The sequence below is a fragment of the Dendropsophus ebraccatus genome, chromosome 8, assembly GCF_027789765.1.
Source record: "Dendropsophus ebraccatus isolate aDenEbr1 chromosome 8, aDenEbr1.pat, whole genome shotgun sequence".
Taxonomy (NCBI): Eukaryota; Metazoa; Chordata; class Amphibia; order Anura; family Hylidae; genus Dendropsophus; species Dendropsophus ebraccatus.
The window spans coordinates 30523817-30772270 of record NC_091461.1 but is presented as its reverse complement, the minus strand read 5'-3'; the positions used below and the strand labels follow the sequence as shown (position 1 = coordinate 30772270).

The 248454-nt window shown below is 42.1% G+C and overlaps 3 protein-coding genes across 4 annotated transcripts; 2 read left to right on the top strand and 1 right to left on the bottom strand.

The window, feature by feature from the left end:
* Positions 1-30448: 30448 nt before the first annotated feature.
* Positions 30449-91273, bottom strand: LOC138799211 (alpha-2-macroglobulin-like). Its single transcript, XM_069980097.1, has 37 exons — positions 91172-91273; positions 88442-88625; positions 87583-87742; positions 83641-83693; positions 81445-81465; positions 80618-80774; positions 79705-79789; positions 78811-78955; positions 77159-77270; positions 75354-75463; positions 73019-73189; positions 72447-72683; positions 72166-72238; positions 71660-71805; positions 70265-70420; positions 67809-67940; positions 66663-66774; positions 63392-63470; positions 60671-60896; positions 57073-57193; positions 55392-55513; positions 54632-54683; positions 53773-53856; positions 53511-53687; positions 47980-48055; positions 47466-47622; positions 44859-44927; positions 43372-43534; positions 40771-40952; positions 39071-39286; positions 38826-38953; positions 37254-37344; positions 35112-35180; positions 33860-33962; positions 32192-32233; positions 31152-31286; positions 30449-30625 (listed from the first exon to the last, which is right to left on the bottom strand). Exons 1-37 carry the CDS (start codon positions 91237-91239, stop codon positions 30600-30602), a joined length of 4440 nt encoding a protein of 1479 aa, XP_069836198.1. The 5' UTR covers positions 91240-91273; the 3' UTR covers positions 30449-30599.
* A 12209-nt stretch (positions 91274-103482) lies between these two features.
* On the top strand, positions 103483-169318 carry LOC138799210 (alpha-2-macroglobulin-like). Its single transcript, XM_069980096.1, has 36 exons — positions 103483-103589; positions 107089-107272; positions 108101-108260; positions 110113-110165; positions 110517-110537; positions 111015-111168; positions 111251-111335; positions 113689-113809; positions 114668-114782; positions 116475-116584; positions 116679-116837; positions 118302-118523; positions 119003-119069; positions 119776-119921; positions 121639-121788; positions 123777-123953; positions 125847-125964; positions 129046-129181; positions 130937-131162; positions 147467-147593; positions 148680-148801; positions 150021-150078; positions 151033-151116; positions 154593-154769; positions 155060-155141; positions 155304-155460; positions 156252-156326; positions 156528-156690; positions 157322-157530; positions 158730-158945; positions 159054-159181; positions 159417-159507; positions 160213-160281; positions 160809-160911; positions 162492-162533; positions 169194-169318. Exons 1-36 carry the CDS (start codon positions 103522-103524, stop codon positions 169214-169216), a joined length of 4398 nt encoding a protein of 1465 aa, XP_069836197.1. The 5' UTR covers positions 103483-103521; the 3' UTR covers positions 169217-169318.
* A 10381-nt stretch (positions 169319-179699) lies between these two features.
* Positions 179700-239886, top strand: LOC138799205 (alpha-2-macroglobulin-like). 2 transcript variants are annotated; one of them, XM_069980089.1, is made up of 36 exons: positions 179700-179848; positions 183968-184151; positions 184788-184947; positions 185617-185669; positions 186566-186586; positions 186779-186932; positions 187075-187159; positions 191058-191181; positions 194134-194248; positions 194748-194857; positions 194939-195091; positions 197147-197368; positions 198512-198578; positions 201249-201394; positions 203150-203299; positions 204741-204899; positions 208338-208464; positions 209910-210060; positions 210949-211174; positions 211909-212035; positions 214393-214514; positions 216748-216805; positions 218231-218314; positions 218822-218998; positions 219580-219661; positions 219878-220034; positions 227811-227885; positions 228105-228267; positions 230287-230495; positions 235395-235610; positions 236350-236477; positions 236739-236829; positions 237236-237304; positions 238335-238437; positions 239024-239065; positions 239799-239886. In XM_069980089.1, exons 1-36 carry the CDS (start codon positions 179715-179717, stop codon positions 239819-239821), a joined length of 4467 nt encoding a protein of 1488 aa, XP_069836190.1. In that variant the 5' UTR covers positions 179700-179714; the 3' UTR covers positions 239822-239886. The 2 variants fall into 2 exon arrangements, with proteins under 2 accessions (XP_069836190.1, XP_069836189.1); XM_069980088.1 differs by having other exon boundaries at positions 209877-210060.
* The last annotated feature ends 8568 nt before the right edge of the window (positions 239887-248454 follow it).

Genomic DNA, 248454 nt, shown 5'->3' with positions numbered 1-248454 from the left:
CATCTGAATATTTAAAAGAAGTGAAATAATGTCAATAATGTAGTTTTTACTAGTTGCTACTATTAATATCTGACCTATTAACTTGTAGGGACAGTAAACAGGAGGAACTGGCTTCTGACAGCTCTCGTGGTTCTGATCTCTTCTGTTGCGTGTGCCAGGAGAGAACAGCAGCCCTGATACAGTACAATTTGTATAACACATAAATTAACCCCCTGATTATCTCCCCTGTCCATTGTTACGGTATCTAAGTTATCACTAACCTATCTCTGTACCTGATAGTTTACTCTGTCTTCTGTTGCTGTACTCAATAGTCTCCCATATCCCCATTACCGATCCTGATAGCTGTTCCGTACTGTACTGTACCTGATCTTCACCCCTATTAGTGTACCTGAATGTCACTACTTTTCATGTATGTAATCATCACTTGTTTTACTGTACCTGATAGGCGCTCCTGTTACTGTATCTGATCGCCGCTCCTGTTACTGTACTTAAAATCAGACAAATGTGATGCTAAACTTCTACTGCTAAAGTCCTATAACATACTAAAAAGTAAAAGGTCCTTAACTAAATAATGCCAACATAAAGTAGACATATCGTAATTGTGTATTATTATGTCATTTGGGTTGCGTGACTATTAGAGATGAGCGAACCTCGAGCATGCTCGAGTCGATCCGAACCCGAACTTTCGGCATTTGATTAGCGGTGGCTGCTGAACTTGGATAAAGCCCTAAGGCTATGAGGAAATCATGGATATAGTCATTGGCTGTATCCATGTTTTCCAGACAACCTTAGAGCTTTATCCAAGTTCAGCAGCCACCGCTAATCAAATACCGAACGTTCGGGTTCGGATCGACTCGAACCCGAACCCGGTTCGCTCATCTCTAGTGACTATCTTTGTTAAACAAAGAGAATTTAAAAAATAGTAATTCAACACTGTTCAACCTACAGTAAATGTAACATGTTAAGTGGCTTATTATGATTATAGTCATACCGAAATTATACAGCTTTTGTTATGTTTTACGATTTTCAAAAAAATGTTAAACTTCCAAAAGTCTTTGCATTTCTATATTCAAACACACATAAATTTTATTTATTTATTTGTTTTTATTATTGTGGAGGGGTCTTATTTTCTGCACATTGATTTATAGATTTCATTTGTAGATTTTTGTGATAGATTGGATTTATTTATCATTTTTTATTTCACATATTTCTTGGATTAGTGTTGAACAAAACGCCAGTAAATTAATCCGAACCTGATGGTTTGGCAATTCGTTACTTTACTCTGTATAAATTAGTATTCTAGAAGATAACATACAGCGGCACTTCACCTTAAAAGCTTCATCTTTATTATAACAAAGGACACATAACAGGACATTAGCAGGGAGTGAGCATTTCTCTACGTCCTGTTATGTGTCCTTTAATATAATAAAGATGAAGCTTTAAGGATGGCTTCACACTGCCTCTTTTTTGGAAAAATGGCAATAAAAACATCAATGACATTTTTGTTATACCAGAACAGGGGCCAGATGTTAGCTGGAAGTCAGTGGAAGTTTATGCTTTGCTTAGCTGGTTGAAGAAGATGGGGAGAAGACCAGGGGGTAAATTTACCATTTCCCTAATGGAGTAAAGTTTGGCCCACAGGTGGTTATTTAATCCTTGGGGACTAGACTGTGGCGTTTTGCACCCCCCCTCCCCCAGTGACCTGCTCGCTCCCGCTCCAGCAAAGAAAGGGGTCATTTAGCCCCTTCTATTCTGGAGCGGGTGCATTCAGGTTGGCATTTTGACCCAAACATGGACTTCAGCAGTGAGATCCATGTTTGGGTAAAAACGCCAACCCAAAAATCGCCATAAAGGCAAAAGTTAAATTCCTATATAAAGTGAAAAATGCCACAAAAAATGGCAAACTAAAAGGATGTGTGAGGGCACCCTAAGGCTATGTTCACAAAATGTAATATTTCAGTAAAGAACGGATGCTGATTGCAATGGAATCAGCATCCATTCTTCACTGCAGGGGGGGCATTGCATTGAATGTTCACACATTGATATTCGAACACCAGTTCTTTAGAATGGGCGTTAAAATAATGTACCTGCCTATTTTTTTTAATTAAATAATAGCTGTTGTAGCAGGTTGAATGGGTTAATCTGGCAAGGCAGGTATATTCCTCACCGGCTACTAAGAGGTTAACCTGGAGGCTGATCTCCACACAGGTGCAGGTGGATTAAAAGCCTAGCTAGTCTGATGGGAGTTGGACTTGAAAGCAGCATGGTGTGGACCCTGCTCTGCTGCTGCTAATACTGGAGCTGTATACCAGGAGAGACTGCTGAGTTACAGATGGGTGAGAGATAACCCTGTATCTGCTGTGACTGTACTCCAGGATACTGTACAGGACTGTATTATTTCTGTGGGTTTTCATTTATGCCATTTGAAAGACTTATTTCTGCTGAAAAAAGCTGTATTTTGTTTGTGGAGCTTCTATACTTGGAAATAAAGCGGCTGACACGTCTGGTTGACAAGAAACCTGCATTTAGAGTGTCTCTTTACCTGAGCTCACACTCCAAACTGTTATGCTACGTTTACACGAAACGATTATCGGGCGAATTTTCGCGATAACGATCGAATTCGAACGATAATCGTACGTGTAAACGCGACAAACGATCGAAAAATCATTCATTTTGATCTTTTAACATGTTCATAAATCGTTGTTCGCCGATCGCAAAAAATTCGGCGATCGTTCCGTGTAAACAGTCGTCTCGCGATAGTCCGGCCGCCCGTCGCCCGCAGCCCCGCCCCCTGTTCGCAGCCCGGCCCCCCGCTCATCCGGAGCCCCCTGCGCCGGCTCGATCGCCACCCGCGCCGCTGCTCCGATCGCCCCCCCCGCCGCCACTCCGATCGCCCCCCCATCTGCCGCCGCTCTGATCGCCCCCGCCGCTCCGATCGCCCCCACCGCGGCGGCGAAGAACATATGTTACCTGCTCCGCGCAGAAGGTCTTCGGACATCCTCGGCTCCCCTCTTCAGCGCACTGATTGGCTGAAGAGATGAGCCGGGAATTTCAAAGGGCTCCTCTTCAGCCAATCAGTGCTCCTCTTCAGCACTGATTGGCTGAAGGGGAGCCGTTTGAAATTCCCGACTCCCCTCTTCAGCCAATCAATGCACGGCAGCACTGATTGGCTGAAGAGGGGAGCCGGGAATTTCAAACGGCTCCCCTTTAGCCAATCAGTGCTGAAGAGGAGCACTGATTGGCTGAAGAGAAGCCCTTTGAAATTCCTGGCTCATCTCTTCAGCCAATCAGTGCGCTGAAGAGGGGAGTCGGGGATGTCCGAGAACCACCTGCGCGGAGCAGATAACATATGTTCTTCGCCGCGGCGGTGGGGGCGATCGGAGCGGCGGCGGTGGGGGCGATCGGAGCGGCGGCGGGGGTGGCGATCAGGGCGGCGCAGGGGGCTGCGCTTGAGTGGGGGGGCGGGCTGCAGGCGTACGATCGCAAAACGATTTTTCCGTACGATATATCGTACCGTCTAAACGCTGATCGTTATTAAAAAAAATCGTTACTTCAAAATCGTTAATTGTACGATCGGGCCAATAATCGCCTCGTGTAAACTTAGCATAACACTGTTCACACAATGTAATAGGCAGCAGCTGCCGTCCTTTACATTGAAGTGAATGAATAATTGACTTACAGGCACACCCAACAGTGCCCTAAAGTCAATTGTAAAAAAGGAACGTTCCTGCAGCCGATACAGAGGTATCGGCTGCAGAAACATCCTGAATGCAGCCCAGTGGTCGGCAGTTTGGACCAAGTTTGAACATACAGTAGTCTTATAGAGTTCCTGTCGTTAGAAAAAACATTTGACATGTCACAGAGACAACTCAAAAGTTTTGATCGGCCCGGGTCTGAGCGCTCAAACCCATACCGATCGGGAGATAGAGCGGGAAGAGGACCACAGCTGCAGGGCGTCCACTCCCAGCTCTAAATTAGAAAAAAAAGAGTCAGGTTCAATAGGAGCTCATTATAAGTCTGACTCTTTTATAATTCAAAGCGGAGAGTGGACGCTCTGCAGCATGTCTTCTCCTCACTCTATCTCCTGATCGGTACCGGTCTGTGCACTCAGACACGGACCGATCAAAACTTTTGACATGTCTTTATGACATGTCAAAAGTTTTTTTATAACGACAGTGACACTTTAAGGTGAAGTGCCGCTGTATGTTATCTTTTTGAATACATTCTGTGGATCTATGTGTCATGTTGAGCCTATAGCATGGAGGAGATGAGATTGCACACCTGACGGCATAATAACACCCGGGACCAGTAGTGTAGGTGAGATTTCTCTATTTAGCCTGTATAAATTAACCCCTTGCCTCCGCAGCCTGTTTTGTCCTTAATGACAAGGCTCATTTTTCTAAATCTGACCTGTCTCACTTTATGCGCTTATAGCTCAGTGATGCTTTAATGTATGCTAGCGATTCTGAGATTGTTTTTTCGTCACATATGGCACTTTATATTAGTGGCAAAATTTGGTCACTACTTTGTGTGTTTTTTGTGAAAAACATCAAAATATCATGAAAAATTAGAAAATTTTGCACTTTATGAACTTCTGAAATTCTCTGCTTATAAAAAAGGAAGTCATAGCACATAAATTAGTTACTAAATCACATTACCAATAAGGTCCTCTTTATTCTGGCATAATTTGGGAAACATATATTTACTTTTTTAGGGTGTTATGGGGCTTAGAAATTTATTAGCAAATTATCACATTTTGTGAAAGTTTCCAAAACTGATTTTTTTTAGGGACCAGTTCTTTTTTTAAATGGATTTAGAAGTCTGGTATCCTGAAAACCGTAGATAGACTGTGAGTAGGCCGGCACTCCCTGGGTAAAAGGAGGTGAAGTTAAAACATAACTTTTAATTATAAAATTGCATTAAAACCAACGCGTTTCACGCTACCGCACTTAATCATGGTCATATGACCATGATTAAGTGCGGTAGCGCGAAACGCGTTGGTTTTAATGCAATTTTATAATTAAAAGTTATGTTTTAACTTCACCTCCTTTTACCCGGGGAGTGCCGACCTACTCACAGTCTACTATTCCCTTGAATCCAGCATCTAGCACACGCCAGGACTCGTGCACCCCACCCATCTTTCTTCATTCACCTGGAGCAAAAGGGTAATCTCCATCGGGTGAGCTGATCCACATCCCTATTGTTCCATGCCTATCCTGAAAACCCCCATAAGTGACCCCATTTAGGAAAATAGACACCTTAAAGAATTAATCTAGGGTTATAATGAGCATTTTAACCCTACAGGGGCTGGAGGAAAGTATTCACAATAAGTCCGTAAAAAAATCGAAAATGAAAATTTTCAATTAATATATACGTTTAGATTAAAGTTTCTTATTTTCAAAAGGAACATGAGAAAAAAAGCATGCCAAAATCTGTAACGCAGGTTCTCGTGAATACAATGGTACCCCATATGTGGGCATAAACCCAGGGGCGGTCTTGGCATTTCTGGGGCCCCAAGCGAAGTTATGTCTGGGGCCCCCCCCTCGACACGCGTTCCAAAACAATAGACCGCTCTGTGTTGCCCCCAGTAGTATATACCCCTTGTGTCCTGCCCCCAATAGTATATACCCCTTGTTTGCTTCCCCCAGTAGTATATAGACCCCTGTGTGTTCCCCCAGTTATATATAGCCCCCCCCGGTGTGCTCCCCGAGAAGTATATAGACCTCCTGTGTGCTGCCCCAGTTGTATATAGACCCCCTGTGTGCTCCCCCACTAGTATATAGACCCCATGTGTGCTCCCTCAGGGGTATTTAGCCCCCCTGTGTGCTCCCCCACTTGGATACAGACCTCCTGTGTGCTCCCCCACTTGGATATAGACCCCTGTGTGCTCCTTCAGTAGTATATAAACCCCCTGTGTGGTTCCCCCAGTAGTATATAGACCCCCTGTGTGCCCCACCAGTATTAAATAGACCCCTTGTGTGCTGCCCCAGTAGTATACAGACCCCTGTGTGCTCCCCCAGTTATATATAGACCACCTGTGTGCCTCACAAGTAGTATATAGACCCCCTGTATGTTCCCCCAGTAGTATATAGACCCCTGTGTGCCCCACCAGTAGTATATAGACCCCTGTGTGCTCCCCCAGTAGTATATAGCCCCCCTGTGTGCTCCCCACTTGGATATAGACCTCCTGTGTGCTCTCCAAGTTGTATATAGACCCCATTCTGCTGCCCCAAGTTGTATATAGACCCCATTCTGCTGCCCCAAGTTGTATATAGACCCCCTGTGTGCTGCCCCCAATAGTATGTAGACCTTTGTGAAGCCCCAGTAGTCTATAGCCCCCCTGTGTGCTCCCCCTGTTATATAGCCCCCCTGTGTGCTCCCCCCATTTATATAGACCCCTGTGTGCTCCCCCTCCCATATAGTATATAACACAATAAAACAAACACTTATACTCACCTGGGTCCGGGCGTCTCCTCTTCTCTTCACTCTTGTGGCCGCAGGAAGGGTTTTCCCTGCAATCACAAGAGACCGCACTCCCCTTGTCCTGGCGCCGATGCTCCAGTGATGTCACTGGAGCACCGGCACCACAAGGACAGAGCTGCCACTTGTGACCGCAGGGAAAACCCTTCCTGCAGCCACAGGAGGGACTGACAGGAAGGGGGCCAATGTCTCCCGCCCTGTCAGTGCTGCTGCATGTAACTATGAGCGCTCATTACGAGTGTTCATAGTTACAGTTCAGATGGCAGCAGCGAGCGGGGCAGCGGCCCTGTCCAGCGGTCTTGAGCACAAGAGCGGGGTGTGGGGGCCCCCCTGGATGTTGGGGGCCCCAAGCGATCGCTTGGTGTGCTTGGTGCCAAAGACCGCCACTGCATAAACCACTCTATAGGCACACAGCCGGGCTCAGAATGAAAGGAGTGCCAATTAGCTTTTTTAATGCAGATTTTGCTGAAGAAATTTCTGAGTGCCAGGTGTGTTTGCAGTGCCCCTGAAGTGTCCGCAGAACAGAATCCCCCCAAAAGTCAACCCATTTTGGAAAGTGCACCCCTCAAAGAATTCATCTTGGGGTGTGGTCACCATTTTGACCCCACCGGTATTAGTGGAAAGTATTTAAAATTAGACAGTAAAATTGAAAAACTCAAATTTTTCCAATATTATGTTCGTTTAGTTTGAAATTTCTCAATTTCACAAGGAACATGAGAGAATCCGCACCCCAAAATTTGTAACGCAGGTTCTCCTGAGTAGAACGGTACCCCATATGTGGGCATAAACCACTGTATGGGCACCCAGCTGGGCTCAGAAGGGAAGGAGCGCCAATTAGCATTTTCAGTGCAGATTTTTCCGAAGAAATTTCTGAGCACCAGGTGCGTTTGCAGCGCCCCTGTAGTGTCAGCAGAATAGAACCCCCTCAAAAGTCAACCCATTTAGGAAAGTACACCCCTCAAAGAACTCATCTTGGGGTGCAGTGAGCGGTTTGACCCCACAGGTATTAGAGGAAAGTATTCAAAATTAGACAGTAAAAATGAAAAACTCGAATTTTTCCAATAATATGTTAGTTTAGTTTAAAATTTCTCAATTTCACGAGGAATGGGAGAAAAAAACGTACCCCAAAATCTTTAACGCAGCTTCTTCTGAGTAAAACGGTACCCCATACGTGGGCATAAACCACTGTATGGGCACACAGCAGGGCTCAGAAGGAAGGGAGCGCCAATTTGCTGGAGTAAAACCACAGCTAGTAATAGTTATTAGAATAGGACAGTTACTAAAATACAATAAAAAAATGAGATTACAGGTAATGTGGGGTGGTCACGGGAAACCTGGGGTGGTCACGGGAAACCTGGGGTGGTTATGGGCAACCTGGGGTGGTTATGGGCAACCTGGGGTGGTTATGGGCAACCTGGGGTGCTTACGGGCAACCTGCGGTGGTTACAGACCATCTGGGGTGGTTATGGGCAACGTGGGGTGGTAACGGGCAACGTGGGGTGGTTACGGATAAACTGAAGTGCTTATAGGTAATCTGGGATGGGTACCTGTAATTTGGGGTGGTTATGGGCAATCTGGAGAGGGTCACTGGCAATTTGGGGTGGTCGAAGGCAACGTGCGGTGGTCGGGGGCAATGTGCGGTGGTCAGAGGCAATCTGGGGGGAATTACATGTGATTAGGGGCAACCTGCGGTGGTTACAGACCATCTGGGGTGGTTACAGGCAACGTGGGGTGGTTACAGACAATCTGCGGTGGTTACGGGCAACATGGGGTGGTTACAGACAATCTGGGGTGGTTACGGATAAACTAAAGTGCTTATAGGTAATCAGGGGTGGGTACATGGAATTTTGGGTGGTTACGGCAATCTGGTGTGGTTACGGGCAATCTGGAGGGGGTCACTGGCAACGTGTGTGAGTTAGAGGCAACGTGCGGTGGTTAGAGGCAACGTGCGGTGGTTAGAGGCAACGTGCGGTGGTCAGAGGCAACGTGCTTATAGGTAATCAGGGGTGGGTACATGGAATTTTGGGTGGTTACGGCAATCTAGGGACTTGGGGGGCGACACTGTATCACTTTTTATCCCCTGTCACCAATGATTTATGGTGACAGGGGATAAAAAGTGCTTTTTTGCACTGGGAACAGGCGATCAGCGGTATATAGTATATATCGCTGATCGCCTGCTCCGGGACCACACGGGGGGGGTCCCCGATCACTGCCCCATGCTCTCCGCTACCTCCGATGGCGGAGAGCATGGGGCTTTGATCATTTATTCTTTTCCATCCCTGCGAACAAACATCGTTTGTTCGCAGGGATGGGGGCGTCCATCTTGGATGTGATGGCCGCCCGGGGAGGGGAGGGATAGTGATCGCCCACTAGGGGGGCTGATCTGGGGTCTGATTGATACTTTTTCATCTCCCCCCCCCACCGTGGATTCACGGTGGGGGGAGATGTAAGGCGCCGGCGGCGCCGGTAATGCCCGGTATCGGCGGATCGCCGCTATAACGGTAATAGCGGCGATCCGCCGGTATCGGAGGACGAGGGGAGGGGGCCGAGGCCGGGGGACATAAATGTAGTGGCGGTGGGAGGAGGCAACGTTCTGCAGCCTCCCCCGCCACCCGATCGGCAGGAGGACACAGAATCTCCCCATAGACGCTGCGGTCGCATTGACCGCGGCGTTTATGGGGTTAACTGCCCGGGGGGAGCGCACAGCCTCCTCTTGCTGCTCGATCTTAGATAGAGACAGAGGGGGAAGGCAGGGAAACCATGACGTCCAGGGACATCATGATGCGTTCTGCCACTGCTTTTCATGACGTCCCTAGACGTCATATTGGGGGAAGGGGTTAAAGCTACTTTCAAAATGGTCCAGTTGCCGCGAAAAAAGGATCTATCCTGGGAGGCCTTACCAGAGCACTTTGAAAGCGACACCAATTTGTGCAGACTTAAGTAATCAATGGTCAAGCTGTCTGGCTCACACACATTTGCTAGAGTTTTGTTCAAAACTATCCGGGATGTATAGTGACTATAAACAATGACTCCAGAATTGGATGTGTTTTCTTTTACAGAGTTCACCTTGCTGAGTCAAAAACATTATTAATACTGCTGGGTATGAAGCAGACTCGGCTCCATACTTCCCTAATGCACTTCCATGGGGTTAAAGACAGGTCTTCATCCACATCAGCATATCAGCTACATCTAAAGATATCACTACTGTTAGCACCAGGTATGGCAAGGGCAGTCAGACAGATATATACAGAGTGAGCCCTGGCTGTTCCTACTTTCTGTCCCTGCCTACTTGCCTCAGTCAGCCCTAGGCGGCTGCAGACAACCACGAAAGCGGTCCCTGCGCTTGTGTAGGTGGAACACAGAACACTGACAGACAAACAAGCATGATGAACAGTCCGGGTCAGTAACGCCAGGCAACAAAGGTGCAAAAAGTCTGATGGTCAAAGGTCAGACAATACAGTCAAGACAGGCGGCAAAACTTGGAAGTCAGAAAACAAGCAAAGGGTCAGAAAACGAGCAAAAGGTTAGAGAACTAGAGGTGACAGCAAGCTAGCCTAAGTCCAGTAGCTGATTGGACCTGCCCCTGTTCCTCCACACAGCTCACTTGCACAGCAGCATGTTAACCCCTTAAAGCTGTCTAGGCATAACAAGCAAGACAGGTGGGGCTGAACAAACCTAAAAATAATCCTGTAATAACAGCCGATACCGAGGAGCACCAGCGCACAGTCCTGACAACGTCTATTTGAGCTGATAATATTTTTACCTTCTGTAGTTCATTAAAGATTTGGACATAAATGACCCATTTCTTCCATCTAATAATTTCAGGCATAACACTACTTTAATGCATATTATACATTCTCTGAGAAAAAAGAAACTTGCATTAAAAATAATCTGAATCTTACGGTTCTGATGCTGATATGAGGGATGAGCTGAAGATTGCTAGGCAGACGGGAACCAAAAGAAGCCACATGTCGGATCACAAGTCACCTCCACCAAGTTCCAAAATGTCCTCTCTTTTATAATGTTAAGGGATAGAGGAGGATCTTATATCATCCCATAGCCAATCCTATATTAGCCGCTTCTCAATACATCTCAGCCCCTGCATGCAAATATCTGAGGACAGTAAACTGGGATGGGAGAATTTTAGCTACTAAGCAAGCAACCTATGACCTCTTATCTTATGTGGAATTTGTATTGATGGAAACAGGCTGATGTAAATGATATTCCTTTCAAACTCAAGTGAGTAATTATGTGAAATATATTAAAGCAGTGTCAGACAAACATAGGAGAGGAAACTATTTAGGACACCCTCCACCTATACAGAACATTTGCATGTTAGCTTTCTTTGAATATATTGGTAAGATTTGTGGTGAGACCAGTAGCAGATTCTACTAGGTCCATTTGGGGTGGTAGCCCGGGTTCTTCAGCTCCTGTGTTGCCCATGGCCACCCTAACAGACTTGTACTTTCAGTGTGTATTGTCCCTGGCTACAGTTTTGCCATGATTTGCAAACAATTGCTGCTTTTTTTTTTACCTTCATTTTGTTACAGTGGGGTGGGGGGCCCAGGCTTGGTGAACAGCCCAGGGCATATGGTAAAGTGAATCCGCCCCTGGGGGAGACAACAACTCCACCTCATTTAGACATTTAATGATATATCCTAGCTAAAAAAAATTGTGTGGTGTCCTACCCCGGGTGTTACAGTCATATACACCCTTTGCAAAAGTCTGTACTTATTGTACTTGTGTGGTGATGAAAGTAGCACTAAAGTTTCGCCACTAGATGTCACTGTATTATATATGTGCATTTGGGAGCTGCACAGCTGAAGGATGTAAAGGGTTATTGCTTCTTTCTGTGTCACCTGAATCTACAGACCAGTAGGAATCTGTTTTTCTTCTCTCTTCACCCACTCGCAGCACACATTAGTTACGCTAGGGAAGAAAGGCACGTGGGAGACAGGAAGAGCAGTTCAGTCTTAGAACCCCATATGGGAAGGACGCAAGGCAGTACTCAGTTTTCTTCTCAGTAAAGCTTCACAGCACTATGCACTGTTAAACCCCTCTTAGGAGAGGACAAGCCAGAGACCACCTCAACCCATGCCGAGGACAAGGAGAGTAACAGAGCAGGATAGTATCCACAAAATCCATAGAAGCTAGGAACTGATCCAGATAGAACAAAGTTGCGATAAGCCTAGGAACTCTATCTCGCAGCCCGGTTGTCAGCAGGGAACCCTCAGCATTCCGCTCATCCCAGGTAACAAAATCTGGGGCCTGTGTCACCCTCTAGGAAGGTTCAGCCGAGTCTAGTGGGCATAAGGTGGTGTGAAGACTATTCAAGGTCAATACACGGGCACAGGTGTTCTTCTTTTTCTTCTCCTAAGTATTCTACCTCATCTTCCAACATCCCGGCAGAGCACAGCACTAACTGGGTTGAGACTCTCACGGCATCCTCCTCTCTACCACTCTGCTTCTTTGTATCACTCAGCCCACTACTCAGTCGGCACAACTATATACTTCACTGTATTCCTACTACAAGATCCAGCTGTATTTTCAAGTATTTGTCTGGAACTATTGTCAAACGTATCAAGTGCTTTATCAAGAGAAACCTCATAATCGTGTAACCTTGCCTCAAGCACGTATCTTCTTAGTAAACCAAGATTATTTAAGTTGAAGAGACTCTGTGCTTTTTCGCTTTCCACCGACACAGCACATCACCTAACCTTGGGACACTTTCCCTTTCTGTGGGTGGCAGTTCCGATAGTCCGGGAGGGTCACTACATCACTCTGTCCATCAGTGATCACACTAACCCAAGGGACCCTGTAGCAACCCGGCAGGACACTCGCCACAGGGGAAAAAGGTACAACTAGCCCTGTAAACTAAAAGCAGGCGTGCCATCACAGCTGTGTGCCTACTCGGCACTGGTGTCACGAAGTAACACTCCAAGGTCCGGCTGTATTTCGGCCAACCACCTTCGGTGTGGAGTCACACCTCACCATCTAGCAAGTTACCGAAATCACTAATTTTGTCATTTTGTCATGAAATGTGGGCATTTTTTACATGAAAATTGTACGGAAAATTTTACCACTAACCTAAAGTACAATATGTCACGAGAAAACAATCTCAGAATTGCTAGGATAAGTTCTAATATCACCAAGGTATAACCACATAAACTAAGACCGGTCAGATTTCAAATATGGGCTCTGGTCCTCAAGGCACTATCTGGACTGGTCCTGAAAGGGTTAAAGTATATAACCACAACAGCTCTAGAGACAACCAGTTATATGTTGGTATAACCATCTTTCTTGAGCTTTCACATGATCAATTTGCAACAATAATAAAAGTTATAATACTAATAAGACTTCAGAAGTTCTATGTGAGGGTTCATGGGGTTAAACAGCTCAGAGATGGCCCAAATATTTTTTTTTCCCTTTTGTGAAATCTCTCTGTAGCCTTTATCTGACCAGTCAGGGCTTAACAAATATCTGATGTTTCAAGTTTCTGTTCAATGTCCATAGTGTGCATACAATTGAAAGTCTACCTGGGGGATTCTATAAAATACTGAAAAGACAACAAATAGAAATCACTCCCCTGTACACTGGCATGATGGCGCTCTGTGCCTTCTATGTGGGTTTGTCCATACTGCAGATCTTGGGGACAAAGCAAAGCTGTAAGGACAGTAGTTGTGTTTTACCATGAAATATATTACATAGAATGCATATTATTTTACACTTTGCACTTTTTGGCCTCGTCCTCACCTCGAAACACTGACCTTATAGGCTAGGGCTGCACAGCAAGTTTGGTCTTGCGACACAAAGATCGAACAAAGTCACATGTGTATGTAAACGTTTGAACCATTGGCAATGTGATGAAATAAATACATACTATCTCAAGTATTATTTTGACATTTTACATTCTTTAACAATAGCAGCAGTCTTACCTGACCTAAGAAAAGGAATCAGGTACCAAGAAAGTCTGATGAGGGTAACAAGGATGAAGAAAGGCTTCAGTCATTTTCTATGGACACGTCGGAATTATCTCTATTGATTTCCATAATGCGCACGCTCAGCTTCAGGCCATATTTCTCCACTCCAGGACCGGTTCCAGGAGTGGAACTTGCAGGGAGGGTTAAGTATGCCGGGCTCCACGGGGGGTCAGCCGGGCTCTGCCACCTTAGCCGGGCTGACAGGTCCTCTTTAATACCTTCAGCTCTTCCAGCATGTGCTCGCTATGGAAAAAAACAGATAGTGACATCTAGTGACCAAAATGAAATATAGAACCTTCATCTAAAGATTACCCTATATTACACATATCATTAAAGATGAGCGAACCTCTAGCATGCTCGAGTCCATCCGAGCCCGATCGCTCGGCATTTGATTAGCGGTGGCTGCTGAAGTTGGATAAAGCTCTAAGGCTATGTGGAAAACATGGATATAGTCATTGGCTGTATCCATGTTTTCCAGACAACCTTAGAGCTTTATCCTGTGTGTGCAGGGGAGTAACAGGTGTTTTCAAAGGGTTAAATGAGTTCGGGCCACTGATCTCACACTGATAATACACAGAGAAGGATGCAGCGTATCACATCCAAGAGAGTCCAGGCTGGCCCAAAGTGGTTCTGGGTATAAAAACTGGCATCAAATTGGGCAGATAGGCATTTTTCATGATTTGTAACAGGTGTTTTCAAAGGGTTAAATGAGTTCGGGCCACTGATCTCACACTGATGATGTCATTGATGATCTCATCAGTTATGTCATTGATGATGTCATCACTATTCGATGATGTAATTGATGATGTAATCGATGATGGTGTCAGTGATGTCATCACTACTCGATGTCATTGATGATGTAATCGATGATGTAATTAGTGATGTAATCACTAATCGATGATGTCATCAATGATGTAATCAGTGATATAATCACTACTCGATGATGTCATCGATGATTTAATCAATGATGTCATTATTGATGTTTTTGCTGTCATCGATCTCGACAATGATGCCATTGGAGATGTGATTGATGATGTCATTGAAAAGTTATCATTGTTGTTAATTTTTATAATCGGTGATGATGTTATTGATGTAATCGATGATGTCATCATTGATGATCTCATCTGTTATGTCATTGATGATGTCATCTGTGATGCCAATGATTATGTTGTCTATAAAGTTATCATTGTTGTCAATGATTGTCATCGGTGATGTCATTGATGACGTCGTTGATGTAATCGTTGATGTCATCACTTTCCGATGAAGTCATCGATGATGTCATCGTTGATGTCATCACTTCTCGATGATGTCATCAGTGATGTCAACGATGATGTTTTCAATAACGTTAATATTGTTGTCAATAATTGTCATCGGTGATGTCATTGAAGATGTTATTGATGTAATCGATGATTTCATTGATGGTGTCATTGATGATCTCATCAGTTATGTCATTGATGATGTCATAAGTGATGTTATCACTACTCGATGATGTCATCGATTATGGCATCAGTGATGTCATCACTACTGAATGTCATCGATTATGTCATCAGTGATGTCAACGATGATGTTGTTGATAAAGTTATCATTGTTGTCATGAATTGTCATTGGTGATGTCATTGATGATGTCATCAGTGTTGTCATCACTTTCCGATGTCATCACTACTCAATGTCATCGATGATGTAATCGATGATGTTAACGATGATGTTTTCAATAAAGTTATCATTGTTGTCAATAATTGTCATCGGGGATGTCATTAAAGATGTTATTGATGTTAACGATTATGTCATCGTTGATGTAATTGATGATCTCATCAGTTATGTCATTGATGATGGCAACAGTGATGTAATCACTACTCGATGTCATCATTGATGTCAACGATGATGTTTTCAATAAAGTTATAATTTTTGTCAATAATTGTCATTGGTGATGTCATTGATGATGTCATTGATGATGTCATCGATGATGTGATTGATGATGTCATCACTACTCGATGATGTCATCAGTGATGTCAACAATGATGTTGTTGATAATGTTATTATTGTTGTCAATAATTGTCTTCGGTGATGTCATTGATGATTTTATCAGTGATGTCATCACTACTCTATGATGTCATCAATGATTTAATTGATGACTACTCGATGATGTAATCGATAATGTCATTATTGAAGTTTTTGCTGTCATCGATGTCACCAATGATGCCATTGGAGATTTCATTGAAGATGTCATTGAAAAGTTATCATTGTTGTTAATGATTGTCATCGGTGATGTCGATGATGTTATTGATGTCATTGATGATCTAATCATTGATGTAATTGATGATGTCATCAGTTATGCCCTTGATGATGTAGAAGAAAGTCCCGGCACTTCACCAATTCAAGTATATGCTTATTTATTATGTGCAAAGCATCACAAAGTACAGGAGGACGCATTTCGGCATATTGCCTTCATCAGCTGATGAAGGCAATATGCCGAAACACGTCCTCCTGTACTTTGTGATGCTTTGCACATAATAAATAAGCATATACTTGAATTGGTGAAGTTCCGGGACTTTCTTCTACATTACGTCTGGGACGCCATCCCACCACGAGCACCACCCCCGCAGCAGTGCCGTCTACACCACCACTACAGTATGCCCTTGATGATGTCATCAGTGATGCCAATGATGATGTTGTCGATAAAGTTATCATTGTTGTCAATGATTGTCATAGTGATGTCATTGATATAATCGATGATGTCATTATGTCATTGAAGATGTCATCGGTGATGTCATCACTACTCGATGATGTCATCGATGATGGCATAAGTGATGTTATAACTACTTAATGATGTAATCAATGATGTCATCAGTGATGTCAAGTATGATGTTGTTCAACGATGATGTTGTCGATAGTTATCATTGTTGTCAATAATTGTCATTGATAATGTCATTGATGATGTCATCAGTGATGTCATTGATGATGTCATGAGTGATGTCATCACTACTTGATGATGTCATCGATAATGTCATCAGTGATGTCATCAGTGATGTCAACGATGATGTTATCATTGTCAATAATTGTCTTTGGTGATGTCATTGATCATGTCATCAGTGATGTCATCAATACTCGATCATGTCATCGATGATGTCTTCAGTGATGTCATATCTACTCGATGATGTCATCGAAGATGTAATTGATGATGTCATCAGTTATGTCCACAATGATGTCGATAAAGTTATCATTGTTGTCAAAATTGTCATTGATGATGTCATTGATGACGTCATTGATGATGTCATCACTACTTGATGATGTCATCGATGATGTCATCAGTGATGTCATGACTACTCGATGTCATCGATGATGTAATCGATAATGTCATTATTGATGGTTTTTGCTGTTATCGATGTCGACAATGATGCCATTGGAGAGGTCATTGATGATGTCATTGAAAAGTTATCATTGTTTTTAATTATTGTCATCGGAGATGTCATTAATGATGTTATTGATGTAATCGATTATGTAATTGTTAATGTCATTGATGACCTCAACAGTTAAGTCATTGATGATGTCATCAGAGATGCCAATGATGATGTTGTCGATAAAGTTATTATTGCTGTCAATGATTGTCATCTGTGATGCTATTGATGTAATCGATGATGTCATTGATTATGTCATCGATGATGGCATCAGTGATGTTATAACTACTTAATGATGTAATCAATGATCTCATCAGTGATGCCAAGTATGATGTTGACGATGAAGTTATCATTAGTGTCAATGATTGTCATCGGTGATGTCATTGATGACGTTGTTGAAGTAATCTGTGATGTCATCGTTGATGTCATTGATGATGTCATCACTACTCGATGACGTCATCAATGATGTCAACAGTGATGTCACCACTTTCCGACAATATCATCACTACTCGATGATGTCATCAGTGATGTCATCAGTGATGTCAACGATGATGTTTTTGATAAAGTTATCATTATTGTCAATAATTGTCATTGGTGAGGTCATTGAAGATGTTATTGATGTCACTGATGATCTCATCGTTGATGTCATTGATGATATCATCAGTTATGTCCTTGATAAAGTCATCAGTTATGTCATCATTACTCGATGTAATCGATGATGTCATCAGTGATGTCATCACTACTCGATGTCATCAGTGATGTCATCAGTGATGTCATCACTACTCGATGATGTCATCGAAGATGTAATCGATGATGTCGTTATTTATGTTTTTGCTGTTATCGATGTCGACAATGATGCCATTGGAGATGTCATTGATTATGTCATTGAAAAGCTATAATTTTATGTTATTATTGTCATCGGTGATGTCATTGATGATTTTATTGATGTCATCGATGATGTCATCAGTGATGTCAACGATGTTGTCGATAAAGTTATCATTGTTGTCAATAATTGTCATCGCTGATGTCCTTGATGATGTCATTGATGTAATCGATGATGTAATTGATGATCTCATCAGTTATGTCATTGATGATGTCATCAGTGATGTCATCACTACTCGATGATGTCATCAGTGATGTCATCACTACCGATTAGGTCATCGATGATGTAATCAGTAATATCATTACTACTCGATGATGTCATCAGCGATGTCAACGATGATGTTGTCAATATCATTGTTGTCAAAAATTGTCATCGGTGATGTCATTGATGTTGTCAGTGATGTCATCACTACTCGATGATGTCATCGATGATGTAATTGATGATGTCATCACTACTAGATGATGTCATTGATGTCATCAGTGATGCCAACGATGATGTTGTTAATAAAGTTATCATTGTTGTCAATAATTGCCACCGGTGATGTCATCGATGATGTAGTCAGTGATGTCATCACTACTCGATGATATCAGTGATGTCATCACTACTTGAAGTCTAACAATGATAAATTTATCGACAACATCATCGTTGACATCACTGAGGACATCATCGATGACATCATTGCGTAGTAATGATATCACTGATGACATCATCAAGTAGGGATGACATCATCAATGATATCATCAATGACATCTCCAATGACAATTATGGACAACAATGATAACTTTTTTCGACAACATCATCGTTGACATCACTGATGACAACACTGATGACATCAAGTAGTGATGACATCATCAATGACATCATCGAGTAGTGATGACAACCCTGATGACATCAAGTAGTGAAGACATCACTGATGTCATCATCAATTACATCATCATTAACATCATTGAGTAGTGAGGACATCACCGATGCCATCATCGATTACATCATCAATGACATCATCAAGTAGTGATGACATCATCAATGACACCATCAATGACATCTCCAATTACATCATTGTCGACATCCATAACAGCAAAAACATCAATGATGACCTCATCGATGACATCAGATAGTGATGGCATCACTGATAACATCATTGAGTAGTGATGACATCATCGATGACATCATCGAGTAGTAATGAGATCACTGACATCATCAATGACATCATCAATGACATCATCAATGACATCATTATCGACATCGATGACAGCAAAACATTAATAATGACATCTTTGAATACATAATCGATGACATCATCTAGTAATGATGACATCAATGATGTCATCATCGATTACATCATCGATGACATCGAGTTTTGATGACATCACTGATGACATCATCAATGACATAACTGAGATCATCGATGACATCATCAATTACATCAATGACATAATGAAGGACATCACCGATGACAACTGACATCACTGATGACATCAATGAAATCATCAAGTAGTGATGACATCACTGATGAGATCATTGATGACATCGAGTAGTGATGACATCATCAATAATGTCATCAAATAGTGTTGACATCACTGATGACATCATTGAGTAGTGATGACATCACTGATGACATCATCGATGATATTGAGTAGTGATGACATCACTGATTACATGATCAATGACAACTGATGAGATCATCAATGACATCAACGATGACATCATCGATTACATCAATGACATCACCGATGACAATTATTGACAACAATGATACCGTTATCGACATCATCATTGACATCACTGATGACATCATCGATGACATCGAGTAGTGATGACATCATCGAGTAGTAATGACATCACTGATGACATCATCGATGACGTTGTCGAGTAGTGATGACATCACTGATGAAATCATCAATGACATCATCAATGACATCGCCAGTGACATAATTTTCGACATCGATCGATGACATCAATGAGTTGTGAAGACATCACTGATGACATCATCGAGTTGTGATGACATCACTGATGCCATCATCGATGACATCATCAAAATCAGTGATGTCATCAGTGATGTCAAAGATGATGTTGATACAGTTATCATTGTTGTCAATTATTGTCACCGGTGAGGTCATTGATGACGTAATTGATGATGTCATCAGTGATGTCATCACTACTCGTTAATATCATCAATGATGTCATTATTGATGTCAACGATTATGTTGTCGATATAGTTATCATTGTTTTCAATAATTGTCATCAGTTATGTCATCACTATTGGGTCATCGATGATGTCATCAGTAATGTCATCACTACTCAATGTCATCGATGATGTCATCAGTCATGTGAGCTATGATGTTGTCGATAAAGTTATCATTGTTGTCGATAATGGTCATCGGTGATGTCATCGATGATATGTCATTGATCATCTCATCAGTTATGTCATTCATGATCTCATCAATGATGTCATCACTACTCGATGATGTCATCAATGATGTAATAAGTGATGTCAACGATAATGTTATCGATAAAGTTATCATTGTTGCCAATTATTGTCATCGCTGATGTCATTGATTATGTCATTGATGTAATCGATGATGTCATTGTTGATGTCAATGATGATCTAATCAGTTATGTCATTGATGATCTCATCAGTGATGTCATTACAACTCGATGATGTAATCAATGATGTCATGTTTTTGCTGTCATCGATGTCGACAATGATGTCATTGATGATCTCATTGATGATGTCATTAATGATGTTATCACTACTCGATGTCATCGATGATGTAATCAGTGAAGTCATTGGTGATGTCAACGATGTTGTTGAAGAAGTCATTGTTGTCAATGATTGTCATCGGCAATGTAATTGATAATGTTATTGATGTAATCGATGAGGTTATAACTACTCGATGATGTCATCAATGATGTCATTAATGATGACATCACTACTCGATGATATCATCGATGATGTAATCAATGATGTCAACGATAATGTTGTCGATTAAGTTATCATTGTTGTCAATGATTGTTATCAGTTATGTCATTGATGTCATCGATGATGTCATCGTTGATGTAATTGATTATGTCATGACTACTCGATGTAATCGATGATGTCATCAGTGATGTCGATGATGTTGTCGATAAAGTTATCATTGTTGTCAATAATTGTCATCAGTGATGTCATCAATGATGTCATTGATGATGTCATCAGTGATGTCATCACTATTTGTTGATGTCATCACTATTCGATGATGTCATCAGTGATGTCATCAGTGATGTAATCACTACTTGGTGATGTCATCGATGATGTCATCCGTGATGTCATCAGTGATGTTTGCAATGATGTTGTCGATAAAGTCATCACTGTTGTCATGAATCGTCATCGGTGATGTCATTGATGATTTTATCAGTAATGTCATTGATGATTTCATCAGTGATGTCATTGATGATGCCATGAGTGATGTCATCGATGATGTCATTTATGTTGTCATCACTACTCAATGATGTCATCAGTGATGTCATCACTACTTGATATCATTGATGATGTCATTGATGATGTCATCAGTGATGTCAACGATTATGTTGTCGATAAAGTTATTATTGTTGTCAATAATTGTCATCGGTGATGTCATTGATGTAATTGATGATGTCAACGATGATGTCACTAATCATCTCATCAGTTATGTCATCGATGATGTCATCAGTGATGTCAGTTGTCAATATTTGTCATCGGTGATGTCCTTGATGATGTCATTTATGTAATCGATGATGTCATCGATAATGTCATCGATGATGAAATCAGTTATGTCATCACTACTAGATGATGATATCGATGATGTCATCGAAAAGGTCATTATTGATGCTTTTGCTGTCATAAATTTCGACAATGATGCCATTGGAGATGTCATTGATGATGTCATTGAAAAGTTATCATTGTTCTTAATTATTGTCATCGGCGATGTCATTGATGATGTTATTGATGTCATTGATTATCTCATCGTTGATGTAATTGATGATGTCATCAGTTATGTCCTTTATGATGTCATCACTACTCGATGATGTCATCGATGATGTCATCAGTAATGTCATCACTATTCGATGATGTCATCGATGATGTCATCAGTGATGTCAGTGTTCAATAATTGTCATCGGTGATGTCATTGATGATGTCATTGATGTAATCGATTATGTCATCAACGATGTAATTGATGATCTCATCAGTTATGTCATTGATGATGGCATCAGTGATGTCAACACTACTCTATGATGTCATTGATGATGTAATCAGGGATGTAATCACTACTCGATGATGTCATCGATTATGTAATCGATGATGTCATTATTGATGTTTTTAATGTTGTTATTGATGATGTCATTGAAAAGTTATTTGTTCATTTTTTTCATCAGTGATGTCATTGATGATGTTATTGATGTAATCGATGATATCATCGTTGATGTCATTGATGATGTCATCAGTGATTTCATCACTATTCGATGATGTAATCGATGATGGCATCAGTGATGTCATCACTACTCGAAGATGTCATCGATGATGTCATCAGTGATGTCATCACTACTCAATGATGTCATCAGTGGTGTCATCACTACTCGATGTTGTCATCGATGATGTCATAAATGATGTCATCACTACTCGATGAGGTCATAGATGATGTCATCAATACTCGAAGATGTCATCAGTGATGTTATCACTACTCGATGATGTCATTAACGATGTCATTAGTGATGACATCACTAAGCGATGATGTCATTGATGATGTCATCACTACTCGATGATGTCATCAGTCATGTCATCACTTCTTGATGATGTCATTGATGATGCCACCAGTGATGTCATCACTACTCGTTGATGTCATCAATGATGTCATCACTACTCAATGATGTCATCGATGATGTCATCACTACTCGATGTCTAACAATGATAACTATATCAACAACATCATCGTTGACATCACTGATTAAATCATCAATGTCATCAATGAGTATTAATGATATCACTGATGACATCATCGAGTAGTGGTAAAATTACCGATGCCATCACCGATTACATCATCAATGACATCATTAATGACAATTATTAACAACAATGATAACTTTATCGACAACATCATCATTGACATCACTGATGACATCACTGATGACACTGATGACATCATCGAGTAGTGATGACATCATCAATGGCATTATCGAGTAGTGATGACATCACCGATGCCATCATCGATTACATCATCGATGACATAATCAAGTAGTGATGACGTCATCAATGACATCCATAACAGCAAAAACATCAATGATGACATTATCAATGACATCAGCAGATAGTGATGACATAACTGATGACATCATTGACATAACTGATGACATCATTGACATCTCTGATGACATCAATGACATCACTAATGAGATCATCGATGACATCATCGATGACACCATCAATTACATCAATGACATCATGAAAGACATCACCGATGACAATTATTGACAACTGACATCACTGATTACATCATCGATGACATCATTGAGTAGTGATGACATCACTGATGACATGATCAATGACATAACTGATGACATGATCAATGACATCATCGATTACATCAATGACATCACCGATGACAATTATTGACAACGATGATAACTTTATCGACAACATCATTGTTCACATTACTGATGACATCATCAAGTAGTAATGATATCACTGATGACATCATCAAGTAGTAATGATATCACTGATGACATCATAGATTGTCATCGGTGATGCAATTGAGGTAATCAATGATGTCATTGTTGATGCCATTGATTATGTCATTGAAGATGTCCTCACTACTCGATGATGGCATCGATGATTTTATCAGTGATGTCATCACTACTTGAAGATGGCATTGATGATGTCATCAGTGATGTCATCAGTGATGTCAACAATGATGTTGATTAACCCTTAGACGACCCAGGGCGTATAGTTACGCCATGGAAGTCTGTCCCCAGACGACCTAGGGCGTAACTGTACGCCCTGGGTGTTTCTCCCGCTATGAAGCGTGCTCCGGAGCGGAGCGCGCTTCATAGCAGGTGGGGGCCGGCTGCAATCAGCAGCCGGGACCTCACCGGTAATGACACGCTGCAGCGATCGCGCTGCCGCGTGTCATTAACTCCTTAAACGGCGCGACCGCGGCGTTTAAGTGTAAGTGACAGGGGGAGTCCCCTGTCACTTACCGATCGGGACCCCCGCAGTGTGACTGCGGGGGTCCCGATCGGTAAAACGAGCCGCCGGAGCTCTCTCACCTGCCTCCGTGCGGTCCGATCGGCGCTCTGGTCACTGAGCCTGCACAGGCAGGCTCAATGAGCAGAGCGCCGATAACACTGATCAATGCTGTGCCTATGGCATAGCATTCATCAGTGTAGAAATCCAAGTAGTGAATGTAAAAGTCCCCCAAAGGGACTTCAAATGTGTAAAAAAAAAAAAGTTAAAAACACTAACACACTACCCCAAAACCCCTCCCCCAATAAAAGTTGAAATCACCCCCCTTTCCCATTATATAAATAAAACATATAAAAATAAATAAATAGATAAACATATAATATACCGTAGCGTGCGTAATTGTCCGATCTATTAAAATATAACAAGCGTCATTGCGAACGGTAAACGGCGTACACGAAAAGAGGGAAAAAAGTGCACGGATTACCGATTTTATGTTACATTATATATATAAAATAATTAATAAAAAGTGATCAAAACGTCCGATCTTCACAAATATGGTGTTAATAAAAACTAGAGATCATGGCGGAAAAAATGACACCCCATACAGCCCCGTAGGTGAAAAAATAAAACCGTTATAAGCGTCACAATAGTCCCATTTTATTTATAATTAATTGCCAAAAAAAAGGATTTCATTTAAAAAAAAATATATAACATTAGAGAATCTGTGTAACCTGCATATGGTTGTGTTCGTACTGACCTATAGAGTAATGGTATCATGTCGCTTTTACCATATAGTGCATTACGTAGACACAGGAACCCCCCAAACGTTACCATATTGCATTCTTTTTTACGATTTCACCTATTTATATCTTCATAAATAATATATTTGGAATTCCATCATACATGTGATGGTAAAATGAATGACGTCATTACAAAGTACAACTATTCCTGTAACAAATAAGCCCTTACATGGCCTGTAGATAAAAAACTGAAAGTGCTGGAGCTCTTAGAAGGGGAGGAGGGAAAAACGGAAACACTAAGATCAAAATTTGCGCGGTCCACTGGGTCATTTTGGGCCTGGTCCTCAAAGGGTTAAGTGATCATTGTTTTCAATAATTGTTATCAGTGATGTCATTCATATAATTGATTATGTCATTAGTGATTTCATCATTACTCGCTGATGTCATCGATGATGTCATCAGTGATGTCATCACTACTTGATGATGTCATCACTACTCGATGATGTCATCAGTGATGTCATCACTACTTGATGATGTAATTGATGATGTCATCGGTGATGTCATCAGTAATGTCAACGATGATGTTGTCGATATAGTTATCATTGTTGTCAGTAATTGTCATTGATGATGTCATTGATGATGTCATTGATTATGTCAATGATGTAATCGATGATGTCATTTATCATCTCATCAGTTATGTCATTGATATCATCAGTGATGTCATCACTATTCGATTATGTCATCGATGATGTCAACGATGATGTTGTTGATGAAGTTATTGTTGTCAATGATTGTCATCGATGATGTTATTGATGATGTCATTGATGATGTCTTCGATGATCTCATCAGTGATGTTATTACTACTCAATGATGTCATCATGTACTCATCTACATGATGTTATCATGTACTCATCTTATCGGTGATGTAATCAATGATGTCTACGATGATGTTGTCGATAAAGTTATCATAGTTGTTAATGATTGTCATCGTTGATGTCATTGATGATCTCATCAGTTATGTCATTGATTATCTCATCAGCGATGTCATCACTGCTCGATGATGTCATTGATGTCATCGATGATGACTTCAGTGATGTTTTTGCTGTCATCGATGTCGACAATGATGTAATTGATGATGTCACTGGTGATGTCATTGATGATGTCATTGCTACTCGATGTCATCGATAATGTAATCAATGATGTCATCGGTAATGTCAACGATGATGTTGTTGATGAAGTTATTGTTGTCAATGATTGTCATTGGTGATGTTATTGATGATGGTATTGATGGTATCAATGGTGTCAATGATGTCATCACTACTCGATGATGTCATTAATGATGTCATTAATGATGTCATCACTACTTGATGATGTCATCGATGATGTAATCGACGGTGTCATCAGTGATGTTATCACTACTCAATGATGCCTTAGATGATGTAATCAGTGATGTCAACGATGATGTCGTCGATAAAGTTATCATTGTAGTCAATAATTGTCATTGATGATGTCATTGATGATGTCATCACTACACGATGTCATCACTACTCGATGATGTCAGTGATGTCATTAGTGATGTTTTCACTACTCCATGTCATTGATGATGTCATCAGTGATGTCATCACTACTCGATGATGTCATCAATGACGTCATCACTTTCTGATGATGTCATCACTGATGTCATCACTGCTCGATGATGTCATCAGTGATGTCAACGATGATGTTTTCGATAAAGTTATCATTGTTGTCAATAATTGTCATCAGTGATTGAAGATTGAAGATGGTATTGATGTAAACGATGATGTCATCGTTGATGTAATTGATGATCTCATCAGTTATGTCATCGATGATGGCATAAGTGATTTCATCACTACTCGATGATGTCATCAGTGATGCAATCACTATTCGATGATGTCATCAGTGATGTCACTAGTGATGTCAACGATGATGTTGTCGATAAAGTTATCATTGTTGTCAATAATTGTCATCGGTGATGTCATTGTTAAGATAATTGATGATGTCATCACTACTCGATGATGTCATTGATTGTTATTAATGATGTCATCACTACTCGATGATGTCATTGATGATGTCATCACTACTCGATGATTTCATTGATGATGGAATCAATGATGTCATCAGTTATGTCAACAATGATGTTGTCGATAAGGTTATCATTGTTGTCAATGATTGTCATCAGTGATGTCATTGATGATGTCATCAGATCATATTATAGACTAGAGGACTGATATTCCAGACTATCGGACTGATATTTCAGACTAATAAATACTAAAATGCCAAGCGCAAGTAAACATGTACTGTAATACTATAAGTGCAACAATAGGTCTCTTTATAATAATTGCACGCTGTACGTCCCCATGAAATGGATAAAAGTGAAGGACAAATGAATACTAAAATGCCAAGCATAGATATTATGAGCTGTAGTACTTAAAAAGGCAATGATAAAACTCTTTTATAGTTGTAAGCTAGATATCACTGTGAAATAGATGAAAGTACCTGTAGAAATCGTGCAGTAAAAACTTCATAGGCGTAGTAGTCCTCCAATAATGGTGGTAATGGCAGACCGAGATCTGGTACGTTGGCGTTGCTCCAAGGTCCAATTATGGTGCAGAAATGTGCAATACTTTCCCCAAGCTGTTTGGATAGGGATGCCCCGGCTGGCGGCTAATCCCCCCCCCCAAGAACAAAAGAAAGTTCACGGAACCGAACGACATCGCTCTCTCCCTCTATGGATTCCTGTAGAGACTCCAAAACTAACACGTTTCAGCAAAATAAAGCATTTGCCTTTGTCATGGTTGAGGTTACAGAGAGGGGCTCCATCCTTCATGGGTTTGGCACATTCCATCTTACATACAGAGAGTTCCTTTGTCCACCTTTTTGCAATCTACTTTTCTTGATAATAAAACCTCATTCCTTATTCTTTGTTGGCACCTCCATCTGATTCTATTTTGTCTTCATGCTGCGGTTTTGTTGCAGTATTTCATGCAAATCCTCTAAAGTGTGCAAATTCCCTATATGCAGATCAGCTAAAATGTGCAATATCCCTATATGCAGATCAGCTAGAATATGCAATATCATTAGAGTCCAATATATTTTGTCCCATATAGTAGCTATGCTCTTTTACTTACACAACTGTGTAGCTCTATATTGTTCACCTTTATTAGATTAAAAATATCTCAGTTGCATGAGAATATTACAAAACTCAACCTACAGGACCACTATTTTATTTTATTCTATTCTGAAAGAGCAAAAAGCTCCAAATCGGTATTCAGGCCGTTTGGAATTAATGTGTTTAGTAAATGTAGCGACTCTCAGCCCTAGACATGGCTTCCACAAAATCCTCCCCCCCCCCCCCTCCAATGCAGTTGTATTTTTTTAATCCCTGCAAACCATGACCCCTGAAATGATCCACCATGGCAATCTGCATAATGACGTGATAATATGATGGCCTATATATTTCCTACAGATGTTATATTGATGTTCTTGTATGTGTTTCCCTAATTGCCGTTTAGTGCGGCCTATATACAGTTTTCTACATGGACATTTAATGCAATAAATGATCCCTGCAGGTATTACTGTATGTGTTTTTATTGTGACTTTTTCAGTACCGTCCGTAGTTATAATCTCATTTTATAGAGCTACACAGTTGTGTAACTAAAAGAGCATAGCTACTATATGGGACAAAATATATTGGACTCTAAAGATATTGCACATTTTAGCTGATCTGCATATAGGGATATTGCATATTGTAGCTGATCTGCATATAGGGATATTGCACATTCTAGCTGATTTGCATATAGGGAAATTGCACACTTTAGCTGATTTGCATGAAATACTGCAACAAAACCGCAGCATAAAGACAAAATAGAATCAGATGGAGGTGCCAACAAGGAATAAGGAATGAGGTTTTATTATCAAGAAAAGCAGATTGCAATAAGGTGGACGAAGGAACTCTCTGTATGTAAGATGGAATGTGCTGAACCCATGAAGGATGGAGCCCCTCTCTGTAACCTCAACCCTGATGAAGGCAAACGCTTTATTTTGCTGAAGCGTGTTGGTTTTTGAGTCTCTATGGGAATCCGTAGAGGGAGAGAGTGACATCACTCGGTTCCGTGAACCTTCTTGTTTTCTTGGAGGGATTAGCCGCCGGCCGGGGCATCCCTATCCAAACAGCTTGGGGAAAAGTATTTCTGCACCATACTGTAATTGCACCTTGAAGCAACGCTAACGTACCAGAACTTGGTCTGCCATTACCACCAACATTAGAGGACTACTACGCCTGTGAAGTTTTTACTGCACGATTTCTACAGGTACTTTCATCTATTTCACAGTGATAGCTAGCATACAACTATAAAAGAGTTTTATCATTGCCTTTTTAAGTACTACTACTACTACTACTACAGCTCATAATATCTATGCTTGGCATTTTAGTATTCATTAGTCGTTCTCTTTTATCCATAATATAGGGACGTACAGCGTGCAATTATATAAAAAGAGACCTATTGTTGCACTTATAGTATTACAGTACATGTTTACTTGCGCTTGGCACTTTAGTATTTATTAGTAACTTATTTATTTGTGGAGAGAAGCGGGTGACTCCCAGCCTGACAGCTGCAAGACTATTATAGCGCTGGTGTTTGTGAACTTCTGTTTTGTGGGGGCTCCCACACAGTTGGTTCTTTGCATTGATATTCCAGACTATCGGACTTATGTTATAGACTGATATTCCAAACTATCCGACTGAGAACGTATGTCAGCTGATAGGAATACAGCGGTAATCACTGAAAAAATCCACGTACACAAATCAGATGTACAATTAATTACTGGGTATAACAGATGTTAATTATTCCTTTTTTTTTTTATAAGTGACAAAGAACGTATGTCAGCTGATAGGAATACTCCTGTAAACACTGAACCAATCCACATACACAAATAAGATAACAGATGTCAAGTATTTTGTACTTTTGGTGACGGACAGAGGATGTTTTTGAGCCGATAGGAATAAAGCTGTAATCACTAAACAATTGCACATACACAAATCTGATGTATGTTTAATTACTGTATAACAGATGTGAGCAGACCAAAATACACTTTTGGGCACTATGTATAAATTGCCAAATCCAATATGAAGCCTGCAATACCAAAGCTAAGTATTGTTGTGACTGCAATGCTCTTTGAGCAGAGGAAAATGCTTGTTGCAAAAATGCTAGTCTAACCTTGCTAAACACCCCACTAATCTTACTTCCTATCTGACTAATCTCACTTCCTATCTGACTAATCGAAATGGCAGCATGCAATGAAACAAGGAGACACAGAGAGCATTCTATCCAGCACAGTGAGTGAGCAGAAAATGGCATCCAGAACGCAGCACATTGACTTAAATGAGATGGTCATATGATTTTAGCAGTCACTAAGACCCCTACACCTCAGCAATGACATTTCTGACACTTCTATGTGCTCTGTTCAGTTCGAATTTGAGAAAATCGAGATATTCGTCTCGAACCAAACTTTTCTCGAACAGTTCGATCAACACTACTAAGCAGTAGATGAGGGTTCAAGTATGTGTGGAAAAGGAGTATGCCTTAACATTTCCCATTCTAAGATCATGAATGCAGTGACATCTAGAGGGTCTGATACTGTATACAGTATGTCCCCCAATTCTGGTCTGTGAATATTTACAATATTTCATTCATTTATATAACAAGTCCACATGTATACACGATCCTTTCACAAATTAAAGACATGAGACAAGATGAGTGTTAGCAGGGCACATTCACTTTATTAAGAATTGTTTATAAGACAAAAAAAATGATGGCATGCTGTATATGACCAGATGTTCTTTCTTCATTTACTAGTGCAGTTTCCATAAGAAGCCACAGGTGTATGATTTAATGTGACCCTTGATCAGTGGTTCCCTGCCTTCTTAAAACCTGTGGGGAAAAAAGTTAGATCAAACTGAAAAATTTATTTAGCCCTCTCTCGCTCTCTTTTTGTAATAAACATCTTCAGATTGCCTGTATTTCATAATTTTTAGATGAGCATAAAAACTGGACATAACAGTGTACATGAAAAACACAACAATTTGTTTTAGAATTCCACATCACAGCCAAGTCTATATTAGAGTGCCATAAAGGGTTTTGATGTGGTAACATGAACCAATGATCATTCTCCCCTAGAGATGAGCAAACCGGGCTCAGGTTCAAGTTGATCCGAACCCAAACGTTCGGCATTTGATTAGCGGGGGCTGCTAAACTTGGATAAAGCTCTAAGGTTGTCTGGGAAACATGGATACAGCCAATGACTATATCCATGATTTCCACATAGCCTTAGGGCTTTATCCAAGTACAGCAGCCACCGCTAATCAAATGCCGAAAGTTCGGGTTCGGATGGACTCGAGCATGCTCCAGGTTCGCTCATCTCTATTTTCCACTAGTAAAAGGTTTAGAGGATACAAACCTTGGAAGAAACACCACTTTGTTCCATGGATGCTGGAATCAAAACAGCAGCCTCTCTCTTCACATTGTTCCTTTGATATATTTGGGTATCCACAATCCTCTCTCTCAGCAGCAGATACTGCACAGTGAGCTACAACTGAATTTGGACAAATAATTTATATTCCATTAATAATAACCACCCCCATATAAGTGGTTAACTACCTACTAGGGGCATCCTTGGGATGTTACAGGGAATATCTACTTAATTGGGGGTGTGGTTTACCTACTGGGGCATTTACTTAATGAGGGTGACTTAGGGTGCATTTACACAGAAAGATTTATCTGACAGATTTTGGAAGCCAAAGCCAGGAATGGATTTGAAAAGAGGATAGATCCCAGTCTTTCCTTTATGACCTGATCCCTGTTTATAGTCTGTTCCTGGTTTTGGCTTTAAAGATCTGTCAGATAAATCTGTCTGTGTAAATGCACCATTACTGGGAGCATCTACTTAATTGGGGTGGGGGTTAACAACCTTATGGGGGCATATATTTACCACATGAGCTTGATATGCTACTTTTTTGTTGTTGTACCTCACGTGTAAAATACTGTATGGTAGGTGTGTACCTCCTTAGTTATTTTTCTACACAATTCTTACAAAAATTTTAATTTTTCCTCCCATTTTTCTACTCTGGTATTTAATCCACGATATTATGCCATAGATAAACAGGAGGGAAGTAGACTAATGGATGGCTTCCAGGGGCACTCTTATCCTTCAGGAGCCAAGAAATGCCCAAGTCCAATGGAAAATGAACAACTCTTTTATGAAGCATAGAGTCCATTTTACCAATAGAAGAGTTGCTGTTCATTTTTTGTGGATCCTAAAGGGAAAAGGACCTTTGGAAGCCATCCATTTGTCTATTTCCTTTTAGTTGACCTACTTACTGGCCCAAGGATGGTGCAACTATATTCTCAAAATACGATTGTACAGTGTTGCTACTTATATTATTGCTAAAACCACTGATATTATACCCAAATACAAAATAACCAGGAAGAATTCCTTACCTGCGCTGCATGGGGCGCTATACTCGGCCACTGTGTGCTCATCTAGAATAGAAATATATATGAAATATAATTTATGAACAGACAGTCACTGTGACATGAACAGACATTCTAAATAACTAGTTCACCAACAAATTAGAAAGATGAACATTAGTGGGGTATTCTGCATTTTCATAAAATCATACAAAATACAGGTTTATCTACCTTTAACTTTTCTTTAGCTTAGGTTTCAATTTCTCATGAATCCAATCCAATATGCTATCAGAATATTTTAAAGCCTTTATTTATGGAGGTGTCCTTGCTAACATATTAACTTGTAAATCCCAGGGGTAATTAGCAATAAAAAAAAAAGCTAAAATGTCCCCATAATGTATTTTATGGAGAGAATAAAAAAAATAAAAAAGGATAAACAGAAAAAATAGGAACAAAGAGCCCAAACTATAACTTCTGGTCCACCAAAATAAAAAAAGTTAAAAAACAAACAAACACATTTTCCCAGAATGTGAATGATAAATTGTGGCCATAAAGGGAACAGGTCAAAAAATGCTAAAAAATACTATCTAATCTATCTACAGAATTTTATAGACTAAGGCAGACTCATATATCTTTGTGGATATATGAAGAAATCCAGTTTAACTTGTAACTTATCAATTGGGAACTTTGGAGACCAGTAGGCAGTGTCACTCCATGATAGAACAGCCCATTGGACACTGCAATGAAATATTTAGATGAAACAATGTGATTATTATTATTATTATTATTATTTTTAACTGAAATCTCTGATCTTTCTAAGTTTAAAAGATAACATGATGCTGAAATGTGAATATAAGAATAGCATAGGAATAAATCCCTATGTGCCACAGATTAATTCTTTGGGCATTCCTAAAGAAAAAAAATAAAAAGAGGTCTGCCCATTAACTGGGGAAACCAGTATAAACTTGAACTGGGTAAGAACTGTACTATTTTTTTCTCTCTTTTTTTTTTACTTTGTTTTAGGCTATGTTCACACGCTGTATAAGACCGGCCGTTCTGGGCCACGGAACGGCCGGTCTCAGAAAAGATCTTCCGGATAATCGTTAGTGCCGCCTAGTTCTGATGCGTGCGCATCCGTGCGCGCCCACATCATAACTCCCCACTGCACACAATGGAGCATGCGGCTGGAGCCGCTCGTTCCACTGTGTCCACTGACAGGGTTTTCTGCGGCTGCTATTCAATGAATAGCGGCCGCAGAAAATTGACATGTCAGTTTCTTGCGGCGCCGCTAGGGATCCAGGCCGGAGTGTATACTATTTGTGTACACTCCAGCCGGGATTCCATAGACGGCAACGTATATTTTCGTATTAATCATGGCCGTTGTTGCAATTGACAACAACGGCCGTACTTTTACGAAGATATACGTTGTGTGAACATCGCCTTATACTGTATCACATTGGGGACAGCCTTATACATTAAACTTACAAAGACACTGTATAACAGTACAGCATATGGGGGGGGGTGGGGGTGGCAGAAGGTGTAGCACAGCTCACCAACCAATATAAAGCCGGGTCTGGCTATAAGTGCTAAATATGACCAGTATAGACCTGGTGGTCTATTGAGATTATCTACCTGGCCAAACAGTATTCTGAAAAATGGAATGAATATGACTAGTGATTTGTTTTATATTCCACATACCTGGATCATAGTAATCAAAAACCACAGCAATGGCCGGCTGCAGATTCTCTACCAGAGCTTCTTGTTCCAGAGTAAAGACGAAACTTACAGGATCATGTGTGAGCTACAAAGAGCCAAATGGGGTGAATAAATGTATGTACAAAGAGGCTGGTTACTTTTCAAGAGATTTACAAAGGCAATACATTTAAAGTGTCACTGTCGTTTCAATTTTTTTTGCAGAAATCAATAGTCCAGGCGATTTAAAGAAACTTTGTACTTGGGTTTATTAGGCAAATATGCTATTATCTGCATTTAAAAAGCCTTTCCCCAGGTCCCCCCCTCCTCTCCTTTCTGTCATCCACTGCTCAGAATCAGGAAATCTCAACTGTTTTACAGCAGTCGGGCGCTGTGTAATCTATGGAGAGGGGAGGGGAGATTAGTCACCAGCAGAGAGCAAAGAACAAAGAATTACACATCTTTACACAAATAATATTTTTAGATTGAGGCTATGTACACACACTGTATTTTTGCTCAGTATTTTTTAACCAAAACTAAAAGTGGATTGAAAACGCAGAAAGGCTATGTTCACACACTGTTGAAATTTAGTGGATGGCCGTCATCTATTGGAAAATAATTACCGTTATTTTAAAACAATAGCCATTGTTTCCCATTAAATGATGGACAGGAAGAAACAGGCAGGAGAGGAAGAAAATAGAAAACATAGAGCGGGAAGAAAATGCGCTGCAGTGCATCTTTTCCTGACTCCCGATCGATAAGGGTATGAACACTCAGACCCGGACTGATCAAAACTTTTGACATGTCTCTATGACATATTGAAATTTTTTTGATACTACAGGTACACTTTAAGACTACATTCAGACTATGTAAAAACAGCAGCCGCTGTCTGAGATGTTCATCCGAATGATACTGCAGTATTGGCCGGATAAACATCACTTCATCTTAATTGGAATGCGGCCACAATCGGGTGTACCCACACTCCAATTAGCCATAGCACACAATGTAAAGTAAGGCCGGGAGCCGTACTTTACATTGAGTACATGGGCTATTTTGTGTAGCCGCTGTTCACTGAATATCGGCCGCACAAAATAGACATGTCAGTTTTCTGTGCGGCCGCACCGTACTGCTGCCGTTTTTCCATAGAAAATAATGTTAAACTACTGTCAATAAACAGCGGTCGTATATTTATTTAAGAAATACAGTGTGTGAATGTGGCCTAAAGGTTTTGATAGGTTTACTTTATTTTGTTTCTTACCTTTTCCAAATAAATGGAAATTTTGTCCACTGATAACTCTGTTCTCTCCACTAGAGGATTTTTCTTCAGCTAACCAAAATAAAAAGACATTTTATGTGAAAGTAACTCTTAGAAGGATAGCAACTATCAGGGACAGCGACAAAAACAGTGTTGTTGTTATTATTATTATTATTATTATTATTATTATTATAATTAGTTTTTATGTTTTGCTAAATATTAATGTGGACCTGTAAGCAGGTTTGCAAACAAAGTTCAGTTTGGCACTCTGGTAATCCACAGTGGTGCACGTAGATAGGAACCAGTCCCACGTGAACAATATTAATAAACTTTTCGGCACTCAATCAAATTCACTTGTAATATTTGTTGCATCTTTAACCCCTTAAGGTCAAAGCCAATTTTCGTTTTTGCACTTTTTCCACTCTATGTTTAAAAGGCCATAGTGCTTGCATTTTTTCACCTAGAGACCCATATGAGCCCTTATTTTCTGCAACACCAATTGAACTTTGCAATAACAGACTTTATTTTCCCATAAAATATACTGCGAAACCGGAAAAAAATCATTTGCGCTGTCAAATTGAAAAGAAGGAAACTTTTTTTTATTTCAGGGAGTTTCATGTTTACGCCGTTCACCCTGGGGTAAAACTGACTTGTTATATATGTTCCTCAAGTCACGATTACGATTAAAACGATATGTAACATACTGTATATAACTTTTAGTTTATTTGATGGCTTGTAAAAAATTCAAACCATTGTTCAAATACAAATATATGTTCCTTAAAATCGCTCCATTCCCATGCTTTTAAAGTTTTTATCCTTTGGTCTATGGGGCTGTGGGAGGTGTCATTTTTGGCGCCATGACATGTACTTTCTATCGGTACCTTGATTGCACATATGCGACTTTTTGATTGCTTTTTATAACATTTTTCTGGATTTGATGCGACCAAAAATAACAAAACATTTTTACTTTTATTTTTACATTAACTAGAAGTCCCCCTGGGGGACTTGTATATACACATCACTGATCTCTCCTAGAGATCAATACTGTGTATATACACAGCAAAAATCCATCAGATCAGTGATAGATTGCTTTGGCCTGCTGCAGGCCAGCAGTGCAATGTATTACCGAGCCGGGGTCAGCGCCATTGCGACGCTGAGTCCCGACCCGGCCAGAAGAATGGATCTTACGCCCCGCAATCGCATCGCAAACCTTGGGGTTTGGTCCTGTGACATTGGGGTTACAGGGCCATTCTATGGCCCTCCTTCCCTGCTTGCGCACGCTTTGCGGGGCTAGCGGTCGCTGACCGACAGTGTGGAGTTAGTATAGGGACTCATGGGAACCAGGGGACCTGCACATAGTACATGGGGGCAATATGGTTTGATCAGCTTATACACCAACATCCTGGCGTTGGTTTTTAAATGTAGCCGAGAGGCATTAGTGTCAGCCATAGGTGTGAGGTGCAGCAGCTCCTTCTCTCCATGTCCTGCCTTTCTCTTGAGGCCCATACAAAAGTAGAGGAGGGGAGTCCATTGTAGAAAGTCCCGGCTGCTGCTGTAAGTGCCGGGGGGGGGGGGGGGTCTCTACTTAGATCAGGGGTAGGGATCCTTTGGCCCTCCACCTATTGCAAAACTACAATTCCCATGATGCCTGGACAGCCAAAGCTAAAGCAGAGCGGCACGGACATCAAAGCCAACAGCCTGGCAAGCTGTCGGCCATTCCTAACAAAGCCTTCACTTAATTCTTACTGTAAATTTGCTCATCCCTACTGATAACTAGCAGTTTCTAGATTGGACTTGAGCTAATAGGCATACTGTAGGTAGGAGAAGGGGCTGGGAAAACCCTGGGTACCTAAAAAGCAAATGGAGCTGAATTTTGGACACACTGTTGCATTTTACAACAAAAAGAGCAATATTTTACAGTGATTGTGCCATTAAAATAATGCTAATTTAATGCCATGTGTCAACCTAGCCTATTAGTGACCTAATCAGATGATTTATGTCATTACAAAGCTTGTCTTTGAAAAAAAAAAAAAAAAAAAGTTGGATTCTGGTCAGTATTATGAAGGTTAGCATACAGAACAATCTTTTTTTCCTATCAACAAATACGTTTACAGCCTGATAAATAGTTGATTTTATGCTTCTCACCTTTCTCACACTTTCCTTATCAGGAACATAACCAGACACAGGCTCAACTACAATCATTGCCATATTGGTGTTTGCCCGTTTTCCTGAATAGCTATATAAAAATTGGAAAGAAAATTTAGGAGAAGAGCAACAGATGATAATATAGTCGAATGACCCTCTGGGATAACATGGACACATTTATGTTATTTTGTATAAATTACTCATAATAAACTTCAATATTTAGTTTTTAATAAAAAAGATAAGGAGCTCGTTATAAATCAAATCTGAGCCAAATTCGTTCAAAATCCCAGCAGCTTTGGTGCATATATATTAAGGATTGGCTACTGTATATTTTCCTGTGGATTCTGAAAAAGAAATAAGTTAATTTAAAAAGTAAATGGGGGAGATTTATCAAACTGGTGTAAAGTGAAACTGGCTCAGTTGCTTCTAACAACCAATCAGATTCCACTTTTCCTTCCTCACAGATTCTTTGGAAAATGAAAAGTGGAATCTGATTGGTTGTTAGAAGCAACTGAGCCAATTCTACTTTACACCATGTTTGATAAATCTCCCCTAATGTGTCTAAAAGCAGCCAAATATTTTGCTTAAGATCCATAGATAATCTACAGAAAAATGATAGCCCAGCACATATATGGTAGAAAAACCTCTGTAAGTAATAAAGTAAGCTTTACTGCTAATGTATCAAAAATCTTGATATACATGTGTCTTTTTTCAACGATACTATGTAAATAAAGCTTCAAGGTATCAGTGCAGTGGCGTAGCTACTATAGAGGCAGGGTAGGCAGCTGCTATGGGGCCCGTGGGGGAGGGGGACCCAGGGATGCATAGGGAAGATCAGAGCCATACTGTGTCCTTCTGCTTAACCCCTTATGTACTGCAGTGTGTAAGTGACCCAGTGCTCACTTACATGCTGCAACACAAAAAAGGGTTAACAAGCACAAAGCAAGGAGATGTCTGCTTCACTGTTCTGATAACCCCTTACCTCTGTTCTCCAGCTGCTGGGAAATGTGCAGAGCAACTTGCAGAGGTCAGGGGTTATCAGTGCACAAACAATGAAGCAGAGATCTCCGTGTCTTGTGCTTTTTTACCCTTTTTTTTGTGTTACAGCATGTAAATGAACACTGGGTCACTTACACACTGCATTACATAAGGGCTTAAGTAGAAGGCAGTCTGCTCCTGCACCTATGTATTGAACCCACCAGCTGATGGGCTAATATATAACCTGTCTGGGCTCCAGTATGCTTTTCCGGAGCTAGAGAAGCAGACCGGAGCCCAGACGGGTAATGCATTAGCCTGGCAGCTGGCAGGTTAATTGGGCAGGGGCTACATTCTTGCAGCAGATGAAAATCTACTGCAAGAATAAAGAGCCGTAGGGATTGATACTACACAGTATTGCAGCAGATTTCACTGCGGTACATGTGAAACTGGCCTTATTGAAGAAGAACAACAACACAATAATAGCATGGCCCTATGCAGCAAAACAAAATGTCATTTTACCGGCTATTTTTGGTTATGTGACATATTACCACTATGTTTATGGTAACCCCTAATTCCAGGCATCTTTCAGCTCACCTGACATCGATATGCACATCGAACCTTTTCTGAGAAGCATGGCTGCAGGTAGACGGCTCAGTGCTTACATTGAAGGAGAAGTATCCTTTTACTGATTCCGCAGGCAAAACAGTGTAATGTAAATGTGACTGCAAACAGGATGACATATCAAAAGTCAACATTCATCAACAATATTTCATGGTTCACTTAGTAATATTGTTCTTATGTGTCAAAATTTTTATGGAATTCTAAAGAGCTGTTTCTACCTGTACATAGACGAAGCCGTTGCCTATAGCGCTAACAGTATATTCTCCAGGGATTTCTGAAAGGTCGACTGTTTGTACAAGAAGACTTCTGCTTTTGTCCACATGAACAATTTTTTCGAAACCGGACTTTGACTTTATTGTCACTGTTGAATCCCCCTTCTTGTGGCTAATGGCTTTGGCGTATTTAGCAAGAGCTTGAAGAGCTATGGTTGTGTCCTAGAGAACCAAAGGAAAATGAAGAAAAAGAAATTAGACATTTGTAAAATTTGAATTTCGCAGGGCTGTGTGTTTATGATGCTGCAGGGTTGTGCATGTGTGGGTACAATGTATTCTCATGGAGAGTGTTAAAGGGGCCCTGTCATTTCAATAAACTTTGACCCTTTCCCTGCCTTATACAACCAGGGAAGTTTATTAACATGAAATATGTTTTTCCTCTTTCAGTGGTCTAAACCAGGGGTGCGTCTTACGTAAATGAGATTGTTTGGAAACATCAGCTGTAAGGCGGATGGGCAGTGTTATGGAACATGCACCAGCCTGCCACTGTATCTGGAAACGGAGAGATGGGAGCGGCATCTGGACCATGTGCATCTGCGACATTGCAAGTGTATTACTTGCTTGCAATTATTATAGGGAGAGACTGGTGCACGTGTAAGGTGAATGGCGACAAACTCACTCGGACCGCTGAGTAATGTTGGGAGAATGTTACTGATGATAATTCAGCAACACAACCACAAACTACAGGAGGATGTTTACAACATGGGGGATACCACCTACTTGGAGGGGTAGCAAGGAGATTACCTACAGGGCGATGACTACACCATGGGGATACTACATATTGGTAAGGACTACCAGGGGGGTAGTCTACAATATGGGGGCACAGTGGATGCTTATACTGTATAAGCTAAAATGTTTATTAGGCGGAGACAAGTTGGGTTCGGGAGAAGTCTTCAAGTGGGTTGAATGGAGTAAAAGGTAAAGTGAGCGATTCTGATCAGAGAAGAGGTTTTCATATATATCTATTATTGGTCTACGTATACTGCATTTTGCTAAAGTATGGTGGTATTTGTCATTATGAAGTGGAAATGGTAGTGGTCATGGTGTGGTCAAAACAGGTGTTTATTATATATTTTTTATTTTAGAAAATTTATTCCATATACATCAATATAAAAAAGAACCCCAAATGAAATACAATTATACATTTTTTTTTAACCCTCTCCCACCCCCCACCCCCTTAGAGTAATCGGAAGCAACTTAACAACCAGATTTATCAAGTTTATACCTTGTTACATCTCTCATTATTTTCCCAATCCTATGGAGTTGATCCTTGCGCGGCGCCCCCAATATCTTAACAAACACTAACTTCCTTACCGCCACCCTTCTGTGTTTTTTATGTACTGTTATTACAGGTAACATTGTTGGTTTACTGGATTTAGTCAGTAACAGTGTGATGGTATGGTAATAAATGTGGTGATAATATGGTAACAATATATATTTGTCAATACTAATCCCCTATTCATGCTGTTCTGGGGTCACTTCCACACACTAACCCGGGCTGTACCTGGTTCACCAGCTATGTTAACTTGTATGTTTAACTTGTATCATTATGTAAAACTGTTATAATGACTGTGTATTGAAGGATGACATATCTAATCTAATGGTTTCCACAAGTTAAAAAAGAGTCATTTGGAAAATAAGGTAACCTGAGAAGAGTAGAATCCACCCCATGGATTTTGCTGGGTCACAATCCAACGGACGATATCGCTGCTATCTTCCAGATTCTTGATGGTTGTTGTCTTCTCAGAAAGTAAGGCCAGAAGAACATATGAGGCTGTTTCTATTTCTCCTTCCGTATATAAGTTTGTTTCCCAGTGTCTCGATCCTTCTATATGTGGAAGGACATTAAACATTTTACAAATGTGTTCTAAAAATATGTAATTATTGGTTTCATTTTAAAAGGTTCTCCTATTTAAGCATGCTATCCCCTATCTAGAGATATTGGATAACATGTAGATCAGTAGAGGTCTGACCACTGGGCCATCAAACAGAGGGAACTTGTACCCTGGAATGAAGCAATACTAGAGAATTAAAGCCTCTTACCTCCGCCAAGAACATATTCAGGTGCTTAGCATAATGAAATTTGGTGTCATAGCACCCATTATACACTGCTCATAAAATAAAGGGAACACTCAAATAACACTTCCTAGATCTGAATGAATGAAATATACTCATTGAATACTTTGTTCTGTGCAAAGTTGAATGTGCTGACTGCAAAATCACACAAAAATCATCAATGGAAATCACATTTATTAACCAATGAAGGTCTGAATTTGGAGTCACACACAAAATTAAAGTGGAAAAACACACTACATGCTTTGAGTGGTCATGATGTGGTTAAAGTATGTGTTTGGTTTACTGGATTTGCTGTATTGCCTCATTTTTTTTTATATGAGTGATGTTATGTCCTTAAAATAAGTCAAAATGAGGCTCAGTGTGGTGTGTGGCCTCCACGTGCCTGTATGACCTCCCTACAACGCCTGGGCATGCTCCTGATGAAGTGGCAATGGTATCCTGAGGGATCTCCTCCCAGACCTGGACTAAAGCATCCACCAACTCTTGGACAGTCTGTGGTGCAATGTGACATTGGTGGATGGAGCGAGACATGATGTCCCAGATGTGCTCAATCAGATTCAGGTCTGAGGAATTAGCAGGCCTGTCTATAGCTTCAATGCCTTCATCTTGCAGTAACTGCTGACACACTCCAGCCAAATAAGGTCTAGCATTATCCTGCATAAGGAGGAACCCAGGGCCAACCGCACAAGCATAAAGTCTCACAAGGTGTCTGAGGATTTCATGTCGGTACCTAATGGCAGTCAGGCTACCTCATGCGGTCCTCCATAGAAATGCCACCCCTCCCCATTACTGATTCATAATGAAGGATTGTCATAATGAAGGATGTTGCAGGCAGCAGATTGGTCTCCACAGCATCTTCAGACGCTGTCACGTATGTCATACCTGCTCTCGTCCGTGAAGAGCACAGGGCAACAGTGGTGAATCTGCCAATCTTGGTGTTCTGTGGTAAATGCCAATCACCCTGTATGGTGTTGGACTGTAAGCAAAATACAGACTTGTGGAAATTGGGCACTCATTCCACCTCCTGGAGTCAGTTTCTGACAGTTTGAGCAGGCACATTGATATTAGTGCCCTGCCGGAGGTAATTTTATGTAGTTTTGTCTAGAATTAAAAACCTGGACTGCCATGCAACCCTATTGTCTTTAATTATCAACCCCTTTGGGTCATCGCCCCTCGGTAGGCCTATCAAGGCTAAGTCAAAATCTCATTCCCCTGAGCCAATGGGCTCTCTCCTTCAAAAGGCAATGAACCCCTTAAGTCTATAAGTAGGAATGGAGGTGCTCAGAGTAGTCTAGGGTGGAATTGGAGGAGTGCAGACTGCTATGTGTTCCTGTTTCCTGAGTTTCAGTAGTATGCAGCGCTAAAGCACCTGAGGGGCAACTACCTGTGAGGAGCCTTCCTGTTCTCATTGTGGGGTCTATCGTCTTTTAAGTCAAGTCTCAGGTCAGAGGTTGGAGAAGTTTAGTCTTGCTAAAAGGGACCCCCCTGCAGTTGCTGTGTTCCTCTTTCCAGCCTCTAGAAAAGGATGGCTGTTGCCAGGTTCCAAGTTGGTGCCAGTACTCCTGTGTGCTCTCCACAGGTCTTATGTGACAGCAAGGGCAGATCTCTTGTCTGCAGTCTGCAGCCAAACCAAAGCTGTAAAGGCTCTCGCCAGCAGAGTCACTGACAGGCTGGGCAGGTACTTCCTGCAGCGGCACAATGACACAGGAAGCCAGGAGAAAGAGAAGACAAGAGGCTGACAGAAAGCTGATGGTGCTGCACTGCCGGGCCACTGGGGCAGGTAAGTATGACTTCTTTATTATTTTCTCACCCACCCCTGCTTGCCCTGGAATCTTTTATTTGATTGGAGTTCTCCTTTAATGACTGCATAGTTTTAATCCTAATCTGACATTAAAATCAGAATGAGAATTGTGTATAATTAATAAGCTTCATAGCATAGGTTTCCATTGCTGAGCAGCTGCATGCAAGCCCTAAGTCAACAAGCACAATGCCAAGTGTAATAAGGAATGGTGTAAAGCACATCACCACTAGACACTGGAGCAGTGAATACTTGTTCTGTGGAGTGAGTCATTACACTTCTCTACAGTGCAGCCTGTTTGGTGAATGCAAGAAGAACATGTTATACCTGTTATCTTGGTATATGTAAGAGAGAAGAAGAAATTTATACTCACCTTTCTTTTCAGCACTCTCATCCAGTTTCTTCAGTATCTGATCTCTTAGCTCACTGTCTCCTGATAAGGTGAAGGCATATGCCAGGAGAGCCTGGGTGTGCACCGATGTAACACTGTCCACTGATTTCCTCAGACAGCTCAGGGCATTTTCCACAATACTTCCCTGAATCAACAACATAGCACAATTGTCATAGACATACTAGCACACTTGCATAGTATAAAGCATGCTTTCTTTGATAGTACTCATCAACACAATGCATTGTATAGAAATTCTAATAACCGTGGACTGGCATTGTATTATTATGACAGCCACCATTAAAATAAATGGCCAACTATACAACACATGGGTAGATCAGGTTTGCCATAAACCTTATTAAACGTAATAATTTAACGGCAATTGATACATTTGTTAGTTTCGGATAATTATTTCCTTTCTTTATATAGCGCTAACTTATTCTGCAGCATTGAATGTATAGATTGTCGTCACTTAAAAAGTCCCTGTCACCATTTGGGCTCACAATCTAAATTTACCATTTGCTTTGTAGGAAACCAATACAAACAAGCTCCTTGCAGATTTTATCCTTGGTGAGATTTTAATCCAGGGCCCCAATGCTCAGATTCAACTCGAAAAGAAGGTGAGTTGAGGTTGTATGACAATTACCGGCCGTGCCACAGTATCTGTAGTGTGGCCAAGAACTGCACGGTAAAAGGTATAGAAATTGCTGTAAATTGCCTTAGGCTCGTGAAGCACATAAAAAATCTATGCGTCAACTGTAACTGTAAAATTGGGGCAATCAATATTTTTGTGCCACAAGGGTCTCACATAGCTGCAGTATATGCACAAGAACCCTATGGCCAATTTCTGTTAAAAAATTTGTCAGATTTTATAGGAAACTGATATCAACTTTTTGTCCTTAAAAGTGCTTTGTGCATAAAAGTTTAAACTTTTTCCTTTTGCACCACTTACACCACTTACTTATAAAAGTTATTTTTCTTTTCCGCTTGGTAGAAAACTTTCTATCAAGTTTCTTATTTTTCCTTGGGCTTATAGAAAGATCTTTACAAACTATTTTTCATAAATTCATTTAGGGTATAAGCACACTGAGCAATTCTCGAGGAATTGTAGCTGAAAGATTTCTGCTTGAAATTCCTCGCCTATTCTGCTCTGGCAGAATAGGAGCTGAATTTGAGCAGAATTTAAGTGGAAATAGAGCAGAATACAAGCGGATTTAAAGCAGAATTTCAAGTCCCATTAACTTCTATAGGATTCCTCTAGCGGAATCCACCCAAAGAATCGAGATGTCAATTCTCCGGGCGGAAACGCGGATTCCGCGCAGAATTCCAGACGGAAATTGACTGTGTGCACGGGCAGTCGGAAATCTCAGTGTTCTCTATGGAAAGGAGCAATGTTGCATTTACACGGGCGGAATTCTGTGTGCTCAGTGTGCATATACCCTTAGAAAGTAAAAGAGCATTGAGTGACTTACATTGTACACAACATGATGTTCCAGGAGAGCAATTGCGATGTAGGCCGTGCGCGGCACTAGATCATCTGCCTAAAGTTAAAAAAATAAAATAAAATTGAGGAATGTTCGGATATGTTTTATCATTATGGTGAAATGATTTAAAGGTTAGTCAGGCTCGAATAGTTATATTGACCTTAAGGACTTTCAAAGATTCAGTTTGGCTGGTCCAACTAACTTCAGTAAAAAAGTTTAGTTCAGACCTAACTAGTTTGACTTGAACCGTAAGTTTTCACTCACCTTAAAACCAATATATAACACAGTCTTAGGCTATGTTCACACTACGTATGAGTCCGGCCGTAGTTCGTACACAGCCGTACATGTGCGGCTGAAAGTACGGCCGTGGGAAAAATAGACATGCGGCCGGATCGCGAACATGCGGACGAACCGTGAACATACACCCGTAGTAGAGTTATGCTTCCCTAGCTTGTTTCGAAGCGATCTGAGGCAGGTCATTTACTTGGAAATCTTCGCCCAGTCCAATAAAACACACAGAACCTTTTGGATCGAAAAATCACGTTCAATTTGGCTGAAATAAGTACTCCGTACAGGACCGCATGGAAATCCACGGCCGTGAGTTGGAACATTTCCGTCCTCAAAGAATGGTCTTGTTCTTTTTTCACTGCGCCGTATACGATCCGGCCGTAAGCTCATACGTAGTGTGCATTTTGCGGCCGTATATCGTATACTTTCAAGCGAATGCATCAACCTCAAAACTATGTGCGTATATTCGCGGTTCGCACTATGGCCAGAAAGATACGTAGTGTGAACAAAGCCTTAAAGCCCTAAAAGCACTGTATAAGACTGTTAGGTCACAAACTATTGTATCTAAGCACTTTTGAGTCACTGAGCTGAGAGGCGGAGCAGGACATCGCCAGATGGGTGAAAAAACAGGGGTACAACACCGTTAGCAAAATATGACAGCCGCAGGCGTGGGAACTCTTAAAAACCCTTTTAGACAAGTTTAATGGCAACGTTATGGCAATGTGTATGGCTATAGGTGAACAGATGGTACGTGATGGTAACTAACAGCTTGTTTAAAGATACTAGAAGATTTTTTTTTTTTACCTTTTTGGTGGCGGATGCCCACTGGTTCTTATATACACATAAAGGTATCAGAAAAAGCAATGGGTTTTTCCAAGTTTTCCAAAAAAGTATCCCATTTTAGGGAACAGCAATATGACTGGCATTCTAGAAAAATGCGACAGAAAAACCTATATAGCAGGAGGAAGGATGAACATGGTGCAATTTCAATCAAAATGTCTTTACTCCTAATCAAGATGTCCACAGGAACACCAACATGTCTCAGACGCACAGGCATTTGGTCATGGCATGATTAACGGCCTGTGTGCCCGAAACATGTTAGTGTTTCCGTGGATATCTTGATTATACATTTTACTCAATAAAGACATTCGGATTGAAATTTCACCATATTGTTGGACTGCTCCTTCTTCCTCCTGTTTTAGTTTGGGTTGCCATTACCAAGCAACAAGTCTGTGCACAGCTGAATCTCGAGCTGATTTGGTGAGCTGTATCTAAAACCTCTATATACTGCTTTTTCACAACAAATAGTAAATCAGAAGGAAAAAACATTTTACACTTGAATTTGTGATTAAATAGACTGTGGGCTAAAGTGACTCAAAACTCCTTCTGTACTCTTTTTCACAAGTGTACTACAGTGTTCTGGTTTTTTTTAGTGTATCACAAAAATGGTGGAACTATCCTTCACAGAGTTCTTCTAACACCTGCTATCTCTAAAGTAGCTGCTTAAATGGTTGCTATGTGCATAAGTTTTTATGGTGCTTCTGACATCACCTATATATTACCTCCTGATTCAATGGAAAATGTGATCATATCTCTGTCTTTCTGCCATATGGCTAATGCTATTTTGTTAGCTTCAGTCAAACATGAGTATGTCTATGAATCTGTTCACCCATGTGTATGTGTCTATGTCTATGTCAATCTGTGTTTGTTGCTTTGCTTATCTTCGTGTCTTTGTCTATGTACTGTATTACATGTGTTAGAGGTCTTTAATGTACATGTGTGTTGAAGCTTCTGTAACTGGAGGTGACCTCTTAGTCTATGTTCATCAGCTGCATTGCTTGCACCAGGAATCTGGGGTCAAAGTCCCAGATTTTTAATATGGTGCTCCAGATGCATTCAGTTGCATCTTCATGTTCCAGACACAAATGCAGTCAAATGTAATGGTGAAACACTCGGCCATTAGCCTCCTTCACTTCTATTCACAATGATAGGCTGCAGGTACTTCAGTTTTAAGGCCTATGAGCTGGTAGCCCAGAATCCCAGCAGTGACTGGTAGGATGATGTGCTATCTCGTAAGCGACAGGACTGAAGACATTGGGCATTGGGAGAACAGTCTGGGAAATGTGCAGTCAATGAGGAATGAGTCAAAAAGACGACCAACTAACAAGCTTTAGCTCGTTTGTTGTTTTAGCGCTGATACAGGGTGACCCCGGCCTGTTCTGCTAAAAATTATCCCGTATGGAGCCCTTACGCATGGTGCATCCTGTACCATGTGTGTTCATACATTTACTTGAAATATATATTCACCTCTAGTTCATTGTTGAAGTAATCTCCCTCCTCGCTGAAGCAGCCATCGGGCAGTTGTTTGCTATGCAGCCAGTTCACAGCCTGCTGAATATGGCTATCATCTATGTAGATGAACTTCCGAGCACCATTAAAAGCCTTGACTGTAAATGCTGTGAGCCTGCAGAAAGAACAAAACATTTACAGGGGTTGTAGGAGGAAAGACCTTTTCTTCTCCTCGACATCTATTTCATCCCTCTTTCCATCTTAGTAGAAGTGTACTGTATCTTCCAAGATGAGAGAGGGATGGAAGCCCACACCGACACGCAATGTCCACTAGCGGCCTGATTTAGCCAATGATTTGGAAACATTGGCAACTATTGGTGCTACGGGCACCTGCCGCCTCTCGTCATGGAAGGTATACTTCAGCGTATATGCCACCTGCGTTCAAATTACCAGGTCAAACCCAGGCAGTGACTTCACTATAATGAATTATATACTTGCTAAAAAGTTGGTTTCCTACCATTTTTATACATACCATAAATTTTCAGATCCATCTGGAAAAACTGTATAGGATCCATTTTTATTCTTGAATGTGAGCTGTGTTTGGTAACCTGCAGAAGAAGAATGATTACACTGATGCAGAGAATTCATATTTGCTAAATTGGTAAAAATTGGTAAAAGCGGATGGTTTGAAAAGAAAAATGATCCCGTCCGATGGATGCAACAACTTAGCATATCTTGTTGGAAAGGTGCCAGAACTCCTGATATGTTTTTGTTTTTTTTCGCACATACAACCTACACAGCCTGATACTGTCAGCAGTGATTGGATACTCTCTAGGAGGAACACATAACATTGACAAAGGGAACAGTAACACCCACTTATCAATGAATTCATACACGTCCAATAGGAATAATAGTTGTTACAATTTTTATAATTATACAATATTAGGGATGATTTACTTTTCCAAATGTACCAGAATTATGTCCCAAATTACATCACAAACAATAGCTTACACAACTCCCACCACATTTGTGCAGAGGCATGGGCCCTTTTTCACCATTTGGATGTGACTTAGTGACAGGCAAGGAGTGGCTTAGAAATAGGATTTAAAATTCAAAACACTATGGGGGAGATTTAACAAACATGGTGTAAAGTAAAGCGCGCTAGGGGCTAGCAACCAATCAGATTCCACCTTTAATTTTCAGAAGAGTCTGTGAGGAATGAAAGGTGGAATCTGATTGGTTGCTAGGGGCAACTGAGCCAGTTTTACTTTACACCATGTTTGATAAATCTCCCCCTATGTTCCTGATCTTAAGGGAGAACTCCATCCAGGACCCAACTCCTAGAGAGCGGATGGATGAAAACAATAAGATCCACTCACCTCTTCGGCTCCTGTGCTGCTGCCTGCATTCCACTGCTCGGGTCCGCGGTGTCTGGCCACTTCCTGGCCTTGAGGCGGGAGTTGGGACGTGTGTAACGCCTGGACTAGTGGATCCACTGGACCGTCACCAGCGATGGCACTAACCTCCCCAGGGAGCGGAGTCTAAGGGGCCGCTGATTTTCACCAGAGCCCGCCGCAAGGCGGGATGGACTTGCTGCGGCAGGCGACCCACAGGTCGCTACCCCTGGCATGGTTGCTGGTGACGGCAGGCGAGGCGTGGCAGGAGCAGTAGGCAGGAGATGGTGCTGCAGAGGTCAGTGGACGTAACCGCAGGTGACAGGCAATACACAGGAGCAATAGTGATGCAGGGGAACAGGAACCAGGAACAAGGACTAGGGACAAGGTGGCGGATAGGAATCAGGAACAGGGACTAGGAACCAGGTAACGGACGGGAATCAGGAACAACAGGGAGCTGGGCCAAACGCTATGGGAAGCATGTAGAGGCTCCAACACCAGGGACAGGGCATGCTGGGATTTATAGGGGAGTGATTGGGTGCAACTACCAATTAGGTGCGGACTGGCCCTTTAAATCTGAGACAGCCGGCGCGCGCGCGCCCTAGGAGGCGGGGACGCGCACGCCGGCCGGCACAGACGGAGGCAGGAGCAGGACCAGGTAAGGCGCCCCCCGGGGCCGAACATGTAGCAGCGCCGGGTCCCTGCACCGGGACCCCGGCAGCTGCATGGAATGGAGGGAGGTCGCGGCGGCGGCCCGGAGCACGGGACGCCGCCGCGGCCGTGACAGTACCCCCCCCTTTGGCCTCCCCCTCTTTCTAACCTGCAGGAACCTCTTGATGAGATCTTGGTCCAGGATGTTAGCCTCTGGTTCCCAGGACCTCTCCTCAGGACCAAATCCTTTCCAGTCCACCAGGAAGAACCTTCTCCCTCTGACAGTCTTCATGGCCAGAATGTCCTTAACAGCGTAGACGTCGTCAGAGACGGCTTGTGGAGCAGAGAATGAAGACCTATCGGAGAACCGGTTCAGGACCACTGGTTTTAAGAGGGAAACATGGAAGGAGTTAGGAATCCGCATAGTGGGGGGTAGGCGGAGTTTGTAGGTGACAGGGTTGATGCGTCTTAGCACCGAGAAAGGACCGAGGAATCGAGGGCCCAACTTGTAGCTGGGGATCTTGAGTCGGACATATTTGGCCGAGAGCCAGACTTTGTCACCTGGGAGAAAATTCGTGGCAGGTCTCCTCTTCTTATCAGCCTGGTCCTTCATGCGTTCGGAGGCTTTGAGTAAGGACTGTCGAGTTTGTTCCCAGATCGATTGCAGGTCAGATAACAACTCCTCCACGGCTGGGACTTCAGAGGATGGAGAGAGAGGCAGAGGAGGACGAGGATGATGCCTGTAGACCACATAGAAAGGGGACTTGCCTGTGGAAGTCGAGTCCAAGTGGTTATATGAGAATTCTGCCCATGGGAGTAGATCGGACCAGTTGTCTTGGCGGCTGGAAACGAAATGGCGTAGGTAGTTACCCAGAATCTGATTGACTCTCTCCACTTGCCCGTTAGTTTGAGGATGATAGGCCGATGAGAAGTCCAGCTTCACTTGGAGTTGCGAGCATAGGGCACGCCAAAATTTAGAGACAAATTGAGAGCCTCGGTCGGACACAATGTGAAGAGGAAGTCCATGCAGGCGAAAGATGTGTCGGAAGAACAACTGAGCCAGACGAGGAGCAGAGGGCAGACCAGGAAGGGCCACGAAGTGAGCCATTTTAGAGAAGCGGTCCGTCACCACCCAAATAACAGTATTGCCCGCAGATGGAGGTAGGTCTGTGATGAAATCCATCCCAATGTGGTGCCAGGGATGATCCGGGACTGGCAAGGGCAATAGTAGGCCGGCAGGTCTTAGACGGGGAGATTTATTCCTGGCACAGACTGCACAGGAAGCCACAAAATCCTTGACATCCTGGAGGAGATTGGGCCACCAGTAGTGACGGGAGATCAATTGCCCGGTCTTTTGGGCTCATGGATGCCCGGCTACCAAAGAGGAATGCCCCCACTTCAAGATGCGTTTACGGAGTGCGGGGCGCACATAAGTCTTCCCGGGAGGCAGTCTCTGCAGAGCAGAAGTGGCAACTGGCACCAGGCGGTCGGGAGGTATTATGTGACGAGGAGATTCCTCCTGCCCCATGACATCGGATGCTCGGGATAATGCATCGGCCTTCAGATTCTTCTCGGCTGGACGGAAGTGGATGGTATAGTTGAACCGAGAGAAGAAGAGGGACCACCGAGCCTGCCTGGGATTGAGGCGTTGAGCCGATTGGAGGTAGAGGAGGTTCTTGTGGTCCGTGTAGATGTTAACAGGGTGTTTAGCCCCCTCTAATAGATGACGCCACTCCTCCAGTGCCAACTTAATGGCCAGGAGTTCACGGTCCCCAATGGTATAGTTCCTCTCGGCAGGGGAGAAAGTCTTAGAGAAGAACCCGCAGGTTCTGGTCTTGCCTGATGTGTCCCTTTGCGAGAGAACGGCTCCTGCGCCCACAGAAGAAGCGTCGACCTCGAGAGAAAACGGCCTGGAGACATCCGGGCGGACCAGAGCAGGAGCAGAGGCAAAGGCAGACTTGAGGCTATTGAAGGCTTGTTCGGCCTCTGGAGGCCAACTTCTGGGGTCCGCCTTCTTTTTAGTGAGAGCCACTATGGGTGCGACCAGGGTAGAGAAGTGAGGGATGAATTGCCGATAATAGTTGGCGAAGCCAAGGAAACGTTGGATGGCTCTAAGTCCCACCGGGCGTGGCCATTGAAGGACAGCTGCGAGCTTGGCTGGATCCATTTGTAGACCCTGGTCGGAAACGATATAGCCAAGAAATGGAAGACTGCGCTGATGAAAAACACACTTCTCTAGCTTGGCGTAAAGATGGTTGGCCCGTAGTCTTCGTAGGACCTGACGCACTTGTGCCACATGAGTCTGCTGGTCCGGGGAGAAGACCAAAATGTCGTCCAAATAGACAATGACGCATACATAGAGGAGGTCTCGGAAGATGTCGTTCACGAATTCCTGGAAGACCGCTGGGGCATTGCATAGGCCGAATGGCATGACCAGATATTCGTAGTGCCCATCTCTGGTGTTGAAAGCGGTCTTCCATTCGTCTCCTTTACGAATACGGACCAAGTTATACGCTCCCCTGAGATCCAGCTTGGAGAAGATCTTAGCTCCACGAAGACGGTCGAATAGTTCAGGAATAAGCGGAAGAGGATAGCGGTTCTTAACAGTCACCTTATTCAAGCCCCGATAGTCTATGCATGGGCGGAGGGAACCGTCCTTCTTCTGGACAAAGAAAAATCCAGCGCCAGCTGGGGACGTGGATTTACGGATGAAGCCCTTTTGTAAGTTCTCCTGGATGTAGGAGGACATGGCTTCAGTCTCGGGCACAGAGAGAGGGTATACTCGACCACGTGGAGGAGAAGCCCCCCGGGGCCGAACATGTAGCAGCGCCGGGTCCCTGCACCGGGACCCCGGCAGCTGCATAGAATGGAGGGAGGTCGCGGCGGCGGCCCGGAGCACGGGACGCCGCCGCGGCCGTGACAGTACCCCCCCCCTCTACTGTAACGCCTGGACTAGTGGATCCACTGGACCGTCACCAGCGATGGCACTAACCTCCCCAGGGAGCGGAGTCTAAGGGGCCGCTGGTTTTCACCAGAGCCCGCCGCAAGGCGGGATGGACTTGCTGCGGCAGGCGACCCACAGGTCGCTACCCCTGGCATGGTTGCTGGTGACGGCAGGCGAGGCGTGGCAGGAGCAGTAGGCAGGAGATGGTGCTGCAGAGGTCAGTGGACGTAACCGCAGGTGACAGGCAATACACAGGAGCAATAGTGATGCAGGGGAACAGGAACCAGGAACAAGGACTAGGGACAAGGTGGCGGATAGGAATCAGGAACAGGGACTAGGAACCAGGTAACGGACGGGAATCAGGAACAACAGGGAGCTGGGCCAAACGCTATGGGAAGCATGTAGAGGCTCCAACACCAGGGACAGGGCATGCTGGGATTTATAGGGGAGTGATTGGGTGCAACTACCAATTAGGTGCGGACTGGCCCTTTAAATCTGAGACAGCCGGCGCGCGCGCGCCCTAGGAGGCGGGGACGCGCACGCCGGCCGGCACAGACGGAGGCAGGAGCGGGACCAGGTAAGGCGCCCCCCGGGGCCGAACATGTAGCAGCGCCGGGTCCCTGCACCGGGACCCCGGCAGCTGCATGGAATGGAGGGAGGTCGCGGCGGCGGCCCGGAGCACGGGACGCCGCCGCGGCCGTGACAACGTGACATGGCAGGCCCATTTAGCGTCAGAGGCAGGAAAACACTTTTCACCCATCCCTTGCCCGATAAGTCCCGAATGGAGTTCTACTCTGTCTCCATTCACCTTCAATAACTGAACAGACGAACGAATGCCTGGCCTTCAGTTATATCTCCTTATCGCTGTATGTCCTCCCCATATGCAGAAACATTCAGTATGGCTGAGCAGTCCTGCATTCTCTATGGAGAGGGGAGGGGTAATCTCTCCTGAAGGAAAGGGTTTGGCAGCCGGGACAGCTGACCAAAGTCTAAGGTATATGGGGATCTTTAGTTTACATTGTCAAATATTAGGATTATTAAATTCACCCATTATGCCTCAGTCATGTCACTCACCTTCAATTAATGATTCGATAGCCTTGGCCTTTTTCTCGGGGGTCAGTTCTTGTATGCTTTCGAGATAGTCCACGGTGTAAATAAATCTGACAAACTTTGCTGCATTCTGTTCTCCACATCCATCAGGCAAATGGACAATATCATCCCAGTTAACAATGATATTAGCCATGAGATCACCTGGCAAAACATGTTATAAATATATATAGAATTGCAGTATAATATTATCCTATAAGTTAAGAATTCACAGAATATACCCACTCACCCAGAATGATGATGTGCGCACGTTCAGAGCCGGCTACTAGTCTCTCTGGAGCATCAATATTAATAGTAATTGCCTCTCTGTTATCTTATAAGAACAGAGATAAAAGAGAAGTTAGTCTTGAAATGCCCCTCCCCAACTCTACTGATGTGTAGCGGGTCTACAGGTTTTTATCTATTGGTTACATTCAACTTTGCTATTTAGTACTACACTGTAACCTTTACTAACAATGCAGAGCGGGTGGAAAGGAACATATGTGAGTTTTATATTCAAAGGAGACCTGTCACCCCCCATGCCAGGGTGAAGGCCGCCGGACCCCCCGTCTAGAGCCCCAGATACTTACCCCTTTTCTCCAAGTCCCACGCCTGGAGCTGGTCCTGGGATAGAGATATCACCGTTAGAAGCCATGCGCGCGCTCCTGAGATGGGTCCGACGCCCATAGAGAATGAATGGAGCCATCATTCTCTATGGGCATCGGACTCAGGAGCGCGCGCGCATGGCTTCCGATGGTGATATCTCCGCCCCGGGACTGGCTCCAGGAGCGGGAATTGGAGAGAAGGGGTAAGTATAAGGGTCTTCAGCAGGGGGGGGGGGCGTCCTTCACCCCAGCACGGGGGGTGACAAGTTCCCTTTAATTCAGTGACAGGAAAACATAGATTTTTCAAGTGTGTTCAATGTTCTTCTATCAACGTACAACATGCAACAAATCTATGTAATATTAACACATGTATTTATAATTGTATTATGAAAAATAAATTCAGTGAAACAATACTACTACACAGTGCTCATCTTATGCAGATCTCCCAATACTCAGCACCCTGTAGTTGTCCCCTTCTCTATTCATGTTATCATTGTTAATTACCTAAAGGTAAAAGTAGGAAGGTCTTTGTCGTTTCGTCTTCATGTCCTCTTGGCTAAAGGTAAACACAAATTTTTACATACAGGTCATATATTTAACTTCTGTATTATCAGGATAGACTACTAGTCTAGACTGAACTAAAAGCCTAAACTAGAGCCTATTCTAGACTGAACTACATCCCATGTAGTTAAAGGAGTATAAGGATTGCTAGCTATGTATTAACACAGGGTACAGTCTTTTATCATTGTAAAGGGGGCAACACTGAAATTAACTGGACTGTTCATGTTGTTCTGCCTGGTAATGTTATTTGTACATTATATAACCATAAAATTTGAGCATTGTATCATAATTCATAAAGAGATGGGGAGGTATCAAGAGAAGTTTTTATGGCAACGTTCAATCTAAGACTGGCCCTGCTATAACATTTACAAAATAGGATGGTCATGACTACTGAAAGGATTAGAGATGAGCGAACCTGAAGCATGCTCGATTTAATCCGAACCCGATCGTTTGGCATTTGATTAGTGGGGGCTGCTGAAGTTGGATAAAGCCCTAAGGCTATGTGGAAAACATCCAACTATCCAACTTCAGCAGCCCCCACTAATCAAATGCCGAACGATCGGGTTTGGATTAACTCGAGCATGCTCGAGGTTCGCTCATCTCTAATAAGAATGTATATAACCCTGAAAGGTGTTCAGGTCTCCTTTAAATAAAACAACACCCTTTTCAGTACATTGTTTATATTGTGGTTAGTGTACCTTACCTTGACCACAATGGTTTTCTCTATAGAGTCCTTTCTGTGATCTTCCCCTATCAGAAGAGCATCTTGGGAGCACTCTCCTACCACTTCTATAGATCCACTGTCAACATGAACCTTAACTGATTCTGAAATAAGAATGTAGAGTCTTATCACTTTTATTTTAAAATAAACAAAAAATTATGGAGAAATATTAGTAACAGGCCCTTCTGGATACAAATGTGCAGTATCCCAGTACCTGTATCTACCTGTATCCAAGTCTAAAGTTTACATAACTGCAAGTCTAAAGTTTACATAGCTGGTCCGGGCAGACCAGATGGCAAGGGTGGAACCAACCGTGTTGCCAAACTGACAATACACAATTGAATATGCACGCACAGGACACACTGGATAAGAGTACTAGATGCATGTGACAGATGCTGAGGATGAAAACACAGGTGTACTTCACACAGTGCACTTCACACAAAGTGGGTAAGCAGATGCAGGAACGGTAGTTGGAGCAAACACAGCTTGGGACAGGTTCACACTCTGGACAGGAAAACGCAGGTATACTGGAAGCAACTGGGAGTGCAGGATTAAACAGTAGAAACACCAGGGAACAAGGACACAACAGCGGTAACACAGGAACAGGACAGGAACACCATAACAGGAACACAGGAACCAGAGCAGGAATTACAAGAACGCTTTTGCAGAGCAAATGCACAAACACGTTTGCAGGACCAAAGGACCTTGACGCTGAGGAAGAGCACATATGCAGGAAGCTTCCTTAAATGGCTAAGTCACAGGTGCAGAGTAATTAAGCCACAGAGCAGTGTGCACGCGCCCCCCCCCCCCCCCCCAGTGGCTAGATCTATACTACATGTAGAAGAACATGCAGCTTGACCCGAAGACCTGAAGGACTAACGGTGGCAAATGAACACACGGCGGCAGTGTACCTTGTGCTCCTTAGCATTTTTTGGCGTATGTGTGATGTGCACAGACCTTCGTCAGTGTAGCTCGGTGTATGTGTGAATATGACACCTCGTGCCTGTTTTTTGCCTTTTTGACTCTTGTGGGCGTGGTTATTCATAAGAATTTTCTTAGCCGGGATTTATCAAGTGAGAATTTTGAAATATTCGAACTTTCCTAACTAAGGTCAATTCATGAATACCTGCAGTAAGATGTGCAGCACCAGGGAAGCTATGGCAGGTGATTTATGAACCAACATGTGAATGTTCATAAATACCTTACTAGGCTGCAAATATATAAGACAGTGCACAGTGATAAAAATATTCTCAAAAAAAGGTGCAAATGATAAATGTCCCCCTTAGTTCATATGACACTTCCCCAGGCAGCTTTAACTTTTCCCGGTGAGAACCAATTTCTGCAAGGTTAAGTCCAACTCTATCTCACCAGAAAGTTGTAACCTTCTAGGTAGTCTAGGTATGGCTTATGCAAGAGCGACATATCTGTTGGTCAGATCTAAGCCCTGCTCTAATCTAGGCTATACAGAGCGTAGATTAGCGGGATGGCAATCCCGCTGCAAGTATGTAATCGTATTGGAAAATGACAGGAGAGATATCCTCAGCGGATTACACTGTGAACTTGCAGTGTGAAATCCGCTGTGGATACATTACGTGTGAACCTTGCCTAAAAGTAAAATTTCCCTTTAAAAGTAAAAATTATTTTGAATAATTATTTTCAGTACTTGGTTTTAAGGTTGAAACATCCCAGGAGAACCTGTGTGAACGCCCCTCACAGACACATCTGGCCTGCTCCTTTTTGTCAACTGTAATAAGATCCTCTGAATCAGACAGCGACGCCACAATCTGTTATGGGGAAAAATACATGAGTTTATCTCAGTCAGTCAGTAATCTATCATCATCTGAACGTCACATCCTTTTTATACTCTTTGCAAAACCTTGAGCATTAATAAAAAGCTGACCTTCCCTTTGAAGTAATAGGAGCAGCTTTACCTCTGGAAAGACTTATGGACCTCTCAATATAAATTCCACCAGCTAAGTCATTACTGTCTTGGTCATATGTTTATGTACCACATCTGAAGCTATTCCATCTGTGATTCCAAATCCAAAGTTATCTGATGCTTTCATTTAACATCTTATTCCTCACTTCTCCTTTTCTTTCATCTTTCCTAAATGACCTTTGTTTACTTCGTGTGACCATATTTCCACATACCTAATATTTACAACCTTGGCAACTATTTCTTCTCGGATTATATAGTTTTTGTGTTAAGTAGACATCTTAAAGTGTCACTGTTGTTAAATCTTTTTTTTTTTTGCAGAAATCAATAGTCCAGGCGATTTTAAGAAACTTTGTAATTGGGTTTATTAGGCAAATATGCCATTATCTGCATTTAAGAAGCCGTTTCCCAGGTCCCCCCCCCTCTCTTTTCTGTCATCCACTGCTCAGAATCAGGAAATCTCGGCTGTTTATCAGTCGGATCCTGTCTGAGCTATGGAGAGGGGAGAGGGAAGAAGCAAGATTAGTTGGCAGCAGAGAACAAAGGATTACACAGTGGGGGAGCTATTCAGAGTGCTATTCAGAGGTCAGAGAGGTCAGTGGTGACATCAGAGGAGAGAGCCTGATCATGTAGCTGTAACTTAACTCTTTGTTGTCCTGTTTTGGTGCCTCATCTCACTCTCTCCATAGGAAAACCATGAAGACAGGGGGAGAGCTTCAAACCTCTTCATGTTTCATGACAAAAATGCATTTTTCGGCTAATAAACCCAATTACAAAGTTTCTTAAAATCGCTGCGACCCCGCTATGAACTGCCGCGGTTCCGGGTGCCCCTTGTAGCCCGGGACCGCCGGTATTAGCGGGCACGGTCCGATCGTTGTGCCCGCTAATACAGTAATCAGATGCAGCTGTCAAACATGACAGCTGCATCCGATTACTGGATGCAGCATTTATCTGGTGTCTAGTGGGTGAGATCGCTCCTTCGGGACGTTGTCCCGGAGGAGCGATCTCTGTACCTGCTGCCGGCCGGGGACCGATCCAAGATGGCGCCGTCCCCGGCTCTGCACTCGTGTGTTTCGGCTGCAGCAGCCGAAAGCAAACGAGTGCCGATCTCATTGATCTTTGCTGTATAACTATACAGCAAAGATCTCAATGAGAGATCAAAGTGTATATACTAGAAGTCCCCCAGGGGGGCTTCTAGTATATGTGTAAAAAAATCGCCGTGTATGTAATTGCCCGAACTATTAATTAATCAATCACATTCCTGATCTCGTACAGCAAACGGCGTAAGCGCAAAAGAATCCCAAAGTGCAAAATTGCGCATTTTTGGTTGCATCAAATCCAGAAAAAATGTAATAAAGAGCGATCAAAAAGTCATATATGCGCAATCAAGGTACCGATAGAAAGAACACATCATGGTGCAAAAAATGACACCTGACACAGCCCCATAGACCAAAGGATAAAAGCGCTATAAGCCTGGGAATGGAGCGGTTTTAAGGAGTGTATATTTGTTAACAATGGTTTGAATTTTTTACAGGCCATCAGATAAAAGAAAAGTTATACATGTTATATATCGTTTTAATCGTAACGACTTGAGGAACATGAATAACAAGTCAGTTTTACCCCAGGGCGAATGGCATAAAAACACAATCCCCCCAAATAAAAGAAATGCGTTTTTCTTTTTCAATTTCACCACACATTGAATTTTTTTCCTGGTTTTGCGTGTACTTTATGCAAAAATTCAGCCTGTCATTGCAAAGTACAGTTAGTGACGCAAAAAATAAGGGCTGATGTGGGTTTCTAGGTGGAAAAATGCAAGTGCTATGGCCTTTTAAACACAAGGAGGAAAAAACAAAAACGCAAAAACGAAAAGAGGCCCTGTCCTTAAACGGTTAAAGCTATGTTCCCGCTCTGTAAGACAACAGCTGGGTCACGGAACGCCCGGTGTCAGAAAAGATCATCATCATCATCCGTTGTCAGAAAAGATCATCATCACTGAAGTACCGGCCGGATGATCTTTACCGCTGCTAAATTCTTATGTGGGCGCATCCGTGCATCAGAATTCCCCACTGCACAAAATGGAGCGTGTGGCAGGAGCCACTATTTATTGAAACTGACATGTCAGTTTCTTGCAGCACCGCTAGGGACCCCGGCCGGAGTGTATACTATGAGGGACATGTATGAAAAGGTGTAAATGCCTTTTTAGCCACAGATGGGGCAAATCGGCGTAAAAATATTCCCAATCTGTATTTTTGTAAATATTTTTTCCGCATCTGCCCCATCTGCGCCACCTTCGCCAATGGGGTAGAAAGGGGCCGTTACGGGGGTGTGGCTATACGTAGAGGGGGCGCGGCCTCTGCGTGCGCCGAATCTATATTTTTTCCATGGAAAAATGATACTGAAACCTACGCCAGCTCTGAGCACCGTGGATCAGGCACCGTGCGATCAGGATTTATGTAGAGGCAATGCGCCTCTACATAAATCCCCTGAGCTCCAGAGCTGCAGGGACATTTGTAAGCCCGGCGTAAAAAACACCGGACTTCATAAATCTCCCACTATGTGTATACACTCTGGCCGGGATTCCTTAGAAGGTACTACTACGTAATTTCTGCAGTAATTGATTATTACGAAACTTATGCAGTGGTAACATGGCCTAAGACTGATTCTTTATCTCAATGCACATGTAATACCTGCAGTTTTGTCAATGTTTCCTTAGGCCATGTTCACACAACATATGTTTTGTATAAATTTACAACAACAGCCGTGATTTATACAAAACATTTGTTGTATGTGCATGAATGGAATCCTTGCGTATACATATAGTACACTATCGCCCTGGATTCTAACCGGCCGCATGAAAAACTGACATGTCAGCTTTGTGCAGCCACTATACATTGAATAGCGGCCGCACAGAACATGTACGTTCACACGTTCAAAATACACGATCAAAATACAGCTGTATTTTCAATATAAAAATACACTGAAGTCAATAGGAAATTGCACATACAGTAGAGGATAACATCCACAATATTCTCCTTATGTACCAACCTCTTTAAAAAATGTTATATATATATATATATATATATATATATATATGGTCCCTGACAGAAGTTCTGTCGCTTATCCATGTTGTGGTGACCAAAGCTTATAACCTGATTTAAAATTCATCCATTGGTTTTAGAAATGACTCGTGTTTTATTTTCACTAAAATTATGGACTCATTTTGGTATTATTTTACTGTGTGTGAAAATAACTTAGGGCTCACATATACATGATTTCCTAAAAGCAAGTATTTTAAAAAATTTAAAATCATTACAATTTTACTCACCAGAATACATTTCTTTATATAGCTGAAGACCATGGCTTGTACTGTAAATTTCTCTCCTTGTACAACAGAGTAGGGGACAATCAGGTCAATGAAGTAAGGCTGGAATGTGGTGAGCTCAACATCCCTGACACTGGCAAAACCAGATGAACTCAAGCAGAAGGCATCAGTGACCCACTTAGTGATACTGTCGGGAGTTGTATGATTCAGTACAGTGTGTCCCTCTGAGCTGTAAAACAAAAATGGGTGAAAAATGGTGAATTAACAATCAATATGTAATGGAAAATTGGTACTTTACTCTCGAACAGTAGCATCAAAATTTAAATAAATTTCAATCTGGCTGGTGCAGAAGTCAGGTACCACATGTCTATTGGCTCCTTAATTACAGCTTTTAAATTTTATATATATGTGTATATATATGTATATATGTATATATTGCAGTGAAATGATAGAATCAGGGATTTGGTCAAATCACTAAGGGATTTGATCAAATCCCGGGAAATGATGAAATGACCGCGCCGTTCCATCATTTCCCTAGGGAATTGATCAATCTCTGACCCCTTTCAGGGAAATGATGGAATGAACTCTATCATTTCCCCCTGCGACATAAAATTCACTTACCTTATCGCCTCCCTGCTCCCCGTCCTCCTCCGCCCCCTCTCTGCTTCCCGTTCCGCTCGTTTCCCCTGCTACACACCTCCTGCTCCCCCAGCCCGTCCGTCCCCGCCGCTGTATGCCTGTTGGGAAGTGTGCGGCCTTTCGCTCTGCTCCCCGTCTGCCCCGACGCCGGAGGTTTGCCACTCTGCTCCCCAGTCCGCCCGCGGTTCCGTCTACCCCCAACGCCATATGCCTGCCGGGGAGGCATGCAGCTCTGCTTTCCTGTCCGCCCTGCCGCCATATGCTTGCCGGGGAGGTGTGCCGCTCTGCTCCCCCCATCCGCCTACGCCGTCGTATGCCTGCCGGGAGTTCCTGTCCGCCACCATACGCTTGCCAGGGAGGCATGCCACTCTGCTCCCCTGTCCGCCTTTACCGCCAAACATAGAGCTGGATGACTTCTCGATCAATCATTCCATCATTTCCCTGAAAGGGGTCAGTGATCAACCCCCCGGATTCTATCATTTCACTACAATATAATATATATTTTCTATTCTATTGTACAAATTCAATAATACCAAATACTGTGAGATGCAAGTAGTCCCTCACCAATGTATGTGCTGGATGAGGTGTAGATTCCATCAGTGCTGTTTTAGGTCACTTACATTTTATGGAATAGTTTTTATTATATCAGAAGGGACTGGGGGGGGGGGGGGGACAACATAAGGCTGTGTTCCCACATCATCTAGGCAAAATAACATCAGAGAGACTTAAAGAAAAAAAATTACAGTTAGTACAAATTTTTACTATATGGCTTCAAAAATACATACCCAGCCTAATATACAGCACCTCAGTAGCCCCCAAAAAACTAATGTTTTTGACATAAATGCTACTAGATCAATCAGGTACAGATTTTTCCTTTGTATATGGAGTTTTATTTCTTACTATTTCTGTCCCTCTGTCCTGCTAATTCTTTGCTGTTTACTACCCACTGTTTATGTCAAAACATTTTGAATGATAACCACCCCATGTAATAAGCCCTTAACACCAGTTCTGTACTAACAATGTAATATTGCTTTAAAAATGTTAAAAAAAAGACCCATGAGAGAAATGCAGATCTAAGTTAAAATCACAAAGCTATAGTGTTAAAGGGGTTGTCCAGTGAAAATATTTTTCTTTCAAATCAACTGGTTTCAGAAACTTATATAGATTTGTAGTTTACTTCTACTTAAAAATCTGTCTTCCAGTACTTAGCAGCTGCTGTATGTCTAGCAGGGAATGTTGTCTACCTTTTTGTCTGACACAGTGCTCTCTGCTGCCACCTCAGTCCAGACAGCAACTGTCCAGAGCAGGAAAGGTTTACTATGGGAATTTGCTGTTGCTCTGGACAGTTCCTGTCTCGGACAGATGTGGCAGCAGAGAGCACTGTGTCAGACAGAAGAGAAAAGAAGATTTCCTACAGGACATACAGCAGCTGGTAAGTATGGGAAGAAATTAGATTTTTACATACAAGTAAAATACAAATCTATATAACTTTCTGAAACCAGTTGATTAAGGCTGGGTTTACATATATAAGTTGGCATCAGTTGCGTTTTTTGCCTAAAAACTGACTACAACTGATGTCACAACTGATGCCAAGAAATGCATCGGTTGTGATCAGTTTTTCTATCCGTCTTTTCATTAAAAACCATCAGTTGCCATCAGTTTCCATCAGTTGTCATCAGTTGTCACAAGTTGCGCTCATCAGTTGACATTTTTTTCCCCAGTATGTTTTCCTGTCATTTTCAATGGGATTTGCGGGGGAGCGCACGGGGGCTATATCCGGCGCTCTATTCGATTGAATTGGTGCGGCGCCGCATCACCGGAGCGGCGGTCCGTCAGGACGCTGCAAGATGCGTCCTAACGCACCGACGGTCCGGCGATGCGGCGGCCACTAGTTCACGCCGCACATTTTGAACGATCCCATTGAAAACAATGGGATCAGTTCAAAGATGCGTTTCCCTCCGGCGCTTTTCTCCTGCGCCGGAGGGAAACGCCGCCGCACCGCCGGACATATGTAAACCCGGCCTTAAAAGAAAATGATTTTTGATGAATAACCCCTTTGATAAAATAAAGTAGCAACATACTCACCCCACAGGAACCAACTCATACAGCCAGGTGTCTGGAAAGTAACTTCTAATGGATTTTTTTTTAATCTCTTTGCTGGAGTCTAATTCGAATAAAAAGCAGTATTTTAATTAAACCAGTTAATACTTTATAACTAATAATAATTGCAGGTCATGCTGTAATAATGAATGAATAGTTAAATCCATTGTAGTGTACCTGTCATAGTTTCCCTGCCAGATCAACAGTGAATTCAACTTTTTGGGCGGAAGTTCGGGTCTCCATGACTACATGAGACCGTAAAGTGCATGACCCCCATTCTGATCCAATAGGGAGGCACATTACAGTTCGATGTGTGCTTGCAACCAGGGCTGGACTGGCTATCTGGCATTTTGGGCAAGTGCCAGATGGGCCTTTACCCTCCGTGGGCCGGTCTTGTTTCCTTGTGATGTTGTATTTCCCTGCACATATCCAGGAGCAGACTGGCATCGGCCACATCTCCATAGTTAGTGGCCATGCATATATTATATGCATGACTGCTCTCTACATTATGGGAGAACAGTTTAACAATAGATACTCAGGGGCGGTCTTGGCATTTCTGGGGCCCCAAGCGAAGTTATGTCTGGGGGCCCCCCCCCTCGACACGCGTTCCAAAACAATAGACCGCTGTGTGTTTCCCCGAGTAGTATATACCCCTTGTGCGCTACCGCCAGTAATATTTACTCCTTGTGTGCTGCCCCCAATAGTATATACCCCTTGTGTCCTGCCCCCAGTAGTATATACTCCTTGTTTGCTTCCCCCAGTAGTATATAGACCCCTGTGTGTTCCCCCAGTTATATATAGCCCCCCCGTGTGCTCCCCCAGAAGTATATAGACCTCCTGTGTGCTGCCCCAGTTGTATATAGACCCCCTGTGTGCTGCCCCCAGTTGTATATACCCCCTGTGTGCTCCCCCACTAGTATATAGGCCCCCTGTGTGCTCCCTCAGGGGTATTTAGCCCCCCTGTGTGCTCCCCCACTTGGATATAGACCTCCTATGTGCTCCCCCACTTGGATATAGACCCCTGTGTGCTCCTCCAGTAGTATATAAACCCCCTGTGTGGTTCCCCCAGTAGTATACAGACCCCCTGTGTGGTTCCCCCAGTAGTATATAGACCCTTGTGTGCTGCCCCAGTAGTATACAGACCTCTGTGTGCTCCCCCAATTATATATAGACCACCTGTGTGCCTTACAAGTAGTATATAGACCCCCTGTATGTTCCCCCAGTAGAATATAGACCCCCTGTGTGCCCCACCAGTAGTATATAGACCCCTGTGTGCTCCCCCAGTAGTATATAGCCCTCCTGTGTGCTCCCCCACTTGGATATAGACCTCCTGTGTGCTCTCCAAGTTGTATATAGACCCCATTCTGCTGCCCCATGTAGTATATAGACCCCCTGTGTGCTGCCCCATGTAGTATATAGACCCCCTGTGTGCTGCCCCAGTAGTATATAGACCCCTCTGTGAAGCCCCAGTAGTCTATAGCCCCCCTGTGTGCTCCCCCTGTTATATAGCCCCCCCTGTGTGCTCCCCCCATTTATATAGACCCTCGATGTGCGCTCCCCCAGTTAAACAGACTACTGTGTGCTCCCCCTCCCATATAGTATATAACACAATAAAACAAACACTTATACTCACCTGGGTCCGGGCGTCTCCTCTTCTCTTCACTCTTGTTGCCGGCACCACAAGGACAAAGCTGCCACTTGTGACTGCAGGGAAAACCCTTCCTGCGGCCACAAGAGTGACTGACAGAAAGGGAGCCAATGTCTCCCGCCCTGTCAGTGCTGCTGCATGTAACTATGAGCGCTCATTACAAGTGCTCATAGTTACAGTTCAGATGGCAGCAGCGAGCGGGGAAGCGGCCCTGTGCAGCGGTCTTGAGCAGGGCGTGGGGCCCCCCTGGATGTTGTGGGCCCCCCTGGATGTTGGGGGCCCCAAGCGATCGCTTGGGGTGCTTGGTGCCAAAGACCGCCACTGTAGATACTCTTGTATGCATATTCCATAAAACACTACTATAGTAGTGCACCAAGCAATGCAATATGTTTACTGAAGTAGGGACTCCAGTCTGATGCCGGACTTCCTCCTCCTGTACTATTGCACCACTGCCATTTGTGTTTGTGTCTGTGTCCCTGGGTGCAGACACAGGAGGTACAGAGCAGGGATCAGCTCTCTGCTCTGTGCCTTTCACTTCTAGATGGCAGGCTGCATTAGCCCTGTGATCTAGAAGTGACCTGGAGCAGCTAGTGATGCCTGCCTGACACAGGCTGCTCCCTGACATCTGCAGTTTATTGACAGAGCAATATGGGAGCGTCTAGAAAGGTGAGTAGCTTGTTTTTTTTTGTTTTTTTTTTTACTTAGGTTCATTATGAAATGACATGAGAGGTTCATTATGAAATGACATGAGAGGGGGTAATCAATGCTTGGGGGATTGAGGGATTAGCATAGGGAGCACAGGAGAGGAGATTATTATTACTTGGAGTACAGGAGGGGTGATCATTACTACTTAGAGGGCACAGAAGGGGGTTTATTACTACTTGGAGGGCACTGGAAGGACATTATTACTACTTAAAGGGCACAGGAGGGGGTTTATTACTACCTGGGGGGCACAGGATTGTGGCGTATTACTACTTGGAGGGCATAGAAGGGGGATTATTACTACTTGAGTGTAAAGAAGGGGGCATTATAATAATCTGGAGGTGAAAAAAGGATCTTTTTAAGCATCAGAACAAAAACGGGACGTACTTACAGAGTGGAGGAAGACAAGTGGCTAATAAATGTGTGGGTCTTTAGTAGGGAGAACTATTCATGTTTTGGGCACTATGGATGGAGTATTGTATAGAGGAGAAGTGACTGATAGAAATATTTCTCCAATAGATCCTGCGGGGACAAGTCACGGCTAACAAAAGTCTTTAAGATGGCCTGGACACAATGAAGGAAGAAAGGGAAAGTGAACAACTCTGAGGAGAGAAGACGTCCCTGTGAGTGACTGGATGTAACTGCACCGTAATTACTATATTGTCACTATATAGGGGTAATGTTGGACTTTGTACAGTGGTTTTCATTCACTAGCAGTACTGGTGGCATTTTTCAGTCATTAAGCAGTGGTAATTTAGCAATACAGCAATGTTTCAACTCTCTCATTTGTAGATTTGGATCATGATTTATGCCTGCGAGCATAAATATATTATAAACTTGCTGTGCTTTTTCACAGTAATTTTTAAACAGACACCCTTAAATAAGGTTTCTAGTTCGTGGAGATACCTTTATGTAGAGCTGTCTTCTTTTTCAAAGCAGAGCGCATAGTAAAGTCGTGTGGGGCACATTTCACCGGTTCCTTTACCTCAGTGTTAGTAAAAATCAGCAGATTACTCAGCTATAAAAGAGAGAAATAAGCAACATTATTGTATCGGTTTGCCATGCACTGCTTTCTGAGGCTTTGTATGTAATACTTAGGTAAAACATATTAAATGGGTACTCCGGCAATTTTCAATTTTTGATATTGCTGCCCTTGCGTAGAATATCCTATTCTTACCTAAACCTCCAATTCTTACCTTGCCATGCTCCCCAGGGGCCCTCTTGCAATATCTTTGGGTCTCCCGCTAAAACACCCCCGTCTGTAATTCAGAGGCGGACTCATCTTGGCAGTGGCAGCCCGTTCAGCCAATAGGCTTTAGCCCAGCAAAGTTCACACAGTGGGCATGTACATGCAGGCACAGGGGCATTTGGAGAGAATAGGCTGAATTATGTTGGACTTCTGCAACCAATTGGAATGCCCCAGGGGATTTACCTATTCGTTTCCATACAAATTCTAAAGCTTTAATAGATTCATACCTGATATCGACCTGGCATGGTCATATCCATAGTTCCATGATCTTCCAAGGGTAGAAGCAACTGCAGCCCGATTGGGTAAAGCTGCCTAACACGTATGCTTCACATTTTTAAGCTTATCCATTAGATTTTGTTTGAAAATGTATCAAAGGCTTTGCTGAACTCATACTGCAGAACTAATACTAACCAGATTCACTTTCTATTTTTATTCTTAACAAATGACAATTGAATTGTAAAGTTGCTACTGAGCAGGCTGCCAAAGGTAACATTAATTAGTTCCTGCGCACAGCGCCGGTCTATTCCTGGGCACCGGTGCAGCCTGAAGCACTGGAGGCGGGCCCACCTACCCCCAGTGTGACTAAACCCCCTCCCCTCTGGGATGCGGCTTCATTGATCCCATTTGCATGGGAACCAGGCCGTGGATTATTTAAAAAAAGGGCTGCGGCACAGGCATCCCTGCTCCAGTGCCAGTCTATTGATGTAAAAATCTTAGTGATGTACTGTACCTTATGGTACATTCGTTTTAAATATATACAATTGTGTTACAAGGAAGTAGTAGTAAGAGTAGATTTCCATTACCATAAATATCATTTGCATATCCATCATTTCATCACTTTGAGCTGTGGTATTCTCAGGGCACTGGGGTAGCTCAGGTTGCCATAACATATGTGAGTATTGAATGAATTGAACTGTGTCTCTTAATCTGTTAGTCTGCAGAAAATATCAGAATCAACATTGATTTATCAACTTATCAACTATTGATCAAAATTGACAAAACATTTGTTAGAGTCCAAGTATATTAAGTGAATATTTTAAAATAGCCAGCAAACAAAAGATGTCTGTTTTGCTCTGAAGTACCTAACAACACGAGTAGAGATGAGCGAACCTGGATCATGCTCGAGTCCATCGGAACCTGAACTTTCGGCACTTGATTAGCGGTGGCTGCTGAAGTTGGATAAAGCCCTAAGGCTATGTGGAAATCATGGATATAGTCATTGGCTGTATCCATGTTTTCCAGACAACCTTAGAGCTTTATCCAAGTTCAGCAGCCCCAGCTAATCAAATACCGAACATTCGGGATCGTATCGACTCGAACCCGAACCCGGTTTGCTCATCTCTAAACACGAGGGATCATTTAAAAGGAATTCTCTGGCGATGAAAAACGTTTGGTTTACTGCTGCCCGTCTGTATAACATAAACATCTTATTCTTATGTCACCACACTCCCCTGGTATTCTTTTACGGTGTCCTCTGGTACCCAGCTAAACGATCCAGCCACCACATGAAAAACCCTAGAAACACCGGAGTGAACGTTATGCTACTTGCAACATTATCTAGCACAACTGGTTTAACGTTGGATCAGTGATGTTCTGGGAAAGAATATCCAAACTGGGTTTGTGATAGCTACTGGTGGCCTCACTGCTGTTAGGTACTGTACCTGGTTGAATTTCTAAGAGCTAGAGATGACTATGCAGAGAGCCACAAACCTAGATTCATTCTGAATTTTGCAAAACAATTTGGTTCACTGCTGAACTAAACTTTTTGCAAAGTTTAGACAGGTTCTGGAGGATGACAACCACACATCTAAAAAGAGGGGGGAAAAAAGGCATCCCTTTGTGACCTCTTGTGGCTCTCTGCTGTCTTCAGCCACCTGTACAGTGACAGCCCACTCAGCCAATCATTGTCCGTTGTTCTGCCCCGTCCCAGTCAGCCAGTGATCGGCTGAGCAGGCTGTCACCAGAGAAGATGGACATCGGTGGAGCGATGTTTTGTATTCATGCATCTTACACTGTCAGCTAGCACCACAGACTGCCCAATCTTCCCCAGGACATCTTTCACCATTTTAGCCCAAGCATGCCCAGACATTGTTTGGAATAGAGACTTGTAGCGAGCATACAAACTACTACACTATTACACTAATTTGCGGGAATTCAGGCAAATTGCATCTGCCTGTATTGTTTTTTTTTGTTGTTGTTTTTTTTTTACTTTGATTTTAAGTGTGTTTTGGAGTCATTTTATTTCTCAATAAATTATACAATTTTTATATTGGTAATAATGTTCAACTTGAGTCAATAATTCATTGTGATTTGTCATTTAATTGTTCCCTTATGTAATACAGCGTTGTATTATTTAGTATTAGGATAGGTTCACACAACGTTTTTTTTTTTTAAGTAAAGAACGGACGCTGACGCTGGGTTCCCACATCGTTAGTCTAACGCCCGTTTAGAACCGTGAATTATTTCCAGACGCTGTAAACTTAACATCAGCTGTTCACACAACGCAATGTGCAGCGGCGGCCGTACAGTGCATTGAGGTGAATGGCTAATTGATTTGCGGGCACACCCAACGGTGCCCACAAATCAATTGTGAAAAAAAAACAAAACGTTCCTGCAGTCGATACAGAGGTATCGGCTGCAGGAAAGGGCTGAGTGCAGCCTGGTGTCCGGCTGTTTAACAGCATCCGTTGCTGTGAAACGGACGCTGTTAAACGTTGTGTGAACATAGCCTTATAGTGGCATTGATGTTAGTGATAAGTGAACTTGCCGAACATTGGGTCTATGGCTGCATTCATGTTTTCCAGGACTCCCTAGGGTTGCATCCAACTTCTTCAGTAACGGGTAATGCCGACTGATCAAACTCGAGCCTGCTTGAGTTGTGCTCATTCATGGCTAACAGGAAGCAACCACTGACGCATGTTTCTGAAGTAGCAGCAGCAGTTGTCGATATTACAACCCCTCAGTTTCCTATCTGCAGCTACTGACTGTCTGGTGTTCTTAAGGTGCTCTCTGCATTTTTATATCTTCTCTTCCCTGTTTTCAAATACCATACAGTACAGTCTGAGAACCTACAGCAGTAAGGTTTAACTTACAGTTCTCCATCTGGGAAGGACACTATAACATTCAGCATGGGCTGGTAGCTTCAGTACAGTTTGTATTCTATAGCTATAGACTATGTAGTGCTCAGGGTTTTATGTGCACTATCATGGAGGGTAAAGTAAAATAAAACCGTATAATATTTAAATAAATAAGAACTCACCACATCTGTTAGCAGATAACTATCCTGGTGAGGGTATTTCAGCAAGTATCCTTTGTCTACAGACCGCACAGAGCACAAGGATCCAGCCTCTGCTGTAACCTCCAGGTTCACATTTTCTCCAGGATGGACTTCTTCTTTGGAAAAGCTAAGTTTTACCTATTTGTATAAATAATAAAAATGTTACTTTATTTTATTTTTTTGTGAAATAATTTCCCCCAAGTATGGTGCACCTTCGCGTTCTTTGTCTCCAGCATCACTCCCCATCTGATTCATAGGGGGACATTTATCAAGTTAAAAAAACGTATTTCTTGACGGAAAATGGCCAGATGCGAATAAATTTATTTGCAAATAGGCGTTTTGCGAATAAAATATTCGCATCTGGCCACTTTCCACTCGGTACGCCAGGGGGGCAGGGAGGGGATGTGGAGGGGGCGGAACAGGGGACGCGGATTAAGAGTCCGCTAAATTCAGCATTTGTTTCGCTGAAAAATAGTCAGGAAACCTACTCCAGCTCTGAGCTGGCATAGGTTTCCTGGCGCACACGGGATTTATATAGAGGCAGTACGCTTCTACTTAAATCTCCGTAGTCTCAGAGCAGCAGGGACATTTTCAAGTCCGGCGCAGAAAACGCCGGACTTAATAACTTTATTGTCCCCAACAGTGTTCAGCAAGGTTACCTATCTCACTAATGGCCAACAGAAAGGCTCCTCATGTCATCTCTAGTCCCCAGCATGGCTCCCCATCTCATCCTTAGTCCACAGGATGGCTCCCCATTTTATCCCTAATCCTCAGCATACCTCCTCATCTCATTCCAGGTCCACAACATAGTTTCCTTCATCCCTCACATCATGGCTCTCCATCTTGTTCCCAATCGTTATCATGGTTTCCCTTCTCATTTCTAATCCCCAGCATGGCTTCTAATCTTATTTATGGTCCCCAACATGGCTTCTCATCTGATTCCTAGTCCCCAACATAGCTTCTCGTCTGATTCCTGGTCAGCATCATTGCTTTTCATCTCCTTCCTGGCCCATATCATGATATTTATGGTCCCACACTTCTCCTGATTTTCATTCCTGGTCCGAAACATGGTTCCTGATGTCACTCTTAGCCACAAGCGTGGTTCCTTATCTTTTACTTGGTCCCCAGCATGGTCACCTTCTCTTTACAGTTCCCCAGCATAGCTCCCCATTTTAGTTCTAGCCCCCAGCATTACAGTATTTCCAATCTCAGTACTGATCGACAAGCATGGTTCCTCTTCTTATTCCTCTGTGTACGTCCTTATTTAAAGAAAAATGTAAATCAAGCACTCTTTTTACTTATTAGCTCACTCCTTATCATTATTATTATTATTATTATTATTATTATTATTATTATTATTATTATTGTTATTATTACCTTCCTCTCTGCACATGGGGACACATTGTATTCTGCAGATCTTGCAATTGTCTCTCCATTGGGCAGAACAGAAAAAACAAGAAGATTGAATCTAGGGAAGAGATTTTCATCCACATGGATATTTAGAGGGAATGAACCCTGGAGATCTAAAAATGAAAAGAATAAATACATTAATTGGTCAACAACCATTCAGGTACAAGTATCATAGAGCTGTCTGGCAGCCGCTTATTCCTTTGTCCCTCTTGAAATAGAGAAATCTTGCCAACATTTATCTCAGGGCTAAAGTTTTAAAAAAAATATATAGTAGTCTTTGCAAAGCTCAGCCCACATGTTGAATTGAGTGAAAACGTGATTATTTTTTGTCTGTCTTGTTGGAAAAACTTGATGAACAACAAATTTTGCGCGAAAATTTAGAACACACATTTTTACCCCCCTTTTCCTTTTAATAGTGGCCAAAGTGAAGAAAATGAGTAAATCCTTAGCATGAAGATGACCACAGTACTCACTTGGGCTGTCTGCTTGGTCTTCAATATCTACTTTATGTTCCTTGTAAGTGAAGATTCCACTTTTGGATATAAGCTGTGAAAACATCAAGAACAAGACACATATTTAAAAATAAGGGAATAGGTAATACGTTTCTGACAAATTGCTGTAGTACTTTAACAACAAGAGCCACCGGATCACTATAGCTGAGTCTTACACAGAATGTGACCCCCACCTAGCAGACTATATTTGTTTATTATTTACCCACTCCCACCCAACCGGGTTTGGTAAAAAGAATACTTACAATGTAGAAAAAATGGAGATGATCAGTATCAGACTCAAGGTTCTTCTTGTGGATGTCATATTCCACCCTCACTGACTGCTCAGAATTACACGATAAATCTTCTCGATGCTTTTCTATAGACAGTAAGCTCTCACTTTTTGAATAAAGAACTGAAAGATAGACCACAGCTTCGGGATATCTTTGTTCATAATCCATCATATTATCATCATCATCAGGATCATCAGATGACAGACGTGCCTTAAGAAAGAATGTATGAACATAGCCTATTAAAGACTATTTGAAATTGTAGAATAATTTTGTATTGTATATCAGAAAGTAAGCTATGTGTGATCGATGACATCATATCAATTTCAGCAAATGAAGATTATTCATTGGGTAATTAATGAAATTATATAGTAATATAATAATATTTCTCAGAGAGATCAGTATCTGTGACCTATATGTTGCACCACAGACAACTTTGTTCTAGTAATTGTGATGCTCCAGCTCATGGATCCCTTATCAATGTATATATGCATTAATATAATGGACAGGAATACTATGCATTCATATGTTATCCTCTTCCGACTTACCTCTAACGTTACATAGTTTACTGATTCAGGGATTTTGAGTGTAAAATGTGCAATTCCATGTGAATCAGTCACGAGATTCATACGTGTTTCATTAGAATAGTCATGTTGATGTATGATTAATGTGACAGCTTCATTAACCATGGGTTGATTTTTCTCATCAGTGATTTTAACCTGAGTATAAATAAAGGAAAAAGCTGATAAGTTCTTACTTCCACACATGAAAACTATAAATTACTACTATATACTGTATATCCCTCATATTATTTTTCACCCTTTCAAATCTCAGTTACATTATACCAGTCAGAGCCTAAGCTTCTATTCGCTCCTGTGTTCACATGTTACATGGGTGTAATTAATAGGGGGGGTTGGGGTGTAGGTACAGAGAGGCCTTAATACTATATTGATGCACAGTTGGCCAGCCTAACTTCTAAGTAGGGCACATGGGGCCCTAGCTACTACTGTGTGGAGACAGAGAGGGGCATAACTACTATGTTGGGGCAAAGAGGAGGCTTAACTACTATATGGACGCACAGAGGGGGATTAACTATTATATGGAGACACAGAGGGGCCTGGTTACTATATAAGGGGCAAGGAGAGGGACACTACCTATGGGGGAAACAGCAACATGGTGGATACTACTTACTAGGGGGGCCTAACTATTATACAGATGTTTAGAGAGGGGCCTGGCCTGTCTACTATATAGGGGTACAGAGGGGCCTAATGGGGGGCACAGAAGGGTCTAACTACTATATGGATACAGCGGGGACTAACCACTATACTGCATGAGGCACAAATGTGCAGGATAATGATGGTGCATGAGTGATGAGCCTAAAATGTTTGTCTGGTAGATCCTTCAGGGACGACTCCTAACTGAGAGAAATCCTCCTGATGGCCCAGGCCAGATGGAGAGAAAGAGGAAAAGTGAGCAACTCTGATCGCAGAAGAAGAGCCCTGTGATTCACTTAATGAAGACGTTTCCTGTGAGTCATTGGCTGTAACTGCACTGTAGTCACTTATGGTGTGCAGAGCCTGTGTAGAGTTGGTATCTGCTGCCGTATGGTGACTGTATGAGGTGATATTGGTCTTTGTACTGTGGTTTTTATTCTGTACCAGTGGTGGTATTAGTGTGTGGGAGTTTTAGTCAGTATGTGGTGGTAATATTTGTCCCTTATAAACTGATACTGTTGGTATTATTGGTATACAGTATTTGGTCAATAACATTATGGTGGTAATGGCAGTGGTCATGGTGTGGTGGTAATAGTTGCCCCTTGTATAGGGGGAGCAGGGATGCCGATGGGGGGGCCCAGTCAAAAGTTTGCTATGGGGCCCAGTCATTTTATGCTTTCTATCCACTAATTGGACTTACTCAAGGGTAAGTAAGTTCAAGTATAGGACGGAAAGCATGAGGTTTCTTACACCCTGACCTGAGACCCCCTGACCAGCCCTGGATTGGTAACTTAGTACCTATTTATTTAACACTATGTTGAGTTGTTTTTTATTTTTTTGGTTGCACTTGGCACTTTGATCATACTATTAAAGAACATCATATTTTGTACTGTTTATGCACCAGCACTTTGGTGTCCTTAGGTACAAGAAATTCATAGTGTATTATTTTTGTATTGGGCATATCTATAATACAGGGGTAGTCTCATTTATTGTACAGGACGGGGGTGAGCTGAGGTTAATGCCGATAGCCCTTGTTGTTTGGGAGTTTTTAATTGTTTTAGGGGTTCAGGATCATGTTCTTTTGGAATTATTTGAATGAATTTTTGCATTTATCATGATATATAATAAAGTATTTTGATTGTTGGTCATTTTGGTGTGTCAGCTTTTCTTGGTATATACTGTATTTTCTAATGTATTAGTGACTGAGACAGGACAGCAGCACGGCCAATGATTGGCTGAGCAGTTTATCACTCTTAAAATGAGGTAGTCTTGGAAGTGGCGGCAGCTACAAACAGTGGGGGACACTGGTGACCGCATCAGGACGCTGAGGGAGAGCAGAGAGGTAAGTATATAATGTTTATTATGTTTTCTTATATGGCAGCAAAATGTAAAAATGTGTCAGTGACGGATAACCCCTTCAACATAACTCCCTTTAACCCCTATGGGAGTTACATGAATGCAGAAAACAACACTTTCAGCTGTTTTTGAGTCCCTGACCATCTCCAGCCACTGTAAGCAGACAGGACTGAGCTAGGGGATCTTGATTTTGAGAACGGTATGGGTCCCACAGGTGAGACCTGCATCTACCAAGCATTTATGCCAAATCGTTTGACTATGCTATAACTAACAAGTTGGGAACTACTCCTTCACTTATAATGGTATACCTTACCTTGCCATGGTATGGGAATCCTCTATCATAATATTTTTCACATTCTACAAATTGTATTGTTTTCTTAGCCAAGTTGATGTATATATCAGCCGCCGCTTCCTCACTATGACCTGAATGAATGAATACACATTTATAGAGAGAAATGGAGCAACCTGCTAGTGCTATAATCAGCAGCATATGATGTATTCATTACTATAATTATATATTGGTGTTATACCAAGCATCCTATTGATATCTAATTGTATCATTATCTTGTCTAACCATCCCCAAAACTGAAGCATCCTGTAAACAATTAGATCACAGCTTTAGTTAGTACAAGGCTGCTTATTGCTTATACGAACATTGAAAAGAATAGGTAACCAGGGGCGTAGCTAGGGGTTCAGCCTGGGGGGGGGGGGGGGGGGGCGAGTGAGTCTGAGTGGGCCCCCAACCAACCTTACCCATAGGGAACCTCAGCAGGTGACAAGGCTTTCTGAATAATAAAGGGAATATTCTTCTCCATTACTCATAGTGGATAAGGATAAAGAGCAGTGTAAGAGGCTTCTATACATTTCAAATATAGAGCCACATAAAAATTTAAAGTGCTTCAGATTAGAAAAATATAGCTGCCTTCTTCCACAGACAGCACCACTCTTGTCCTCAGTTTGTGTGTGGTATTCGGCTGAAGTGAATAGTGCCAAGCTGTGATACCACACACAACCTAAGAGCAGGGGGGGTGCTGTTTTGGAAGAAAGCAACTATGTTTTTTTTTCTTAATTCTGGAGAACCCTTTTAACCAGATTATCTTTGCCTAAAAATAATAGTGGTATAGGTAATAAGTTTTTAGACATTAAGGCTATGTTCACACTGCGTATGAGTCCGGCTGCATTTCGTGCAGAAACATACACAGTGTGAATATAGCCTCAAAGGGGTGAGCTGGTTGTGATCATACATGTACAATCCAAGATATGTGATGAGCTGCTAGATATCAATTTCCTATCTATCTATTATCTATCTATCTCCTATCTATCTATTATCTATCTATCTATCTATCTATCTATCTATCTATCTCCTATCTATCTATCTATCTATCTATCTTCTATCTATCTATCTATCTATCTATCTATCTATCTATCTATCTCCTATCTATCTATCTATCTTCTATCTATCTATCTATCTATCTATCTATCTATCTATCTCCTATCTATCTATCTATCTATCTATCTATCTATCTATCTATCTTCTATCTATCTATCTATCTATCTATCTATCTACTATTTATCTATCTATCTATCTCCTATTTATCTATCTATCTATCCATCACATTACAGGAGGAGATATAAGAGGACAATGATCACATGTCCTTCATGCACCAGCATCTTCTCAGCCCCGCCCCCTCATGACATCACCACAGGTCCTTCATCCACAAGAATCCTCTCCAGTTCTCAGCCCCGCCCCCTTATGATGTCACCACAGGTCCTTCCTCATCGCTCTGTAGGCTGTCTGCAAAATAAATAGCTTTTGCAGACAGCATTAAGCCTCTGAGACCTCAGTGGGCCCCTGCCAGTGTGGGCCCAGGAGCCACTGCCCCCCCTGCACCACCCAAATTTTGCTTATGGTAACCAGGTTACAGTGAATGGGATCAACATCCAGTGTTGAAACCCTTAGCCATGTGACACATTTTTAATCTCAGAGATTGTTGTTAGTACTCCATAGTGGATGCAAAATAAACATCAATATCTTTATTTAATCATATATTTTTTAAGGTATTTTTGGCCTTTTTTTTTCTTCACTTGGATACCCTAGTTTTCTTCCTCAAAAATTACCTGTACCATCTTCTATCAGTTTAGATTTAATCTCTAAAAGATTTTGATCTGTCGTTGACAAGTTAAAAAGTGCCAGCTGAATATCTTTGGAGACACATCCTTTACTGTCAGGCTACAAAAAGATAAAAATAAAATAATAAATAAATATGCATATTATTATCATACATATTGAGCGTTTAATAAATGACATATATTTTATTATTAACTTTGACATCAATTATTTGGACATTAATTTTTGAAAAGCAGAGAAATAAGACATTGTAACAGAATTTTAGGCAATACTATAGCCATAAAATGAAGGTTAACTTCAGACACAATGGCAAAGATATGTAACACCGTATCCAAGAATGTTATTTAGTTTGCTTCCTTAGTCACATACTACCATTGGAGGTAATTGTGACTCATATACAGAATTTTGTGCTGAACTAATGGAACCTGACTACAAATAGTGTCAACTGTAGTCAGGATTTACAAACAAGCAGCAACAAGGAGAGATGGACAATGGAAGAGACATTACAGAAAGTAGAAAAAGAAGTGTAGAGTGCCACAGTGTAGTGTAGACATTTCACAAAGCATTAAGGTAGAGAGTATATAGGGAGAGATTTATCAAACATGGTGTAAAGTGAAACTGGCTTAGTTGCCCCCAGCAACCAATCAGATTCCACCTTTCATTTTCCAAAGAGCATTTGAGGAATGAAAGGTGGAATCTGATTGGTTGCTAGGGGCAACTGAGCCAGCTTCACTTTACACCATGTTTGATAAATCCCCCCCCATAGTACCTACTAGTATGTATCATGTAGAGAATGGTCACTAATCAAAAGGGTGATAATGCCCACCAGTTTTTATTTTCATTATTTTATGGACCCCTAATTTTAAACAATATTTTTATTGTACAGATACTTTATACCTTAACCACTAATAAATGTTTCAAGTGTAAGGCTATGTTCACAGACTGTATAAACAATGGCTGTTGTTTAACACAGACAATGTTTACAGTGTCAAACAATGGCCATTGTTTGGCATGTTCCTGCAGCCAATATTACCATATGGGCTGCAGGAACATCATTCTATTTTATCTGGATTGTGAGCACATTTGGGTATACCTGCAATCCAGTTAACCATTGAAGTCCATGCAATGTACATCCGTCAGAATGGCCATAAATTGTGGGGGCAGCGCACAGAATGTCTATTACTGCATTACTGGCCGCAAATAATTGACGCCGTAGGGGCGTTGTTCAATACAGTGTGTGAACAATGGTCGTTGTTCCCCATAGTGTTCAAAGCAGTGCATTATTTTAAGGCAAGAAGAGATGTTGTTTTAATCGCAAACAACGGCCGTTCTTGTTTTAAAAATACACTGTGTGAACATAGCCGAACCTTTACTTTTAGTAGTCTGTTATCATGCAATTCCATTACATAGATTTGAGGTTCAATACCAACTGCTAGGGAAAGCTAGGAAATTAGTAAATGTACCTACACATTTAACACAATAATAGAACCGTATACACTGCATGCTATATAGAAAAATATATCATGTCTGTTGAGGTGATGTGGAGCTCTTTAATAGAAAAACTAATCTCTATCCTCTGTAAAGATAATTTTGGATCTAATCAGATAGAAAATAGGGATTTTTAGGCAAATCTTATTCTCACCTTCTCTCCTTTAATGTGTACACAGTTTTGTTTATCTATTTCTTCTCCATCAATGGAATAGGATCTGCAGTACCATCTATGTTCACATACAACAGCACATACCGAAAGATCAATTACTCCTTCTACTGGCTTTCCATATGTATAACTGGAAATAAAGGCACAGAGTTACAGATGCTGAGCTGTTTCCCATGAGCTGTTTGACTTTTCCTTTTATTTTAAAGGGGTAGTCCGTAGTAGTTTCAGATATTGCCCAGGAGGGGGTGGTTATGGATGGCGGGAGCCACTTACCTCCCCGGTTCTAGCGTCGGCTCCCGGATCGTGGTGCCCCGTACCCCCGTCCCACGGCCGCTTTCTGGTTTGAGCTGCCACATGAGACGTGACGTCTCAAGGCAGCTTAGCGGAGTCCCGCCTCGGCCTCCATATCAAGGCAGCTCAGCCATACGGTGACCCTAGCAGAGTCCCGCCTCGGCCGCTGAATGGCTGAGCTGCCATGAGACGTCACATCTCATGTGGCAGCTCAGAACAGGAAGCGGCCACGGGATGGGGGTACGGGGCGCTGCGATCCAGGACCCGACGCTGGAGCTGGGGAGGTAAGTGACCTCCGCCCTCCATAACCCCCCCCCCCCCCCCCTCCCTGGCAATATCTGAAAAATACAGCTGGGCCAGGGTTTCCCCTTTAAATCCAGTTTAGAGGTCAGGGCCTATTATGGGTATAGGACTGTAAGGAGTACTGCAGCCCCTTTAATCCATTAATGATGGTTAGAGAATCCCATGGACTCCACCGATTATTTAGTTTACCTCTCTTCTAAAAATAAAATATTAGCTGACATAAATGTTGGACTCTAATGGTAGGTATGGGATTTGGGAGTCATGTAACATTATTGGTTTTCTTACCTGGCACAAGCCTCCAGGTGAAAGGACTTATCAGTTGTTGTTATATCAGATGGGATATTGAGATTTAACTCAAACCTCTTCGGCACTAAAGAAAATAGAAATGATTAGAATTATTACAGATTCACAGTCTTATATTCATTAATCAAAATGTCACTTTGATTTATGCACAGTGGTACCTCGGTTCTCGAAATGAATTGGTTCAGCAAGTCAGTTTGAGATCCGAGCAGTTTGAGAACCGAGCAGTGTCTTCCTATGGGAAATAATGTAAATTTCTGTGTAAACTCACCAGGTACAACCCACCATCCACGTTCACAAAAACCAAGTACTTCAAGACTAGGTGCCCGAAAGGTTTTTGAGAAACGAGCAAGAGTTTGCGAACCAAAGAAAACTTTCCTTGAAAATACTGTTTAAGTTCCAAGCAGTTTGAAAAACGAGTTACCACGGTACTTAACAGTAGATAAAGGCTTCCATACACAGTAATAGAAAGGCAGCTGAACATGTTAATTTTGGTGGGACCACCCAACACAGTAATGTGAGCTTGACAAGGGAGAGATTCCCGGCACAGTTAAAAGTGTACCTGTCATTATAAAAAAACTTTTGACATGTCAGAGAGAAAAGTTTTGATCAGTCCAGATCTGAGCACTAAGACCCGGACAGATCAAAACTTTGACATGTCTGTATGACATGTCAAAAGTTTTTTTTTTATAATGACAGGTACACTTTAAAGCATCATCTGTTGGTAATTATAATCAGCGTAGCATATAGAGGGGTGCAGGTTGCAGCCAGCTCAGCGGGACAAGGATCGGGTGACCAAAGTAGTGCTTAGCCTCAGTGAGACATAAACTTCATAAGCTAATGTGTATGAAGGACCCCTGACTGTCCTATGACAGATAATATTTTCACCTCAACTTACCATATTCATCAACTGTAAAATATTTTTCACAGGCACGAGGGATGTTGATTTTGTAACTTCCAAAAGTTAATTCATTGGCCAGGTGGAGACTAAAGTCTGCAAACCCTTGCTTTGTGGACACATCTAGCCACTGGGCTATGCGGCTTTGAAATGGGTCCTGTGGAAAAAAGGTAAATAATGGAAATAAAGTTTGAAGTCTGATGTAGAGTTGGACACTGTTCCGCTACCCATATCCCAGCTATTATTAAAAAAAAAAAAATTGACTTCTTCAGACCTCTACACTGCATTTAGCTGTGGGAATCCTCTAATCCTCTACAGCAAAGACTTAACTAATTGGACAGCATAGCAATATCTCCAAAAGCAACACTAAGCCGCATACACTGCTACCAGCAACACTTCAGAGCCCAAAGCATCTTCTAGAAACTGTATCCCAGTAAAACTGTGCAATGGGCAATTATTAAAAGGATCTAAATTTTTACTGTCCATTTCAAGTATTGTAGTTTTTTTTGCAATTATTTCACAGAGGGGTATTATTTCCTAGTTGGGCAAGCAATTTCTAAGCTGACCCCCATTTTACTATGCTAAGGATTTCCTATTCGATTAATAAATCTGCAGCAAAACACATGTGTAAAATGAATATAGTGAATACGTCTATACAAACCCATCCAAAGACTTGCTGAATTGAAGATTCATATTACACGTGTACAACTACGCTTGTGTGTTATACTAGCCATGTTATACTAGCCTTGTTATTGTTCAACCATAAACCTGTGCAAGTAAATACATTGACATGTCATCAGTCCCAGGAGTATTCTTCTTATACTTACTATTATTTCAATCAAGTGATGCTAAACAAAAAAAATAGAAATGGGAATGTTACAAAAAAATAGAAGTAGATTAAATATTAAATCTTATGAATAAGTTAAATAAGTTACAAATTGTGAATATAATGTAAAAAAAATGTAGTCTGATCCTGAAGTCATGTGATACTCTACCCCCTATTCATCATAATCTACAAGATGTAGAAAAAGGAGCATCAACACAGGACTGAAAAATATGACTGCCCAAAATTTACAACTATGAAGATAGAGGTCTGCATCAAAACTCTGTACAAAAAGGCGGGAGATTATAAACTATCATGTGAAAAGAAGCTGTCACATCAGAGGAGAACAGTGAGTCCTGACGGAACCTCTCCCTACCTATTTGACATACAGTACTGCCCTAAGCTACAGACCCCAAATGGGCCATGGTCCCTACTCTGCTAAGTGCTAGGGCCCTCAGGGAAGAGTAGTGATCATTCCCTTTAATACCACTGGGAACAGATATACCACAAATCAGAAACAAAGAGAAATCGGAAAACAAGTGAAGCGGTCTAAACCGAAAGAACAATAAACAGGACAAAATCAGAACCACAGAGAAACCGTATAACAAGCCGAGGTCGAAAACACAGACAGAAGCACAGTACAAAATCAGAACAGCTAAGCCATAAATCAGAACCAGAGAGAAATCAGATAACAAGCCGAGGGGTCAAAACCGAGACAACAATAAACAGGACAAAATCAGAGCCATAAAGAAACCGTATAAGCACAGTACAAAATCAGAGTTAAGCAAGGAGGTAATGGCCGATGCTGGAACGTGGATTTGTAAGTTCCTGACAGCTGGCTAGTTTCTTTTTTTGTGATTTATTAAAGCAACAAAAAACAGCTGCAGAGGAAGCTGGCCGTGAGGAAGCGTGTGATGTGTTAAGCGTGAAACGGTCTGTTGCCTCTGTTATCTGTTACATTTCCATGACCTGAATTGGATTCAAGAATTTTTTTATTGCAAATGGCCAATGGCGAGTGCCACATTTTCTTTCTGCTAAAAAGTTGGATGAAAATTTCTTTGCTTTCTATGCTTTCTATGTTTAGCACCACCAAAGTGGACTTAAGTTCCCCGCTCCGTTGACAACACGTGTTCTGAGTTATGTTGCAGTGATACCGCAGTCCGGAGCAGTGCCAAAGTATCTCTATCTAGTATGAACAATGCCATGAGTATCTGTCCTGCTGAACAGCAAGTACTACAGCTTCTGCCACAGAAGATAACATTAATAGTAAGGCTATGTAAATTTGTATTGTAAATTTTCTATTAATCACGGCCATTGTTGCCAATTTGCAACAACCGCAGTGATTAATAGAAAATTTTTGTTGCAATGCAGTCAATGGAATTCTGGCTGGAGTGAAAACACATAGGGGGATATTTACTAACAAATCTAAAAACACGATTTTGTCAAAGATGTTTTGGCATAATTTCCAATCTAATGTGTTTAGTCAAATTTATGTAAATTGTCTAATAGCATAGTAAATGTGTCTTAAAAATAATGGTCTTTAAATTAGTCTAATAAATTCACCTGGTTCGGAGCAGACGTAGCAATGCGCCAATATATGCGACTTTTTAAAAAATTGTGCAGCTAATAAATTTATCTAAAAAAGAATTCTGGTGCACTTTTGATCTAATTAACAACAAACTAGATATATTAGACTAAAAACTAAAAACAGGCGCAATTAGTTTGATAAATGTCCCCCATAGTATACACTCCGGCCAAGATGCCTAGTGGCCGCAGGAAAAACTGATATGTCAAAACAGAACTGTCAGTTCACACAATGGAAAGTGTGGCTCCGGTCGCACTTTCCATTGTGTGCTATGATGAATTGGGATGTGGTCAAACACAGATGCGCCCACATCCCAATTCAGCACAAAGGAAGTTCATCAAAGAACGTCCGGAGTCTCATGCTGTGTGAACCCGGCCTAAAAGTGAATTATTTCGGTGCTGCTTGGTGGTCAAGTAACCATGGTGAGCATAGGTTTCGGCTGTGGTGTATTTAAGCACATAATCATCTTAGAAATAACAGCATCAGTTATCTGAAGCCACCAGAGCACGGAGCTCCGCTACTGAAATGGGATTTGCCTCTTGGTTTATATTATTTGGATTGTTGGTTAAATGAACGTCATGCGGTTGCCAGAAACAACAACAAAAAAATACTCACCTGTTTATTTAGTGGTTGAAAATCAGGGTTTACAGATATCACCCGAAATTTTACTAGAATAGAGTGAGACAGGGAAACAGTAAATATTATTTTGCTCATAAGACAAGTCTTGCAATGAAGATACACTGAATTGTATTTATATCTACATTGAGCTCTCCTACTTCCAGGGGGTTCAATTTCCTGAACCACCTTTTTATTTCCAGGAAAAAAAGAAGAATCAAACATGCTGACATCCAACATACGCAGTCCCTACTTTCCCTGACATTCACTGTGTCAGTACAGTAGCGCAAAGATGTAACAATTTTGGAGCTCACAGCATCAAACTGAAAGATAATGTTGGGAGTTCGGAAGTCTGGTCTGTCATCATCTGTATAGACCGTCCATGCAGGAAACGTGTGAATGTAGCCTAACTCTCCATACAAAATATTAGTACTGGTATAGTTTCACAGCCATAATTATAATGTCTGTAAGGCTATGTCCACACAACTCGAGATGAGCGAGTATTACTCGTAGGTAGGTATTCGATCGAATAGTATTCTATTCTAAATACTCGATTTCGATCGGGTTTTCAATAAAAATCACACTAAAAATTTTAATCCCCTCCCATCTTCCCTGGTGTTTTTTTTTTTAACCAATAACTATGCAGGGGGTGTGGTACAGGAACTAGGAGCGCACAGGCAGTGAAAAAAAAGCATTTGCATTCATTGGCTGGCTAAACCATGTGACCTTTACAGTAATATAATAGTGTATTTGAGATTCGGATTCAGATGAGACTTGGAGCTAGAGAGGGAGAAAGTGTGTAGCAGGGACAGTCAGGTATTAGGTCATATTAGGCATGAGAGACCCGCAAAGGCCCTTTTTAGGGCTAAATTTATGGAAAAAACACATTTATCCAAAGATACACAATTATTAAACCGGCTAGCAGCACAAGGACATAGGTGTGTTCAGACAGGCAGCTGGAGTGCAGTGTGAGGAATAGGCTGCAGTGTATCTGTCTGTATAGGGTATACAGCTGTATACTCCTTGTGTGCCAACTTAAAAAATCTAAGCGTGGTGCTACTGTTCTGGGTGCTGTGCGTCAAACGCCTGTTGCCTGCTGTAGGGCATTCTTGCATCAAATTAGTCAGGGTATAATTCTGTATACTCCTTGTGTGCCAAGGCAAAAATTATAAGCATAAAATTATAAGCCTTGTACGGATACAATGCGTAAGGCTAGTGCGAGGGGACGGAGACAAGGACGGGGGTGCAGACATGCCAGTGGGAACACAAAGCAGGGGAGTGGAGATGCAGTGCGTGCTGGTGAGGGGCAGCGAGCATTACATTCATCCAGCATCCCTGGGTTCATTGGACAATTAAGCAGGGGCCAGGGTACATCGCTGCTGAGGCCCGAGCAGCGTGAACAGATGGTAAAATGGATAGCCAATAATGCTTCCATTTACTTGTCTAGCATCCAATCATCTACCCAGTCAACTCCTTTCTCTCAACCTGCAGAGTTATACCACCCTTGCCCACTCCGAGGAGCTCTTTTCAGGTCCTTTTCCCGAATTGGACACCATTAAAGTATTTGAAGATTTCCAGGAGCTACCTGAGGATTTTCTGTGTAGCGATGCCCAAACACTGGAGCATCCGCCATCTCCTGGTGACTTTGGTGTTGTGTGCCGGCAACCTGCAGATCAAATCGTCATTGATGATTGATAGGCTTGGCAAGAGGCAGGCCTTCCATGACCTGATGGTGGCTGCCTCACCGCGCTACTCCATCCCTAGCCGCCACTACTTTCCCGGTTTGCCGTCCCCGCCTTATACCAGCAAATGTTCCATAACATTGGGTGGGCCCTGAGTTACGCGGTTAGTGTGAAGGTCCATTTGACCACTGACACGTGGACAAGCGCCTGTGGCCAGGGACGCTACATCTACCTGATGGCAAATTGGGTAAATGTTGTGGATGCGGGCCTACCTCCTACCCCCGCCCAAGATTGACATCACAGGTTCTGACCCCCCCTCTCCTCCTCGTCCTCAGTAACAGCGCCCCCATCCGCTAGATGGAAACGCTGCAGCACTGACATGGGGAGACATCAACAGACGCTATATTGCAGAAGACAGAGATGTGGCTGTCGCTGCTGCAGCTAGGACCAGGCATGAAGTCAATTAAATTGCGGCAAAAATGGACGTCTTTTTAAATAGCAAAAGTTTACGACTTCTCTCTTTTTTGACGTTGTGTAAACACCGCCTAAGAGTGCCTTCACACATGACAGATCCGCAGAGGATTTCTCACTGCCCTGATGCAGCACACTGATTGGCAAGAAAGCCGGATCAAGGAGCAGGTAATGTATAAGCTCCGGCCGGGGGTTAACAGGTTGGTCTCCCAACATACTGTACTCGCAGCAGGATGTCTATCCCGCTGCGAGTATGTCTGCCCATAGACTTTACAGGGCAGGGATCCGCAGCGGATCTCCCTGCGAATTTTCAGCGAGAAATCTGCTGCGGATCCGTCATGTGTGAAGGCACCTTAAAACTAATTGCAAGAGACTTTTTTGAACAGTATTTGTCCAATTTTTTTTTCTATTTTATTATCATGTTTTACTGTGTTTATTTTATTTGGCGGTTTATGGCCCAAAAAATTGCTAGCATTAGAGATGAGCGAGTATGCTCATCCGAGCTTGGTACTCGTTCAAGTATTAGAGTACTCGATGGTGCTTGTTACTCGGATGAGCATCTCGCGATACTCGAAGCAATGTCATCTTCCCCATCCTTCATGTTTGGCAGCTTTTTTTACAGCCAATCATCAAGCAGTAGAGTCTTTGGGAGCTCGTAGCATCACGCGGGAACCCTACAGTATATGTCGATAGCAGCGATTGGCTGGCCAGATCAGATGACCTGGACAGCGGTGCTCGCGTCAGACGCAGGCTGGAAGAGATTAGGGAGAGAGCTGCTGTCTGTCAGGGAGAGTGCTAGGCAGGGAATTAGTGTGCAGTTAGACAGGAATCCGACACAAAGAACCGAACAGTCCTTCTAAGGGCTTAACATTTTTAAAACATATATATTTTCTTGTTACTCTTGGCTGCTGGCTTGGACTTGTAGTGCAGCTGTTAGTAGTTCATTTGTCCTGTTGCTGACATTCTCATGGCTGGCTTGCATCTCTAGTTCAGCTATACCTATCCTCACTGTGCTGTGTCCTGTGCACATGGTGCCTTAAAAAAAAAAAACAGTTACACACATACTCTATAGTCTATAAATCAACCCCCAAAACTGCTGTCAGTAGTCAATTTGTCTGGGTCAGCAAAATTGAGGTATTGAGGTCCACCACCCGGCTGTTGCCCATAATTTGGCGTAATGTTGCGATTAGCCAGCCCCAGAGGCATCCATGCTTGCTGCCCCTGCTTTTTTCTCTGTCCATTTCCGTGTTGTTTCTATCATTTTCTGAGGTTTCCAGGTTTTCAGGCAACCTTCCCTGTCCAGAGCTTTGGTCCCCTGCAAAAATGCTCAGGTTTCCCATTGACTTCAATAGGGTTTGTTACTCGAAACGAGCACCCGAGCATCGAGAAATATTCGTCTCGAGTATCGAGTGCCCGAGCATTTTAGTCCTCGCTCATCTCTAGTTGGCATGCAAAATGCATATTAGAATTGAATGTCCTAAAAAAGTAGTAAAATATGTCTATAAAATCTAAAAAAAAAGTTTAAAAAAGTGTAAAAAAAACAGAAAAAAAACATGTAAAAGTCTGAAATTATTTTGCCTAAAAAATTAGATGTTTTCTTGAGTCCAAAATTTTAATGTGAGAACATAGCGAGGTCAGTGTGAACTGTTGCCCATAGCTAGCAACCAGATTCCAGCTTTTATTTTTTAAAAATTAGAGAGGAAATCTGGTTGTTTGTTATTGGCTTCTGCTCCATTGTTTTTGTGCACAAATTCAGATAAATTGCTTTGTTTCCTGTTTTTCTCCTTACCTATATCCCCGGGCTTGTATGTGGACTTATCAGTCTGAATGACGCACACATCTTGTCTTTCTATGATGGCAATTTTCTTGGTTTCATCTACATTGAAATTTTCTCCATGTGCGGATACATGTAAGAGCCAGATGTGCTCATCACTTTTTATTACTGGGACCTAAGAAGAATTAGAAGTAAATTTTTTGCCATCATTATTTTGTCAACTGAATACAATAAGGGTATGTTCATATGGAGCAACAGGCGAGGAATTGAAGAAGAAATTGTCCTGAGGAAATGTTGGCTTGAAATTCGAGTGCAATTGGCATGTAAAGTTGAAATTTAAAGCCCCAATGACTTCTATAGGATTTCTCCAGTGGAATCTTCCCAAAGACATGTCAATTCTTTGGGCGAAAAGTGGACAGTGTGAACATTACGCACAGAAATTCTGCCGTGTGAACATGGAAATTGCACTGGAATTTCAAGTGAAATATGCGTAAAATTAAGTGTGGATTCAGCTTGAAATTTCTCACATATTTCTCCGTGGGAACATACCCTTTGGCTGTGTTCACATATTTGTAGGTCTCATTGCATTTCTGTTTATATTATTAGAGCTTAATTATTTATGTGGGCTTTTTAATTTTATCTAAACTAATTGTCTGGGCTTTTTCATGTGATCACCATTACCAGGCTTAATCAGATTGTTTATGAAAAGAAAACACCTGCAATTAGGCCTGGTAATGCTAATCAGAAGCCAAATTCAAGCCATATGTGGATGTAAAGTGCTGTGCCGGCACATAACAACAATGTAAAATGGTGAAGAAAATTAAAATAAAAGTAAAAAAAAAACAAAAAAAAAACATACAGATCATATACAGACCTGGAAGCTATAGCACTCAGAATGATCAGCAGTGGTTACTTTATGTTCAGCTAAAAGATGAACTTGCTCTTCTTTCTTCAGCTCTATTTTAACATCAACCGGCCCCTTTAGATCAAGAAAGGTCACACAGGCTTTCTCTTCTGCCCCCTGTTTTATGTTTGCAGGAACTGTGATCACATAATGGCTGTAAGGACACAAAAAAATTGTAAATTCATTTATAAATGAAGGAAATAATGGTATCTTTCATTACTAGCTGCTACTAATATCTACCTTAACTACTTCCACATTAGAATGTGCCAGCACATCAATTTTAACCCCTCTTCCCTGCATATGGACATGCCATCATATGCTTGGATGAGATGGGCACAGAAGCTGAAGATGCTATCGCAGAGTCCTGATGGTAGTTAGCCTCGGAGGCCTCACTGAGGCCTCCAGTGTCATAACTACGGAAGCCAAGCAGACTCTGCCCTAAGGCGCAGAATACAGCATCTGACAGGTTAACACACTGCAGTGCAGTACAGTTAAAGCGTAACTGTCATTTCAGGGTCATTTTTCTGAAAACATTACATATCAATAGTACAAGCGATTTTAAGAAACTCTGTAATAGGTTTTATGTACTAAAAGAGTTTTCTTCTGGACTGAAAAAGCAATCTCCCAGCCTCCCCCCTGACATCAGATAAAGCAGGATCTCTGTCTCCATTATGTTGCTATGGAGAGGGGAGGGGCTGTTAGGAGTGACTGAGCACGGAGCAGTCTTGCACAGCACAACACCCTGCAATCTTCTCTCAGTAAGTTCATAGATAAGCACTGACCTTTCTGACACCTGAATCCAGCGTTTTAGGTGCTCAGAGAGTCTACAAACAGCTGACCTTCATGTCACCTCTTCCTGCTCCCTCATCTCCCTCAGCCCCTCCCCCCTTCATAGGCTTACAATGGAGAGAGCAGAACCCGTCTTCACTGGCTTCTCTGTAATGAAGACGTGTTTGCCTGATAATGCACAGATAAGTAGTCAGGGGGGGAGGCTGGGAGATTGCTTCTTGAGTACAGAAGGAGGCTTTTTTGGCTGATGAAACCTATTACAGAGTTTCTTAAAATCGCTTATACTACTGATTTCTGCAATAAAAAAAAAAAACATGACAGTTACGCTTTAAGTTCCCTAGTAGGACAGTAAAATAAGGCCTAAAAGTAGAAAAACAAAACATAAATGTGATCTTCCCAGTGGCATTTTAAATGTACCTTGGGTCCCGGGCAGTTCATTCACAATGGCCCCCCTCCGTGCACAGGCGTACTGATGTGGGACCTTAGAGCAACGAACTCACTTGCATCAGTTCGCTTACACCACTAGTAGAGGCACATGCGCAAAATTCGAACAGGGTGAGAGGATCTAATCCAGCCCTTGGGTGTTATTAAAATGTAGAGAGGAAGCACAGAGAGGCATTTCAGGCCCATTCCCTGCCTATCTGACCCCACTGTCACCGGATTTAAAGGTTTTTTTTTTACATTCCCCTATGTAGTCCCTCTACATAGCCCTCTGTGCTTCTCCCTAGAACAGATGGTCCCCTGTGCAGTCCCCCTATAGTAGATGGCCCCTATGTAGTCCTCCTATAGTAGATAGCCTCCTGTATAGTCTCACTATAGTAGAAGGCCCCATGAGTAGTCCTTCTATAGTAGATGGCCCCCTGTGTAGTCTAGCTACGGTAGATGGCCCCCTGTGTAGGTCCCCCTTTAGCAGATGATCCAGTGAGTAGTTTCCCTTACTACATGCCCCCCTGTCTAGTCCCCCTTTAGCAGGTGTCCCCCTGTGCAGCTACGCTAAAGTAAATGGCTTACTGTACAGCCCCTCTAAAGTAGATGGCCCGCTGTGTAGTCTCACTATAGTAGATGACCCCCTGTGTAGGTCCACCTTTAGCAGATGGTCCCCTGTGTAGTCTCCCTATAGTGGATTACCCCCTGTGTAGGTCCCCCATTAATAGATAAACCCCTCTGTAGTCCCCCCTTTACTACATGCCACCCTGTCTAGCCTGTCACATTGTCTAAAGTAAATGGCCTCCTGTACAGCCCCTCTAAAGTAGATGGCCACCTGTGCATTCCCCTAAATTAGATAGCCCTCATGATGACAATAAATGATGGGGGAAAACAAAAACATCTCACCTCCCACTGCAGATCGCTGACAGGCACCCAGGACTTGCGCCACAGGCAGCATCTGTAACACATGCTGCCTATCCCAGAAGACAGGAGACAAGAGTGCAAGCTGGGAGAGCTACTGTACAATAGTGAAGCATTTGGGAGGTGAGCTGATTACATTTTTTTCAAGACAAGATCAGGTGTGGGCAGTTTGTACAGCTGTGGTCCCCCAGGAGCCTTAGGCCCAGGTGCTCTCCCCAAATCATTCAGGTTATGATCTGCACATGTCCGTGCCACGATTGTTTTTTATTTAGGATCTGATGTTTGTTTTTGTTTTTTTGTTTGTTTTTTTTGCAGCAAGGACCAAAGCCCCATAACACTTAGGGGCCATCTATGGATTGCACTAGAGATACAATATTCCTCCATCTGGAGGAAAGCCATTTGGCTTAGTTTTTCCTACTGAGGATACAGGAAGAGTCAACCTTTCAAGAGTAATGTCCAACATCTATAAACCCTTTTCCTCCCTCCAGGCATAACATTACTGTAATATATATTCTCAGAGAAAATAGTCATTTGCATTATAAGTAATGATAATCTGGGTCTCACGGTTCTGATGCTGATGTAAGGGATGAGCTGAAGATTGCCAGGCAGACGGGAACCAAAAGAAGCCACATGTTGCATCACACGTCACCTTCGAAATGTCCTTTCTTTTATAATGTTAAGGGATAGAGGAGGATCTAATATCATCCCCTAGCCAATCCTATATCAGGCACTTCCCAGTACATCTAAGCCCCTGGATAGAGACAACTAAGGACAGTAAACCTGTGTGGGAGAATGTTGGCTACTATGCAAGATTTCAACAGCAGCCCATGACCTCTTATCTTCTGTGCAGTTTGTTTTGATGGAAACAGACCAATGTAAATAGTATTCCCCTCATACAGCTCAGATTAGAATTAGGGAGAGAATTCTATTTAGGCTTAAACTCCATTTATATAGAACATGAGCACTGGGCCCGTTTGTTACTGATCATCACTGCACTCTGTGCTCTGTGAGGTGTGAGCAGTGTATGAATTGACAGAAAGTCGATCAAAGTTTATAGGCTTTCTTCCAATTTTTACACTACTGGTGTCACTCACAGAGACTTACAATTACTATAAGTAATGAATAGACTAAGGGCCACATGTATCATCCGGCGAACGGATGATTTTTGGCGGAAAGTGCCGATTTGCGTATTTTTTATACGCAAATGGCCGATCTGCGAATAAAATATTCGCAAATCGGCACTTTCCGCCGAGTACGCCAGGGGGGCGGAAAGGGGGGGTGTAGTGGGCGGAACGGAGGGCACGGACTCAGAGTCCGCGCGATTTACCATCCGTTCCGCCCAAATATACGCCGAAAACCTCCATTCCGGCCTAGGAGCTCTTGGTTCACCCAGCAAATTCAGATGAGCCATGTAATAAATTGGAAACGTCCCCAGAAAGGAATTCTGGAAAGGTCCAGAATCAACTTGAAAGCCTAGAGGTTGAGGTGCCCTCTATTAAATAGGGGGCTCTCAGAGTCAGTTTTAAGAACCCTAGCCCATTGTAGAGCTGAAGTGACCAAGAAGGCATACTCCAGGATAAGACAGGTCTTCAAGGAGTAGTGTGCCAGGAAAAAGATACAGAAATCCACTGCGAATCCGGTACGTGTGAAGCTTTCCTGAATTTTTTTTTTACACAATGTACATATCAAGATGTAATATTTTTTTTTGTTATTCTGCACACATGCATATACACAATATATAAATAGAAGTGTTTGTATATATACACACTGCATTTATATTCTCATTCAGTACATACTGTGTATATATATAAAATACATCACACTAGACTGTACATAGACACACATGCAAATCCACAATACATACAAATACACTGCCAAAAATCGTGTATGCCACATGTAATGGCAACAGATATACTGTATACACACAACATACCTCTACTGTTCGCACCCATTATACATGCGTATCGACACATTCAGCACATGCACACACACAAATAGACACTTCACTTGTCTTCTTTTCTGCAGCCTCTTTTTTTTCCCCTTTTTTTTATTTTTTTATTTAATACTTCTTTATTTTCTTTACGGATACAACAGATAAAAACAATAAAAATTTATATTTTATACAAAATATGCCACAATCCACAGGTAAACAGGAAGAAGTTTAAGAAAGAAAACAAAAAACTCATTTTTCACAGTAGCAGACAGGATAGCACCCAAATCTAGAGCCACCCTACCGCCACCGATTCGCATATATTAGCTTTATAACCCCATAACCAACCCCTACCATCCCCCCTACCCACCCCCCCCACGGAGTGAAGGAAAAAAAAAATTCCCCAGAAAGATTACTAAACGCTACTTAACACATCTATTCATATACTTAAGTACAAAACACCAGGCCGCCTTACGAAGTTTTCCTGCTTTCCCACTTAATCCAAGTCCTAAAAAAACGCGCTAACGCTCTACTCAATTGTCTTTTTGCAAGGGATCTTTCATATTTATTAACCCGCTCTATTAAAAATACCCACTCTTGAAATGAGGGCGGGACAGTTCCCATCCAGTACCGAGAGATAAGTATTTTGGCTAGCGCAGTGAGTTTGTTTATTATTCTGCCATCTGCAGAGTCATTGGGGTATGCCCCCATCAATATCAGGAATCTATCATCCTCCACAGATATTCCAAGAGTTAAAACTATATAGTCTATTATTTTCCTCCAAAAAGACTGGACAGATGGCAACTCCAAATTAAATGAAAGAAATCAGCTTGCTCCTGCTGACATTTTGGGCACCGGGAGTTATCCCTACAATTAATCTGCGCCAATCTCTGAGGAGACAGATATACTCTATAAAGAATCTTTAACAGAATCAACTGGTGAGAGGTTTCTGCAGCCTCTTACCTATGTCCTCTCAGAAGCCTGGGGGTCTGTGGTATTTTCAGCAGCTCTTGTATCATCATAGCACCTCTGTGTGGGACAGCAATGGGAGGGATGAGCAGCCTACAGGGAGCAGAAGGGATTGGTGCAGGAGGGACAAGGTAATTGCTGCCTGCAGAAAAGTGCAGGAGTGATACAGAGAAAGGGTTCTGCCGGGGAAAGAAGATTGCTTGCAGGGCAAACAGAACAGCACTTAGCAGCCTTGATAGATATTGCCTTGTAGATGAGATACAGAGTACTTTCAATGCAAATTGCATCCCCTGAGCTGACCCAGCAGATGGCGACCTAGGCCATTACCTAGTCCTACCTCAGTGGGCCCCTGCCTGAGTGGGCCCGGGGGCGACCGCCCCCTTTGCCCCCACCTATTTTCGCTACTGCCTGAAGGTCAAAAACTGACTGGGGAAAATCTGCAGAGCCCTTTGATGCACAAAAGTCTGTGTCAAATTAATGCAATGTTCCTCCCCACCTTCTAAGAGCCATAGCGCTTTTATTTTTCCACCTACAGGGCTGGTTCGGGTGTCATTTTTTGCGCAATGATCTCTAGTTTTTATTATCATTTTGATGTAGCAGAAAATTTTTGATTGCTCTTTATGAATTTTTTTTGTGATATTTAATTTAATAAAATCAGCATGTTAAGAATTCACCTGCCAGGGCTCCTGCGGCGTCCTCCTCGGTCCCGGCTTCTTCTGTCGGCGCTAGGACTCAGCGCCGAGGCGGCTGCCCGAGCCGGGTGACGTCACGGAGACCCGACGGCGTCCCTGGTAACCAGGGACGCCGCGGCTCCGTGTCACTCGTGGCGGCCGCCCAGCCTGTGCAGCTGAACGCCATTGCTCCTCCACTCAGTCTGTAGCAGACCAGCTGCTATGTATCTGGGATCAAAGGGTCGGACCAATGGTGTGCTGGTCCGGCCTCCTGACCCAGTATAAAGTGTAATCACTGCCAGCTCTCTTTGCTGGCTATTAGTTGTACTGATCCCAGCTCCCCAGTTCTTCCCTGTACTTTGCCCTTTCCTTCTATATTGCCTTGCCTGGATTCTGACCTTCTGCCTGCCCCCTGACTACCCGCTTCTTCCTGATTTTGTACTGCGTTGCTCGTTCGGTTTCTGACTTCGCTAGTTGACCTTTCCGCATTGTGTTTGTCTGTCTGTCTGCGTTTTATGTTTTGCACCTATTCAGCATAGGGATTGTCTTCGTGGTTGTCCGCGACCGAGGCAAGTAGGCAGGTGACAGTGGGTGGGCGCAGATTTAGGGCCCACTGTCTCGTGTCTTGTCTTCACCTGCCTATCGTAACAGAATAGCCAGCCTAAATATATATACACGTCTCCCGAGGGGTATCATGGATCCCATTAAGACATTGGTAGAGCAGATGCAGAACCTACATAGTTACATAGTTACATAGTTAATACGGTTGAAAAAAGACACATGTCCATCAAGTTCAACCAAGGAGGGGATGGATACAGGGAAGGGGGAGGGGTGATAGGTTCTATACATATGCATTTATATTATTTTGCTCTAAGAACTTGTCAAGGCCGGTTTTGAAGCCCTCTACTGTTTTTGCTGTGACCAGATCCTGGGGTAGACTGTTCCACAGATTCACAGTTCTTATGGTAAAGAAGACTTGTCGCCTCCGGAGATTGAACCTTTTTTTCTCTAGGCGGAGGCAGTGCCCTCTTGTCCTTTGAGGGGGTTTTACCTGGAACATCTTTTCCCCATATCTCTTGTAGGGGCCATTTATATATTTAAATAAGTTAATCATATCTCCCCTTAAACGTCTCTTCTCCAGACTAAACAAATCTAATTCTTTTAATCTCTCCTCATAACTAAGATGCTCCATTACCCTTATTAGTTTAGTTGCCCGTCTTTGTACCCTCTCCAGCTCTAGAACATCGTTTTTATGAATCTGGTTCCAAAACTGGACAGCATACTCCAGATGGGGCCGCACCAAAGCTTTATAAAGCGGTAATATTATATCCCTGTCCCGAGAGTCCATGCCTGTTTTAATGCATGACAATATCCTGCTGGCCTTAGAAGCAGCTGCCTGACATTGTGTGCTGTTCTGTAGTCTATTATCTACAAGTACACCCAGATCCTTCTCCATCAGCGACTCTCCCAGAGTAACTCCCCCCAGGACATATGATGCATGTGGGTTATTAGTACCCAGGTGCATAACTTTACATTTATCCACATTGAACCTCATTTGCCAAGTGGACGCCCAAACACTCAGTGTGTCTAAGTCATCCTGTAACATCTGCACATCCTCCATAGACTGTACTGTACTACAAAGCTTGGTGTCATCTGCAAAGATAGAAACATTGCTGTTAATTCCATTCTCAATATCATTAATAAACAAGTTAAACAGAAGAGGGCCCAGTACTGACCCTTGGGGTACACCACTTATTACCGGGGACGATTCGGAGTAGGAATCATTGACCACCACTCTCTGGGTACGATTATTAAGCCAGTTTTCAATCCAGTTACACATTAAATTTTCCAAACCGATAGACTTTAACTTACCCATCAGACGTCCATGAGGAACTGTGTCAAACGCTTTTGCAAAATCCAGGTACACTATATCCACAGCCGCGCCGCCATCCAGGCTTCTACTTACCTCTTCATAGAAACATATTAGGTTGGTTTGACAGCTTCTGTCCTTAGTAAAACCATGCTGGTTATCACTTATAATACTATTAGCCACTACATATTCCTGGATGTAGTCCCTTATAAGCCCCTCAAATAGTTTCCCCACAATGGACGTTAAGCTTACCGGTCTATAGTTACCTGGGGAAGTTCGAGAGCCCTTTTTGAAGATCGGTATTACATTTGCCTTACGCCAGTCCCTCGGCACAATACCAGTAAGCAAAGAATCACAGAATATTTCATACAAGGGTAGAAAAATTACAGAACTGAGTTCCCTAAGAACTCTGGGGTGTAATCCATCAGGCCCTGGAGCTTTGGTTACATTGAGTTTGTTTAATTTATCTTGGACCATATCTATAGTAAACCAGTTCAGTACATTACATGTGTTAGCAGCACTGGCCCCACCCACCTCAGTACTGGCCCCACCCACCACAGCTCCATCCTCTTTTGTATATACAGAACTGAAGAACCCATTAAGTAACTCAGCTTTCTCCTGATCCCCAGTTATTAATTCCCCGTCACCATTATTTAGGGGTCCTACATGCTCTGACCTTGGTTTTTTTGCATTAATATATTTGAAGAATTTTTGGGGGTTTCTTTTGCTTTCTATAGCTACCCGCCTTTCATTATGAATTTTTGCTGCTTTTATTACATTTTTACAGGTTTTGTTGACTTCTTTGTAATGTTTAAATGCTACAGCTGACCCCTCTGATTTATATTTTTTGAATGCCCCTTTTTCTCATTTATAGCCCTTCTAACCTCGGTTGTAAGCCATGTGGGATTGGATTTTAACCGTTTATATTTGTTACCCATAGGAATATATTTGGCAGTACAGTTATTTAATGTGGATTTGAAGATTTCCATTTATTAGCTGTATCCGTATGTGACAGCAGCCGCTCCCAGTCTGTGCCCTGAAGTTCTGCCCTTAACCCAGGAAAATTGGCCCTTTTAAAATTAAGAGTTTTTGCCCTCCCAACATGTTTTTCTTTTCTACACTTTAAGCTAAAAGTCACTATATTGTGGTCACTATTACCCAGGTGTTCATGGACAGTGACATCCCCAACCAGCTCAGCGTTGTTAGAAATAACCAGATCCAACAAGGCATCACTTCTAGTTGGCTCCTCCACAAACTGGCCCAGAAAATTATCCTGCAGGAGGTTAAGAAATTCCCTCCCCTTTGTGGTTTTAGCTGAACCGTGACCCCAATCTATATCTGGGTAGTTGAAGTCCCCCATTATCACTACTGTTCCCTCCCGGGCAGCCCGCTCTATTTGTCTATTCAACTGGCCATCTACCTCCTCAGTAATGTTGGGGGGTCTATATATTACACCAAGAATAATTTTTTCACTCTTTACCTCCTTCTGTAGTTCTACCCATAATGCTTCCACATCATCACAGTCATCACCCACTATTGCATCTTTTACACTCACTTTAATATCATTTCTGACATACAGACATACTCCTCCTCCCCTTCTGCCCACCCGGTCCCTTCTGAACAACGTAAATCCCTGAATATTGACAGCCCAGTCATGTGAGGAGTCCAGCCATATCTCAGTTACACCAACAACATCAATGGACTCCTCCAGAACCAAGGCCTCCAGCTCCCCCATCTTGCTGGCTAGACTTCTGGCATTAGTAACCATACACTTTATATTACCATCGAGTTTAACCGCTTCATTATAAGAAATGGGATTTATTACTGTGCTGTGGCTACAATCATCCTCACTGTTCATCCGCAACATATGGATCTCCCTATGCACTGCTCTTATCCTCCCCCCACAGGACCCTTCTCCTCCCTCCTCAATGTTCTGTCCCCTCTCTAACCTATCTGCCACTACATTACATACTACATTGTCCTCCCTCCACATCCCTAGTTTAAAAACCCCTCCACCCCTTCTAGGATTCTCTCCCCCAGCACAGCGGACCCCCTTCCATTAAGGTGCAAATTATCTGCGGAAAACAGATTGTACCCCAATGAAAAGTCAGCCCAGTGCTCTAAAAACCCAAACCCTTCTCCTCTACACCATGACTTGAGCCATGCATTTAACTCCCTAAGCTCCCGCTGTCTTTCCTGAGATGCGCATGGCACAGGCAGTATTCCAGAGAATACCACCTTGGAGGTCCTTCCCTTCAACTTAGCACCTAGTTCTCTAAAATTATTTTTAATAGACCTCCACCTACCTTGTATCCTGTCATTGGTTCCCACATGGACCACGACAGCTGGGTCATCCCCAGCCCCCCTAAGTAATTTATCCACCCTTTCCACCACATGCCGAACCCTGGCACCAGGGAGACAGCAAACCATTCGGTTGAGGCGGTCTTGGCGACAAATTATTCTATCAGTCTTCCTGATTATAGAATCCCCTACAACCACTAACTGTCTAGGCCTACCTACAATACCATCCCGCCCACTACTAGTTGGACTGTTTCCCCGGCTGTTAGGGAGAACAGGTTCCACTAGAGCTGCCATTTCTGACACGGATGCCCTTGCATCATCACCTAACTTGGCAATTTTGCTTGGGCATATAGTAGAAGTGGCCTTCCTTTTCTTGGATCCCTTACTGGTCCCTCTAACTACATTAACCCAGCTACTTACTTGGGCCTCCTGATCTATATCACCACCCTCCATCTCTAACCCACTAACTTCCTGCTCAGTGAGCCGAAGTTCCCTCTCAAGGTGGCCAAGTTCCCTCAGTGTTGCAATATGCTTCTCCAGATCTCTAACTCGAGCTTCTAGATGGGCAACATGCTCACATCTGTCACAGCGGTACTCACCGTGGAACTTCTGCTCCAGTTGTGCGTACATGCGGCAGACTGCGCACTGAATGAATCCTTCCATCTCGCTAGCCATCATCCTCAGTGCAACAAAAACAGTGAAAAAGAAAGAGATTCAGCACTTACCAGAACTTGAAACTCCTTCTTTTAACTCCTTTTTTAAACTCCACTTATTTCCAACCATTTGTCAGCAAGCACAGTGAGCAAGCCAAGGACTTGCTGAACGTGTCCAGGAACTGGAAGCTGCTCCCCGTCAAGTGACTATGACGACCCCTTCTCCGCCCGAACCACCTGTACAACTCCCGGAAAAGTTTAAGGGGGATAGAAAGGATTTTGGACCTTCAGGGAGGGATGTAAATTATTTTTTCAGTTACGTCCACGCTCCTCTGGGGACGAGAACCAAAAGGTGGGAATTATCATGTCCCTTCTGCAAGGACCACCACAAGAATGGGCATTTTCCCTACCTCCCAACGCCATTGAGCTAAGTTCTGTTGATTTTTTTTTTTCAGCTCTTGGTTTGCTATATGACGACCCTGACAGGACTGCAGTGGCCGAGCGCCAATTGACCTCGCTACAACAGGGAAAGAGACCAGTGGAGGACTATTGTGCAGAATTTCGCCAGTGGTATATCCCATCCGGTTGGAATGACTCTGCCCTACGTTACCAATTCCGTGAAGGTCTCTCTGATCAGTTAAAAGATTTATTAGTGGCTTACCCGCCTCCTGAGTCCTGTAACTATGACATAGGCAATAGAGAACTTCTTGCCATAAAATGGGCCTTTGACGAATGGAGGCATTTTTTAGAAGGGGCTAAGCACAAGATTAAGGTAGTGACTGATCACTAGAATCTTGTTTATCTAGATAAAGCTAAACGTCTTACCCCTCGGCAGGCCAGATAGGCACTCTTTTTCACACGATTTGATTTTGAGGTAACCTTCAGACCTGGCTCCAAGAATGTAAGAGCAGACGCTTTATCACATAGTTTTGACATCAGTAGTACTCCCACAGAGGACCCTGAAACTATTTTATCCCCTGGGGTGGTGGTAGCTATTTTACAGCCCGATCTGGCTGCTCAAGTGATAGACTCGCAAGCCATGGCCCCTAGAAACACCCCAGAAATCAAACTCTTCGTTCCTCCGAATCTTCATCTTAGAGTTCTTGAAGAGACTCACTGCTCTGTACTAGCAGGTTATCCAGGCATCGCTGGAACTAGATATCTTTTAGCTCGTCATTATTGGTGGCCATCTTTGGCCAGAGATACAAAATTTTGTGGATGCATGCAAGGTCTGTGCTAGGTCGAAGGTGTCTCGTAGATTCCTGGAGGGACTTCTTCAACGTTTGCCAGTACCTACCAAACCCTGGACCCATATCTCTATGGATTTCATAACTGATCTACCAGTCTCCAAGGGTAAAACAGTAATTTGGGTGGTCATCGATAGATTCTCTAAAATGTGTCATCTAATCCCTCTTACTAAACTCCCTACTGCACGTAGCTTGGCTTCTCTATTTATTAATCATGTTCTCCGCCTGCATGAGGTTCCCGAAAACATTGTTTCTGATAGGGGAGTACAGTTTGTATCAAAATTCTGGAGAGAATTCTGTGGTTGTCTGGGTATATCCTTGTCTTTTTCCTCAGCTTTCCATCCTCAGTCTAATGGGCAAACTGAGAGAGTAAAACAGTCATTAGAACAGTTTTTAAGATGTTTTGTTGCAGGTTCTCAGGACAAATGGAAGGAATATTTACCTTTAGCTGAGTTTGCACTAAATAATCGTGAAAATCAGTCTCTCGAAATGTCGCCTTTCTTTTGCAATTTCGGGTTTAACCCTAGGTACTCTTCCGTTCATGCTGCCGAGTCAATTAACCCATCCGCTGAAAAGACCTACAAAAGACTGTGCACAGTCTGGGCCCAGGCTCTGCAGAACCTGGTTAAAGCCCAAGAATGTTCTAAAAGACAATCTGATAAAAGACGCATATCTGGCCCAGAATACAAGGTGGGGGATAAGGTATGGCTCTCGACCAGAAATTTGAAATTGAGAACCCCATCTGGTACACTGTCGCCAAAATTCATCGGTCCCTATGTAATTCTAAAGGTCATTAATCCAGTTTTTTTAAGTTGCAATTGCCGAAGAGTATGAAGATCCATGATGTTTTCCATAAATCACTGTTAAAGAAATATGTTAATCCAGTGTTGCCATCTGTCCTCCCTGCTCCCTTGGTCGTTCAAGGAGAGCTGGAGTACGAAGTGGAGAGAATTCTGGATTCCGCACGCAATGATATGTAATATGTTTATTTATTTATATTTATATTTTTATAATGGGCAAGGGGATCTTTTAAACTTTTATTGGGAGGGGGTTTATAAGGGTTTTTCTAATACTTTTAAAAACTTTTTTATTACACTTAAAAAAAAACAACACTTTTATCACTGTAAAATATGCAATCATTAGATTGCATATACTGATCTATGCATGTGGCCTAAGTTTGCACCACCCCTCCGTCCCTCCTCCCCACCTTCTTCATCATTAAGAATGCCACTGAAACTTTTTCTCCATGCTGAACATTGCACAGATCCATAACGATCCAGCCCCTACCACAGGTGGGGAATATGAGGCAATCTGCCTGGAGCATTCCTAATGATGAAGAGGGTGGGGAGGAGTTTAGTTTCCCCTAGCAACCAATCAGATTCCACTTTTCGTTTTTGACAGATTCCTTGCAAAATGAAAAGTGGAATCTGATTGGTTGCTAGGGCAATTGGGTCAATTCTACTTTACAGCAGTTTGGTAAGTCTCCCCCTATACGTCTTACACTTTAGCAACTACCCCTCTACCATGTGCTACTCCAAAGATGAGACCTGACACATCTACTTTGAAGAGTTTTTGCTTTTCATTGTTCTGTTTGCAAAATCTAAGATTGTGTAATCAATAAACTATTAAACTTTGTAGCATTATTTGCCTTAGTTTCTTCACTACAGGGCTGATATTTTGAAATATGTCCTGACCTTCTACAGAGCGTTGAGCGATGAGCCTTAGATCTGTCAATACAATCAATTTGTTGACAGTGACTAATACCTGATCATACAAAGAAGTCTTGGTCTTTTGCTAGATGATGCAGTAGACATTGTAGTCATAAAAAAGAAATCAGTCCCATTAATTTTCCAACAAAGATAGGTATAAGAAGTCTCCTTCCAAAAGTCATAACTTTTTGTGGAAAAAGAACTTCATTTTAAATTCATGTAACTTATTGATTAAGGCCATGTTTACAACACAGCCATGATTAATACTTAACTTACATTGTGCTGCAGCTAGAGAGAATCCCAGCCAGGGTGTATACACATAGTATACGCTCCGGCCGGGATCTCTATCGGCCACACAAAAAACTGACATGTCCGTTTTCGGCGGCAGCTATTTAATGAATATTTAAGGCATGTCAGTGCACACAATGGAGTGTGCGGCTCCGGTCGCACACTCCATTGTGAGCATCGCTGAATTCGGATGTGTGCGCCCGCATCCGAATTCTGCAGAAGTGAAGATCATCCAGCCGGTACTGCAGTACCAGCCAGGATGATCTTCTCTGACACCGGCCGTTCTGTGGCCCGGCCTGGTCACAGAACAGCTTGTCTCTTACGCCATGGGGGGAGGGGATAATCGAAAAATTTTATTTTATCATTTTTAGTGTAAAGTAAATTTATGCTATTCAGCATTAACATTTTTTTAATTAGATAATACTTTTTTTATTACTTTTTTTTAATTCTGAGGCAACCTGGCAACATCTTTTTTACAGCGTTCACCATGCTGTATAAGTAATGATAAAATGTTATAGCATGGGTCATTAGGTCATTTAAGACCTGGTGATACCAAACTTATTTTTTACTGGGGTCCGCGGTCGGCGGTCCATTGGGGGGGGGTTCGGACGCTGATGATGCAGTGACTGCGCTTGGGCCGGGTGCTGTCTGGCGCCCCCTAGCTGTGAGTGACCCATGTGGTCGCCTGGCCTGCCTGGTCCTAGAAACCTGATAGCATGCAATATGTAGTTCAAGTTACAATTTTTTTTTGTAGGCTCGAGTGCTGCTGTAGATTGCCACGTCACCTTGACTAGGAATCACTGGTTTAAGGAGTCTGATCAGAATTTAGAGATCCATAAGGAATAGGGCAATGCGGCACTTGCTTGCAAATCCACTCTCTTTATTAGGTCATAATCACTTGAGACAATACAAACGATAAAATGTAGGCAACGATCGTTTTACGCTCAAAAGCGCTGGCTGTGACGTAGCGCTTTTGAGCGTGAAATGATCGTATTCATTGTATAGGAAAGAGATGTCAGGACTGCATTCCATTGTATTGTGATGTGAGTCTTTATGGGGTTAAACAGCTCACAGAAGGCCCAAAAAGTTTTTTCCTGTTTGTAAAATCTCTTCGTAGCCTGTAGCTGACCAGTCAATGCTTAACAAATATTTGATGTGCTAGATTTCTGTTCAATGTCCAGAGTGTGCATACAATTGCAAGACTGCCTGGGGGTGTAGAGATAATATAAAATACTGAAAAAGCAACACAGAAGTCACTGCCCTTTACACTGGCACGATGGGGCACTGGGTCTTCTGTGTGGGGTTGTTCACATTGCAAATCTTGGGGGCATTAGAAGCAAAGCTGTAAGTACAGTAGTTTTGTTTTATCATGAAATTTATTGCATAGAATTTATTATATTGTACTATACTACTGTGTGGATGGAATCCATGGAATGTTGTTCATTCCGCAAAGAAAAATTCTTCGAAGAAAAAGCTCATCCTGCATTGGGATTTCTTTTACCATGTGTGTGATATCACTAGGTTACTTAATTGTGACTTTAAAATATTTGCTTGGAAAAGACTTGCTGTTACATGTTTAAAGCCATTGTGTAGCCCCTTATGATTACACTGTGTACATAGACCTAGATGTTTTTTTTAAGTTATATTTATGACATAGACCTAGATTTTAGCTTACAAATGTTTTTATTTGATATGACGTGGAATGCACGACAAAAATGTAATAAACTTGCCCAAAACTTAAAATAAAAAGTATAAAACAAGCTGCAATCTATTGTGCAGTCACCAAAAATTGAGGTTTATGAGTGTAAAAGGTATTTATTAGATCGTCTGGGTAGGCAATAGGATATGGTGGCAGTCTAAGAACTGACGGCAGCAGATCGCTGAGATCTAGATTGTTGATGTTTCAACATGTTGAAAAACAACAATCAGCTGACATCAATCATGTTGGCTGATCATTGCCTTCTATTACACATAGCGATTATCGCCCATAATGGCTGATAATCATCAAAATACAGCTGATAATCGCTTCGTGTAATAGCACCTTTAGTCAGGTGATTTCCAACATTCTACTTTGCAGATGTTTTTCCTGTGTTTCCTGATTCCATAGTCTTCCTATATTGTATGTTGAAATTTCATGGTAGTGCATTACGGCTGTACAGCCCAACAACATTTGTGCACTATGGCAAACAGTTCACTGATCTCAGTGAGACCATCCAAAGAAGACATTGTCGGCTGCTGGTTAAAAAGATCAATCCAGTGCAATTCTAGATGCATTGTCCCCTGTGAAACATCAATATGCATAAAAGGTCCTCGGATCCTCAGTTACGAGACTCAAAACACGGGACTAGCCAGATACAGTATCCCTTCAGGAAAGTGTGGTGTCCCACCATGGGTATTATTGGTCTCTACACCCCTCCCAAAAGCCTGTACTCCAAGTTTACATGGTAATGAAGTGATACTTAAATTTTACCACTAGATGTCACTATTATTTGTATATGCACTTGAATATTGCACAGCTGTAGAGAACAAGGGGTTAATGTTTTTTGTAATCTGCGCATCAATAAGTGCTCTCTTCTCTTCTTCACCTATCTCTATTCTCTTTCTTTTCTCTGCACTTTCTTCTCCACCACAGGGGACATTACACCTCCTGTAGGAAGTTGTCACATGGGGAGAGGAAGTACACACCCACACTTAGTGAGTCTTACCCAAGTCTTGGTGGAGAGAGGACGCAAAACAAGACGGTCCCTGTTGTTGACCAGCTGGGCCCTGGCTTTGCCAGGTCCCCCTCCAGTGAGTCCAGTGTAGTCTAGTCAGGAGTGTGGTAGTTTACGGACGTATGAGAAGCACTGCAACTCTTTTCTTCTCCAAAGCAACACTTATTCCAGCCATGCAGTGTTAAGCCTCTCAGGAGAAGACAAGTCAGAGATCACCCCAACCCATGCCATGAACATCTACAAGCTTCAAGCCTATGTACTCTATCTCGCAGCGCAGGTAATTAGACCACCTTGCTCAACTAAGATAACAAGGTCTGGGGCTTGTGTCACCCTAATAGGATGTCTAAACCGACACTGTAGGGCAACAGGTGATACAGCTACAACAAAGGTCGCAACATGGGCACAAGTATGCTTTTATCTTCAAGTATTCTTCAGTATTCAACTTCTTCTTCTTCTAAAGTTCCAAAAGAGTACACTACTACCCTGGGTTGGGACTCTCAGCACAAACTCCTCTCCACTACTCTGAACCTGCAGCACAAACTCCTCTCTACTACTCTAAGCTCACTCTACTTCTCAGCACACAGCCAAGTCAGCTCAGCTCCTCTACTCAAAAGGCTCTTCACGCAGATTCTGTTCTGTCACGTCTGCAGTCTACTATTAGCTTCCGTACAAAGTATTCTCACAATAAAGAAGATTTTATTTATGATAACAGGACTCAGTGATTATTGTTCCGGCACCTACACAGTCACTACTCTATCCTTGGGTAATCTCCCCTTTCTGTGGGTGGCAGTAACGATAGTCCGGGTGGGTCACACCTCCACTCCAGACCTCCGTGATAAGTACCCAAAGGACCCCCTGGCAGCCCAGCAGGTCACTGACCACAGGGGAAAAGATATAGCCAGCCACCTTAAAATAAAAGCAGGTGTGCCTCCATACCTGTGTGCCGCACTGGCACTGGCGTCACGACAACCTACCATCTGGCTGAGCTGTATCTCAAACAACCACTACCATAGTGGAGTCATACAGCAACATAGCACCATCTGGCAAGTGACTGGATGGCCATAGATTGGAACCACCACAGAAGGACCTGGTAAAGGGATGGCTCCTGTATGGAGACCACCAAAACCACCATATTAAGTGGTACCTTTAGTCAATATCCAACTCATATCTGACAATATAACCAGGGAAATACCAAAGGCAAGTATCCAGGAAAACATGGCTACATCCTATGACTAGGTTTACACTGTGTAAAAATGGCATCTGCTTTTTATAACAGCGTCTGTCAATGTGCAAATAACGTCCATTATTTTAAAAATAACAAATGTTATTTGCGCAATGATAGCTGTTAGTATGAAAGACAGTTGACATTTTCACATAGTGTGAACCTAGCCGATTACTGTATCCCTGTTTTCCAGGACTCTAGGGCTACATCCAACCTCTCCAGGCAGCCTTTCTGTCAAGCATTCTGGTAAGGACGACCCTGAACATTCAGCAGGTTCACTCATCACAGTTTTTTAAGCAAATTTGGGTCAGAATACCAGAATTTTTGCAATAGTTAAAGGGGTTGGCCACTTTATAGTAAAACAATTCAGTGTACAGTATTAGTAACTGTACTCACTGTATATACTGACAGCAGCTCCCTGTGTAACTCCTAGAGCTAAAATCAGACTCCTCTGCTCCAGGCTGTGCTGCCCTGCTCTGTTGTGTTTCTGTCCATAAAATGGCCGACATGGAGGAGCCTGTGACCATGCCCCGCCCCCCACCAGTGTCCACCACTGAGCCTGTATATGTCTATGGAAGACACAGGGGGCGAGGCATGGTCACATGCTCCTCCATGTTAGCCATCTTATAGATAGAAACAAAACAGAGCAGGACAGCCCAACCTGGAGAAGGGGAGTGCAATTTTAGCTCTATGAGGTACACAGGTAGCTGCTGTCAGTATATACAATGAGAACACTTACTAATACAGTACACTGAACTATTTTACTATAAAGTGGTCAACCCCTTCAATCTGTCCCATAATGTGCTGCTAATCTTAGCTCATTGCTGTGAAGCTTTAGCCTTCCCGCTGTCCCTTATGGCCTTATACTCTGTGTAATGACTTCTTATCTTCCGTGTCATCTTTCCAGGCACTTTGCCGCCATCTTCCCATCAGAGCTGCGTGCCCAACATTCTGAGAATGTCTGTTTACAACTGGAGGGAGCTGAAGGAGCAATCAATGTCAAAGTATCTCTAAACCTGGATAACAAGGACACCAAACTCATAGATAAGGACTTCCAGCAAGAATCCATATTCACCTGCCTCAACTTCCAGGTACAGGTGGTCTCTGATAGCAGCAAGAACACCGCTTCTCCGGGGAATTCTATATATAAATGCTCAATATTTAATATGCATATTTCTTAGATTATATATAAAATATATAATAGGGCTGGCCTATTGTGTATAAGAAGATATTCATCAGTTTACTGCCCAAGTCATGTAGCATGTGAGGAACAAGAGAGAACATAGGGTTAATTAATTACAATTGTACACAAGCACATATAGATTCTGTGGTCTTGGATAGTATATACTAAGTTCGCTGCTTGGTTTGAGCAGTCTCTGGTAAAAAAAAAAAAAAACTTCCAATAAACATTGAGGGGCAGATGCATCTGCACTTAAAAAAAAAAAAACTTTTTACTTTTTATGGGCTGTCCACAGTTTTCTGGTTGTTGCGCTAAAATGATCATTAAGCGCAAGTGCCTTGATATATTTTGCAGAATTTTTTTGTGCATTTTTTTTCAGCTAAAACAGCTTGGCTAAAAAACTACACTAGAGTAGGAGTGGAGTACTACTGTGCAATTATTTGTGCCGAAACTACAAAAAAAAGTAACTAACAAGAAACCACAACTTCTCGAAGTATAAAAAGTAAAAAAAAGCTGGCACAAACTGCTTAAAAGTACTGCAAAGGCCTTTATAAATCCAGCTCAATTTCGTATGCTGTGCACAAAAACTCAATATAAGCAAAATAATAATGCAAAGCCCATGATGCATGTGCCCTTAAATGTTGAAAAGAAGGTTAAAAAAAAGTGAACTTCTTTTTTTAAAAAATTTTCTGGCTTTTTCTTTCTTAAATTTTATTACCCAAGCCTTTTTTTTCCATAGGTTCCCGTTCCTGACCAAAATGAAGCCGTCGGCACACTTACTCTCTCAATTGAAGGTTCAGGGGAATCCTTAACCAACACTAGTAAAGTTCTAGTAAAAAAGGAAACATCTAAAATTTTAGTCCAAACAGACAAACCTGTATACAAACCCGGACAAACTGGTAAAAACAAAAAAAGTTATTATGTTCACAGATGTGATAATTCTAATCGGGCAAGTGTGTTTAAAGTGTTATCCCCAGGAAATTTTATATTTGCACACTTTGGTCAGTATTGAGATTGATCAACACTGTGAGATGACATTCAATATTTTTTTTTCTTTTATCCACTATTATCCACTAAACTAACTAACTTTAACTAACTTATAGATATAGTTAAATATTGTGCATTGGTTATCTTGTAATGTTCACACTAAACTAAAAAATTGATAGGGGAGAGAAGCGAATTAGGGAAAACAATTATCAATGAAAGGCACAATCCTGACACAGATTATATAGTATAGTTAACATACATATGGATAAGGCGATAATTAGAGATGAGTAGAGATGAGCGAATACGATTCGATTGAGATGGTATTCGATCGAATATTGCGGTATTCGAAAACACGGGAAACATTCTAAAGCCCTCCAATTGCAGTTGGTGCTTTTTTTAATCCAATCACCATGCATGGAGGCTGTGAGGGACCCTTGGAGTATGCACGCATCACGAGAAAAGCGTCTACTCTCATTGGATGGCTGAACCACATGACCTTGAATCTTAAATACTTGGCTACCGCAGATGCGCTTTCAATCTAGCCAAGGAATCTTTTCAGGGCTAAGATCCAGCGAAAAAGTCATCTCTGAATCCAAAGCACTTCTCAGTGCTAAGACATAGATAGCAGCAGCAGGTGTATTCATTCCAGTACCCTGTGTGTACGAGTGACTCATAGTGTCCCTGGTATAGTCCACTAAAGGCACGTTATACATACTGTTCCAGTAGCCCACTAAGGGCACCTGATATATACTGTTCCAGTAGCCCACTAAGGGCTCCTGATATATACTGTTCCAGTATCCCACTAAGGGCACCTGATATATACTGTTCCAGTATCCCACTAAGGGCATGTTATACATATTGTTCCAGAAGCCTAGTAAAGACACGTGATACATACTGTTCCAGTAGCCACCTAAGGGCATGTGATACGTGATAACATGACGCTCTATAGACGCACATTGGAATCATGTATGTAACGCTGCGCAAGAAATACAAACGAAATGTGTGAACATTGCTGTAAACGTTCGTAAAGTGATCGCAAATATTTTTCCTTCGCAACTGTGGAGAGTGGCATTATACTGTCATTTTGGGGTATTGGGTGCACCCAGGCATGCTCCCCCTAATGTCCCAGTGTCATTCCAGAGGTGTTGGCATTGTCTAGGGAGGTTTCATGGGGGACTTGGTAACCTCCAAGTGGTCAAATTTGGATTTCCAAATCTCGGTGCCTATTCGGATCGGATTCTCGAAAGTCGAATATTTCACTACTTGCTCATCTCTAGAGATGAGTGCCCCTCCCACACACACACACTAAGCTCAGAGAGAGATAAGAAAATTTGAGTAAAAAGGCCTACAAATTGTGTCCAAGGGAGCCATATCTTATTGTGAAGGAGTAGAGTGGGGAGTAGAGTAACTAGCACCTCCATTCTATGAAGATGGCTAATCTTAGAGAGCCATTCTGAAACAGATGGTGAATGTGTATTCCTCCATTTGCATGACATCATCTATCTGGCTGCTATGAATAAAAATCACACGGGATCCTTGGGAGAGAGCCTTCAGTCCTTGGTATCATAGACAGTAGCAATGGTGTTGGGTCATTTGAGAGTTTGACTCCTGTGATTTTAAAAGTGAATGTAATCGCACTGTTTCAAAATTGTGACAGGTAGAAGCAAGCCAACCAAACATGCATCATGGTTCCCCACTACCTCTTTATGCTTATGTTTTATGGTTTAAACAATTTCCCGTTTTTTTTTTTTCTTTTTGTCACAGTGAAATTCAGAATTCTGTCCCTTAATGAAGATTTGAAACCAGAAAATACTCAGGTAAGTCTAATGTAAAACTAAAAGAAGGAGCAAAGTAAATGAACAAATAAAATTGTCACTTATTTACAAACACAGCCATAGAACTGTTACATTGAGATTAAAGATGTACTTCTATATACAGTACCAACAGTATATGTAAAATGCAAAAAATATTTATACCATGTATTATGTAATGCTAATATAGAAGTAGTCTCCCTTAACACCATAGTTTACATTTATAGTAGGCTGTCATACACCCAATTAAAGAAGTAAATTTAGTAGTAATATTTTATTTTTCAGATGACTACAAAATAATGTTACCATTAAGTAACTGGGAAAACTCTAACAATAATTGTGTTCTTTTTTCCCTAGATCCCAGTGGTTGAACTGCAGGTAAAAAAAAATAAAAAGATAATTAATTATAAACTAGAAATGATACAAAGATTATGGGTTACAGTTATCAAGACTGGCGTACGCAAGTCTAAAATAAAGCCTTGCCACCTTTGTCCTGGTCGTAATTACTAAGAGGCTTAGTAAATCCAGCTCTGTAAATTTGTTTTATGATTTACACCTGAGAGTGGGCAGAAATCATAGTAAATCTGTCATGGGGGCAGGCCTGTCACCTCCGGGCCCCTTGCCTGCCCGTCTATAAGGCAAGCGAGGGTTATGGCTGGTGTACGCCAGGAAAAAAGTCAAGAATCTGCGCCAGGGGCGCAGCCTTAATAACTCTCCCCCTAAATGCTTATTTTAATAGCAGAAACTTTTGAATTTGTGAGTTTTTAGATTTTTTTGACTTTTATACAAAAAAAATCACAATACTAGGTGTGATTGAATAATAATGTATATTTTGAATTTGTTTGTTTGTTTTAGGACTCAGGCAAAAACAGGATTGGTCAATGGTTAAATGTAAATCTCAATCAGGGTCTTGCTGAGCTCTCCCTTGCTCTTTCCTCTGAGCCCACACTGGGGGAATATTCTATTAAACTAAAAGACACATCTCACACCTTCACTGTGGAGGAATATGGTGAGGAAACCTCTTCATGTCTAATATCTAAAATGTATTTGCTTATTTATTCCTGACTCATAACTATTATATTTTTTTTCAGTGCTTCCAAAATTTCAAGTCGATGTCCAGTTCCCCAAGTATGTTTTGTTTAACAGTGACCAGTTTCCAGTTACAGTTTGTGCCAAGTGAGTAAAAAACTAACAAACAAAAAACTTTCTTTATATCTGACTTAAAGGGGGTATTAGAGGGATTTTTTTTAACATTTCTTTAATAAAGTGATATAACTTTTCTAATATTTAAAATCATAAGTAAGGTGTGTGTGTGTGTGTGTGTGTGTGTGTGTGTGTGTGTGTGTGTGAGCGAAAATCTGCAGCTAATAATAAGTGCATACAAAATCCAGCTGCACCATAAATCACGCTGGTAATTAGAATATACAGTACATTGTCTGTGTCAGTGGCGCTGTAGCAGTGGCATCTTGAAACTGTTAATGATCCTATTCACTATGATTAGTGCTGTCAGGTACAACTATTCAAGGTAATCAACATGTTCATCAATTAAAGGAGGAGTCTCAGGTATGCAGGAGGGTGTGGAAATTCAATAAAGAAAGCATACTTACCCATGTCTATGCCGCCGCAGCACGTGTCCTGCAGCTTCTCCGGCTGCAATGTCATGTCCACTGCGGATGGACTACCAGCTCAGCCAATCAATGACTGGGGAAGAACACTGCTGCAATCACGGACTGGTGGACTGGCCGTGTAAGCAATCCCTCAGCCAGGAAGTGACGAGGCAGCTGGAGGAGCAAGGACATACCCCGCTGCTGGTTGAGAATGACATCCGGTGTCTGACAGTGGCAGGTGAGAGTAGCACGACGGGGGCACTTGGACAGGTAAGTATACTTTCTTTATTATGTTCCTGCACCCCCCCCCCCTTCCTGCAACTTTGGTAGGACTTCTCCTTTAAAGTTCTCCCCAAATAATACTTTGAAGATAACACATGGTGGTACTGCTTTAAGCCCATACAATTAACACATTTAAAACAGTCTTAGTCAGAACCCCATATGGGTAGGACGTCAGACAGGACACCCCTAACAGTTTTCTTCTCAGTAACGCTGCACAACACTATACAGTGTTAAACGCCTTTCAAGAGAGGACAAGTCAGAGATAACCTCAACCCACGCCGTGGACTAGAAGTGTCACAGAGCAGGGCAATATCCACAGACAGCAGTAAGCTAGGAACTGATCTGGATAGAGCAAAGTTGCGCAAAGCCTAGGAACTCTATCTCGCAGGTTGTCAGCAGGGATCCCTCAGCATTCCGCTCATCCCAGGTAACAAGGTCTGGGCCTTGTGTCACCCCCAGCCAAATCTAGAGGGCATAAGGTGATGCGAAGACCCAAAGGTCAATACACAAGCACAAGGATTCTCTTCTTCTTCTAAGTATTCGTCTACCTCATCCTCCAACATCCCAGCAGAGCACAGTACTACTTGGGTTGGGACTCTCATTACATCCTCCTCTCTGCTACTCTGCTTCTTGTATATCACAACACACCACTCAGTCAGCAAGACTATTCTCTTTACTACCTTCCTGTTACAGATCTGGCTGTTGGATTGTCAAGTGTTCGTCCACAAGTATTATTGAGAGTATTTTCAAGTGCTTTATCAAGAGAAATGCATACTGTCAAGTCAAAGCTGTATAACTTGCTGCATACAAGTATCTCTCAAGTAAAAACAAGCTTATTTGTGGTAAAAAGACTTTGTGATTCTTCACCTCACACCAACACAGTGTACAATATAGCCTTGGGACACTTCCCTTTTCTGTGGGTGGCAGTTCTGCTAGTCTGGGAGGGTCACTACACCACTCAGGCCAACCGTGATATCATCCCAAGGGACCCCGTAGCGACCCGGCAGGGCACTGTCCACAGGGGAAAAGGGTACAACCGGTCTTACAAAATAAAAGCAGGCGTGCCATCACACCTGTGTGCCAAACCGGCACTGGCATCATGGAATAACATCCTAAGGCCCGGCTGTATCTCGGCCATCCACCACCGGAGTGGCATCACACCCCACCATCTAGCAAGTGACTGGCCGATCCTCTGACACAACACCTCCGGGGGTCACCACACCTGCCCCTGACCATATTGCCTGACTTTGACCTTGCTCATTGGATTGTGTTTTGTACTGCACTGCCTGAATGTTCTGACCCGGATTGTTAACTCTTCTATATTGTGTTTGTTTGTCTTGTCTTGTTTTGTGTTCCATTTAGCCAGTGCAGTGGTTGCCACCCAGTTGCTCGCTGTCAAATAGGACAGATTAAGGCAAGTAGGCAGGGACAGTGGGCCGGTTTCAGCATAGGGTCAACTGTCTGTGTCCGCCATCTTGTCTGTCTAAGCGACCAGTCCTAACAATACATGCTTTCTGAAATAAAACCTATGCTAATAGGATAATGTTTTCTGTGTTTTTTTTCTGTGCAACATACTTACTCCTTTTTGCCTTTACAATTTATATATTTTTCTGTCTTGTAATTTTCTTCTAATCTCTTAGGTATACATATGGAAAGCCAGTGCAAGGGGAAGTTACAGCTTCTATTTGTCGTGAATCTTTGCCCTATTTTTGGAGGTGGAACCTGAATGAACTCCCTATATGCACTAATTTTACTGGAAAGGTGAGGTCCTTTGCCATACTTTATCAGTGTGATAAAGTGAAAGACAACTTAGTTTTGCTCCTTATGTCACATTATCTATGTAGCCTTCAGTCAACCTGGTTGGTTTTGTCAACTTGACAAAAATTCTCTAAGATCTCTGATAGAGAACATGAACATTCTAAAAATGGCAGCACCCACTCTGAAGGACTTGGTATAGCCATGCATCATATAATTGCATAATTATTTAAATAAATCCATGAAATGCTGCCGCCTTGTTAACACTGTCTGAATGACGAGAGAAGTTTTTCTAAATGATGGGCAAGTTTATTCACATCCCTCCTTGACAATATTTCCATTATAGGAAGAGTTAAAAAGGTTCAGTTAGATAATTAATTCAATGTCTTCTTTCAGGGTTTACTCTTGAGTGAAAGAAAGTCATACCTCAATTCGCTGTGAAATTCAGGTTATTACCCTAGAAATATTTAGCAATTTCAATTGCCTAGTCTTTTTTTATCTGGAATTATGACATTGCATACAGCTACAATATATTAAATTAAGGGAAAACTATACACAAATCTGCCACCTCCAATGCTAATGCCTTCATATGCACATTCAAGAATACATAAGCAGGCCAGTTTTCCAGAATACTGGAAAATTCATCAGTTGGTGTAACCTTAGGAGGTGGCAGGTGGGCGGAACAGTGTGCTAGTGTGTGTGTGTGTTTGTTTGTTTTTTTTTGGGGGGGGAGAGGAATGCCCCCAGTGCTCGAAAGGAGCTAATTTACTTTTTTTTTTTACCAGATAAAATTTCTCAAAAATATAACCTGCTGATAGTTTTCCCTTAAGGTCTCTTCAACTTGAGTTTTCTTTTATTACACAGCTGGGCAGATCTGGGTGCCATACCTTTGAGGTCAAGTCTGGGCTTGTTAAGTTAAATGACACTAGCATGAGAAATGAACTTAAAGGTACAGCTTCTGTAACAGAGGAAGGGACTGGTAAGTCATGTTAATTCTACAATGTTAGTTGCATCTTATTACCTGCGCAATAATTTTTCTAGCCAGGAGTTAAACAAGAGTTCTCTAAAATAGAGTCCCGTCATTTCTCCCCTGCCTTTTTATGCAGTAATAAGGGGGCTTTATTCTAAGACCCGGTGTTTTTAACATTGGCCTAGAATAATGACTGCACTGCACATGCCTGGCCATGAGGGTACTGGGTCTAACTGGGCTCAGTACAGCGCTGACAGCAAAACCTTCTGTACATATACATAGTGAATTTATTTAGCAAAATCACAGATCTGTAATCCATTCACTAATTAAAGTCTAGGAGCTTGTTAACTGGAAAAAAGCCTGGATTACAAACATGGACTGCATAATGACAGACAGTGGCGTAGCTACCATAGAGGCAGAGTAGGCAGTTGCTATAGGGCCTGTGCAGGAGGAGGGCCTGGGGAAGAAGGTAAGACTGTGTGTCCTTTCAGCTTAACCGTTTTTGTTCTGCAGAGTTTAAGTGACCCAATGTTTACTTACATGCTGCAACACAAACAAAGACAGAGATCTCTGCTTCATTGCACTGATAACCCCTGACCTCTGGTCTCTGTCTGCCGCAATCAAGTAGGAAAATGTGCTGAGCTCCTTGCAGAGGTCAGGGGTTATCAGTGCACCACTAGTAAAGCAGATATATCCTTGTCTTTTGAACATTGGGTCACTTACACACTGCAGTACATAAAGAGTTAAGCAGAAGGTAGTCTGCTCCTGCATCTATGTATTTAACCATAAGGGCTCCTAATGGGCCCTTATAAGTAAAAACAATGGACTGACATAGCAAGCAGCCATTGGCTCCCTGCTCTGCCAGTCACTCTTGTGGCTGCATTCAGAATCTGTCAGGATTCTTTGTGTTGTCCATAGGGGAGGGGAGCCCCTTAAAATCCCAAATCCTAGCTACGCCCCTGATAACAGATCCAGGCCCAAGGCATATTCACAGATCATGAAATTCACAGTCCTGTGCATTTGACGATAGAATACAGTGGGTCCTATACTCTCCCCAATTTTAGATGTTTTATTTTGGCCAATGAGGCCTGACAGTTATCACTTATCTGAGCTGGTTTCTTTGTAACTGGGGCTGCTATTATAGATTAAGCTACAAGGGAAATAAACCCTGTCCCTAATAAACTAACCTTAAGTAAGGTATGTCATATATCATAATGGATGCAAATTCTTTTTTTTTTTTTTACTTAACTCAATGACAAAAAGAAAGTTTGAAAATCTATCTACTGATTTTCTGACGATCAGTACAGATCAGTGAGTGCTCAGACCCGGACCGATCAGCACTTTTATCATGTCAATGACATGTGAATCGTTTTCTATGAAGAAAGTGAGACTTTAAAAGAAAATGCTGAAAAATGATTGCCCCAAAAATATTATTGCCCTAGCTATCGGCTATGGCTCTCTGCTATAGTGACTTGGGGAATACATGGGGAGAGGGATCTGTAGACAGCCCTGTAGTTCCTGCCACGAATGTTGGGTACATTTGACACATTTCACCCCTTATTGCTGCCAGTGAGAAGTGGCTATATAAAGTAAACTGGGATTGCCATCTGATCGCCATTACAATTTTTTCAAAAGCAATTTAACAATACATATGAGTGATGAGGCCTTTTTTTTCCTTTACAATATTTACTGTCTATGTAGGAGTGGAGCTGTCGTCAACCAGTAAAACCGGGATAACAAACATCATCTATAAATTGTCTTTTGTTAATCCTGACAAAAACTACAAGACTGGCATCCCGTATAATGGAGTGGTGAGTCACTATGTCCTTACATACTGTGTTTGGGAGGTCAAACTCTGTTTTAACTTTTAGGTTGTTTTTTTTTTGTTTGTTTTTTTTATTCTAGATTAAAGTAGAAGATGCTGGAGGTGCTCCTCAACCCAACATAAAAGTTTATCTGATGTATAGATATGAAGTGGAGGGCCAAGTTTTTGTGACCGATGAGAATGGCCAAGCATCTTTCACTCTGAGCACAACCAACTGGACAGACAGTGTATACTTGACGGTATGACTATGCATGTTCATCTACAGTAGGTTTAGTCAAAGCCTGGTATGTAACATTCTGGAATAAAAAAAAATGATAACAGAAAAGAACTATAATACATAAGAAAAGTTAGTACAGTATACAAGCTTTTCGTTTGAACCATAACTTAATATAAATAGCTTGTCAACCTATTGAGCTGTTTTTGTACGGCACATGGGATGGAAATTCTGTGGTCTTCCCATTAACATACGTAGGTGGACAATCTGTTGTATTCTCAGAGGTCATGTAAATCCACAGCAGAAAATTCAAACCAAATCGTCCAGATTTTAGTGCAGATTTGCTGCTGTAGAAGTTGATAGTAAGTCTGTTAGTCAGTGTGCTATAAGGTGTAAGAGAGAAAAAACACAAAGGGGCAGATTTATCAAACTGGTGTAAAGTAGAATTGGCCAAAGGGCAACTTCTACTTTACACCAGTTTGATAAATCTCCCTCAAAGGGTTTAAAGAGTTCAGGTGTCAATTAAATTTTCCACCTGTCCTATCCAGTAGCGGATTATAATAGGTCCTTTTCGGGCGGTAGCCCGGGGCCCTGAGCTCCTGGGGGGCCCATGGCCACCCAAAAAGACTTTTACTTTCACTGGTATACTGTCTCCTGGCTATATTTCTGCCATGATTTGCAAAAAAAATTGCTGCTTTTTTACTGCAATTTTGAACAAATCAAGGCATCATGATATTATCTATCCTGTACTATGAACACCATGCTAGTGCTACATTAGATACAGTGGGGTAGGGGGGGCCAGGGTTGGTGAACAGCCCGAGGCCTATGGTAAAGTTAATCCGCCCCTGGTCCTATCAACTCACAGGGCAGAGATACTCCCCATGGAGAGATTTTTCAAGACCGGCATACTTGTGCATTGGTCTTAAATAAAGCCCTGCCCCCATTTACCCCACCGAATTTACTAAGAGGCACACACCTCTTAGTAAATCTAACAAGGCGTTTGCCTGTCACACAGGGCAGATAGAGTATATGCCTTAAGCTGGGTTCACACACTGTATACTTCAGGCAGTATTTGGTCCTCAAGTCAGGTCCTCATAGCAACCAAAACCAGGAGTGGATTGAAAACACAGAAAGGCTCTGTTCACACAATGTTGAAATTGAGTGGATGGCCGTCATATAACGGTAAATAACTGCCATTATTTCAATATAACAGCCGTTGTTTTAAAATAACAGCAAAAATTTGCCATCCACTCAATTACAACATTATGTGAACATAGCCTTTCTGTGTTTTCAATCCACTCCTGGTTTTGGTTGCTATACAGCCTCCCAAATACAGCCTCAAATATACATAGTGTGAACCCAGCCTTAAAGTAAAGGCCTTAAGATTATGTAGTAGTCATACAAACTCTAAGTACTCAGCCCCTTTAATTATATAACTATGTATATGTATTTTTCCAGTAAATGAGGCTGAAATATGTATTTTTTTTAGGCGCGAACAAAGCGTGAACCAGAAGGCTATGGATTACATCAGCCTAATTATGGTGAAGCCTATCACAGTGTTGTCCCCTTCTACTCTCGAAGCAAAAGCTTCTTGAAGCTCAGTTCTCTGGATGAGGTTCTCCCATGTGAGGGACATCATGAGGTCAATGTGGAATATATCATTAGTCACACCGAGGTGAAAGAGGCCAAAAAGTTGTCCCTGCATTATCTGGTGAGACCTGTTAACTATATATTTGCAATCAACCTTATAATCGTGACTAGAGATGAGCGAACATGCCTGGGAGATCCCGCTATGCCACAGCCATGTTGGCAGCAAGCATAGCAGTGATTGGATAGCTGCATCATGTGATCTGGGTGTATATATAGCCAAGTCACCTAATGCTTAATTTGGTTGTGGTCTGTCAGCTGACTGGGAAAGTTGCTGGAGCAAGGTAGGAGGTAATGTAGTTGCTTAGTGTGATTAGTTAGGTAGGCGAATAGCTTACAAAAACACCCAACAGTACTTTTCAGGACTAGTAGTTTGTCAGTGTGACTGAATTAAAAAAAAAGTCTCTGCAGATAACTTTATGGCTGGTGAGAACTTGTACAGAAATCACTTCTCCACAGGGAAAACCACATTATGTATTAAGGATGTGGGGAAAGATTGCTTTAATTTACCACCATTCTTGTATGACTATCATTCTTTCACAGTCTGTTTCCAGGGTTTCAATTAAAGACTCAGGGACTGTGGAAATTAAAACTGATGACACAGATGAAGGTAAGGCATGTAATTAATAAAGACATTTTGTTACTTTTAAAGCATTGATTTATGGGATATAATAACAAAATGGGAATAGATTGGCCTAAAAAAAATTTCATGGTCAGCTCCAGGTTTATTTGGCCTAGTACATATAGTATTAGGCCCCTCTGTTCCCCAATATAGTATCAAGACCCCTCTGTGCCCCAACATAGGATTAAAGTCCCTCTGTGTCCCCATGTAGTATTAGGCCCCTCTGTGCCCCCAAATACTAGTTAGACTACTCTGTGTCCCCATATAGTATTAGGCCCCTTCTGTGCCCACACATAGGAGTTTGGTCTCTCTTTGTCTCCATATAGCAATTATGTCTCCCTGTGCCCATATAAAAGTTAACTTTCCTCTGTGACCTTCATATTGAAGATAGGTTTCCTCTGTGCCCCATTTATATTAGTTAGATGCTTTTATGCTCCCTTATAGCAGTTAGCTTATGGAATGGTGTTGGCTCCTTTCCATATATTTTTGGATTTGTGGTATCCAAATGTGTTATTCACTTTAGTAATTCAAAATATGCATCCCATGGGTCTGATGAGGAAGCGCACATCTAAGGCCGTTGTTGGACACATTCACTGACTACTATAATATAAAATGCAATTAAGCATGCTAACATTTATTTCTAGAGTCTTTGTATCCAACTACTGTACGTATAAATATTTTTATCCTACCACAGATATCCATGGTAAAGTCACCTTGAACCTCCCTTTAAGTGCAGGCAGCTCTGATATTCTTCGTGTCCTTGTTTACATCTTCCTGCCTGATGGTGAAATGATCGCAGATACTGCTAAATTCTCCCTATTGAAATGTTTCAAAAATAAAGTAAGTTTTCACTTTATTGTAGAATTTTTTTTTATTAAATTTAATATAAAAATTTAATATAAAAATGATTGTAGGTGCAGTTTATGTGACAGTTGTCTCTGTGTTAGAATAATAATCTTTAAAAGGCTATGTTGACACAGCGTCAAAAATAGAGAAAAGGCGTCTAAATTTGATATTTAAAAAAAATGTCCGTTTTTGCTGCGATTTAACTGACTACAATGACAATGCATTAAAGTCAATGGGAAGACTGATGTCCAATGCACACAATGCATTGCATAACGGACGTTTTTACTGCAGACATCAAAATAATGAACATGATCATTATTTTCGGACGTCTTTTAAAAACAGTGGACATTTTTAGTAGTTGTTTACACACATTTTTACTTTTGTCACTGTTCTTTCTCCGTTTTTACTATTAGATTCAATGGACTTTTAAGTTAAGCCACACACAAAGATCAATTAGTAATCCCAAACTAAAATATTGTGCAAACACTAGCCATTGCACTAAGGGGAGGCCAGACAGCTAAATTATGTCCGTTATTTTAGACTCAAAATAATGGACGTCCTTTTAACTGTAGCTGAAAAAACATTGTGTGAACATAGCCAAAGGATGGCGGAAGAGAAAGAGTAGTACTACATGGCAGCCATTCAAAGGGATATCTGTATATTTAATTCATAGTTGACCTGGAGCCTTTCTTGCAAAGATCCTATCTTTCTGGCTGATAGAGTAGGACCAGAGAGGAATATGGCATATGGCTTAACCATAAATGCTGTAATTCTTCTTTATATAAAGCAACTTTAAAATAGACCTGTCAAAAAGGGGTGTAAGTAAGATTTTTTTTAACTCCATTGTCTATTCCCTTTAAGATATAAACCTAATTCTTAATATGTAAATGAGTGGTGTTCAGTAGTGTTCCTCACTCAGCATGGCAAGAGCCAAGGTAAGTCCAGTCTATGTCCTCTTTATTAAGTGGTGTCCAGTTAAGTGGGATAGGCAGATGCACAGAAGTTTTGAATAGGTGGACATAGGTTGGCTAACCCTGGGTTTTTGCCATGCTGGAAACACCGCCTGGGCTTTTGAGCCCCATAAGTTGCAACAAAACCATTGTTTAGTCTGACCCTGTGGTTATATGCAAGTTCTTTCTATTTGACCCTGCCTGTCTACAGTGTAGTACTCAGTCCAGAGGGAAGCTTGACAGTGGATGGATATTGCTGAGACTTCATATTTCACGTATAGGCTCTAAGTAGGAACTTAGAGCCAAAGATGCTTCTCTAGATCTTAGTAGAGGTTCATAGAAGTATTTCTTATGTGGTTAGAGGGAAAATGATGGTGAAATCACTTACTAGTATTTACACGAACAAGGAAATCCCAGCAAATGATAAATTGGGCGCTAATCCCGGATTATGTAAACTTTTGGGTGAATACTCAAAACAGGAAGATTAAAAAAAAAATTGGCATCTAAAAAATATTTGCCTGTCGAATACTGGTTCATAAATAGAACTTAGATAAAAAATGAGCGAAAAATCCAACTATTCACTAAAATAGGAGCAAAACCCTTATAAATTTCCCCCAATGTGTTTCCACACTTAGTAGTGTTCTATTGGTAGTGAATAGGATGATAAGGGAAGAGACCCCTAAACTGCTTCCCAGTCAGGTAACTGGACCATCACTTGTGATTCTATGTTTATTTTAATCTCCACATTAACTTCTTTCTAGGTGACCGCTGGGTTTTCCCCCAGTGAAGTCCTTCCAGGGTCAGAGGTGTCTCTCCAGGTTGAGGCAGCTCCTGGGTCTCTCTGTGGTCTGAGGGTGGTGGATCAGAGTGTGGTGCTGATGAAACCAGAGAAAGAGCTGACTGCAAATGAAGTGAGCAATAATTTAATATTCTTATTTCTTTTGTAGCTATTAGCTGTTTATGTGTGTGATGCCGTTTATTACTTTGTGCCCTAATGTTCTCTTTAATGGAGTGAAAAGTCACGTATCATACCCATTTCTGGCAGCAAAGTAGGACAAGGACTTTAGTATCATTCTTAATTTTATTTTAGAAACAGCATCAGTCAAAGGCCTCATGCACACCTTCAGTGATTTTTTTTCAGGTCTGCATAAAGGTCCGCTATTTTTACTCTGTTGTCGCGGAAATGCTGTAATTGCAAATTGTAAATCCATTAGCAAAAATGTTGATCTGGTAAAGAGAAAATTTAACTAGAAGTACGGATCCCATAGACAATGTTCCCTCTAAGCTTCAGTCACTGCTGAAGGGAATGGCAAGTGAGCTGAGCAATATTCAAGCAAAGTTGGGCAAACCAAAAACTTGACACAGGACCGTTGGTACATTAGTCTGATGTAAGATAGAAAATTAACTGAAGTGGAACAGTCGATGCACATTTACATGTATATATGTTGCAGATTGGATGCAATATTAAGAAATTTAGTTTTATTGGTTTACACAGCATCCGATCAGCATCTTTACGTGATTACAGTTCAGTTACATCCAATGACTCATGTGGAACGTCTTCTCTGATCAGTCATTCATTTTGCCTTTCAAACCCCTCAATGATGCCCCTAGTATTGTAGTTAACCTCTCCCTTCCAGGATGCCCCTAGCATTGTAATTAACCCCTGCCCCCTCCAGGATTCCCCTAGTATTGTAGTTAACCTCTCCCTTCCAGGGTGCCCCTAGCATTGAAGTTTACCCCTACCCCCTCCAGGATGCCCCTAGCATTGTAATTAACCCCTGCCCCCTCCAGGATGCCCCTAGCATTGTAATTAACCCCTGCCCCCTCCAGGATTCCCCTAGCATTGTAGTTAACCTCTGACCACTCCAGGGTGCCCCTAGTATTGTTCTTAACCCCTGCCCTCTCCAGGGTGCCCCTAGCATTGTAGTTAACTCCTGCCCATTCCAGGATGCCCCTAGCATTGTAGTTAACCTCTGACCCCTCCAGGGTGCCCCTAGTATTGTTCTTAACTCCTGACCCTCCAGAATGCCCCTAGCATAGTACTTAACCCCTGCCCCCTCCAGAATGCCCCTAGCATTGTACTTAACCCCTGTGCCCCCCAGGATGCCCCTAGTATTGTAGTTAAACCCTTCCCCCTTTAGGGTGCCTCTAGCATTGTAGTTAACCCCTGCCACCTCCAGGTTGCCCCTAGTTTATAGTTGACCCCTTCTTGGATGCACCTAGTATATTAAACAAACCCCCGGGAACCCCTTGCATTGTAATTAGATCCTCTGTCCCTAAAGTAATGCTCCTTGTCTGTGCCAAGTCTAAGTAAAGAAAGAAAATCCCACACACCTGTCCTCCGTTCTAACACTTGTTGGCCTTTTCATCCTCCTGAAGTGACTGCTGCTTCACACAGGTGGTGCGAGATGAAATTACATTATCACACATTGCCCGCAGGAGGAAATGTGCGCCGCTCTTCTGTACAGATGCAGCGGTGACCAGGCGGCCGGCAGAAATGAGGACATTTCCCTTAGAGCTGCGTGATCGTGCGCCATGCAGATTAAAGGGAACACTGCCCATAGACTTCTATTGGTAATCCATACAAGGACATGTCCTATTTTTTGTGGATCCGCTAAAGAAGGACTGTGTGAAAAGCACAATAAAAAACAATGGGTAACTTTGTGAGACGTGTGAATAAGACCTCAATCCATGGGTTGTACCTCATATTATAGCTCAGCCACAGTCAAGTTAATGATGAGTATATGAAGATAATTTTTCCTCTACTACCCAAACTGGGTGGAAATTAAGTAATAGACAGTACTGTGCACAGATCAAAAACAAGTAGTCATACTATAGGTTCCTATTCAGGATGCTGCTAATGTTTAAGCTGCTAACATTTCTTTTGTATTCCTATAAGGTTTTTGACCTCTTCCCTTCCCTTGATTTCGGAACATATGACTATCGTATCAGGGAAAACGAGGAAACATGTGGATTTGGACTATTTGGTGCCCCCTCTCTTTTACCTCGACGCCAGGTTATAGGGCCATGGCGACGATTTCCTGATCAGCCTGTGGATGTATACAGCTTGTTTAAGGTAAAACCATTAACACATTACATTATACATCATATACAGATCTGAAAAGAAGTAGGAAGATCTAAAAGGGAGATTATTACAATGCATAAGGCAGATATACTGTATAACAAATAAATAACAATATTCAGAATTGAGTTCTGATCAGAACAATAAAAATTTAAAGTAAAATAAATAGTATTAGACTGCTAATAGTCCAAAAGCTGCATGCAGTTTGATGGACAGAAACCATATTCCACAATGGAGTTGCATGGGAGGCTGCCTTAGAATATTGGAAATAAAAGCCAATAAAAACACCATGGCATTTCTTTTTTTTTTTTTTTTGCAAACGCCAGTGGCCAGATGTTAGCTGTGATGGCGGAGGGAAAAAAATTCAGCACGCACAAAACTACCTACTGTATACCACAAAAGAAGATCATTCATACATAAAGTCAAAAACATTAGAAAAATGCTAGAAAAAATGTAAATGAATAAAAAAAAAAAAAATAAACCTGCCATGCATTAACTTTTTTTTATGGCATTTAGTTTGCCCTGAAAAATAGGGGTCCCGATCTTTTTCCCCAACCGCTAGAGGAGATCGGCTAGAGGAGACCTCCGTGTGGTCCAGCTGGAGTTCTTCTCATAGAGTCTGCAGTAGAAAGCCAATTACACTGATCATTGCTATGTTATGGCCTAGCAATGATTAGTGTATGCAATCTACTGATGCATGTAAAAGTCCCCCAGGGGGACTTAAAAAATGTAAAAACTAAAAAGTAAATGTTTTCAAAAATACCCCTAAGGCACTCCCACAATTAAAATTAAAATCACCGCCATCCCATTATACAAATAAAACATTATAAGGGTTCAAACCCACTTGCCGGATCTGCAGCGAGTCTCCTTGCTGCGTTTTTGCAGCGAGACTCGCTGCAGATCCCAGCCCTATACTTTCATTAGCAGAGAAACTCGCAGCAGGGATGTACATCCCTGCTGCGATTTTGTCTGCAGCCCTCCCCATTAACCCCCTAGCCGCCGGACATTATACATTACCGGGTCCCCGTTCCTGCTTGCTTCGGGGCTCCCGGTGTCTTAAATGAAAAGAAGCGAAAAATGCTAGGATTGCTGAGTTTTTGTTTCTATATATATTAATAAAAATGGATCAAAACGTCCGATCTACACAAACATACTACACAAACATACTAATAAAAACTCTAGATCATGACAAAAAATGATACCCCATACAGCCCCATAGGTGAAAAAATAAAGACAGCCACAGCCACAGACATCATCATTATTATTTTTTTTTTAAGCTTTACTGCAAAAAAAAGATAAAACATAAACATAAAACATTAGAAAATCTGTGTAAACTTGCATATTGTTGTGTTCGGACTGACCTATAGAATAACAGTATCATGTCACTTTTACCATAAAGTGCATTATGTAGAAACAGAACCCCCCAAAAGTTACAATATTGCATTTTTTTCCAATTTCACCAATTTTTCTTTTCATAAATAATATTTTGGGGGTTCCGTCATACGTGTTATGGTAGATTGAAAGGGGCTATTACAAAGTACACTTGATCTTCATTTCTGTTGAATTGGATGCGGGTGCATCCGCGTGTGCCCCCATCTCAATTCACATTGCACACAATAGGAAGTGCTGCCGGAGCAGCACTCTCCATTGTGTGAACTGACTTCAATGAATCGTAGGCGCACAAACTGATATGTCAGTTTTCGCTACGGCCGCAAGGGATCCTGTCCGGAGTGTGTACTTTGTGTATAGACTCCGGCCGGGATTCCCTTAGACTGCAGTGTAATGTAAGTTTAGTATTAATCACGGCCGTTGCAACAGCGGCTGAGATTAATACTAAACTTACGTTGTGTAAAGTAGACACTAAAACATGTTGCTTTTTCCTTGTAGAGTTTGCGCCTAAAAATAATAACGAGTGCAGTTATACAGAAGCCTCTGGTATGTCCTAGGATGCCTTACTTCTTGTATCGTGTAGTGGAATTTGAAAGAACAGTGGCATTAAGTCCGGGTAAGTTAATTATTATAATTATTTTCTACATACATTCTTATGTTGCCTACTGCTTTATTTATTTTCACCAATTGGTCTAAAATTCCAGTACAGCTACAAGCTACATCTCTGTAAAAAAAACAACACCAAAAATTGTGGTGCACAACACACTGTGGTAAATTTTGCATTATAAGTCAAAGTGTCTTACCATTCTCTAAACCATACCAGCAATACATATAGGAAAAAAAATAAAAGTGCAAAATAGGAACTCCTCATATTTGTTTTAAATTACAGACCTGTACATTAATGCCAATATAACCAATAACAACACTAAAGAGTGACCCTTAAATAGTCAGATACCAGTTCTTCAAAGGCACAGGGAAAGGTTTTTTTATGCCATTTCCTCTGTTAAAAATGGCTTTATTCTGCAATTTGGTTCATTTACAGCAATACCAAATGTTGATGGTTTTTATGTTTTACGACCGTATTTTCCGGCTTTTTAACCCAGAAAAATCTTCTTAGAAGTTGTGGGTTGTCTTATACGCCGGGTATGGTCGCTGCATCCCCACCGTATGGGCTGCATCCCCACCCTATGCGGCGACCACTATTTAAAAAAAAAACAGTTAACTCACCTGTGACCTGTTCCAGGACTGCCTTTGCCAAAGATCCCTAAAGTTCTCCCGGGCAGCCGAGCTTTTCATCGGAGAAGCTTGGAGATGCTTGGCTGCCGGGAGAGTTGGGAGAATGACAGCAGTTCCGGAAGTCCCCAAAGCCTCTGTCATTCTCCCGAAGCTCCCCTGGCAGCCGAGCGTCTCCGAGTTTCTCCGATGAGGTGCTCGGCTGTCCGGGAGAGCTTGGGGTACCTCCGGTGCAGACAGTGTACGTCACACTGCCTGCGCTGGGAATGGGACAGGAGACGTGCGGCTGCCGGGAACGGGTCACAGGTGAGTTAACTGTTCATTATTTTCTTTAACTGTTAGTAAACCCTGCTGCGGTCAGGCAGGAGTTAACATTTTCCAGTGTATAAGGCGAACCCCTGGTAATCTTTTTGAAACTCAAGGGTCGTCTTATACGCCCAGTCGCCTTATATGCAGGAAAATACAAAGTAATTTAAAAAAATAAAAAATTGTTACTACCATTTTGACTTTTTCTCATTGAAATTTCACTGTGATGCTAAACATTTGGTGCGTTTTTTATTTGTCCACCAACTTCTATTATTACCCAGTAGCACCTGGCTATTTAATCCTCTGAACAAAAAAACAGCACTGGTTAGTACAAGTTAGAAGGCAGTGCACGTCTCACCAAACAGGACCCCTCCATTTGGAAACAATCCAACAAAATAGTTCTGGAGACAGCACTTGAAATGAAGAAAATGTGATTCTTTATCCACATCTTACTACACAACATTTTGGCTACTAAGCGACATTTCAGCTGGTCCTCCGCCTTTTTCAAGAGTGAAAAGAGCGAAAAAGACAGAGGATCAGCCGAAACGTTGCTTAGTACAATGTGAATAAAGAATTACATTTTCTTTACTGGAAGTTCTGTCTCCAGAACTATTTTGTTAGAGATTAATCCTCTTCTGTATAACCCCCTAAGTGCTGCATTCAAATTCCAAGCTGCTTCTAGATATGGGGGGTGCATTGAATGTGGTTAATAAAGTGTGCCTTTAAGGGCCCTATTACACAGGATGATTATCGTGCAAAAAATCGTTACATCTTTCAAATTTAAATGATAATCGTTCTGTGTGATTGAAGGCAATGATCGCAAAATTGTTTGTGTGTCGTTGATCGTTGATTTAGATCTGACCCTAAAATCATTTTTAATCGTTTGCTGTAATTCCACATTCGTTCGCTATAGTTCCGCAATTGTTTACTAATCTTTCAGTGTCATTTTTCATTGTTTTGCTGGGATCAGAAGGAGTAAACGATCATAGTAACGATCGCAATAACGATCGTAATTAACGACCATCGTTCTGTGTAATATGGTGAACGATTTCAGGTTAACGATAAACAATCTTTGGCAATCGCTAGTCGTTAATCGTTAAAAATCGCTCCTAATGGTCCCTTTACACAGAGCGATAATTCGCCCAATCAAACGATTAATGCTTTCGAAGTAACAATATGTTTTTTATAACGATCAGCGTTTAGATGGAACGATAGTTCGTTTGAAAAATCATTACTGCAATCATTTTAAGATCACTTAAGCCCATCTCACACTTAGGGATGATACGTCTCAGGTCCACTCAGCAAGTCAGTGACAGAGGCGGGATCTGAGCAGACTTGACACGGATCCCGCCTCCTTCACTGACTGGCTGAGCGGATCTGAGACGTATTGTCTCGGGTGGCGTCAGACACCAGGAAGCGTCCAGGAACCGGGGACCGGAGCGCCGCGATGTGGGGCCCAGCAAAAAAGTGCCCCCCCCCCCCGCTGGAGTACCCCTTTAACAAAAAAAAACATTAAAGGGGTTATTCAGTTAGATAAAATATATATTGAATCATCACCCCTCCTGGAGACTAACAATTCATTCCATTCATGTCATTAACTTTTCTGTCTCCTTCCCTGAATTCTGAGCCTGAAGACATAAAAAACTGAGATAGCTGATGTAAAAACCTCCCTGATCAACTCTTTCTGCACTGTTTCTTTTCTCTGTACAGCAGGTAGGGTTAACAAAGTAAGGTCACAAGTAACTTTACCTCAAATTACACTCAGCTTCACAGAGTGTATAAACAGCTGGTCAGGGATGTTGTTTCCATGAACCGTCTCAGAATGGAGGAGGTAGGAGACGGAGACAGAATAAACAGCATGCATACAGTTTTCTGTGTCTTTAGCAGAAAGGGGAAAGGGGGGAAGAGACAGATAAGGATATGAAATGTATGGAATGAATTGTTAGACTATTGCTAATAGAGATCATGATGTTTATTAGCTGGTGTCTATGTAAAGAGATGGCTACTTTTGCTTGATGTATATCTGAAGTGAGAACATAGCCTAAAACAGTAATGTTTGACCCTTCTTATAGTTCTTTTTCTATGTGATGTTCAGTAGAATGCAATATAGGATGCCATTTAACTTATTATTTTATGTTTGTATATATCTTTTTCTAAGGCCTTCCTGGACCCCCGGGGGACAGAGTAAGAGTAGTGGGAGCATCAGCACAAATACCAATACCAGATCCTAAAGAACCTGAGAAAGTGAGAACATATTTCCCTGAGACCTGGATTTGGGAACTTGTTGCTCTTGGGTTAGTTGTCCTTTAATTACCATACAAGACCTTTTACCTTCCGTGTCATTTCCTCCATTTCCATCTGTTCATTTTTAATTAGAGTTCAAATGACACAAATGTTTATTTCAGAACAGCAGCACACCTATCCATAGGTCATATGTAGTACTGCAATTCAACTCCTTTCTCCATGTACAGCAACAAGTCATAGTCTAATGGCGTAAGAGACCGGCCGGGTCACGGAACGGCCCGTCTCTGAAAAGGTCATCCCGGCCAGTACTGCAGTACCGGACGGATAATCTTTCGGCCCGCAGAGTTGGGATGCGGGCGCATCCATGCGCGCCTGCTTCAGAACTCCCCACAGCACACAATAGAGCAAGCGACAGGGTTTTCTGCGGCCGCTATTCACTGAATTGTGGCCGCAGAAAACTGACATGTCAGTTTCTCATAGCACCGCATGGGATCCCGGACGGAGTGTATACCAAGGGGGAGATTTATCAAAGGGTGTAAAATTTAGACTGGTGCAAACTGCCCACAGCAACCAGTAACAGCTCAGCTGAGCTGTGATTGGTTGCTGTGGGCAGTTTGCACCAGTCTAAATTTTACACCCTTTGATAAATCTCCCCCCAAGTGTATACAGTCCGGCCAGGATTCCCTCAGGCCGCAGCACTACGTAAGTGCCGTGGAAATCACGGCTATTGTATGTAGCGTGAACATAGCCTAATGTTGTAACAAACTATGAAGATAGGGGAAAGATATTTATATATATATATATATATATATATATATATATATATATATATATTGGTTGTGACTTCCAAATTCTCCAGACCTTATTCCGATCAAGCATCTTTAGGATATTTTTTTCCTGTTCCTCTTACCATTCCTGAACATTTTATTTTATTTAATTTTTTTTTACAGTGGGTCAGGATGCATTATTCTGAGGAAAAAAAAAAGCATTAGCAATATTGTTGCCATGAAGGGGTATTCCATGGTTATCCTGAGTGCCTTAACGGGGTGGTCTGGGGAGCAGAAGATGGATGAAGCCTTCTGTTCTCCGGTGTTAACTTTCTTAGATTATACATCTCGAAAGTAGGACTTTCCCAGATGTAGAGGGGCGTGTCTAAGTCGTGATCATCTTGTGATGATCCAATAGCTAAACAGACGTCTTCTGTTTCAGACGTCTTCTGCTCCCCTGACAAATCCTTTAACTTGTCCCAGTATTGTGTTACACACATAGAGGGTGGATTCAGACAACAAAGCAGGCTAGGCCACCTTCTCCCATTGCTCCATGGTCTAGTTCCGAAATACCCCTTGAAAGCATGTGAAGCACAGGAATCAGCATAAGCAGTGTTAAATAGGTTTTCAGATGTCCAAAAAACATTTATGAATAATATTGTGTTACAAAGACGATTGAGGTCTTTGTCCTTGTCTTCATTTCATGTTTATTTAATTATGTAGCTTAATTTACCAATATGAATTGTACACCATGTGACTATGGGAGGTGTTTCCATTTATTGTACTTGGGCATTATGTCTAGATCATGAGTAAGGTTTGCAAGGCCGGAAACACATTGATCTGTATCAGCTTCTTCAAGTCGTAGGAGAAGATGGCCATGTATGCTACATTATACGGCTCTGTGCTACTATTAACTTGTTTTTATGGATAAAGCATAAGGTTATATTAAGAGTACTGGTTGCAATCCACTTTCTAGGAGTATCCCTTACTAGATTAATATTGTAAAATACTGTATGACTGTTATTTTATTTTATCTAGAGAATCTGGCAGAACCGAAATTCATCATAAGGCTCCGGATACCATTACAGACTGGAATGCCGGAGCCATATGTATGGGACCCAGTGGATTTGGCCTTTCTTCTCCATCATCCCTACGAGTTTTCCAGCCGTTCTTTGTGGATCTCACCCTCCCGTACTCTGTTATTAGAGGAGAGTCATTTACCCTCAAAGCTTCAGTCTTTAACTACCTGAAACAATGTATAAAGGTAAACAGCGACAAACTGAGCTAATACATTTTTTTCTAATAAAATTCCCAAAAGACAGTGCTAGTTTGTTATACTGTACCTGGGGCTCACTAGGGACATGGTTTTTAGGATGAAGCCCTTATTGCAGCTGTATGGAGCAAGAACCCATTTATTTTTATAGTTTTTACAAACAAAGGCTATGTTCACACTATAAAACAAAGAGTGGTCAGCACTCACAACGTAAAAGTCCCTTTAGATGGAATGTGGTGTTCTTATTATGGCTGTATGCCTCTCCACGAGCACGCGAGAAAAAAACCCCGGACCCAAGGGCATCCAACAAGGTATAAGCACGAAAGTACTCTCCAGCTGGCTTGATTACTTTTAAACCTTTATTGTATAATGTTTAAAAGGCCGACGCGTTTCGGGCTCTCTTGCCCTTATTCATGGCTCTAAACAACATGGAATACGGTGTGTTAGAACATACATATCTGCATATACAACCATGTAAGTAACAAAACAGATAAAAGAAAAAACCCACATATAAAGCATATATACATACAGAAATGTGAATGACATGCACAAAAACAAATACATGAAATTAGTAATGTTAATATTAAAACATGCAATGTCACGTATGAATTGAAAAAAGTACTGGGATGAAAGGAAAGCTAGAATGAAAGTGCTAGGATAAGAAAAAAAAAAAAAAAAAAAAACCACCCTCTTATATGATGTGTCCTGAGTATGCCTATCCGGTTCCTACTTCATAGAAATATGTCTAGGTTCTACTTGAACATGGGTTTATCTTATACCTATAGACATGTGTATGTGAAGGCTCACCACTGTGTATCCTTAAATAGCTGCAGATGAGGGCGGGACCCATGAGCGATCACGTGCTGAAAGCAGCTGGTCTCCAGAGAGGTCATGTGATGCGCTCCAGACTGGAACACAGATGATCACATGCTAGAGAGCAGCTGGTCAAGGGGAAGTCATGTGATGCGTTCCGATTTGGAACGCAGCATCAGACAGTAGGAAAAAAGAATGATGTGTGGGGCATATCAGATGAAGAGAAACTGAATTGAGATGTAAAAAACTAATAATAAGGGTGGAAACTCTATGGACACAAATATGTCTAAGCTTATGTATGTAGGGCAGAATGGAAATGATAAAGTTGTGTGTGAGATGAAAAAAAAAATATATATATATATAAAATAAAATAAAAATAAAAATAAAATATAATATAAAAAAATATAATAAAGAAAAATAATGAAAAAAGAAATAAAATAAAATAAAATAAAAATAAAAATAAAAATAATAAAAATGAAATAAAAAGAAAAAGGGGAAAAGGGTTTGTGGGGACAAAATTGAGATGAATGTGAAAAATAAAATAGAATGGATGAAAATAAGTGTGAAGGAAGGGGAAAGTACAAAGGAAACACCAAACTTTGAAGCAACATCAATGAAAAAAACTCAAATCGTTTTTGATATTTAAACCGTTAGGGGACCTCGTGTCTAATCTAAATATCCATTCAGCTTCTCTTTTCAGGAGAATTCTTCTCCAGTCGCCCCCTCTAGTGGGTTTATTGACTCGGTCTATCGCATAACATTCAAGCGACCTAATGTCTCCACTGTGTTGAGTAATGAAATGTCTGGCTGCTCCTGATAATTGGACACTGTTGTTTTTTATACTGAGTACATGTTCCGCAATGCGTGTTCTCATTTTTCTAATGGAGCAGCCTACATATTTCAAGTTGCAAATTTTGCACATGATGAGATATACAATATGGTCAGAATCGCAGGTTAAATCATGGTTAATTTTAAACATTTTCCTGGAATCACTGGATTCAAAAGTGGTGTGGACACCCGTATATTTACATACACTACATCTTGGGGCCCCACATGGATGAAATCCTTTGAATTTCTTGTTTCTCATTTCACGACTGCATTTGGGGTCAGTGTACAGACTGGGTGATAAAAGTTGGCCCAAAGATGAGCCCCTTTTGGAGACACAGTGGAAGCCCTCATCCAGGATTTCCGCTATGTCCTTATCTTGGCGTAAAATGCCTAGATTTCTATATATGATGTTCTTAACACCCTGGTATTCGCTACTGAAGGCCGTGCTGAAAAAAGTCCCTGTTTTCTGTATAGGGCTAATAGGTCTCTGTTTGACGGCAAGAAGATCTCTTCTCTGTTTTTTGGAAACTATGTTCCTGGCTCTCTCAAGCATCCACGACGGATACCCTCTTTGTTTGAGTCGAGACTCGGTTTGATCAATGGCTTCTTTGGCTGTTAGAGGGTCAGAGCATGCTCTAGAGGTGCGTATGAATTCCCCAACAGGGATGGATTTGACTGTGTGGAGGGGATGTTGGCTCGTAGCATGTCTCGACTCAAACAAAGAGGGTATCCGTCGTGGATGCTTGAGAGAGCCAGGAACATAGTTTCCAAAAAACAGAGAAGAGATCTTCTTGCCGTCAAACAGAGACCTATTAGCCCTATACAGAAAACAGGGACTTTTTTCAGCACGGCCTTCAGTAGCGAATACCAGGGTGTTAAGAACATCATATATAGAAATCTAGGCATTTTACGCCAAGATAAGGACATAGCGGAAATCCTGGATGAGGGCTTCCACTGTGTCTCCAAAAGGGGCTCATCTTTGGGCCAACTTTTATCACCCAGTCTGTACACTGACCCCAAATGCAGTCGTGAAATGAGAAACAAGAAATTCAAAGGATTTCATCCATGTGGGGCCCCAAGATGTAGTGTATGTAAATATACGGGTGTCCACACCACTTTTGAATCCAGTGATTCCAGGAAAATGTTTAAAATTAACCATGATTTAACCTGCGATTCTGACCATATTGTATATCTCATCATGTGCAAAATTTGCAACTTGAAATATGTAGGCTGCTCCATTAGAAAAATGAGAACACGCATTGCGGAACATGTACTCAGTATAAAAAACAACAGTGTCCAATTATCAGGAGCAGCCAGACATTTCATTACTCAACACAGTGGAGACATTAGGTCGCTTGAATGTTATGCGATAGACCGAGTCAATAAACCCACTAGAGGGGGCGACTGGAGAAGAATTCTCCTGAAAAGAGAAGCTGAATGGATATTTAGATTAGACACGAGGTCCCCTAACGGTTTAAATATCAAAAACGATTTGAGTTTTTTTCATTGATGTTGCTTCAAAGTTTAGTGTTTCCTTTGTACTTTCCCCTTCCTTCACACTTATTTTCATCCATTCTATTTTATTTTTCACATTCATCTCAATTTTGTCCCCACAAACCCTTTTCCCCTTTTTCTTTTTATTTCATTTTTATTATTTTTATTTTTATTTTTATTTTATTTTATTTTATTTTATTTCTTTTTTCATTATTTTTCTTTATTATATTTTTTTATATTATATTTTATTTTTATTTTTATTTTATTTTATATATATATATATTTTTTTTTTTCATCTCACACACAACTTTATCATTTCCATTCTGCCCTACATACATAAGCTTAGACATATTTGTGTCCATAGAGTTTCCACCCTTATTATTAGTTTTTTACATCTCAATTCAGTTTCTCTTCATCTGATCACATCATTCTTTTTTCCTACTGTCTGATGCTGCGTTCCAAATCGGAACGCATCACATGACTTCCCCTTGACCAGCTGCTCTCTAGCATGTGATCATCTGTGTTCCAGTCTGGAGCGCATCACATGACCTCTCTGGAGACCAGCTGCTTTCAGCACGTGATCGCTCATGGGTCCCGCCCTCATCTGCAGCTATTTAAGGATACACAGTGGTGAGCAGGCAGTTCTTGTGGCGGGGCTACTGACGCCACTCTGCTCACCTTTCTCCTTTATCATTGTAGGGCATGGACAGGGGTAAGTCTATCTTATCATCACACATCGAACAAACATTTGCCATCTTTATTCATGTTATTGTTTGTTTATAACTGCATTATGGCTCTCATATATATATATTTTTGTTTGTATCTTATCTTGTCTAGAATAGTCCCCCCTTATATTTTGGGTGACGACTTCTTAATTCATGGGTCGTCTCGGGACCTCCTGACAGAGGTATGCTATTTTAAATAACATTTGGTATCATTTGAACCGATAGTCAAACAAGGTTTTCTCTTGTACATATAATAAGTTCATCATATCAGTGTATTCGGGCAGTCTTCACATACACATGTCTATAGGTATAAGATAAACCCATGTTCAAGTAGAACCTAGACATATTTCTATGAAGTAGGAACCGGATAGGCATACTCAGGACACATCATATAAGAGGGTGGTTTGTTTTTTTTTTTTTTTTCTTATCCTAGCACTTTCATTCTAGCTTTCCTTTCATCCCAGTACTTTTTTCAATTCATACGTGACATTGCATGTTTTAATATTAACATTACTAATTTCATGTATTTGTTTTTGTGCATGTCATTCACATTTCTGTATGTATATATGCTTTATATGTGGGTTTTTTCTTTTATCTGTTTTGTTACTTACATGGTTGTATATGCAGATATGTATGTTCTAACACACCGTATTCCATGTTGTTTAGAGCCATGAATAAGGGCAAGAGAGCCCGAAACGCGTCGGCCTTTTAAACATTATACAATAAAGGTTTAAAAGTAATCAAGCCAGCTGGAGAGTACTTTCGTGCTTATACCTTGTTGGATGCCCTTGGGTCCGGGGTTTTTTTCTCGCGTGCTCGTGGAGAGGCATACAGCCATAATAAGAACACCACATTCCATCTAAAGGGACTTTTACGTTGTGAGTGCTGACCACTCTTTGTTTTTTGCATGCACCATCTGGGACCTGGACGTGCACCACACTTAAGGTTCCCTTATTAATATATTGCTCATGGACTTTGTGAAATATTGTATTTCTGCATCATCAGTTGTACCATGCAAACCTGGCAATCAACATTGTGGAATATATCCACTCTAATTTGACCTATATTTATCGACAGGATACCCATGGTCAACGTTTGTGTGAAATTATATGTGCCAATCATATGGTGTTCTTTACATATATATCTCATTCCTCCTACAGTGATTTATCAGATTTGTTTTTACCCAATCTTAACAGCAATTTTTTTTTCACAAGCACTTTTCCTATTGAAATCAGTACGGGAATTATGGAGGGACTAAGCGAAGGTAGCGAATCAAACTTATATGCACAAAGAAATGTTCGGATGGAGGAAGTGTTCAATTCCACTGACAACCAAGACATTATTAAAATGACAGATCTTTTCAAAAAATTAGAAAAACTATCGATCTCTGAACTAAGGACCTGGTGGGATGCCAATTCTTTAAATAAATATTTGAGTAAACAAATGATACCAAGAGGCCTTAGAATTAAAAAGAAACCCACATTTATATTCAACGATGAGTTCATTAGAAGATGGGAAGCAGCCCTTACGGAGTGCTCCAATAAAATTATGTCCCTCATAGTTGAATTTGAGGAGATCAGATTGGAGGATATAAAAAGAGAGTTGGAAACAACATGGTCAGAAGTAACTGCATTTCAAACATTACAGGGTTATGAGGATTTAAACAATAGAATGAAGAAGTCTCTTGGTGAACTAGAGGATACAATTGTGTCCATCAAAAAATCTAAATATTTAAGGGACCAAAGCGATTACAAAAATAACAAGGTGTATGACTGGCAGGAGGATCGGGAAGGTCAACCACCTAGGTCAATCATGAAAAAGAAAAGGCGAGGCGCCCCCAAAAAAAAGGAACACACTCGTGTAACCTTCTCGACCACAGAGGTGGAATCCTCTGATTTTTCGGACTCAGATAGAGTCCTATCAGATCATGACACAAAAGCAGTAGAACAGAGACCACCACCAAACCAAACAGGACATAGAAGATACACAGGAAACAACAACAAGAAACAAAACACACAACCACAATCAAAAAACGGGGTAGAAGGGCAGGGAGGAAGCACAAACACCATAAATCGAGAAAAAACAACGAGATCCAAAAAGAAATAACTAATGTCTTGGTTGGAAGTATAGACACTGATCCTCCTCCACTTTGCCCATCTTTGCTGGATTCTAACAATGTTGTTAACTTGTCGTCATGTAATCTGAGTGTTGAACAATTGGAGATACTTACACGGGGTTTAAACTATGTTCCCTCTAAGCATTTCGATGTTTTTCAAACTATCTTAGATGTGAATAAAATGATTAGAACATTGACCGTAAAAAAGTTCTTCAAAAACAGCATGGCAGATGAAATTGAGGGAGAGAGTTCACAAGTGGACTATATGACCAATGAATTCATAGACCTTCCCTTTAAAGAACAATGTACCCTGGTATCGCTGAATAGCTTACAACTAGAATCTGATAGTAATCCCAAGCACATTGACAAGGTGAATGTTAAAACTAGCAATCCTTCGTTTTATCCCACGAATTCCAGAAACAATTTTATGGATATGTTTCAAACTACAGTAGAGCGTGATTTAATAAAACTCCATGACAGTAAGAAACATACAAATAGAGGTTTTAACACTAACCAGAAACAGTGGGCGGCCATTAAAGAACTCATGAACAATGACAATATTGTCATCAAAAATGCGGATAAGGGGGGGAAGGTAGTGGTCTTGGACAAGACAACCTATAAGGAAAGTGTACTTAACATCCTTAATGATAAAACTACCTATAGTAAAATCACCTACAACCCCACGGAAAATTTCAAAATAGCCTTAAGAGATCTAATAACCATGGGGGTCAATGAAGGCTTTTTTACAGAGAGGGAAGCGAAATACCTTGTACCTGACAACCCAGTGATTCCCATCTTTCACGGCCTTCCCAAGGTACACAAAAATATCCTTCCTTTACCCCTGAGACCCATCATATCGGGCATAGGATCCCTTAATGAGAGACTATGTGTCTGGATAGATAACTTGCTACAACCACTGGTTTCACGTATTCCAGGATATATAAGGGATAGCAAAGAGCTCCTCAGAATTTTTGACAATTTTAAATGGAAAAGAGAATACACTTGGCTTACGTGTGATGTTACAGCCTTATATTCATCCATTCCACATGATGTTGCTATCATTGCTTTGTCACATCACCTATATAAATACAGCAAGTACACAGAGGACCTTTGTGAATACATTCTGGAATCTACCAGATTCCTTCTGGAGCATAATTACTTCATGTTTGATGAAAAGTTTTTTCTCCAGACAACAGGAGCCCCGATGGGCGCACGCTTCTCACCATCACTGGCCAATCTGGTCATGTCATGGTGGGAAGAGAAAACAATCTATTCAGAAACCAACATGTTCATGGATTCCATTGGATGGTATGGGCGATACATCGACGACATACTCATTGTTTGGTCGTCTGATGTGTCGTCCATACCATCCTTTCTTAACATGATCAATGATAATCCATACAATTTGCGTTTCACCTTTGAGACCTCCAGGGATGGGTTACCCTTCCTGGACATTGGTCTTAAGGGAGATGCCATGCTTAAAAAAGTCGTTACGACTTTATACAGAAAACCCACAGCGGGTAATACGATCTTGCATGCTACGAGCCAACATCCCCTCCACACAGTCAAATCCATCCCTGTTGGGGAATTCATACGCACCTCTAGAGCATGCTCTGACCCTCTAACAGCCAAAGAAGCCATTGATCAAACCGAGTCTCGACTCAAACAAAGAGGGTATCCGTCGTGGATGCTTGAGAGAGCCAGGAACATAGTTTCCAAAAAACAGAGAAGAGATCTTCTTGCCGTCAAACAGAGACCTATTAGCCCTATACAGAAAACAGGGACTTTTTTCAGCACGGCCTTCAGTAGCGAATACCAGGGTGTTAAGAACATCATATATAGAAATCTAGGCATTTTACGCCAAGATAAGGACATAGCGGAAATCCTGGATGAGGGCTTCCACTGTGTCTCCAAAAGGGGCTCATCTTTGGGCCAACTTTTATCACCCAGTCTGTACACTGACCCCAAATGCAGTCGTGAAATGAGAAACAAGAAATTCAAAGGATTTCATCCATGTGGGGCCCCAAGATGTAGTGTATGTAAATATACGGGTGTCCACACCACTTTTGAATCCAGTGATTCCAGGAAAATGTTTAAAATTAACCATGATTTAACCTGCGATTCTGACCATATTGTATATCTCATCATGTGCAAAATTTGCAACTTGAAATATGTAGGCTGCTCCATTAGAAAAATGAGAACACGCATTGCGGAACATGTACTCAGTATAAAAAACAACAGTGTCCAATTATCAGGAGCAGCCAGACATTTCATTACTCAACACAGTGGAGACATTAGGTCGCTTGAATGTTATGCGATAGACCGAGTCAATAAACCCACTAGAGGGGGCGACTGGAGAAGAATTCTCCTGAAAAGAGAAGCTGAATGGATATTTAGATTAGACACGAGGTCCCCTAACGGTTTAAATATCAAAAACGATTTGAGTTTTTTTCATTGATGTTGCTTCAAAGTTTGGTGTTTCCTTTGTACTTTCCCCTTCCTTCACACTTATTTTCATCCATTCTATTTTATTTTTCACATTCATCTCAATTTTGTCCCCACAAACCCTTTTCCCCTTTTTCTTTTTATTTCATTTTTATTATTTTTATTTTTATTTTATTTTATTTTATTTTATTTCTTTTTTCATTATTTTTCTTTATTATATTTTTTTATATTATATTTTATTTTTATTTTTATTTTATTTTATATATATATATATATTTTTTTTTCATCTCACACACAACTTTATCATTTCCATTCTGCCCTACATACATAAGCTTAGACATATTTGTGTCCATAGAGTTTCCACCCTTATTATTAGTTTTTTACATCTCAATTCAGTTTCTCTTCATCTGATATGCCCCACACATCATTCTTTTTTCCTACTGTCTGATGCTGCGTTCCAAATCGGAACGCATCACATGACTTCCCCTTGACCAGCTGCTCTCTAGCATGTGATCATCTGTGTTCCAGTCTGGAGCGCATCACATGACCTCTCTGGAGACCAGCTGCTTTCAGCACGTGATCGCTCATGGGTCCCGCCCTCATCTGCAGCTATTTAAGGATACACAGTGGTGAGCAGGCAGTTCTTGTGGCGGGGCTACTGACGCCACTCTGCTCACCTTTCTCCTTTATCATTGTAGGGCATGGACAGGGGTAAGTCTATCTTATCATCACACATCGAACAAACATTTGCCATCTTTATTCATGTTATTGTTTGTTTATAACTGCATTATGGCTCTCATATATATATATTTTTGTTTGTATCTTATCTTGTCTAGAATAGTCCCCCCTTATATTTTGGGTGACGACTTCTTAATTCATGGGTCGTCTCGGGACCTCCTGACAGAGGTATGCTATTTTAAATAACATTTGGTATCATTTGAACCGATAGTCAAACAAGGTTTTCTCTTGTACATATAATAAGTTCATCATATCAGTGTATTCGGGCAGTCTTCACATACACATGTCTATAGGTATAAGATAAACCCATGTTCAAGTAGAACCTAGACATATTTCTTTTTTTTTTTTTTTTTTTTATGACTTATTTTTTATTGAAATTATCAGTTTAAACACTACATACAAACACGGCCAGAAATGGTGGCCGATAATGAAAGCAAAGCAAGTTATTCAATAGGCATAACAAATACATCATAACATAACATGACAATAAAACAGAACAGAACAATTCCTCTAAATCTGTCTGTAAGAATATCAAAGAATGTCAAGATATAATAATGATGAAAATGCGACGTATAAAATATATAAAAGTATAGATGCAAGTAAAGAAGAGAGGTGAAAGGTCTCATAATGCGTTATTTCGCAACAGTGGCTTATTGGTACAGGTCAGGTTTGTGGTATATTCTGGTAAACACTCCATTTACGCCATAAAGTGCTTACATATCCCACTCTATTCGTTCTCATTGCAATAGAAATCTCCATCCTATAGTTAAAGGTAACCTTATTCTGAATTTCCACCAATGTGGGAACTGTGGAGGATTTCCAGTTCCTTGCTATAGCAGTCCTAGCCACCATTAAAACATGTAATAGTACTGTGGCGTCCGACAAATGAAGGTCCTCCGTGTCCATGGAAAGTAACGCCACACTAGGACCCCATTTCAAGGGAAACATCAGAATTTTTTCCAACATCTCCCGGATCTGGGTCCAAAAGGGAGACAGCACAGGGCAGTCCCACCATACATGTAACAATGTGCCTATATCAGTTTTGCATCGCCAACATGTGGGGTCTGCTTCTGGGTAAATTCTAGATAAACGATATGGAGTCATATACCATCTATAAAGCAACTTTCTCGATGTCTCCAGGTGACCAACACAATGGGAGACCTTTGAGACCAAAGAGAACATTCTGTACCATTCTTCTTCTCCAAATTCCTTTTTTAATTCCTTCTCCCACCTGGTCACAAAAGACAGCTCCGGAAGTCGTGGTTGCATAGCTCTATAAGCCCTAGAGACCCCTTTTGCTAGTGTTTGGGATTTATTAAAGTACTGCTCATAGGGAGTAGCCATAGGTTCTGGTGGAGTTTCCAGAGATTGCAGGCAGTGTCTAGCCTGCAAGTACTTATAAAAGTCTCTATTGGGGATCTCATATCTGGTGACCAAGTGGGAGAAAGAAACCAACACTCCCCCATCGTACATGTCCGCCACAGTCCTTATCCCCTTGTCCAACCACAGCTGATAATTAGAATCAGGTATGAGGTATTCTAGGACTGTAAGCGGTAGATTTGATAGCCTTATCGGGACAAGGGTAGACCTCACTATATCTGTGTTCCAGACTTTAAAACTGGCGTCTACCGTAGGAGGCAGTCCCAGCTTACGGGGCATTGAGAACCTAGAGGCCCAGAGTAAAGTGTGGAGATCCCGGACGTGCATTGAGGCCCGCTCAATGTCCACCCAGTGATCAAGGGTATCTTTCATGCACCAACGCTTTAATTGGTCCATGAGTGCAGCCTGATAGTATAAGGCAAGGTTTGGGCATCCTAGTTCACCCTGGTGTACTGGTTGATAGAGTATATGGGCAGAAACTCTAGCTCGCTGACCTGACCATATAAATTTGTTAATGGCGCTTTGCAAGCGTTTTAAGAGTGATTTGGCCACAGGGACAGGGAGATTTCTAAAGTAATATAGAATTTTTGGTAGGAGCATCATCTTAGTGGCAGATATTCTTCCCATCCAGGATATAGGTAATTTAGCATATTTAGAAATATCTTTTTCTACTATGGAAAGCAAAGTGGTATAGTTAGTGGTAGGGAGTTTTTTTAAAGGGTAAGTGAGTAGAACACCCAGATAGGGGATAGTACCATCCGACCAGCCATAGGGATAATGACGTTGGAGGTATGATTTTGACGACTGTGGAACATTCATAGCTAGAATCAGGGACTTAGATGGGTTCACTTTGTAATAGCTTATTGTTCCAAAGGCATCTAGAATCTTAGTAACCTGTTTCAGGGACTGTTCTGGCTCAGTCAAAGATAGGATGATATCATCCGCAAATAACCCAATGCGGTGGTCATACCCCCCTATCCTTATCCCTTTAATCCCATTATCCTCTCTTATCTTTTGAGCTAGTGGCTCAATGGCTAATACAAAGATTGTAGGCGAGAGGGGGCACCCTTGTCGTGTGCCATTGGATATATGGAAGACGTTGGACAAGATACCTGAAGAATACACTTGGGCTGAAGGCAGGGTGTACAGAGCCATTATCGCCTCCAATATAGGTCCCCCTATACCAAACCTAGAGAGGACCGCCCTCAGATACCCCCAATGGACTCTGTCGAACGCCTTCTCCGCATCCAAGGTAAGGAGCAGAGAAGGCGTTCGACATCCCTCCACCCTAGCAATCAGGTCAATGAACCGCCGCGTTCCATCACAAGTTTGTCGGCCTTTGACAAATCCCACCTGGTCCCTAGAGACCAACAGTGGGATTAAGTCCATAAGTCTGTATGCTAGGAGTTTGGCATATATTTTTAAATCTCCATTTAGGAGGGATATGGGCCTAAAATTAGCTGCATTATCAGGGGATTTTCCCGGCTTGGGAAGGGTGATAATAAGGGCTTTTAACATCTCTGGGGGAATTGTACCCGTTGCCATAATAGCGTTAAAGGATCTAACTAAGTATGGGGCTACAAGGTTCATATGAATTTTATAGAACTCGTTAGTGAGCCCATCAGGGCCAGGGGATTTATTGTTTTTCAGAGACTTTATTACAGTTATGACCTCTTCCTGTGTTACAGGGCCTGAGATGGATTTTAGCTGATCTATACTAAGTGACGGCAGGTTAATACTGTTTAGAAACTCTTCTATACCTTTAGGGTCAGGCTGAGGAGTATCAGAATCCCCAACCAGGTTATATAGGGATTTGTAGTAGTTAGCTAACTCATTTGCTATACCCTGCAGGTCCATAATTTTTTCTCTGTGACTGTTATAAATGTAAGGTATGCGTGCTTTCGCCGCCCTTGCATTCAGCTGCTTGGCCAAGAGGGCAGAAGGCCTATTACCATGCCAGTAAAAGTTCATCTGCATTCTGCGCAATGCTAAGTCATATTTGTAAACATTTAGTTCATAAAGTTCAGATGTTACCTGGGAGATCTCCTCTGCCCTCTTTGCGTCAAACTGCATTTTATTATCCCTGTGGAGTTGAGAGAGTCGTGTTTGGAGTGCGAGGAGTTTCTCCTGTCTTATTTTTTTATCATATGAAGCTTGCCTAATGAAGTGTCCCCTTATGGTGGCCTTATGGGCACACCAAAGGGTGAGGTCAGATACCGAATTGTTATCGTTAAAAGTGAAGTATTCCTTTATAGCCTGTATAGTGGGATCATAATATTTAGGATGCGATAGTATATAATTATTAAGTCTCCAAACTCTACCATTAAGTGCAGTATGCTTTTCTGCTAATATTATATAAACAGGGGCATGGTCTGACCACGTAAGATCCCCCACCTCTGAACGAACCACAGTTTGTATCATGGAGTGTTCTACCAAAAAGTAGTCAATACGTGAGTATGTTCTACTTGGGTTAGAGAAAAAAGTAAAATTGTGATCGGTCGGGTGTTGGAGTCTCCAAATATCATGCATTCTGTGATTGTGTAATGTACGTACAAATGGAGTAGGTTCAGGAACACTATTCGCAGAGGTGGTGTCAACTGAGGGCCACAGTGCCAGGTTAAAATCACCACCTAGTATAGATGGACCACATTTGACACCATTGATGATAGATAGGAGTTTAACAAGAAATCTGTGTTGTCTCCTATTGGGGGCATACACAGCAGTCATAGTATATTGTACATTATTAAATGTTCCAGTGAGGATAATATAACGCCCATGCTGGTCAGTTAGAATCTTCATATCCTGGGAAACTGCTACTGTGTTTCTGATAGCTATGGCAACTCCACCCCTCTTTTTAAGAGCCGGGGCTTGGTAAATCAGGGGATAATTCTTATTCTTGAGTCTAAATGAGTCCTCAGTATTCAGGTGTGTCTCCTGAATAAACAGGATATCCGCCTTTTGGGCATCCGCCTCCCTCCACAGTAATGATCTCTTAAAAGGGGAATTTAGACCCTTTACATTAAGAGACAAGATTTTTATTCCCATTTTGATTTTTAAGGGGGATAGCTATTAAATTTGTCACAAGGGGGGAAGTTGCCACGCCGCTCAGATGCACAAGACCTGTAGAGAACACATTAATACTTGCATACCATCCATCAGTAGAGGAAGAAACAAAAACTAACTGTAACTTACAAATAAAATGAGAACACAAAAAATAAATGTTCAGACAGAACAAATATAGTAACCGTCTTGTGACCCAGACTGTGAGTCTGTCCCGGGGGGGGGGAGGTCATTGAGGCCTCCAAACTTCAGTGTCACATGTCCCGAGCAGCTTTAACTCTCAACAAAAGAGAAAAAATAAAAAAAAAGATAAAGAAGAGAGAAAAATGGTGTTAACACCAATTAGGGCAATACCGGAAGTGCCTTGGCACAGATGAGTGGTACAGAGTCACCCAGGCTTCTTTTTACCCACTGGGACGGTGGCCCACTCATGGGCTAAGGTGAATGGGCGACTTCGTTTTTCAGCAGGTCTGTCATGGGTTGTGGATGTAGATGCTGCTGGAAGTAGATTCCATTCTTTGCAGAGTCGTAAGGCTTCATCAGGGGTTTGAGCCACTTTTATTGCGCCTTGGTGAGAGATTAGTAGCTTAACTGGGAAACCCCAACGATACTGTACATCATTATCACGGAGGACTTTGGTACTGTGCAAACTGCTTTCTTTTCATTAAAGTTGCAGCGGACAGATCCGCAAAGATTGCTATATTTTGATATTTTTCAGGTAGGGATTTTGCATTTCTGGCCGCAGCCATTAGCTTTTCTTTTATCTTGAAAAAGTGCACACGTAAAATCACATCACGTGGTACAGACGGTGCCAGGTTCTTCGGCTTGGGGAGTCTGTGAATTCTATCCACAGTGAGATCCATATCAGTTGCAGATGGCAATAAGCACGTAAAATAGTCAATGACATATTCCAGGATAGAGTCTGGCTTAACTGTCTCGGGTATACCTCTCAGACGCAGGTTATTTCTCCTGGATCTGTCCTCTATGTCGGCCAGCTTAGTCTTAATCACCTCCACCTCGTCATCTAACTTGTTTGCAAGGTCTGCCACGCTGTTATGTGCTGTGGCATATTCTTCCATTTTAGTCTCTAAGTGTGCTGTTCTCTCCCCAATGGCCGAGACCTCTTTCTGTAGGTCCACATGGTAAGCTCTCATGTCCGCTTGCAGGGAACGTTTGAGATCCTCCATGAGATCTTTTAAAATGTCCACTGTTACTATTGCCGCTGCATCACATGTGGTGCGACTTGCAGTGGTGATAATGGTGCTCTGAGTGGGGGCACTGGCCGAGGGGAACCCCTTCCATGAAAGGGGGGTAGGAGGGAGCGAAGGCGAGTCAAAGTCCACTAATGCATCTAGTATGGGGGACCTTGGCGAGGGAAGCTCAGATGCGGTCGCCATATTGTGCAGATCTCTGCTGCGGTCTGAGTCGCAGCTATTGCTTGAGGAGGCCAGCGACAGTGTTAGGGGGTCTCTGACATCCGAAATGTCTCTCACCTCAACATTTTCTCCTTCATGTTGTATGTTCTGACCTTGGCTCAGATCCTCTCGTAGCTCCGACTCCCTCTCCTCACAGCGCGCTCCAGCGCCATCTTGCCTCCATCCCGCCACATGGAAGAACTTCAGCGGCTCTTGTGAGTCCTTCTTCTTATTTCTTTTGTTCCCCATTGCAATTTTGCGGTTCTCTGATGTGCCAAGTACACACTGATTATGTTTGTATCAGCGAGGGGCACCTAATTCGGCTGTTTGTGCAGGTTTTCAGCTGCTTTGCACGGGAGCTCCTCTCTCAAGCCTCCTTCTCCATCCGCAGCAGGACACGCGCCCAGAACCTAGACATATTTCTATGAAGTAGGAACCGGATAGGCATACTCAGGACACATCATATAAGAGGGTGTTTTTTTTTTTTCTTATCCTAGCACTTTCATTCTAGCTTTCCTTTCATCCCAGTACTTTTTTCAATTCATACGTGACATTGTATGTTTTAATATTAACATTACTAATTTCATGTATTTGTTTTTGTGCATGTCATTCACATTTCTGTATGTATATATGCTTTATATGTGGGTTTTTTCTTTTATCTGTTTTGTTACTTACATGGTTGTATATGCAGATATGTATGTTCTAACACACCGTATTCCATGTTGTTTAGAGCCATGAATAAGGGCAAGAGAGCCCGAAATGCGTCGGCCTTTTAAACATTATACAATAAAGGTTTAAAAGTAATCAAGCCAGCTGGAGAGTACTTTCGTGCTTATACCTTATGTTCACACTATGTATGAGACTGGCCGTTCCATTACCCGTCCGGTCTCTGAAAAGATCATCCCGACTGGTACTGCAGTACTGGCCAGATGATCTGATGTGGGCGCATGTCATGGTCATGTCTCTTGATCACCTCAACGTCTAAAGTTGGACTAGGGTACATTGGGCCCACATCCTTTCTAGCTGTAAAAAATCCCCCTCATTCTCATTATTTCATTATACATGCAGTCTACATCCACAAATGGTGATGACAAACCCCACTAATTACACTTTTTTAGCATTTTGTGGTACATTGAGAGATATTCTGCTGGCCAATCCAACCATGACAAAATCTGTTGAATACTGGAAAACTGCAAATGAATACTGTACATTCTACCTGTATAGAGATTAACTTGCTTGTGATTGCATACAGTATGTTGTTCTTAAACCTTTATTTGCTAGGTGAACACCGTCCTGCAGACTACTGCTGAGCTAGAAGAGAAGCCTTGTCCTGACTGTCAGTATAGCAGTTGTATCTGTGCAGATGAGAGCAAAACCTTCTACTGGAACTTGAAAGCCACCAAACTGGGTATGATGGGACTACAAAAGGTCTATGCTTAGCTAAGTTCCTCCATGATTATAATATTGCAGTACCTGTGTCATGGACGCAAGCCTTATTTCCCCCATGTGTCTAGTGGATCCAAGAACTTCAAAAGTTACTTTTAACGGACAGAAAAAACGTAGTCGACCCTTTTTTATATACGTTAAAAAAAAACAAAAAACATTTTTTCGATCCTTTTTTTTTTATAGAAGTTAATGGAATAACGAATCCAAATGGATGGCTCACAATTGCATCTGTTTTTTTTCCATAAAACGTATACGTTAAACGGATAGGAAAAATGTAGTGTGGACCCCGCATTATTTAGTTGCCTACTGATTTGAATATTTGTATTTTTGAGTAAAAAGACATGATTTTCCCTGGCTGTATTAGAATATGGAGTTTTCACACACAGCCGTTATTAAAGGCTGAGCTCCATGTCTTGATATCCTCTTAAAGGGATTGTCCTGCATCCAGTATTTTTTTATGTTCTGCTGCTGGTGCATATAAAAGAATAGAGATTCTATGCTTGCCTCTCCGCACTCCCCCGGTGTCCTCTTTTGGTGTCTCCAGTGTCCCCCGCTGATTACTGAGCCTCAAGAGTGACAGCCCGCTCAACCAATCACTGACTGAGACAGGATAGCCCCACGGCCAGTGATTGGCTGAGCAGGCTGTCACTCCCGAGACAAGTTAATCTCAGAAGTGAAAGCTCTGCAGTCAGCGGGGACATCAGGGACACTAGAAAATAACAGGGGGGGCAGAGAGGTACGCATAGGGTGTTGTTTTATAAGCACCAGCATCAGTATATAAAAGATACCAAATGACAGACCACTCCTTTAATTTCAATGTGAACAGAGATAGGCTAATGGTCACTTCCTTCTGACGAAACACCAGGAGGTGGTGAGCAATAGAAACAACAATGAAAAGGGACTGCTCCAGTATAAGATTTTTTTTTTCTTTAGCACAGACTGAGCACTTTTTACAAGAAAAAGTATATCAGATCAGAGAATCCTTTTAAAATTATGACACGCTCATGGTCTTATCGCATAGCCTAAAATTGCCTAATTCTCTTTCTAGGAGAAGTAAACATTACTGTAAGGACAGAAGCTGTGGACACAAAAGAATTTTGTGGGAATGAGATTCCTGTTGTTCCTAAGCAGGGGAGAAGTGACACCATTGTAAAGACGCTGCTTGTACAGGTGAGGTAGCATAAAAAATGGGTCTTGTTGGGCATTGAATGTACTGTAGTTTCTTCCTAATCTGGGACAATCATTCTAGTAACAGTCTTGTGGACTACAGAAGCATCTCTACTTGAGATGAGTATGCACACTCTAACGAGTATAGTATTCACTCAAGTATCGGGCTATTCCAAAGTACTTAATATTCAAGCGAGTACGGTGTGCCGCTCTGGTGATTGTTCTAGTAAAAACTTAAGGCTGCTAAGCATGATGCATTTCCACAGCCTTAGGCTATGTTCACACAATGTATGTTTTCGTAAAAGTACGGCTGTTGTTGCAATCGGCAACAATGGTCGTACTTTGTACGAAACCATACATTGCCTTGCCTTCTATGGGATCCCAGCCGGAGTGTTTACACATCGTATATGCTCCGGACGGGATTCCTCGCGCCCTGCAAAGAACTGACATGTCCGTTTTCTGCGGCTGTAGAAAACCATGTCAGTTCGCACTATGAAGCGAGTGGACGCAAGCTTCATAATGTCCTGTGGGGAGTTCTGATGCGGGCCCGCACAGATGCGCCCACATCTGAACCCTGCGGGATGATCTTTTCAGAGACTGGCCAGGTCACGGAACGGCCGGTCTCTTACGGAATGTGAACATGGCCTTTAAACCACATGGAGGAAGGTAGTAGTATACCTACCGATCCAGTTTTCTGTCTGTGTCCCGCCTCAGTGGATGATTGGCTGAAGACAAGTATACTATGCCCTCTCCCCCCACCAACAGAGCACAGTCTCTGGCAGACTCAGATCAGTCATATCCCCAGGGGATTAACTTACCTCCCTGTCATTTTCAGATTAACTAGGTACCCTGGTCTCAGCTCTCTGATGTTTTCAATGGAGCTGAGTAAATCTAATCTCCACATCTGTCACTATAAGCAAAGCAGTAGATTTCCTGTGGCCCATCCCAGAAATCTGCACAACTTCTCAGAAGTACAGTAAGTCAACAATGCATTGCATTAACCCCCAATGCAACACAGACATCCTGCACCATAATCTGGTGTTTTGCTCTTGAGCAGGAAACCTCATGCCTCATTCTATATAGTGTAAGCCAGCAATGATTTAGGAATTTCCGGCTTACTTCTGAGAATTATGACAGATTCCCTGGGTAGGGTATATGATATTTAACATTTGTTAAATTTATCCATGATGTAAAAAGTTTTATTATTTATTGTTCCTAACAGCCTGGAGGTATCCTGGTGGAGAAATCACACAGTTCTTTGGTGTGCATCAAAGAGGAAGGTAAGGGGACATTATACTGTATTAGGCTATGTTCACACAACGTATATTTTCGTAAAATCATAGCCCTTGTACAACGGCCTTGATTATTACAAGAATATACGTTGCATTGCTGTCTATGGGATCCCGTCTGGAGCGTATACACATAGTATATGCCCCGGCCGGGATCCCTAGCGGTGCCGCAAACAACTGACATGTCAGTTTTCTGCGACTGCTATTCATTGAATAGCAGCCGCAGAAAACCATGGGCCGCTTGCTGCATAGCGTGCAGTGGAAAGTTCTGATGGGGGCGCGCATGGATGCGCCCGCATCATAACACTGCGGCTCGAAGGATCATCCGGCCGGTACTGCAGTACCGGCTGGTATGATCTTTTCAGAGACCGGCCGGGTCACAGAACGCCCAGTCTTTTACGCTATGTGAGCATAGCCTTAGCTAGAAAAGGAAGTGTGATGCAAGGTGAAAACATATTGTGAAAGCAAATTGTAAAAGTTCTGTTGGAAATTACATCAATTGTGCCACTTTTATTACAATTATTTCAGTAGGTTTTATGGACCCTTTTTGGGACCCTTTTTGCGGTCTGGGCTCCATAGAGTTTATTCTACTTCAGGAGTGCACCATCTGTGAATACAAGCAACTCATCCGCAATCATGGGCTATACATTACGGTCTCCTCCACAGCTGGGTAGATGAAGCCTTACTGAGACTTATTGATCAGTACTTTTTTTTTTTACTTCGTATTTTTAATATCAAACTCTTTTAATTTAATATGTATCCCAAAACATGCTTTTGTGTATTCTGCAGTTCTCGTTCAATCTTGTCCATGCAACTTCCTGTTTGCTACATGTAAATTATTATGGTGTTCTCTGTAATAAACTGCCACATGCTAATGTGTTAATTTTAATGTAATTTTAGCTAACAATAAAAAAAAATATATATATTTTTGCTATCATATTTTAGGCCAGTCTAAAGTGGAAGAGATATCTCTGAAGATCCCAAATAATATTCTGGAGGATTCTGCAAGAGCTCATATCTTAGTGTTGGGTAAGACCTTAAATGTATGGATATGCTCATCAGGGCCGCTATCAGAAACCTCTAGGGCAGGGGTATCAAACTCAGGCCCTCCAGCTGTTGCAAAACTACAATTCCCATCATGCTTTAGCTTTGGCTGCCCAGACATGATGGAAATTATAGTTTTGGAGGCCGGTGTTCTAAGGTATTCAATACCCCAAAGCTTCCTTCAATTTCAGTCTTGTAACATATTACATCTCTTTCATCTGAATATGTAAAAAAAAAAAAAAAAAAAAAAGGGGAGAGAGGTTCAGCAGATATATGTAAATACACTCAATCACTATATAAACAAGATGTTTGACAACTTTCTAAAATAATTTCTAAAATATACTAATCAGTTTTTTTGATTTACTGATTTTAACACAAGCTGGTTCGGCGTGAAAAGTTTCAACTTTTTTAGTTGTACTCCGGTTTAGTTATGGCCTGGAAAATGTAGGTTTAATTTACACCAGAAATTTGCATATATTGTAACAGCCATAAACCAGTTTTCATTTGGCATAGATTTCAGCATGTAGTGCATGAGACATACCTTAGGGGGCATTCACATTATCTCCCCAATCTGTCAGTAGCATGAACGGTGTCCTGAGGACTGGATCTCGGAGCTCTCCCCCATCATAATTAAAGGAGAAATTCAGGCAAAATGTATTTTTTAATAAGTTATTACATAAAGAAAGTTGGACAAATTTCTAATATACACTAATTATGGGAAATGCACATAAAGTGCTATTTCCCTCAATTTAAGAGATCAGTCAGGCTTCAATTTTCCTAAAAAAACGTGACGTCACGAATCAGAGTTTGGTGTTTTTAGGGGAGGTGGGTGGGTGGTTTGGGGTCTACTGTTGTGTGTGTGTGTGTGTGGGGGGGGGGGGGAAGCAGCATATTAGAAATTTGTCTAACTTTCCTTATGTAATAACATATTAAAAAAAAAAAATTGCCCAGAGTTGTCCTTTAACTGTGATGTTTGGAGCTCCGATACTGTTTAAATGTTTACGGCAGTGTACTGACACAGCCGTGCGGCTGTGTTGGTACACTAGGGCAAACTTTTAAATAGTATCTGAGCTCCTGGCATCATAATTAATCGTAAACTCCAAGATTCAGTCAAGAGATACATCCACATGAATACATTTCCTGTTCAAGTTGCAATTCTTTACCTTTTAAAAAAAAAAATATATATATATATATATATATATATATATATATATATTTTAGCTGTCTATGAATAAGAGCACTCCTGTATATAAACTGTAGTTGGAGGCCTGTGGGTTTATACTTTAGGTGAAAACTCACCATCCAGTTTTGTTGCTCTTTTGTTGCTGCAAACACTCCTGAACGGCTGCTGTTGATCTGAGTTTTTTAAACAATTGCAAGTTTTTGATCAATGATAGGTTGGGGGGGGGATTGCTGAAGGGGGGGGGGGTATGGGGAGGAGGAGGCTTATTATTTGTATTGTTTGGATTCGCATGCGTTCGATTCATCGTCCCCTACTGTTTCTGTTGTCCAAAGGTCTCACGTCTTGGTAAATTTTTTGTGTGTGTGATTTACCATACTTGTTAGTTCTTCTAGCCTACATATCTTATGTTCTTTGTCTTCCCATTGTTGTATTGTCGGTGTCGTCTGACAGTGAAGGGGTATAAGTAATTTGGCCGCTGCAAATAGGTGTGGCCATAGGGTATGTTTGTTCAGGGGAATATCTTTGGCTGGGAGGCCTAGTAAGATTACTTCTGGTCCAGGACATATTTTGGATTTATACACTCTATTTAAGGCGTGTATCACATCCTAACAATATTTAGTAATGTTGGGGCAGGTCCACCATATATGGTAGAGCGTCCCTGGTGCTGAATTGCACCTCCAACACGTGTCTGAGTCAGCCCCAGCCCCATTCTATGTAAGAAGTCTGGTGTTTTATGCTATCTAGATCGTAGGTAGACCACAGCGGGCTGATGGACCAAAGGGATCTCAGCTTGATATGGGCGCAGGTGTTTACAAAGCCACAATGGGGCAGTAGTTAATCCGTAGGTTAGAATTTATAGGCACATTGGCCTTTTAACTTGAGAAAGGCTATCTTTGATTTGGTAGCCGAAACGCGTTGTGACAATAAATTCTAACCTACGGATTAACTACTGCCCCACTGTGGCTTTGTAAACACCTGCGCCCATATCAAGCTGAGATCCCTTTGGTCCATCAGCCCGCTGTGGTCTACCTACGAGTTACAGAATTGCACGTCTTCCTTGACGTGCTTCGGCAGGAGCTGCGGTGTTATATTCTACTTCATGTGTTACATAGAGTTGTGCCTATAATTGTTGCACAACTCGACCAGGTGAGTGCAACTCATCCCTTTCCCCTTTCAAGGATATCTCCTTCCTTTGACCTACTACACCAGGAGGCGGCCCCCGCCTTTTCTTCCCTATTGTTTTATGCCATCTAGATAACACTTTGTACTGATTTTCGCAAGTCTTTACGCATCTAGAAGATCCCATTGCGTTTTTGAGAATTATAGTATGTTCAGAATCGGTGAATGTTTTACCAAGTTCTTTTTCCCATGATAAAAGATAACCAGGTATCCCTTGAGATTGATCATCTAGTGTCCCGGATGCCCGCTCTCCCCGTGCAGCTCTCACGGCAGCCCGCTCTCACTGCCCGGCCCGTTTTCTCCCCCGTGTCTCTGCCGCCCGCACTCACCATCCGGTCTGTCCCAGCAGCTCTTCCATGTCCCCTCAGGCTGCTGCCTCGGTCTCTCCTCCGGCTCCCAGCGCGCAGTGTCCCTGCATCTCTGAGCCGGCACGCACGTCCCTGCCTCAAGGGGGGGGCGCGCGCGCCGGCTCTGCTATGTCTTAAAGGGACTGCGTCCCAATTATTAGTTCTGGCCATTCCCTGCCCCAGTAAAGCTGGCCCCTTCCTGTTCCTCCTTGCCGGATCTATATTCCCCTGCCTATCAGAGAAAGCATTCATTATGGTGTTTCCAGTGTACCAGATCACCTGCTCACATTGCACAATTCCGTTTTGTCTGCCGCCTGCCCTGACCTTTCTGCCTGTCCCTGTCTACATCCTTGACATACAACTCTGTACCTTGCATCTCCTCGCCACTCACACAAGCAAGTCGCGCCAAGGGTATCGACCTGGGGGTCACCTGCCGCAGCAAGCCCATCCTGCCTTGCGGAGGGCTCTGGTGAAGACCAGCGGCCCCTTAGACTCCGCTCTCTGGTACGGCTCTATACCATCTCTTGTGTGGGCTATGCGGATCCACTGTACCAGTCCTGACATCTAGTAGATGGTCCACATACTGTTTTAGCTTATGTTTGTGAGTCCTTCTGACGACGAGGAGCTTCTCTAGCCATGTTAGTTCATGCCAAGCGCGATGCGTGCTCAGGAATTTTTCTCATGTGTGTTTGATTGTGAGGAGATAAAGAAATATAATTTTGATTTTATGTATGATACCTTTTTCCCTGCAGGAGACCTCATGGGCTCAGCTATGCAAAACCTTGATCGTCTCCTGGCCATGCCATATGGATGTGGGGAACAGAACATGGTTCTCTTTGCTCCCAATATCTTTATCCTGCAGTATCTGGAGAAGACTCATCAACTGAAGAGTGAAATCCAAAGTAAAGCCAAGAACTTCCTGGAGAGCGGTGAGAAATTCAACATTGATTAATATTGTACTTTACTTATCCAATAGTAGACCTTACCACGCAGGGACCCCGTTGGTTCAGGTATAAATGTCACAAAGAAGACTATGAGTTGCATGCTAACCATATGTATAAGGTACAGATAGGCATGAACTAATAGATACATTATGTATAAGTAGTTAGATCAACAATATTACCATACTACAATAAATATATATATTTTCATGCACTTACACTTATCTCTAGCTTTTATGAAGTTTTTACAGTAATATATATTTATTTTTTCCGTACAGGATATCAGCGTCAGCTTACATACAAACGTGATGATGGATCATACAGCGCTTTTGGAAAGAGTGACAAAGAAGGAAACACATGGTTCGTGGATTTTTAAGTATTTTCTTGGTGGTGGCAGGTAGAATGTTGTGCTTACCTATAGTCTTTTTGACAAAAAAAAAAATCCTATTTTTAGTATTCCTTTTTAAATATTTGTTTATAAATTGTGTATTTCTACACTGTAACTCCAATGTGTTTCTGCAGGTTGACTGGGTTTGTAGTGAAGTCCTTCAGCAAAGCCCGACCTTATATCTTCATAGATGAAAGTCACCTGAATCATTCCTTTTCATGGCTGAAGAATAACCAGCAGGACACTGGATGTTTCCGCAGTGTGGGGAAACTGTTTAATAATGCCATGAAGGTAAGCCAAGTACAGAGTAAGGGAATACAATCACACTGTGGTAGCTGCAAGCAGACTGCACCAGGCCTATGTGTGTTGGTCAATGGCTGCAAGATTCTGTCAGTAAAACCCCAGTTTAATGGCAAAATTTGCTGCTGTTCCAGAGCAGTTCTATATTCTGAGCCGATTACATGACCTCCATAAGTTCAAGTGTTGTGGTGGCTAAAACCATTCAATACAAAAAAAATTATTAGTTGAAGACCAGGGCGTTCAGTGGGGAAACATTACCTTATCCTTGTGTTGTGCTGTATGTTCTATGTTCCCTCCTTTTATCCTCCTAGACATTGTTCTGTTAAGGTTTTTTTGTTTTTTAAGTATTATACCTTGATTGAATTTACTGAGCTTCTTTGCTCTACAGTGCACAATGTTGGGGTCCCGGGGCCCACCTAAGGAAATAATTTAGAAGGACTTTCATCCATACAGAACATGTAAATTTTATCTTATTTTAATGATGTACTGTAGCAAGCTTTGCTGTCATGAGATGTATATGTTGTAGTTTCTCTATATGTGGCCACAGTTTGTTATACAGTATGTACGCAAAAATTTTTGAGTCTGATAGCATGTTGATATAGTGTTGAATGGATTTCATGAGAAATTGGATTCCTGAGACAAAATAGAGGCACAGTAAGTGAGTGTCCATTGATTATGTTCATCTTATGTCCAGATGTTATCTGTATTATCTGTATATTTTTTTATAGTTACAGGTAAATAAGATGATATAGTACTGAAAAACGGATGACTTTGTGTTTCAGGGAGGTGTAGAAGATGACATTTCTCTCTCTGCTTATATAACTATAGCCCTTTTGGAGGCCGGAGTATCTGTGGAGGTAAATGATACAATTTTTTAGAATTCCACTACAAGCTGAACACTGTGATATTTTTGGATTATTTAATTTGTTCTTCGTCTTAATTTTAGACCAATGGGGGAGATTTATTAAACCTGGTGTAAAGTGAAACTGTAAAAGTTTACATACACTGCAGTGTGGTTTTAAAATAAAAATAGATATTCTTCTTTTATTTCTTCTCAGGATCCCTTATTGGGCAATGCCCTAACCTGTCTGAGGAAGGCCTCTGTGGATGTCAGCAATATATACACCCAGGCTCTGCTGGCCTACACCTTCACATTGTCTGGAGAGACTGAACTAAGGGAAACATTGTTGGGCAAGTTGGAGGAGAAAGCAGTGCAGGGAGGTGAGCAAATACTACAGATCACTACAGACATATTGCATGATATGTGGGATGAGTTTTCTTATAATGGAAATTACAGTGGTACCTCTGTACTCCCCCACAAGCCATTATAGGGGGCTGGTTGAGTGTGAGGCATTTTTTTTTGAGTGCCTAGCAGTTTTCCTGTAAGACATTACATTTTTAATTGTTCAAGCAGCCACCATTAGACCCAATCCTTTATATTGAATCACTTTCTGTGAGGTGTGGGAGCCTATAAAGGATGAGGTGCAGGTCAATACAAAAGATAGGCCTGGTTGGGTTGGTTGAGTGTGAGGCACTTTTAAGGCACTTTCCTGGTTTATGCCTATATGTTTCTAGGCATAAACCATGATAAATTAGGCACGGGACGAGGTCCTCCCTGCCCACCCATTAAGCAAGCAAGGGTTATGTTAAAGTAAGAATCTGTGCCTTCTCCATTGTGTACGAGTCGCATCATTACTCAATCTAAACATGTCAATGGGAAGTTTCCATTTCCTTTTACTATAAATCAATAAAACAAACTTTTATGGCCAAGGCTTCTAAAGTCATTCTATTATACACTAAGTCTAGGATATATCAAAAAAGGATTTGAGCAAATTATTTACCTTTCTCACAGATGGACAACTGTACTGGACTCGGGACTCCACTCCACCTTCTTCTGAGGCCTCATATTGGCACAGAGCTCCCTCGGCAGAAGTGGAGATGACGTCCTATGTGCTTCTGGCTCTTCTGTCTGGTCCAACTCAAGATCTAGGTAAAGCCTTACAGATTGTGAACTGGTTGAGCAAGCAGCAAAATCCATATGGAGGATTCTCTTCTACACAGGTAAAGTGAGGAATTCAAGCTAATATTTATTAGCCATATGCTGAAAATGATATTTAGGAATATAACATGATGAGTCCAATTCATTAAAGTCAATGGGCCTGTCTGAACACCTGGTGGTACACATTAGTAAACCTCTTTGATAAGTTGCCAACACATATCAGTGGTATGCAGAAAACAATAGGTTAATGGCCCTTTAGGCTGTGTTCACATCACATTTGTGAACTACATTAACCATAGGCTAACCATAGGTTATCCATTTGCATTACATTAGTCTTAGTCTGGCCTTAAAGGGAATCTGACAGCACCCAGGCCCTACTCATGGCGCTGGTAGTGTACTGTAGTTGGCAGTCCCTTAGTGAGCATGTTACCTTTTGCTAATTTTTCTCCTGCTCATTCATACTGTCAGCCAGTGTCTCTGAGTGTTGATTTAGCCATAAACTGCCTATAGAGGACTGACCTGCAATCAGATATAAATGAATCACCCATCCCAGCTTTGGTAGAGCTATGATCTAGGGGTAAATCCGCTGTCTAGAGACCAACAACTTTTTTTTTTTTTAATAGGTTTAATTCCCCTAAAGGAAATGAAATATAGTTTGTTTGTTTTCTCATCATTGTATAAACATTTAATTTGAAAACTAATTTAGACCTGATTGGAAATTCTTTACACTTTCAAAAATAATACAATGGTGAAAAATAAATAAATAAATAACTATGCTTCATTTCCATCAGGGGAACTGAACCCAGGAGACCTGTCTGGTCTCCAGACAGGTGATTTACCCCTAGGCAACAGCTCCAACATGGCCGTAGGCAGTTCATGTCTGAAATCAACACTTGACTCGACAGCACGAGTGAACAGGAGGCCTGGCAGCAGAGATTATTCATGAAAAGAGGAAAGAGGAAGGACTAGTGAGGTGTGACAGAGTATGGCACAGATGCTGAGCCACAACTCCCCTTTAACTTTTTTTTACATTAAGAGACCAAAATTGCACATAATCCACTCCATGGACAAATTACTAAAAGGCAACATGCTCACTGGGGGACTACCAACTACAGCACACTGTCAGCACCTCAGCACATCAGCACACCTTCTGACTTCACTTTCACTTTCTATGATGAATTATAAGTGTGTTTAAATGTTAGTTATATTTAATATTTGCTTCTTTTGCACCTATTGTAAAGCTGCAATTTCCTTTTTGAAGGACACAGTGGTGGCTCTGCAGGCTCTGGCAAAGTATGCAGAGTTGACATTTTCTGACAAGGGAGATGTGAGTGTGGCGGTCAGCTCCAAGTCAGGATTCCTTGAGCAGTTCCATGTGGATAAGAATAACCAGCTTCTACTCCAAAGGGCCAAACTATCTAAAGTCCCTGAAGACTACACTGTGACCACAACTGGGGCTGGTTGTGTCTTTGTTCAGGTGAGCAGGAAAATATCTAATATTCTAAAAATATTATTATGCACTTAGTTAATGTCATCCCATAGGCCTTTTTCCTTTCTAATGGGAATTTTTTTTTTTAACTCACAGGCAGTACTAAGGTACAATGTCCCTCCTCCTAAGGATGAGGCCACCTTCTCATTAAGTGTCAAATCATCTACAAGAAGTAACTGTCTAGAGGATCCTGCCACCAAATTTGAAATCCTTATCACAGCTGCGTGAGTATATACTTTATTTTATATAAATATATATATACACACATACTCTTGTACTCTTTTACACCATATGCAGTACATTTCTAAAAGTGACCTATGGGCTCCTCTATAAAAACTTAAATAAAAATAATAAATATTCGCAAAACTGTAGATCTTTATATTGACTGAAAAAGATATGATCGTATGATATATATATATATATATATAATATATATAATCTAGATTTTTATTTTTACAGATATACTGGTAAGAGGGAAAAATCTAACATGGCTGTTATTGAAATCAAGATGTTGTCTGGCTTCATTCCAGTAAAGAGCACGATAAGGAAGGTAAGTAAGAGGGATTAAGCACATCTTTATTAAAAAATGTTTGCACGGTCGTACAGTTTGAAAATCTAGGTTCAGATTTCCTAAAATAGTCTAATTCTAAGACAGTGTAAACTTTGGCTAGAAAGTCTAAGAAAGTGTCTAGACAGTATGAGAAAGGAAGTTGATCAAGAGATCATAACATTCAGCTGAATGTCACCATAGAGTCTTCATCACTCCAACTATAGCTCCACTGTTGCCCATAGGCTGTCTCCTGTATTGCAGATTAAATGAATTTACAGTACCTGACTTTAAAGCGAATGTAGCAGCGGTACATTGTTTTTCTGTTTTTACCATGAATAGACCATTGCGGGCTTGGGGCTTCATTGATTCTAATAGAGGGGAGGGGTTTCTTCCCACTGGGCGGCAGGCCAGTCTGCTTGCAGTGCTTCAGGTTGAGCAGCTGCTCGGTAATAGACCAACGCCGTGCCTGGGAACCTGTCCGCGGATCCTAAAAAGGACCGCGGCACCAGCAACCCCCGTGCCGGCACCTGTCTATTCATGGTAAAGACAGGCTAAACATGTTAAAAAATATGCTAAATATTTGCATATTAATTCTAGGACAAGTGTAAAATAAAGCTGAAACCAAATAACAAATAAATACTCATTTTATTTGGCCTTTGTTCCTTACATTACAATGCTAGTTATATCACCCATTTTTCTTCACAGCTGGAGAAGGACAAACTGATCCAGAGAAGTGACATCCAGACTGACTCAGTGACTTTTTACCTGGACCAGGTCTGAATAAGTCATTAACCTTTATGCTGCTATTGTGCTAGGTTATAGTTACATGTAGGAGAATAATCATATTTATTCATGGCAGAAATCTGAGGCTGATGCTTGTAGTTCTGTTAATCTATACAGTGATTACCCTATGTCCTGTGTGGGGTTAATCATAAGGTTTTCCATGTGTTACTTATTTGTCTTTGATCTCAATATGTCCTCAAAGTTGTTAAAATGCATTTTACTTGCAGTGCTGATGGATCAGGATCATGTCTGACACATATTTCAGAGCAGAATCTGTCCCAATATCCAAGCCAAGGCAAACCAATGCAAACATAGTAAAAACTAAATTGTGTGCACGGGTTCAGTCTAGAATACAAAAAAAAAATAAAAAAAAAAATCAAGTGATCCGACCTGATCCTGTGCCATCCTAGTCCACACTAAACTAAAAAAAAAAAATGTATATCTGTGTCTATGGATACTTCTCTTATAGATTTCACATCTGTTAAGGTTCAACTCATGAGAATATTATCTGTGTATAGATTGATCACAATCCAGTAAGCCTCTCCTTCATGGTGGAACAGGACATTTTGGTGAAGGACCTAAAACCGGCTACAGCTCAAGTATACGATTACTATGAGACAGGTAAATACACTTGTTTCTCTAGACTGCAGCCATTATCGTGCTCTAGTGTTGTGTTATTTATCATGAAGATAGGATTTTTTTTTTGTGTCTTCTCCAGGATTGGCCATGTAGGATCATGTTTTTTTTTTTTTTTTTTTTAACCTTAAAGGGATTATCCAGCGTTAGAAAAAAATGGCAATCTCTTCCAGATAAAACATGACTTTTATCTCCAGTTTGGGTGGAGTTTTTGCAACTGAAGTGAATGAAGCTTAATTGCAAACCAGACCTGAACTGGAGACAAGTGTCGTGGTGTCTCTGGAAGAAAGCTGCCATGTTTTTTTTGTAAATTCTGGATAACCTCTTTAACCAACAATAATGGAATGGGCACCACCAACTATGAGTGTTGTAAAAGCAGAAGTATGGCAGGGGTAAGGGGTTCGTGGTGGTGTTAAAAATCATTATAGGCAGGGAGTAGAGATGAGCGAATCAGCCGGATTTCTGGTTCGTATGACTCCCGCTGTCTGTTCCCTCCATGCAGCGGGTGGATACATCGTAGGGAACGCCTGGAAAACTGTGATACAGCCATTGGCATTGGCTGTATCCCAGTTTTCCAGGCGTTTCTTACGATGTATCCACCCGCTGCACGGAGGGAGCAGGCAGCGGGAGTCAGCCGCTGAGATTTCTGATTCATGCGAACCAGAAATCCAGCTGATTCGCTCATCTCTAGCAGGGAGTGAATAAAAAACACACAATGCTAATAGCTCCAGTGCCCGACCTGTGCCGCATCACAGAGCTCCCAGACCCCACTGGCTGTCATCCTCTCCTTGGTTCCAGGTACGTCACAACCCAAGATCCATGTCACAGACTGTTGGGATTTAGCCCACTCAGCCAATCAGTGACTGCAGCGGTGTCCCACCCAGTCACTGACTGTCCGAGCGGGGCATCCATCAGCTAGGTTATGACGTAACCAGCAGGGAGCTCAGAAGACAGCTATCAGGGGTTCAGGAGCGGGATGCAGCTCTGTGCGGGCACCAGGATAGGTGACTATAACTTGTTTTTTATCCCCACCCCCACCCCCACCCCCTGCCTGTAATGAATTTGTACTTCCTGACAGGTCTTCTCCTTTAGTATACAAAACCATTTACACACCAAAAGAAGTAGAAGAAAGGTGTATACAATAATACATACACCTTCAAACAATTTAAAATTGTAATACTACATAACTTTAATAAACCAAAAAATACATACGGACATACATAGTCACCAAAAACCTGGTGTCGCATGGTCACAGAAGCACATTATTGTGCAACACATTATTGCTTTTAAAACGACTATGTACCCACAATCTGACCCCCCCCCCCCAAACCACTTGTACCTTCAGATACCTGCTGTTAATCCAAGATCTGTCCTGCGCTCCGTTTGACAGGTGATACAGTTATTGTGCTAAAAAACTAATTTTAAACTGGCAGCAATTTTTTAATTTTTGGAGGCGTGTTTATTATAGTATACATCTTCTTCTTCTTTTGATTTCTTTTTGTACTTTGTTAAATGTAAACATCAATGTTACAGTATAGAGTGTAATTTAACTTGTTTTCCCCCAGATGAACAAGCCAGTGCAGATTACAACCAACCCTGCAGTCATGGTAAGTGCATCTACACTTGCTTTTAAATGCTGTATTCTATGTTATCTCTTACATTTGTATAGGTAATTCACAAAGGGAAAGGAGCTGAACGCTGTTGTTTATAGGTTTTTGTGAATTGGAAAAAGAGACAGTGAGAGTCCCATGCACAGGGTGATTGACAGCCTTCTATGTGCACACTCTAATGTCAATAGCACTCTTGTTGTCTCTAGCAGGGTCCTTGGAGCCTTGTATGGTCTATATAGTCCCTCAAGCAGCTTGACAGCTTCACCAAGGAGGTACATTAACCCCTTAAGGACAGAGCCTGAAATGGCCTTAAGGACCGGAGCAAATTTTATGAATTTGACCAGTGTCACTTTATTCATTAATAACTTCGGGATGCTTTTACCTATCCGGCTGATTCTGAGATTGTTTTCTCGTGACATATTGTACTTTACATTTCTTGTAAATTGGAGTCGATACTTATAACGAATCTTTATGAAAAAACCCAAAATAGCGTGAAAAATTGTGAAAAAATGCATTTTTCCAACTTTAAAACTTTTCTGCTTATACAGAAAATGGTTATACCACATAAATTATATATTAAATAGCATTAGCAACATGTCTACTTTATGTTGGCAGCATTTATTAAACTATATTTCATTTTTTTTAGACAATAGGAAGCTTAAAACATTAGCAGCAAATTTCCAAATTTTCAGTAAAATTTCAAAATCAGATATTTTTAGGGAACTGTTCAGGTTTAAAGTGTATTTGAGGGGACTGTGTGTTAGAAAGCCCCACGAAGCACCCCATTTCAGAAACTGCACCCCCTAAACTCTGCAAAAGCACATCCAGAAAGTTTTTTAACCCTTTAGGGGAGTCACAGAAATAAAAGCTAAGTGTGTAAGAAATTTGAAAATTTTAATTTTCTGTGCAGAGATTTTATTGTAATCCAATATTTTTCATAATTATAAACCTATTACCAGAGAAATGCACCCCAATATTGATTGCCCCGTTTCTGCAGTTTATAGAAATACCCCATATGTGGCCCTATTGCGCTATTTGACACAACCACAAGCCTCAGATATAAGGGAGCGCCTAGTGAATTTCAATGGCTCCGTTATTTTTGGTCATTTTTGACTGTACCACTTCAGGTTGGCAGAGGCTCTGGGGTGCCAAAACCTAAAAAACACCCCTAAAGGGACACCATTTAGAAAACTACACCCCTCAAGGAATGTAACAAGGGGTGCGGTGAGCATCTGGACCCCACAGGTGCTTCACAGATTTTCCAAACAATATGGCTTGAAAAAAGACTAAAGTATTTTTTACACTAAAACGTTGTTCTAGCCTTCAATTTTTCATTTTCACAAAGGGATAAAAGGAAAAAAAAAACACAAAACATGTAGCGCAGTTTCTCCCGAGTACGGAAATACCCCACATGTGGACATAAAGTGCCAAGCGGGCGCAGGACGAGCCTCCAAAGGGAAGGAGCGCCAATTGGCTTTTGGAAGCTGGATTTCACTGGAATGGATTTCAAGGGCCATGTCGCATTTACAGAGCCCTCGTGCTGCCAAGACACTGGAAACCCCCCACAAGTGACCCCATTCTGGAAACTACACCCCTCAAGGAATCTAACAAGGGGTGCAGTGAGCATATGGACCCCACTGGTGACGGGCACAAATGTGGAAAAATGTGACGTGAAAGTGAAAATTTTCATTTTTTCACTTTCATGGCACAAATGTGCCCGTCATCCAGGGGTCCATATCCTCACTGCACCCCTTGTTAGATTCCTTGAGGGGTGTAGTTTCCAGAATGGGGTCACTTGTGGGGGGTTTACAGTGTTTTGGCAGCACAAGGGCTCTGTAAATGCGACATGGCGTTCATCATCCATTCTAGCCAAATCCAACCTCTAAAATCCAAATGGCGCTCCTTCCCTTCGGAGGCTTGCCCTGCGCCCACATGGCGCTTTATGTCCACATGTGGGGTATTTACGGACTCGGGGGAAATTGCTCTACACATTTTGTGTGTTTTTTTCTCTTTTAACCCCTTGTGAAAATGATAAATTCAAGGCTAGACCAACATTATAGTGTAAAAAATTTAATATTTCATTTTCACGCCACATTGTTCCACATTTGTGCCCGTCACCAGTGGGGTCCATATGCTCACTACACCCCTTGTTACATTCCTTGAGGGGTGTAGTTTCCATAATAGGGTCACTTGTGGGGGGTTTAACTGTCTTGGCAACACAGAGGCCTTTTGAATGCAACATGGCCCCTCGAAATCCATTCCATCCAAATCCAGCCTTCAAAAACCAAATGGCGCACCTTCCCTTTGGAGGCTTACCCTGCACCCGCATGGCGCTTTATGTCCACATGTGGGGTATTTCCGTACTCAGGGGAAATTGCTCTACACATTGTGTTTTTTTTTATCTTTTAACCCCTTGTGAAAATGAAAAAATCAAGACAAGATCAATGATTTAGAGTAAAAATTAAAAAAAAATTACACTAAATGTTGGTCTAGCCTTGATTTTTTTCCATTTCCACAAGGGGTTAAAAAAGAAAATGAACACAAAACGTGTAGGGTAGTTTCCCCTGAGTACGAAAATACCCCACATGTGGGCATAATTTGCCATATGGGCACAGGGCAAGCCACCAAAGGGACAGAGCGCCATTTAGAGGCTGGAATGGGGGATGGAGGCCATGTCGCAATTACAAAGCTCCTGTGCTGCCAGAACAGTAGAAACCCCCCACAAGTGACCATTGAGCATATGGACCCCACTAAAACCCCCCACAAGTGAGCATATGGACCCCACTAGTGATGGGCACATGTGTAGAACATGTGCCGTGAAAATAAAAAATACAATTTTTTTCATTTTCACGTCCCAAATGTGGCCGTCACCAGGGGGCCATATACCCGCTGCCCCACTTGTTAGATTCCTTATGGGGTGTAGTTTCCAGAATGGGGTCACTTGTGGGGGGTTTCTACTGTCCTGGCCGCACAGAGGCTTTGTAATTGCATCATGGCATCCTCTAATGGGAATGGCGGCCATACCTACTTAGCTGGGGAAAAAGGGACAATTCTAATTTATTTGGGGGTATTAGGCCAATTATTAGTTTATAAGGTTGGAAATGACAGGTGTCCATCAAATTCAACCTGTGTTGATCCAGAGGAAGGCAAAAAAACCCTCGTGAGGCAGACGACAGTAGCCTCATCACAGGGGAAAAATTCCTTCCTGACTCCATAATGGCGATCAGAATAATCCCTGGATTAACGTGACCCCTGAAATAGGAATAAGGGACAGAATTTAGATAATGTAGAACCCCAGTGACGTGTGGTGCGCCTTGGAGCGATCCAGTATACAGAGGCCGGGGGGATCAGGACAGGTGTCACACTGGTAAGTGGTGTCCTTCCTGATCCCCCTGTTACGCCACACTCTGCACTTCTTCTGGGGTCTCCTGTTCTCCTGTGTGGGGGACGTCACCTGGAAAATGTTGTCCTGGTGCGATACGGGGTCCTTCATATCCAGAAGCGCTGGGTCCGCTCCATGGCTGCTAAATATTAGGGCGCTATTACTACTTCTGATATGTTCGGATCGTGCCGCAAGCTACAGTAGCTCGGGCAGCGAGGGACCGGAAGAGGGGGTGCTGGTATAAAAGTTATCCCCGTACAGGTGGTGACCTTTATCCAGCAGTGGGAAGATCAGTTCCCGAACTATCTTCCCAATAACTCCGAGGATGGGGGGGGGAGTGGGCATCTGGGGGCATCTGGGGGCTGGATTCGAGTGTCCCTTCCTACATACACTCTAAGGGTACGTGCACACTGCGGAATCGCGAAGGATAACCCTTTGTGCATTCCGCAGTTGGCACCCGCTGGCGGACTGATGCAGGCGCACGTCTCCGTCCGTGTCGTAGACTCCATTCTATGCATGGGCGGATTCCGCTCTGCGTCCAACGTGTTGATGGAATGACGGATGATGGAATCCGCCCATGCATAGGATAGAGTCTATGACACGGGCGGAGACGCGCCCCTGCATCAGTCCGCCGGCGGGTGCCAGCTGCGGAATGCACGAAGGGTTATCCTTCGCCATTCCGCAGTGTGCACGTACCCTAAATCTGTAAGTGTACCCTGAGGTACTCTCACAGAGTTTGTAGAATTTCACGCCATACCGTCATCTCTTATTGGGACGGTACTGGCAGAAAAGACGTGTCTGGGGGGCAGCGTACTCTACGCTACTCCCAGACACGTCACTGGATGATGAGGATGAATGGAGGAAAGAAGGATCCCCCCCATTCATCCTCACTGGCTGTTTCGGTGTCGGAGGCAATAATAACGTATGCGTCCGATACCGAAAACACCCTGGGGGCCATCTTTATATGGGGATTGGTATATGGGGTATGTAGTGGTGTAGTGTAAAACTTTATTCAATGTAGTGTGGTGTAATGTAGTGTTTTTTTACGTGTTTTTTACAGTAAGTATACAAAAAAAACCTACGCCAAAAATGGTGTTGCTGATAAATGCCGCACTTATGTTTGGCACTTATCAGCAGACCGTGGCAGTAGAATATAAAAAAAAAACACCCTACGCCAAAAAGGAGGAGTTGCTGATTAGCAGCGCACTTTCGTGCGATGCTGATCAACACTCAGCGGCGATAGGGTGCGGAAAATAGAAAAAAAAAAATTGGGAAAAAAAAATTTTTTTTTACTACATTCTGAACTTCCCTGTAGTGGCTGATACGTGTATTACACTTATCAGCCGCTAGGGGGCAGCAGAGCGCAAGATCCGAAAATAGACGACGCTGGAGCCGGAAAAAGACGAAAAAAGACGACGCTGGAGCCGGAAGAAGCCGATCGGGACTCACGGAAGAAGCCGAAGTCCCGACAAGATGGAGAGGACGCCGGGAACCCGGAAGACGCCGATCAGGACCCCGGGACAGGTGAGTAATGTACAAATACCTGCTCTGGACCCCTCGGCTACCTAGCTGAGGGGTCCGGAGCAGGTATTTATTACTTGTGGGGACTCTGATCGCCGTGAACGGCCGGCCGGTTGGCCGGCCGTTCACGGCGATCGGGACGGTGGTACCGTGACCACCATTACTTTTTACAGTAATGGCGGTCGGTGCCGTCCTCGGACAGCACCGACCGCCATTTTTTTCCGGGTCATCGGGCCACCGATGGCCCGGAAAGGTTCCGATCGCCGCTATGGGCTTATCAGCCAATAGCGGCGATCGTCGGCATGGGGGGGGTTAACAACCCTCCATGCCGACAGGGAGAGATGGCCTGCTATGTATTATAGCAGGCTATCTCCCCCGATCGGGACCCGGCCGGCCGCGGCGCCCGTTTAAAGGGATGACGTACCGGTACGTCATGGGTCCTTAAGTGACAGTGATCCATGACGTGCCGGTACGTCATGGGTCCTTAAGAGGTTAAAGTGTCACTGTCGTTAATTTTTTTTTGCAGAAATCAATAGTACAGGCGATTTTAAGAAACTTTGTAATTGGGTTTATTAGCCGAAAAATACATTTTTATCATGAAAAAGCAGTTTGAAGCTCTCCCCCTGTCTTCATTGTTCTCCTATGGAGAGAGCTAAATAAAAGACCAAAACAGGACAACAGAGAGTTAATCTACAAATACCTCACCCTTTATCTCCTCTGACAGTCACCCCTGACCTCTCTGAGCTCTGATTACAGCTGTCACCCAGCTCCATGCCTTTAATCCTCTGTTATCTACTTTCTGCTGTCGGCTAACTCCCTCCCTCCTTCCTCCTCCCCTCTCCCTAGAACAGACTGGGTAGGTCTGATGCAACAAGTCACAATTTCCAGATTTTTTTGCAGTGGATGGAAAAGAGGAGGGAGGGGGGGACCTGGGAAAAGGCTTTTTAAATGCAGATAATAGCATATTTGGCTAATAAACCCAATTCCAAAGTTTCTTAAAATCGCCTGAACTATTGATTTCTGCAAAAAAAAAAAAAATACGACAGTGACTCTTTAACTATCAGAAGACAATGAGTATTGAGAGGTTTTTTTGTGGGACACAAATTGTTGCGAAAAAGCAATGCATAGAGGGTTTTGTGTCACTTTGTTGAACATCAACCCTTTTGCAAGTCTTCCATATGTGTTTAACCACCAGCAGGCAGCTGCAACAAAAAAGTGATACTTTATAGAACCATATCTTTTTATTTTTTTATTTTTAAAAGCATAAAAAACTGGTAGTTCAGTTGGTTTTTGAACAAGCTGTTAGTTGCCACTTAGTACCATTTGTTAATCTGTAATTAGACATGTTGCTGTAACTTTAAAATTAACTTTACCTTAAAAATAGACGAGAGCTATACAGTGCTCTTTGACAGTGTTATAAAGCAAATGGATTGGGTCCAAAACAAACTTTATGTCAAAGTTCAGCAAATGGCTTTTGAAAAATTTGCTCATCTCCAATCAAGAACTTCACTGATAATACAGGGCGAGTATTATCAGTGTAGACTCTGCTTTGGAAACCCCATCTTCTGTCTATGGCTGGTACTGACAGACCCCACAATTCATCAAATAGTGAATCACATCTCACAGTTTGAGGGGTGTCTCTTTGTGTGTGTTTGTGGGGGGGGGGGGGGGGGTCAGGGAAGGAGGGGGTGCAGTATACTTTAAATTATAGTGTTCTGTATATAACCTATTTCCATTATTTTGTTTGACTACAGATACATCTGGAAATTCAAGATAAAACCTGGAGGTTATGTATACTACATCAGCACCTGACCAGCAAGAACTGAGAACTAGAATAAAAAAACTGTGATAGCAATAAAAACAGTAAATGAAGTGAAAATCGTGTCTGACTTCTTACTCTACTTCCTTTAAGTGGCAGATATTCAATTGATTAATAGTCTATAGAGTTCAAAGTAAAACTGAATAAATGAATCAAAATGTAAAACATGATTAAGCCTTAAAGCCTTGGCATTTTCTCCTCCTCGCCTTCTAAGAGCCAAAGTGCTCCAATTCTTCCACCCACAGAGCTGTATGGGGGCGTCAATTTTTGGGCCACAATCTCTAGTTTATATTAGTATCATATTTGTTAATATTTTCTTGTGTTTTTGTTTTTATGATTTTTTTTCCTGATAAATAATATGACAAAAAATCTGCAATCTTTTCATTTATGCTGTTCATCAGACGAAAATAGTATTGTTACATCTTAAGATCGGACAATTGCACATGTCATAATAATAATAATAATAATAATAATAATAATAATTATTATAATTGTTTAGTGCCAACAGACTGTGCATTTTATACACAACACAGGGGTTACATTACATACACACATTACAGAATTTAATAATTTAAATAAATAAAAATACGAAAAGAATATGGGGCCTGCTCGCTAGGAAGACTGGGGGGTGAAACAAGTGTCAATAGTTGCTTTATTTGAGTACTGGTATAAAGTTCATGGAACTGAAGAAGATGAACAGTAAGAGGTAAGAGTAAGAGGGACAGAAGAAGGGGAGACAACTGTAGGGAATGTTATAACCGTGCCTGAAGAGAGGAGTCTTTAGGGCACGCTTTAAACTGTGAGTGTTAGGAATGAGTCTGAGGTCTTTGGGTAAAGCATTCCTGAGAACTGGTGCAGCACAAGAGAAATCTTGGAGGTGAGAGGTTGTGATTATGGAAAATAAGTGCCAAGAAAGTGTCCCACACTTGAGAGTGTTCCCCTGATGGCTGTGGAGTGGAGTGCACTATTACTCAATTTTTCTTACTCTATATATTCTAGCCATATACTTTATACTAGTCGTATACAGCTGTATACACTTTATCGCAAGTTGTATTTATGTCGACAGGCCACAGCTGACGGTTATATGGCTAGTATACAGGTATAAGGCTGAATAATAGCTGTATACTCTATGGGGGAGATTTATCAAACATGGTGTAAAGTGGAACTGGCTCAGTTGCCCCTAGCAACCAATCAGATTCCACCTTTCATTTTCCAAAGAGTCTGTGAGGAATGAAAGGTGGAATCTGATTGGTTGCTAGGGGCAACTAAGACAATTTCTCTTTACACTATGTTTGATAAATCTCCCCCTATATCTCTGTTTTTCTTTATGCCGACAAGCCATAGGTGACAGGCGTTGAACCGTCTTCTAACAGGCAATGAACCTAAACAACAAGCTACGTGACTGTCTGTCTGTGTCACTGTGATATGCGGAGGAAGCTGCTATATACTGTGCTGTGATATGTGACAATATAGCAGACTATGGCTACTGTTTAATATCCCAACAGAAGTACGCCAATTTTGGCAGGAACAGTATGGGGGAAATTTATCAAAGGAAAAAGTTGTATTTTTTGGCGTAAAATGGCCAGATGCGAATAAATTTATTTGCAAATGGCCGTTTTGTGAATAAATATTTGCATCTGGCCATTTTATGCCCGCTTTGCCAGGGGGCTGGGAGGGGGCGGAATGGGGGGGCGCGGACTCTGGGTCCGCTTTATTGATAATTTTTTGCCCCGAAAAATGACAAGGAAACCAGGATAAAGTTTCCTGGCGCACACACTGGTGCGAGTGGGATTTATGTAGAGGCAGTGTACAGCAGACTATTCCAACTGTTTAGTATCCCAACAGAAGTACGCCAATTTTGGCCGTGTTTTCAACTTTTACGTCCAGCAACAGGAGATACATGAAAAAAAAATATACAGTATATATTATTTTTCAATATGTCACAGCAACAAACGTAGCAGAATTCTAATCTGCAAGTCTGTGTCACTATATGATATGCTGCTAGACAGTCTCTCCGCTATAATGGGAGCAGCTATATACTGTGCTGTGTAGTATTTTAGAAAATTGTAGGCAGCAGAAAACGATAAAGCCCTTATTAGGGCTTAATCGTTTTCTGCTGCCTACAATCTTCTAAAATCTTCACTTTCTTCTCTCCAAAAACTCAACCTGCAAAAATATCAAGACATACACTGAATGAGGAAGTAGTTCAACTGCAGGCTATTCTTCACACTGTGTTTTGCTGCCTGTCTGTGAGAACACACTGATGGGCTGCTAGCCGCTGATACAATTGCTGTATATTGGGTGATTAAACTGGGCTGTGCATAGTTGTAGCCCTAAAAAGAACTTAACTAAAACTTAACTCTCCCTGCTCCACACACTCTCCCTGTCTAGGTCCAAGATGGCTTCTGACGACGAGCAGAAAATCATAAGTTCTTATACCCTGAAGGTAACATGAGTAAGCCAGCCAATGAATGTAAGATAAAATAAGATAATCCTTTTAATAGTCCCACAATGGGGAAATTCAGTGTGTTACAGCATCATAGATATTACACATACAAAAAGGTAAAGTAAAGGCATTACGATTAAAGTAGAGAAAAAGGTAAAAAAGGTAAAAAAAAGCTACAATAAAAAATTTGACTATTTTAGTTCTTTTTATGGAGTGATCTCTGCATAGGTCGGTGTTGGTTTTACAGCCTAACCGCTGCAGGAAGGAAGGACTTCCGATATCGCTCCTTCTTGCACTTTGGGTGAATTTAACGGTCACTGACAGTACTGCCCAGTGCTATCACAGTCTCGTGCGTAGGATGGGAGTCATTCTCCAGTATGATGCTGACCACTGACAAAATCCTTCACTCCCCCACCACCTGCACTGGTTCCAGGGGGCTTCCAAGGACAGTGCTGGCCCTTCTGATCAGCTTGTCCAGTTTGTTCCTATCGCTGGTTGATATGCCACTCCCCCAGCAGGCCACTCCGAAGAAGATGGCTGATGCCACTACAGAGTTAAAGGAGGTCCTAAGAAGTGCCCCCTGGACTCCAAAGGCCCTCAGCCTCCTGAGCAGATAGAGCCGGCTGTGGCCCTTTCTGTACAGTGAGTCCATGAGATCAGCCCAGTCCAGCTTATTATTGAGGACCACACCCAGATATTTATGCGTGTTCACTGTCTCAATGTCCGTCCCCTGGATTTCCACTGGACTAGGAGGAAACTTGCGTTTGCAGAAATCCACCACCAGACGCCTTTCTCGCGATGCCAGTGTGCTCCAAGGACCTATCCCCGCATAGCTATTGGTCAAAAAAAGGCGTCAGGGAAGGTGGGAGGGGAATCAAATTCTTACTGCATATTTGGTCGGATGCTCAATCGAAAACGAGTATATCAAATAGCTTAGTATTTGATCGAATACAAGTGCTACTCATCTCGCTACTCATCTCTAATACTGTGATATCACATTCACCCAGTTACTGATTGGCTGAGCGGGCAATCCATCAGCAGGTCTGTGGCATTGCAGCTGGAGGAGCAGCAGGAGGCAGGCAGCTGTGGAATATTGTTAAGTAAGCACTACGGGGGCATGGGGACTGGTAAGTATACTTTCTTTATTATGTTCCTGCACACACATTAAAATCATTCATTCCGGGATGCTCTTATCCCCCCCCCCCTCTGCTCTCCTTTCACATGTTCTTTTGTGCTGCTCCATCGTCCTGTGACAGCAGCGGCCCCCTCCTCTCCTATGACCCGTCCTCCTCCTGTGTGGCCCCGGCACCCTCTGTCTCTTATCTCCCTCTCTGACAGCATCGCTGGATGTCAGGGAGAGAGACAGACCGGCACCAGAGGCACATGTGGAAGGAGAGCAGGGAGAGGGGGGATAAGAGCATCCCGGAATGAATGATTTTAACCCTTGTGTAGCCACCAGCACAGGAATAACAATGCTCTGGCCGCTTTGGCTTGTGCTGGCTTCAGCTGGGCTAAGATCCTTCATTCAGAGACATTGAGTACAGCAGCAGCTGCCTGTATGAGAGGCCGCTTCAGACATACAGAGTGCAGGGAGGATAGGCAGCCGCTATGCTGGATCTCAGTTACACAGTTCCAGCCCCGCCCCCTATGATGATGTAGTGTTCCCCCCCCCCCCCCCCCCCCCGAGACCATGACTACTTGATCTGAACGAACGCCCACATGACTACATTCCTGGAATTTGCATACGGCAGGGACAAGATCAAAGTATGATCTTGGGGTGTATAGGGCAGGGGCAGCTGCTATAGATACATGTGTGGAAAGTGTGTTAGAGGGTGTATAAGCACATATTATTGGCCTCATATTGATGTTTCATGTGATTGGTTCCCTTTAGGTGATTGCACAGATTGACTGACAAGAAATTAGCAGTGAGCTAGAATCGCTGGTCACATACACAGCTCTGTGCAAAGTCGCTATAGTTGTTAGGATAGGGACAGGGAGACACAAGGACAGGTGAGCCCTGAAGCTGGCAACCGCCCCGCTGCCCCTACCTGCTTGCCTCAGATGCCCTAGGTGGCAAACGGACAACTGGACGGCAGTCTCTGATCTACTAAAGTGCAACACTAAACGAAACAAGACAGACAAAACACAATAAGAGCAAGGTCAGGAATCCGGGTCAGTAACAGTCGAGCAGTGCAGTACAAAACGTGTCCAAAGGGGAGTCGATAAGTCAGAAGCCAGAAGTCAAGTTACCAGAAATACAAAGCAGGGAAAACACTTGATCCAGATACACTAGCGAACTAGGCACTTTCACAGGCAGGGGGTGGAAGACAGAGGAGGATACTTATGCAACCTGTAGTCCCAGTCCCCAGGCGTGATAGGGGCTGAGGCTCCAGGTCCTGCCCAGGTACTGGCGGCTGACTGGTGTGTCAACAATCAGTGAAACCTATTACAGCTTATGCTGATCAGCCAGGGGAGAGCACCCTGGCCACTGCTTCAACAAGGAGTAGCAGAGCAGAGTTAGTGAAAAACATGCACAGCAGTCCGGCTGCTATGGACGCCATTGTCGCGCCCCCAGCATCCGGCCTGAGCGTTTATTCCTAGTCCTAACAGAACCCCCCCCCCCCCCCCTCCCTGAGGAGGGGCCTCCGGACCCTCACGAGGACCTCCAGGCTTATCAGGGTAAGACAGATGAAATTTTCTGATTAAATCAGAAGCATGGAGATCTTGTGCAGTTACCCATGTACGCTCTTCCGGGCCGTAGCCCTTCCAGTGTATTAAATACTGTGTGGAATTGCGTACTTTTCTAGAATCTAGAATCCGTTCCACCTCAAACTTTAATTCCCCCTGTATTACCACTGGAGAAGGTGGAGGACGAGGACCCACAGGAGGTACATATTGTTTAAGGAGACTCTTATGGAACACAGGGTGCACGCGCAGAGATCGGGGTAACTGTAACTTGAAAGACACTGGGTTTATGACTTTGATGATGGGGAATGGACCAATAAAACGAGGAGCAAGTTTGAGGGAACACGGAGATGCAAATTTTTTGTTGACAACCAAACCTTATCACCAACGGAGTAGTCAGGGCCGGGACGGCGTTTACGGTTGGCGTATTTTATTTGTTTTTGCTGGGCATCTTAAAAAGTCACCAGACTCTCTGCCCAAACTGTGCACAGTTTTTGGGTCAACTCAGCTACAGATGAAAATTGTGTTTCATTATTGGGAATAGCAGAAAACTGGGGATGGTAACCATAATTACAGTAGAAGGGGGATTGTTGTGTTGACGTGTTTACGTGGTTATTGAGAGCGAATTCTGCCATCGGTAGGAACTTTGACCATTTATCTTGGTTTTCAGAAACATAACACCGTAAGTATTGTTCTAATGATTGATTTAAGCGCTCAGTCTGGCCGTTAGTCTCAGGGTGAAAAGCCGATGAGAAGGACAACGATATTCCTAGCATGTTGCAGAACGCTCTCCACAATTTTGCCACAAATTGGACACCCCTATCTGAGACAATATTCATTGGTATCCCATGCAACCGAAGAACATGCCGCACAAACAAACCGGCCATTGTTCATGCGCTAACTTTTTAAGTGCAACAAGATGACACATCTTAGTAAATCGGTCCACAATCGCCCAAATCACAGTCTTCCCTTGGAAAGGAGGAAGATCTGTGACAAAATCCATAGAAATATGGGACCATGGCCGACTGGGCAGAGGGAGAGGTTGAAGTAGACCCTCGGGTAAAGACCTAGGGGTCTTAGCCCGGGCACAGGTCTCACATGACTTCACATAATCTCGAACATCCCTCTGCCAAGAAGGCCACCAACAAGAGCGAGTAAGTAGGTAACCTGTTCCTGCTATACCTGGGTGACCTGCCAGTACCGAGGAGTGAACCTCCTTTAATACTGCCCATCTGAGGTTTACCGGCACAAACAATTTGTCAGAAGGTGAATCATTCGGCGCATCCCCCTGTGATTTCAAAATAGCATTTTTTAGATCCACAGATATACTAGCTATTACTGTACCAGGGGTCAGGATACCTTCTGATTCAACCTCAGGTGCTTCACAAAACCCAATGCTTCGGGATAAGGCATCTGCCTTTGCATTTTTAGACCCAGGACGGTAAGTCACAACAAAATGGAACCGGGTGAAGAACAGGGCCCAGCGTGCTTGTCTGGGATTTAACCTTTTGGGCTTATCCAAATACAGAAAAAATTTTGTGGTCTGTAAGGACCGTAATCTGGTGTCTGGCTCCCTCCAGGAAGTGTCTCCATTTAATGGCCAAAAGCTCCCGGTTACCGATGTCGTAATTCATTTCTGAGGAGGAGAACTTCCTGGAGAAGTATGCAACGGCTCTTAGGTTGGTATAAGGCTCTTTACCCTGGGACAATACGGCCCCAACACCTGTCTCGGATGCATCCACTTCTACCACAAATGGTAGCTCCGAGTTGGGGTGCACCAATACAGGGGCAGACGAAAAACTATGCTTCAACCGGACAAAGGCCTGTGCGGCCTCAGGAGACCAGGAGGTTGGATCCGCACCTTTTTTTGTTAACTCTGTTAGAGGTTTCGCAATGAGCGAGAAGTTACGAATGAACTTCCTATAGAAGTTCGCGAAACCCAAAAATCTTTGAATCTCCTTCAAGGTGGTGGGCCTTGCCCACTCTAACACCGCTGACACTTTTTTAGGGTCCATTTGTACCGATTCTGGAGTTAGAATGTACCCTAAGAATCCAACCTCCTTGACTCCAAATAGACACTTAGAGAGCTTGGCACAAAGAGAATTCTTCCTTAGTCTAGACAGCACCTCACGGACATGTTTTACATGTGATTCCCAATCAGGGGAATAGATGAGGATGTCGTCTAGGTAAATCACGACAAATTGGCCAAACAGGTCGCGGAACAGGTCATTAACGGACCTCTGGAAAACGGCGGGGGCATTACTCAGTCCGAAGGGCATCACAAGATACTCAAAATGCCCCTCGGGAGTGTTAAACACCGTTTTCCACTCATCACCTTCCCTGATCCGTATCAAATTGTAGGCACCCCGAAGGTCAATTTTGGATAACCAACGGGCGCCTACCACCTGGTTCAGGAGATCCAGGATCAGGGGAAGTGGGTGCTGATCCTTAATGGTGATCTTATTCAATTCTCTATAGTCTATACAAGGACGTAGGCCTCCATCTTTCTTCTCCACGAAGAAAAAACCAGCACCCATGGGAGACACGGAAGGCCGAATGTGACCCTTTCTCAGACTGTCCTGTATGTACTGACGCATCGACTCTCGTTCTGGGGGGTCAAGTTAAAAATACGGCCTTTAGGAAACTTGGCCCCAGACACGAGATCGATAGCGCAGTCATACGGACGGTGAGGAGGCAAAGCATCAGCAATGGCCTCATTAAACACATCAGAGAAATCATAAATGTATTCAGGTATATCAGAAGCACTACTGACAGTACACACTTTAGGGTTTACTTGAGACAGGTGGGAACCACAAGAATTACCCCACTTAACTAACTCGGTGGTTCTCCAATCAAATACAGGGTTGTGTAGACGTAACCAGGGTAACCCCAGGATGATGTCTGCGGCCAGCTTGTCCATGACCAAAAAGAAATAAACTCATAATGGAGACATCCCACCCTCATTGATACTTCTGGGGTCCGGAATCTAATTTTTCCACCACTTAGGGGGGCCGAGTCAGCACCTGCAACTGAAAAAGGAAAACAAAGGGGAACCAGTTCTAAACCCAGGGACAATGCCACAGAGGTACGCATAAAGTTCAGGGCGGCGCCTGAATCAACCATAGCTTGACAGGAGAAGACAATCACCTTAGAATACAAAGTAATAGGCAGGAACATAGGGGGATAGCCTGGGTGCCTGAGTGACCCTCCGGACTGTCACTCAGGCACTGGAGTTTTCCGACTGCTGTTTTGGTTTGGAAGGACAATTGCGGACGAAGTGACCAGGCTTCCCACAGTAGAGGCACAGAGACATCTCTAGGCGGTGCTTCCTGCGGGCTGCGGCTGAGGTAGATCCCAACATCATTGGCTCTTCACCTGGCAATTGAGGAGACAGGGATTCCGTAGCCCTAAGAGGGGTCAGGGAAGGTCTGGCTGACTGACTCTGACGTGTAGTCGTCACCCCCTGTTTCTCCCGCCGTCTCTCTCTTAGGCATCTGTCTATGGAGATGGCAAGAGTCATCAAGTCACTCAGTGAGTCAGGGGAGGGATGACTAACCATCGTATCCTTAATAGCATCTGACAGTCCCTGGCGGTAAAGAGTCTTTAGGGGAGCATCAGGCCATCCAGTAACTGCACTCCACTGCCTAAATTCAGAAGAATAGTCCTCTGCCGTGCGGCGGCCTTGCTGAATGGACAACAGATGAGACTCAGCTAGAGCGGCACGATTGGGGTCGTCATAAATTTGTCCTAAGGACCAAAAAAAACTTTGGACTGATCCCCATTCAGGGGCTTCAAGTTACAGAGCCCAATCCTGGGGTGCCCCCTGGAGGTGAGACACTATCATAGCAACTCTCTCAGCATCCCCTGAGAAAGGATTAAACCTAAAGTATAACTTACAAGCCTCCCTAAATGTCCTGAATTTGTCAGGGTTTCCGTCAAACCGATCTGGCATCAGCATTTTGGGCTGGGAAGTCTGCACTGGAACTGTCACATGGGCCTGAGTCGGGGTCGTCTGCGTCGCTGACAGGGTTAGAAAATAAACTCGGTGTGACAATTGCGCCACGGCACCAGCCATGCCTTCCATCCGGGTCACAATATCATCCAAGCGATCAGCTACTGACGGCTCAGCAGACATGGTGAACCGTCGAGATCGCTAACGTGGGTATGGGCCTGTGAAAATGTTAGGATAGGGACAGGGAGACACAAGGACAGGTGAGCCCTGAAGCTGGCAATCGCCCCGCTGCCCCTACCTGCTTGCCTCAGATGCCCTAGGTGGCAAACGGACAACTGGACGGCAGTCCCTGATCTACTAAAGTGCAACACTAAACGAAACAAGACAGACAAAACACAATGAAAGCAAGGTCAGGAATCCGGGTCAGTAACAGTCGAGCAGTGCAGTACAAAACGTGTCCAAGGGGTAGTCGATAAGTCAGAAGCCAGAAGTCAAGTTACCAGGAATACAAAGCAGGGAAAACACTTGATCCAGATACACTAGCGAACTAGGCACTTTCACAGGCAGGGGGTGGAAGACAGAGGAGGATACTTATGCAACCTGTAGTCCCAGCCCCCAGGCGTGATAGGGGCTGAGGCTCCAGGTCCTGCCCAGGTACTGACAGCTGACTGGTGTGTCAGCTGTCAATCAACAATCAGTGAAACCTATTACAGCTTATGCTGATCAGCCAGGGGAGAGCACCCTGGCAACTGCTTCAAAAAGGAGTAGCAGAGCAGAGTTAGTGAAAAACAAGCACAGCAGTCCGGCTGCTATGGACGCCGTCGTCGCGCCCTCAGCAACCGAGCTGAGCGTTTATTCCTAGTCCTAACAATAGTAATGTGAAAGGTTTGGTGCTGGTTATATTTGGTGTATGTAGGGTAGGCCCCTAAAATCAAATTCTCTGGTGGGCCCAAGGTACCCCAGTCCTACACTGCCTGCCCGCACTATAACACTGCTTCTATCAGTGACTAATGCATGACGTTGTCCTTCTACGCTGGATAAGGGACCAGTGGGCCTTGGTGCTGTTCACTGATAAAAGTTGATTCACAGTAAGTCAAATTGATGGCTGCCAGTGATGTTGGAGATGTCAACGAGATCAGCCACTGTTGTCACCAGATGATGTACAGTAGAGCAGAAGATAGTGATGTATAGCAGAAATCTTAATGCATTACATTCTATTGTACTGTGAGTCCTTATGGGGTTAAAAAGCTAAGAGCTGTCCTAACTGTTTATTTCTCTTTGTGAAATCTCTCCGTAACTTGTAGCTTTCCAGTCAGCGCTTAACAAATATTTGATGTGATCAATGTCCATGTTCTGCACAAAACAGCAGGACTATGTGTGGGTGTAAAGATAACCTAAAATACCAACACGCAGAAGTCACTGCCCTGTACACTGGCATGATGGGGCGCTGGGCCTTCTGTGTGGGGTTGTCCATACTGCAGATCTTGGGAACGTTTGAAGCAAAGCTGTAAGTACAATTGTTGTGTTTAATCATGAAATTTATTATATAGAATTTAAATTTATTTATTGTACTATATTATCATGTGGATAAAACAGGGTTTGCACTTTACATACCCCACTATAGATGTCCCCTTATATTATTCCCCTTATAGATGGCCACCTATGTTGTCCCCCCCATGTTGTCCCCTTATAGATGCCCCCCATGTTGTCCCCTTATGCATGCCTCCCCTATAAAAGGCCCCCTGTGTTGTCCCACTTATAGATGCCCCCCCTATGTCCCCCCCCCTTATAGGCCCCCTCTCCCCCTATGTTGTCCCCTTATAGGTCCCCTCTCCCCCATGTTGTCCCCTTATAGATTGCCCCCTCTCTCCCAATGTTGTCCCCTTATAGGCCCCCTGTCCCCCTATGTTGCCCTCCCTTATAGATGGCCCCTTCTCCCCCTATGTTGTCCCCTTATAGGCCCCCTCTCCCCTTATGTTGCTCCCTTTATAGATGGCCCCCTCTCCCCCTATGTTGCCCACCCTATAGATGCCCCCCTCCCCCCTTATAGATGGCCCCTCTCCCCCTATGTTGTCCCCCTTATAGATGGCCCCCTCTCCCCCATGCCCCCCCCCATATAGATAGCCCCCTCTCCCCTCCCCTTATAGATGGCCCCCTCTCCCCTATGTTGCCCCCTCCCCTATAGATGGCCTCCTCTCCCCCCTCTCCCCCCTTATAGATGGCCCCCTCTCCCCCTATGTTGTCCTCCCACTTATAGATGGCCCCCTCTCTTCCCCTCTTTATAGATGGCCCCCTCTCTCCCCCCTTTATAGATGGCCCCCTCTCTCCTCCCCCTTATAGATGCCCCCCTTTTATAGATGGCCCCCTCTCTTCACTCCTTTATAGATGTCCCCCACCTTTACAGATGCCCCCCTACTTTATAGATGGCCCCTTTCTATAGATGCCCCCACTCCTTTATAGATGGCCTCCTCTCCCTCCCTCCCCCTTTCTTTATAGATGGCCCCCTCTTATAGATGGCCCCCTCTTATAGATGCCCCCTCTTATAGATGCCCCCTCTCCTTTATAGATGGCCCCCTCTTATAGATGCCCCCCCTCCTTTATAGATGGCCCCCTCTTATAGATGCCTCCCCTCCTTTATAGATGGCCCCCTCTTATAGATACAAAGATGCCGTCTCTAACATGCTCTCCTGTACCAGAAGTTACAGGCGCACAGGGAGCTCTATGATGCGCACGCTGTCTGGGATAGAACGCGACACCCCCGGCAGCCGCGCATCATACGGGGGACAGGCGGAGCGCTTTGGTCCGGTCTCGTCTTCTTCCTGGCCCGGTGACTCCTCTTCCCTACGGCAGTCGCCGGGTCAGGAGGAGCACGTTAGAGACGCTCGCTCGCAGAGAGCTTCTGACATTTGCCCTGCATCTCACATACTGTGGACCCATCAATCAATAATGATGACTGATTTTCCTTAAAAGCCAGACAAATTGATGCCCTATCCACAGGATAAATCATTAATCGGTTCAGGGAAGAAACAGAGTGCTGCACCTCACACCTATGGCTGATACTAGTGCCCCTAGGCTAAATAAAAAACACATCAGAATTTTGTGTATGAATTGATCAAGCCATACTGCCCCATGTACCATCGTGCAGGTATCTGATACACATGGGTCCCTACACTAAGTCCACACCGTGCCAGTCAGTGGCCACCAACCCCGCAGGCGTGCACAGACAGGGAACGGGGGCCATGGGACGGCCCTGCGACCCCCATGCCACAGGACCAGACCCAAAAACACCACACCAGAACCCGGCCAGCACCGCCGGCGGAGAAGGTCGCCCCCAAGCAGCACAAGTCTGGATAAGGTATTACACTCACCATAGCTGCAGCAAACAGAACCGCATAAGTCATTAATCACTGATCAACATGGTACCAACACTCGACACCCTGCGGTTCATCTGTTCACCATCTACACTACACAGTGAACTGGGCCAGAAGCAGTCGTCTCCTTTTACTAAGTAGTAGTGGTAATGCATAACATAACTGCAGCTCAGCTCCTGTTCAAATGAATGGCAGCTGAGCAGCAGTAACCAGAATTGACCACTACTCTGCTTCTGGCCCCATTCACTGTGTAGTATGAATATCTGGTCAACGGAGGTGTTGGGTGTCGATACCCCACTGATCAGTGATTAATGACTTATCCTGGGGATAGGCCATCAGTCTTATTTGCTTAAAAAAAAAAAATTTAAATAAAATAATACCAAAAACATATTACAAATAAAATTTTCAGTATTTCTGTTTGCTCTGCTATTGAATTTAATGCCCTTAGTGATAAAAAAAATTCAGTGACCACACTTTTGAATACATTGTGTGCTCAGGCCTGGATTTTTGTTGATTATTTATTCAATTATCTGATATGACAGGGTACACTCAACAAAAACACTGATAGCTGGGAAAAAATTTCCCCCCAAGCCATAACGGGAAAAAACAAACAAAACAAAAACAGTCTGTATTTTATGGTGCAGTCCCTAAAAAAAATTATAGTTTCCCAATAGAGATTGTTTCACCAATGTGCATTGGGATGTCTGAGACTCAATTATATTAGAGCATGGTATATGTATAAACTGTAGGTGTTTGCATTTGTACAATTATAGACTATGTTCACTCATAGTATTTCCGTCAGTCTTTTGGTCAATCTCTTTCAAACCGAAATCAGAAATGGAACTGAAAGGGCAAAATTATACCGAAAAATTTGCACAGTTTCTGTATTTTAAACCCACTCCTGATTTTGGTTGAAAAAAGACTGACCAAAAGACTGACGGAAATACTATTTTTATTTATTTATTAAAAAGCTAAAAGGCCTTTTTTAGGAGTTCTGAGCTGGTGTAGGTTTCATTTTTTTTCTCACTGAGGGGCTCTGCTGCACACGGGATTTATGTAGAGGCACTGACTGCGCCTCTACATAAATCCTCAGAGCTCCAGCACTTTGGGGACAAAAGACGCATGTCCCCCTAAGTGTGAACATGGCCATAGAGTTACATACTAGGAGAAGTCATCATGGAATTATTGAGCAGACTGTGCACCTATATAAATGAAGGTTTGAAGTTTATATAGATTGAGCTAATCCAGTTTCCATCATTCCACTTTAATATTCTTCTTATAAAACGGACATAGATTAGAGCAGATGCTACGTGAGCGGAGTGGTGACAGCCTGTTTCATGCTCTAAGGCGCTTCTACAGAGGTCCGTAGAAGCGCCTTAGAGCGTGAAACAGGCTTTCACCACTCCGTTCACGTACCTTCTGCTCTAATCTATGTCCGCACTATGTCCATTTTATAAGAAGAATAAATAAAAGTTTTAGAAGACTTCGTGAGTGCAACTTTTTCTATTTTGTTGGATTTATCACTTTGTAGGTTAGCACCCCCTATGTGGTTAAAACTGGTAGCTATCCTTTAGTATAGGAATATATAGTAATATCCACGTGTAGTGCCGCCTATTTTTCTTTGTTTTTGTGGTTGATCCCACATTAATATTCTGACTTACTGACAGATGCTTAAAAACGTGGGTAATATGTAACTGCTATCTGATGATTTGGTGGTTGAGATGTGTTGTAATTGCATAAACAAAATATGAAAATGAGGGCAGAATGCCAGTATACAAATATTAGGGTCCACTAGATCTCCAACTGTTTTTGCTTTTATGGAGGCATGCATGTTTTTGTTGCTTTTTTCCATTGGGGTAATTATTCCCATATACACATTGTTCTATAATAACTATATGGTAGGGCACAGAGGCTATATGACCAAACAAAATCATTGGCAGAATAACCTGCTCGTTGTTTCAACCAATAATATTTCAATATTTCAGGATCTGTATAGAGATAAGTGAGATATAATAAGGGACATACAGCCGATCTAGTGCAAAAAAAAAAAAAAAAAAGGGGAGTAGTTGACTTCGGCAATCTATCGGGTTTCTTCTCTCCTTTCTGGAGGACATTTGAAAAATGGAAAGTATGTGCAACTGCTCCACTACTACACGTTTTTACATTTAGTCTAGACAGAGAGCAATGCGCAGATTCTTCTTCTGTTATGTAAGAAAGCACACATAGACATCTTATCTTCCGTGTCATCTTTCCAGACACTTTGCCGCCATCTTCCCATCAGAGCTACGTGCCCAACATTCTGAGAACCTCTGTTTACAACTGGAGGGAGCTGAAGGAGCGATCAATGTCACAGTATCTCTAAACCTGGATAACAAGGACACCGAACTCATAGATAAAAACTTCCAGCAAGAATCAATATTCACCTGCCTCAACTTCCAGGTAACAGTGGTCCCTGATAAGGGCAACAAGAAATCTGCTTCTCTGGGGCAATTCTATACATTCAGCCCTGAAAGCTTTATCTCATTTAGTATATGTCCACCTCAGGAGTCTGTAGGTATAGATTGCCACTGCCTTTAACTCTCAACACCAAGAAAGACACACCTCATTTCATGGATAACTTTGAAAAATTGGTTTATTTTTACATATTAAATCTGAATATTGTGGGGCACTACTCACAATTTGTAGCCGTCACTGCTGTCTTGCCTTCTCCGGTCCTCATAGTTAGTCTTGGTCTGTATGGCTGCAGTGCTGAGGTGTCTTTATACCCACTTGATTATTGCAGGAAATCTATGGCCATTCATTACATTGATCCGTACTAATACTAGTAGAGTCTGCCTGAGGCCTGCTATTTTAACTGATCAGCACCCTGTGAATGCATTGTGGAGGTGCTGGTGAACACCTGTCGGACAAACTACTAAATGCAGCATCAGGTGGTCAAATGACTGGCATTGGCATAATCACTGATGTCAGTCATTTAAGGTGTCTAATACAGATTCCAGGCACCACTTACCGTATATAGTGTCGGCTCAGCTACAACCAAGTAATTGCTGTTTTTTTTTCTCTTTAATGTTTTAGGTTCCCATTTCAGACCAAAATGAGGCAGTCGGCAGACTTACTCTCTTCATTAGAAGTTCAGGGAAATCTGTAACGGAAACTAGTAAAGTTCTTGTAAAGAAGGAACTATCAAAAATTTTAGTCCAAACAGACAAACCTGTCTACAAACCAGGACAAACCGGTAATAAAAAAAAAAAAGTTATGTTCACAAATGTTTTAGTTGTACTTGTAATCATGCAAGAGTGAGTTAGGCCAGGTTCACATTATGTACGAACAGCGGCTGCTGTCTGAGATGTTTACCTGTCCAATACTGTAGTATCAGCCAGGTGAACATCACTTCATGTTAATTAGAATACAGTCATTTTCGGGTGTGCCCACACTCCAATTAACCATAGCACACAATGTAAAATACGTCTGGGAGCCGCACTTTACACTGTGTGCACAGACTATTTTGTGCAGTCGCTATTCACTGGTTAGCAGCCGCACAACATAGACATGTGACGTTACGGCTTTTGCACTTTTGACTTCTCTGTTTTGTATTGCGCTGCCCTCTTGTTACTGACTTGGACCCCTGATATATTGTGTTGTGTCTGTCTTGTCTTTGTTCCATGTTCACTCATACAGGATTAGGAACCGTCGATCAGTTGTCTTCTGCCGTTAGGGCTGTTGAGGCAAATAGGCAGGGACAATGGGGCGAGTACCAGTGTCTGGGCTTGGCTACACCTGGCCTTTGTCATCCTGGTCCCACATTCTAACACATATACTGTATATTAAAGCTCACTCTCTTGTTTATCTTGTAATTGTTGAGAACATTTATAATGTTAAAGTGAGTGTGTTTCTTTTGTCACAGTGAAATTTAGAATTCTGTCCCTTAATGAAGATTTCAAACCAGAAAATACTCAGGTACGTCTAAGATAAAACTAAAAGCAGGAGCAAAGGAAAAATAAATTTGACCTCTGTATACCAACTTTATATGGAAAAGTCAAGAAAGAGATCATGGTGTCTGCCATTGCATGCTAATATGGAGGTATTCCCCCAGCATCATAATTTATATTTGTGATAGACTGTAACAGCAAAAGCAGTACCATGTATCAGCACTTAAGATGGCTAAAGAATCATGTTTCCTTTAAAGCGTAACTGACATGTTTTTTTTTTATTGCAGAAATCAGTAGTATAAGCAATTTTAAGAAACTCTGTAATAGGTTTCATCAGCCAAAAAAGCCTCCTTCTGTACTCAAGAAGCAATCTCCCAGCCTCCCCCCCTGCTTTCTTATCTGTGCATTATCAGGCAAACACGTCTTCATTACAGAGAAGCCAGTGAAGACGGGTTCTGCTCTCTCCATTGTAAGCCTATGAAGGGGGGAGGGGCCGAGGGAGATGAGGTAGCAGGAAGAGGTGACATGAAGGTCAGCTGTTTGTAGACTCTCTGGGCACCTAAAACGCTAAATTCAGGTGTCAGAAAGGTCAGTGCTTATCTATGAACTTATGGAGAGAAGATTGCAGGATGTTGTGCTTTGCAGAAATCCTCCGTGCTCAGTCACTCCTAACAGCCCCTCCCCTCTCCATAGCCACATAATGGAGACAGAAATCCTGCTTCATTTGATGTGAGGGGGGAGGCTGGGAGATTGCTTTTTCAGTACAGAAGGAAACTCTTTTAGTACATAAAACCTATTACAGAGTTTCTTAAAATCGCTTGTATTGTTGATATTTAATGTTTTCAGAAAAATGGCCCTGAAATGACAGTTACGTTTTAAGTAACTGGGAAAATTCTAACATTTTTTTTTGTTCTTTTTCCTTAGATTCCAGTGGTGGAATTGCAGGTCAGAAAATATATAATAAAAGTATATGGTATATGATGATGATTATTTTTATTTAAATCCTATGATTTATATTGTTATATTGATAATAGAAACTTTATATCTGCAATTGTATCTACAATTTTTGATTTTTGTAGTCTTTAAAAAATTAAAATTATCAACTGATAATGTATACTTTGAATGTGTTTGTTTTAGGACCCAGGGAAAAACAGGATCGGACAATGGTTAAATGTAACTCTCAATCAGGGTCTTGCTGAGCTCTCCTTTGCTCTTTCCTCTGAGCCCACACTGGGGGAATATTCCATTACCCTGAAAGACATATCCCATACCTTTACTGTGGAGGAATATGGTGAGGAAACTTCTTACTACTACTACTACTACTACTACTAATAATAATAATAATAATAATGATGATGATGATGATGATGATGATGATGATAATAACAAGTTTTGCTCAGTCATTTCTAACTTGTATCTATGATGTTTTTCAGTGCTTCCAAAGTTTGAGGTTGACATCCAGGTCCCTAAGTATGTTTTATTTTATAGTGACCAGTTTGCACTTAAAGTTTGTGCCAAGTAAGTCTAAAAAACTTAACAGTACTACATTGACTTTGTGTGACTCAAAAAAAAAAAAAAAATCTTTACTTAGCCTAGACATTCAAATAAAAAAAATGTAAATGAGCTTTTATTTATTTATTCTTTAATCTGGCACTTTTAGTTTGTGCCATTCTATATATGGGCCATTCCATCCAAACTGAGACTTTCCACCATTTTAAAAAATTATTAATTTTATAACTTTACCCTCACTGATTAAAAGTTAAATCTACATATTTTGAAGAAAAAAAAAATATAACCTGTTTTTGGGGTGTCTAAAGAGCATGACTCCAGTAATAATGGATCATATGTTTTTTTTGGCTTATTTCCAGCTGACTGTTGTAGTTATTTAACAATAGTTTATTGTTCTGCGATTTAGAAGGGAAGTAGACTGAACATTGTTATAACATCTACATATTTTATCTAACTGGAAAGTTTATTACTTTCTGTATTATTACACTTCTACTAAACAACCCCAGCTTGTAACACCAGTAACAAAAAAAAAGATACAAAAGTTTATGCTGTGTTCTAACAAAACTGTTTTGTACAAAACCCTTTGGTGAAAGTAAGGCTAAGGACATGCCAGCTAACAACATTAAATTGTTTAAGTTTTTTGACATTTCTTTCATCCTTAATTCAGTGTTACGGGTGTTACACGTTTACTGTTACCGGTGTTACCATTCACACGCGTAACACCCGTAACATAAACATGCATATGTTTGAAGCCATTCTAGCCTAGTTATTGGCTAAATGTTTTCATTTAACACAATCAACATTGTTTTCACCATTTATAATTTTTAAAGCAAAATGTGAGGGCTTTGCGCAACAACATTTTCTTTCAAACCTAGCAAAATAAAACAAAAAAAATCCTAAGGCTTTGCTTGTGTGGTTTGCAATTAAGCTCCTTTTAAAGTGTAATACACAGTAAATAAACTTTATATTGACCATAAAATAGTTAGAAATGAAAGTCATAAAAATACAACACGATTCTTGTCTCCAGTTCAGGTGGGGTTTGCAATTAAGCTCCATTCACTTTAATAAAAGTGAGTAGCAAATCCCCACCCAAACTGGAAAAAATAGTGGTGCTGTCTCTGGAAGAAAGTGGCCATGTTTTCGTAGCGCTGGACAACTCCTTTAAAAGTGTAATAAACAGTAAATAAACTTTATATTGACCATAAAATAGTTAAAAATGAAAGTCATAAAAATATACTATAAAAAAAAGAAAACTAAAATACATAAAAGATTAAAATGGTTGCTTAATGACGTAATACAGCCACAAACATCATATAATGGTATTTTTAGGAGCCGTGAGAGCAGTTTATTCACATTTCAAGGAGCTGTTAAGCATATGTAATAGTAAGTGGATAAACTGTATTACATATATTGTATTAAACAATTCATAGAGAATAACCCAACATAAAGCAACCTAAGAGAACTGGGTATTAGAAAGAGTGAGATATTCAGACCATGGGGCCCAGTGAGACTTAAAGGGGTTATCCAGTGCTCCAAAAACATGGCCACTTTCTTTCAGAGACATCACGACTCTTGTCTCCAGTTCAGGTGCGGTTTGCAGTTAAGCTGCATTCACTTCAATGGAACTGAGCAGCACAACCCCGCACCAAGCTGGAGACAAGAGAGAGGCTGTCTCTGGAAGAAAGTGGCCATGTTTTTGTAGCGCTGGATAACCCCTTTAACTAAGGGATAATGTTTAGTTTTCCGTGCATAAAAAAGTTCTATTTGATAAGACTGACTGACTAATCTAAGAGTCTGGGAGTGGAGGGAAGTTTCCATGTTTTTGCTATAGTAACCTAGCTGGCAATATTATGTGACTGACCACTATTCTTGCTGGCGGGGGAATACCTGTGGGATTGAAAAAACACACAGCTAAAGCCGGGTCGGGGTCTGAACTTTTTTTTGGCTAAGGCTGATCTAATGTCATAGATTTCTAACCAAAAGGAGTATATAACTGGAGAGGACCACCACATGTGACAGTAAGTATATTTTAGGCCACAACCTCTCCAACATTGCCCAGGGTAAGACGGGTCTATTTTGGAGATGTGAGATTGAGTGAGATACTGAGATCTTAGAACATCTTCCAATGTTTAATCCCTTTGGACAAATGTTTAGTCCATCCACATGCCTCTCCCCATTCAGTGAAGGTACAAGAGGGATGTCATTTTAATTCCCATTTATTACAGTAAGAAGATTTATCCTCGTTATTAAGCATCAAGTGCCCCACAGAATTTAGAGGGTATTTTAAAATTTTCACACGAAGCAGCTCCGCAGCTCAGGGGATTTATGTATGGAGCCTCTAAAAATACCCTTTGATAATATTTATACCCCAATCTGTTCCATCTGCGCCAAGAAAAGGAATTTTTGCCTTTTGATACATGTCCCCCATAGTACACGCTCCAGCCGGGATTGCATTTCAGTTTTGACATTTGACATTCATTTAATAGCGGCTGCACAGAACTGTCAGTTCACACAATGGAAAGTGCAGCTGTGGCCGCACTTTTCATTGTGTGCTATGGTGAATTAGGCACATTTGTGTGCGCCCGCATATCAATTCAATATAAATGAAGTTCATTCAACCGCTACTGCAGTACTGGCCGGGATGATCTTTACTGGCACCAGCCGTTCTGTGACGCAGCCGGGTCACAGAACAGCCGGTGTCATACTGTGTGTGAACCCAGCCTTAGGCAGTATCCCGTTTTATATAAAACGGCACTCACATTTGTGAAAACAAACTGCAAAACTATTCTTGCCCAATTTGTTTTGTTAATCTGTCAAGCAATAGATTTTGCGCCATAATTCTTATGTTTGCATTTTTATTTACCTTTTTATTTATTACCTTGTGTTTCTTTTTTTCTGATAGATTCATAAACTGCCCAACAAAGACATATTAATCTGATGTAAAAAAAATATAATGAAATCATGGGAGACCCTAAAGGGGTTGTGCCATTAGAAAATGACATTGTTTAAATAATGTTCTTGTTAAAAAAAAAAAAAAATTTGACAGTTTTTCTAATTTTCCATTTTTCTAACTATATTATAAAATAATTTTGAGATCTTGCAGTTTTCATTCTCCCCACTGGGGCTAAAACTATGATGAGACTTCCTGTTCTGTCTCTGGTGATAAGAGGAGGCTGCTGTAAAGTGATCTGTACAGCATTGCAGCAACAGGTGACACCAGTAGATAGATAGAATCAGAATAAGACAATAGCAAATCCCTGGGGAATGATCTCTCTAAAGGTCACAGAGTACGCTCAACATGTTTCATATTCATCTCAAGGGGCAGACTCTGTCTCATGTCATCAATGTTCATAAGTCTTGCTGTAAAGCATGTCACTAAATGTTGCAAAAACAGCTCAGGCAAGATGGCAGTGCAGCGCTTCACTTGCTCGGCTTATACACTGGCTGCCTTTGATCTCCATGTCGCTCCACTCCGGGTGCCTGGAAAAGCTGAATCCAGTTCTGGGATACTTCTCCCAGTTTCCCAGTATTGGATCCAGCTTCCAGGCACCTGGCTTGGAGTGGCAGTGAGTTTTAAAGGAAGCCGACATATAAGCTGAGTGCTGAGCAAACAAAGCAATTTGCTTTATTTGTAATGTAAATTCATTTGTAATTTTCAATGAAGCCTACATTTTCAGTGAAGCCTCTTTCATAATTCTAATCAACATTAATGGAAGTTGCTTATAAGGTGTCGCCCTGTGAGCTACACTATTTAGAAAACCCATGGATTACATAAACAGCCTAGCTCCCAATGTAAGGCCATTTGCACTCCCCCTATAAATGTCAATGGAAGTTATGAAAATGGAGTAAGACCCCCGACCTGGCTGTTTTTAGGTTCCGACCATATCTGATTTTTCTAATCTTTTAGGTACACATACGGGAAGCCAGTCCAGGGGGAAGTTACAGCTTCCATTTGTAGGGGATCTACATACAATTGGGATTGGAACTCAAGAGCTCAGAAATACCCTATTTGTGCTAATTTCACTGAAAAGGTGAGATCTTGGTTTATCATTGTGATAAAGTAAAAGTAAAAAAAAAAAAGTCAAACTAGTTGGTTACCCCAATTTCAACAAAACACAGCAAACATGCCCCAAATTATTCTATATAACCACATCATATAATATCTAAATATTACCATCCAACTCTAACTGAACAAATCCCAGTATACAAGGCCAATTTTTCCAATGATACCTCATATTCAAGGGGCAATTCATGTTAAACCAACTTGACCCTATATAACCACTAAAAAGGGACTAGACAATATACTAAACAATGTAATGATACAAAATATTACTGCCACACGATGATCACAGAGTGTTACTAAACCAAATACCAAATTGTTACTAAATTTGCTACAGTCTAAATAGATGTGTTGCACCTCGTATACGATTAGGTAGATAAATGCCCCCAATAAATAGTTAGCCCCCAGTAGGCACTGTAGATATGTTTTCCTGTAAGAAAATAGCCCCCAAGTAGGCAGAACAACTAGGCCCCCAATAAATTTCTAGCTCCCCAGTAAGTAGGTAAAAAGCCCTATCACAGTAGGTAGACAGTCCCTCAATTAGGCAGATAGTCCCCCAGTGGGTAGACATCCCCCACCCTTTCCAATACATGTTTTTATCTTGGGTGACATGACACTGGGAAGCTTGCCTGCCCCATTCCTGCAGCTGAATACTCCCTTTCATACAGTGCCAGGTCCTTCAGGCTTTACCAGCTGTGTGATTGCATCCTACACAACAACCCCCTGCCCGCTAAACCATTACAGTAATTGAGCTGGTGGGGGTTGTTGCACTAGATAGAGCCACAATGTTGAATTAAGTCATTCTGTAGTCCATAGAAATTGGTAGACTATGTAAATATGAGGGTAGGCAGGCAGTCAAGGTGCGGGATGTTGCTAGAGTAAACGAGGTACCTAGTGTGAAAACACACCCTGTAATTGGAAAGTCACCAGTGGCAGTAACAGTGTACAAGAACTGGCTTTTAATCATAGCCTACAGTACATAGGCTATGGTTGGAATTTCACTGCCCATGTGATGCCCTGAATAAAATTTAAAAAAGAACCCTAAGACAAACAACTGTATGCCACGGACTTTGTCATTTAAAGGAGAAGTCCATCGCCTAACTTTTTTTTGGGGAGGAGATGGCTGAATATAACTACATGTACCTACCTCTACGACTCCAGCGCTGGGGTCACTGTCCGCCCCTCCAGTTCCTGGTCCCTGGCCACTTCCTGGTCTGAGTGGGGACCTGGGTCATGACATGTCAGCCCTGCTCAGCCAGTCAGCGGCCCCAGTGTTGTAGCCAGTGAGGTAGGTGCATGTAGTGTGCCTTTGAACTCTAGAGTAATAACGCTCACTATATTCACTGTATTATGGTTACAAGCAAATAACTAAGTAAAGCTATGTTCACACACCGTCAAAAATAGGTAAAAGGCAATTTAACTGACTGCAATGGCAATGCATTGAAGTCACTGGGAAGACGGACGTCCAATGCACACAATGTATTGAATAACGGACAGTTTTTCCACGGACGTGAAAATAATGAACATGATCATTATTTTCGGACGTCGTTTGCAAACAGCGGACATTTTTTATAAGTTGTTCCCACACAGTTTTTCTTTTTCACCGTTCTTTCTCCATTTTTTACGATTAAATTCAATGGACTTTCAATTAAACCACATCCAAAGTCCAATTAGACCGCCTAAACTAGAATAATGTACAAACACCAGTCATTGCACTAAGAGGAGGCCAGGCTGCTAAATGTAGTCTGCTATTTTAGACTCAAAATGACGGATGTCATTTTAAACAGAGAGATGAAAAAATGTTGTGGGAACATAGCCTAAGGCTGGGCTCACGATACGTTTTTGCAATCCATTTTTGCAACGGAAAAATGGATGCATTTGTGTGAATCCATTTTGATCTGTTTTTCCATTGACTTCCATTATAAAAAGGGATTAAAACACATGTTTTTTTTTTTTTTACGTACACAAAAAGCAGTCAATTGAGTTTTTGTGTATGTTTAAAAAAAGAATGCATTTTGGTCCCTTTTTTTAAATGGAAGTCATTGGTAAAACAGATCACAATGGATGCACGCAAATGTATCCCTTTTTCAATAAATTTTTTTAATTTGTTTTCCTTATCCGTTTTTTCAAAAAATGGATGAAAAAAACGAATTGCAAAAACCTAGTGTGAACCCATCCTAACTTTATGTCTGCATTGCAGGTACACTGTGGTATATTTCGGAATACATTTTGAGGCTATGTTCACACTACGTATAATTCCGGCCGTAGTGCGAGCCACGAATATACGCCCGTAGTTTTGAGGTTGATGCGTTCGCTTGAAAGTATGCGATATACGGCCACACAATGCACACTACGTATGAGCCTACGGCCGGATCGTATACAGCACCGTGAAAAATAAACAAGACCATCGTTTGAGGCCGGAACTGTTCCAACTCACGGCCGTGGATTTCCATGCGGTCCCTTACGGAGAACTTATTTCAGCCAAATTGAACTTGATTTTTCGATCCAAAAGGTTCTGTGAGTTTTATTGGGCTGGGCGAAGATTTCCAAGTAAATGACCTGTTTCAGATCGCTTCGAAACAAGCTAGGGAAGCATAACTGTACTACGGGAGTACATTCGCGGTTCGCCCGCATGTTCACAATCCGGCCGCATATTTTTCCCACGGCCGTAGTTTCAGCCGCACGTGTCCGGCCGCGTACAAACTACGGCCGGACATATACGTAGTGTGAACATAGCCTAAAGATGTTGTCATACACAGTAAATATGTGATAGAGCTAGAAGCGCAATGCGATTAGTTCAAAATAGGCTCTTGTACACCCTTGGTTGCCTGGTATTCTGGTAATTTCGGCATTATGGTACACTGTACTGTATATACATTTAAGGGCTCTTCAATTTGAGTTTTGAGTTGTTTCTTTTACACAGCTGGACAGATCTGGATGCCACACCATTGAGGTCAAGTCTGAGTTGCTAAATCTATATAACACTAGCATGAGTAAAGAACTAAAAGGTTCAGCTTCTGTAACAGAGGAAGGGACCGGTAAGTAGGATCCATTTCATAATGTAGATTTCTGATGTGGATTTCTGTATTTTTTTTTAATCTACATAAAAAATGAACCAGTCCCTTGATAAAAATCATTGCTGCTATTTTTCTAAGACCTCTAACGTCCTAAAAAGTAAAAGGATGATTATACCAACATAAAGTAGACGTATTGTATTGTAGGGAATTATTTACTCATTTATGTGGCATGACTAGCTTTCTTTCAACCAGAGAATTTCAGATTTTCTAAAATTCATTTTTAGGGGAAATTAACAACTGATCTAAAACAATAAAACCGGTGGAATTCCATGGTGGAACCCCTGTCACGGAATCCTGCCTGCCTCAGTGTGTCAATGGGATGCCTTGCGTGCCTCCTCTCTACGCTCAAAGAATTGACTTGATTGTAACATGATGTGGCCAATAATTATGTTTATGAACAATTTAATAATATATGAGTTTGGCATAATAGATTTTTTTTCAATATTCTGTTGTTATGTAGGGGTGGAGATGTCATCAACCATTCAAACTATAGTAACAACTGTCATCAATAAATTGTCTTTTGTTAATGCTGACAATAACTACAAGCCTGGTATCCCATACAGAGGAGCGGTGAGTCTTTTTGTCCTTATACATTACATTATGTTTTGAAGGTCAAACTCAAGTTTTACGCATTCTAATTTCTTATTCCAGATTAAAGTAGAGGATGCCGGCGGAGCTCCTAAATTCAACATTAAAGTTTATCTGAACTATAACGATGAAAGCCAAGTCTTAGTGACCAATAAAAATGGTCAAGCATCTTTTACTCTGAACACAACTAACTGGACAAACGATGTATACTTGACGGTATGATTATGCATGATCATCTGCAGTAGGTCTAGAGAAAGACTGGTATATGATCCTATATAATACATAAGGATAATGAGGATACAAGATTTTCAGGAAAGAGCCTCTCTGAACAACTGAATTATAAGTTCCAGGGAGGACTGTAGGATACACTGTTTGCTAAAGACTAGGAAACACTCTTTGAGACCACACCTTCTGATGGCTTCTAATATATATATATATATATATATATATAATATATTACTTATTTTTTTTTTTTTTTTTTCCCCTTATCCTAAAAACTTTCCATTAGCTCCACTATCAGCCTGGAATCAAGAGTGTTTTATTTTTATAAATAATAATAGTGATGAGCGAATACTGTTCGATCGAATAGGATCGAATATTCACGGGATATTCGTACGAATAGCGAATATTCGAATATCTCACTATTCGCTCATCACTAAATAATAACAATTGTCTTTTCCAGCTCTTATTGGAACAAATAGCCATAATTACACTAAATTGCATAAACTGATTTATAATACCTGTGAGTTTTGCTTCATCACTGAGGGGATATTGGTGCACTGGGGGTGCTGGGCTCGCCTCCCCAGGGCCCTATTTGCATATTCAGAACCTGGAGCAGAATGCGAAAACTGGGCATTGATTTGAAAAAAATATTAAGGGCAGCAGTACATTTGTTTTAAGTGTTTCTAGAGACTCTCTAGAATCTCAAGAGTCAAAAAGGGTGATGGCTTGGCACTTGTGCTGCACTTTGACACTCTTCAATACTACTTCCTCCTCCCTCTTTTTGCTGGGCCTCCTGCTCCATGCTGGCAAGAGCTGCGCACACTGACTTGCCAGCATGTGCATGTGCTGCAGATCTCTCGGGCCACATGCTTCTAACATTGCCGAATAACATTGCCGATCGTCAAGAGTACACAGCCCAAGAGATCAGCGCACGGCGATCATGCCAGCATAGAACAGGGGACTGGCCAGCAGTAAATATGCACCAAAAAGAGGGAGGAGTTAGGGAGGTGTGCCAAAGTGCGGCACGAACGCCAAGCCACTACTCCTCTTTGACTCTTGATTACAGTGGGAGACCCAAGACTATATAGAATCTACTGCACGGACGCATTTACTACAGGTACCATGCTAACGAAGGGCCAGCCACCTACACTACACTGTCAGTACCTCTGGTCTCATGTGGGTGCTGACTGATTCTCTTTAAGAAAGACATTTAAGAGATGTCATTGTTACAGATGTAGAGTCCATATTTGACATATAAATTGCTGAGTTATGAAATGGGATTATGCTTCTTACCAGTAGGGTGTGACCTGAAATGTGCGTTGAGGTGTCTCTTTGGCATGGAACCCACACGGTATCTAGCACCTTATTATATCTGCTCATCTCCTATTGCGATTTATTTTCTATGTGACTTTCTTTACGTCTTTTTATCTAATTGTATGTTTGACGCACCCTTTTTATTCCATCTTGTTTACTTTTGCACTTGCACTTTATGGCATTATGGGACCTGTTGTGCCACACATGCATTTCCTATATCTGTATTCCATTTAATACTTAAAGGGGTTATCCAACGCTACAAAAACATGGCCACTTTCCCTCTACTGTTGTCTCCAGTTTTGGCGGGGTTTTGAAACTCAGTTCCATTGAAGTAAATGGAGCTTAATTGCAAACCGCACCTGAAATGGAGACAACAGTAGGGGGGAAAGTGTCCATGTTTTTGTAGCGCTGGATAACCCCTTTAAGGAGTTAAGGACAGTTTATGTACATGCATCTTGCCATTAAATTTTTTATACTCTGCACAAGGCACATTGTACAATGTTTTCATTGGCTAAGATGTGTGTCTGACAGCTTTACATAACCCTGCAGTCTCCTCTCCTTGCTGCTACTGTTTGTTGTGCTTCCATACATACTAATCATATCTTATGATACAACTTTTTTTCAATAAAATCATGCAAAAAGTTTTTTTACCACAATAAATTGGAGACTCATGTGTTTCTTTATATGTGGGCTTCTTACCAGTAGAGTAGTTTGAAATATGTCTTTTTTTTGAAGGTGCATACGGACAAAGAACCAGAAGTCGGTGGTACACATCAGCCTTATTATGGTGAAGCCTCTCAAAAAGTTGTCCCCTACAACTTTAGGACCAAGAGCTTCTTGAAAGTCAATTCTCTGGAAAAGGTTCTCCCATGTGAGGGATATCAAGAGGTTCATGTGGAATATATCATAAGTCACACCGAGGTGAAAGAGGCCAAAAAGTTATCCCTGCATTACCTGGTGAGATGTCATAACTGTATGGTCCCAAATAACCCTTTAATTAGGACACCAATGTAACCTTTCTAATGGTCAAATGTCTTACAAATATAGGATTAGAAATAAGTGCTTAGGCTCAAATTTTATTTGCTGAATGGTAAATAGTCAATGACATTGGACAACTTTTATTACTCAAGGAGAAGCATGGGGGGTTATTCTATAAAAGAAGCCAATGCAGGGTTATGGGGTCCATGTAGATGAGGTAGAAATAATCTACTTAGAAAACTGTGAGGCCAATGTCCGTTATGTGTACAATTTTAAAAGTCTTCAGACCCTTTTCACTTTCAGGTGTACCCCCATTAATCTGCTGTTAATAGCCCATAATGGGAATGAGAAAAGTGAATTTTCCACATTTTTACAAATATATTAAAATAAAAAAAAAACACCAGATTTAGCTCTGACTCCTCCCATTTCTCTTGATCATTTTTGGGATGTTTCTTTACCTTAATTGGAGACACCTGTGGTAAACTCAGCTGAATGGACAAGATTGAGAACTACACAGCCCTGTCTATATAAAGGGGTCACAGCTGATAATGTAGACAGAGCAAAAACGAGGAGGAAAGAACTGCCCGTAGAGCTCAGAGACAGGATTAGAGAGATTTGAATTATTTGATCTATTATTGATTACTCCTCAGGGTAACAGCATCTTCAGTATCTTCTTGTTTTATAAAGATGAGTGTTTGGCTGTTTCTGTAACACCAATAGTCTATAAGGAAAGAGATGTACAGTACATAGGCACACGCCAACTCTTATTCGTTCTTCCTTTTTGTGGTCCCTACATTGTACTGCAGAAAGCTCTATGAGGAAAGCAGAGCGCTGAGTGCTTCTGTCCACTTGCTTTAGTAATCTGTTGGGTCTCATCACTTGGACCCCTTACAAATCAAATGTTGTGTCACCATAGTCTGTTAAAAGTTTGTGAAAAAAAAATGCTGGGTATCCTTTAAAAACATGCAGTGCTTCAATGTGGATACAAATAATCGATACAGTAGCTACACCAAGTTACAGATGTGAAAGTAGGCTTTAATGTTATATTCTCCTCTTCATCAATAGCCTCCCCCTCTTTATTACTTGAATATTTATCACCATCATTGTATTATTATTTTACAGTTGGTTTCCAGAGTTTCCATTATAAGCTCAGGGACTGTAGAAATTAAAATGGAAGACACAAATGAAGGTAAGACATGGAGTAAAAAACAACAACAACAACATATGTTGCTTTTAACCCCTTAAGGACCCGACTAATTTTCGTTTTTGCGTTTTCGTTTTTTCCTCCTTGTGCTTAAAAGGCACTAGCACATTTTTACACCTACAGACCAACATGAGCCCTTATTTTTTGCATCACTAATTGTACTTTGCAATGACAGGCTGAATTGTTCCATAAAATATGCTGTGAAACTTTTTCTTAGAGGGGGCTTCATTTTTACGCTGTGTGTCCTATAGAAAAACTTACTTGTTGTATATGTTCCTCAAGTCGTTACAATTACATAGATGTGTAACATGTATAACTTTTATATTATCTGATGGCCTGTAAAAAATTCAAACCATTGATAACAAATATATGTTCCTTAAAATCGCTCTATTCCCAGGCGGTACCTTGATTGCTCATTTGCGACTTTTTGATCGCTATTTATAAAAAAAATTCTGGATTTGATGCGACCAAAAATGCGCAATTTTGCACTTTGGGATTTATTTTTGTGCTTACGCCATTTACCGTACAAGATCAGGAATGTGATAAATTTAATAGTTCGGGCGATTACGCACGCGGTGAGACAAAACATGTTTATTTATTTATTTATTGATTGATTTTTATTTGTAAAATAAAACACTTTTTTCTGTTTTTACATACAGTAATTAGAAGCCCCCTGGGGGACTTCTATATACACAGCACTGATCTCCCATTGAGATCAATGCTGTGTATATAATAGAGTAATGATCCATCAGATCATGGCTCTATTATAATGGTCTGCAACAGACCATCTAAATAGATTGCCGAGCCGGGATCAGAGTCGGAGCGACACTGAGCCCCGGCCGGCTCAGTACAAGTGATCTCTCGATCACGGAGGGGAGATCCCCCACTATAAACCAGGGAGAGGGGCCACATACACTCTTCAAATGCAGCTGTCATCTTTGACAGCTGCATTTGAATAGTTAATTTGCCGGCCACGGCGATCGGCCCGCGTCGGCTAATACCCGCGGTCCCTGGCTGCACATAGCAACTGGGGACCGCGGACTGCTGTTTACCCTTAACGGCCACATGACGGGTATACCCGTCATGAGTCGTTAAGAGATTAAAGTGGGCAAACTGGGATAGTAAAAAAACAGTATTTACTATGCCCTGACTGATGCCTTTCTGTCGGTGCCTGGGTCCTAGTTAATGCATTCATTTTTAATGCATTCATTTATGTTCACACAACGTATTTTTTCGTATTTCTACGGCCATTGTTGTTGATTGCAACAGCGGCCATAGTTAATATGAAAAAATACGTTGCCTATTTGTCTATGGGATCCCGGCCAGAGCATATACACATAGGGGGACATGTATGAAAAGGCGTAAATGCCTTTTTTAGGCGCAGATGGGGCAGATTGGCGTAAAAATATTCGCGAATGGTATTTTTGCGAATATTTTTTTTGCATCTGCCCAATCTGCGCCACCTTCGCCAGTGGGGCGGAGAGGTAGCATCACAGGGGGGTGCATTTGTCATTTTTCCGGATGAAAAATGATACTGAAACCTACGCCAGTTCTGAGCTAGTGTAGGTTTCTAAATTTTTGCATGGACAGGCTCCATGCGATTGGGATTTATGTAGAGGCAATGTGCCGGACTTCATAAATGTCCCCCATAATATACTCTCCGGCCGCGATCCCTCGCGGTGCCACAAAGAACTGACATGTTGATTTTCTATGGCCGTTAGTCAGTGAATAGCGGCCACAGAAACCCATGTCAGTGCAAACTATGAAGCAAGCAGCTCCGGCCGCTTGCTTCATAGTGTGCAGTGGGAAGTTCCGATGCTGGCGCCTGCAGATGCGCCCGCATCAAAACTCTACGGCCATAAAGATCATCACCGGTACTGCAGGATGATCTTTTAGAGACTGGCCGTTCCGTGACACGGCTGGGTCACGGAACGGCCGGTCTCTTACGCCATGTGTACATGGCCTTACTCTGTTTTTGAGGTCCCCTGCATGCTTTCCCGCCACTGTGGTCCAATAGTGCTTAGCCCCTACCAGGCAATGCTTCCTGCTTTTATCTCAACAAACAAAAAATTCAGCCAATTGTTGCTCATAGCAGTGACCCGCCTCAATCACTGATTGGTCAATCAGGCATGTGCTGTCTTTCTAACAAAAGTAGTAAGTGTTGATAACTGGGCATCATTAGGATAGCAGTGGTGGTGGATTGGGTAGGTGAGTATAGGTGCAGGATAAAGCATCCATGCTTTCTTTGTGTTTGGTAAGTGTTTGGGTAACAGTTTAAGCACGCTTCATTGTCACACATAAGACTGGCTTTAGGTTGGTTGTGCCCTATTAACATGCCTTCCTCTTATAGTGTATGATAAATAGAGATGAGTGAACTTCGAGCATACTCGAGTCCATCCGAACCCGAGGTCACACACCCTAAGGCCAGCACTAGCCACATGCACTGACCCTGTCCCACACCACATGGGTCTGAGGGTCTGTGTACCCACCTAAAGGCTTTCATATGTGTTTCTTTGGTTCTCTGTGAGGTGTTGTAATCTAGTAAAATACATTCTACTAGAAGAGGACAATACCCCAATAATAGTTCATGCAATGAAAATTTCACTGAACCTGTGCCTCCGATTATTTATATATATTTTTTTTCTCTAATCACAGATGTATATGGTAAAGTCACCTTGAACCTCCCTTTAAGTTCAGACACTTCTAATACTCTTAACATCCTTGTTTACATCCTCCTGCCTGATGGTGAAATGGTTGCAGATACTGCGAAATTCTTTGTACAGAAATGTTTCAAGAATAAAGTAAGTTTTTGTTGTGTAACAATAGTCATTTCTGTCATTGACTACTATATATGGATGACTCCATGCACAGTACATCTAGCAGTGATCTGTGTGTTAGGGCTCTTTAATAAGGAGAGATAATCTGCCAATTTGGCAGATTATCGGTCGGTGTGATAAAGACAATGATCAGCTGATAAAACGATCGTTGAGGTTTATTCCAGCCTAAAAATCATTAACCGCAAGGCGCACATCTCTGTGTAATAGTGATGTACGGCCAATGGCTGATGACTGGGTAAAAAGAAAAAACATGCATCTCCACGCTCCCCAGTGTCCTTCTTGCTTTTGCCCCATGCCCGGTCCAGCAGCCGCCATTGGTTTTTCTGAAGTGACAGGCTGCTCAGCAAATCACTTCAGATTACATTCTGTTTTGTTGGAAACATTGGGTCAGCATGTTGTTCAATGAATACATACCACAGAAATAACTTTGGAACAGATATGAACATACAGTACCTCAACTCAAGGAGATGAAGCCATGGTTGCCAAAGCCATTCCTGCTAACTTTTCCTAAAGGTATTGCACTAGTGACTAAAATCTGCTGGCAGATTGCAGTAGAATTAATGTTAACATAAAGGGGGACATTTATGAAAACTACCCCACTGGTGTACGCCAGAAAGAAGGCACCAATTCACATCTTCTCCCTAATATACGCCAGCCGTATCCGCAAGGCGGGGCCTTCTCTTGTGCCTGGTTTATCATGATTTATGTCTGCTTGCCTGAAATCACCTAAGGGCCTATTCCATGGAGCGATAATCGGCCGAATCGGCTGATTATCGCTCTGTGGAATAGAGACAATGATCAGCCGATGATTGAGTCATCGGCTGATCGTTCATTTAGGGGCAAACGTAAAATCATCGGTCACCGACTACACATTGCTACGTGGAATAGCGGTGCGTGGCGGGCGACCGACGATTTAACAAACCATACATTACCTCACCAGGCTGCAGGGCTTCTCCTGCGCTTCTTCTCCCTATCCCGCGCACAGCAGCAGCTTCGGGGCGGCCTGTCTGAGCTGATCATGATTGGCTGAGCGGTCTGTCAGTTTAGACAGTGTAGAAATATGTAGAAGACTGCACTTCCGTGGCGGTGGTGCTCGAGGTGAGAAAAATGTTCAGATATTAGGAAAGCCCGGCACTCACCAAGTAGATTATGCTTCTTTATTGTAGTGTAGCAAACATATGGTACAAGGACGCGTTTCAGCCAAGCATGGCCTTCACCCCTAAGCTGATGAAGGCCATGCTTGGCCGAAACGCGTCCTTGTACCATATGTTTGCTACACTACAATAAAGAAGCATAATCTACTTGGTGAGTGCCGGGCTCTTCCTAATATCTGTCAGTTTAGACAGGCCGCTCCAAAGCTGCTGCTGCGCGTGGGACCCGGGGAGAAGAAGCACAGGAGAAGCCCTGCAGCCTGGTGAGGTAATGTATGATGTTTAACAACAAGGGCTGCAAGGACATCTGTGACGATGTCCCTGCAGCCCTTGCTAAATTATTATCGGGCCGTGGAATAGGCCCAGTAAACGAGGCGCTTGTTTACATTATTGATCGGGCCCCCATCAACCCGTGAAATAGGACCTTTACTAGTGTCTACTCAATCATTCTAATCTGTAGTAGTGAACAGGTAGATTAGGTTCTATAGAACTGCCCCATCAGGTTACTGGACCATCCCTAGTGGTTTTATCTTTATTTTGAATATCTTAATTTGTAACTTCTTTCTAGGTGACCGCTGGGTTTTCCCCCAGTGAAGTCCTTCCAGGGTCAGAGGTGTCTCTCCAGGTTGAGGCAGCTCCTGGGTCTCTCTGTGGTCTGAGGGTGGTGGATCATAGTGTGGTGCTGATGAACCCAGAGAAAGAGCTGACTGCAAATAAAGTAAGTGATAATTCCATTTACAATAGAGAAAGTGATAATTCCAGCAGATTTCCTAGAGCTAACTACTCCTAGGGTGAAACAGCCCGCCTATAGTACTTCATTAGCGGCACAGACCAAACACTCTAAGCCACCCTCTTTTAAGACCAGTTATTTTTAACTCCAGAATAGTAATAGTCTCCTCATTTGCTCATTATCTGTTCTGCAACAATTACCTTCCATTTGGCAGGACTATATTCTTAAAGTGTTACTGTCATTACAATTTTTTTTTTTTTTTTTGCAGAAATCAATAGTCCAGGTGATTTTAAGAAACTTTGTAATTGGGTTTATTAGGCAAATAGGCCATTATCTGCATTCAAAAAGACTTTCCCCAGCCCCCCCCCCCCCCTCCTCTCTCTCATTCACTGCTCATTATCAGGAAATCTCAACTGTTTTACATCAGTCAAGCCCTGTCTGTTCTATGAAGTGGGAAGGGGGGAGGAGAGAGAGATTAGTCAGCAGAAGAGAGCAGAGAACAAAGGGTTACACAGTGGGACCTGTGTGAAGATGGTATGTAGAGACCAGAGAGATAGCCTGTGATATCGCTGTAAATTAACTCTTTGTTGTCCTGTTTTGGTGCCTCATCTCCCTTCACCCCTCCCCTCTCCATAGACAACAATGAAGACGGGGGGAGAGCTTCAAACTGCTTTTTCATGATAAAAATGCATTTTTCGGCTAATAAACCTAATTACAAAGTTTCTTAAAATTGCCTGTACTATTGATTTCTGCAAAAAAAATAATAATAAATAAATAAAATAATTAAATGACAGTGACACTTTAAGGATCATTTTTAGGCTTTGTTTTCACAACTACTTTTTTAGGCCATGTTACCTTTTTGGATGGCTGTCATTTTGGCACCAAAATACAGCCGTATTATGCAAATTATGGCCATATTTGCAGAATACTGCTGTTGTGGTAACATAAACCTATATAGTTCTTACTTGTGAAAATCTGAAAGCTTTATTTGACAAAACAACTAGTCTCCTTCTCTCTTACAGACGTGCAATTCACAGCGGGCAACCCTCTAATATATCTTTATGCATCAATCTATCTATCTATCTATTTATTATCTATCTATTATCTATATATCAATCTCATATCTATCTATCTATCTATTTCCCTATCTCCTATCTATCTATCTATCTATCTATCTATCATCACTCTCATCTATCTATCTATCTATCTATCTATCTATCTATCTATCTATTATCTATCTATCTATCTATCTCCTATCTATCTTTCTTTCTATCTATCTATCTATCTATCTATCTATCTATCTATCTATCTATCTGTGTTTTCCATTACTAGAAGTGTGCTAAGTAATATACATTACTGTACACAGACCAGGAACAAGTCCGTATAAACAACTGTTGTATTTTATGTATTTTCCATCTATCTTTACAAGGTTTTTTACCTCTTCTCTTCCCTTGATTCTGGATCATATGATCATCGTGTCCAAGATCATAAGGAAACATGTGGATTTAGCCCTTTTTTCAGCAGCCACCGCCGCCCTAGAAAACAAAATAAGCCTAGTGATACTATGGATGTATACAGCCTGTTTAAGGTAAATAACATGAACCCAGTATTACACAAAATATCAGTGTACAGATCTTAAAGGAAGCTGTGAATACCATAGACATTGCGGAGTTGCAAATTTATTATAATGCTTAAAAGAGACCTGTCGCTGGCAGGTCGCCGCCCAACCCCCCGCTACAGCCCCGGATACTTACCCCATCTCGCCAAGTCCTGCTCCTGTAGCCGGTCCCGGGATGGAGATATCCCCGTCGGAAGCCCAGCGTGCACACTGCTAATGTGAGTCCGACCGACGGCCATGGAGAATGAATGGAGCCATTCCTTCTCTATGGGCATCGGACTCATCTGTGCAGTGCACGCTCCGGGCTTCTTACAGGGATATCTCCGTCCCGGGACCGGCTACAGGAGCAGGACTTGGCGAGATGGGGTAAGTATCTGGGGCTCTAGCAGGGGGTCGGGTGGCCTTCACCCCGACATGGGGGGTGACAGGTTCCCTTTAATGTAGATGCATTGTGATGGATAGGCATCATATTCTAGAAAGGCCACCAACTCACTTGCACAGTGAAATCTCAGATAAAATATATAAATGTAATCCATGACATCTAAGCTGTTAGATTGTTGTGGCTTGCTCTGTCATCTGATCACATAGAGCCAATTGTCATAGTAGCATAGGCCCTAACAAGGATCCCAGGTTGCCATGTATGAATACATTAGGTCCTTCCAGAGGCAGGCTAAATAGGCTAATGCTGGCAGGACAATAGTCATTACAAGGTTAATGTGTTAGCACTGGGCGATGACAAGGGCAGTAAGACAGATACCACACAGACAGTGAGCCCTAGCTGTTCCCACCCACTTTCCTTGCCTACTTGCCACGGACAGCCCTAGGCGGCTGCGGACAACCACAAAAGTGGTCCCTGCTCTGTAACAGGTGAAAATATCAAATAAGGACGGACAAACACAATAATTTGGGGTCAACAGTCCAGGTTAGCAATGGAGGGCAGGAAAGGTACAAAATCGCCAGGCAAAGGAAGGGTCAAGTAAACAAGCAGAAAGGTCAAAGCCAAAGGTAAATTCACAGACAGGCAGCAGAGTAGGAGCTGTAACAGAGTAAGGGCCCTATGCCACCGGACAATTATCGTTCGCATAATCGTTAACGATTAACGAGCTCAAACGACCGCTATTGCGAAAGACCTGAAAACGTTCACTCATTTCCATGGAACGATAATCGTTATGATTGTATTTGTGATAGTTTTTTCTTCGCTATTTCTTCGCTATTGCGTTTGTATCTACTGCGAACGACCAAATGACGTCTTATTCAATGCGAACGTTTTGCGAACGAGCAACGATAAAAATAGGTCCAGGTCTTATAAAGCTATCAACGATTTCTCGTTCGATCGTTAATTGTTAACTGCATTTCAATCAAACGATTATCGTTTAGATTCGAACAATTTAACGATAATCTGAACGATAATCGTCCGGTGGAATAGGGCCTTAACACTCAATGGCCAGCATCTAACTGCTGGAGCGTCTGGCTTTTATAATAGACCAGAAGCCCATTCCATAACCTCATTGAACCAACCTCCTGAATCCATCTATGCAAGTAAACCCTGGCTGGCAGAGGCATCTGTCAGTCAAGAGAACACAATACTGAGCAGCTGAAGGAATCCTGAGTAGCAAAGAATCTAGCAGCAGGGTAACTCCTTCACTGCCAGAACTCTGACGGACAGAACGGGTGGGGCTGAACAAACAAGACAGATCCCTGTTAAGACAAGGCTCAGGAATCAGCGCCTTCTCCACAGCCTGAACTGAGGAGCGCAAAGGCACAATCCTGACAGTATGTGGTATATTATACAAGTGTTAACTCTTGTAGAAAAAAAAAAAGCAAAAAAGTTTATTGAAATATTTAACAATAAAAAAAAAATCCTAAATATTAAAAGTAAAAAATAAAATAAAACTACCCATGTATTATATAAACAAATTGCAATAAAAAAATAAACATAATTGTTATTGCCATGGCAGTAAAAATCTAAACTATTAAAATCTGTAGAAAGGCTAGAAAGTCATATGTACCCCAAACAACTCCCTTTGCTTAAAAAAATAAATAAAAAAAATCACAAAGTATTGTTTTATCCCCTTAAAGAGATTTGTAAGTAGGTTTATGTTGTCCTATATTAGGCTGCATTCACACGTTCAGTGTTTTTCCCGGTCTGTGATTGTGGTCCGGCAGCAACCTCCGTGATCCGTGCAAAACAGTCCGTTTTTCATCTGTTTTGCATCCGTTTTGTATCCGTGTCCGTTTTTTTCATGGATCTGTGTAAAGCATTTTAAATTACATTGATTACATCACATCCGTGTTTTTCAAGGATGAACACGGATGTTACATCCGTGTACATCCGTGAAAAACACGGATCTCATTGATTTCTATGGGGAATCCTTTCCGTGCATCTGTTCCGAGTAATGACATGTCCTATTTTTTAACGGAACGGATCACGGATCCGTGAAATCACGGAACATCTGAATAGCCCAATAGAAAGCAATGGGCTGTAAAATTGTCCGTGCGCACGGATCCGTGAGCACGGACAACTTCCCGGAACGTGTGAATGCAGCCTTAGGGTAGCATAAACTAGTGACAGAGAAGCTAAACAGACGGATGTATCAATTACATTGTTCTATGCAGTTGATCCAGAGATATCCTCCTGAATAACGTGGACAATAAGTAGTCGTGCTTGTGCCCAGTAGTCCTATATATTCATGAGGAACAGAAAATTCTCCTGTTCCTCCCACCAACTGCTGGTTGGCAGTTATGTATCCATTCTGTGCATAGGCAGTCAAATGTCAAACAGCAGCTGCGTTTTATTTTAATAGATCTTACAATTACGCATGCTACGATATATAATATGTTTATTTGTTTATTATTTTTACATGTTTTATTCGTAAAATGGGAAAGGATTTAAACCTTTATTGGGGGGAGGGGCATATTTTTAAAAACTTTTTTTATTTATTTAATATTTACATGCAATCATTAGATTACATATACTGGTAAATGCTATGTCATAGCATAGCACAGATCAGTGTTATCTGCTATCTTCTGGTAGAGCCTGCCTGTGGCTGAATCCATCGGATGAGCGAAGATCAGACTGCAAGGAGATATGCAGTATACCTCCGGCAGTCAGGAAATTCAACCAGGACCCCTGGAGTCACACTGTGGGGGTCTTGATTAGTAAGTGACAGGAACACAGTGAACGCTGTAAATAGGAAACTCAACCCCATTCCACCCTATGAAAAAACAAGCCCCCATACAGCTATGACAGAAGAAAAAAAAAAAAACATACGAGACTTGGAAAACAGCTATGAGAAAATACCACCACCAAAATTTGTCTTGTGTGTCTCTCTCTATATATACTGAATATATATATATATATATATATATATATATTGACTGACAGACTACTTTTGCTCTTACACACAGGGTTTGCGCTTAAAGATAATAACAAGTGCAGTCATTAAGAAACCTCTGGTATGTCCTTCATATCGTCAGCAAGATTGGCGTAGAAAACGATTAAAAGGATTTAGGCATTCAACATTTACTAGTTCTGGTAAGTTTATTACAAAATAAATAAATATATATATATATATATATATATATATATATATATATATATATTATTATTATTATTATCATTATTATTATTATTATTTATTTATTTTTTCCCATGATTTTGCAAGTCAGTGAATGGAAACTATCTTGTTTTATTTGGTTTGAAAATTAAGTGGAGGCATAAAAGTAGCTTTGCTCAATGCAGTGTGGACATTTTGCATGTAAACCATCAATACACATAGGAACATAAAAGAAAAAATAGAAGCACCTAATCACACCATTTAAAACAACCATGGCTTTTTCTATCAGGGGCATGTTTAAACTAATGCCATATAAAAATCAGTTTAGCCACTAATACCACCATACAGAGACTATATGGTGACCAAACAGAGGTACCTGCAGAATATTATAATGGGTAATATAGCACTAATCAAAGCAGGGGTGTAGCTAGGCTTCACGGGGCACCATAGCAAAAAACTATAAGGGGCCTCCCTCCCCTACGTACAACACAAAGCCCTGCATATAGATTCACAAGAGTGACTGGCAGAGCAGAGAGGCAATGGCCCATTAGGAGCCCTTATGGTTAAATACATAGATGAAGGAGCAGACCACCTTCCGCTTAACCTCTTACGTACTGCAGTGTGTAAGTGACCCAAGGTTCAGAAGACAAGAGATCTTTGCTTTACTGCTGGTGCATTGATAACCCCTGAACTACTTGATTGCGGCAGGTAGCTGAGAACAGAAGTCAGAGGTTATCAGTGCAGTGAAGCAGAGATGTCTTTGTCTTCTGCTTGTCAACCCTTTTTTGTGTTGCAGCATGTAAGTAAACATTGGGTCACTTACACATTGCAGTACATAAGGGGTTAAGCAGAAGGACACAGGATGGCTCTTACCTTCTTCCCCGGGCACCCCTTTTGCACAGGCCCCATAGCAGCTGCCTTCCCTTCCTCTATGATAGCTACGCCACTGAAACCAAGACAGAACACATAGAACTCCTTTGCAGATGGAGTTTGGAGTAGGATCATCAGCCATCAAAAGTTAAGATGAGTCAAGGTGCTGTGATCCCCTCCAATTGTTAGTTATAGCCGGGTGAAGTGTGCATTTCTGCATTTCACTCTCTGGCGTTATGAGCAGTGTGACTTATTACAGAAGATAAGATCCAATATTGTCCATGCGCTACAGAGTCGGGGAGAGAATTGCAGTGCTGTGCACTTCACCTCACTATAACTAAAGTTTGGAGGGGGACCCCGACCCCAATCTCATGTCAATGTCTTGAAAACATCAATCTTCAATAAAGTATTTCACCTTTTCGCATCTTTTCATGTGCTGTTCAGTATAATGTTACAGTATGTAAGATGTCACTTTTAGTATTCTCTTACATTTTTATGCTCGCGTCTCATTGCCTCTAAGGAAGTGGATTTATCATGCCTGTCATTGACCCAGGGTATAGAATAAATAACATTGTGGTGCTAGAAGAAGAAGAAAAAGAAGAAGAACCATCAATAGAACCAAATAAGCCAATAGAGCCAAAAGACGCTGAAAGAGTAAGAACATATTTCCCTGAGACTTGGATTTGGGAACTTGTTGCTGTGGGGTAAGTTGTATTCTAATGACCATTATTTAAAGCGACTCTGTACCCACAATCTGACACCCCACCCCCCAAACCACTTATACCTTCGGATAGCTGCTTTTAATCCAAGATCTGTCCTGGGGTCCGTTCGGTAGATAATGAAGTTATTATCCTAAAAAATAAACTTTTAATCTTGCAGCCCGTGCCAAACGGGAGTATCTGTGCCCTAACTTTGCACCACCCCTCTGTCTCTCCTCCCAACCCTCTTCATAGGAATGCTCCAGGCAGATTGTCTCCTATTCATCAGCTGTGTGAATACTGCACATGGGCTGGATCGTTAAGCACATGTGCAACGTTCAGCATGGAGAAAATGTTCCAGCGGCATTCCTCATGATGAAGAAGGTGGGGAGGAGGGACGGAGGGGTGGTGCAAAGTTAGGGCACAGATACTCCCAATTGGCACATGCTGTAAGTTTAAAAGTTTTTCTTTTTTTAAAACAATAACTGCATCACCTGCCGAACGGACCCCAGGACAGATCTTGGATTAAAAGCAGCTATCCAAAGGGGTAAGCGGTTTGGGGGGGGGGGGTCAGATTGTGGGAACAGAGTCACTTTAAAGGGAATAACCAACTTGGCTATTGTAAAGAACCTAAGCTTGTGCAAGTTACGTTTTATCTGCTCTGATTCTCTGTATTTGGTAACAAAGGGTCGTCTAGACTGAATACAACGTAACAAACTCTGTATTAGTTCTCTACAAAACCCATTCATATTTCAATGTACTGTATATCATGGTGTGCAGTCTTCATCATGCTCATGATCATTTTAATAAACCTTGTCTACTAGTGACTACATTGAGTTACTTTTTTCACTAAACTTTTCCTGGGAAAATTATTTTATATCATTTTTTATCTAGAGAGTCTGGCAGGGCTGATATTCATCATAAGGCTCCGGATACCATCACAGACTGGAATGCAGGAGCCTTATGTCTGGGACCCAGTGGATTTGGTCTTTCTCCTTCCTCACCTCTACGAGTTTTCCAGCCATTCTTTGTGGATCTTACCCTCCCATACTCTATTATTAGAGGAGAGTCATTTACCCTCAAAGCTTCAGTCTTTAACTATTTGAAAGAATGTATAAAGGTAAATAAAGGTGTTATGCTAATAGCTGCTGCACACCTGGGAGGAAGGAGAGAGGCAAGGACAGTGAGCCATAATGTTACCCACCCAGCTATCCCTACCTGTTTGGGTTGTCACCAAGTCAAGGGTCAGAACCAGTCGGGCAGGGAAATATAGAATCAGAACAGAAAAAGTATAGCCAATAGCAGAGGTCACAAAAACAAGACATGAGATACAGAAGGACACATTGCCATGTTCAACTGAGACTAGTAGCTAACAATCAGGTGTGGGTTAGAAACCTATTTATGTGATATCAGAAATCCGCCCCAGGCGTGATTGGACCAGACACTGATATCTCAGCAATCACAGAAGAAGGAAGGATGTCAATCACATAAATAAAACTAAGGTTAACTGTTAGAGAACCAAAAGGAACTAAGCAGGGGAAGAGATGGGTGTGGTGGAGAATCAATTAACAGAGCAGAGAGAATAGAGCTGTGTTCAGAGAGCGTGCAACAAGAAATCTAAAAAGCATGCTGGACATGCCTCCTGTGCCATACAGTACCTTATGTCCAGAGGATATTGGAAAAGTCTGAACAGGTGTGGAAGTTACAAAGGATTTGAAGGATATTCTGCTGGCCAATCCAAGCATGAAATATGTTAAAAGCTGGAAAACCTGGGTAGTAAAATGAAGATCTAGCATTAGTCACTTATGATTGTACATATTGTGTTTTTGCTGATTTTAATACTTTATTTGCTAGGTGAACACTGCCCTGCAGACTACTGATGAGCTAGAAGAGAAGCCATGTCCTGACTGTCAGTATAGCAGCTGTATCTGTGCAGATGAGAGCAAAACCTTCTACTGGAACCTGAAAGCCACCAAACTGGGTATGATAGGAAACTATGCTTAGCTAAGTGATGTCACAAATATGATCCTTTCATCAAGCTTCAAGTGAGCCAAACCTAAGCTAGTATCATAGGATGGAAGCTTTATAAATTTGCCTTGGGTACAGTACATTAAGTCAACCTCATTAAGTGGCCTCATTAAGTCAACCTCTACTAGGACACATAGATGTCATAGAGAAGGATCCCTCACTACAGAAAAGCTAAAGCCATTCTGGCAAACTCAGATCTGTCATTTATTACATAATTGCCCACTTATTTGACTAGATGCCATATATTAGTATGTTTGTGGAGAAGGCTTTAAGTTTTCCTCGACAATATCAGCTAGTATTTTTAGAAGTCTGGCCTATAGCAAAAGACTGGTTTCCTTTTTTGGCCGCCTTGACACCACTTTTAGGGTACAAACCCACTTGGCGGGTCTGCAGCGAGTCTCCATGCTGCATTTTTGCAGCGAGACTCGCTGCAGATCCCGGCCCTATACTTTTAATGGCAGACAAACACGCAGCAGGGATGTACATCCCTGCTGCGAGTTTGTCTGCAGCCCACCCCATTAACCCCCCGGCCGCCGGAGCTGATACTTCACCTGATCCCGGCTCCGGCGGTTCCCGATGTCTTCAGCAAGCCGGAGCGGGGACCAGGTGAAGTATATGCTCCAGCCAGCCGCCCGCAGCCCCGGCTGCCCGATCGCCCCCCCCCCCGCAGCCCCGGCCGCCCGATCGCAACCCCCCCCCCCCGCAGCCCCGGCCGCCCGATCGCCCCCCCCCCCGCAGCCCCGGCCGCCCGATCGCACGCCCCCCCGACCGAGCGGCCGGGGCTGCGGGGGGGCGTGTGCGCGATCGGGGCTGCGGGGGGGCGTGTGTGCAATCGGGGCTGCGGGGGGGCGTGTGTGCGATCGGGGCTGCAGGGGGGCGTGTGTGCGATCGGAGCTGCGGGGGGGCGTGTGTGTGATCGGGGCTGCGGGGGGCGTGTGTGCGATCGGGGCTGCGGGGGGGCGTGTGTGCGATCGGGGCTGCGGGGGGGCGATCGCGCGCGCCCGGGGCTGCGGGGGGGCGATCGGGCGGCTGGGGCTGCGGGTGGCTGGCTGGAGCATATACCTCACCTGGTCCCCGCTCCGGCTTGCTGAAGACATCGGGAACCGCCGGAGCCGGGATCAGGTGAAGTATCAGCTCCGGCGGCCGGGGGGTTAATGGGGCGGGCTGCAGACAAACTCGCAGCAGGGATGTACATCCCTGCTGCGTGTTTGTCTGCCATTAAAAGTATAGGGCCGGGATCTGCAGCGAGTCTCGCTGCAAAAACGCAGCTTGGAGACTCGCTGCAGACCCGCCAAGTGGGTTTGTACCCTTAATGATAATATAAAGAGATAAGCAAACATGCTGGTTCAAGCCAAATGTATCAAGTGACCTGGGTGTATATAGACCCAGGTGTCCAGATGCTCGGCTCAGTTGCGGTCTATTAGTTGTCACGGAGAGCTGCTGGAGCAGAAAAGAGGTAATGTAGGCTTAGTGGGGTTAGTCAGGTAGGCGATTAGGTTCATCAAACACCCAAAAGTCCCTTTAATAACTAGTAGTTTGTCAACGTGACTGATAAAAAGTAAATTCCATACAATATACCAGTATTGTACAGAAGAATATACTGATATATAACTATTAATAGTCAGTTTTATCCACAGCTATCCAAAAGCCCTTTTTAAGACTAGAAAAAAAACAACAAAAAAATCTGCTATACAGTATTGTATAGCTCAGGAGGCACCAGAGGGGATTGTGTCCACTGATCCCCCAAGCATTGACCTTTTGCTGTCTCAGGGTAGTGAGAAGGGAGTGGCAGAGGAAATGTCTGGTCTGACTGGTAGGCTGACTGGACCCACATTTTAGAAGGGGAGAGATCTGGAGCACTGACTGCAAAAGGCCGTGGTGTGGCCAAGGTGGGGCATTCCGAATGGTTCCACATGTGGTCCCTGGAGCACCTGCTCGTGGTGATGTTACTTTGTATGCTGAATGTATTTATTGCATTGTGCAAGGCTAACTAAATAAAAAGCATTTGTGGTTGTCCTACGTTATACGACATTTGGGAATAGCTGCTTAACCAATCACTGGTTGAGACAGGTCAACGCTGCAGGCAATGACTAAATGAGAGTCCACTGTCTTGTGTCAAGATGCAAACAGAAAGCAGGAGCAGGGGATACGAGTACAGGTTTTAACTATTTATTGCAGCCTGGACACTCTTACAAGTAAAAAGGTATCTAAGGTAACCCTTTAAAATTATGACATACTCATGGTCTTTAGATGGTGTTTTCTTTATATGAACCATTTTTCACACAATATACTCTCTGAATCCCTTTTCAGGAGAAGTAAACATTACTGTAAGGACAGAAGCTGTGGACACAAAAGAATTTTGTGGAAATGAGATTCCTGTTGTTCCTAAGCAAGGCAGAAGTGACACCATTGTAAAGACGCTGCTCGTACAGGTGAGGGTGCGATAACTGCACACAACATTAGTTGAAAATTTATTTTACCTTTGTTGTGCATCATACCTAGATTTTTCTAAATCTAATTCAAATATTCAATATCCATGTTTCTAATTTACTTGGGGGAAGCAGAGTAGATTGTGGGCACCCTCATCACTTAGGGCATATGCACTGCCAGCCCATGACTTATTAGAAAAGTAGAAAATACATTGTGGTGTCTTACCACGGGTGTTGCTATTGGTTACACCCTTCGCAAAACTTGTACTTTTAAGTGTAAGTGGTAATGTAGCAGTACCAGAGTTTTACCACTAGATGTCGTTGTTACTAGTATGTATATCTAGATATTGCACAGCTGTAGGAACTAAAGGGTTATTGTTTTGCTTATGTATCACATGGATCTGTACACCAATGACAGTTCTTTTCTTTCCTAACCTATCATCTCTCTCTTTACTTCTTTGCACACACTCCTCACCCACTCACAGCACAATGTACACATGCTGTAGAGCATGGGTCTCCAAACTGCGGCCCTCCAGCTGTTGCAAAACTACATTTCCCATCATGTCTGGACAGCCAAATCCAAAGCTTTAGCTGTCCAGGCATGATGGGAGTTGTGGTTTCGCAACAGCTGGAGGGCCGCAGTTTGGAGACCCATGCTGTAGAGGAAGTGTGAGGTCTTTTGCCTTGGATTCTGTAGGGGAAGGACGCAAGCTAAAACACTCCCTACAGTAGTCAAGTTGGGCCCTGGCTCCTGCCAGGTCCCCAGTCCAAGTTGTGGTCTAGACGTAGAGCACATGTACCTAGACACAGTTTCTCTTCAAGTAACCGTATTCCACACTATGCAGTGTTAAGTCACTACTAGAGAGGACAAGACAGGGATCATCCTAACCCACACCGTGGACAAAGATGAACACAGTGCAGGACAGTAGCCACAAAAAAAGTAAAGGAATTGATCTGGATAGAGCAAAGTTGCTAGAAGCCTATGAACTCATCAGAGAACTCTGACCGCTCTGCTCAACCCAGGTAACAAGGTCTGGGGCTTGTGTCACCCTCTAGGACGGGTTACCCGACACTGGTGGGCAATAGGTGGTGCAAAGACCAAAAGAGTTAAAACACGGGCACAAGTATTTTCTCTACTCTCAAGTATTCTACTTATTCTACCTCTGAAGTTCCGGCAGAGCACAGTACTACTTGGATTGGGACTCTTTCGACATCCTCTTCTCTACTCTTCTTATCCTTTTCTACCTCTCAGCACGCAACCCAGCAAGAATGGCTGTATCACCCTTTCAACTCTCAGTACAGATCTGTTCCTGTCTAAAGTATAAAGTAACTTATCAAGACGAAAGTGTACTGCATTTTACTGTATCATTTATTTTCACAGTAAACAAGATTATATTTATTTTAACGGGACTCTGTGGTTCTTCACTAAACACTGACACAGTAGACACAGCTTCCTTGGGTTATCTCCCCTTTCTGTGGGTGGCAGTACCAATAGTCCGGGTGGGTCACTACTCCACTCCGGACCACCGTCATAATTGCCCAAGGGACCCCACACACAGCCCGGCAGGTTACTTTCCAAAGGGGAAAAAGGTATAGCCAGCCCGCTAAAAATAAAAGCAGGTGTGCCATCATACCTGTGTGTGCAATCGGCACTGGCATCACGACAAAGAACCAAAAGGCAGGGCTATGCCTCGGCAAACCACTGCACCTGTGGAGTCACACTGTTCCAGCTAGCCCGTGACCATCCGTCTGCCGCTGCTCACCACCACCTACACCGCGGCTGTCACCACAACATTATAATGGTCAAATGTTTATATTTCAACTGTATATAATAAACTCTCTACATGCCAGTCAAAGCTTAAAGTGTCACCTCTGTTATAACTTTAAAAATCTAAATCAACAGTAGATGTGATAAATGTGAACAAAAAAAAAAAGTGAATGTGAGTGGCAAGTTTGCTTTATTTCACATTAACTGTTGATTTAGATTTTGAAATTTATAGCGACAGTGACACTTTAACACACACACACACACACACTAACTGGGTCCCATACATATGGCTCCTCACAATTATTTCACCTTCCATTTTTCTAAGAACCTGTGAAGAATGAAAAGTGGAATCTGGTTGCTAGGGGCAACTAAGACAATTCTACTTTACACCAGTTTAATAAATCTCCCCCTTAGTTTGTTATTTTTATTCATAATGCAAAATTATTTAATCGTTTTTGCTTTTCTCAGCCTGGAGGCATCCTGGTTGAAAAATCACACAATTCTCTGGTCTGCCTCAAAGAGGAAGGTAAGGGGATATAAAATTATTTAGAAAAGGTGCAGTGAGCTGCAAGGAATGTGCAGATGGTAACAATGGGACAAGTTGGGACAGCAGCAACTAAAGGACCCTTTGCCCTCGGAGCACTTCCCTGATTGCCAATGCAGTGTAATTGATGGAGTGCATTGGTGATGATAGTCTTTATTCTGCATTGTAGAAAGTGTAGTCACAGTTCTGAAATGCTCCACTAAGGGTTTTCACTTGTAGTTTCTCAGTGGGTGACAATTTACAATTGCAGGAAGCAGGTGGAGACGTGAGAGAGACTGTGGAGACGTGACTTGACAGCCACAAGCACTAGTCCCAGTCTGAGGACCTCCCCCGCCAGCAGCAGGATATATCACTCCTTCTCAGAGGCATTCTCAGCTCCTCTTATTAAGGGTGCATGCACACTGAGGAAAATAGGAGGGAATTCCGAAAGCAATCCCCGTTGTGGACTCAGAATTCCGCCTGCCTCAGTGTGTCAATGTTATGTATAGGGTGCCTCCGCTCTCCGCTGAAAGAATTGACATGTCAACATAACATTAGACACCGAGGCAGGCAAAACTTCCGCCTATTTTCCTCGGTGTGCACGCACCTTAATTCATTTTCTCTACAAGTGGAGAGGCCGGCCTGTATGTCATTCGGCACAGACGCTGTACAAGACTCCCTCTCTATTGGAGAATTTGCAGTAAACTCCTTAGGAGAAGCTCATTAGGAGAAGCTCCCTATTAACCACACTTCCTTCCTTTCCATAGAGAGGCTGGATCAAGGCAAGCTCCTCCCTTCCCTTAGGAAAGTTATCTATGAGCATGCGTGTGTGTGTGGGGGGGGGGGGGGGGAAGCACATGGCATAAATTGTAGCCTCTCCCGTGCCTTACCCCTTTCCCTAGACCATGCATCTGTCACTTCCCAGTATGCCCAGTGGAATGATGAACAGTATGTAACTTTTGCTTCTGACACAACCAGTGTGATCTAAACAAGGCATCACAAGTTGGCTCACAAGGCATCAGCAAGTTTGTCAGCCTACCCCTATAATGCTGGTCTCTCTTGCACCATCAGCGTCCCAGGAAGGAAAATACTCGGGCCGTATCCCGGCAAAGTAATATAGAAAAAATGGAAATGGATCCCACAGCTCCGATAAAATCATGGATTAAGGGTTATACCCGAAACGCGTCGGCACGATTTTTATCACTTTGTTATTTTTTATTTATGTTTCAATAAATTTTCTACATTTTATCGGAGCTATGGGATCCATTTCCATTTTTTCTATATCACGAGTTAGCATTGGCATTTGGAAAATTGAAGAACACTAATATGACATCTATTAGTATGAATTATTATGGATGAGCACATGTTAATGTTTTAATTGTAAGATTTAGTTAGTACGATAATAAACATTTTGCTTTTATGTTTTAGGCCAGCCTAAAGTGGAAGAGATTTCACTGAAGATCCCTAATAATGTTCTTAAGGATTCTGCAAGAACTCATATCTTAGTGTTGGGTAAGACCTACATGGATCTCCTCAACAGGACCTTAATTAGAAATATCTAGGTTCTATATAGACAAATATTTATTGGCGCAAAATGTCCTGGTATGTCTATCGACCTCAGTCTTGTACCATATTACATGTACTGTACAAGGTCATCAAATTAAAGAGTTCAACAGCTTTATGCTAATACTCTAACTTTCTATAATATATTTGGGGGAAATTAATTTATTGCCATTTTTGGAAGAAAAAAAGTCACAGATTTCAACACACATGTAGGAAGGCGTGGATTAAACTTTAATTGAGGTTTGTGTGTTCATATTTATGTGAATTTCGAGACTGCACGGACTAAACCAGACCTAATGGTGCTTACATAGGGCCCTTTCATTCCTGTCCTCCTTCTTCCCTGCAACAATCTGGGAAGAGATCACCAATAAATTTGGGATCCTTATTTGCCTGGATCCTTTAATACCAGAATTACATACAACTGTTATTTCTTGCATGAAACCTTTGACCCTGCAGGAGACCTCATGGGCTCAGCTATGCAGAACCTTGGTCATCTCCTGGCCATGCCGTATGGATGTGGGGAACAGAACATGGTTCTCTTTGCTCCCAATATCTTCATCCTGCAGTATCTGGAGAAGACTCATCAACTGAACAATGAAATCCAAAGTAAAGCCAAGAACTTCCTGGAGAGAGGTGAGAAATTTTGGCACTCAATTGGTTCATGCATAAATCATCACAAATCCTAACCCTCCAAAGTAGGTTATTACAGTAGTTACATTACAGACATATAAAATGTGGAAACTGTGGAGCTCTGTCAGCCCGGCGATACAATCACCAAATAACAATGGGTTTCCAAGGCAGCTGGGCATTTTGTAGGCTCCCAGTCCTACCATGTAAATGCCGGTATACACACATAATACTATGATAGTTTTACAGTGATTCCATACCCCGGACGCCTGCAGCTTGTTCTGCCGTTCATATGGTTGCTGCATACGGCGGAGATGCATCCGTTTTCTAGCTTCCCGCACCGTATGCAAAGTTTTTCAGCACCTGGCATTATAAGATGATCTCTGACTTTTGAGAAGTGGGTTAAAAAGTAGTCTTATATGCAGGACAATGCAGTAATTCCTTTAATAATCAGCCATTTACAATCTTTCCATTTTTCCATTTGCCTCCTTCCACCTTCTTTTTGTTCCACTTATTTCTCTATCCATGCATAACTCTCTTATTGTACTGATTTATTATACATTATATAAATTTTCTGGTTCGCACAGGGTATCAGCGTCAGCTTACATACAAACATGATGATGGATCATACAGCGCTTTTGGAAAGAATGACAAAGAAGGAAACACATGGTTAGTGGATTTGTCTAAATTTGTATTTGCAGTGTATGAGATCACAGGCAACTTTGAATGTGGTTAAATTCTCATTTTTGAATAGAAGTAAGGTATAAATGGTTTCATGACAGGAGAATTTATATAGTGTTTAAGTGGTGCTCACTGATGGTCTTTATGACAAAACAATGTGTATTTTGTCATGGTTACTATTGTATAGTACATACGTTTCTACAGGTTGACTGGATTTGTAGTGAAGTCCTTCGGAAAAGCTCGACCTTATATCTTCATAGATGACACTCACCTGAACCAAGCCTTCTCATGGCTGAAGAATAACCAGCAGGACACCGGATGTTTCCGCAATGTGGGGAGGCTTTTCAATAACGCCATGAAGGTAGGCTGAGTACAGAGTAAGGCTATGTTCACACAACGACTTTCTAAGGCCGTTATTTGATGCTCAAAATAACAACCATTGTAAGTACCAAACAACAGCTGTGGTTTAGCATATTTCAATGGCCATCATTGAAATTACGACTGATAATTTGAGTACAAAGTCAGAGATAGCCCTTGTGGGTGTGTCTTTAATTAAAAGGTCCATTGATTTTAATACGAAGGACAGTAAAAAGGACTGTAAAAAAAAGTTCTATGTGTTATTAACTTAAAATAACGGCCCCAAATTAATAACACAAACATTAATTCAACGTCCGCTGGGAACAGCGGACATTATTTTATACAATTTGTGAACCATAGGCCATTGTTTTCCCTAGACTTCAATTATAATCATTAAAGAATTAAAATATCATTATTTTACAGCGTAGGTACATGGCCTAAGGGAATATTCTCACACTGCAACTGCTGCATGAGACCAATGGCTGCTTTGTTTTGCCTTTAATACCACAGCAATTATGTGGCCATTGGCGACCATATGCAAGCATAGTCCAGGGTTGTCAACCTACTCTTCAATTTTTTCAAGGTAACTGGACCAAAAATCACAGATAAATAAGCCACATACAGTAGCTGTGCAAAGAGTTATTGCTGTGTGGCTGACATTTTGTACTGTGACTTTCAACCCTGTGCTTTAAAGGAACACACATGAAGCCCCCCTATAAATGACGCCACACAATTTATTGGTTAAAGACTGCATTCAATAAAAAAAAAAGTAAACTGTAATAAACACCATTATATCAGCATATGATTCCCATATAAATACAAGTGCAGAAATATTAGCAATATCACAACAATAAATAAGAGAAAGACAGTTGATTGTGAGCAATATCTGCCTTACCACCAGCTGCTCTCACCAACCCATGGACGTTAGAAAAATCACAGACAGGGACCCCATATGATGGAATATAACTGTTCATCTGATGTATGTCTGTTTTCTTATACACCTTATTGCACAACCATAGACCTTCAAGGGTCCCCTTCTATCAAACTCCTCTCTCCAGGTAAAAGGGATATATTCATTGTGGCTACTTAGAAAAAAGTAATGTAAATCTTTAGCCCATTCTACTCTTCTACATCCTTCCCTTAACGTTTCAAAAAGTTTTATTTAGAAATTTTTAGATAAATTTTTACATGTGAAGAAAAATAAACCGTTTACAGTTTGCATTGTACAATTCAAATGAACCAAGGTGGTAATAGTATATCAATATGCATATACATTAGGTGTATTTGTATATAAATTATATTAATCAAGTAAATAAGTAAAACAGGAACAATCCAGCTATATAGGTTATTCTATAAAAGTTATAGATCGTATTGATGAGACCATTGGTGTCTTATTCGGTCTTGTCTGGTTGTCACATATATATATTATTGTTTCTGTACACGGTATAAACCGCAGATAGAAAACAAAAGAAAAGGAACATATAAACTTAAGAAACATAATGCAGGTATATACATTTTAGGAAATCATCCTAAGAGGAAAAAAAAAAATGAGGTAAAATGAGTATCATTGATTACGTGTCCGACGTCACATGGAACTTACTCGATTCCCAGAGGTGCCATTGAGACATGAACGTATTGGTTGTCCCCCTACCATATGCTATGTATTTTTCCATTAAATAGACATGGCGTATCTCAGCTAAGATTTCTGATGCAAGTGGTGGTGCATGAGATTTCCATTTCCTGGTGATAAGTATTCGGGCTAGGGTCAATATTTTACAGATCAAAGGCCTATGTTTTACTGGGATGTGTGATATCTCTAATGATAACAAGGCCATTGCTGGAGTCAGGCGAAAGGGGGTGTGTAGGATTTCTGATAAAATGTCTGATACTTGTCGCCAAAAGAGTTTCAGGTATGGACATTCCCATAGTAAATGTAGAAGCGTGCCCACATTCCCACATTCTCGCCAGCAATCGGCTGATGTTTCAGGATACATAAGATGTAATCGTTGTGGAGTGAAATACCAATGTAAACGACATTTGAGAATATTTTCACGTTGTTGTGCGCTTATAACTGATTTTAGTGACCAGTGGAATGAACATTGCCAATCTTGATCTGAAAAGGTTGTGTGAAGCATATTTTCCCATTTCGAGATTGAAGTATCTTTAGTAAACATATCGAAGCCTCCTATGTGATTGTATATTGGTTTGAGGCCTTTCAGAGGTCTGTTGAGTTGAATTATAAACAGTTTGTTCCATTTAATGGATTGTTGAGGGGAGGGAATTAAGAGGTGTCGGAGCTGTAGGTAAAGGAAAAATTCCTGTCTAGGGAGCGAGAATAGTGTTTGAAGTGATTGGTAATCTCTCATCACATTTCTGCTGAACAGCTGACCTATTGTTGTTATACCCCTATCATGCCAGCCCTGTATCTGCGTATGGGAAGAGGTGGGAAGTAAAGCTTTTAGGTTTATAAAAGGTAAACAAGAGGTGATTAAGGTGCAAGGGAGGCCATGTATTTCGTGGCACTGTTTCCAACATTTAAGACTAGCTACCATAGGAGGCGATAGAGGTGGATTAAAGGAGGATGGTCCCCACACATAGGAAATCAGAAGGTCTTTCAGATCCATGCCGCATATGTCTCTTTCTAATTGTACCCACGGTTTGTCAGTATCGTTAGCCCACCATGATTGTAATTGTTTAATAATTGTTGCTTGATAGTATAAATGAGGGTCTGGAAGGCCAAGACCACCCATGTTTGTCGGTTTAATGAGAATTTTATGGGCAATTCGTGGTGAACGGCCAGCCCAAATGTATTGGGATATCAATATGCGTATGGATTTGAAAAAGTATCGTGGAATAAAAATAGGCATTGTTTGAAACAGGAATAGTAGTTTTGGTAGTAAAAGCATCTTGAAAGCGGCTACTCGGCCTATCCATGATGTTTCTACTTTAGACATCTGGGAAGCTAATTGATTAAGTTCAGATAGTAGTGGTGGGTAATTATTTGCAAATAGGAGTTTAGGATTTTTGGTGATGATGGTACCTAAGTATTTAATGGAGTCCTCCTTCCAGTCCAGCTGGAACGAGAGCTTCATCTTGGCCAGGTCCCCTGAGGAAACATTAAAGGGTAAAGCTTCTGATTTTTGTGCATTTAGTTTGTAGTAAGACACATCACCAAACTTTTGGAGCAGTTGTAAAGCTCTTTCCAGCGATGAAACCGGATTACTAAGCATGAGGATGACATCGTCAGCATATAAGGAGAGTACATGCCTGCCACCACCAACAGCAATACCATTAATCTTGGGGTCTGAGCGGAAAAGTTGGGCTAATGGTTCAATAGATAGAATGAATATTAGTGGGGAAAGGGGGCATCCTTGTCTTGTCCCATTCGTAATTGGAAAGGGAGGAGACATGGCTCCATTGGTGAATATTTGGGCAGAGGGATTCGAGTATAGTGCAGTTACACATTTAAAGAACTCACCAGTGATCCCCATACGGCGTAGGACAGCAAATGCATATTGCCAGGCTATTCTATCGAACGCCTTTTCGGCGTCTAAAGCAACTAACACTGCCGGAATTTTAGAAGTCGAGATGTGGTGTGCTATATTGATAACCTTTCTAGTATTTTCATATGCTTGGCGGGATTTAATGAATCCCGTTTGGTCGCTGTTGATGATGGCAGGCAGCACAGTTGCCAGTCTATTAGCAAGTAGTTTTGCGTATATTTTTAGGTCGCAGTTTAGCAATGAGATCGGTCTGTAATGTTTGGGTTCATCGCTAGGTTTGCCCGGTTTTGGTAATGTGACTATCAAAGCACGTTGGTTTTCGTCAGGGAACCTGCCTGTATCACGGATTTTTTGGAAGAACGTTAAGAGGTGGGGAGCTAAAAGTGGGAAAAAGGATCGGTAGTATAAGTTTGTGAGGCCATCTGGGCCAGGGGATTTGTGGGCGGGTAGGGATTTAATGATTGATTCTAATTCCTGTATAGAGAAGGGAGCATTAAGTTGTGAAAGATGGTCAGATGAAATATTTGGAAGTTGAACTAAATTTAGAAAGGCTTCTATTTGGTCTGGCACTGGTTGTGTGACATTAGGGTCATCCTTTAAATTATATAATTTTTCGTAGAATTTTTGAAAGCATTCAGCTATTGCTGAGGGAGTTATCAGTTTACTTTTAGAGGTAGGGTCTATGAGGAATGGGATTCTTGTTTTGGCATGTTGAATTTTTAGTCGTTGTGCCAGTAATTTGCCTGCTTTATTACTTTGCGAATAGTATAAACGTTTGAGTTTCCTGAATTTGTATTCATAGTCTGATATCATGGCGTCTCGTAGTCTGGAACGCAGGGCTTTCAGTTCCATGGTGGTAGTATGTGATTGTAGGCGCTTATGTAATTTCTCTACACGTTTAATTTCTGTTAGTAGAGATGTAATGGTTTTCAACTTTTCTTTTTTTACTTGTGCACCAAGCTTAATTAGGGTACCGCGGACTACTGCCTTATGGGCATTCCAGACTACTTCCGCTGTTACTTCATCGTTAGCATTATGCGCAAAGTAATCAATAAGGGTTTTTTCAACTTCTGTTTTGTGTGTCGCATGAGATATGAGAAATGTGTTACAACGCCATAAAAATGTTTTTGGAGTGTTTGTTTGTTCTGACATAGAAAATGAAATTGGGGAGTGATCTGACCATGTCCTTGTTTCAATCTTAATTTTAGTAAAACAAACTGACGATGGGAGATCAGCTAGTACCAGGTCGATTCTGGAATAATTATTATGTACCTGAGAATAATAAGTGTAGTCTAATTCATTCCCATGGAAAGCACGCCACATATCATATAGTTCGTGTTCCCATAGAAAAGTATCTAGAGATGGTTGATGTCTTGTAGATTGTGAGGTGGAGTCTCTTTGTAAGTCCGGTACAATATTAAAGTCTCCACATATGACCACATATCCTTTTTTATGTTTGGAAATTAGTCTTTGGATTTTTTTTTATAAAAAATAATTGTTTCGTGTTGGGTGCATATATATTGGCGATGGTGTATGTGACATTATTAAGAGTGCATACTATAATGATATATCTACCTAACGGGTCGCATATTTGTTCGTGTATAGTGAGTGCCACTGTATTTCTGAAGGCAATTAGAACCCCTCTACTTTTAGATTGGTAGTGTGCTTGTATAATAGTTGGGAAAGCCAAGTTCTTACATCTATGAGCATCTGTTTGTAACAAGTGTGTTTCCTGAGCACAAAGAACATCGCAGTCAAGCTTTTTGGCTTCTGACCATAGGAATGTTCTTCTTGCTGGGGAATTTAGACCTCTTACATTGTATGATAAAAAGTTAATCACCATTTAACTCTATAATATACAAGCTAGAACAATAGTAATCAATTGTCGAATGCACAGTACCCTCAGAGTGCACCATGTGACGTCGGATGTTGCAGCAATATTCCTCAAAGATAGCTGGAGTAGTACCTGCAGTAAAATAGAACATCAAACAAAAAAGATTACTGATAACATTAACCAGGAAAACATAAATGCCGTTTAAGGGCATCCAGAACTCAAGAAAAAGAAAAATAGCTAACATCAGGTTAGCTCGAAGTATCAAGGGGGGTAAAAAGTTCAGCCAAAGCCGATCCGATTGGAACAGAACAGTATCATTTTAGGGCCTTTAATGTAGGATATTGGATGGACCTCAGTCTTTAGAGGTGGAATGCCATTCACGTGGTATCTTCTTAGGAGCAGGGTCGGGACGTGAGGAGTCAGTGGCGGAGGCTGCTACCAGGTTCCATGCTTCTAGGAGTTGTAGGCCGTCCTTTAGTTGATAAATCGTAGATGTGGTGCCATTCCTGGTAACTATGAGACGGTTCGGATATCCCCATTTGTAAATTATATTTTCTTCCCGAAGAGTAGATGTAATGGGGCCTAGTGATCTTCTCCATTGTAAAGTAGCCGCTGAAAAGTCTGCGAAAACTGAAATGTTTTTATATTTGTCGGGGATTGCTTCTCTCTTTCTGCAGGCAGTAAGAAATGATTCTTTGATATGAAAGAAGTGTACTCTAATGAGTGTATCTCTTGGTATATCTGATGAGAGGTGACGAGGGCGGGGGACTCTGTGGGCCCTGTCAATAATTAAGTCTCTGTGAGTACAGTCTGGAAGCATTTCTTTGATAAATCTTTGAATGAAATGTGTCAGTTCTGTAGGAGAGACCGATTCTGGGATGCCCCTGAATTTCAGATTATTCCTTCTTGTTCGGTCTTCCATGTCTGTGATTTTATTTTTTAATTGTTGTACTTCAGCTTCCAAAGATTGTTGAGCATCAACAAGTGAATTGTGGGAAGTGGCCATGTCCTCCATTTTGTTTTCGATCTGGTCTACACGCTGACCAATGTCTAAAATAGCTGCTTGAATAATGGCATTTTTCTTTTCCATTCTCTGATCAAGAGAATCCCTCATAGCAGAGAGCATTTGTTTAATGGAGGAATTTGTAGTAGGTGATTCATTAGCAGGTAATGCATCAAAACAGTCATTATTCTCATAATCCTGATCAGAGTCCATTGAAAAGTCATTAGTTTGTTTGGATTTCTGTTTAATTGGGCTCTGCATGATGGGAGAGTTACTGGTAGAGCTGCTGTGCCCATAGGAGTTGTCATGGGGCCGTTTGTGCTCTCCCTCTGCAGCATGACTGTGCTGAGGGGATGATCCCTCCCCTTTTCCTTTTTCAGTCTGGCCAGACAGTATAGCATATCTGTTTATCGTATGTTGTCCCCTGTCTCCCGATGTGGAAGATGATGTGGTTTTAGCTGCTTTTTTATTAGCAGAGTGTCCTGGGGAGGCTTTGGAGAGTGTGTGCTGCAGTCTCTCTGAAGCTGTGTGTGCCGGCGCGCGGTCCCCGCTCCGGGAGCCGGCGCCATCTTGGCTTCCCCTCTGCTGCCGGTTTTCATTAAATTTCGGGGCTTTCCCTGTCTCTTTCTCCCGATTTTGCATTCTAGTGGTGATCTAGGGTGTCTCACCTCTCTTATTGTGCTGTCGCTGATGGTTAATTTGCGGTCCAAGTCGCTAATTTGGCTGAATGAGGCCGGAGCTCCTTCTCACACAACCATACGAGTCGGCAGCTGGCCACGCCCCTACATCCTTCCCTTAAAGTTGACGTCCATTGAAACCAAAAACTACGGGACAAGCAGCTGGTAGGGGTACATAATAAAGATGGTATACTAACCGGTCCCGGTGCCCCTGCAGCGCTGCATCAGCAGGCTCCTGGACCCCGGTAATTTTCTCTAGGCTTCGGGGTACATAACGACCAAGCGGGAAATAGCCCGCTTAGCCAATTAATGATTGCAGTGGTGTTCTGCCCCAGTCATCAGCCGGGGTTGTGATGTTGCAGAAGAGAGATGGAGGAAGCTGGTGAGGGTCTGGGTGCTGTGGGGGCACAGGGACTGGTAAGTATACTTTCTTTATTATGTTCTCCCACTCCCTGCCCATACTAAATATTTTTTCATTCGCCAGACTTCTCCTTTAAACCATCAACCCCTTCTTCCCCTCACTGATCTCCAACCAGTTATGCCCCTTAACCAGATTCTTCTCAATTCATTCCACTACGGCTGCATCCTGCTTTATTGCTCTCCTTCTCAATGATTTGACAACATGCAGAAATATTCTGTTGAAGAGGTTTCATGAGAAATCGGAGTCTTTATCTACATATATTTCAGTATTTTTCTAATTAGTTACAAATATATGAATAAGGTTAAATACTTTGTCATAGAAACTAATACATTTGTGTTTCAGGGAGGTGTAGAGGATGAAATTTCTCTCTCTGCTTATATAACCATTGCCCTTTTGGAGTCCAGAATATCTGTGCAGGTAATTTAAGGTTTTTATAAGAAAAATCATTTTACTACAAGTCAAATGCCACCATATTAATCAGACCATTACATTCGTTTTTGGAAAAAGCGCTATAACCATATCTGTCTGATTTTCCTAATTTTATCCAAGGGAATGGGTTAAGGGTCATGGTAATAATTCATGCCTTTTGTGCCATATAGTTGGAAAAGTAGATATTCTGGTTATACTTTTTCTCAGGATCCCTTATTGAGCAATGCCCTATCCTGTCTGAGGAAGGCCTCTGTAAATGTCAGCAACGTATACACCCAGGCTCTGCTGGCCTACACCTTCACATTGTCTGGAGAGACTGAAATCAGAGAAACATTGATGGATAAATTGGAGGAAAAAGCAGTGCAGGGAGGTGAGCAAATGTTTAGTTACTGACATATTGCTTAAAGGGGTACTCCAGGTAGGAGGACTTATTTTTACTATGGCCGGAGAGAGGGTGGATGAAAGTAATGGTGTCTACTTACCTCCATGGTTTCAGCAATGGGGCCTGCATTAAAGTTTTCCGGTCCCTGGCCAATTCCAGGGAGGTAAGTGGATGCCATTGGTTTTATCCACCCCCTCACTGACCATAGTGAAAAAGACCTCCCTCCTGGAGTACCCCTTTAACATTTGTGATATTTTTTTCCAAAAATGTAAATTGTAAGAAGGAGATTGTATAAGAAGGAGAACCGTGAAATGGAAGAGACTCTTGATACTGTATAATTTACAGTAGAATACATTAGTCCTGATGATATACATCACTGCTGTTGCTAAAACCCTTTCAAAGATTAAGGTGGCACAATCATTTAAATAACTTTTCAAAAGTTAACATCAGTCCAAATACCTGCTTCAATTATAAAGCAAGCAGGTGTGCACTTTGCTCCTCAGTCGGCCACCCCATTCAACAGATAGTAGGAGCTGGGCTCCATAGATTTATAATGAAGCCCGATTCCTGCTAGTTGGATGAGATGGCTGACCAGGAGTAAAAAGTGTGGCCACGGGCTTCCACCACCTTAAAAACACGTTTTTTTTGGCAAATGACGGGGAGGATTCCTCTACAACATTAATTTACTTGATCTGAAATGCCATCATCTTTTTAATATAAAAGTTTGCAGCACCAATGATGTGTATTATTTTCCATTGCGGCGGAGGCAAATAATTATAATACATAGTGCAGCTGCTGCTTCTTTTTTTATAGAGTACCTGTCATTATAAAAAACAAAAAAAAAACCTTTGATATGTCATAGAAACAAGGTAAAAGTTTTGATTACTGATCTGAAGAATGAGCGAGGAGAGGACAACAGCTGCAGCACATCTGCTCCTCGCTCTTTGTCAGAAGAAAATTGTTGGGCTCTATAGACTTAAACTATGAGCCTGAGTCATCAGGTGATATGGACCCAGAAGAGAAACATGCATAGTGTGGTCTTCTCTTGGTTCTTTCTCACGATTATTACAGGTCTTAACACTCAGACCCAGCAGGGCCAATTCTGGGGTGTTTGCCTCAGGTTTGCCTCAGGCGGCCGCCCCCTCACTGCCGCCCGAACAACCACCCACCCCCCACCCCCGTGTGCGTGCGCCCGTCCCCCGTCCGTACGCAATAAAGCCCGGCCGCCACTCCCCTCCCCTGGAGACCTGATCGCCACACTGCTACCCATGCCGACCCCGGGCACTCACCAAAGCCAGGAGGGATGCTAAGTGATCTCGCAGGAGCCCGGTGGGGCATGCGGACAGCGGCGAGTGTGGGCGGCGGGCCGGCTGCCCCAAGACAGGTGAGCTGCTGCAGGGCTGCTGTCATTCTTGTTAAGTGAAACTTAACTAAAATGGCAGCAGGGGGAACATTATTCCGCCTCCTGCAGGACCGCAGAATCTGCCGCCTGAGGCGGAATGCTAATTACGCCTCATGGCAGAAGCGGCCCTGAGACCCAGTCTTTACAAAACTTTTCAGAGGTTGGGCAAGTGTCGCCAAAATGTGTCAACCAGTGCTTTTGTCTATTCCTCTGTATTATCCCTATATATAATTTAGACATTAGTGATAGCGAATACTGTTCGATCGAATAAATATTCGATCGAATAGTAAGGTATTCGATCTATCGAATATTACCGAATAGTTCGCCGAATATTCGATAAATATTCGATAAGTGTTCAAATCCCCCAGTTTTTACCTCCAAGTGGTCGAATAGATGTTTTTCAATAATCGAATACTTGTTCCCTTTGACTTTAATGGGATCGAATATTCGAATATCGAATATTCGAATATTTTACTATTCGCTCATCACTAATAGACTTGTCAATAGGAAATTCGCATTGATATTTGAAATGTTTCCCTTGCTAATGTCAGTATTGTATACCATTTCTAGAAGAACTTAGTAAGGATTCTTTACCTTTTCTACAGATGGACAACTGTACTGGAAACGGGACTCTGCTCCTCCTCCTTCTGAGGTCTCATATTGGCACAGAGCTCCCTCAGCAGAAGTGGAGATGACGTCCTATGTGCTTCTGGCTCTTCTGTCTGGTCCCACTCAAGATATAGGAAAAGCTTTACAGATTGTGAAGTGGTTGAGCAAGCAGCAAAATCCATATGGAGGATTCTCATCTACACAGGTAATGTCAGGAATCTAAGCAATAGGAAGTTTATTGGTCCTAAAGTACTTTATTATATACAGTAGCTGAAGAGAAAGTTTGGGAAGTTCAATAAAGTCAAGTGGCCTGTCAAAAACACTGTGAGATTTACATTTATAAACCTTTTTTTGGGTGCCAACCTAAATAGGTGCTGTGCTGTATGCCCATAATAAGATGTTTATAGCCCCTTTGGCTGTGTTCACATCATTCAAACTACAGTGAGCACACAGTGTGCGTTATATATATATATATGATAAGCTAATAGCTCTATCATTAGGGCTGATGTATTACTGAGCTGAGACTTTTCAAGTAAGGAGATACCCAGGGGCGTAGCTAATGTCTCCCGGGCCCTGGTGCGAGAGGCCAACTTGCCCCCCCCCCCTCCTTTCACGACCAAGTGATGCTATTGTTGTGTGTGTGTGTGTGTGTATATATATATATAAATATATATATATATATATATATATATATATATATATATACACAGTGGTGCCTTGGATTATGAGCATAATTCGTTCCAGGACCGTGCTTGTAATCCAAATCCACTTTTAAACCAAAGCAAATTTTCCTATAAGAAATCATGTAAATGCAGACAATTGGTTCCACACCCCAAATATATTTATTATTCTGTACTGTACAGTAATGGAGAGGATGGGAAACACAAGGGCTGACAGAGACTGCAGGGAGCATGAAGGAATGAGCAGGACAGATGTGGGCACATACATGCAGCACTCTCTGTCCGGGGAGAGAGGGGTTACAGCTATGGAGAGATTACCCCCCCACACAGTCCTGTCCCCTGATGTAAGCCCCAGCCTGAAGGGGATCTGCTATGATTTGGAAGGTGAGGGAGACTTCCTGGGTCAGAGTACAGTGCTGTAGACCCCGCTATGCAGGCCATGCCCCTTCTCCACTCGCGCTCCCACCCAATACAGGAAGTTCTTAAACCAAAGCAATGCTCTTAAACCAAGTCACAATTTTGAAAAACTGTGAGCTCTTAAACCAAAACGCTCTTAAACGAAGTTACTCTTAAACCAAGGTACCACTGTATGTATATATATATATATATATATATATATATATATATATATACACACACACACACACCAAGACAGATATTACCTATTACCGCCATACTGTTACCGACCAAATCCTGTATACTGAGACCAATATTACCAGTAATACCAGTATATAGGAAGGAAACATTACCGCCACACCACAACCACTACCATCACCACCATATTGTTACTGACCAAATCCAGTATACTAAATCACCTCATCCAGTCATATAGAGGTGGCCCCAGCTCTACACAGGCTCTATACACCATATACATTACTGTGCAGTTATATCAGGTGACTCACAGGAGACGTCTTTTCTGATCGGAGTTCTTTCCTTTTCATCTTCTTCTCCATCCGTCCTGGGCCATTATGAGAACTTCTCCGAGCCACAAATCCACAGAATCTGCCAGACAGACATATTAGTCTCCTCACTCTGGCACCATCCTCATCTATATACACACTGCACATCTGTATTGTCCCCTTTACACCCTCATTTAGTGGGTAGCCCTGACTCTATGTGACCTCCTAATAATATATGCCCCCCTCTGTGTATTCCCTCTCCCCCTATGTTGCCCCCCCAAATAGATGGCCCCCTCTGCCCCCTCCCTTATAGATGGCCCCCTCTACCCCCTCCCTTATAGATGGCCCCCTCTCCCCCACCCTCCCTTATAGATGGTCCCCTTCCCCCCCCCTCCCTTATAGATGGCCCCCTCCCCCCCCTCCCTTATAGATGGTCCCCTTCCCCCCCTCCCTTATAGATGGTCCCCTTTCCCCCCCTCCCTTATAGATGGTCCCCTTTCCCCCCCTCCCTTATAGATGGTCCCCTTCCTCCCTCCCTTTATAGATGGTCCCCTTCCTCCCTCCCTTATAGATGGTCCCCTTCCCCCCCCCCACCCTCATAGATGGCCCCTCTTTCCCCCCACCCTCATAGATGGCTCCTCCTTCCCCCCCACCCTCATAGATGGCCCCCTCCTTCCCCCCACCCTCATAGATGGCCCCCTCTTTCCCCCCACCCTCATAGATGGCCCCCTCTTTCCCCCCACCCTCATAGATGCCCCCCTCCTTCCCCCCCACCCTCATAGATGCCCCCCTCCTTCCCCCCCACCCTCATAGATGCCCCCCTCCTTTCCCCCCACCCTCATAGATGGCCCCCTCTTTCCCCCCACCCTCATAGATAACCCCCTCTTTCCCCCCACCCTCATAGATAACCCCCTCTTTCCCCCCACCCTCATAGATGGCCCCCTCTTTCCCCCACCCTCATAGATAACCCCCTCTTTCCCCCCACCCTCATAGATGGCCCCCTCTTTCCCCCCACCCTCATAGATAACCCCCTCTTTCCCCCCACCCTCATAGATAACCCCCTCTTTCCCCCCACCCTCATAGATGGCCCCTCTTTCCCCCCACCCTCATAGATGGCTCCTCTTTTCCCCCACCCTCATAGATGCCCCCCTCCTTCCCCCCCACCCTCATAGATGCCCCCCTCCTTCCCCCCCACCCTCATAGATGCCCCCCTCCTTTCCCCCCACCCTCATAGATGGCCCCCTCTTTCCCCCCACCCTCATAGATAACCCCCTCTTTCCCCCCACCCTCATAGATAACCCCCTCTTTCCCCCCACCCTCATAGATGCCCCCCTCCTTCCCCCCCACCCTCATAGATGCCCCTCTCCTTTCCCCCCACCCTCATAGATGGCCCCCTCTTTCCCCCCACCCTCATAGATAACCCCCTCTTTCCCCCCACCCTCATAGATGGTCCTTCCTTTCCCCCCACCCTCATAGATGGCCCCCTCTTTCCCCCTACCCTCATAGATGGCCCCCTCTTTCCCCCCACCCTCATAGATGGCCCCCTCTTTCCCCTACCCTCATAGATGGTCCTTCCTTTCCCCCCACCCTCATAGATGGCCCCCTCTTTCCCCCCACCCTCATAGATGGCCCCCTCTTTCCCCCCACCCTCATAGATGGCCCCCTCTTTCCCCCCACCCTCATAGATGGCCCCCTTTTCCCCCCACCCTCATAGATGCCCCCTCCTTTCCCCCCACCCGTACAGGCTGATAAAAAAACAAAACTTAACTCACCCGACATCGCGCTCCCACGTTGATCCTCACTCCTTCGATCTGTCCCCGGCTGCTGCGCGGCTGCCGGGGGTGTCGCGTCTTATCCCCGGCAGCGCGCGCATCCCAGAACTCCCTGCGCGCCGGAAACCGGAAGTCAGGGCCCAAGGCGCGCAGGGAGTTCTGGGATGCGCGCGCTGCCGGGGATAAGACGCGACACCCCAGGCAGCCGCGCAGCAGCCGTGGGAAAGACGGAGCCAGACTCTTGTGACCGCAAGCAAAACAATGCTTGCGGTCACAAGAGTGATTGATCGGGGGGCCCCGCGGGCCCCCCTTGTGGTGGGCCCGGTCGCGGCGGCGACCCCCGCGACCACGGTGGCTACGCCACTGGAGATACCCATATCTTCAATAATTAGAGCTATCACTTGTTTGGCTAATCCTCCCGTTCCCTTCATATACAGGGAAACCTGCTCTAGGTGTGAGTGTGTTTTCAATGAGAAGACGTAGTTAACTTGCTCCTAGACACATCTAGCAGCATATTATCTTCAGGAGAGAAAAGTGATTAGGTGTTGCAATTCATCATGTCGGTTCTTCCATAATTTGTTGGGAATGAGTTGGTAGAAGCCATATGTCCTGGCAAAATGCGACAAGTTTTCCCTAATCTTTAGGAAGGCTTTTTTAGGGACAAGAGGATCTGTCATTCAAGAAGGAGGTTTATGTGCTGCTCTTGAAACTGATTTGACTACACAAAAGGTCAAGGACATGGATCTGAGTGATCATCCGCCTGAGTTCTGCATTTGAACCCTTAAGATGTTGATTTTGCCACCAGGGTCTCAGCTATTGGTTTAGAGAACTCTTATATACAGTCCGTAAGCTGACTGTATATCACAGACTGAACTACTGAACTCGTACGGAACAGCTTAAAGTGTCACTGTCGTGAATTTTTTTTTTGCAGAAATCAATAGTCCAGGCGATTTTAAGAAACTTTGTAATTGGGTTTATTATCAGAAAAATGCATTTTTATCATGAAAAAGCAGTTTGAAGCTCTCCCCCCTGTCTTCATTGTTCTCCTATGGAGAGAGCTAAAGAAAAGACCAAAACAGGACAACAAAGAGTTAATCTACAAATCCCTCACGGGATATCTCCTGTGACAGTCACCAGTGACCTGTCTGAGCTCGGATTACAGCTGTCACCCAGCTCCATGCCTGTAATCCTCTGTTATCTGCTTTCTGCTGCCGGCTAACTCCCTCCTTCCTCCTCCCCCCTCCCCTCTCCCTAGAGCAGACAGGGGACGTCTCCTGCAACAAGTCACAATTTTCAGATTTTTCAGAGTGGTTGAAAAAGAGGAAGGAGGGGGGGGACCTGGGAAAAGGCTTTTTACATGCAGATAATGGCAGATTTGGCTAATAAACCCAATTACAAAGTTTCTTAAAATCGCCTGGACTATTGATTTCTGCAAAAAAAAAAAAAAAATACGACAGTGACTCTTTAAGTTCTTTTCTGCTGAACTTGCACAGCTGTGTCAATAAAGTAGAACAGAGCTTCAACTGTTTCGGAGCTTCCGGCATCATAATAAATTATGATGCCAGGTGTTACTTAAAAGTTCAAGAGCTCAGTCCATGATATAAAATCAGCTTATGAACCATATATCATGGACGTGTGAATGCAGCCTAAGGACACTTTAACATGAGTGTAATATGGTCACATTTCTGTGATTCCATTAAGACCGCATGTTCCTTTGCACCTATTGTAACATTACAATGTTTTCCTTTTGAAGGACACAGTGGTGGCTCTGCAGGCTCTGGCCAAGTATGCAGAGTTGACATTTTCTGACAAGGGAGATGTGAGTGTGGCGGTCAGCTCCAAGTCAGGATTCCTTGAGCAGTTCCATGTGGACAAAAATAACCGGCTTTTACTCCAAAGGGCCAAACTATCTAAAGTCCCTGAAGACTACACTGTGACCACAATTGGGGCTGGTTGTGTCTTCATTCAGGTGAGTAGAAAGATATCTAATATTCTAAAGTTATGAAATCAAACAATTGTGAAAATGATCTAGTCAAGTTTTGCTGATCTTATGGCAGATATGTTGCTCAAGTTTTGTACTTTTTGTATTGTAATTGAGCTTGTGATTCTGGAGGAGCTAAACATAGACCATTGAGCAATGGAGGATGTTTGTGCAGCAGCCTAGACAGTACCCACACTTGGTTTGAAGAAAGACCGATCCTGGTAATTCACTAAGAGTAATATAAATACTACTACTACTACTACTACTACTAATAGTAATAATAATAATAATAATTTTGTAAAATTATGTGACAGCTGAGAATATTGAATGTTTAGGGCTCATCTATTGTACATCACTTTTGTACATCACTTTTGGGATAATAGACCTACTCATATAGGACTTGTAATAATATGCAAATCGATTAAAACAATTAAAAAAACAGCATAGATAGCTCATAGTTAGGAATTCATAGTTGGACTGAAAGCAACATTTTCTCTTGTTCAGCAAATAAGTCCTTCGTTTGAATATGACACTTAATTTACTGCTGAGCAATAAAAAGGTATTCTATGCAATGTTCTGTGTCTTCTTCATTGCCCATACTGTACTAAGTGTAAGTATTGGTCTCAACGAACAACTAAAATATCTTTTCAGAAGCATTAGCATGCCTCTATGGTAATACTATAGTCCTGTTCCCTTTTTGATAAGAAATTCTCTCTTTAACTTATAGGCGGTATTGAGGTACAATGTCCCTCCTCCTAAGGATGAGGCCACCTTCTCACTAAGTGTCAAATCCCCTACTAGAGGTTACTGTCTGGAGGATCCTGTGACCGAATTTGAAATTCTTATTACTGCCGCGTACGTTTTTAAAATTTCATTTATTTACTCTTGTATTGTAATACACCATGTACGGTAAAATACGGTATATTCTAAAAGTGACCAATGACCTTATTTACTGTATCAATCTCTATAAAGATAATAGTACGTTAAACTGTAAAATATTCTAAAAGTTGTATAGAATTTGTTTATATTGAGCAAAATGAAAATTTAGCTGTAATAAATGTTTTGTTATATATGTCATATCTATGTTTTTTGTTTGTTTGTTTTTATTTCTTACAGCTATACTGGTACCAGGGAGAAATCTAACATGGCTGTTATTGAAGTCAAGATGTTGTCTGGCTACATTCCAGTGAAGAGCACGATAAGGAAGGTGGGTTATGGGGATGAATTCATAACAAATGTCCTGCTGCTTTCATAACAAAGAAATCTCGTTAGGTTATGCTTACACATCATAAACATCATAAAATAAAAGTTAAATATATGGCAGAAATCAATACAGAACATAGGCTATGCTAACTTTTATGAATTTGGTGGGAGACGTTTAAAATCTGTGTTTTTTGTGCAAATGTATGAAAATTTAGTGTAAAGTACAAAAGCTACTTTTTGTAAGAAAAAAATATACCGAAAATTTTTGCTGAGCATATACATTTTTTGTAGGATAAGTGTCCGGCATGGTGAAATAAAACTGAACCCAAATCACAAGATAAATACTAATTGTATTTGGACTTTTTTCATTCCATTATAATACTAGTTATAACACCAGATTTTCTTCACAGCTGGAGAAGGATAAATTGATCCAGAGAAGTGACATCCAGACGGACTCAGTGACTCTTTACCTGGACCAGGTCTGAATAAGTAATCCCTTTAACCTTTATTTTGCTATTGTGTTAGGGTATATTTACATGTAAGTTAACAACCCAAGGTGTTATGTTTTGAGTCACAAAGCTGAAGCTGACCCTTAGAATTCTGCTATACATGTGTTTTGAATGTGTGGTTTAATCTTGACATACTGTAGATCCATGTTAGGATTGTGTTTATTGTCCACAGTATCAAACCAACAAAGAACAACAGGGGTATGTAATTAGCGTAAGGCACACCACAACAGATTTCTAAATCTGTTGTGGTGTGCCTTACGCTAATTACATACCCCTGTTGTTCTTTGTTGGTTTGGTAACGTGCAAATTCAGATATGTAGTAAGAGCACCCCTTTATATTCAGGTGGTGCAGAATCCATCCCCCCTTTCTTTGTCCACAGTATAGCTAATCCTCGGGATTTCCTTGTGTTACTTATTTGCTGAGGATCAAACACTACACAAAAATTTTCGGATGTATCTGAATTGGTGGTGAATCATCATCATATTTGATGCATACTTCAGTGCAGAATCTATGCCAAAATCCAGGCCAAGTCAAACCCATGTTTAAAACATTTTGTGCAAGGACTGGTTAGAAAAAAAAATACTTTGTCACCTGTTACTATACCTGATCGTTGCCCCTATCCCTTTTTCCTGTACCCGATCGTCGCCCCTGTTACTTCAGAGTAACAAAATCACTTTAATTAGTTAAAGGGGTTGTCCAGCGCTAATTTTTTTCATTCAAATCAACTGATATAAAAAATGTATATAGATTTGTAATTTACTTCTATTAAAAAAGCTTGTCTTACCATACTTATTAGCTGCTGTTTGTCATGCAGGGAATGTTGTTTTACTTTCAGTCTGACACTGCTCTCTGCTGACATCTCTTCTTTTCAGATAATCTTTATATAACTTTTTAGGTGGTTTCTTTCCAAAGGTCATATCTTTCTGTGTCTGTGAATACTTCTCTGATATTTTTCACATTTATTAAGATTTTACTTATTAAAATTTTATCTCCCTATAGATGGATCACAATCTAGTAAACCTCTCCTTCATGGTGGAACAGGACATCGTAGTGAAAGACCTGAAACTGGCGACAGCAAAAGTATATGATTACTATGAGACAGGTAAATATCTTTCTTTGACTAGATGTTTATCCCTTCTCAATCTTAATCCCCATAATCCCTGAATCTGGATTTTTGGCTTACATTCTTTATTTTACTATACTGAATAATGTATTAGAATAATGGAAGAAAGTTGTATGTAGGGCAAAATTAAATATATATATATATTCTTTTTAATGGAATTAAACAATTTTATGGGGAAGCTTCTCCACTACGAGAGATGATTGTGACCTTCACTTACTGTGCTAAAACCACTAACAGAGCAAGCGGTGAAAGCAATCATCACCTGCTGTACAGAGGCTGCCACACACATCAATTGTGTTGGGTACACAGGGGGAATGCTTTGTATAGCACTGTGTAACAGCACTAGCACAGAGCTGGGGATCAGGAAATGTAGGGCTTAGACAGCCCTGCAGTTCCCAACACAAACATTGATGGCATGTCGCCCCTACTGCTGCCAGTCAACAAATCTGCAAATGTAAATAAAAAAAACTATACATTGCTTTAATAAAGTTATATTTCTTTGTAATATATCTTTATTAGAATATATTAGCAAAAAAAAAAAATTATTGTGACTTGATTTTCACAGACGAACATGCCAGTGCAGAATACAACCACCCTTGCAGTCATGGTAAGTGAATCTACACGTGTTTATAAATTCTGTATTCTAGATGATTCTTTTCATTTGTGTACATATACCTACCCCTTTACAGTCATAAAGGGAAAGAAGTAGTGCTCTGAGATATAAAGGTTTATTTGATTTGGAACAGGATTTCTATAAGCAGAGTAAACAGGACTCCTAGGAGAAAAAGTAGGAGCCCCATGGGTTCCTATAGCATCACTGTGGGGTACAGTACTGTTAATTGTAAGTGCTTATATGACATAAAATTAGTGATTCAGGAAGCTGCAAAATCTTACTATAAAGTGGCTTATCTAAGAGAAAGGTAAGGATGGACACATCTGCATGTCTGTAGCTAAAAAATACTGTTTGGCAGCATAATTACAATCATAAGTTTTTTATCGATACAACTCTGAAAGAATAGCATACTTTCTATCCAGGAATTTATGAATGAATGGCAGCACCGCATGTGACCATAATATACTTTCAGATCTTCTATCCTTTTTAACAGCAGAAACTGCAATGAAGATTCAAGGCTGGCATTATTGATGCAGTTTGTCCTTTAGAGTCCTGCTTTCTGTTAATGTCTGGCACAGGCAGGGTCCCCACGAATCGCCAGATAGATAGATACATATCACAGTATAGGGTTTTTTTTTTGTCATGGGAGCTGTAGGAATGCTGTTATGCTTTAAACTATAGCAAACTGCCATTCTGTATTTAATTTGTCCTTGTTATTTACCTACAGATACAACTGGAAATTCAAGATAAGACCTAGTTATTCTGTATCTATGCCTACCACCTATGTATTATAAATAAAAGAATTTAAATGTCAAGTTTTTTTTTATTTTGTTTTATCTCAAAAACAGCGGCACTCATCTAGTGTGTATCTAGAATTACAGCTCAGCCTTATTTTAGTACAATACAAAAAAATCCTTAGTATGTACATGTACATAAATTATCCAATGAAAAACTATATTTACAGCCAATAATAAACATGGAATTTACTGTAAATTAGTAAGCTATTACTAAGCAGCTCTCAACATATAATATGGAAACCATATTGGCCAGAATAAAGGTTTGTCAGTAGAGGCACCCTATATATAATGTGTTTATTTATTTTATTTTTTAAAATATTTATATTTTTATAATGGGCAAGGGGGTATATTTAACTTTTATTGAAGGGTATAAGGGTTTTTCAATACTTTTAAAACATTTTTTTTTACTACACTTTTTTTCACTGTAAAACATGAAATCATTAGATTGCATGTACTGATCTATACTATGCCACAGCATAGCATAGATCAGTGTTATCAGCGATCTATGTATAGAGCCTGCCTAAGAGCAGACTCTATTCATAGATCGCCAATCCGACAGGACCGAGGTAAGAGGCTTACACCCGCCTGCCGGTACATGCGATCACTATAGATTGTGGCGTTTAAGGGGTTAATGAACCGCAGCTGCAACGGTCCCACACACATCAAACCCCTTCAGTGTCAGAAGCGTTCATATACGTTCCTGCTCCACTTGGTATGTGCAGCAGGAACAAACAGTATATCTATGTATTGCTAATGTGAAGGGGTTAAGATTTAGAGAGCTCCAGAAAGAGGGGGAAAAAGCATGAGAGAAGTCTTTTATGCAAGAATGTGGAGAGATGAATACAGTAGAAGAGAGGAGGGTGTCATCCTCAGAGTTATCATTTCATCTGTGTTTTTGTTTGATGGGCACCAGGTGAGAGACTGGCAGAGGAACATGTTGTTAGAGCAAGAGAAAGAGAAAAAAAAGAGAGTGTGTAATAGGGTTTATATTCCTGGAGGTGCCTCTGATATGGCAAATGATGTAGCTTCACTAGATGAGGCTTGGCTTCCAAAGTAAGAACCAGAACCGGCTTCTGCTCCCTGTCAATATGATAAAATACATAGAGGAGCCACCTCGTATTATTCAACTTTTGCCTCCCCGGGAAAAAACCCTGCCTGGTCAATACCGACTAACGATGAAAGCATAGGAGCTATACGTTGGGCTATCAGTTTAGCAAATATCTTTGTCGCTGTTTAGAATGGAAACGGGTCAGAAATTCCGAAGGCAGTCTGGTGGTTTGGTGAGCTTAGGGAGCGTTATAATTATGACCTGGAGGTACTCCTTTGGAAAAGAGCCTACCTGCATTGCATGTTAATAAGTGTCTCGTAAGGATAGAGCCAGTAAAGAGCTGAACTTTCTGTAGTAGCTGTTCACAAAACTGCCCGGCCCAGGGGCCTTTTCAGCTGAGATGGACCGAATGATTTCTTAAATTTCCTGAACTGTAACATCCTCATTCAGTTTGTCTACCTGTTCTCCTACCTGTCTCGTAACTTGGTTTCTCGTTCCCTTTTCATAACAGGGCCAAATTTGAGAAAGTGGTCTCTCATACATGCCTTGTGCGCATTCCTACATCCACCATCCGATTTTCCATAAAGAAATGTTCTTATTCCCCCCCCCCCCCCCCCCCCCCCCCGGCTATGAGTGGGCCATATTTATGATGTGACGTGACAAAGGGGCTACACACCTATTCACCTATTGAGGCATTGAGAAGAAGGAGGCTGCACACATCACCTGCCTCCATTGCACTCACTGACAGACTGGGACGCTGGAGACAGCAGGAGCAGACTGATCTTGTATGGGTGTTCGGTGTGGTTGCACCAGACAATATCCATGTTGTTTCATCTCCCCTGAAGGCAATAAGCATTTTTTTACATCAAGCAACCCACCTGCCTCCCTTTTTGCAGCATGGCTAACTCACCATAACTTGGCGAGACTATAACAACTTCTGCCACACTTTAACCCCTTCACATCCACAATAAATAAATATATATATATATATATATATATATATATATATATATATATATATACGTATACTGTATATATAGATTCCTACTGCACATGCCCCGTGCAGTAGGAATGCATATAAACGTTCCTAGACTGAAGGGGCTTTAAAAGTATTCAGAACCAATCTAATCTAACCAACCGCACACATCAGTGTGGCTGACTGCAGAGCTAACGACAGGCAGCCGCGGTCACGCAGCTGCCTGTCATTAACCCCCTTAAACGCTGCAATGCACAGCGATCACAGCGTTTAAGGTATTAAGTGAAAGGACAAGCAGCTGGTGATATACATTTTATGGGATTTATTTTATTACCACAAGGCCCTGTGGTTTATATGTTTATATTTTTATATTATTCTGATTAAAACTTATCAAAAGTTTATTAATTTTTAGAGGACAGTCCGTGTTTTGTACCCATTAATTACATTAGGTATTGCATCACCTGTCAACCCTGACATTAGGAACACTTCCAGAGCCAGTTGTACCCATCTAGCATACTATATCAATCTTTTCATCTTATTACATTCCCAACATCCAATATTTCCTTTAAATTACACTTAGGATTCATCATTTCTATTTAGTTATTATATCTAAGTACTTTGAGGTCAGACTTTTTTTAATATAGTTTTTTCTATATATTTTTTAAAGGGGTATTCCTTCCCATATCCTTTTTGCATTATGTAATAGCCCACCCATAGCATCACATATTGGTCAATACAATTAATTATGTGTTCTGCACCATTTTGGTGCTTTTTCTGCAGACTCACCCCCTTCTGGAAGCAAAAACTGAGCTAAATGGAGTCCATGCCGACATCATGCTCCTTCCTCCTGGCCCCCACCTTTGGTGTCAGGATCTTGTGCCCTCCCACTCTTTTCAATGTTTGGGTTAGCAGTTATAACAGACGTAGGCTGCAGAGACCTGAGAAACATGTTCCACATCCCCGACACTGACACCATGAAACAGCCCAGCACTGACCTGGCAGCTCCCCAGCACAGACACTCCCTGTATCCCCCCTCCCCCCCAACACTGACAGATTTTGCGGCTGCTGAGCTCCCCAGGACTCTGATCTGACTGCTCCCAGGCAACCCGCCTCCCCCCACACACACACATAGGAGCGGCATCCGCTAACAGTTGCCCAGCAGTCTTACCAGACTGTGCTCCTCGGAACCCCCCAACCCCCCCCCCCTCCACACACACAGGAGCGGCTACCCAGCACCCCTCCTCCCCTTGGCCCCCCCTTCGCCCGACACTGGCCGACTCGGCGGCCACTGACAGCTCCCCAGCAGTCTGACCCAACTGTGCTCGTCTGCACTTCCTGACCGCCCCTCCCCACACAAACATACACACACACAGGAGCAGCTGCCCCTGCTGTCATGATCAGTATATGGTCCAGCTCTGTCCCAGACCTGACAGCTCCATAGCACCCCAGCTTCCTGGTGTTGGGTAGCTGTTAGGTCCGTGCCAGACTAAGAACAGTTAGGTTTAGAAGCATTTCATTTTTTAACTCTTGCGGGGAATACCCCTTTAAAGAAATCTGGGCAAACCTCTTCTTTTCACAAGTGCTGGGGAAGGGGAGGATAAAAGAAATAACATGGTCACACCTCCCCGGCTCCTATACTGGTTGCCGCATACCACCAATCTGGTCCCCTTGTCCCTGGCAACTTTCTGGTCTGAACGGGGACCCAGGATGTGACATTTCAGGTCTGCTCAGCTAGTCAACAGCCATAGCTGAAGGTGATAGGCCCAGAGGTAGGGTGGAGGCTGGCAAACATCTGCTCATCCACGTACAGGCTGTCACCACATATACACTGACCTCCTGCAGCTCCTTCAGCACATGTTTGCTATGGAAGAGAAACGGATAATGACATCTAGAGACCAAAATGTAGTATAGCAACTTCATCCACAGATTACCTTGTAATACACATAATGGCAGAGCCAACATACATACTGTACAGTACATGTATACCCAAGACTGGCACATGGGTTCTGGGACATTGCTTAAAGGGGTGGTCCACCCAAAAAAAATTTCTTCCAAATCAACTGGTGCCATAAAGTGCCAGAGATTTGTAATTCACTTCTATTCTATAGGGGGAATTGACTAGTGGGTGGGGTCTGGCTAACTACTACTGGGGGGTTCTAGGAGACCTGACCAATTTTTTTCTTTTTTCTGTGTTCCAGTTGGGGGTGTGGCTGCCTCTGTTTGGTCGTGCTCTCCACCTGTCTCACCCAGGTGGTGCAATTATTTTTGCAGGTATTAGACAGATCTTACATGCCCAGGGCATAGGCGTATTACACGCCATGGAGAGGCCATAGTAGTGTAGGGTCTGCCTCGATATGAGTCTACCTTATCGTGGTGAGGCAGTTTAACACTGTTTGCAAATAGTAACTAAGAGACTCATTATTTTTGTGGGATTTTTTTGGGCAGTTGGGGGGGCTGCTTTTAACCATTTTCATGTCTATGGTGGTTCTGTACCTTGCTGTTGCGGTGAGCTGTTGCATTTTTCTTTGTTTTTGTGTGTAACTAATGGGGGGTCTGACTACCTAATGGGTGAAGCTGGCTACTGAGGAGGGCAGGTGGGCATCTGGCTATTACTGGGTCTATTGGTTTCCCAACATTTTCAGCCTTTGCACAACACTAGAACTCCTACCAAATGTTTTTTTTCCCCCCAAAAGGCAAAATTTGGTACAAACTACTATTTAGCATTCAAAGAAAATGTAAATGTTAAAAAGAGGATAAACTACCCCCAGCAGTAATGACATTGAGGGCTCCTGTTTCATACCCCTGAGCAGTAAAGACTTTTGGACTTACAACTCACGCCCCAAGTAATCACAGCTTATATTCCATCACATCCCCCAGCAGCAGTCCCTTCTGTCATCTTATTTTCTTCCCAAGCAGAAGTCATTATTCATGTCTTATCCACCCTCTCCCCAGCAGAATTCATGGCTCACAAATTAATTATCCCCCTCAGCAGTGGTCCCGGCTCATCTACCGTAGCACTAAATAAAGTATGATCGACAGCCTAATGAGTAAAAGCAGTGCACTGTAATAGGTCTCTTGCCAGTCTTAACTTCCCTCTGGCAGGTTGCATTGTGGGAGCATGCAGCACATCTGTTAAAGGGATAGTTCAGGGGGGGAAATCAAATCAACTGGTGCCAGAAAGTGCTAGAGATTTGTAATTTATTACAAATCTTGTCTTCCAGTACTTATCAGCTGCTATAAAATGTATTGGAACTCACATTACAATACAAGGACAAATTGATCCAGAGACGTGACATCCAGACTGACTTTTTACCAGGACCAGGTCTGAATAACCTTCATGTTGCTACAGTATTTATTTTTGTATAATAAAGAAACATTTCTGTTGCGGCAGAAGTCCACAACATGTAAACATACTCTTAGGGGCAATGTTTGGTCCCACAAAATTGTTGTGCCTGGGCTCCAGCTGGCAGGAAATAATCAAACCGCTGGTCGAAGCTTGTATGATGAGTGTGGTCGGGTAACCCTGGGTCTGACGACACAAATCTAATTCTGCCTGTTTTTCAAAGAGAATATCATTGTTATTGATACACCTAGGTCTAACAATTCGGCTATGATTTCTTAGTACATAAAAGGTGGAAATTAGAGTATTCCAACAAGGAGTTTACTTCTGTGTTTTTTCTAAAACAAGAGGTGGTAAGCCGACTATCAGTAATCTCTCTAAAAAACTAGCTCCTGCCCTCCAAAGACAGATGTGACCCTCATATTGATATTGTTATCGTTCATGTAGTCAACAAGAAAGAATTGTTGTTGAATGACTGACCACATCATCAATATGTCATGTACATATTTCAAATATATATGGGTAAAAGCAGTATTTGTTTTGAAGAACCTATCTTTTCCAAGTATACAAAAAAATATTGGCGAGAGTAGGGACCACTGGGGTATCCATCTCCACTCCTAAGATTTGTGGATACCACTTGCCAGTAAACTCCAAGGAATTGGATGACATCACTAGTTCCACCAATTCACAGATATACTGTATTCTGTAAATCCTCCTATGTCCTGAAGACACCACTTGACAGCCTTTACACCCATATCTTGAGGAATGCGGGTGTACAGGCTCTTCACATGCTGACTACTTATGAGCGAGTACTAAAATGCTCGGATGCTCGTTACTCGAGACAATTTCCTGATACTCGAGTGCTTGTTTCGAGTAACGAACCCCATTGAAGTCAATGGGAGACTCAAGCTTTTTTGCAGGAGACTCAAGTTCAGTAGAGGGAAGGTCGTGTGAAAACCTGTCAACCTCAGAAATTGATGGAAACACAATGGAAATGGACAGGAAACAGCAGGGGCAGCATGTATGCATGCCTCTGAGGCTGCCTAATGGCACCATTATGCCTAATTCTGTGCAACAGCCTGGTTTAAACAGAGGGACAGCAATGCATTCTGAAACCTGGCGTACTGAATACATCTGCTCAACCAGGAAATGCAGAAACACAAAACAAAACAAAAAAACACAAAACAAATGGATTTTTGGTAGTTTCAAAACTGGGATAGATAGGTAATAAATAATGCTATATGCTTTTGCAGAAGTTGCATTTTTTCTTGCCTTCGATCCGGAGTTCCCCTTTAAGAAAAAATAAAATATTAAATTAAGAAAAAAGTACAATATATCTATACATGGTGTCTCAGTAAGGGGTGGTGTGGTACATCATAGTGCAAATGTTTGGGGGGGAAAGCACACATCCTTCTAAACTATCAAAGTGGTAAAAGTGAACACAAACTGTGCAATCAAACAACAACCAATGAAAAGTGAGATAAGTGCAGAACTTTAAACTTTTACAATGTGAACTATGAACTGAAAACTATGAACCCATCAATAGTGACATCCCATTCCCTAGTTGACGAATGTGGCAAGTCACAATTCTAAGTGCTAACTGGTTTAAGTGCTAACAAACAAGCATGAGCACAGCTAGATAGATTTCTCTCTCATACTGTGCAAACTTACAATATGTATATATCCCAACAAATTAAACTGAAGGGTAACCATCATTTCCAAATTTCTGACATGTCACCAAACTTGTTAGGGTCCAAGTGCTGACCCTAACCCTACTTGCTTAAAGGAAGGGGCAGAGGGCCCTCAGCAGAGTGCGGCATCTGTTCCTTCCTGATCATCACTTCCCATCACTAGACAAACAGAAACAAAAAGGTGACGACCTGACCACCTCTGCCCTATTTTGGCAACTGTTGTGGGTAAGGAGGCTGACATGTCAATATGAAAGTTATAGTCACGTCAATCGTTCTATGAAGTGATAATTACCCTCCCCATTAAGGCACAAACAGCATTAACAAACTATTAACTGTGGCAGTGTGTATCCTAAACGTCATTTTTGTCAACTCCATTTCCTCACTCTCCTCCTCACTTTGAGTTACATCCATGACAACAACCTCACTGTCTGACAACCGGGTCTCATCGTCATCATCAGACACCTCTTCCAACCCCGCTCAAGTCCCCACTCTCATCACCCACTGACTGCGTGAGCTGCATAGTTTGGGCATCAGGACAGATCGACTGCTCCGGTTGCTCTGACTCAGGGAAGGGTCCAGAAAAGAGTTCCTGGGAGCATGGTGGTGGATCTGAATCCCTTCTTTCCCTGGAGGGGCCAGGCTGTGGGGAAGGAGGCTGAGCTAATGGAGCAAGGGTTCCACTCCCTTGGGTAGCGTGGGCGGACTGCGTGGAAGACTGGGTGGGGGATAAGTTACTGGACACATTATCCGCTATCCACATGATCACCTGTTCACACTGCTGTGGTTTCAATATCGGTCTACCATGAGACCCTGTAAGTTGGGCAAAGATGCTAGGGAATGGACGTCTGCGGTGTGCCACTGCTACCTCCTCAACAGGTGCTGCTGTGTCACCCTGCCCTGAACCATGGCCTCCGGCAACGGCATCACTTGGAACCCCACGCCCTCGTCCTCGACCCTTACCCCTGGGGTTCACTATTTTATGGACACTGCACAGTATCGAACTTAGATAGGCCTTGCGTATGAAATACAGAAATCAGGAAAAATACTTGCGCTCCCACAAGTTTTGGGGGGCTGTACGGTACAATCTGGTAGTGGCTGGACCTAGATACACGCTGTGATACCCCCGTCCAATGAGCAGTGAAGTTTTATAAAGGTGTACTACAAATCCTAGCAATACAGTGTAGTACCCACTAATTTAGGGGGGGCTGTACGGTACAATCTGGTAGTGGCTGGACCTAGATACACGCTGTGATACCCCCTTACAATGAGCAGTGTAGTTTTATGAAGGTGTACTACAAATCCCAGCAATACAGTGTAGTACCCACTAGTTTAGGGGGGCTGTACGGTACAATCTGGTAGTGGCTGGACCTAGATACACGCTGTGTCCAATGAGCAGTGAAGTTCTATGCGGGTGTACTACAAATCCCAGCAATACAGTGTAGTACAGCAGGACCACCAGCCCCAAAATCAAAAAAAAAACAAAAAACTGAGCACTTCTTAGGGGTCTGTATGCAACACCTAATGTCCCCTT

Coding starts and splice junctions, on each gene's coding strand:
- LOC138799211 (XM_069980097.1), bottom strand. CDS start 91,239: ATGTGGCTTCTTTTGGTTCCCGTCTGCCTGGCAATCTTCAGCTCATCC. Junction 81,466..83,640: donor TTCAACCACTAAATAAACAG/GTGAGTATTTTT, acceptor TTTTTTGTTTAG/CATCACTTGATTGAAATAAT. Junction 57,194..60,670: donor ATATAAAGAAATGTATTCTG/GTGAGTAAAATT, acceptor TCCCCATAACAG/ATTGTGGCGTCGCTGTCTGA.
- LOC138799210 (XM_069980096.1), top strand. CDS start 103,522: ATGGGGCACTGGGTCTTCTGTGTGGGGTTGTTCACATTGCAAATCTTG. Junction 116,585..116,678: donor GCATCCCGTATAATGGAGTG/GTGAGTCACTAT, acceptor TTTTTATTCTAG/ATTAAAGTAGAAGATGCTGG. Junction 160,912..162,491: donor ATACGATTACTATGAGACAG/GTAAATACACTT, acceptor GTTTTCCCCCAG/ATGAACAAGCCAGTGCAGAT.
- LOC138799205 (XM_069980088.1), top strand. CDS start 179,715: ATGTGTGGGTGTAAAGATAACCTAAAATACCAACACGCAGAAGTCACT. Junction 211,175..211,908: donor ATTTGAAAGAATGTATAAAG/GTAAATAAAGGT, acceptor TTTATTTGCTAG/GTGAACACTGCCCTGCAGAC. Junction 216,806..218,230: donor GGTCTGCCTCAAAGAGGAAG/GTAAGGGGATAT, acceptor TTTATGTTTTAG/GCCAGCCTAAAGTGGAAGAG.